At 48.1% G+C, this 226,673-nt stretch overlaps 54 protein-coding genes across 72 annotated transcripts in view; 26 read left to right on the top strand and 28 right to left on the bottom strand.

Annotated features, from left to right (window-relative positions):
• Positions 1 to 5,090: 5,090 nt before the first annotated feature.
• On the top strand, positions 5,091 to 6,758 carry LOC122613178 (vasorin). The gene has a single exon (XM_043787225.1). It carries the CDS (start codon positions 5,225 to 5,227, stop codon positions 6,647 to 6,649), a length of 1,425 nt encoding a protein of 474 aa, XP_043643160.1. The 5' UTR covers positions 5,091 to 5,224; the 3' UTR covers positions 6,650 to 6,758.
• Positions 6,727 to 7,743, bottom strand: LOC122613179 (antigen 5 like allergen Cul n 1). The gene is made up of 2 exons (XM_043787226.1): positions 7,593 to 7,743; positions 6,727 to 7,534 (listed from the first exon to the last, which is right to left on the bottom strand). The coding sequence occupies exons 1-2, from the start codon at positions 7,725 to 7,727 to the stop codon at positions 6,779 to 6,781; spliced, it is 891 nt and encodes a 296-aa protein (XP_043643161.1). The 5' UTR covers positions 7,728 to 7,743; the 3' UTR covers positions 6,727 to 6,778.
• A 6,871-nt stretch (positions 7,744 to 14,614) lies between these two features.
• Positions 14,615 to 16,888, bottom strand: LOC122612890 (cytochrome P450 9c1). The gene is made up of 3 exons (XM_043786759.1): positions 16,205 to 16,888; positions 15,607 to 16,141; positions 14,615 to 15,549 (listed from the first exon to the last, which is right to left on the bottom strand). Exons 1-3 carry the CDS (start codon positions 16,381 to 16,383, stop codon positions 14,689 to 14,691), a joined length of 1,575 nt encoding a protein of 524 aa, XP_043642694.1. The 5' UTR covers positions 16,384 to 16,888; the 3' UTR covers positions 14,615 to 14,688.
• Positions 16,889 to 22,974: 6,086 nt separating this feature from the next.
• On the top strand, positions 22,975 to 33,016 carry LOC122612891 (protein lingerer). The gene is made up of 6 exons (XM_043786760.1): positions 22,975 to 23,104; positions 23,564 to 23,646; positions 23,752 to 24,470; positions 26,572 to 26,872; positions 27,154 to 27,528; positions 32,253 to 33,016. The coding sequence occupies exons 1-5, from the start codon at positions 23,101 to 23,103 to the stop codon at positions 27,520 to 27,522; spliced, it is 1,476 nt and encodes a 491-aa protein (XP_043642695.1). The 5' UTR covers positions 22,975 to 23,100; the 3' UTR covers positions 27,523 to 27,528; positions 32,253 to 33,016.
• A 277-nt stretch (positions 33,017 to 33,293) lies between these two features.
• LOC122613519 lies at positions 33,294 to 37,542 on the top strand. Of its 2 annotated transcripts, none has more exons than XM_043787729.1 (3): positions 33,294 to 33,553; positions 33,612 to 33,669; positions 37,117 to 37,542. In XM_043787729.1, exons 1-3 carry the CDS (start codon positions 33,488 to 33,490, stop codon positions 37,437 to 37,439), a joined length of 447 nt encoding a protein of 148 aa, XP_043643664.1. In that variant the 5' UTR covers positions 33,294 to 33,487; the 3' UTR covers positions 37,440 to 37,542. The 2 variants fall into 2 exon arrangements, with proteins under 2 accessions (XP_043643664.1, XP_043643663.1); XM_043787728.1 differs by lacking the exons at positions 33,294 to 33,553; positions 33,612 to 33,669 and adding exons at positions 34,021 to 34,393; positions 34,461 to 34,518.
• On the bottom strand, positions 34,529 to 36,931 carry LOC122613517 (aarF domain-containing kinase 1). Of its 2 annotated transcripts, none has more exons than XM_043787725.1 (4): positions 36,638 to 36,931; positions 35,158 to 36,278; positions 34,995 to 35,090; positions 34,529 to 34,933 (listed from the first exon to the last, which is right to left on the bottom strand). In XM_043787725.1, exons 2-4 carry the CDS (start codon positions 36,268 to 36,270, stop codon positions 34,580 to 34,582), a joined length of 1,563 nt encoding a protein of 520 aa, XP_043643660.1. In that variant the 5' UTR covers positions 36,271 to 36,278; positions 36,638 to 36,931; the 3' UTR covers positions 34,529 to 34,579. The 2 variants fall into 2 exon arrangements, with proteins under 2 accessions (XP_043643660.1, XP_043643661.1); XM_043787726.1 differs by lacking the exon at positions 36,638 to 36,931 and adding an exon at positions 36,340 to 36,574.
• On the bottom strand, positions 37,530 to 41,146 carry LOC122613518 (NEDD4-binding protein 1). The gene is made up of 6 exons (XM_043787727.1): positions 40,900 to 41,146; positions 39,356 to 39,457; positions 39,101 to 39,304; positions 38,431 to 39,029; positions 38,145 to 38,366; positions 37,530 to 38,085 (listed from the first exon to the last, which is right to left on the bottom strand). The coding sequence occupies exons 1-6, from the start codon at positions 41,050 to 41,052 to the stop codon at positions 37,881 to 37,883; spliced, it is 1,485 nt and encodes a 494-aa protein (XP_043643662.1). The 5' UTR covers positions 41,053 to 41,146; the 3' UTR covers positions 37,530 to 37,880.
• LOC122613520 lies at positions 39,600 to 40,884 on the bottom strand. The gene is made up of 3 exons (XM_043787730.1): positions 40,338 to 40,884; positions 40,156 to 40,274; positions 39,600 to 40,076 (listed from the first exon to the last, which is right to left on the bottom strand). The coding sequence occupies exons 1-3, from the start codon at positions 40,626 to 40,628 to the stop codon at positions 39,863 to 39,865; spliced, it is 624 nt and encodes a 207-aa protein (XP_043643665.1). The 5' UTR covers positions 40,629 to 40,884; the 3' UTR covers positions 39,600 to 39,862.
• A 278-nt stretch (positions 41,147 to 41,424) lies between the features above and the next one.
• Positions 41,425 to 43,801, top strand: LOC122615053 (transcription factor grauzone). Its single transcript, XM_043789887.1, has 4 exons — positions 41,425 to 41,643; positions 41,707 to 42,944; positions 43,005 to 43,395; positions 43,450 to 43,801. The coding sequence occupies exons 1-4, from the start codon at positions 41,527 to 41,529 to the stop codon at positions 43,690 to 43,692; spliced, it is 1,989 nt and encodes a 662-aa protein (XP_043645822.1). The 5' UTR covers positions 41,425 to 41,526; the 3' UTR covers positions 43,693 to 43,801.
• On the bottom strand, positions 43,720 to 44,828 carry LOC122615058 (S-adenosylmethionine sensor upstream of mTORC1). Its single transcript, XM_043789894.1, has one exon. The coding sequence runs from the start codon at positions 44,818 to 44,820 to the stop codon at positions 43,843 to 43,845; it is 978 nt and encodes a 325-aa protein (XP_043645829.1). The 5' UTR covers positions 44,821 to 44,828; the 3' UTR covers positions 43,720 to 43,842.
• Positions 44,829 to 44,944: 116 nt separating this feature from the next.
• On the bottom strand, positions 44,945 to 46,006 carry LOC122615059. The gene is made up of 3 exons (XM_043789895.1): positions 45,515 to 46,006; positions 45,351 to 45,458; positions 44,945 to 45,281 (listed from the first exon to the last, which is right to left on the bottom strand). The coding sequence occupies exons 1-3, from the start codon at positions 45,902 to 45,904 to the stop codon at positions 45,045 to 45,047; spliced, it is 735 nt and encodes a 244-aa protein (XP_043645830.1). The 5' UTR covers positions 45,905 to 46,006; the 3' UTR covers positions 44,945 to 45,044.
• A 73-nt stretch (positions 46,007 to 46,079) lies between these two features.
• LOC122615055 lies at positions 46,080 to 48,481 on the bottom strand. 2 transcript variants are annotated; one of them, XR_006325776.1, is made up of 4 exons: positions 48,035 to 48,481; positions 47,443 to 47,962; positions 46,746 to 47,315; positions 46,080 to 46,686 (listed from the first exon to the last, which is right to left on the bottom strand). XR_006325776.1 is itself a non-coding variant. In XM_043789892.1 (3 exons), exons 1-3 carry the CDS (start codon positions 48,370 to 48,372, stop codon positions 46,812 to 46,814), a joined length of 1,362 nt encoding a protein of 453 aa, XP_043645827.1. In that variant the 5' UTR covers positions 48,373 to 48,481; the 3' UTR covers positions 46,080 to 46,811. The 2 variants fall into 2 exon arrangements, 1 of the variants encoding a protein (XP_043645827.1); XM_043789892.1 differs by having other exon boundaries at positions 46,080 to 47,315.
• Positions 48,482 to 48,599: 118 nt separating this feature from the next.
• Positions 48,600 to 49,309, top strand: LOC122615060 (putative ATP synthase subunit f, mitochondrial). The gene is made up of 3 exons (XM_043789897.1): positions 48,600 to 48,648; positions 48,716 to 48,798; positions 48,900 to 49,309. Exons 2-3 carry the CDS (start codon positions 48,720 to 48,722, stop codon positions 49,142 to 49,144), a joined length of 324 nt encoding a protein of 107 aa, XP_043645832.1. The 5' UTR covers positions 48,600 to 48,648; positions 48,716 to 48,719; the 3' UTR covers positions 49,145 to 49,309.
• A 3-nt stretch (positions 49,310 to 49,312) lies between these two features.
• Positions 49,313 to 50,425, bottom strand: LOC122614542. Its single transcript, XM_043789105.1, has 3 exons — positions 49,964 to 50,425; positions 49,564 to 49,906; positions 49,313 to 49,499 (listed from the first exon to the last, which is right to left on the bottom strand). The coding sequence occupies exons 1-3, from the start codon at positions 50,412 to 50,414 to the stop codon at positions 49,313 to 49,315; spliced, it is 981 nt and encodes a 326-aa protein (XP_043645040.1). The 5' UTR covers positions 50,415 to 50,425.
• An 81-nt stretch (positions 50,426 to 50,506) lies between these two features.
• LOC122615054 lies at positions 50,507 to 68,780 on the bottom strand. 4 transcript variants are annotated; one of them, XM_043789888.1, is made up of 9 exons: positions 68,632 to 68,780; positions 67,918 to 68,152; positions 60,788 to 60,846; positions 60,137 to 60,185; positions 56,305 to 56,527; positions 56,167 to 56,233; positions 52,045 to 52,526; positions 51,670 to 51,988; positions 50,507 to 51,614 (listed from the first exon to the last, which is right to left on the bottom strand). In XM_043789888.1, the coding sequence occupies exons 3-9, from the start codon at positions 60,836 to 60,838 to the stop codon at positions 51,417 to 51,419; spliced, it is 1,389 nt and encodes a 462-aa protein (XP_043645823.1). In that variant the 5' UTR covers positions 60,839 to 60,846; positions 67,918 to 68,152; positions 68,632 to 68,780; the 3' UTR covers positions 50,507 to 51,416. The 4 variants fall into 4 exon arrangements, with proteins under 4 accessions (XP_043645823.1, XP_043645824.1, XP_043645825.1 ...); XM_043789889.1 differs by having other exon boundaries at positions 68,641 to 68,769; XM_043789890.1 differs by having other exon boundaries at positions 68,645 to 68,662.
• LOC122615057 (actin-binding protein IPP-like) lies at positions 57,746 to 59,743 on the top strand. Its single transcript, XM_043789893.1, has 5 exons — positions 57,746 to 57,996; positions 58,056 to 58,114; positions 58,167 to 58,812; positions 58,867 to 59,066; positions 59,128 to 59,743. The coding sequence occupies exons 1-5, from the start codon at positions 57,811 to 57,813 to the stop codon at positions 59,336 to 59,338; spliced, it is 1,302 nt and encodes a 433-aa protein (XP_043645828.1). The 5' UTR covers positions 57,746 to 57,810; the 3' UTR covers positions 59,339 to 59,743.
• Positions 68,781 to 70,102: 1,322 nt separating the features above from the next.
• Positions 70,103 to 71,598, top strand: LOC122615308 (testis-expressed protein 9). Its single transcript, XM_043790344.1, has 2 exons — positions 70,103 to 70,844; positions 70,897 to 71,598. Exons 1-2 carry the CDS (start codon positions 70,273 to 70,275, stop codon positions 71,489 to 71,491), a joined length of 1,167 nt encoding a protein of 388 aa, XP_043646279.1. The 5' UTR covers positions 70,103 to 70,272; the 3' UTR covers positions 71,492 to 71,598.
• Positions 71,599 to 71,739: 141 nt separating this feature from the next.
• On the top strand, positions 71,740 to 72,144 carry LOC122614030 (neuropeptide SIFamide). The gene is made up of 2 exons (XM_043788484.1): positions 71,740 to 71,907; positions 71,971 to 72,144. The coding sequence occupies exons 1-2, from the start codon at positions 71,775 to 71,777 to the stop codon at positions 72,054 to 72,056; spliced, it is 219 nt and encodes a 72-aa protein (XP_043644419.1). The 5' UTR covers positions 71,740 to 71,774; the 3' UTR covers positions 72,057 to 72,144.
• A 36-nt stretch (positions 72,145 to 72,180) lies between these two features.
• Positions 72,181 to 75,345, bottom strand: LOC122615307 (steroidogenic acute regulatory protein-like). 2 transcript variants are annotated; one of them, XM_043790343.1, is made up of 12 exons: positions 74,973 to 75,345; positions 74,787 to 74,917; positions 74,575 to 74,723; positions 74,354 to 74,512; positions 74,232 to 74,285; positions 74,038 to 74,170; positions 73,844 to 73,977; positions 73,509 to 73,661; positions 73,350 to 73,454; positions 72,748 to 73,289; positions 72,558 to 72,681; positions 72,181 to 72,503 (listed from the first exon to the last, which is right to left on the bottom strand). In XM_043790343.1, the coding sequence occupies exons 2-12, from the start codon at positions 74,884 to 74,886 to the stop codon at positions 72,405 to 72,407; spliced, it is 1,752 nt and encodes a 583-aa protein (XP_043646278.1). In that variant the 5' UTR covers positions 74,887 to 74,917; positions 74,973 to 75,345; the 3' UTR covers positions 72,181 to 72,404. The 2 variants fall into 2 exon arrangements, with proteins under 2 accessions (XP_043646278.1, XP_043646277.1); XM_043790342.1 differs by having other exon boundaries at positions 75,177 to 75,345.
• Positions 75,346 to 75,455: 110 nt separating this feature from the next.
• On the bottom strand, positions 75,456 to 78,080 carry LOC122613136 (peptidylprolyl isomerase domain and WD repeat-containing protein 1). Of its 2 annotated transcripts, XM_043787165.1 has the most exons (10): positions 77,844 to 78,078; positions 77,587 to 77,790; positions 77,347 to 77,530; positions 77,061 to 77,293; positions 76,788 to 77,001; positions 76,432 to 76,734; positions 76,245 to 76,363; positions 75,979 to 76,099; positions 75,699 to 75,918; positions 75,456 to 75,633 (listed from the first exon to the last, which is right to left on the bottom strand). In XM_043787165.1, exons 1-10 carry the CDS (start codon positions 78,010 to 78,012, stop codon positions 75,487 to 75,489), a joined length of 1,914 nt encoding a protein of 637 aa, XP_043643100.1. In that variant the 5' UTR covers positions 78,013 to 78,078; the 3' UTR covers positions 75,456 to 75,486. The 2 variants fall into 2 exon arrangements, 1 of the variants encoding a protein (XP_043643100.1); XR_006325669.1 differs by lacking the exon at positions 75,456 to 75,633 and having other exon boundaries at positions 75,778 to 75,918; positions 75,979 to 76,163; positions 77,844 to 78,080.
• A 169-nt stretch (positions 78,081 to 78,249) lies between these two features.
• LOC122613134 (RNA polymerase II subunit A C-terminal domain phosphatase) lies at positions 78,250 to 81,911 on the top strand. Its single transcript, XM_043787163.1, has 7 exons — positions 78,250 to 78,807; positions 78,903 to 78,996; positions 79,056 to 79,492; positions 79,554 to 79,735; positions 79,793 to 80,962; positions 81,028 to 81,237; positions 81,302 to 81,911. The coding sequence occupies exons 1-7, from the start codon at positions 78,404 to 78,406 to the stop codon at positions 81,442 to 81,444; spliced, it is 2,640 nt and encodes an 879-aa protein (XP_043643098.1). The 5' UTR covers positions 78,250 to 78,403; the 3' UTR covers positions 81,445 to 81,911.
• On the bottom strand, positions 81,828 to 84,215 carry LOC122613135 (unconventional prefoldin RPB5 interactor-like protein). Its single transcript, XM_043787164.1, has 4 exons — positions 84,131 to 84,215; positions 83,763 to 84,061; positions 82,320 to 83,706; positions 81,828 to 82,267 (listed from the first exon to the last, which is right to left on the bottom strand). Exons 1-4 carry the CDS (start codon positions 84,203 to 84,205, stop codon positions 81,935 to 81,937), a joined length of 2,094 nt encoding a protein of 697 aa, XP_043643099.1. The 5' UTR covers positions 84,206 to 84,215; the 3' UTR covers positions 81,828 to 81,934.
• Positions 84,216 to 85,098: 883 nt separating this feature from the next.
• Positions 85,099 to 88,554, bottom strand: LOC122612589 (E3 ubiquitin-protein ligase ZNF598). Its single transcript, XM_043786303.1, has 6 exons — positions 88,020 to 88,554; positions 87,820 to 87,965; positions 87,190 to 87,753; positions 85,914 to 87,132; positions 85,654 to 85,851; positions 85,099 to 85,593 (listed from the first exon to the last, which is right to left on the bottom strand). Exons 1-6 carry the CDS (start codon positions 88,296 to 88,298, stop codon positions 85,396 to 85,398), a joined length of 2,604 nt encoding a protein of 867 aa, XP_043642238.1. The 5' UTR covers positions 88,299 to 88,554; the 3' UTR covers positions 85,099 to 85,395.
• Positions 88,555 to 89,090: 536 nt separating this feature from the next.
• On the top strand, positions 89,091 to 92,099 carry LOC122612226 (inorganic pyrophosphatase). Its single transcript, XM_043785687.1, has 6 exons — positions 89,091 to 89,313; positions 89,748 to 89,866; positions 89,938 to 90,333; positions 90,389 to 90,540; positions 90,598 to 90,707; positions 91,020 to 92,099. The coding sequence occupies exons 1-6, from the start codon at positions 89,106 to 89,108 to the stop codon at positions 91,049 to 91,051; spliced, it is 1,017 nt and encodes a 338-aa protein (XP_043641622.1). The 5' UTR covers positions 89,091 to 89,105; the 3' UTR covers positions 91,052 to 92,099.
• LOC122612227 (ion transport peptide) lies at positions 91,205 to 113,329 on the bottom strand. 6 transcript variants are annotated; one of them, XR_006325600.1, is made up of 5 exons: positions 106,589 to 106,955; positions 104,998 to 105,230; positions 94,590 to 94,807; positions 92,451 to 93,892; positions 91,205 to 92,098 (listed from the first exon to the last, which is right to left on the bottom strand). XR_006325600.1 is itself a non-coding variant. In XM_043785690.1 (3 exons), exons 1-3 carry the CDS (start codon positions 98,858 to 98,860, stop codon positions 91,990 to 91,992), a joined length of 402 nt encoding a protein of 133 aa, XP_043641625.1. In that variant the 5' UTR covers positions 98,861 to 99,243; the 3' UTR covers positions 91,205 to 91,989. The 6 variants fall into 6 exon arrangements, 2 of the variants coding, with proteins under 2 accessions (XP_043641625.1, XP_043641624.1); XR_006325601.1 differs by lacking the exons at positions 104,998 to 105,230; positions 106,589 to 106,955 and adding an exon at positions 113,253 to 113,329; XR_006325602.1 differs by lacking the exons at positions 104,998 to 105,230; positions 106,589 to 106,955 and adding an exon at positions 109,652 to 110,364.
• Positions 113,330 to 114,128: 799 nt separating this feature from the next.
• LOC122614541 (chorion protein S38) lies at positions 114,129 to 114,618 on the bottom strand. Its single transcript, XM_043789104.1, has one exon. The coding sequence runs from the start codon at positions 114,555 to 114,557 to the stop codon at positions 114,129 to 114,131; it is 429 nt and encodes a 142-aa protein (XP_043645039.1). The 5' UTR covers positions 114,558 to 114,618.
• A 788-nt stretch (positions 114,619 to 115,406) lies between these two features.
• On the top strand, positions 115,407 to 117,454 carry LOC122612580 (zinc finger CCHC domain-containing protein 8 homolog). The gene is made up of 4 exons (XM_043786292.1): positions 115,407 to 115,675; positions 115,733 to 116,404; positions 116,464 to 116,583; positions 116,638 to 117,454. Exons 1-4 carry the CDS (start codon positions 115,496 to 115,498, stop codon positions 117,322 to 117,324), a joined length of 1,659 nt encoding a protein of 552 aa, XP_043642227.1. The 5' UTR covers positions 115,407 to 115,495; the 3' UTR covers positions 117,325 to 117,454.
• Positions 117,430 to 119,306, bottom strand: LOC122612581 (small integral membrane protein 14). 4 transcript variants are annotated; one of them, XM_043786295.1, is made up of 4 exons: positions 119,256 to 119,306; positions 118,287 to 118,388; positions 118,187 to 118,232; positions 117,430 to 117,920 (listed from the first exon to the last, which is right to left on the bottom strand). In XM_043786295.1, the coding sequence occupies exons 2-4, from the start codon at positions 118,356 to 118,358 to the stop codon at positions 117,706 to 117,708; spliced, it is 333 nt and encodes a 110-aa protein (XP_043642230.1). In that variant the 5' UTR covers positions 118,359 to 118,388; positions 119,256 to 119,306; the 3' UTR covers positions 117,430 to 117,705. The 4 variants fall into 4 exon arrangements, with proteins under 4 accessions (XP_043642230.1, XP_043642228.1, XP_043642231.1 ...); XM_043786293.1 differs by having other exon boundaries at positions 119,157 to 119,278; XM_043786296.1 differs by lacking the exon at positions 119,256 to 119,306 and adding an exon at positions 118,767 to 118,796.
• Positions 119,307 to 119,806: 500 nt separating this feature from the next.
• LOC122614540 lies at positions 119,807 to 121,543 on the top strand. The gene has a single exon (XM_043789103.1). It carries the CDS (start codon positions 119,807 to 119,809, stop codon positions 121,541 to 121,543), a length of 1,737 nt encoding a protein of 578 aa, XP_043645038.1.
• A 57-nt stretch (positions 121,544 to 121,600) lies between these two features.
• LOC122612699 (breast cancer type 2 susceptibility protein homolog) lies at positions 121,601 to 124,840 on the bottom strand. Of its 2 annotated transcripts, XM_043786479.1 has the most exons (4): positions 123,983 to 124,840; positions 123,864 to 123,929; positions 123,533 to 123,805; positions 121,601 to 123,502 (listed from the first exon to the last, which is right to left on the bottom strand). In XM_043786479.1, exons 1-4 carry the CDS (start codon positions 124,731 to 124,733, stop codon positions 121,725 to 121,727), a joined length of 2,868 nt encoding a protein of 955 aa, XP_043642414.1. In that variant the 5' UTR covers positions 124,734 to 124,840; the 3' UTR covers positions 121,601 to 121,724. The 2 variants fall into 2 exon arrangements, with proteins under 2 accessions (XP_043642414.1, XP_043642413.1); XM_043786478.1 differs by having other exon boundaries at positions 121,601 to 123,805.
• Positions 124,841 to 124,957: 117 nt separating this feature from the next.
• LOC122612701 (polyadenylate-binding protein) lies at positions 124,958 to 127,874 on the top strand. Of its 2 annotated transcripts, none has more exons than XM_043786482.1 (3): positions 124,958 to 125,353; positions 125,424 to 126,285; positions 126,525 to 127,874. In XM_043786482.1, exons 2-3 carry the CDS (start codon positions 125,587 to 125,589, stop codon positions 126,747 to 126,749), a joined length of 924 nt encoding a protein of 307 aa, XP_043642417.1. In that variant the 5' UTR covers positions 124,958 to 125,353; positions 125,424 to 125,586; the 3' UTR covers positions 126,750 to 127,874. The 2 variants fall into 2 exon arrangements, with proteins under 2 accessions (XP_043642417.1, XP_043642416.1); XM_043786481.1 differs by having other exon boundaries at positions 125,420 to 126,285.
• On the bottom strand, positions 127,105 to 131,158 carry LOC122612700. The gene has a single exon (XM_043786480.1). It carries the CDS (start codon positions 131,156 to 131,158, stop codon positions 129,437 to 129,439), a length of 1,722 nt encoding a protein of 573 aa, XP_043642415.1. The 3' UTR covers positions 127,105 to 129,436.
• A 277-nt stretch (positions 131,159 to 131,435) lies between these two features.
• Positions 131,436 to 133,163, bottom strand: LOC122614539. The gene has a single exon (XM_043789102.1). The coding sequence runs from the start codon at positions 133,161 to 133,163 to the stop codon at positions 131,436 to 131,438; it is 1,728 nt and encodes a 575-aa protein (XP_043645037.1).
• Positions 133,164 to 133,417: 254 nt separating this feature from the next.
• LOC122614538 lies at positions 133,418 to 135,157 on the bottom strand. Its single transcript, XM_043789101.1, has one exon. It carries the CDS (start codon positions 135,155 to 135,157, stop codon positions 133,418 to 133,420), a length of 1,740 nt encoding a protein of 579 aa, XP_043645036.1.
• Positions 135,158 to 135,604: 447 nt separating this feature from the next.
• On the top strand, positions 135,605 to 141,067 carry LOC122613876 (mitochondrial proton/calcium exchanger protein). The gene is made up of 5 exons (XM_043788292.1): positions 135,605 to 135,635; positions 135,982 to 136,332; positions 137,657 to 139,956; positions 140,017 to 140,313; positions 140,369 to 141,067. Exons 2-5 carry the CDS (start codon positions 136,260 to 136,262, stop codon positions 140,720 to 140,722), a joined length of 3,024 nt encoding a protein of 1,007 aa, XP_043644227.1. The 5' UTR covers positions 135,605 to 135,635; positions 135,982 to 136,259; the 3' UTR covers positions 140,723 to 141,067.
• A 2,096-nt stretch (positions 141,068 to 143,163) lies between these two features.
• On the bottom strand, positions 143,164 to 144,043 carry LOC122614190. Its single transcript, XM_043788711.1, has one exon. It carries the CDS (start codon positions 143,923 to 143,925, stop codon positions 143,305 to 143,307), a length of 621 nt encoding a protein of 206 aa, XP_043644646.1. The 5' UTR covers positions 143,926 to 144,043; the 3' UTR covers positions 143,164 to 143,304.
• Positions 144,044 to 148,786: 4,743 nt separating this feature from the next.
• Positions 148,787 to 150,244, top strand: LOC122612880 (proteasome subunit alpha type-7-1B). The gene is made up of 3 exons (XM_043786747.1): positions 148,787 to 148,974; positions 149,040 to 149,269; positions 149,466 to 150,244. The coding sequence occupies exons 1-3, from the start codon at positions 148,873 to 148,875 to the stop codon at positions 149,890 to 149,892; spliced, it is 759 nt and encodes a 252-aa protein (XP_043642682.1). The 5' UTR covers positions 148,787 to 148,872; the 3' UTR covers positions 149,893 to 150,244.
• A 542-nt stretch (positions 150,245 to 150,786) lies between these two features.
• LOC122612881 (suppressor-of-stellate-like protein) lies at positions 150,787 to 151,958 on the top strand. The gene is made up of 3 exons (XM_043786748.1): positions 150,787 to 150,934; positions 150,997 to 151,533; positions 151,591 to 151,958. Exons 1-3 carry the CDS (start codon positions 150,924 to 150,926, stop codon positions 151,751 to 151,753), a joined length of 711 nt encoding a protein of 236 aa, XP_043642683.1. The 5' UTR covers positions 150,787 to 150,923; the 3' UTR covers positions 151,754 to 151,958.
• Positions 151,959 to 154,209: 2,251 nt separating this feature from the next.
• On the bottom strand, positions 154,210 to 156,751 carry LOC122613426 (trichohyalin). The gene is given in 2 exon segments (XM_043787605.1): positions 154,210 to 155,767; positions 155,831 to 156,751. Coding segments are annotated over 2 exon segments (2,223 nt in total). The 5' UTR covers positions 156,624 to 156,751; the 3' UTR covers positions 154,210 to 154,337.
• Positions 156,752 to 156,968: 217 nt separating this feature from the next.
• Positions 156,969 to 157,614, top strand: LOC122614537. The gene is made up of 3 exons (XM_043789099.1): positions 156,969 to 157,028; positions 157,087 to 157,404; positions 157,468 to 157,614. Exons 1-3 carry the CDS (start codon positions 156,969 to 156,971, stop codon positions 157,612 to 157,614), a joined length of 525 nt encoding a protein of 174 aa, XP_043645034.1.
• Positions 157,615 to 157,836: 222 nt separating this feature from the next.
• On the top strand, positions 157,837 to 158,548 carry LOC122614536. Its single transcript, XM_043789098.1, has 3 exons — positions 157,837 to 157,896; positions 157,954 to 158,271; positions 158,348 to 158,548. The coding sequence occupies exons 1-3, from the start codon at positions 157,837 to 157,839 to the stop codon at positions 158,546 to 158,548; spliced, it is 579 nt and encodes a 192-aa protein (XP_043645033.1).
• A 453-nt stretch (positions 158,549 to 159,001) lies between these two features.
• LOC122614535 lies at positions 159,002 to 159,706 on the top strand. Its single transcript, XM_043789097.1, has 3 exons — positions 159,002 to 159,061; positions 159,119 to 159,436; positions 159,506 to 159,706. The coding sequence occupies exons 1-3, from the start codon at positions 159,002 to 159,004 to the stop codon at positions 159,704 to 159,706; spliced, it is 579 nt and encodes a 192-aa protein (XP_043645032.1).
• Positions 159,707 to 160,880: 1,174 nt separating this feature from the next.
• LOC122614533 lies at positions 160,881 to 161,588 on the top strand. Its single transcript, XM_043789096.1, has 3 exons — positions 160,881 to 160,940; positions 160,997 to 161,314; positions 161,391 to 161,588. The coding sequence occupies exons 1-3, from the start codon at positions 160,881 to 160,883 to the stop codon at positions 161,586 to 161,588; spliced, it is 576 nt and encodes a 191-aa protein (XP_043645031.1).
• Positions 161,589 to 162,347: 759 nt separating this feature from the next.
• Positions 162,348 to 163,054, top strand: LOC122614532. The gene is made up of 3 exons (XM_043789095.1): positions 162,348 to 162,407; positions 162,464 to 162,781; positions 162,854 to 163,054. The coding sequence occupies exons 1-3, from the start codon at positions 162,348 to 162,350 to the stop codon at positions 163,052 to 163,054; spliced, it is 579 nt and encodes a 192-aa protein (XP_043645030.1).
• Positions 163,055 to 163,699: 645 nt separating this feature from the next.
• On the top strand, positions 163,700 to 164,410 carry LOC122614531. Its single transcript, XM_043789094.1, has 3 exons — positions 163,700 to 163,759; positions 163,816 to 164,133; positions 164,210 to 164,410. Exons 1-3 carry the CDS (start codon positions 163,700 to 163,702, stop codon positions 164,408 to 164,410), a joined length of 579 nt encoding a protein of 192 aa, XP_043645029.1.
• A 350-nt stretch (positions 164,411 to 164,760) lies between these two features.
• On the top strand, positions 164,761 to 165,477 carry LOC122614530. Its single transcript, XM_043789093.1, has 3 exons — positions 164,761 to 164,820; positions 164,882 to 165,199; positions 165,277 to 165,477. Exons 1-3 carry the CDS (start codon positions 164,761 to 164,763, stop codon positions 165,475 to 165,477), a joined length of 579 nt encoding a protein of 192 aa, XP_043645028.1.
• A 342-nt stretch (positions 165,478 to 165,819) lies between these two features.
• Positions 165,820 to 166,497, top strand: LOC122614529. Its single transcript, XM_043789092.1, has 3 exons — positions 165,820 to 165,879; positions 165,948 to 166,265; positions 166,348 to 166,497. The coding sequence occupies exons 1-3, from the start codon at positions 165,820 to 165,822 to the stop codon at positions 166,495 to 166,497; spliced, it is 528 nt and encodes a 175-aa protein (XP_043645027.1).
• A 1,580-nt stretch (positions 166,498 to 168,077) lies between these two features.
• On the bottom strand, positions 168,078 to 203,170 carry LOC122614572 (5-hydroxytryptamine receptor 1A). Its single transcript, XM_043789139.1, has 10 exons — positions 203,096 to 203,170; positions 175,626 to 175,854; positions 175,422 to 175,547; positions 174,467 to 174,583; positions 172,135 to 172,207; positions 171,582 to 172,069; positions 170,902 to 171,033; positions 170,623 to 170,748; positions 168,516 to 169,890; positions 168,078 to 168,435 (listed from the first exon to the last, which is right to left on the bottom strand). The coding sequence occupies exons 2-9, from the start codon at positions 175,845 to 175,847 to the stop codon at positions 169,183 to 169,185; spliced, it is 1,992 nt and encodes a 663-aa protein (XP_043645074.1). The 5' UTR covers positions 175,848 to 175,854; positions 203,096 to 203,170; the 3' UTR covers positions 168,078 to 168,435; positions 168,516 to 169,182.
• Positions 182,900 to 183,559, bottom strand: LOC122614575 (dynein light chain roadblock-type 1). The gene is made up of 2 exons (XM_043789142.1): positions 183,400 to 183,559; positions 182,900 to 183,321 (listed from the first exon to the last, which is right to left on the bottom strand). Exons 1-2 carry the CDS (start codon positions 183,480 to 183,482, stop codon positions 183,003 to 183,005), a joined length of 402 nt encoding a protein of 133 aa, XP_043645077.1. The 5' UTR covers positions 183,483 to 183,559; the 3' UTR covers positions 182,900 to 183,002.
• On the bottom strand, positions 183,621 to 184,534 carry LOC122614574 (leucine-rich repeat-containing protein 40). The gene has a single exon (XM_043789141.1). It carries the CDS (start codon positions 184,417 to 184,419, stop codon positions 183,700 to 183,702), a length of 720 nt encoding a protein of 239 aa, XP_043645076.1. The 5' UTR covers positions 184,420 to 184,534; the 3' UTR covers positions 183,621 to 183,699.
• LOC122614573 lies at positions 184,645 to 186,061 on the bottom strand. Its single transcript, XM_043789140.1, has one exon. It carries the CDS (start codon positions 185,935 to 185,937, stop codon positions 184,723 to 184,725), a length of 1,215 nt encoding a protein of 404 aa, XP_043645075.1. The 5' UTR covers positions 185,938 to 186,061; the 3' UTR covers positions 184,645 to 184,722.
• Positions 203,171 to 205,862: 2,692 nt separating the features above from the next.
• LOC122613906 (4-coumarate--CoA ligase 1) lies at positions 205,863 to 207,810 on the top strand. Its single transcript, XM_043788322.1, has 4 exons — positions 205,863 to 206,028; positions 206,096 to 206,490; positions 206,556 to 206,672; positions 206,736 to 207,810. Exons 1-4 carry the CDS (start codon positions 205,879 to 205,881, stop codon positions 207,685 to 207,687), a joined length of 1,614 nt encoding a protein of 537 aa, XP_043644257.1. The 5' UTR covers positions 205,863 to 205,878; the 3' UTR covers positions 207,688 to 207,810.
• Positions 207,811 to 212,156: 4,346 nt separating this feature from the next.
• On the bottom strand, positions 212,157 to 213,523 carry LOC122614026 (probable isocitrate dehydrogenase [NAD] subunit alpha, mitochondrial). Its single transcript, XM_043788480.1, has one exon. The coding sequence runs from the start codon at positions 213,465 to 213,467 to the stop codon at positions 212,274 to 212,276; it is 1,194 nt and encodes a 397-aa protein (XP_043644415.1). The 5' UTR covers positions 213,468 to 213,523; the 3' UTR covers positions 212,157 to 212,273.
• A 13,138-nt stretch (positions 213,524 to 226,661) lies between these two features.
• The window catches only part of LOC122613993 (serine/threonine-protein phosphatase Pgam5, mitochondrial), a 1,433-nt gene continuing 1,421 nt past the window's right edge, over positions 226,662 to 226,673 (top strand). The window contains exon 1 of the mRNA XM_043788442.1: positions 226,662 to 226,673. This exon is cut by the window's right edge and continues 1,421 nt beyond it. The gene's annotated coding sequence lies outside the window, so the exon portion shown is untranslated.

The following is a 226,673-nucleotide window of genomic DNA, read 5'->3' as shown; positions in this document are numbered from 1 at the left end:
GAGCCGGCGAACAAGACTGTTGCCTACTTCCCAGCGCCGTGTCTGTGTACACTGCAGTGCATATGTGTAGGTATGAAAGTGTGTAGGGTATTGGTGTGTGGGGGTATTGGTGTCTGCGATCCCAGGGACTTCTCTCTGTGTGTGTGTGTGCGGGCCTGTCAAGTGTGCTTTGGCGCTGTCAATTACACACATCCTTCGGCTTATGAGTGTGTGCGCAGAGGAGGAAGGAGGAAGGACACCGAGCAGCGGGTTAGGTGTTCTGGGACACCTGGGACAGCTGGGGGGGAAACTCTGATTGCCGGCTTACGGGCTGCATCTTTTGTTATCTCGAGGACTTCAGACTGTAAGTCAGGCTCGTAATTAAATTATACTGCACTTAATGCCAGCTGCCAGATTTCACTCTCCCCACCGAAGGGGTTGAGGATCCAATCCAGTATTCCTTGTCCCCTCTTAAAATATGCCCCATCACGGCCAGACTCCAGTGGCAGCGCCACCGGCAATTGACCCAGTTAACTAGCCCGGGATGTCAGTGGCAATTGTCTCGGGTCTCGGCTCTCGCATCTCGGATCTCGCCCACTTTCACTTCATCTAATTAAGCGACCTCTCAATGCGTGACACAATCCCCTGGCCCATAAATGAAAAATTAATTTATTTGCCCGAACTGCAGCAGTTTGGCATTCAGTCTGGCATTCATTGCGCGACTTTCTTGGCCAACAAAGAAATCCGAGAGATGAGGTGGCCAACTGCAGTTGCCACACTGGAACAAAGTGGATAATGGGTATTCCATGCCAATTTTTAGTAATTAAGATAAAAACCCTCCATTAGTGGATATAAATAATTAGGTGTATGAATAATCTAAGCGTGCCACTTTCATTTATATAATATTTTCTCCTTTGAAAATAATAATTCATCTGGGAAAGAGGTAAAAGTGTAACACCGCCCGCTCATCAGTGCTTAAATAATTAAAATAGTTACACCGTTTTGCGCGGATGCCAGGAGGAGAAAGTAAAAGACACTTTATCTCGCTGACAGTAATTTCATTTGCCTGAGCAGGACAATAAGTGAAGTCCTTGCTGAGCAACTCTTTTCCCACTTCGAGCAGTTCGCGCGCTGAAACTTAAGTTTACGATCCAATCAAGAGCAGGACATAAAATAAATGCTGGCCAAGCGAAAGATGAAGAACTAGCAAGTCGTACGATATGAACTCGAATACATCGAATATATATGTATGTGGTAATGTATTGGAGACACTGACCGTAAAAAGCTGAGCAATAAAATTTGAAAGAAACAAGCCGAGGGAAGACGCCTGTCACGGTCTGCCGTTCTCCTCTGGCTAATGGCTTATGTAAGAGCCCGGAGCCTTGGGGCAGGACCTCCGCAGGACCTCGAAAGGGTGTGAAGGCCTCCCAAACCCAAACCCAAGCCCACACAAACCCAAGCCCAAACAAACCCAAACAGCAACAGACGTAAGCGCCTTATTAGATTTTCGTGTGTACTTTACGCCGGGGAAAGGACTCGAGTGCAGGGCAAGTGCCAGGACAACCACGGCGACGCAGAATTGGCAGGACGGCACTCGCATTAACAACTTCATTAGGGCCCAAGCACATACCCACACACACACACACACACGGACAGGACAGGCTGACTGGGCAAGCACACACGCGCACACAACAACACACAGCTGCTAAACTCAACTGTGAAGTACATTAATTTTGTGGGCTTTTGGCAACTGGCCATAAATCTTCGGCTTTCCCTGCGAACTAAGCGGCTATCTATATCACTGGATGGCCAAATCGCATTGACAGCTGGATTGAATTGGGAAATGCAGCCTCGACTGACATTTATGGGCCCCGAAAGGCGAAAACAATGCAGCCCTATCTCCCAGGACATTGGCTTCTTTGTTTGCGGGTCAAAATTAATTAGTGCAGTCGGGTATCCGACAGAGAAACAATGTAGCCGCAGCAGCAATCGGCCAGAGCAAATCAAATCAAGGAGGAGCCAGCCACTGTTGACGGAGCATCCAGGGCTCCTTTCCAAGGACCAACGAACCAGGAGCAACACTTTCGGAGTGGAAGTCCGTGCCAGCCAGCTGCTGCATGTTGGCAGTGGAGCAACAAAAGGTGCAGGCCTATAGCCGCAAATTGCCTTTTACGTGGAGTTGGCCATAAAAATGTAGAGGGTAGAGGGGCAAGCATATGCCAAGCGAACAGGACCCGCAGGCCAAAGGATAACAATTGGGAAATTACTCAAAACAGAAACTTGCATACCTTTCTTGGCAGTCCTTCGACGTGGGATATCTCAAAGGCATGTGTGAGCAATCAATCATTCAGACTGAAAGGCCTTCATTTACATTTCGTGTGCTAACAAGAAATGTTTTAAGTCCAAATTAATTAATAGCGTAATGCAGCAAATCACTATTCAACCATTTTCAGACATATGCTAAGGGAATATTTCAAACACGTCGTACATGTACATCTAATTACGATTAAAATCGTAGCTGCTCTCTGCGCCTGAGTAATGTGCCGGATTATTGGCTTGTAAGTTGGAGCATTACATCCATTCTTCATCCATTATTCCAGGGAAATGCTCGTACTGCTCGTATTGCTACCCACTGCTGGGGACGCCTCCCCGGCGTATACTTAATATTGGAGCAGGCAGAAGGTTGCCGGCCATTAGTTGTTCATTATTCAGTTGTTATCAGCTGGATCTGAGCCAGCACGAGATCCAATATACTGCCGCCTCGGGCTCCTCTTTTCTGCGGTCTAAGGTCGCATTCTGTGGGCACGTCTGCCCATTAGAGACAATAATTTTCTTTAAACTTGCCGATTAAATTGAGCGCAGCGAATTCGAGTGATATCCCATTCCCATTCCCAATGCCAACCGCAAGTGCGCAGTTGTGTGTGTGCGTGTGAGTGTGTGTGTGTGGGTGCGTGTGTGTGTGCTCGGGTATGCGGGTTAATGGGTGCTCTTAAAGCCAGACTAATGAATTTAGCCCAGTCCGCCGGAATTGCGAGTTTTAAATTGCGTGACAGAAGCGCTTTCAAAGGCAATTAGAAAGCGAGCGAGTGTGCAGGCTTTTTGCTGCACACTGGATTCCGAGTTCCCGGGGCACCGAGTTAACAGGCCATGACAGAAATGTTTAGCATACATCTGGGCGGGAATCCTGGCGAGAGTCCTCTGCCGCGCGCCTCCTACCACGTGACCTGGACGTGGCGCCATCGGCCGCAGCGCCACTGACGACTTCCGGGAAGCGGAAGCTGAAGCTGGCCGGTCCGCATTATGGCGAATTAATGCGCCATTATTAGACAAATGCATGACAAGCGATTCAATTAGGGCGCCATAAACTGTCGCCGGCAAGGCACACATTCTCCTATCTACTATATGTATGCTGTGCTGTGACTGTCGGCTGTCGGCTGGCATCGCCTCATTATAGTCAATTGCAGGATGACGCAGGACAATGCGCTCGCCTGCGGATAATCAAGCGCTCTTAATGATTTCGCATGCTGTCCGACGGGAAATTGCATTTCTGCCATCGATGGGCAGCTCTAGTTTCCACGCTCTCAATTTCACTCGCTCGCTGGCCATCAGAAAGCAATTTAATATTAAAATTTTCATAAATATTCAGCCAGCGAGGCGGCAGGACCTCGCTGCCATGTTTGCCCATGTTTGGCCATGTTTGGCACGTTTGGATGGGATTTTATTTCACGATTTCCCGATTTGCACAGAACGCATGTCGCTGTCCAGTGCCTTCTAAGCTCGACAGCTGCCCCAATTGATGGCGTTTTTGATTCGGGCTATTAATTAACAATTCCATTATTGCAGATGTGCGAAAATTGGGCCTTAATTAAATTGCTCGTAATGCCGTAATTATTTCACACACACACACTGAGCCCACATTCCCCGTAATTAATGGGATTTTAGTTAAAAATACATTTTTGCTTGTAATAACGAGATGGAGGCAAATACAAATACGAATGCGAATTCGTATGTATAGCAGCAGCATGTGCGTGGCATTTTCAATAAATTTAAGCACACACAGCTCATTAAATGCTTTACATGTGTTGGCTGCCCCCAACCCCCAAGCTCCGAGCTCCGAGCTCCAAGCTCCAAGCTCGAACTGTAGAAAAGTCAAGATGGAAAGTCACTGGGAGGGAAAGTGCCTAATTTATGCAAATGCCTATGCCACAGTGGGCGACTGTGGGAGCTCTGGTGTGGCTGTGGGCTGTGGGCTGTGCACTTATGTAAGCCTCATCAATTTTCCATTGACACAAAGAAGAGTTCCGCAGCAATTGCAAATGTAAATAGGGCACCAGAAAGTTCGTTGGGGTAGCTCCTCAAGAGCGAAGCGCGACGAGCAGATACTTTTCTAAACTGATTAACTTCAGTCTCCCAATTTTTAAGTACGTCATCTTTAAAGGATGCTAACAGGCAGCTTCAACTTATTTGGTGCCTTTCTAAGCCCTTCCTCTATTTTCAAGTATAAAATACCTTTGAGTTGGTAGACTTTAAAAGGCATACTCCCTATCCACGGCAGTTCCCTTTGCGACCTCAGCAATTAAGCGGCAAGGGAACCGCACACTTAATCCCTGGAGTTGGAGGACCTCCTCTCGACATATCCAGCAATCAGCATAAAGCCCCAGCGAAAAGCATTTGGCGTAATTTCGAATTGGGCTCCAGTCGCGACTTCTGGATGCAATGAACTAGATAAGTCCCCATCCAGATGGGATTAGACATGACTTTCGAATCTGGACTAAGTCTCGACTTCTCGAAGTGTGAAATTGCGACTTCGTAGATCCATCAATATGGCGAATGCGACTTAACCCGTAGTGCTGTATTGTCGTAGTGTCTTGGTGTGGGAAATGATTAATGAAAGATATCGGGCGATAAGAAAAGCTGCCAGGCGATAAGAGTGTGCGGGAAGCTATTTGCTCTATTTGATGAGAGGGGAAGAGATAAAAGGTAAAGCTCTGCCACGCTATCTTATCAACGATTCAAATGCCCGGGGCTTTCAACTCTGCACCCAAACTCTGCCCGCTGCCCAAATGTATTTCAATGACTAAGCCAACCCAACCACTGCAAGACCAAATCGTTTTGCTGATAAATTTATTGGAAAAATCGACTCAGAATGTGTGGGAGCTTTTCCGCCACTCGATAAGATAGGAGCACTGACAGCACTGGCTGCGAGCCACTCACCCATTCATTCAGTGCACCGAGAACCTTTACGATGGCGAGTTTGAAAAGTTTGCAGACTGTGAGCGGGCTGCTGACCTTTGTCCTGCTGCTGACGCAGCTGCTGGCCCACGCCCACGTCGTCCAGGCGGAGATCATCGACGCGGCGGAGACGGACCGCTTCTGCTATCCGGAATCCTCGAAGAACACACGCCGCTCCTGCGAGTGCAGCAACGTGAGTGCTTCGCCGTGGGGCAACCGAGCCCTGCGCATCGACTGCAGCTACAAGGACTACAGGGCGGCGGATCTCTCCCTGCTGCTGCCCCTGTACATCGACTCGCTGGATCTCTCCTGGAACGCCCTGGACTCGGTCCCGATCTTCTCCAGCGACAGCCTGCACCAGCTGAACCTGCGGCACAACAACGTCTCGCAGCTGGTGGCCGGCAACTTCAAGCTGCTGACCAGTTTGCGGGAGTTGTACCTGGGCTGGAACAGCATTGGCAGACTAGAGGCCGGTTCCTTTGACGGATTACCCCATCTGCAGGTCCTTGACCTAGCCCACAACAATCTCCACCTGCTGCCCGGTCAACTGTTTGCCCCGCTTCTGGTACTGGGCACCTTGGACATCTCCTGGAATCGGCGCTTCAACGAGTCTGGCGAGGATCTGTACACCGGACTCGGGGTGAACTGGAAACTCTCCACCTTGAGGCTGGACGCTTGCAACTTAGGTGATCTTCACCTGCCCGTCAATGCGCCTCTGAAGGAGCTTTCCCTGCGTCGCAACCAGCTTAAGCGGATTCCCGCACAGCTGCCGGAGACCCTACTCCGCCTGGACATCAGCGACAATCTGCTGGAGGAGCTGCTGCCGGAGGACACGGTCAACCTCACCCAGGTGCGCCAGCTGTTCATCGAGGACATGCCGGTGCTCCAGAGGGTGATGGCCAATGCCCTGGCCCATGTGGACGTCCTCGAGACACTGAGCTTCCAGAACAGCCGTCAGCTTAGCCACCTGGACGCGGAAGCCTTTGGCCCCATCAGGACCACCACCACCAAGAAAAGCGCTCTGCGGTCGCTGAGCTTTCGCGGCACTATGCTGCGCACCTTTAATTCCACGCTGGCGCCGCTTTTTACGCAACTTGCCGAACTGGATCTCAACGGTCTCCCGCTGCAGTGCGACTGCGAGCTGGTCTGGCTGAAGCAGCTGCCGGTCCAAACCAACGGGCGCTGCTACAAGCCAGCCCGCATCCGCGGCATGCTGGTCTCCTCGGCTCGAGGAGATGCCTTCAGCTGCGACACCTGGCCGAGATGGGCCTACGGCCTGGTGGTGCTCTCACTGATCGCCCTCAGCGCCGCGGGCATCTACCTGATCGTCATGGGACTCAGGCCCCACCGCGGAGTCACCATGCGCCGCAAGGTGGGCGCCGGCAGCCCCTACGCCCGCGTCACCATCGAGCCCAATCGCCAGGAGAATCCCCACTAGAAGGCGCCCAGCAGCCCACTACCGCCTAAGTTCTTGTAGTCCATCTTGGAAGCCCACATACAGTAATTGTAAAAGTGGAAGTTACATTTGAAATATATTTAAGAAACTACCCATTCAGCGCCAGGTATATTAGGAACCTCCCAACTTGATACTGGGATGGAAGGCTACACCAGGAGGAGCTTCCAAAGCCTTCGCTGGATGGGATTCGCTGTACTTGATCCTGATCACAAGTGGCCGCTTCGTGTGGAAGCGGTCGACGGCGTTAACGTCGTAGTGCTCCTGCAGGGCGCAGAGATTGGGGTAGCGAGGATTCCTGCCCGCCATGCATCCAGTGGCAGCCACGCCCACCTGGTAGACCTGCTCGCGGGGCAAGTTGCTGCGGGCAAAGTTGCAGACGATGAACTGCTGGTGCCACCGCATGTGGCTCCGCTGGCGGAGCACGCCGCATCCCATGTGTGTGGAACTTTCCTGTAGCAACTGCCGGAAACTGGTGACGTCACTAGCCGGATCGGCAGCTTGCAGATCCTTGTTGGCTCGCTTGTACTGGCCGAACCAGTTGAAGATTTTGTGGCGCAGCAGCTCCAAGTCGCCGTGCTTGCCCGCACTGAAGATTACGTGGCCGGTCAGCTGGCCCACGTGCTTGAATCGCCTGGTGTTGCGGCATCCATCGCCGGACGCACTGCACCTCTTGGCCGCCAGCTTTGCCAGCTGTGCCAGCTCGGGATCCCAGCGGACACTGGCCATTCGGTGGGCGGGTCCGAAGGCGGAGTGTCCGCCCGAGGCCACCTGGTTGCGATAGAAGTTCACCTGGTGCACAATGAACGCCCGCTGCTGATTGCTAAGCGGCATTAGTCTGGCCTCCTTTCCGCATTGCGGGCCGAAGCTCTGGATCGTAAAAGGCAGTTGGTATTTGATCTGGAGACGCATAGGAGGTGCCACTTACCCCGTTGTTGTTGCAGGCCACGTGGTCGGTGGAGCGCGGACACCAGTGCTCCTGGCAGTAGTCCCAGGAGTGGGCGGGGAAAGGGTGGAGGGAGAGAATCACCAGGCAGGTGAACCACACTCTAAACGGGAACATTGTTGACTGTAGTAAGGAGCCCATCTGCTCTGAAGTCCATTAGTACGAGGCCAGAAAATTACAATTCCACGGTCTAATGCCTCAAAAAATGCGAAAACAAGTATAGAATACATATGAATATGACTATATATAGATGATACATGGCTGGTTAAAGCAATAACCGCTCATCGTCACAATTGTAAATGGTTTTTAAGTAGGCCTTAAAATATTAATTAATTCGCCCTCCTATTTAAGCGCCATTGAATTAAACCTGTCAATATGCCACTAGCTGAGTGCTGAGTGCTTCGCGTGGGGGAGACCAGAATTTATATCCCCGACCAGCTGGCTGCACTCCATTGTGCGCGGCATTAATAATAATAATACAGTATGTAATAGTCGCGTCATAAATACTCGGACCAACGGCTCCAGTTGCGAGGGTGGCCAGGGTGGCCGGGGTGGCGAGAGATTTACGAGCCTCGCGAAAGGAATTCGCATAAATAAATATTTTTTGTATCGCCTCTCTGCTGTGCCGTCTGGACACCACCCTCCAGTATGGCGCGAATTATTAATTTCGATATCTGACTGCCAATTATGGTGCTCTGGGCATGGCCGTGCGTCCTTTTCCGCTCATGAATTAGTTAGCAGGGGATCCGGAAAGTGTGGAATGCCCATGCCGCCATGGCAAGTGGCTCATGATTAAAGCATAAATATTGTGGGGCCAATTTAAATTATATTCAGAGCTCAAACATAAGAAAATGCCATATACCATTTGGTATATCCACTCCTTTGGGCCTAATAGTTCGCATTCCTGCAGCCAGTTGCGGGCAATTATTGACGAGTAATTTGCATTTCACTACGACAATCTATCAATGACTAGCTCGTCATCGGCGACGCCTGTGCATATTAATTGTGGGCCATTTTCACGCCGTCTGTGGGCCAAAGCGAAAGCCAACGCCAAATCCAATGCCAAAGGATGCGGTCTCTCCAGGCGCCTGCGTCCTGCGTCCTTGTGCCAGTGGCCCAGTGCCACGAGTTGCATGCCACTCCGAAGGCGAGTCCGAACCGAATTCGATTCCGAATCCGAATCCAAATCCGAATCCGAGCCCAACGCGGAGCCAGCAGCATCCGGAGGCGGGCTGTGTGCCAGTTGGAATTGGTGCGTCGAGGCGAGTGGACGCGCTGGCGGATGATTGATGCGGACATTGCGTATACGTCGTGTGTGCGGTTCTAGCGTTCGTCGGTAGTGTGTGTGGACTGGGAGGCTGTGGCTCTGGAAGCAGTGACTCTGGCAGCTGGGGAGCTGAGGAGCCGAGGGGAACTAGCCAACTTGAGGCCCGTTAATTGTGCGCTTGACGTTGTGGCATTGGCCGTGCGAATGGCGAATTACAAACCGCTTTCGGGGCCGCCGGCCGTTGTTGTTGTCCTGGCAGTCGTCAATGAATTATTATGTCCTAATACCAATTGACAGCGAGTGGAGCGTTGGGGGCATGAATAAAATATCAAAAGCATTTTGGGCCCCGAGCTCTGGCTGGCGTTATCATCGCGAATGAGCAAAAGGCAATTCTCCGGTGTGCCGATGCTTAACTTGACGTTGACTTCAATGCTCGTATCCTCGTATCCTGGTATCCGCGTATCCGCGTATCCTCGTATCTGGGCGAGCACACATCCCCTTTGCATTATTAAATATTCAGCGTTTATGCGCAACAAACAAAAAGTCGTTGCTCTTGCTTTCGCCCTTTGCCCCCATTTGTTCCCATCTATCTCGTCTTTTCGGCGAATCTCAAGCTGGCTAGCAAAACAATCCTAATGTACATTGACAGTGTGGTCGAAGAGGGAGCTCCTACTGGGCCACGTCGCCAGCCATCTATATCCACAGGCACATCCACAGTCACATCCACATTCACATCCCAAACTAAATCCACATCCGTATCCGCCCAGCGGGCTTAGCGAGTCATGTTTACTTAATGGATACGCCGGGCAACTATTAAGTGCTCCCCAACCTTCCCCGCCTCCCATTTACCATCTTAGTAGTTCCGAGCGAATGTTAGATTCAATATGGTTCAGCCAGTGAGCCACATTATCCGAATGTGCAATACAGCCGCGGCTGCAGCAAAGTTCGCTGGCGGAGATTAGGAGATTAGGAGCACCCTGCCAGAGCCATTATGCGCACTTATTATGATTATTATCCCGGAATTACCCCACCAGAAATATAGAGCCCAGAGCCAAGGATTTGACCGTCCCCGGGGACGGCAGCCTGCAGTTTGTTATCTCGAAGGCCCCATCTCCACGCCATTACCCTTCCCACAGGACAACAAAGGCATTCCGCGCCAGACTCGCCGCGTCCAGATTCCCGTGCTTTCCTTTTTAATTTTAATGCGAATCTTGCTGCTGCAGGACAGCGGCAAACCCGGCAAAGGCGGCAAAAGCGGCAGGTGAAAGCAGTGAAAGCGGAGCCAGAGGCGAAAAAGACAAGAAAGAATTAAGCCAAGTTGAAGAGCGAGCGAGAAACAACGCCAGCGGGCGGTCCAAAGCCAACTTCATTTACGTCTGAAACGCAGTTGAAATAAACGACTTCACGACACTGGCGGATTTCCTAAAAAGTAAGTTAAGCCTACGCCGCCACCTGTCATCCCTCACCCATCACCCACCACCCACCATCCAACACCCACCAGCCACGCCAATCCTCACCTGCACTCGCCCTCGGCATTCCGAAGCAGCTCATTAAGCTGGGAAAGTTACAAACCGTCTTTGTACACGGCAAATAATAAAGCAATACAATTGCAATATCCAATGGGTTATGGTATATCACCACAGTGCCATTCATATGAGTGAATCATATCTGAGTTCGAACACATTTAATACAATAATATTTCATGCCACATTTCCCTCTTAATTAATAGCCTATTCTATGTTTTCGTTTGCCTGATTTCCAGTTTAGATTTATAATGCCCACCCAATATTTTCCAAGCTGCAAGGCAAACTCTAAATCAATATTAAATTGAAGCAATTAAATAAAGGATACTTGTCCTGGTTAAATGAAACGTAATTTAATGGTTTCGAGCACAACGTGATTCCAAGTTTCAAGTTTCGGCGCGCAAGTGAAAGTATCGAGTTGATTTGGCTTAGACAGAAGTTCTTTGACGCCGAAACCCCGAATTTTCCTCCATGTAGAAGTGGCGGTGGCCCCAAGGCCAAAAGTGGGAGAAAGTCAAAGAGGATTGTGCTTTTGGCCAGTTGCTGGCATTGTTTCAACTCGCAGGCGGATGTGCCACTCGCATTCCGCTCATCCGAGCCAAGTTCCCGCATTCCAAGCCGTTTCCTTCCGCCTCCGCCGCCGTCCCTCATCCCTCCTTCCCATCCAGCAGATATTTACAATTGTCGAGGGCGGCTAATTAAATTTCACAGCGTGGGCTTGGTCGAGTTCAAGCGAAACATTTGGCCTACTGCGGAGCATCCGCCTTTGTTTGCGCTGCACCTACGGGCGGAATCGGGAATCGGTAGTCCGGAATCCGGAATCCAAAGCCCGGATGCAACTGGCAGCACTGCATGTGGTTGTGGGGAGGAGCCCGGAGGTGGCGCGGGCTTAGGAACGGCAACAGCTGGCGGCGGAGAAATATTAAAAGTTTTTACCTCCGGCTTCCTGCCAGCTGCCACATGCCACATCCTCACTCGGCTGCTGGCGGAAAGGGGGTTGGGGGGATCCCCAGCCCAGCACGAGGCATCCAAACCGAGAAATGTCACACAAATGTGGACCAAAGCGATTTATGTGCAGCAGCTCAGTTATGACAATGCCAGCAATGCAAATTCACGCTTGGCCAGCCGAATGTGCATTAGACAATAATGCTGAGTACTGTGGTGTGGCACCCATAGATGATGGTACGAATATGCTGGCAAGGATCTTGCAGCTGGCAGCTGGCAGAAGCAGAAGCAGCAAGGACGAGCCAGGACCAGGCCACAGGAACTCGATTGCCATCGCATAAACAAAAATGTTGCAGAAATTGCCGTAATGCGGCGGAGCATTAAATAAAAACCGAAAATAAAATTATGTTTATTTTCCCCATCCCAACGCAATTGTGTGAGTGTGTGCTTGTGTTACTGTGTGTGTGTGTGTGCGCTTGTGTGTGGCTTCTGGAGGAGGTCTTCAAAAACTTGCCAACGACACAAGAAACTTTCCCTTGAAGCACTCTCCAAATTATGCTTTTCCTTCTTGTTTTCCTTATGGGGGAAACTTGCTTACACCGAATTCAAGAGACGTTAACAACGTTTTTCCCCAGCTGAGGACGCAGAGGGGGGGCTGGAAAAGCGGGGGGCTGGTTCGTATTTATATACAAGCTCCACAAGCTGCGATAAGCAAAAGGAGAGCACATTCAGATGGGGCTCAGATATTTGACTACGAGGAACAAACAATGTCAGGCGATTCAATTACATAGTTTCGAAGTACGGGGACTTTAGCATCATTATTGTCCTGTGACATTGCGACATTATAGGCCATTACGGCATCTTAAAGCTGGGATTTGATTATGCAGTTGCATCGAAAGTTGCATGAAAGTTAAAGTGCATATAGTAATTTATAGAACCTTTCGGTTCGGTGGCAGCAACTAATTTTCCAAGCAGGCGGCAAACAAATAAGACAATTTTTCAATACTTACAATTATCCATTTGTCACCGCTTTTCTGGTCGATGATTGAACGCCAGGACTTGAAATTTTCAGCAAAATGTGCGCATACACGAGGGAAAACACTTGACACACAGCCATGCGAACGCTATCGCTTCGTGCTTATCGCAAAACGCATCGCAGCAAGGGCAAGAAAAGCGTAGGAGAGGCCGGGAAAGCTGGGAAAACTGGGAAAACTGGGAAAAGAGGAAAGCCAGAGGGAAAACTCGTGTGCGACAGTTTGCCATTGTGCCAAATTGTTAATGCTCAGCATTCTCGGCTCGGCTCGCCTTCTCCTTTTGGCCGCTGCCTCGTCTTATTGTTCCTGGCATTATCATTGTATCGTCGTCATCGCTGTTTTTCTCCTATTTCCCTACTTTTCCCGCACCCTTCCATTTTATTTCTTCTCTGTTTTTCTTTTTTATACTCTGCGTCTGCCGGGAAAATGTAATGCTTCTGGTGGCGTCTGGCGGTCGCGGCGCCAAAGTTTCTTTATGACCTCTGCTCTGTATCGAGGATAACACCCCACACATACCACAAAAACGGATATATATATAGATATATATATATAGTATCCAGGCCACATTTGTGTGGGTGAATTGATTGATAAGGTTGCTGCGAACAAAACAGAAAACGGAAAACAGGAGTGGCAACAGAACGCAGTTGTAGAAATAGCTCTGCTGGTGTCGCCACAGTTTATGACGTTCTACAGATTACGCATACGCAGCGTTGGCATCTGAAGATTACGCATACGCAGCGTTGACAAGGCAGGCAGGCAGGCGGGCGGAACTCGAATGCAGCCACCCAAAAACCGAAGGAGAAGCTGGAAACTTGACGCTGCCTTCGGCAAGCTGGGAAACTTAGAAGCTGGCAAACTGGGAAGCTGGCAAACTGGGAAACTGGGATGCTGGGAAACGGACAAACTTGGGCCATAAAACGAAGGGCCAGAACCGCAAAGCGTTTGCTTAGTTATCCCCGCCAGCATCTCGCAAACTTTTCGCTTTAATTCCACTTTCCACTGCCTTTGCCTCATTTTTAAGCAAATATTGTGGTAGACTTACACACAACCACTTCCACGTCCATGCGGGATTGCCGCCGGCCTATTTGCTCCTCCACATGTGACTCAATCCAACCAGACCAAACCAGACCCGTTTTGCATGGACGACATTGTTGCAGCGAGGACGACAACAAGGCTGCCAATAAAAAACATCCAACTAATTTGAAGCGCGTTGAAAGTTTTACGAATCTCGAGGCCCCAACTTATATGCAACTAATTACGTGCGTTACATTGTGCGAATGGCGAATGGTTGTGTGGGTGTGTGGGTGTGTGGGTGTTTGCACGGCCATATCTGGTAATTGCCTTCGCCTTTTTACGGCCCTGGGGTCTCAGCCTAATGACCATAGGCGTGCTCCGGATTTGACCACCGTCACCATGGCCATCAATAGGTGCAGAAAGTTGGGGCCAAGTTCTTCCAGCTAATCAGACTTACGGGCCAAGTGGATGGCCAGTACGTTGTAAACAAGGCTTACAAAGTACCACTAAACGTAATGCGATGAAACTAAGCAGGTTGGCAGTATTACTGCAGTTGTAAAGCCGTAAAGTAGATGAAGCATACTGGAATATGATTTGTAACCAAAAGCAACCCACTGAGTTTCCTAGGGTCTTAGAAAACGTTACACTCGAAGAAGGAAACTAAAATATCCTTGCAACACAGTTTTATGTTAATTATCAGATTTAGCTTTACAGCATATGTTTGCAGTCTATTGCGGGTGGGAAAATCGAAGAAGAGGTGCTTTTCCCTCACCAACCAACGCTTTTCCTGCCCTGCGAAAGTGAGTTTATGACACGAGTGTAATATAATTCATACTGTGCCGAAAAATTTTAATGCCGCCTGAAAAATACCCCCAATAAATAATCCTTAATGTCCCGCGTGTGTGAGAGTGGGTGGCTGTGATGGTGTGCTGGTGTGCGGGTGGGCGTATGTGTGGCTGGTGACACCGCCCACCACCCAACACACACCACCCACACCTCCTTGTTATTTTATGCGGTGTAACCGCAACACATACAACCTGGGTGGTTGGACGAGGACATCATGTCCTGACAGTATTATGACGTGGCTCGTCGCCCGCTCCTAGCCCGCAATCTCTGCCCGTGACATGGACCTTAAAGCCGGAGGAGCCAGGGAAAACAAAGCGAATGGAGAATGAAACATGGCCGCGACAAATTTGTCAGCACAAGGGTGTCCAGATGAAATAAATTGTCAGTTTTTGTTTCGTTACCGCTCGCTTTATTAATATTTATGTGTGTGTCCGGGGGCGTGTTATTTATTAAGCGGCTCCACGGGACTCCAAATTGCACCAGAACAGCTCGCGGGGCATCATTTGAAAGCCGGAGAGGCTGCTCATCATGTCCGCCGGCGTGCGATCCGTGGGCTTCAGGTGGTAGCGCAGGACCAGCTGGAAGATCAGCGACTTGACCTCCATGAGAGCCAGCCGGTTGCCGATGCAGCTACGTTGGCCCACTCCGAAGGGCAGGTACGTGAACTGTCGGATCTCGTGCTTGTGTTCCTCGTCAAAGCGCTCCGGCCGGAACTCCTCCGGTTCCGGGAAGTTGTCCGGGTCGTGATGCAGTGCCGCCACGTTAATGTGCACCAGGTCGTCCTCCCGCAGGCTAGCCACCACCTCGCCCGCCTCGTCCTTCAGCTGGAAATCAGCGCCACACATTCGATCCACGACGAATGCCGGTGGCCACTTTCTCAGCGACTCGGAGACCACGCAGTCCAGATACTTCATGCCGATCAGGGTGTCGTAGTCGAGTGGCTTCTCCCCCAGCTGCTCCTTCACGGCCAAGATCTCCTCGTGTAACTTCTCCTGCACATCGGCGTTCATCATCAGTTCGTAGCTGGTGAAGCTCAGGCAGGTGGCCACCGTCTCGAATCCTGCCGAGAAGAACAATAGGCACTGGGCCAGCAAGTCGTCATCGTTGAATTCTGCCCTATCCTCCTGTGCTCCACTCCGTGGATCCGTAGATCCTTCTTGCTCTGCCTTAAACTGTCGCTGGGCCTCCATCAGCAGGTGAATCATATCGGGCCGCACGATACTCTGCTCCTTGCGATACTTCATGGCACCGAAGACCAGCTTCTTGAAGTAGTCCACGTTGTTCATGTCCATCACGGGGATGCGCAGTGCCTGCAAGGAGGGAAAGGTATTACACCCTCTAATAAGAAGGGATAGTTCATAACTTACCTTCATCAGCCTCGGCAGCAGAATGTACAGCATTACTTTGAGTCCGCCCCAGAAAGTGAACTCCGAGATGCGCTGGCCGATGGAGAAGAACTCATTGTTGGGATCCTTGAAGGAATTCACCTGGATGCCAAAGGCAGCCGACGCGATCACGTCGTTGGTGTAGCGCGTGAAATAGTCCTTCAGCTCCAGTTCAGAATTGCCCGCATCCAGTTGGCGCTGCACGAAGTCCACCGCCTCCACATTGCAGTAATGGATGAGCTCGAACATCTGGCGGATCTTGAGGCTGGTGAACGTGGGCGTCAGGGTGCTGCGCATTTGCTTCCAGCGACGATCCCGCAGACTGAGCAAGCTCTTGGAAATCACGCTGGAGTCGTCGAATCCATCGGTGATCCCCTTGCGATGGTTGGCGAAGGTATCGAAGCTCTTGATGCCCACCTGGCGAATAAGTTCCGGGTCGGCGAGGTAGTACAGAGGATCCCGCAGGTTGTAGACTCCATAGACCTTGTGCTGCTTCAGTCGCAAGTGCAGGTCAATGCTAATGAAAACGGCAACAAGTACTTAGGAGGAACTGGAGTAGGGTCATAGCTGTGCTACTTACCTGTGCTTTATGTACGACTCTTGGCCCATCAGCACCGACCACGGAATATTGCCCAGCAGCGGAATGGGCTTCTCGTGGGCCACGCCCCTTTTCGAGAAGTAACCGAAGGGATAGACAGACCATTTGTACAGCAGCAAACCGACGAAGGCCACGAATATCAACAACTCCACGAAAACCATGACGGAATTTTGGGGATTGGGTGAGGGAGTCGGGGTCTCTAATCCAGCTGCGCAGCACGGGGAGCTGCCGAAAAATTCAGAGAGCGACTTCGCCAGTCAACAGACGGAACGCCACTGAAATAAACAATGTGCGCTCTCTCTGTATATATATAAGCTATCTCGAAGAGAGGTGTATGCACATATACATGTGTATAGGGGGAGAGCAAGAACCGGCGAAATGTGTGAGTGTGTGCATGTGTGCTTGAGTTTACCTGATTAAGCGAAAAAGCCAAACATTAAGAGAGTGGGTTTGCTTATCAATTCAATTAGCATTGGAAGTCACATGAACATTAAAGAGTTATGTATATTCACCCGAACTATCTGCATTGTATAGGAAAGCCCATTAGCCAAACATCTAGCCACTTTCAAGCTCATTGTGAAATGGGGAAAACCAATGACGTAACTAAGACCTATTTATAGATCCTAATCGAAATATTCCATTAGATGGCAGCAAGACGTCAACACACACACACACACACACAAAATGGATTAATCCAAAGAGATAACTCCAATCTGATGACTAAGCACGATATGGGGAAAGCTACTTTGCTGCTGTTCCGAAGCAAACACACTGAAGTCCTGGAGCATGTGCGACTAGATTCAGTTCTCGGCCGAGTTGAACTTGGCATTCGGCATGTCATGCCTAATCTCATTGGCATAAACTAATTTCAGCACTAATCCCCTAAAGCGACTCAACTATTTATTATAAAGGACTTAGCGAAGACAGCCCAAAGTGGAGTGGGAGCTTGGGGCTGCTTAAGGAGCCGAGGGAGCTACGTGCCTGGGATCTTCCCGCAGTGGCGACCTCAAACTGAAACTCAAACTCGAACTCAAACTTTGTCCCTCGCTGCATCTTACACTGGCAAAGTCACGGGCAGGACTGAAATATATCTGATGAATACATATACAATTATAATAAACTGCTAGAATGGCAATTAGGCGGAGTGATCGGTATCTGTTGAGGAAACTATAAATAAAAACGTTCCAATTCTTCAAAAGCACTTATGCAAGTGGCTCGGAATCCTTCTGAAAAGTAGAAACTTGAGTGATTTTGACTAGTAAAAGCATTGCATGCAGTTAGCATTTGGGAAAAGTTTAGTGCGCCGGCATCCAGTTTCTAACTCGCTCTAATCCGAGAGGTCCTGTGCGAAGTCCTTGGGCATCCAACGCACGTCCCGAGCAAATGACAAAATTTGCTTGCATTTAGTGCGAGGCTAACGGGAAATTATTGCACTGCTTGCAGGACGAGGGAGCGATGGCAAGGACCAGAAAGGATGATGAAGACAAAAAGCCAACAAATCGGTTGGCAGGCAAAAATCCCATTTGATTCAGCGGTCAGTCAGGAATATCAAATGAGAGCAGAATCAATCTCTCGCTCGTCCTTTGAGCTCCAGTTCTCACCCGCCTCGTTGTTGGGAACTAAGTCTGCCTTCCACTGTAACTGCTGTTTGGGGCCAGAGGCGCTGGAGGTCCCGAAAAAGGGGTTCTCTCAAGTAATGTCCTTTCAAGTGTCCTTGTTTTCATGGTATACCATCAGGGATACTTAATGTGAGCTTGCCATATGAATGAGACTTCTGTGGCGCCCCTGTTCATAAATCTTTCCTACGCCACTGTGCTGCTCCATCGTTTTTGTTTCTGCTGGATATCAAATGTGTTTACATTGGCAAAAATGGGTCGAGGTGGGCAAGTTCAGTGGGAGGGGGAGTTTAGTGGGGTGGGGTGGCGCAAATGGCCAAGTACTTGAAGACGCTTTTTTTGCACTTCATTGGCAACCGATGGGTTTGGGCCATTTGAATCGTTCGTCCTCGCAATCGACCTCGTCGTTGGCTTTGTTGCTGTTGACTTGGCCGTTTGCAAGTCTGTTTTCGCTTCCCTTTCCGTTCGCCAGTGGGCTTGAAGTGCCGCCAAGTTGTCCTCCTAAGTGGGATCCTCTTTGATGTCCGTCGAAATACCCAAATACCCAAAGTCAATGTTTTGACATTCTGACTCTAATTAGGCCAAAACGTTGTGTTTTCTCTAATCAAACGGATAATAACGCTATCGCGGCGCGCACACAAGCGCAAACATTTGTCCAGTCAGTAAGTGTGTGTGTGATTTTGAGGGCCCATAGCGGTGTACACGAGGTGGTGCAGGACATGAAGGACATAGGGGGTGGTGCTGCGCACTTGACATATATCTTGCATTCCCCATAACTATCCACCCAGGAGCTTATAACATCGAACTCACAAGTACCTTTACAAGAAATATAAAGATGTAGGTCTTATCAAACAAGTAAGGCTCATCTTTACATTTCTTATGACAGCATCATTAAATTATGTAATACGCTTAGGGCCTAGATTGTGTTAACTTTAATAAGATATTTATATAAACACGACTGAAATGCTCTCGGAACGCCTTCAGGCAAACACTTGGCCATTGTTGCAGATTCCGCTTACGAGATGTCTGTCTACGTATGTCCTTGTTATCCTGCCATGTATGCTCCCCCTGCTGTATGAGTTTATAATTTATAATTAAAATAAACAAACAAAAAGCGGCCTGCTCCGATTCGATTGAAGGATGGGCTGCCCCGATAAGTATGCAACCTGAATTAAGTTATGTTCAAGGATTCCTTGGAGACCTCAGCTCGGATCCTCGAATCCTCGGGCCTGGGCAAATCCGCTTTGAATAACTGCTTATTGGAATGCCAAAAATGTTTCTGCCCGATAATCGCGCCATAAAAGGCTTAGCCAACTGCATAGTGGAAAAGGACTCACACTCACGCACACACACACACACACACACACACAAACACACACACTCGCACGCGCCGAAACCACATTCCATATAAAATGTTAATTTATTGCCATTGTGGGCCATTCCACAAACGATGTTATTATGCAATCGCTGGCAAAACATACCCGGAAAAATGCCAGAACATACAAAGCAAATCGTCTGAGTTTCAGTTTAAATGTGTTTCTATGGCGGCGTGGCACTCAAATTTATGACAAACGGAAACCGTTTTGGCTAGATTTTTCGCCCGAAAATCAACCAAATGCAATAAATATTTGTACAAAAATAAAGCAGCCCATGTTCCGACCCTCCGGCCCACCTATTGATTCCGCCCGATGCGCCGCCCTGTCGTCGTGATCTCGCAGAAAGAAAGTGGCCAAAAGACAATGGCCGAGTTGGCTGCCAAGCGGCCAAGCGGCCAACACCTGCTCGCACGTGACTCGGGCCAGGAATTTATGTGTGTCGAAGGAAATCGAAAAACATTTTTTATGCACACATCAAATTTATGGCCAAACAAGGCCGATCTCCCCAAAACATGGACTTGGCCAGATAGCCTCCACTCCTCCCCTTTCCATTTTGGGCTCCGCGACCTCCTGCAGTCCCCGGAATGCGCCGGAACTCAAATATTTGCTCACGGAGCCCGTCCGCCGGCAACGCGACTCCTGTCAATCGCAAATTCCTGATCCCGGGGTGCGGGTCAGCCATGTCCCCGCATAGATGAGTCCTGCTTTGTGCGCATACCCGTGCACTGGGGCATCCGGAGTTATCCGCTCGTCGATGGAGGCCAGATTCCACAACTGCGAAGCTCATTTCAAAGTTGACTCGCACTTTTGCGGAATTTCTTGTCATGGCTTGGAAATGTCATAAAATATAAGATACATGGGAGTTTGGCACATGCACCGCAAGGCTAGAAGTTTACTTTAAATACTAAAGAGTAAAAAATTGGGTTTGAGAGTTGGTAATATACTTTCGGAGAGATCAAACCAGTTGCCTTTATAGCCTTTACCCAGAATCCTGCTCTGCGCATCTCTGGCCGAAAAAGAATGCCTAAAATGTGATAAGGATGCTTACACAATGTGGGCCTTGACCCTCGTTCCACTCCCCGTTCCTCCACTGTGCGCACTCATTCAAATTTATGCTTATGCCTAAACGCTGATTATGACAAATATGCCACGGTCCACCGAACACGCCACCCACTTCCCACCCACTTCCCAACCACCTACCACCCACTTTCCACCTCTTTCTAGGGGGGCCTATTATTCCAGTGGGCCTGCTTGTTTGCAGGCGCTTTGTTGTCCCTCGGTCAGTTGGGGAAAATCCCAAAATAAATAAAAGCTGTATTATTAGCTTGATGGAGCGGAGTCTCCTCCCTCACCTCCGCCGACTGCCAGGATTCCCGGCTCCATTCAGACGGCCACTAATGACACGCACGCAGAGTCACAAATAAATATGGGCATGTATGGTGTATGCTTTATATGCGTTCATATACGAGTATTCACGCATCGGGGAGTGTCAACAATTATACTGTGCAAATTGTTCGACGTGTGTGCAGTGCTGTGTGTCACCTGCCACATTTGCTTTATTGCCACTCATTAGAGACGCTCGACGAGCGTTGGGTGAACCCTTCCACCTGGACTCCGCCTCCTCACCCTTTCCTTCCTACTTGCCACTGCCGATGTTTTACATGTTGCTCTGTTGACTTCCAGCACGTATTAGTTTTTCCTCCCCCCCATCAAATCCCTGCGATTTGACAGCAAATGACAAAAGATTCCGCTCGCCAGCTGCTGCGACACTTTGATGAATGGGGTCACCGAGTTGCGGCTCCGGGATTTACGGCTCTGCCTCATGGGATACAAATGTTAAACGCTCCGACGATCGAAGTTCAGCTACTCACATGCACGCCCCAAAGTTCTCAGCCCAATTGGTCCGCAATTCGGGCCCGAAGTTTCTTAACTGCTTCCAATAAATACAAAGATATACATTTCAAGTCAATGAGAGCATTAAATGTACATTTCCGCCTTAAATCACAGCCTAAGCCTATTTTCATCTAGCTATACTTGCCACAAAGAAGCCATAATGGTGGAAACTAAATGCGTATCAACTGTTCGCACAGGCTTCATTATTTTCAGTGTATGCAGTGTGGGTAATTGATTTCGCAGAATGAATAGCGATTAATCCTTGAATAATAGCCGCATATTAAATTTGTGGCTTTATTGGCAACGAACTCTAATTATTCTTCAGCTGCACAAGTGACATAAATTAAAACTTTCAGTTTAAGTGCCAATCCATTTTAAATCTGGTTTCACATAAATCGGATTAGCTTAATTATTGTTTTGGCTAAAAGCCGATTTGGTCGAAATATTAGCACTGAACTATGGCAAACATACGACTTTTTCCAAATGGCTCATCCTCAAAAATAAGCCAACAGGTCTTACAATCATCTGAAAATTACTTTTTTGCATGGCTGAAAGACTAAACTATAAGTCCCTATCATAATCTGGCGTTTTTTCGGAAATCAATTTTTTATCCATTTTCGCATTTTTTATAAGGGGTAACATCATCAAAATATGCAAAAAATGGAAAAAAATTAAAAGTTTAAAATTGAAATGCCAATCGATTGGGAATACGATTAGGAGCTAAACAAAGTAGAGCAATCCACATTTGGACCATAAAATCGATATTTGTGGCCAGAATACCTATTTTTCGGTCTTAAAATAAGGGGTAACCTTCATAACTTGGCCAAAAAGGATCAGAATCATCTGAAAATAACTTTTTTGCATAGCTATAGGTCCACACTAAATATCTGTATCACAATCCGGCGTAATTTGAAAAATCCATTTTTGGGATATTTTCCCATTTTTTGTAAGGGGTTACATCATTAAAATTTGCAAAAAATTAAAAAAAAAATTTTTTTTTAATTTGAATGCCAATCGATTAGAAATGTAATTAGGAGTTGGCCGAAGAACAGAAACCAATATTTGACCCATATAATCAATTGTTTTGGCCAACAAACTGATTTTTAGTCGGCCAAAAAGAGATGGATGTGCATTCTGCATTGTTTGGTTGTAAGTTGCGTGGGAATCCTACATCCTTTTCAGTTATTGTTCGCTCCCAATTCCAAGGATTTGAGGAGCACGACTTGCAGTGCGGCAATTGTCCTGGCAACGGCGATTATATTGAGTGTGCGATGCGTAATTGTCGGCATTTGTGCCGGACTAAGTCGGGCAATCGCTCTAAGCCAACAATAGAAGGGTCTCTGAAACCCGGATGGCGTAACTAAGCCGGAGCCGTAGCCGGATTCGGAGGATTCGGATGCCGGAGCCAACAAAAAAAGGATTATTTTGATTATTTTGCTTGTTTCCCGGCGAAAGTGAGTGGGTGAATGGGGAGCGGCTGTTTATTTCAATGAACTTGCCTTTCAAACGAAATTTTATCATGCTTGGCCAGGCCGAGCTAACCATTTGGCATTTGCCCGAAAAGCATCACTACAATAAACCGAATGCGTGAACAGAGCACATTTGAATGAAATTTGCTTATGCCTGCGCCTCATATTCTCCTCTCTACTCCTGCTTACTCCTCGCAGACATCCAATCCCTGTGGCTAACGAGCTGGCTCAGCTCTGGGAGGACCAGCGGGAGGACCAAGCGGAGCACCGGCAAAGGACTTGGAATTGGAATCGGAATCGGAGGCGGAGGCCACGAGAAGCGCGCAGTCAACGTTTACACGCTCCAGCAGCCGCATAAGTTTCCGCTTCAGTTGGACGTGCACGGCGGCGGTAATTGTAGCTTTGATTGCCACCAGGAGCTGGACAGGATCCGTCATCCCGGCCTCCCAGCACCCCGCCAGCAGTCAACACCTTCCTCGTCACGGGCCGGGGAAATCTACGAAACCAAATTTATTGAATGCTCAATGGGTAAGCAACCACACGCCCTCCCTCCCCTTCCAGAAACAATCACAATCAGCAGGCAGCAATAAGAATTTAAATTAAATTTTCGCCTTTTTCCGCCCCTTGCCTGCTTTTCCCGACCATTTTCCCGTTTCCCTTTTCGAATGCGGAAAGTTGAAACAGAAACGCCGTCTGCCGTCTGCCGTCTGCAGTCTGCTGTTTGATTTCAGAGTTCAATTTGCATAATTTTGTTAAGCAACAGTTTCGACTCGGCCTTCATACTCGTATTATGCTGGGCTACGGATTTCAATGGGTCATTCAGTCGGGTTTCTTATCACGCCGAATCTGTTCCAATAGCATTAAAGTACTACTATCCTTATAATCATGCATTTGCTTGATTTAAATACTTAAAATGAAATATTTAAAATTGATTCGATTCGCCACACAATCGAAGTAAGTCACAATCCTTCTCCGTTGTCTGCGCAGCCCAAACGATGGACGACATGGTCTTCCAGTGCAGCAATCAAAACTCGATCTATGTGCTGAATGCCAGCTACGGTTCCTATGGGGTGAGTCCTCTGCCAGTCCACTTGCACATCTATCTGAGCTCCTTTCGTCCTTTTTCTTCGGCACCCTCCTTTCTTTTCCCACATTGCTATCCACCATCTTGGCAGGACTATGGCACATATGCGGCAACAAAGCGTGAAATAAATGGCAGCCGGAGCAGAGCGGCAAATCCAATTGGGGCAACTTGCTCGAGTGGCGTCCTGCAGCATAAATTCAAAACTTTCGGCAGTGGCGCAGCAACAACAGCAGCAGCTGCTGCTGCAGCGGCACCAGCCATGGACGCAGCAGCGGGATGCGCAGCAAACTACGTAAATCCTGTCGCTACATCAATGTCAACCGCAATGTGTTCACCGGCAACGGCGGCCCTGCAAAAACTGTTCAATTGCAGCGTCGGCGGCGCCTGCCAAAATGTCACCCACGCCCACAGCAACCACAGCAGCAGCACCAGCATCAGCAGCAGCATCTGCAGCAGCAGCAGGAGCAGCAGCAGCAGCCACATCCACATCAGTGGCAGCAACAACAATGCCGCCGCCAGCAACCATAACAATAGCTGCCTGTCGGCGGCAGGCGGAGTGGGCCTCCAAAACGCCCGCAATCGGAGCCGGAGTGGCGGCGAATGCCTTGATGGCGCAGCGGGAGCGGTTACCTCGCCAGTCGGATGCGCAGGAGGAGGAGGAGGAGCAGGTGGCCTTCCTCTGCTCCCGAAGAAGAAATGCACCACTGTCAAATCAGCGCTTATTGCCAAGAAGACAAAGTTTCTCAAATATCTCGAAGAAGAAAAATGGCGCAGCAACGCGGCAGTTCCGGAAGATGCTGGTGCCATCAGGTATGTAACACCCGTACACTCGCAAAAACCCGAGCACACCTGAGATCAACACAATACCAGACACTTTCAGCAGTATATAATTGTACTCACACGTGGAGGAACTTCCATAACCCTTGTGAGTAGCAGGCAGTTTGAGTTTAGGCACTCGTTACAATTCAGTTTCCATCAGTTTTCTTGCATTTCCATTGATTTTCTTCGAGTGCAGCTGGCGAGTATGTGCGTCTGTGTCAGTGGGGCAATCTCCTCTAGCCGTCGCAAAAACTTATAAATTCCCATAAATGTTATAGGGCGTCGTGCAACGCGCTGCAAACTGTGGCAAGTTTTATGACGGCAATCCGGGGACAAGTGCTGGTTCCGTGCTCCTAGTTGCCATGCCGAAGTGGTTTCTCATTAAGTTGACTGAGGAGGACCGCAAATTCCATCTTCATCTCCTTCCGGCATGCGATTATTTCTTAATTAATTATTGAAGCGCAGCAATCGTCGTTAGTTGCCATTCATATCCCAGTGAATCGCTGCACCCATCGAGGCCATAATTCCTGATATCGATTGGCCATTCCTCTTGGCTGCGATGGTGGCTTCCTGGTGGCCAAATGCGCCTTTCTCTGGACTTTGTCTGCGGACTGGACTGCGGCTTTTAAGCGCTTTCAATTATCTGTCAGCGGACACTTTGTTGCATCGCAGAAACTTTGCGGCGTTGTTCGCGAAGTCATAAGTTCTGATCATCGTCGCTGAGCCAAGTTGCTGACCGCATTTTCCCCTTCCCATTTGCCGCCCTCATTTTCCGCCAGCTTTTCCACCCACCAGTCAGTTGCGAAATTGAAAAATTAACGCGGTCGCCGTAAACATAAAGTGAGGCGAAAGCATCGCAGCTTAAGGAGGGCTTAAGAAGTTGATTAAAACTCAGCCCATACGAGTACAGGCACATATTGAAGTGCAATAATCACATTCTGGAAACTTGGCGCCCAAGTTGCACTTACAAGTTACGAGCTACGAGCCACAACATACCCCTCTCCAGACATCACTCATACGCACCGTTTTCGACCTATCCTCCTTGCAATAATGATGTCAGAAGTTCGCTCACTGCACATTTTCGCTGGCAAAGGCGGCTGGGAAAATTTCATTAATTGCACCGCGCGAAAAGGGCGGCTTCGCTTTGATTTATTAGTGCCCTGTGCGCATTTAATTAGTAAACGTCAGCAGGGAAAAGCAGGGAAAAAACGCAGAGCCCTCTTCCTTCTTAGGCATTTCCACGGCGGAAACTCTCCGCTACTCCGGCGCACATTCATCAACTTTCTGGATGGCGACACCAGCGCACTGACAGCCATGACTCCCAACTTGGGTCGCCAAGTAAATGCGCGAATTTGTTGTGCAAAGTTACTCGCTCTTGCATTTTTCCCCCGCTCCCGCGCTTTTCCGCCAATGCGGCTTAAATGCTCCCCAAAGGTGGCTTAATTCATTGTGGCCACTGGCTGCAAGTGCTGCAAATGCTGCTGGTATGCAGTTGCCAGTCCGATTGTCGCCACAAATTAAATGGGAATCATTGTTTCAATTTCCAGAACTTAAACTTGCGGGCGGCTGCTGGGGACGAAGAGCTGCAAACACGGTGATTTATCGCTTTTATCGATCGAATTGCCTTTGTTATCGCTCGATTTCAATGAATTCTGTGGTTCCACTTTTTATTTCACCAAACTTCGTTTATTCACTATTTTGTTTTCATAAAACATAGCAACGTGTATTATTAATATATGTATATTCACATCACTAATTTGTTTTCATATAACAAACCATCGTGTATTATTGTTATATACTCACATGTTGCTGTTGATTTGAAATTTGCGATATCCTGCAAAAGGGTTTTTGCTTAGAAGTGGAGTACACTTTTATAATTTCCAGTACGATAGGGCCTTATTTTTCCCGTACACATCACTTACCATAACCCTGTTCGCAGCAGCTCGTTTCCCACTTGATATCAATTTGCATGGCGACCCCGCTCGTCCTTGCTAATCGCAGCGAGTCCTTCCACGCCACTTGCAGCCATTTGATACGCGTTTAGTTTAGTCAACCAAACGCTAAATAAACTTTCATTTAACATGCTCGACAGCAATGATGCGGAGCCACCCACTCCGGGCGGCAACAACAACGGCGGGAACTTGAAAAATCAGAGCAACAATCGGGGAGCTGGAAGCGGAGGTGGAGCTGGAAATGGCAGTGGCACTGGAAGTGGGGGCCAGCTGAACAAACCGACCAACTGGAGCATGCATAATGAGGACACCAGCACGCCGCTGGCCAGCCACCAACTACAACAGCAGGTGAAATCGAGTTTCGAGCTCTACCAGGAGGCAGCCGACATTTTGGGCCTGAGTTGCAGCCTCTGTGATAATTGCCGATGCCTGGACTGCCAGGTGAGTAGCCATGGGGATGAGGGGGAGTCGTCATTAGAAGGGGAAGTTGCCTCCCAGTTGGGACTTTGGTTTATGATTCATTAGGTCTCGATACAGTTGGTTTGCGTTGTAGAATACCACTTTCGAGAGAAGGAAAGCATAACCTTTAACAACTTAATAGAGATACAATGAAGTCCAGGTGAAGTGTTTCCCTGTGAGGTTCGCCTATGATGATGACTCCCCTTTCCCGGCCAATCAAGAGCTCAATCTGGAGTGTTAACCAACCAACCATTCGCCCACAGAGCGGTTACTTCGACTGCGACGACGACGATGAGAGCTACTCGGAGCAGTCGCTGATGGACGACGAGTACGACGAGTTCGACTGCGGTGCGGAGGAGCTGCAGGCGGCGATGACAGCAGCCCGGCACCAGGATGTGCCCCGCATGCCCTGCTGCCCGCTGGGTGCGAGTTCCCACCTGCCGCACAAGGAGGACTCCCAGCCGGCCGCACACACGCCCCCGGAATCGGAATCCCTGGGCCATCGGGTGGCCATCGATTTTGATTTAATTAACGCCACTTGCAGCCAGGTGCTGCAGAACTGTGAAACATTCAACGATTTGAGTCTGCTGGACGCCGCCGCCGGATCCGGAGCCGAGCGTCCCTTCACGTAAATCCAGGTAGGTGTCCGGCATGCAACACAACACAACGCAACACAACACACACTACGTGTGTTGTTCGTGGGGCATTTCCTGCATTCCTTAGCGCTGTATGACAAGCATTTCCCATGCCAGAGCCGATTTGATTTCACCTGTCGCCGGCCAAAGCGCTTTGTTCCTCCTCACCAGCCGGGAACGGGGATCTGGGAACGGGTATCCGGGATCTGTCCGAAATCCACTGCGGACTCGCACTCGCAGATTGCTACAGCAATTTCTCATTCGTTTCCTGGCAGCGAGAGTGAAACTAAAATTGGGGTTTATGCAAAAATGAGCAAATTGCATTTTATTTTGGGGAAACGGAACGAACTCGAGTGGCTTTCGACATTGAGATACCCTTCAAGGTTCATGTGCACAAAATTCTCATAACTATCATAAGCTGTCTCAAAAGTATTTAATTCGGTTCTAGTGATTTCCATCTCTCCCATGACACAGAAACCCATAAACCAAGTTCAACAGTCCTCGCTCGTATGGACCGACAAATCATGAGCACCCTTGAACTCCATGAATGCGGGGTACAAAAAACGCTGCTGAGTTGGCAAAGCTTAGTCCAGAGCTTGGCGAGCGAACTGCTGGGGGATTGGGATCGGGATTGGGATGGTTCCGGACCGCAACAGTGGCGAAATGCCTGGCACTGGTCAGTTTATTGCATTTAGTCAAGTTTCGCTGTTTGCATGCACGATTGCTGGCAACAAATGAAATGCGGTGTTTGGAGGTTGGCTGTGTCTGCTGGCGGTTGGGGAGCCAGCAGATTCGGAGGCTGAGGGCCGGCAAATTTGATTTTCCATCCACACACACACACATATAGAGACACTACCGACAGCAGGAAATTTTCCATATTTGTTGAGGGCTCAAAGCAATATGCAAAACATGCACTTCCGTTTGTTTTCCCCCGCTTTTTCCGAATTAAACTTTCCATGCTGCACCCGTTTCATGTTGCAGGACTTTTTGTCTGCCGCTTGCCGCCCATTCAATTGAAATGCAGTCCAACAAAGGACTCAAAAGCCAGGCTGAGGCTGAAACTATGAAAAATTCATTGCCATCAGAATGGCAAGCGGCAAAAATGGCAAGTCGAGAGCGCAACTTAAATCGAATTACATTTACCAAATGAAATTTAAAGAGCCAGTCCCGCCGAGTGAGTAATGACTGCTACAAGCGGTGGCAATAAATAGGATGCTCCTCGCCAGCCAATCCCCCATGTTCCCCCACCATCCCCACCCTCCGCTCACCCATCTCTTTTGGCCAAGCTCCGCTGCTCGCTGGCAGCCAAAGCGTCCAAAGCCTACCGTCTAAGGCCCGGAGGCTTAGTGTCTACAATGATGCACTGGGAGAGATGCTGATCCCGTTGCTAAGCCAACGTTGTGTTTCATACTTGAAAAACAAATTAACAAGGCCACCAATTCTCTTTCTCTGCAAAATTGAAAGAGTATAACCATGATTATCAGAAAATATGATTACTCCTGCTGCTGAAAATGTTGACTCGATGGGTATTCTCTAGAAAGATCAAGTTGAAACCACGCAGTGCGTGCGAAAGCACACGCAACTTTTTGCCGTGTAGCATGTGGCCCAGTGTGTGTGCTCGAATGCGAGGGAGTGGCCGTGCCAACACATCAAGTGCATTTGGTGTTGGCCAACACCTCCCCGAAGGAGCAGCATCGCAGCATCCCAGAGCTGCGCCAGCTGTTGGCCATTTGCCAGGCACCCGGTGGAATTTCGCTTGGCCCAAAGACAATGCACTAAAAAGGACGTTTGCCCAAAAACATGGGTTTCAGCGCCCTGTCCGTGTGAGCTACTTATGCACTTGCTGCCCACGGCCACTGGGCTTTATTGAAAACTCATTTTACCTTCGCTTTTCCGACATGGCCCATTGGGCACCCCCATCCCCAACCCCCAATCCCCATCCCCACTTCCGACTACAAAGCAGTTAGATGGAAGCGCCAGCCATAAAACCGGTCAGCAAATGAAATTTTACGCAATGGCCACACAGCTAGAACATTTTGTGGGCCAGCTTTTATTTTCAATTTAGCATTCGGACGCTAGTGCAATTTCATTACCAACGAATAGAAAACCTGCACTTTGTGGATGCACAGAAGAGCGTGTAAAAGCAAAGGAATGGAGAGCAAAGTATGAAAATAGATACAATCATTTTTCATTCACATAGCCTTGCAACGCTTTAACACAAATGGCAGAACCTTATCGCCTAGAAAGTGGAAAACTATTTCGTGCTCTATGCCAAGTGGTGCCCCACTTAATGAACCGCAGCACCCAAATCAAACTTTTCCTGCGGCCTGCGATTGCCAGTTTAGGTCGTCCAAAGTGCTCCTAACCACGGTGCGCTGCAAATCCGAATGCAATTGCCATTAGAGCCCGACCGCAGCACGCCCACAGCCACGCCCCGCTTAATGATGCTTGATTTAATTAATGCCGCATTACCTACGTGGCAGGACGCAGTCCCCGACTTGGGTGGCACTCTGGGACTCTGATAGGGATGGGGATGGGAATGGGTAATCGCACGGCCGGATGGCAATTGGAAATTGTGCGCGTCTGTTGGGGAAGCGGCGGCGACAGGATGAACCACATTGCCATTTGCTGATGATGATAATTTATTGCCCCGAAGGGCTTACAGGCAACCCCGCTTACCCCGCTTTCCAGGACCCCCGCATCCTTGGTGGCTCCTTGGAGGAAACGATTTCCGCTCCGGCCTGCCTCGGGCGTGGGCAAATATTTGCCATGGCTTTCTATTTCCCCAGCCAGGCCAAACAAATTGTTTACAATATTTATTGTTTGTTCGATGTTCTGCGGCCGTTGACAATGATGAAATGGCAGCCTGGGCGAAGGACTCACCCACCGCCCGGCCGGGAAATCAGCGCATGTGACTTGACCAAAAGGACGAAGGACGAAGGGACCCCGAAAGTGGATGTCTGGGTCATGACAACGGCGTCAATGCTCATTTCCGTCGACATATTTTCATTTCCTTTCGGCTTTCTGCGCCGCCTTCGCTGGCTGTTTGTCCAAGGATTACCAGCAGCTGGCTCGTCCTTGCGCTCGTCCTTCGCCGCCGCCGAGTGAAATGTAATTCATTAAACTTTATTGTCCAGCGCTTTTCACTGACCTCGCCTTGAGTTCGACTCCAGTTTAATTTGTTTTTGCGGCAGGAAAACCTCATTTATTGCCCATGTACACGAAACTTTTCGGCCGAACTCACAAAAAATTCAAAAACAAAAACCCGAGCGAACGCACACAAAATCATAATTAAAATTTTCAATAAAATCTGCGTTAGCAGGGCGAAAAACAAACAGAACCGCTTTGCTGGCTGCTAATTATAAATTATAATTTTCCAGATCCTTTGCTGCCAAAATTAATCTTAATGAAATTATGCAAACAAAACTTTTCTGCAATCGCTGGGGCGGCTTTCTCCCTTCCCTCCCCGCCGCCGGCAATTAATTTCGCCCATCATCCATCCATCCATTGACAAAGTGAAAGCACGTTTCGATAATGAAAGCCGCCAACGGCCACGCCCCCACACGCCCCCTCACGCCCCTACTAATTGTGCCGACAACTTGATTCCAGCTGAGCAACTTTCCACACTCGACAGCGGCCCTCAAAAGTGGCCACACCACATAAAAGTGCCCAAACGGAAGGACGAAAGGACTGAAGCCCCTTCCCTTCCTGGCTGCCCCAAAATGTATGCTATCTAATTGTTGGGGCATCGAGCAACTGCCTCAGATTTGCGAGGACTGCTCTGCCGAGAAGGAAGTCAGACTCGAACGCTCCTCCACTGCAGTTTCATAAATTTGAATTTCAAATTTAGTGCTCACATGCCGGAGGAGGTCGCAGTGCCGCAGATTCGACTCCCAGATACCTTAAATTAAATTTTGGGAGCGCCTTAAATCTTGGGGGAGGCAACTTAGCACAAATCAACATATACGTGCTGACAGGCTGACAGGTGAAATGCTATCTCCAGCCTGTTGCTGACGCCAAATGGGGGGATAATAGTGGTGGGGGGGACTAGAGTTTTTAATTATGCTCAGCAGAGATTAATTTTTTGGCTCTGGCATTAGTTTGTATTAAGTAGTTATCAGAGGCACCTATTTAAAATATATGAAATAACCTCCTCGTTTCCTCTGATAGCACATGTGTATATATGTTTTTGCCTCGTTGGGGAAAGTTAGAAAGTTGTAGCCGCATGCAAATTGATTTGTGTCGTGTGTTCTTGCCACAATTTTCCATTTCCACCCACTTTCACCTCGTGCGTGGGCGTATTCATATGTAGTTATTTGACAAAGGTCCTGCCTGGCTGGCACTTTGTGTTTGCATTGTAAACTCGGAGGCAATACAAAACTATTAACAAGACGTGTGTAGTCGGGGATAAATTAATTAAAATGTCAACCTGGCTTTATCTTTACCATTTCGTGTTTGCGCAACTTGACAAAAGTTGTAGCTTCCCGTGTGTGGGTGGCATTTCTAAGGAGGCTGGCATAATTTGGGCGGAAAGCCACAAAAAGCCAGCAGGATATGGAGGGTCTATGAATTTTTGATGAGCACAGAGCGTGCATAAAAATTAAAATAAATTCTGTGTGATTTTTATGCGAGAGTGAGCGTGCATATGCATACTCCCACTCCCACTCAGCCACAAAGCAAACAATTCGCCCCGCCTTTATTTACCTATCAACTTTCTATTTGCACAGGTGACGAGCTGGAAGGCGGCGGAGAGTGGGATCCCCCCAATCAGGAGTCCGCACACTGCAGCTAATTAAAGTTTAACATCGGTCAGGTTGGAGCCCATTAATTGCAACTGACACCTTCCACAGTGGCTGCCAATTGTATGCGGACACAGCGCCGCTGGTGGCTGGTGGCTGGTGTTTGCGTTCCATTTATTTTCTTATTTTGATTTCAATTAAGTTCGATGCAAATAGAGCTGGTAGATAGCTGGTGAACAGGACACTTCCGCTGCCATATAAACTGCATAAATACGCAATTGCCATTGTGCAAACCTAAATAGTTGGCGAGCGTGACGAGCTGGTCAGCAAATCGCAAATAAATTAATTGCGAATTGCAATTTCGATTCAATTTGAAGGCGGCGGAAATTCAATTGAAAACCAGATGCGTTCCGGCGATGGCGATTATCAGTGAACATAAACCACATATGTATGCAAAACAATGAAAAACCAAAACGAATTGTGCCAATTTCATATTCATATGAATGCAATATGAATGTTATCGCGCTGCAAAGAGTGCAAACCAAAAGCGAATTCATTGGGATTATTCGGCTCGTAATCTGACAACTCAACTACTTGAAAATTCAATGAAATATTTATCCCTAATCTGTGTAAAGGGTCTATGTTGTTAGCGCTTAAGTATGTAAGAATTTTAGTGTGATGCTCTTGTTTTGTTCGTTCACTGATTTCAAATCAAGGAGAAACATTGGAAATATATTTGTGTTGGAAAAGAACCCCACAGACTCTGGTCTGCGAATTGTTTGGCTGGGTGGGGGTTAGGGGTCAAGGGTCGTTCTTTGGCCGGAATTCGAGGATGCAGAAAGCCAACGACCAAGAGACTTACCTCAATTAAGCGTTAACAAGTGACTGACGGACAGAATCCGGCGGAGATAACGGCCGGCACAAACATAAATGCAATCTGGCCGAGATAAGTGGGCCTGCTCACTCCGGAATTTGGCCATTTGGAGAGCGGCCGGCAATTGGCCCAGTTCGCTCATTAGTCTTGAAGGGATCCCCTGCGGCCGGAGACAAAGGTGGTAAAAAGTCCATCAACCGCTTAAAATGTAATCAGAGTTCGGGCCACTCGCCATATCTTACATATCTTATCGCTTGACATGTGCCCGGGGCTTTAGAGTGAATCACGGACTTCGTTTTTGGCCAAAACAACTCATTCGGCGGGTCATCTTGCGGGTCATTTAACAGAAATGGATAGTCTGGGGGTCGTGCTCTTGGTCCTGTGCGCCTTCAGCTTCCTGCTCTTCCTCCTGCGAGTGAGTGTTCCATCTAGAGCCCTATGCTCATACCGCTGTACCCCGTGTCGTCTTCCAGGTGCTCCTGATTGCCTGTCGCCCGTTCGCGATGTCGCTGCGCCCAAAGGAGGAGCAAGGTGAGTTCTCCAAGCATTTGAGGAGGGCAAACATAAATATTTGCCGTGCTTGGGCCACTGAACTCGTTCTCGAGATGAGTGGGAGCGAGAGCGAGAGAGAGAGTTCCCGGCCGCCATAAATCAAGGGCGACATTAATATATATTTATGCGTGTGTTCGAACATATATCTATTTGCGCACATTTATCATATCGCCTCATTAGATAAATTGCGAGTGCGAGCAAAAAACAAAGCCCTGGCTCGACACTGGTTTTGTCGCCTTATCAGCTATCAGCTAATGATTACAAAGCAAATATGTGCGTTCTTCGTTGTCAGCTTCGAGTCTGACCCATGCCCGGATGTCCCGTCAATTCGGTGGCCAGTAGTTCAGGTTAGTCGGGTCTGTCTGTTCGTCAGAGAACAGTCTGTCTTCGAGACATTGTTTAGTTTCGATCAGGACCCAAAATCACAGCAATTAGCGCGGAATTAACGACCGAAATCAACATGGCCCCTGCCATAAACGCGACGGTCAGCACCCCTATTAACGCCACCACGTCGGTGGTGAACGCCACACTCAACACCACCGAAAGTACGAGTACGGTGTGGCAATACGATAACAGCACACCCGTCACCATTTGGGTCGACGGCGGCTACGATGGTCCGTACATGTTCTTCTATCCCAGCTATGTCATTTACATAGTGCTGGTCTTCCTGTTTGTCATCGCCTTTCCGCTGGCCATGATCATGGTAAGCCGATTCGAAATGGGATACCTCCTGCTCCTGCTCCTGCTAATGATTCACTCTCTCCCCGAAGAGCGCCAAACGCAAGCGAGAGGCCAATGCGCGGAATCTCGCCCAGCAGAGACAACGAGGTAATTTCCCTTTCCTGTCTCGTCAAGAGTTTTGTACTTTTAATCGGGGACCACATTTAGCCTAAATAACCTGCTTGAGTGCTTCGAGGAAACCAAAATTAATCAGTCCCAGGTAGAGGTAGTAGCAGTTGAGCTTGAAAAGCTCCCATCGCTCGCGCACCCGCAGCCACAGGATTCGCGACGATCCGGATCCGGAGCCAGACTGTTTGGCTCGCTGTTCAGCATAGGAGGATTGAACACAGCACTTGGACATAACCCAGAAGGCGGTCATTCGGTTCTGCGTGCGCAGCGTGGACTCAATTCCGCGGATCAAGTCATTTGTCTTCAGAATGAGCAGCATCTGACGGTCCACCTGTTCCAGCACGTCGGAGATGTGCGGCAGCACCAGCGACGTGTTGCTTTGCAGCGTGTTCTTCTGCAGAATCAAAGCATAGACTGTGACTAACTGAAGGGAAGAATTTGCTGGACGAACTCACCTCTTCTTTGGAATATTGGACCTTGGTTAGGCCCTGCATCACCGTCTCCCAAGGTCGTCCCGTCACCATGCATGCGAAAAGACCGTACAGATCGCCCTGGAACAAGGAAGTGTGAAAGTTAGAGGGTTTAGATTAAAATCCACCTCACAAGTCTCGTCAATACCTTTATTCCCAGCTGCTCACTGTGTTGTCTCATCGCTTTGCGGTCCACGTTCAGGATGCTTAGCCAGAGATTGGAATAGTCGTACCGGAACTTGTCCGTCAGATTTGCGTAGAGCCCGTGATCCAGCAGAACTATCTCCAGACTGTCCTTCGGCGTGCGTCTTACCAAGATGTTTCCTGGGTGCGGATCGCTGTGCACGAAACCGGTGCGGAAGATCATCTCGGAGTACAGCTGCCCAATGCGATTGGCCACCGCAAAGGAGTCAATTTTGTTTCGCCGTATGTAGTCCAAGTCCGTGACATGTCCGCCCTCCAGGTACTCCATGACTAGGACTCGAGAAGAGCTGTACTTCCAGTATATCTTGGGCACCCGAAGCCAGGAGTACTTCTCGAACTGCTTGGCTACCTTCTCGGCGTTGCGTCCCTCGTTTAGGAAATCGAGTTCGACCGGCAAGTTCTTTTTGGACTCCTCAACCAGCCAGTGGATCTTGAAGTCGGGAAATATCCGCGCCAGCACATTTACGGCCAGTTCCATGGTCTTCATGTCCACGCGGGAGTTACCCTTAACGTAGGGATGTTGCACCTTCACGGCCACCACCTCGCCGGTCTTCAATCGCGCCTTGTGTACCTGGGCAAGGGACGCGGTTCCCAGAGGCTCCCTCTCGAAGCTGTCGAAGATGTCTTCCGGATTGCAGCGCAGATCCTGTCGGATAACCTTGTACAGGTCCTCAATGGGGTTTTGCGGCGCATCGGAGTGAAGAACTTTCATGGTCTGCACAAACTCCTTGGGCAGCAGATACTCCAGGGCACCTATGTGCTGGCCCACCTTGATGTAGACACCCTTGTTTATGCAGATCAGTTCGAGCAGCTTCTCGGCGGCTATCTTGTGCACCCGGCTCTTTTCCGCCTTGTACTCGGGCGTCTCCTTGTCCCATTCCCTGTAGTAAAGTTCCCGCTTGTAGGTGAGTGCCACGTCCACGACGGCGGCGGCGGATCGCGACAGCCGGACGATGCCCAGTGAGTTGGGATCGTAGTCGTTGGTGTGCAGGCTCCAGCCGGCGGAGGCCAGTCCGGCGCCGACTACTCCGTAGCCCAGAACGCGTCGCAGCAGCATTCCTCCGGCTGAAAAGTGAAGAGCATTCAGTCTGGTGTGCAAAATCAACAGGTGTCAATGCCGATTAACCTCTGGGCTTTCACCTCTGCTTAAGCGCGTTAAGCTCGTTTTACGCGCAACGGAGGCCCTGAGGCACTGAGGCTCTTTGAACTTTTCCCTCGGCCAACTGATTTTGGGGAAATGCAGCCCTCTAAACCTGTTGCATCTCCGCAAGCATTTTCATTCACTTTTTCCCCATTTACATTTTCCAACGCTCACATGTAGCTAAACTTTCACCTCAGCAATTTGGGCTGCGCCATTATGTAAACACACCTGACTGAAGGTGAGCCGCGACTCACTCGGAGTGACGGCCAATAGTTTCACTTACTCGATAAGGTGCACTACAGGTAGCGCCGGAGTTCGACGGCGCGTAGGTGTTGAAATTCCAAAGTCTGTGATTAAATTGATGCGCTCCAACGTCTGTGGCCTCAGTTGGCGCAATCAGCTGTTGGCCTGACGTCAGAGCAGCTGACTCAACAGCGGAGCTCAAGGGCGTAGTTGTTTTTGCTCAAGGGGGTTTAGTGCTCTTACAATATTATAACGGCTTTTTTTTATCAAAATTATAAACGTTGTATTAAATGTTGCTCAAAACATAGAACGACTCAGGCAGTATGTTGAAGGCTATTAGTAACCCCCCTTGGGCTGTAGTTACTTCTTTTCGCTTAGCCGAAAGCGGTTAACAGTTAGCGGTTAACAGAGCAGGGCGGTAAATGTTAAGTGTATTTAAAACAATACTTGCCAGCTTCCTTTTTTAAGATCTTCTAAAGCTTACTTGTCCACTCAATATAAATTGTTCTTTTTCCGTAGCCCGTCGCCAAATGGAGATCAACGTGACGAACGATTGCAACGGCGGCTCCGGAGGAGCCGGAAACGTGTGCTCAAACAGCCAGGATGAAGTCAGTGTCCTGCCGAAGACCTTGGATTTGCCGCCCAGCTACGACGAGGCTGCTTTTAGCGAGCGAAAGCAGGACAGCACACTGACCATAGCCACCAACTTGGAAGCAAGCAATTCCAATTTGGCTATTGGAACTAACGAACCACCGCCAGTTTACGAGGCGAATGTGGCCACAACGACCACGTCCACCACCACCACCGTATTCTTGGTCAACGGCCACCCACCGGTGGTGTAACTCAGCATTGGACTTTTGAGGAATCGTACATTTATTATTATTTATACACTTTACAAGACACTGTACAGTTTTGCCTATGTAAATAAAGTTTGCTCCTCGAGAACTGCTGAATTTTGCAGGATTTTACAATATTATGCATATGAAAACACTTTTCAGGTAGAAAACTATGATATGCAAACCTAATGAATAAACTTTGCTCCTCGAAAACATATAAATTTGGCAGGATTTTAACAATATAATGCATATGAAAACACTTTTCTGGCCAAAAACTATGCTATGCAAATCTATTTAGTAAACACTGCGTTATATTTCTTGAGTTTTGACCAACTTAACTTGAAAAATAATATCAGAAAAAGAAAGTTGGATGATCCGCAACTAAAGCTACTAACTAAAAAATAAAGAACTGAACAATCAAAATAAATAAATATGGGGCTACGTGCATTAGCACCTCAAAATTTCGTCGAGCGTAGGTCCCCAGCGGCCGTAGGGATCCTTGGGTAAAATGAATATGTTGTCGCACCAGGAGTAACCAAGGACTCGATTCTCAACGATCTTTTTAAAGGCAGGATTCTCATTAATCAGGTCTCTGTAGTTGTCGTTGGAAACCACGGCAGCATTCTTTTCGTATGCCAGTTGCAAAATGAAACTGAAAACAGGAATTATAAATTTCCATTCTAGATACAAATGTGTTTCTAGGAGGCTCACCGATCATCGTAGCTAGACGACATTTGACCGGGAATGTTTTTGCACGGCGTAAACACAATCTTGCCTTCCTTGTGCAGCTTATCGAGAAGCTCGGGATTCGAAGACTTGAAGTTGTTTTTCCGAAACATTGGAATCACAGCCTTTACTTCGTGACCCATTTTCTCGAAATACTGCAAGCAATACTTTATTCCCTCTGATGAAAAGACGTTTGAGTTGCCATGGCTGTTGAGTATAGTTGAAGTAAAAAGTTAAGTCAGTCTGGAGTTTGCCTATAGCAGAAACTTACGCAAAGGCTACATTGCTGCCATCGATGATAATAAACCTCTTATTCGTCTTCGGCTTATCACTGGTCTCTCCTGCCTCCTCCTTCGGATTAAATGTGTTGGTGTTATAGTCTCCAAGCTTCTTCTTTTCTGCAGTGGTGAACAGGCTGTCATTCATTCGCGAAGTCTTCTGTTTGGGCGCTTCCGCAATCCTAGAACTTCTTCGCTTCTTTCCTCTCCGCAACGGCGGCGAGTACGACGGGATCGGGATGAAATCTTCTCCGGTCGTGTCCTCAATAAATATAACCGAGTCGTTGTTTTCAACAATTGAACTTGGTTCTGCTTCGGAGGTTTCATCCAAGTTGATGATGGACTCTGAAAAGTCTCCTTTTACGATAGTAGAGTACAAAACTGGGTTTTCCGTTTTCGGCGCTATCCGCAAAGCAGCCTCGCCCTTGCAATCTGTAACTATCTCTTTTGGTTGCTGGTCACTTGTGCTGGGCTCATCATCGTCGTCATCTAGAATGCTAATGGATTCGTTCGGAGTTTCCAGCAACACGCAGTCGTCATCGTCGCTGCTCTCCAACTCCTCGATGAGTTCTCCTTCTTCTATACTGTCGTCCTGATGGTCGGTAGAAATTCCAGTGACCATAATTTTATATTGTTAAAACACAAATTCCATAAAAGCATTACCTTGTTCTGGTTGTAGAACCGCGGCTTGGGAAGCACGACGTTCTTTGCTGGCGATTCCCTTCTGCGGAAGTCCAACCTGCGCTTGATATGAGGATTTTTCTGCGCTGCATACTTTTTTTTAATAGAGTTTAATAGCTTTGATAGCATTTCTCGATTGAGTGCATTCTTCTGAATTGCATTGTGCTTCAGTCTTTTCGGTGCGTTCTGTGGAATATCGCATGCCTTAATACAAATATATATATTTCGATTTGTTACCTTTTGCTTATGGTCTCGAATCTTCTTGAAGCCATTGGGCTTAACCGCTGGTTTGGGCATTTCAGTGTTTGAAGTGGAGGCCCCTGTTTCTGGTAGTGCGACCTATTTGGAAAAACGGGATGTTATTAGTTTTAACCGAATTGTGACTTGATCATATTTTTGGAAAAGCATTTCTACTGTTACTTTTCCTACTTACTGCGAAGTTAGGTTCAGTGATTCTTTAAGTGCTTTGAGTAAAACTGCATTTTTTGGTACATCATTTACATCAAATTTATTGTGAGTTGGAGTCTACAGGGCTTACGTATATATCTAGGCGTACACACTAACTAGGAAAATGATTTTGATTACACTTCACTTAGGAGTAAAATTAAGTAGATGTTCGGCAGAGGAGGTTTCTCAACCAATACAATGCCTTGCAGTCAAACGAGGTAAAACGGCCAGTAAGTACACAACTCAATAGCAGTAAACAAAGCAGCCCCGTCGCATCCCGATCCTCCAAACTCCGGTTTACTGCTTCTTAAGCTCGCTGATTTCGTTGCGAATGTTGGTGCGGGCTAGCTCTTCGTACTTATCGTGGTAGTCTCCAGTGGCGTAGATGGATGGAATCATCAGCAAGGTCTCCAGCACCTTCATGCGCATGGCCTTGTAGGTGGCATCGTCCAGATTGGCGTACTCCGAGCGAAGGAGAGTTGTATAGTGCTTGTACTCCTCCGGCGAAGCACTTCAGTTGTATAAATGAGTATGCAACATATGATAACATATGAGTGAGATAGACAGACGATGATAGTACAAATACTCACGCCAGCACCACCAAGTCTACGTCCTGCAGCAAATTGGCCTCGTCGTCATGGCACCAGGTCAACTGGTTCTCCGGGGTCTTGCGCCCTAGCAAATTGCATACCAGACTTTTTGCATGGTCCTGTTCAAGGCAAAAAACACTCACTGTATGGAGGAGATTCAGTTATCCCGCATGCTTACTCACATCCTCGATGACGGCATCGTTGCAAAACTCCTCAAAGACCTCGCAGTTCTTCTCGGCACAGCTGCGGTTGCCATCGAAGTGGTAGTACTGGAAGAAGGCGGCCAGCACAATGTTGGGATTGGCCACGCCCGCCAAGTGCGGCTCCTTGCGCCGCATCATCTCCTCCCAATTGTGGTAGGCGCGAGCGGGATCCTCGGAGCTCAGGTGCTGCTGGATGCGGGCGAACCACTCGTTGGCCACCTGCTCGGGCACATCGTGGTGCTCGCACACCTTCTTCCAGATCTTCTCCATACTTGGTGGGTTATAGGTGATACTTTGGCCTCTTGGATTCGGAGTTGCTGATTTCGGCAGCGATGATTCAGTTGGCTGGAGCTGGTCTTTCTGGAACTTTTCACTATTCACTGGGAATGTGGGGTGCAGGGCGCTGGCGATTGCGCACTGCCGAAAGAAGCCCACACCTCCACATGGTTACCACTCGCGGGAAAACAGAAACTGCGCGTGCCGTCGACGCGAGCTCAAAGTGACGCCAAAACGCATTTCTTCTATAAAGCAGGGAACTTACCGTGTTCTTGAGATAGCCGCCTGTTTTGGGATCCTCGGCCGCTAGCTGAAGTAGAATATTTGAAGCCATTTTGGAGGCCGATCCGCGCTTGTGCCAATGTTGCTTTATCAGTTTGGCCTCTTTGGGTTCCCACTTCTTCTTGGTTTTGCCCATTTGAGGCACGTGCGTCTGAATAATGCAGTTAAATTGTTAAAACTCCGATCTTTAACTACTTTTCAAAACCAAGGAATCAGCTGATATTGCAATGTGCGTTATGTTTTGGTATTTTTCCAAGCACTAGTACGTTTCCACGGCGTCTAGGTACGAGCGAAAAGGCGTTAGGGTGTAACTATAATGTAGAGTAACTATAGTTAATGTTAGTCTCTAAAATTAATATTTAAAAAAACTATTTTATTCACACATAATTAAAGTTGCTTCAAGTACACTTCAATACAAAGATCAGCACATTAAACATGTTTTTTAATTTCCCCAATGGTTAATGAGCGATACTATCGGCTCACCAAACTTTTCGCACGCCCCTGGCAACCCTGCCTTGCTTTGGAAAACAAATTTTTGCAAAATCGTAAACAAAAACTTTGAGTGGAAATGAAGCAGGATTAGGACTGAGCCAGTGCATCCGGTTACGTCATGACTGTCTGCGTGCTCTGCCTGGCCAGTTCCAATGCCGGCTACGGCCTAGAGTCCGCCGAAGGCGTCCGTCTGAACATTAGGGCGACCATCAACAAGCACTTTTCGTTTTCCGAGGTAAGCTCTGCGCCATAATCGCAAGTTTTTGATGCACCGGACCAAACTCTCCGCCATTCGTAGGTTCTTACAGCGGGTCGTGATGCTGAGGTCTGTCGGGAGTGCTGGGACTGCGTTAGCAGCTTCGAGGAGTTCCACCAGCGGGTCTCCTGCCTGCATCAGCAGCAGAGCAGGGATTCCAAAAGCGAACCCATCGAATTTTGCGGTCAGACGGAGGAGGCCATTAATCCGCTGTATTCTGTGGAGCTGGACGCCTTGGCGGAGGGCTTCTTTGCGCCCAGCGAGGTCAAAGTAGAGGCAAACGAGCTGGAACCCCTGCCGAAGGTGGAACTCTGGGAAGACCCAGTTAAAACGGAAATCAGAACAGCTTCGAAACGCTTGGGTGTCCCAAGCGAAGGCTCACCGCATTCGAAGCGGCGCATTAAAAACGAACTGCCAGTGGACAGTGATTCGGATGCACCTCTGGCCGATTTTCTAAACTCGGATACAAAGAGCTGTTCAATTAGTTCCGCAAAGAACAGCGAGACGAACAAGGGTCGCCCGCTACGTCGGAGTACGAGAAGAGGACGCCCGCCCAAAGCAAAGCCTGAATCCCCTACTTCTCCAAAGAAGGAGGTCGACTCCGATGATATGTTTGTGGGAGTCGACGCCGTCTTGGGCACGGAGGACAGCTCCAGTTCCTCCAGTGAGAGCAGTGGGGAGGACTCCGACCACAGCCTGCCGGACATAGAGCCGGAGGAACGCTACGCCGAGATTCCCAAGCGGAAGGTAGTTAAGCCCAAGAAGTACCAAAAACGGGAAAAGCCACTGGTTCCACCCGTTCGCCTGAGTCGCGAGGAGATTGAGCGGAGGAAGCTCCAGCAAAACGAGTACGATGAGATTATCCTGGAGTTCTTCAAAAAGTTTCCGTGCGCCGTCTGCAATCTGCTGGTGCAGAACTTTGGGGACATGCGACGCCATCAACGCGTTTCCCACAACATCGAATCTGGCTTCATCGAATGCTGCGGCAGAAAGTTCCACCTGCGCAAGACTTTGGCGGAGCACGTGCTGGTCCACAAGAATCCAGAACACTTTACGTGCTCCCAGTGCGGGCGCGTGTTTCCGGACTCGCGCTCCCTGGATGTTCACGAACAGACACACACAAACCCGGAGGTCAAGGCGGAGCCGAAGGAGAAGCGGGTCTATCAGTGCGAGAAATGCCCCAAGAGCTTCACCACCAAAGCGGCCATAGAGTACCACCACGTTTCCAAGCATGTCCCTAAGTCCGAGTTTAAATACTCGTGTCCAGAGTGCAACAAGAAGTAATTGTCTATATGAATTGTCTTATGAACAACCCCCAGCTAATCCCTTTATGCTTTCAGGATTCCTACGGAACGAAAACTGAAAGAGCACTTGCGATACATGCACGACCCGGAATCGGCAATCATCTGCGATAAGTGTGGCAAGACGCTGCGTTCACAAACGAATCTCAAAAAGCATCACGAGCTGGAACATTCCGATGAACCGCGTCCCAAGCCCGATCCCGTGCAGTGCGAGATTTGCGGCACCTGGCTGCGCCATCTGTCCGGACTTAAGCAGCACATGAACACGGTGCACGAACCGCCGGGCGGCGAGCATCGCTGTCACATCTGCAACAAGACATCCACCAACTCCCGAGCTCTGAAGCGCCACATCTACCACAACCACCTCTGTGAGCGAAAGTTCAAGTGCGGGATGTGCGAAAAGGCATTTAAGCGTCCACAGGATCTGAGGGTGAGTGTTGGGCTCCTTACAGAGAAATCCAAGATTACGAATTCCAATTTACAGGAGCACACATCAACCCACACCGGCGAGGTGCTGTACACCTGTCCCAACTGCCCCATGACGTTCTTTTCAAACGCCAACATGTACAAGCACCGCCAGCGGCTCCACCGAGCCGAGTGGGAGGCGGATCGCAAGAAGCCGCTGCCACCGAACATCATGAAGATTTCGCAGGGTGCCACCACAGCGATGAAGAAGCGCCAGGCCAGCGGCGCTCTGTTCCCACAGTCGTCGGAACAGAAGCAATAGCATTTGTCCATTTACGACATCCATAGATAGTAGATAAATCATCAACCATTATTATTAACTCGCACTTAACACAGATAAGTTAAGCCATAAATAAGTAGACGTGGACATATATTTACATCGATTTATGGGGGCTGAATCTTATCTAGCCATCTAGCTATCGTCCTGCGGTATCCGAATTTCCTCGCACATCCCCTCCTCCCGGTGAATGCTCGCCCAGTGCTGCGAGAGCTCCCGGCTGATGGCCTTGCGGAACACCATACACGATATGTGCGGCAGCTTCTCGAAGCGCACCCGCAGCAGGCCAATCCTGGCCAGGGAGTAGCGCCAGTTCTTCATGAGGTGGGCGTTCTTGCCAACGTGCTGGGAGTCCGGTGTAATGAGCACGAGGATGCCCTCGGGCAGCAGCAGATCGTAGGCCTGAAGGCAGCACTGCAGTCTCTGCTCGGCGCTGGGCATGTACTCCAGTAGCAAACTGAAAATGACGCACTCGTAGTGGTTTGCTGGTAGCCTTCTTACGCTGCCATTCTCCAGCTCAGGTTCCCCTATTCCGGGTAGCACCTCCACCTTTAGAAAATCCGCCTGCAACACATCTTCGGTAGCGGGACACAAGTCCAGGGCGGTCACCTCCAAGTGCGGCGCATTGGAAAAGGGATTAAAGCAGCTGCCCACATCCAGCACGTGCAGCCTGTCGGGCGGCTCCTCCATCAGCCTGCAGGTGCAATCGCCCAGTTTTCCCTCGGCTCTGTAGGATTCCAGGAGTCGCTGCTCCCGCTGGCGCTTCTGCAAGTATATGCCCTCGGTGAAGAAGTACTTGGTGATGTAGTCGATGGCCCACTTGATGCGACTGCGTGCCTGCAGCTCCACCTTCCCATCGTTGGTCTCCCATATGGCCGCCAGTTGCTTCATTGCTTTGGCGTACTCCGCCAGTTGCTTGGCGTTCCTGGGACTCGTGTGCTCCTGCCAGGCCGCTGTGGCGCCATACTCCTTAGTCAGCTGGCGCAGGCTTTCGTGGCAGCTCTTCACGATGCTGGCCAGGCGCTGGTGCTCCTCCGTGGCCATTTCGCTGCCGTATCTTTGGTTGACTGGATTGGTGGGACGCGTGCAATAGGGATGAGACAGTCCCGACATACCAACTAATCGGTATCGTTATCGAGACAGCCTCAATGAAGCGGTTTACCGGTAATAACGAATATTGAAAAGTAACGGAATAAACCGGTTAATAAAGGTTTAAGCTTTGAAGATTCAAATTCTGTTAAATATGTAAATTACTTTGTTTTATTAATGCACTTTCAATTTCTAGACTCTCACAATTTACGTATCTGGTGAACATGTGTTCCCGGACGTCCAGTTAGCTAGCTGGTCTTCCCTCCGTCTGGTTTCATCATAATCCTAGGATTGGGGGAGTCGTCAAACCAAGACATTACATTGGCGCAAAGCGCAAGGACCTCCATCTGGGGATTCGGGGGAAACACGCGACCAAAGCACTCCAGCAGCATGGGCTGTCGGCGGACCACCTCGTAGTATTCGTCCACACCAATGTTGGTGTCCTTGTCCAGGTCGAACTTGAGGAACAGCATCTCCTTCATGTCCTGAATGGGAATGGAAATGGGAATTATATCAGTGTATCAATGGAACAGATGTAGAGGATGCAGCCTCACCAAACGCAGCTCATTGGATTCGTCCTCATCCTCGCTCTCGAAGAACTTGCTGACAAAAAACCCCACTTGCTCGCCATTCAACTGCTTGGAATCGCTCTTATCGTAGACCTGCAACGGAAGCCACAGGTTTAACCTATTTAGCAGGAAGACTATAAAATCCCCACCGAGAATGCGAACTCCATTTTCAGCTGAAGGTCTTTGGTGAAGTACAGGGTGAGCAGCCTCACAAAGGACTCCAAATGAATGTGCTTGTCGGGAAAGAAGTCAGGAGCCCTGCAGCCCGGAGTATGGGCTATTCTGTACACAATGGTTGCAATGAGATCCCGATCCACGATCTCGAACAGCAGCTCCATCAGCGCAGTGAGTTGCAGAATGGTCATGTACTTGGCCCTCGGTCCATTGACCAGGACAAACTTGTGGTAGAGCATCACGATGCTGACCAGCTCGTTATGCGAGAAGATCGAGTCCTTGGCCAGGCGAGCAACGTCCTTCATATAGACGTAGTTGAAGCGGGCATTCTCCAGGGTATCCAAGGAACCGTCCAGGTCCTTCATTTCGATTTACTGCGCGTTCCAAAGGTTTATACTTGAAATAAATTGATAGAACCCTTGACTTTAATCATTGAACATTGGCAGACTTGCTCACTTTGATTCATGTTTGTGGGGAGCATTCAAAGGCACGTCCATCTGTTTATACACTATGTATTTGTATTTGTATTTCATTATCTAGTTATCTCTCGCCCGATATACGGTTTTAATTAAGCTGAAGCAAGTGACAGGATATTACAGCGCTATACAACACGACGTACAGTAACTTATGATTACACGAATTATAAAAGATTCTCGTAATGTATGAACAACATACATTGATCTACAACTACGGCATGCTGGCACCGCATGCACCCCATGTATAAATAGTAGTTGTGTACAAAAAACTTAAGGCTAACAAAATGAATGTATCAAAATAATACAGTGGCCATAGAGAATACTGACTGATGAGTAGATGCGTTCGGCAAAAGGGAACTTATTCGGAGTCTGTGCATGAGTATTTTCGAGTTTTTTTCGAGGACACAACCGCGATTTGCGTTTTGAATTGATCTCTGCGCCCGGAGTACTTAACAGATACGGATACAATTATATAATACTAATTTCTTGAAAATGCAATGCCTGTGAGTTCGTCTGGTGCGAGTCGCACAATAAACAACAGTCCAGTCCATTCGTCCGAGTGGCAACTTGAGTGTGTCGATGAGTATTCATTCGCGTATGAGTATGCGCGTCCGGTTTTTCCGCTTCCGGCTGTTCTGGCTATTCTGGCTGACCGGAAGAGCTACATTTCGCTAAACATATTTCAAGCTAAATTTTAAAGTACTGTTGATGTTTCCTCTAAATGCCTTACACCCTAATTGCTGGCTCTCCTCGTATTGTATCTGCATACATATATGCGTAGCCAACAGCCACGCCCCTAGTTGCAGGCGGCATTGAGCGCCAGCGCCCCCTCCGCACTGGTCGATGGCCCGACCTCGTGGACATTGTTGTAGTCCGCTTTGGCATTGCACTTTGCTGAACTCTGATCCTGTATGCTTCCGTTCAGGCCGCCGCTCTTCAGCGAGTAGATCCCCAAGCGCGCCTCGTGCTCCCGTCGTTGCTGTCGCAGCCGGATGTCGTGCTCCTCGCGCATGTGCCGCAGCTTGAGGTCCTGCTCCTGCCGGTAGTAGGCCATCTTGACCTCCTGCTCCATCTGCTCGAAACGCAGCTTCTGCTCGTGCTCCCGCCGGGCGTAGTCGATCTCGGCCAGGCGCGCCTGCTTGAGCAGCTTAAACAGGTCCTGCTTGTACTTCTGCTCCATCTCCGTGGCGGCGACCAAATCAAGTGGCTGGCTATTTGTGTCCGCTACTGGCGTGGCGCTCGCAGCTACGTTGGTGGAGGCTTCGTTCTCGTCGGACAGCAGCGACTGGGCCTGTGAGAGCTGGTAAACGAAGAAATACAAGTATTAGTAACTTCCGAACAACACAGGCAAATTAAATTATGATTCCATTTCCTTCTCGGCTTGGAGAGCTTAACCTTAATTACTTGGGGCTCTTGTTCAAACTCACATTCCTTTGTCGCCGCTTTCGAGGCGGGCCTACGCCCTTTTCGTTCTCCTCCCCCGTTTCGGCTGACGCCTCTGTCTTGGCGCCCGAGGACGACTGCTTGGCCTTGGTCCGCTTGCGTCGCTGGGCTGGCAGCTGGGCGGGATTTCCCTCCTGCTGGGAGTCCCCATCTCCGCCAGCGGTGGAGGGCGGCGGCGAGGGAATGGCTATTGTGGAGGTCTGCAACGTGTCCTCGCTGGCATTCGTGGAGTTGGGCAGAGCGGCCAGCGGCATGTCTTCGTCCTCGTCGATGTCCAGCAGCTCCTTCTTCAGGGCGCCGTTTGTGTTGGCGCTGCGTGTCTGGCTGCGCGAGGTGACCGGATCCTTCTGCATCTCCTCCAGGAACTCAATCATCCGCATGCCCTCTAGGGCCTCTGTCTTCGGGTGCTTCTGTTGGTGCTCCCGCTTGGCGGAGTTCTTCATGCTGCGCCACTGCACCTGGATCTGCTCCAGTAGGCGATGGCGGAAGTTAAGGGCGTTGAACCTGGATGGGGGTTGGAAAGGGAACGGAATGGTTATAGAAGGAACCCTATCTCTGCCCGATTGCGCAACTTACTGCTTGGTGATCTGCGACCAGGCCAGACGCTTGGCCTTTATGCTCTTGGCGTCCACGCTGCGGTTCTCCACGAAGGCCACCTTGGACTTGATGACCTCAAGGAGCAGCCCCCTCTCCGCCTCCTCCCAGTTGAGGGAGCGTTTCTTGCGCGTGCCCTTCTTCTTGCCACCCGCGCCTTCCTTCTCGCCAGCATCCTCGGCCGCATCCTCCGCGTTCTCCGCCCCCTCGTCCGCTGTGGCGCTGCTCGACTTCTGCGGCTTCAGCTCCACCTTCTCGTCCTCGTCGTCGTCCTCCGGGGGCGAGGAGGATCCCTTGGTCAGCAACTCCTCCAGTTTCATTGTTTTTGTTTACACACTGGATTCCCTTTGGCTGGATTCTGATTCGAATGCCCAGGCTTGCAAAAATCGTATTTGATTTCTGTATATACTGGAGCTTAGTGATGGGACAAGGCCTGCATCGGGCTTCGATGTATGCGCCGTATCGATATTTTAGCGAATACTCCCTCCGCAGCTAGCGGAGGCGCCCACCCCCGACCTGACCAGTATATTTCGGTATATTAGTGGCTGAAAATCCCAGCCTTCGCCGCTTTGGTCATACTGTCGGTATCGAAGGAAGTAAGTAGCAGGCGAAATTTTATGTTTCATAAGAATCTGATTTAAGAATATATTGTAACCAAACCAGCGAGATGGCATTCGGTGACTATCCAGCTGAGTACAACCCCAAGGTGCACGGGCCCTACGACCCCGCTCGCTTCTACGGCAAAGGTGAGCATATTACGTAATTTTTGCGGCAGGCGCAAAGCACATTTGCAATGCCCAAAAATGTCGAGCGTTTTACATAATTTAAACAACTCTGCGATTCGCAGCCGATGTGCCCTTCGGACAGGTGAAGCTGGGCGAGATCGGCGCCTGGCTGGGACGCCGCAACAAGACCCCCAACGCGGTGGCCGGAGCCGTGAGCCGTGCCTGGTGGCGCTGGCAGCACAAGTACGTGTTCCCCAAGCGCGCCGGGATCGCTCCCTTCTTCCAGCTGACCGTCGCCAGCATGACGTTCTTCTATCTGATTAACTACACCAAGTTGAAGCACCACAGGAACTACAAGTATCACTAAGCGGCGCTGCCCGGTGGTCCTGCATCTACAACAGATTCTACACTTTCCACAAGACGTGCGAGAGGCGGGCAAACACCATTAAACTATATCTATTTGGCTTTTGTGTTTTGAAAACTGCTTAAGTGAATAAAACGGCTGCGAATATCCATGCTGCCATAGACTCAAGTCTCAGTCGTTGCCGCACTCGAAGACTGCAGTTGGGCCGATGTCCAGCTCGGAACCGGAGCGCTCCCAGGCGTAAGTGGAGCGCGCCGTGTGGATTTCGCAGATGAAGGGCAGCTCCCGGTCGCAGTTCAGGGTTTGCCAGGTTCCCTGCGGCGTCAAGGCCACGCAGCTGGCGTTGCTCAGCTCGCCACTGGAAATTCGAATAGATTTAGTTAAGATACCACTAACTGCTTACAACTAAACTGCCAGCCCACCCAACGCGAGGATGACCGCCTTCCCAGGCTCTGTAAAGAAAGCATTGCAAGCTCTCCCGTTGCGAGTTTCTGAAATCCAGTGGACTCAAGGACGAAGAGCTGTTGTAGACCAAACCCACATAGGCCAGATAGACATTGCCTTCTGCATGAGACTCCGATTTTCTGTTGAATTCCAGTAACCACTGGGCCAATAAGTTTGTTCTGTGCTCGGAGGCGATGTGGGACAGACTGCCAGTGAACTCCGAAGAGTTGGAACAAGTCAGCGAGGCATTCAAGTAGACACTGGGCTGAGTATACACCACGAACAGTCCAACCTCCGGTATGCAGCTGTAGTTCCTTACGACTGCCGAGAAGCACAGCATTACTTAACTGAACAGATAGTCTGGAGACTCTTCTCAACCTGTGGGCCTTCCATATAAGCTGTAATAGTCGAAGCGACTGTCGTTGACCATCCCTGAAAATGTGTTATTCTGCGGACACTTCAGGACGTGGCAGTTGAAGAACTCCCCTGGCTGTTCGAAGACACTCAATCGACTTCGAATGCGCTGCTCCTTTTCCCCCGCCTTGCCAATGGACCTCTGGTCAAAGGAATTCAGCCTCCTTTTCGGTCCTCCTGGCGCGTAGTTCAAGGCCAGGCCCCGCAGCTCATGAGCCAAGTGAGCACACTCCTGCAGAGAGGATGTGTTTTCCAGGGCCAGTGCTTCATCGGCTGCGGCTCTTTGGCACTGGCGAACCAGGTGAAACTGCAGGGGGTTCGACTTTCCAGAGGGACAGTTCAAGGAGCCCCTCGTCGGACTCATCAGATAGGTGAACATGAGAAACAGGATGTGTGCCATTGGAAGTAACTCCATTTCTCTACCCTCAAAACTTTACTGACACGGACTGAAACTGTGCAGTTGTGCATTGTAGTCCCCGACAGGTAGTGCCACTCACTCACTTTCGGTTATTTAGGTCAGTTTGAGTTTATTGTTCATTGATTAATATTAACTTAGAGGTACGCTAAATTGAGCTTCAGTATGAATTGAATCGCGTGGCTTGTACGGCTCCAGAGGAGCATTCCCCCTGCCAGTGGACGTGGGAATGCTCGATTGAAGCGGTGCAAATGCTGAGCTTAGTTTGAGAACTGTTCATTTCTGCTTTCATATACGAGTATGTTATATATACCATGTATAGTAGGTGGCTGATCCGGACGGCTGATTACTAACAAGGGCGCCTGCCGCATGGGAATTAAGTACGTAAATCGATGACAAGAAAGTATTCAGGAAATTCTACTAGAAGGGCAGTTGGTCATCCGATGGGTAAATAAATTACGAATAGTACATCCATGGTTGGACATTAAGTAGATACGAGTACAAATATCACCTGAGCGTCGGCTGCTGCATTCGTTGTTAGTTCGACAGATTATAGATTATAGTAGGTTGGGGAAGGGGTCAGGGGTCAGCGGTTGAGGGATGTAGAAACACGCTTAGGGGGGGGCGAGTCCAACACCGACTGTGCGGAACAGAGCTCCTTGGATATCCGTTTCCGAGTGGGGTGGGCACCAAGATCTCTGCGACATTAGCGGGCAATTAGGATGGACCCCATTGCCATTGCCCGGTAATCTCTGCACATCATTTGCAACTAAGACTAGACTTAATCTAAGAAACAGCCGCTGGACGTCTGACTGCTCCGGCATCCTAAAACTAAGTGGCTCCGCTCCTACCAATCGTTGACTACCGCAGCGCACCTGCGCGACCGAATCTTCTCCTGGGAACCCTCTGATTTTTTAAACACTTTGAGTGTTTTGCATTTTGGAAACGTTGAATTTAGAATCTCCTCCTGGGGGACGAATCCTCCTCATCTTCCTGCCGCGCTTAGCTGCTGTGCGAGAAGGCGGTGTTCGTGTAGGGTCCGCTGTAGATGGAGCTGCCCGAGTTGGACACCGTCTTGGTGCTCCTGCGCGCCATGATGCAGAGCACGGCGGCGACCACGGCCAGCATAAGGATCAGTCCGGCGATGGCAATGGCTATGGCGAAGGTGCGTTGCGACACGCACAGGGCGTCGTCCAGAGTCTATAGCAAAGGGGTATTAATCACATGCTACAACGCTATATTCCTGTCCACCTACCTTCTCCTTGTAAACCGCATCCTCGTCGCTGTCGTTGGCATTTTCGTTCTCGTTCACGTACAGGCCAGAGAAGACCTCGATGGTGGCGGGCAGGCCGTCCTCCTCCTTGCTGTCCACGGCAGTCTGGCGCTTGGGCCTCTTGCCGACGCACTGGGGAGCCTCCTGGCAGGTGGGATCCTCCAGGGCGCACAGTCGCACGTTGCACTGGTAGTAGACGGATGTGGTGTAGGGGAACTTGTGCGCCGGGAAGGTCACGTTGGCCGCCAGTCGGTCCAGGGTGTAGTTGAACTGACCCATGATCTCGTTGTCCATGGGGCAGCTAAAGGAACAGACCGTTGTATATACCATATCCAAACGGATTCAAATCCATCTTACCCATCTTCGCCCACCAGTCGCTGCTCCCCCCATCCCAGGCCATCGCGAACTATGCAGTCCGTGACATGGAGTCCGTAAACCTGCTGCTTATCGATGCTGATCACGATGGTCAGAGGATCGCCGATCTTGACATCGTCGGCGATCTTGTGCTCGTCGTTGTAGATCTTCATGTGGCAGCCTGGCATGGGGATCTCGTTGTTGGTCACGTCCTCCTCCTGCGACTGGGCATTCGCATCGTAGACATCCTCCTCGTCCAGGTCGTCGTCCTGCTGCTTGTCCAGCGATCGCCCATACTCCCGCCGATCGTCGCTGCGGAAGGCCTGCGGCTTCTGGGCGTGCTTGCGCAGGTACTTCTTGGGCTTCATGGCCGCGTCGCGACTCTTGTAGGCACAGCGGACGTGGTAGCCACGTCCCAGGTCCGTGATGAGCTTCAGGTGGGGCTGCAGCACAATGGTGTTGAAGAACTCAATGCCGCCGTCATCCTGAAAGATTGGATACATCTTAGGTACAACTACATTTGGCTTTTATGAATTCTTTTACTACAAACGAATGAATGTTGGAATAAATTGGTAGTGACGTTTTATTACCAGCTATTACCATTAAAATGGGAACTTTTCATCAAATCACCACCCATCGACAAAAGACTCAGGCAACAAACCCGTTCGTCCCCTGAGCCGAGCTGTCCAACATCTTCCACCTATACTGAGGTTCGAAAACTGGAAAACTGGATACCGAAGCCGAGAAGCCATATCATCCACCTAAACCCAAGTAGAATGGCGACTTCTCATTATGCATTCAGATTCACGCTTGGCTGCAGCCAGAAATCGCCCCTCAGAGTTGAATGTGCGATCCAAGTCAAACAATGCCATATGCCCGAGCTATGGGGGCTGTGGAGCACTTCCTGAAGTGGGCAAGTCGCCTTCAGAATGGTGCTAGAGCCGATCAGCCAGGTGTGACGTCTAGTCGGGGATCTGCGGGCCTTATCTCCTCGCAAATTAGCCAAGTTTGCATGATGAATCTCACTAGCTTCTTACTTGGCACTTGGGCTCTTGGAAGAGCCAAGAATAGTGCCATCGTCATGATGCAATTTCCCCTGGGGGCAAACTTTAATTGGATATCCACTGCTTATTAACACTTGCAGAGACTCGTAATTAAATTCTATTAGGGAATTACACAAGATTCTGTTGGGGAATTGTTCTCTGTGTTTCTGAGCACTAATAGACTAATTCCAATGAATGTTCATAAGACATGATTATATTAAGTCCAAAGATTATAGTGCTTCGCCTGAACATGTCAACTTTCAAACTTTTTCGCTCTGTGCACTGGTAACGGGTTATTCGCCCATCGGTGATTGTGCTAATTCCAGCGGACAGCAGAAACAAATCGAGTACACACTCGATGGCTTTGGCTTTGGCTTTGCCAACGGAGAGCCAACTCCGCGGAAGAAAGGTGAGGTAATGACGGAGTACTCCATGCCATGCCATGCCATGCCATGCACACCGCCCGCTCGGAAGTTTTGTAATTGGGTCTGCACAGATTTGGGCACGGAAGTTCTTCGCCTAAGTGGGCCCTCCTCAGGCGGTCATTCTTAATGGCCAGCGCCGATGTTTGTTGCTAAAGCGGGCTGAGGCTGACTGAAGCAGTAATCGACGGCTGAAGAAGCCGACTTTCTGTGGATTTAGACGCTGGTCAGTGCGATTTATTGCCCAACACGGTTTCCGCCTAAAACAAGCCGAGAAACTGTTAGGAAACCGAGAAGATGGGGCTTCCTTTTGTTGCCCAAGTCACCGAGAAGCGTTGACAGTTATGTTGGAGGGTCGGTTCTCAGCATCTGGGCATCATCATCTCGAGACAATGGGCCAATAAAAAGCATAATAAAGTGACATTCAAGACTTCAAGCACGGCCAGCGGAGGTTCTAACGGTAGAAAACCCTATTATGTCATTATAACACTTCTGCGCGTAAATATGGAGCTCAGCTTCGAGCTCTGCTCCAGAGCAAGTGTAAATGTATCGGATGGCTGGGAAACAGGTTCGGAACGGATGCGTGGGAGTCAGTCGCCGCAGTGACCTTCGCTCCAAACACGGCGGTAGCTGCCTTTAAATATCAATATCGGCCATAAACCGCTTACAGGTCCGAACACTTTTGGCCTTTTCATGGTCATCCGACGGCATTGGTGGCCAATGAACGCATTGCCAGCGCACAGAACAAATTGATTTCGACGCGAGATGGCTTACTAGCGGAGCTGTGAACAATCGCCTACGATGGCAGTCGATGGCAGGGAGTTCGGAGTTCTGGTGCTTGGAGTTCTGGAGTTTGGATGGCAGCAATTAATTTTTAATTAAAAACCTCTGACGACCCTGCCGGAGCTGCGAGTGCTGCTCGTACTGTTCGTGGCTCATTTAATTATGCCTGACATGCGCACAGCCAAGACCCTCGACTTCCAGCGGAGCCAGTACCAGTCGCTCAATGGCAGCAGATGTGTCGGCCTGTCACGCGACTTTTTACACTGCAATGAGCTCATCTCGACGCGGATGACGATGACGTAAGGCAGGATAGCTTCCATTAGGGGACTGCACGCTGGATGAGACCCGCTCATCGCGTTTAATGACAAACATTTAAGACATCTACCGACGGGCCTTGGCCGATGTTGATTTTCCAGTGTTTGCGGGGGGTAAATAATGTTTACTGATTCTGGCTTATTGAACACTCGACGTGAATTGCTTGGATCAACAAAAAAGGCGGAGCGGCGAAGGACAAAGCCGTAAAAAACGAAAGACTTAGGCAACGAACTAAGTGAAAAGAATACTCATGTGCTATATATGGTTGGTAGACCTCAGTTAAAAGATCATTCCAGTTATAAGTTCGGTTCCATAAATTGGTAACCACTAAAAGCTTCAGTACGATGAGCAATGCTGTGAAGTCTGTGCATTTTGTATTAGTTCAATTAAAAACAAATGACTTAGGCAACGAACTTAGTTATGCAAATGCCCGGGCGTTTAAGTAGTGCTTACAGGCTTTATCGTTCTTAAACACTAGTTTTACATACTAACCAGCTACATACAACACAATAATGACTTTAAAGCACACTTAGATGTTTTCAGATATCTATCTTCTTAGATCATGGAGCAGCTAGCCTCATCACATCTAGTGATTCTGGCACGGACGGTACTTTCTTGCCTCACCGACTATATGGCGACTATATGGCGTAACTGCAATTAACATTGGTAATTCCAGAAATTGTGTCAATCCAATCGAGCGAAAGAAGTGAGCAGCAGCCGCACAGACGGCGATTACAAAACGCTGGCCCCATAAACGCCGAGAAATTACATTAATATGTATCACAATCGGACCGATTCAGTCCGACTGGCTACAAAATGCCAGTCGGTGCGTGAGCTGCAGCCACATTCGCCCGGTTAAGTGCTAATTGAGATTTCAAAATGATTCCGAGCACAACGCAGCCCGTTGTTCGCCCCAATCGATCGAGTGAATGAGCCAATAAATAAGTCGAGCCATATAGGTATTAGACTAACCCAATGTGAGACTGAGATGAAATGTATATGGCACATCTCGGCCGTCTTTCGGATCATTCGATATGGCTTACAGGGACATGGGAGACAGCTCGTCATGGCTGGTCGGGTACTACACTTGATTGGATCAGAGATCTTCAGTAATATTCTGGCAAATGTAATTAGAATTGATTATAGCTTCTTTTATACAGTCACTCAATCATATTTTGCTGATTCCAACTAAGAGACAGACATTTATAATAGCCCAGCCCGTTACTAATGGTGCCCATGTTACCCAGCACATCTAACGAATGCTGTTTCAGATAGAATCGCATCATTAGTTAAGCCGCAAAAGGTGCGTGAGTTGACCATTTGAGATTCAACCTTTCAATGGACTCATCATCTTGGCATATGGACTTTACCTTGTAACCAATGAGTCGGGTCTGCCTGCCTTATAAGTGCTTAAGCTTAATGTTTAATTTTTTATTTCGTGTTTATTTGCATGCCAAAATGGTGGAACGAGTTGGCCGGCACATGGCGTCACCTATGTACGTAGGTGACTTAAGTAAGCCTGAGTGGGAGTTTTTCTGGGGAGGATGGGGTTCTAGACTTACCGTTTCCTTCGGCATCGTGTTGCAAGATCTCAGCGGCAGCTTGTACCGCAGGGAGCCCACATGATCTCTGCGGGGGGGGTTGGGATTTGAATTTGGTGGATTAGAATCCAGATTGGAGTGCCTAAAGTGCGGACTCACCTGTACTCGCTCAAGCAGGTGGAGTTCTTGGACAGGCCTTTCGGGTAGATCATGCCGCTGAACAGCCCCGTCTCGTGGTTCGGAGGAGCGTCTTTGATGGTGATCAGCATCGATCCGGAGAGGCACTTGATCCGCACACTCGGCTCCACCGCCGGCTTGGAGGTGGAGGCCACCTCCGCCTCCGCCGCTGCAATCGCCTCGCTCAGCGAGCTCTGCGCATCCTCTGCAAGGGAAATCGTAATCGGGAAAATAATGAAATGCAAACAGAAACAAAACAGGCCCACTCCCAAAAAAAGCACAGTTAGACGACCCAATGGACGCCGCATCCACCTTGGCATCCTCGAGAGCCGTTAGCATAAGTCATGAGCTAAACCAAGACAAAGGCCCATGGGAGCAGTATTTGGAGACTATAGCTGCAGCTGACTTTAACTGGCATGCGGAAGACTTTAGCAAACAACAATGAACTGCGAAAAACTCAAAGAGCTTTACAAAATGCATTAAATAAATGCTATGAAAGGGGAATATCAAGAAAGAATCACGAAGATTCTTTAGCTCTAATTGATATAGGATGAAAGTTGCACTATAGGTGCAGCAAACACAGTTTTTTTCAGTGCACGTTCATGACATTGAGAAGCCATTGAAGCGGCAACTTCGAAAATCAGCAGAAGCAGCAACTGGGGGCGCAGACACGCCACAGAAGCTCGGGGCCATTAGAAAGACGGCACGCCGCAAGTTCCTTGAACTTTGCAAACGATGATTCGATGCACTGCCGGGGATTTGGAGGTGCTCTTGGGGCTCTTGGTGCTCTTGGCATTTCCTGCTTTTAGCCAGCCATCTCGCACAGGCGAGAACTCCCCGCTGGCTCCTCTGCGAAGGTACACAATTGGATTCCGAGACCAAGAGCAGATCCCAGACCAAAGCAAGACCAAAGCAAGACCAAGAGCAAGACCAAAACCAAGACTAAGACCAAGACCAAGAAGAGGAGAGACCAGAGAAGAGCTGCCCAGGCACGTTCGCCCTGCCAGTTGGCGGTGTGTATTCAGTGGTGTGTATATGGATCGCATGGGATGGCATGGAATGGGATGCGATGCGATGCGATGGGATGGCTTCGGTCGAGGCGGTTCAACGAACCTTGCAGCATTTCGCATCACTTACTGCGGTTCTGGGCAAAGTAATTGCATGCAACACGGCCGTCGCAGAGCCGGTTTTCTTACTCCACTGGAATGGCATCCACTCGGCCGCTTGGCAGGCACATAAAACATTTAATGGCTTTCTATTATGTATAATTTTACGGCCTCCGCAGGCGAGCAGAGCTGCACTCCTCAAATAGAACAAACTCTTCTTCACGCTGTTCCCTTGGCACTTGGCGAACACAGAAAATGCACAGCCCAAATACATGTGTACCGAGTTGGCAGGAAAAACAAATCAACTTCCCAATTTCAGGTTATGGCTCTTAAATTTATGGGATACTTCGTGATCTAATTCGAGCAAATTTAAAGTGCAAAGATGGCCGAGATGGCGCAGGCAAATATGTTGGGACAGGCACGGAAAGGTGGTAAGATGGAACAGGCCGAGATCGATGCCCTGGCCGCGGATCTGGCTGCGGCCATATCCAGCTCATATATGACGGAAAGGAGTGGGGAAATTGTTTCTGGGAAGCCAATTCTAGAGTCCTCGTCCGAAGATAAGCAGGTGAGTGTATATGGTTTATGGTTTCATTTAAATGATATTCCTGACACGATCATCTGTAGCTGCCCTTAAGTAGGAAAGATATTATTCCCAACCTCAGTTTTAAAACAGATATCAAGAGGTGAGTACCTATAGAAAGCACATCTGACACGATAAACTGTATATTTTTACAGTTCCGAAAAATCCGAGACCGTGGAACCGGAACCCCTGAACTCCGCTTTTAGCATGATGCCCACGGCAAGTGCAAGTGGAGAAATCCTTAACTGCCGACAACCCGCCAAAGTGCCAATGGATGCCAAGCTACTCCGCCTTCTAATTGACCCCGCGTGCGGCTCCTTTAGGGTTTATGTGGGCAGTTACAAGTTTCGCTGTCACCTGCAGGTCCTGCAGGCGCACTCCAGGTTCTTCCAGGACCTGCCCGACGCATCCGTCACCCTCACTGCCCACTTGCCCAGCGACATGGTGGCTCCGACTGCCTTCCACGTCATCTACAACTGGATGCTGGACCTCGAGAAGAGCCCGAAGGCGGACTGCTCCCTGGTGGAGCTGTACAGTGCAGCCTTCTACATGAAGATCGATGAGCTGGTGGAGTACGCCTTCGCTTGCTTCAACGAGAGCAGCGTCTGCGGAAGCCTGGCCTTCGAGCTGTTCCGCGAGGCGCAGAGGTTTGCGATCCACACATTCCAACAGTTGATGCTGTCCCGCATCGAGCTCTTCTTCCTGCCCCTGGTGGCCTCCAAGGACTTTGTGGAGCTGGACATCCACTGGGTGCAGGATCTGCTGAGCGTCCAGAGCGTGGGCGTGAACAGTGAAATTGAGGTAAGACGATCGGGGATATCCGACGATCGGAGATAAAGTAGCCATACCGCACAGATCTTCATGAGCGCAGTTCGCTGGCTGAGTCATGACTGGAGCGGACGGAAGGTGCACATGGAGAGGATTATGGGATGTGTCCGCTTCCGCCTGCTGCCTCCGCTCTTCCTGCGGTTCCTGCAGGGGGAGCAACAGACCCTGGTCATGAACAGCATTTGCCAGAGCCCCAAAGTCAGGGAGAGAGTCAGCAAGGCCTTCGTGTAAGTCCAAACCAGGTGGTCAGTTATTACGAGATACGATTCAATCTCCATGTACCCGCAGGTACACCTCCTCCGAACTCTGCGATCTGACAAAAGGCATCTTCGGCCTGATCAAGGATCGCAGCCCCCCGGTGCAGCGGAAGTGGATATTCGACAGTCGCTGCTCCTACCACCGCAAACCAGGCGGAAACCAGGGTCAGTTCTTCACCTATCAGCAATTTCTCAACTACCTGGAGTCGCTCCACCAATCGCTGCCCCAGCATGGCTCCTAGGTCATAGGGGTCTTAGCCAAATTCAATTCCACTCCAAGCCAAGCCGAAAACGCAATGTGAAAGCCAGAAGGAAGTGTGCCGCAATGCCTCGCCAGTCGCCAGTCGCCTCGCAATGAGGCAGCTCCAAAGAGTCCCCACGAGTCGCCTTCACTGGACCGCCGTGTGCCATGCGATTATAATGCCTCGTTTTGGTTTTGGCAAACAGAGTCAGCAGAGTCAACAGAGATTTGGCAACCAGAAAGACAACAGCCAGCTTAGCGGGTTTGCTTAACAATGGCAAAAAGCGCTGGCGGATTAAGTGGAGTGCCTTTGTAACTAATTAGGTAATGGGTGGTCGTTTGGCGGGGAACCAATTCATCAGGCATTCGTATCTATTTTATAAATAAATTTATAAGCTGCTTGTTACGTCATGATGGATTTATAACTCTTGGTACTCTACTCCCTCTCTACTTTTTCATATTTGATCTATATTCCCAATTTGACTATAGGAGCTACCAATGCCATTAGCAGCTTTCAATCTTAACTACTTCACCAATGCCGACAATAAATATATCAATTATATTCTCCATTATGTTTACTTCTGTTTTAGCGCAAACCAGTTGATAAGTTTGGTTTCGAAGCCTCATTTGAATATTGTTTTATGTTTCCAGAGACCAACAAAGCCCCCAACTGAGTTTAATCTCGGCCGCGTCTCCGTCACCAATTTGCTGGTCATTTTTCATTGGGTCCCCACTGGCTTGGTACCCCCAATCCATAGAATTGGGTTTAGCCTGCTAATGAACAGATTTATGTACTCACTCATTGCCGTTGGAATCTGCGCCGCGTGCGTCGTCAGAGCTGCGATTGTCTGCAAAGAAAGTGGAGACAAGTCACTCATTAGCATAGTTGGCATATGGCATATGGCTCCACCATGGACGCCATCCATGGATCCCCCGCCCCTTTGCGCCCACAAAGCGTTGACATAAATCACGACAAGCCGACATTAAGTCCCTGGCCTAATCCATCGCCAGAAAGCCTTCTTAATTAAAGGGGAAATTTCGATTTCGTGTTGCCGGCGGCTAGGAGAATCGCTGCATTCTCACGATTCTGAGGCTCCTTCGGACAGCCTGGCCAACTTTCGCCAGTCTGGGTTAGAGTTGAACCCGAACTCGAACCTGAATCTCGGATGTTTGGGGCCAAGCGGCTTAGAATGGCGCTGGTGTGCCACTTTTGGCCACTTTGGGCCGCTCGGAGTCGCGTTTAGCATACAGGCGCTGGAGAGCCGTGGCCTCCAGGCCCGCATCCAGGTTAATCGCATTGGCATGCAATTGTCATTCAGCGGGCTGCCTCATGTCTGCTGCCTTCTGCCTTCTGCCTGATTGATGTGTTCTGGCAATCCGACTCCGGCAATTTTCCATTTCGATGGGCCGATGAGCCGATGGGGAAGAGAACCCAGTACACAGTACTTACGATTAAGTGCAGCGCCGTGTGGAAAGCGTCCATTCGAGAGCCTGTCTTCATGGTGCGAGCTGCAAGAGTGAGAGAAGAGCGAATGACGGATATTAAAACCTTGGCAAATAGTCAAAACCGAATATATATAAACTGAAAGCCCGCCGCAAACCGGTTCCACACCCACTGCACACATGTAGGAATATGCTAAATCACTTGAGCACAGCGATTCTGTAATGAACATCGTGGCCCAAAGGCAAACTTTCTGCTGCCAAATGGGTCAAGTCAACAGCGGCGAATTTGGCTTTGGCTTTGGGTTTGGGTTTGGGTTCGCGTGCGGGCTCATTGCAAATGGGTTAGTATCGTTGGTATCGAGTGGTTGGTTGGCGGTGGTTCCTCGAGAAACTCCACATCTCCACATCAGGTGCCAGCAGTGGAGCACTGGGCAAACAGCCATCCACCAAGTGCAACTCATGGCATCATGGCAACATGGCATCATGACTCGGGTTTCCGCATTTTCTGGGCAACAGAAGCTGCGGCATTACGAGGTATTAAGCGCATATCAATAGCCCGTGACAAACGGTTTTCCACTTCCTGCCGATCGCTGAGAACTTTGCAGGCGAGTCACGCCACGCCAGGAAGTCATCTTCCAAGTGGTCAGTACACAGAGAGTAATTTGTGGCGATCGGAGTCATAAATATGCTTTTTAATCCTTTTTTGCTTTAAGCTGATACTTCCAGAAGAGTATTAATGAATACTTAAAGACCGTATCTGATCAACATACGTTTAAATTTATACACCTCTCCGTTTGACTACCAAGCCATTAAAAATGTAGTTAGGTTTATTAAAGATAAATCTATACTCATCTATCCCCTGCAGCTCTATCTCATACTCTATTTGGAATTTAGTTCTTTGGCTTAACCAAAAGTATGCAGGAGATCTTTCCTCGAAAGTATCGCCAACTTTAAGAACCCCATTTTGGCCATAGTACCACCCAGTGATACTCGAAATGAGATCATTTCTCGCCGTGCATGTGGATCCGTGTCTTGGGCGTCGTAAGACAACAAATGCGGCTTACAATGATGGCCGAGAGGCGATAATGATTTGTTGTTACCGCTGACGCTGCCAACACATTACATTCACCACACACACTGGCACACATAACACACACACAGCTGCAGAGTGATGATGTCACAAGACCAGCACTACAGCACTCCAGCTACATCCACTCACCCCGAATGGAGATGGAGATACAGACTCAGAGATACGGGGATACGGCCGGTTATTATCCGAGAGGTGTAATCTCGCTGGGAGTCTGGCTGCTATTGGAATTGGTTCGGGGAGAAGCACGGAATTGGGTCAATAGATCCGCTGGAAATTGATAGATTGCTGGCATTATGCGGCGAGCACACGTCAATTTGTCAAAGCTCGAGGCCCACACTTCCTGAACGCCATGAACGATCCGTAAGTAGACAAACAAACGTGGCTCGGAGTCGAATGCAAATTGCCAACTAACTGACGCCAGCTGAGCTTCAGCCAGCAGCACATCCCACCAACGTACTCGTGCTTCCACTGGCATTGCAATAAATTAGCTAAAATTAGCAAATGACGCAAGCGAATCTAAGCGAGATACACAGGTAAAAAGCCCGGATTGAAAACGCACCTCATGCAGGCAAAAAATGAGTTGGAAAAATGCGGCGGAGCACGCCAACGAGCATTATGAATAACGAATAATGACTTTGATTGGCATCTGCTCTCGTTACCCAGTTGGGGCTAAAAAGCTAAAAATCGAGCAAAGGAAACAAACATGATGCCAAATGCCCAGTGGAAATGGCAAGCCGACCTTCAATTGCGATCATCGGCGATAAGGGAAATTGCGCGAAATTGGGGCACAAATTGCAGCTATCTGGTCATATGATGGTCATAGTAAAGGTTCCTATACAACACACCCGGGAATCACTAGGTTTGATAATAAATAGTATTATAATAAACTTTAGGAGCCGCTTCCTGTAACTTTGTGGCATTTCCCCAACTTGCAGCCCGAGAACTCCTGACCAGAATAAGAATCATGCGTTGATGATTCACGATCCAAGCAGTCGTGTGCATTCGAATGTAACGAATGGCTGCAAGTGTCGATTTGAATTCATTTGACACACATTTCCCAGAGCAAATAGCAGCGAAGTAACTAAACAAACATTCGGTAACTAAACAAACTGAAAACGAATAAGAAAAAACAAAAAACCAACAAAATGGGCAGAGCAACTGAATAAATTAAATGGGTTTTGCGTGCCAGGCGGGCCACAAAGTTGTGTGCTTTATGTGCTTTATGTTTTTGTTAAAAGTTTAAACAATTGCAGTTTCATTGGAGTGTGTGCTCTGCTAATGTTAATGTGGCGGCTAAGTGACCTCGCGTGTTTCCATTTTCCCGTAGTTTACTTGCCTTAAACACCCGACGCGGGTGTGCAAAAAACAGTTTTGAAATGCACACTTGGCTTTACGGCTTTCTGCTTGGGCAAAAGCGCTGGGAAAATGGGAAATGTGGAAAATGTGTGGAATAGCGTGAAAAAAGCGCGTAACTGTGCGTGAAATTGAAAATGAAATGCTAACGGCCGTTGGAACTAATCCCCAATGAAGTGGCTAATTAAAGGGAACGCACCTCCCGCAGATCGACCAACGTATCTGGGTGAACCACATTAAACTGGGCGCACAGCTGGGAACCTTCGGCAATCTCAGCCATCTCAGCTATCTCGGCCATCTCGGGAAGCCAGTCAATTAGAATATCTGACGACTCCCATCTCGAAAGTCAGATCTGGTTCCAATCTGAATGGCCGCGGGCATTGGCAAATCGCAAATCACAAATCACAAACAAAAACAAAAACTGTGCTAAGCACACAAACCCATAGAAACCCATAACGTGGCTGACCCATTTGGAACTATAGTCTATAGTATGATGCCGGAGATGGTGGTGGAGCTGGAGGGGATGTGTTCGAGGGGGGTTCTAGCGACTTTCGGTTGCGGTTTGCCATTGCCATTAAAATGGGAAATCTGCGGCGTACATCGCGGCGGTAGTGTGATCAATCACACTCGGAGAAAAGTGGCATGTCAGGTGTGGATCTATTTGCAGATTTCACATGCTGATTAAATAGGAATTAAGATAAGTAGGGGAAGTGTAAACCGCAAACACCAAATACTTTGTATTTGACACCTTTCCACATTCTACTAGGCACATGGCATTCGAGTATCAACTTTTTTGTTCTGTGTAGCATAGCGATGCGTAGAGCTAATTTCGCTGCAATTCCGCTGGCGTAGAAAGTAAGTTGGGAAGGGTTAGGGCCTTCAAGACCGACCTCTGACTACTGAAGACTGAAGACAGAAGATTGAAGACTGAAGACTGAAGAGCCGCTCTGAAGATGCATTGTGCGATTGTCCCGCATTGTTCTTAATGACGGCAATTAACGAGTCGAACAAAAAGGGCAGCTTAGGCCATTCGCCGATTGAGGTCAGACCGGCTTTATAGCCAGACTGCGAGCGCAGCTTTTACTTTTACTCAGGTCCGAAATTCTAGTTGGCCAGCGGGCTGGGGCTAATCAAGCGTCGGAGATCAATGGCAATTGAGGCATCGACTTTCACCTGCTTGTGTATGCAGGCTCTGCGTTGCTTCTGGAAATTAGAATTTCAAATTCCCACTTCAGATGCAGCAATTAGCTGGCTCTTTATGGGGGATTGATAGCTGGCCAGGTAGTCAAACGCCGAAAGCCAAATGCCAGCGGTTTGGAACGAACCTATCGCCTCCCATTGTGGCGATTGCCTCAAGGTCAGTGCAATTGTCTCGCCGTCGCCTTTGTTCGCCTCAAATGAGCTAACAATGCTTAATTTGCTGTGGCTGTTGGCCAATTGCAATAAACGCCAACGCCGATTCCGTTTATAGATTTAATAGATTGGGCCAACGGCAGCAATTGGCCATTAAGCCAATGTGAGAATTTGAAAATCGCGCATCATTAGGGGGTCTTAGAGTGGAAAAATGCAACTCCACCCGCTTGGCCAAATGCGTTGACCTGGTTGTTGCCACACGCAGCAAACTGGAGCGTGGAGACATCGGCTCTTGCCACACATTGTGCGAACCAAGTTTGGCTCTAAGACCAAAACTGCCCAATGCGTTGCGTGTCTCAGCTTTTGCTGCTGCCATGGAGTTATGTAAGTTCTCTGCAAATGACGCGCTTCTCTGCCATTTGCCAAGCTGTCCCATGTCCAGTGTCCAATTGGGCTCAAACCGACTGGCCAATATGCAAACCGCTGATTGGACACCCACAATCGCTCGGCCCGCGGCGATGCCTAAATATATTTTTCTCTCCCAGTTTGACGCCTAATTTTGGTGGCTGCAGGCTTATTGCCACGAAAAGTATGTAGGAAAAGGCAAAAAACAAACGGCAAAGAAATTCGCATTGAACGTGACTTGAGCTGAGCTGTAGACATGAATGTGTTTGATTTTTATCGGCCGGGTCTACAATATTTCAGTTTTAGCCATTTACTTTGCGCTGTTTGCTGTTGCTGTGCTTTTTGCTTTTGGTATTTTTGCCTTTTGACTGGCGCCCATTGTTACCCGCTGTTTTTATGGCTTTTTTGCTTTCAGCCCAAAGGCAGAGCTGAAACTAGTTTTGTAGTTCCGTTTTGGCTTGGCTGGGGTTTCGCGTCTAGAAGTACTTAACTACATTGGCAGCTACTGCTGGCCAGCATCAGCCAAATCCGTCATTAAAACTTATTTATTGAGCCCTCTTCTTTAGAAGCTAATTCCCTCTTGTGATGAGGCACCCGACAAATGAGTTCTAGAAGTGGGCATTACTTATTAATGACTGGCCACGCTGACCTTACGTTTCCCACCATGAATTTATCCAAGTTTTCCTATGCTCAGTGCTCAGTATTTGAGTAACTAGCTTTTGAGGCGGAGGATTTCCTCTGAACCATTAAAAACATCATACTTGAAGTTAATGAGCGTAGAACTTCACGGAGCTAAATTAGTTGTAGTCATAAATGCTAGACTTCGTCGTATAAATATAAACGATCGTTTCAAAATTATTTATTTATCTGATACCCTGGCATCTGAGAACCTAAGACATATGGTATGTGCAACAGTTCTATGTTCACTTCCTCTGAACAGAGTTTGAGCCAGTTCAAAAGTCTTGGCCTGCCACTCCCCATTTAAGGCTTGGATTTGAAAGTGTTTCGGAGTGAATTGAACAAGATCGTGGTCTACTGCAGTCGCGGGGTTTTGCGTGGGGTTGGTCTAAGGTAAAAGCCTGCATTTAAGTCCGCTTGAGCTTGCCAATGTTGATTTAATTCGCCAGTGGTGGCGAAGGAGGCAGGGGAGTGGTGGAGTGGTGGCGAGGGATCAACTAGCCAGACGACTTTTCATTTTGGCCGAAAACAAACAAGCAACCCAATGCAGAGTGTCCGGCTTGCGGGGGGCATTGCGACTTATGACTCACGGCTGGGTTTGGGGCACGCCTTTCGCTAGCATTTGGGTTTTTGCATAATTAGTGGTGAGCGCCAACGTGTCGTATGAGTAATGCAGCCGCGAAGTTCGTTGCCTAAGTCTTTCGTTTCAACGGTAATTCAATACCAACAAGCATGCGGAAAATCTAATGCCGAAAAGGTCTTGGCTTGGTTGAATGAACTCACCATATTTGGCGCTTTCTTTGTTAGTTCTTCGGCGGGAGATTATTAATCAATCACACACCTTTTGGCAAGCCCACACGCACATCGCGGCTTAGTTCATAAACCCCCGAAAGTCCGCCATTTGTCTTTACTTCTCTCACTTAGCTGAGCGCACACACATCGCCAGGCAGCAAAATAATACGAAATTATACGTACAATCATATTTTCCGTCTTTGCCTTATTTTGTACCCGCTTCAAGGTCACTTCGCGTTGTTGTCTGGCTGTTATATAAACAAGTTAACTACACGATGGCTCCGAAACTGGTATTCGGGCAGCTCGAGCGCGGATTCGCCTTTTAATTATACAAATTTTACGCTTGCGTTGGCGTTCCTCAACGCAAAGCTTTCCGAGAATGCCGGAGAACTGGGGAATATCCAACAGAAGTTGGAGATAAACGACTTCGACGGATGGGCCATAATTCACCAGCCAAGGCGTTGCATTCAACGCAGATGAAGACCATTGCATTGGCCAACTACAATATTTTGATGGCTAACAAACCACAAATTAACCAATTAATAGGCCATGCATCAGCGAAAAGGGAAAGGTTCCCAATCCCATAGTCCATAGATGATGCAAGTGTCGGATCGGGATGGGCTGAGGCTGAGGCCCGGTCTCTCCATCAATCAACTTTTCTAATTGCTTCTTTAGACGCCAACCCAAGCACAATGGAACGAACATAATTATGGCTGTGTGATCCGTGGAAGTGCTAAAAGTTCCACAAGGAGAAGAGCCCGCTCCCAGCTCATGTGGGTAATGTTGGGTCAGCCAATTAGCAACGGATTCTGGCTTATAATGGCCGCACACGGAGTGGGTAAAATGTGAATGGACCTTTGATTCCCAGAGCCCGATGACACATTACATATGCGGTGCGCATCCAGAAATGGGCATTGAAAACCGGGAGAAAAGGGAAGGAAAAGCGGATGGAAGACGGATGTCCGTGATGTGGCTACTCAAATAGCCAATAGCCATCAGCCAACAGGCGAACCCATCCCGGCCATATTTGTGTCCCCAGGTGATGCAACTGGCTGCGAACTTGGCAGCCAACTTCGGCCACAGGCAACCTTGGCAAACAGGTTCAGATCCCCGGACAGATGGCTTCTCGGGCCGCTTTTCAGATAAGGCCCATTTCATTTGCACAGAAAACAGATTGCAACGCTTCTTCAAATGTATTCCCGCAAGTACAAGTCCCAAGCCAATGTATTCCGTGAATTCCGAATTTCGAGCGAGGCGAACTGAGGGCAACCGGTTTGGCTGATGGATTTTTGGCACATCCACAGCGTCGGGCGATTTATGAAGTCATCTTTTAAGGCTGTTTTGGTTGTGTTTTTGCAAACGGCACAGCTTTGATTTTCTGTCTGATTTTAACTGTTTCTTTTTGCGGTTTTCGGCATTTTGGTTTTTGGTTATGGGTTTTCGAACAGCAACTCCGCAATACTCACCTCTATCCAACTTCGCCCTTTTTGCGTAATCCAATTCGTTATGTGTCCGTTGTTTGCGATTTCGCCGTGCTTTAAACTGGTTGTCCGGAACGAATGATGATTTTAAGTATTTTAACGAAATTTGGTTTCACATTAGTTTGATTTTTATTTGGTGTACTTCCTTAGTGTTTCTTTTTTGCGGGCTTCCTCTATAATTATTTCGTTTTGTGGCCAACACTCGTTTTACATGTTAACGCTGCGGGAATTGCACATTTAAGAGTTGGCCAAGAGCGGTAAAGAGACGCTAAGAGCGGCTCTTTGGCGAATTGTGGCAAGTATTGCGAGCTGCTGTTGCTGCTGCTGCTGCTGCTGCTGCGATTACGCCGTCCCAACACAAAAGACTGAGGCAACAAACTTCCCGACACTTTTGCACTTCCCCAGAAAACGACGCGAAAAATTCAAAAGATTCACAAATCATTCAGCACGTATTTGCTGGCCCGGTTCAACCACCCGTCGAGCTTAATAGCTTCCCAAGGGCAACAACAATCAGAGAAAAGCACGACAGAAATATCACAGGCACAACAGCAACAACCGCAACTATTTCAAATCTCAAATCTCGGAAACCCGTGAGCGTCTCTTTGAGCCACGGGAAGCCGTTCCAAATCCGCACGCACGATCCAATTAGAACCGGGTAAACGGAGCCATAACCGCACAGCTAGGGCACTCGAAACTCACAAAACTCACGCACGATTCGGGATCGAAACGAATCGGGATTGGAATCGGGAAAGCAAACGGAGTGGGTTCGCTGGAATCGAGGTTCGTTGAGCGCTGTGGATGTGTCTCGCACACCGACCTGGCCAAGACTGACTTGGCCCGAAAGCGAGGCGCTCGCACTCCGACGAAACGCCAAGACGATGGCCGACAACCGGTCTTGCCAAGATTCGGAGTGGCGGCGCTCTGGGTTTTTCGGAGCAATTGGCACGTCTACTATGTGTGTGCTCTTCAGACGATCTCTTCACTAAGCTAAAGTATAGTATAGTATCGCCTCCGTTTGCGGTGGCCGCGGTGTCGCTGCCAGTTTTTCAGTTTGTCAGCAGCTGAGCTGCACTTGATGACCGGCGGGAGTGGTGGCCACGCTCCGCTGGCTCCCTTTAATACACCTACGGCTGCGGGTCCAGATTGTCTTTCTAATGAGTGCGGCATAATTAGAGGTTCGGGCGGCGGTCATCCCATGTCGCAAGTGTGCACATGGAAAAACATTGGACTGGAAACCCCAAAGCAGAGCAATTTGAAATACATTTTTTAGAGACAAAAAAGACCAAATGTCCAGCTGGTATCCAAGTGTCTATGGAGCCCCTCCAGGCCAGCGTCATGCTTTTGGCCACAGCTGTGCGCTCGCAACTGGAAGTCAGGTTCTGCTCAAACTTGGCAGCAGATCGCTGCAATTATGGCCAGTGTGTGGGCTGTCACCAGAACACCTTGATGACGGCATATATAGCCACTGGTGGGGCTGATTGCTCGGATTGACGAGGCTGCTCTGTGGGACACATGTTTGTCTTCTTTTGTTTTACTCGGCAGGCACATAAATCTTGAACTTGCCTCTACATTCTGTGAACCCAGCGCCCTTGCAGCCTCGGGATTCCAGGTGCGAGTACAGGTAGCTGTGACACCTAAGAAACCCCGACTTGTTGTTATTTTCGGTCGTATTTCCCTTGAAGTTCTGTGCTGTTCTGTTTATACTTTAGTTATCCCAATATTTATGATTATTATGCGTGTTCCTCTTTTTCGATCCTAGGGGTGTGGGGAAAACTTGGATGAAGTGCACGAGTTATTCTTTTAGGACGTGAGAGAATTTTCTGAGGACTGGGGTGGGTAAAGATCCCTCAATTACCACTGTTTGGCATTAAAGGTGTTTTCCATAAATTGAATAATGGATTTTGAGGAGCATATTCAGCCCACGTCATGGACTATCTAGTGTGTGAATTACTAACACCCACTCTGGCCGGGGAATTTAAAGTTCCCGAGGGGAAGTCCAACTAACAGTCGTCGGGGGGACAATCGAACAAACCGAAAACCACCCCATAAACAGCCATAAAAAAGCAACAGGACATGGACTTCCGAAGAACGCGATTCCGATTCCCAGAAGGCGACCGGCAATCAGGACTACGTAGCCCGGGGTAACTGTCACTGTTTGGCGTCCGGAGAATGTATTTACTTCAGGCGAATTTATAGTGTCAGCCTTGATATAGCCGTGTGGAGCTACCAGCAAATTTCATCTGAGAAAAATTCAATGTGTGTAGATTGTTCAGGTCTTTTATCAAATCAGAATCGTTGTTGCAAGAAACCTAGCCACTGTCCCCGCACCGACCCACCGTAATGGCCGAGCTTCTGTCCCGCGAGAAGGAACTCTTCAAGATAAACCAGGAGCTGAATCTCCTGACCCTCAGTCCAGCCGTCGAAGCCATGTATACGGCAAAGGGGTCACCCGGATCCACTGCGGTGACGGTGCCGCGTTACGCCACCTTCCAGAAGCAAAAGGGACCGAGCAGCCTGCTCCGGAAGAAGGGTGTCCCCACAGCGCCCACAAAGATAGCACCAAAAACTTCACCCGGCAGAGATGTGGTGCCCACAGCCCGGTCGCCGCTGCCCGATACGGGTCCGCTGGCCAAGTCCAAGCCCGCTGCCGGACCCACCTCTCCCACCACCCGCACAATGTCCAAGTTCAGCACCTTCACGCGGGATGTGAGCAGCAAGACGGCCACGTTTGTCAAGTACCGGAACCCAAACTTCAGCGAGAGTCCTTCCCTGGACGAACTGCTGCGTGTCGACGCCGAGGAGGCGGCCCGGAAACAGGATGTTGTCGAAGTGGAGGTCACACAGAAGCGGGAGAGCACCACTGTCGTCAATGGCCAGCTGAAGAAGCAGGTCACCAAGGACAACTTTATCAAGTAAGTGGGGAACCCAAAGTAAAATATTACAAGTCTAATTTGCGCCGTTTAGATTCCTCAAGGCCAAGGTGGCCATTCTGGAGGAGGATCATGCTCACCACGCCGGAGAGCTGACCCGACAGAAGGAGCAGCTGGAGCTCGCCTTGGAAGCGCAACGCAAGTCCGAGAACCAGCGCGACCAGACGGTCAGTTCCAACAAGCATCTCTCCGAGCAACTGATGCGGGCCGAGCGGCAGTGCGAGGATGCCAACCGGCGCCAGAAGGAGCGCCAGCTCGAGTTCATCACCCAGCAGCGGGAGCTGGAGCAGCTGAAGCGGGATGCTAAGGTTTCCAGGCAGACGACCATTAACCTGGAGAACCGTCTGTCGCGCGTCCAGGAGGACGCAGACGTGGCCCGCCAGGAGCTGAAGCTGCTGCGCGAGGAGCAGCGCGACCAGTTGGAGGCGCATCGGAAGGAACTGAAGCTGCGGGACGGCCGGATCCGGGCCCTAAAGCGCCAGCGGGGCGACCTGCTCAACGCGTACAAGAAGCAGCTCTACATGATCGACAACCTGAAGCGCCAGACCAGCTGCTTGGAGCAGTCGGCGGCCATCGGATTCGGCGAGAAGGAGTTCAACAAGGTGCTCGACTGGAATGCCAAGACGTGAACCCTTTCGCATTTCGCAGCAAAAGCAGCCTAGGTTAAGCATAACTCAGCAATGTACATAAGTGGAATGTAATTACATTTTATGGTCTCACTCGAAGATTTCCCCAAGCAATCTAGTTTCAATTACTCCGCGTTAACTCGATTAGGCGGGCGGCATCCTTTTACTCGGTTGGCGAGTATAAAAGTCGGGGATTCGACTTGTTTTGCCACAGAATCATCCGGCATCTTCCAGTGCTCAGACCTTCCTTCGCTCACTGCCCACAACGCTCACCGAAAACTGCAAGATGGCTCTGCGATTCACGCTCACTCTGCTCCTGGTCACGATTCTGGTCACAGCCATACTTTTGGGCTCCAGTGAGGCAGCCTACAGGAAGCCTCCGTTCAACGGCAGCATCTTCGGCAAACGCAACAGCCTGGGTAAGCCGAAAATCCGTATCCCGGTAGAGATTTCGTTTTCGAAACATCCATATTCCTCTCCAGACTACGACAGCGCCAAGATGAGCGCCGTTTGCGAGGTGGCCATGGAGGCGTGTCCCATGTGGTTTCCCCAGAACGACAGCAAATAGGACCACGCCCTACGACTCCGCCTCCAAGAACTGATCTCGAGCCTACGACTAACACACCAGCGGCAGGTGGGCAGATGCTGTGCCTGCTCGTGCGACTGAATGTGGAATGTGGAAATGCCGGACGTTAAAAAAGTCATGTATAAAATTTATAATGTAAGCCGTGCATATAGGTACATAGAACTTATGCCATACATATACATACAATACTCAATAAACTTACAGCACTGAACTCGCTCTCCTGCTTCAAAATTATTGAAATTTTTCAACTTTTCTATTAGATACCTGGCTGCGGACAGCCCTCGCTTGAGATACAATGGGATTTAAATTAGAATACGCTTTACTGATTTCCTAGTGGGTCCTGGGGGCTCGGCCACGCCCCCTCTGCCTCAGTTCGTTGACGTGCTTGCGCAGATGGCTAATGTAATCGGTCATGGAGGAGGTGAGAGCCTGAAAATGGTTATCAAATAAGCAAGGAACAAGTAGGATTTGAAGAGCACTTACTGCATCCAGGACATAGCGCGGAATGTAGCCTTTTAGGTCTAGGCAAAGCACCCACTCCAAAATGCAGCTATCGGACTTGCCAATGATTTCTCGAAACGCAAACCCACTGACAATGTTCTGCCCCCTGAAAATTGAAGAGTCAGCTGTAATAATTGTGTACTGTCATCCAATTTCATAGTACCAAACCAACCTTGTGTATTTCGAGGTAGGCGGAACGGCTGCATATTGCACACTAATCGCCGAAGTGACCCAAACCTTGTCCTTGGTTTTGCCCACGCTGGGTATATTTGGTTTTGTCATGTTATTCGCTTCGCCGTCGACCTTGTCCGTAGCATCCTCGAACTCGTCCTGATCCAGTGGCGGTGGCTCCTCGTCGAAGTTCACGATGGGACCCAAGCTCTTGGCGCCCAAGCTGTTGCCCAGAGTGTCGAAAGGCAAAGCGGCTCCCTTGGATGAACTGGGAAACGTTGCCTTGCAACTGGACACGCTACTCGGCAGCAGTGGGGTGTTTGAGTCACCATCGGAAAGGGTACTAACACTACCCTCGCAAGAGCGATTAAGACTGCTGTTTCCATCATCGCTGCTGAGCTGGGCGGTCTCGTCGTCATCGCAGATTTGACCATTATAAAAGAGCCTGCAAGACCGCAAGTTCACGAAGTCACGGCTCTTCACCATGCCACCTCCTCCGCCCACAGATACCTGATAGGTAATATCGGTGTAGGAGTTGATTTTCTGCGATAAATGCTCAATGTTATCATAGGTTTATAATCAGAACGCAGGGTGCCCACTCACGCGCACTATTTTGGACTCCAGAAGAGCAGGATTCCACTTGGGACAGTCTTCAATGCGATAGAACAGGTCTTCCATCAGAGCCTTTGCAGGATACTTGATGCGGGCCTGTGAAGTGACCATATTAGATTAAATAATCCCTGATCACTGCTCATTTCTTACCGTCAACTTGTAAATCTTTCCAATCTTGTCGCGCTGGGTGCTATGGATGGTGTCGCCTTTTTGGGTAACTTTTTCCACCTTCCAGTCACTAGACTCGATGATCTCGTAGGCCTTTCGCAGGCAGTCCAATCCCATTTGTGTGTACTCATCATCCTGAAATGCAAACGCATAAGAAATATAAGTAAAGTGGAAAAATCTCCCAGAACTACCGATGTCATTGGAGCAGACTCTTTGGAGATGTGGTGACAAATCGATCGTTCTTCATTTTATATTGTCACTAGATTCACTTTTTTATTCTGAACACACTTAAAAATGCGCATTCATGAATAGCATACCAACTCATCCTCCTCGTCTGAATGATGCGCCGTGTCCATGGGTGAATAAAAATTAGTTACACTTTGCGGAGGCCGTTCTTGCTCAATCAAAATGGCAGGCTGATCCATGGGCGTGCGATCATTTGAAGTCATAGCTGAATAGAGAATCACAATAAATTTGCAATTTGAGATCCGAAGCTGTCTGCGTAACTTACTTCGAAAATAGTGTTGGGCATGTCGCTCTTGAGGAATAACCCTACAGTCCAGGAACCAGGCTTCTCCCCAAGCCAGTATGAACGAGGTTATTATGAGGATTACCTCAAACACCTGCTGCTTTGAGTCCAGCCACTGAAAGATGAGTACGAAATTAACGAAGAGTACATTAAGGTGGCTGGTTTCTCTATCTTACATCGAACACAAACACCTTGGAGATGAGGAACAAGCAAGACCCACTTGTAGAGAGCTGAGGAAATAGGTAGATATTCGAGATAATTCTTATGAATTTCTTGGAGATAAGAAAGCAATCCATACCGCTATGATGGACCAGTGATTGATGTACAATACGGCGTAGAAGAATATGAGCACCACAAATCGGCAGATAGCGACGGCCACAACATCAAAGAGCGATTTGTAGATGGTGTACTCAACGATTTGCTTGTGGAAGGCAGTGAATATATTGTCTCCATTGATCTGGGGAAGGAAATGCATGATGAATCCCATCGTAATCTCATTGGAATACCTCCATCCCCTACCACAATGCAAATGAGCCACAGCAACGAAACGAAGACCAAGTCGAATGTGACGAAGAGGCAGAAAAACCTTCGAACCACGGACATCCTGCCATCCTGCATGTAACCGGCCAAGAAGTCCTCCGTAATCAGGTTAATGGAATGTGCCCGTGCTGCAGGCGGTGGGAGATCGTTATGGCTTTCACGGGGTATATGATCTAGCCATTGCTACTCACACATATCATACTGCATGTTGTAGGCGCTGTTTCCCGGCCGAGCGTTGGACAGGATGAGCTGGGCGGTACTGCGGACATCACTTGGATCCATATTAGACATGGCGAGCGCTTCTATTTCACTTAGCTCATGTCTGAAATAAGGAGAATCACATTAGACTGTACATATTGAAGACAATATATATGTACCATTGCTTGCAAATGTAAATAAACCTAGTTTTCAAATCTGGAGCAGATTCAGCGCGAGTTATAGGTAGATAATGGCCAGTTATAGATTGCCGATACGCACAAATGACTCGTCAACCCCGAGTTCTTTGTTTTTTTGCTCAGCCATAAACAAATCGTATCGTATCGTATTAGATTGCAAGAACCCGCATAAAGTGCAAGGAGTACCTTCTAATTTCCGGTAATCACAGTTTAGTACAGCTAATTGCTCTCTAATACTATTAAGTGCACAACTAATTCCGGCAATATTCGTGCAATATTGGCATTTGAGTTCCAGCTGTCCTAATTTATATTAATTGCACCATCGAAACAAAAGGAACACCGACTGCAAGAAACAAACCAGCTGTTTAGTGTGCCGCGCTGGGAAAACACCAAAAAACCGAGTTCCGAAAAAATACCAAAATTCTTGGCGGCGCATTGGCGCTCCTCCAAGAATTTGAAAACCAGTTTCGTTCAAAGTTTTATTTAGGCCCTGTGCTCAATTACTTAAGTGTATTGAAATAATTTTAATGTCGTCGTAGGGCTTGTCCGTCTTGGGGTTCGCCTTGGAATTGCAAATGTTGAGCACCACCTCCATGCCGCGGTAAACTCTTCCGAAAACTGTGTGCTTGTTGTCGAGCCAAGGCTGCAAATGGAGATTGGTTAGTCAGTCAGGTCAATCACTGATCATCACTGAATGTATATCCTCACCGTGGGCAGGACTGTAATGAAGAACTGGCTGCCGTTCGTGTTCGGACCCGCGTTGGCCATGCTGACCGTATAGGGTCGATCGTGCTTCAGGCTCGGCACGAACTCGTCCTTGAAATCACTGCCCCAAATGGATTTTCCGCCCGTGCCCGTTCCTGTGGGATCGCCGGTCTGTACCATGAAGCCCTTGATCACGCGATGGAATATGTGGCCATTGTAGTACCTAATAACAATATGTGATTACAATGGGACAGTTTAAACTATCCTGAAGTTTGTATAATACCCATTCTTCGCGTGAACACAAAAGTTCTCAACCGTTTTGGGAACCTCCTTGAAGAACAGCTTCATGTGGATATCACCTTTCGTGGTGTGGAGCACCACGTTCTCGTAGATACGTTGCACGACTAGAATAGATTGAACATTTTGTAATTAATTGTTCTTGAAATACCAGATAGGAATAACCTTCGTCTTAAAATATTGTTGGCGTGCAATAGAAATATGTTAGTGGTTAGTTAGGAAAGTTCAATGGGATAATCCAAACTAAAATACCTGAGGCTTCCGGCACGGCAATAATGTCCTCCTTCGAAGGCTTCTCGTTGAAAATATCCCGATCGACATCCTGCAGATCCGAGGGCAGTCTTCGGCTATACAAGTAGAAGCGACTTTTCCTAATAAAAGTGATAGAATGGACTTGATGATACACCGTAGACATAATTTACAAGCGGCATGAACTAACTTGTAGGCAGTGCAAAAGGCTGTGGGATCGTTTAAGATATTTTGGAGTGCGGGGTTTTCACTGGCCTCCTGCTCCATTGTTATAGCTGCTTTTTGTCTCTTAATTCTTCCCTGGAATATGGCCACCTGGAGGGGTCGAATGTTGTCGGTTTTCCCTAGAATAGAGACGCAGCGATTGGTGACCACATTGATCACCTTGATGCCCAGCATCGTAGGGTAGAGTAAAAAGTTGCCGGTGCTGTCAAATAAAATATTAAGCGTCGCATTTTGGGCAGTCTTCTCCAGATCCCGTTCAGCCGCCATTCTGGAATTTACACGTATACGTTAGGTCTTGATAACTATTTTATTCTATTTTACCTTCTGCCAAACTCCATGTTGGGCAGGGCGTGCTGCGTCTGCTGCATTTGGGTGTATGTAGATAGAGCTTCATCGAATACCCGGATCAACTTGCCCGTGTTAAACTGAAAGACGCGGACCTTGCGATCCGTGGAAATGGCGGCAAACCGCTTTCCATCCGGCGTGGCGGCCAAGCCCGTGACTTGGGTCTTCTGCTTGGCAAACTCAAAGAGGCCTGAAAGGTTAATATTTCAGCTGAGTTTAGGTTTACTATTCTTAATCAACGGATTTTACTTGTGTCTAGTTTGGAGTCAAAGTTCACCAGGCGCTGAGGAAACTTGTAGTCGTGCTTGGAGTTTTGCCAGTACTCCAGAATGCCATTGCGATCGACAGATATGACGGTCTCCATGGCCACATTCAAGCACATCGCCACCACAGGCGCCGAGTGAAGTGTCTCCAGGGTGTGCATGGCTTCTCCGCCTCCTTGTCCATCATAGATGTGTATGCGGCTGCTCTCCGAATCCGAGCTGGAAGAAGAGCAATCAGAAGCCTAATCTCTAGAAACTGAATAGGTACTTACATGGCCAGTGCTTGAACGGCATCTCCCGGCCCATTTATCCACTCACTGCACTGCGGCGTGTAGCCCAAGCGGATGATGTTGATCATGTCGAAGTTGACCACATCGAAAACCTTGGCCGTCTGATCCGTGGCCGCCGAGCAGAGCAGCGTTCCGCTGTCATTGGTGGTCAGTGATTTGATGGGAACTACAATAAACGCGTTGTTAATCGAGGAAATACATATTGTTTAAGTTATGACCCACCTAGGTGGCTGCGGAAGTGCTTGACAAACTCGATGCCCAGCTCGCCCTTTTTCCAGAACTTGATGTGCCCATCCAGACTGGCGGTCACCACGAAATCCGTCTTCGTGCACACCAAGTGAGTGATCACATCGCGGTGCATGTAGCTTCTTTCGTAGCTCTCGGCATTGGGCAGATTTTCCAGGTAGATGTGCTCATAGGGCAGGACTATTTATTGATTAATTACAGTGAGCACATTGAATGCAAGGCTTCATGTTTACCCTTCTTTTTCTTGGCCGGCGCGGGAGCACTCTGCTCCGACGGCATGGGCCCGATCCAGGCGTCTTCCTCGGCTTCCGCCTCTTTCTCGGCTGACACTCCTGTTTCCTGAGGCTCATCCTCCTCCTCCGGAGCACTGCGCTTTAGATCTTCCTTGGTTTTATCACTCATTTCGAGGATTAATAAACAAAATACGGCTGAAATTGTTTGCCGCCGTTTGAACAGTGTTGGTCAGTGTTCCAAAGCAGCTGACTTGGCCAGGGTTGGAGTGCTTCTGCGAATTTTGAACGAATAACTTGCAATTTCACTCAAAACTGAAAGAAACCAGTGAAGTAAGCCGAACCATTAATCAATCAACTGTTAATCAACTAGATTAATTAACCAAATCGAAGAAAACTCTACCAAGATTTGCCGCCTTTTGCACTTCATCAGCTGTTTGCAACCAGGGCCAAAGTTGTCCGCGCTTTTATGCGAATACCGCGCAATATTCACACAAATTGCAAACATAACAAGGCACTGGGATTTAAACAAATCATTTGTATATAAAAACGCAAGCCTAGCGATGCAGAACATAGCGGACGAGGAGGGCGCGACGCCCAGCCGCGCGCCAGGGGGCGTGGCCGCATCAGGAGCTGCCGAGGGCGACGACGGCGGCGGAGGAAACGGAGGAAGCGGAGGCAAGAGCAGCGCCAGCGGCAACAGCAACAACAACGCCAGCGGTGGCGGCATCATTGTTTTGAGAGCTGCGCTGGGAGAGAACGAGGCGAGAGCGGTAATCAATAAATGGCGGGTTCGCGAGGGACAGTTCGTGTCGGCGGCCCAAATCCTGTTTCTTTACCAGCCCGTGGGCGAGGACGCGAAACCGGGAAAGCCGGGCGGGGATGGAGCCATCCAGAAGTACAAGTCCCAGCGCGCCGGAGTGGTGAAGAAGCGGCTCCGCAAGGAAGGGGAGCTGCTAACGAAGGGGTGAGTTTTGGGGTGGCAGTTGGGCGGGAGTGGGCGTGGGGGAATGCAATTATGCAGTCACAGCCGTATACACACTAACCGAGCCTGTTCTTTAGGGATGCCATTCTGGAGCTGTCCGAGTGCATACACACCACGGTCATCAAGGACATGTGCGCGGACTGCGGAGCCGACTTGCGTCAAAACGAGAATGTTAGTGCAGTGAATTTCCACCCGCCTCAAAGTCGAATAATTAAACATTCAACCCGCAGGGACAGACCTCCGAAGCCTCGGTCCCCATGGTGCACACCATGCCCGATCTTAAGGTCACCCAGAAGCTGGCCCAGAAGCTCGGACACGACGACACCCGACGCCTGCTGGCCGACAGGAAGCTGGTCCTGCTCGTCGATCTCGATCAGACAGTGATCCACACCACCAACGACACCGTGCCGGACAACATCAAGGGCATCTACCACTTCCAGCTGTACGGCCCGCACTCCCCGTGGTACCACACGCGCCTGCGCCCCGGCACCGCGGAGTTTCTGGAGCGCATGTCCCAGCTGTACGAGCTGCACATCTGCACTTTTGGTGCGCGCAACTACGCGCACATGATTGCTCAGCTGCTGGACCCGGAGGGCAAGTTCTTCTCGCACAGGATTCTGTCTAGAGATGAGTGCTTTAACGCCACCAGCAAGACAGACAATTTGAAGTGCGTTCCTAACTCTGAAAGCAGCAACTTTGCAGAATAACCTACAAATTGTAAATTACAGGGCTCTGTTTCCGAATGGCGATTCCATGGTGTGCATCATAGACGATCGCGAGGATGTATGGAACATGGCTTCCAATTTGATACAGGTTAAGCCTTACCACTTCTTTCAACACACTGGGGACATTAATGCGCCGCCGGGCTTGTCCAAGCATGAACTGGATGGCGAAGGCGTTGACTTCAAAGGTGGGTGCTCCAGCAAGCTGTCTTTAATGTTTCTAACGAAATCTCCATTTGTTGCAGAGATTACCGAGAAGCATGAGGACAAAGATAAGACGGAATCCAGCAGCGAAGTCAAACCAGAAGATACCGATAAGGGTGACAATACCGTCACAAGCACAAGCAAAGATGACGATGTAAACGAGGAGTCGGTGGACGTGTTCGAGCTAGAGGGCGATGCCAAGGATGCAGAGATTTCCAACGCCTCAAGCGCTACAGAAGCACCCAAAGAGCAGAGTGACAAATTAAATGGCAAGACCAATGCAGAGGATATTGTGGTCATAGACGATAGTTCATCTGGCTCACCAGATGCTGAAAAAGCAGCTAGCGATGGCGAAGACGTTGTTGTTATTGATGATAATTCCAAGGAGAGCACAAAAGCCGAGGTGCACCACACACCGGCAGAAAAGAACGAAGTTGTGGCCTCATCCACTACTTCACCGGAGGAAAAGGAACCATCTGCTGATGCGGATATGGCCACCACGTCAAAGGCGCCCAGCTTACGAGTACCGCTCGAGGGGCAAAAGCAGATAGAGATTGAGGACCCCGACGACTACCTGCTGTATCTGGAGGTTATACTTCGTAACATTCACAAGCGATTCTACTCGATTTACGACGAGACCACGGAAATACCCGATCTAAAGGTCATCGTTCCGAAGATTCGGTGCGAAGTTCTGCGAGGCAAGAACCTGGTGTTCTCCGGCCTGGTGCCCACGCAGATGAAGCTCGAGCAGTCGCGGGCGTATTTCATAGCCAAGAGCCTGGGCGCTGAGGTGAAGCCCAATATTGGCAAGGAGATAACGCATCTAGTGGCGGTCAACGCAGGCACCTACAAGGTTAATGCCGCCAAAAAAGAGCCTGCCATCAAAGTGGTGAATGCGAATTGGTTGTGGACCTGCGCCGAGCGCTGGGAGCATGTGGAGGAGAAGCTCTTCCCCCTGGACCGCAAAGTGCGCAACAAGGGTCGCCAGCCACCCGCTCATTGCCATAGTCCCGAGCACGTGGTCAACTACAGCGAGCGTTCGGAGATCTCACCATCGAGCAGCAAGCAGCAGGAGGAACAGAGCGGAAACTTTCGCGAAACGCTAAATCCGCTGCTGGTCTTCACAAACGCAGATATTGAGTCCATGAATAAGGACTACGAAACATTCTTTGAGTCAGACTCGTCCAGTGACGAGGGTCCTGTAAATTTTGGTAAGTATTTTTCTTGATAAAACCATGTGTCCTGCCTTAATCGAAATCATCTTTATTAATTACAGAAAATCCACCCATGGACAAGAAGCTGTTGAAGAGAAAGCGCGAAGATGATAATTCCAATAGAGCGCATGACTTTTTCACGCGAAGCGAGGACATAATGATCGGAGCGCCGAACCTGGTGGAAGTGGACATTAGCTCGAATGAGGAGGCCGATGACAATAACGAGAAGGAGGATGATGACGATGAGATGCCCAGCGCCAAGTTTAGACGAGGTAACCAGTCCGGTCATTAAGTGTTGAATTGTTTTCACACATAATTATTTAATCAATGTTTCAGGGGAAGACCTGCCTTCCGACCTGGAGCTTGGCTCCGACTCTAACAGCGAGAAAGACCCAGAGGACGAGGACGACGGCGAGTGGAACATGATGGGCGCCGCTCTGGAAAGGGAGTTTCTCGGCCTGGAAGACTTTGACATGTAGAAATTCTGTACCATCTGTGAACACCAGACAGGGCCATGAGACACCGCATTGGAGGTCCTGCTGCCCAGACACTCAAGACATAATAGTTTCTCTGTAGACCACGAATGAACTCGATGGGCTGTGTCCTTGGGTAGAGCATCCAACTACACTTATGCTTAGGGTTCGTACTGTATGTATTAGCTGTTAATATGTACTTTAAAATAGCCTGTAAGATATCGCACATGTGCGGGCGGCCAGGTCCTTCAATCGCAGTACATTTTTGAATCAAAAACTCTCAATCTGATCGATCTAATGTAAATTGAAGCCTAATGTAAATGTAAATGTTTTAAAAATAAATTCCGTTTCAGCGGACTAGTACCTAGTGTTTAATTTTAAATCGAATGTAAACCACACCAGTAGTTGTTTATTGTTTGCGTTGTGTTTGTAATACAAATCCACATTAAACTTAAACAAATATACTAGTAATATCTAGCTGAAGTTTTACTCTTCGCTACGTTTTGTTAAGAGCTCGCTGCTCCTTGAAGCGGCTAACCCTCTTCTTGGGCGCATGCGAGTCGATGAACTTGCCCGGGGGCAGAGGTTCCGGAGCAGTCGGCTCCTTCTCCACGAGATCGTGCATGACCTTTTGGTAGGCGCTCATGTCGCGCAGGTCGTCGTCCAGAGTGCGCTCCTTTTTCTTCTGCTTTCGGCCCTTCCTGCCCTTCTTAGGCTGCTGGTTAACATTATGCGGCTCCAGGTCCACAGCGGACTTATTTCGTAGGATTGACTTGGTGGTTGATTCAGGGTCAGTAGTGTCGCCCTCAGAAGAATTCGGCTTGGAGAACTGCAAGGCTAGGACATTAGCTTAAGTTCTGGACGAAATTATATGACCTTACCTGACTTCTGGGATCCTCATAGGCCGATCCACGAGAAGCTTCGCTCATTATGGGCACTTTAACTTGCTCCTCGCCCTCAAACCCGTTCACATAAATAGGAAAAGAATCGTTCAGCCGCGACCGCTCCCTCTCATATTTATCATAGAAATCAGATGGGCTTCCAGGAATGTCATCGCTTTGATCACTTCTGGGCGAAGGTATGGCACCGGAATGTGTAAAACCTATGTGTAAAGTGTTGATGAGTCCCGTAGACTCCTCCATAATTCTATTGAGCAAATCGAAGTCCTGGACACTCTGGTTTTCCTTGACAAACTCAATGTTTCTTTCTACTTTTTGCATAATATCCAAGTTTGTTTGACGTTCTGTTTTAATGGATACTGGTTGTGGATTTCCTGCAGGTTTAACAGGTGCATTTAGCTTGACGATATCCCTCGACTTCTTTTTCGCATTGGGCAACATTTCGGCAACGGTCTCCTCCCTTCTGAATTCTAGTTTTTCATCGCTAAGGGCAAACGAAATGCGACGTTTATTTGTGCTGGCTTCAGGTACAGTAACAAGTTCTTCATTTGGCTCCTCTGGAAGACGATTGTCTTCAACGACCTCCTCTTCCTCGCTGGCCTCCAGTTCCTGCTCAAATATCATGTCCTGTAGGTCGTCCTCTAGCATGACCACCACATTCATCAAGTGAATCAGCTCATCGCTAATAAAGTTCACCTTTTGTATCTTCCTCATTTTCGCTTTAAGTACTTGCAGTTGAGCTCTGAGGAAGGGCTCACGCTCTTCGTTGGGCAGCAGGCACATCTGCTCTCGTATGGTTTGCACCTCTTCCTCCTGGTCACCGTCATCATCATCATCTTCTGATATGGTTTCCTGAACTTCCACGGTTCTACTGATGCCTGCAACACGTTTTTTGGAAGACGGAGTTTCTGTTTCGCCGGACATAAGCTGGCGCACTAGTTTGTCCGTTGTTTGCAGGCTTTCTTCTGCTTCTGAGCTAAGCTCTGCGGCTTCCTGCTGCTCCTCGGCTTCCAGCTTTTTCCAGAGTTCCTCCTCCTCTGTCTGGGTAAGGGACTTAGGACTACTTTCGTTAATAGATTTCTGAGGCTCGTGACTCAGCATTTGGTGCAGCTGCCCTTCATCGATATTGTCGGGATCCAGACCTAGTTCCTCCATCATTTCTCGCTCTTCTAGCTTTCTCAGCACTTCATTATCTTTCTCTGGAGGTTCCGCCTCTCGTGCTAGGCGTTCCTTCTGCTTTTGCTGACGCACTCGCTTTCTGTGCTCTGCCAACCACTTGTTGTGGGACTCCTCGTTAAAATCCTCCACTATTTCTACTTGATCGCCACTGGGAACCGCTCCCTCCGCAAACGGAGTATTGAGTTTTTTTCTGTTGGACGAGCGTGGACATTAAATTTCCCTGCTTCTGTATACTGATTTACTTACTGCCACAGATCGTTCTCGACGGCCAGCTTTTCCAGCTGCTCCTCGGCCAGCTTCAGGCGGTGCTGGCAGATCTCCTTGGCCTTGTGGGCGGAGCAGGCGGAGAAGTAGCCCTCGTAGTGGCCCACCAGAAGCTCGTTGGTGTGGATCAGCTCGCCGGGCATCAGCGCCTTTCGTCCAATGGGCACCATAACCTCCACGCTGAGATTCTGGGCGAACTTGTCCAAGTTCCGGATGGTGCTCTCATTGTCGCGCTGGAAGGCTTCCCAGCGCTCTGTCTCGCTGGCGTTCGTTTGGAGGGCCTGTCGCGCACGGATTTATAAAGTATATCCCCAGTATATCCACTCATATTTGGTAATTAATATTATTACCTGTAGCAGAGCATCCTCTCGCCGGTCCATTGTTATTGTTGCTTGCGAGCTTAGTGTGACCGTAGGTCGCGCCATGCAAATAAACTTTTCGAATGTATTTTTATATTAATAATTTAAGTAATATTATAACCATTCATAAATGTGATATTAGACACTTTTGTGTTACGTAATAATGACTTAAATCGAGGCTATATAGTAGTTTAATTTTTCTAATCCCGGCCATGTTACTTAAAATGTACTAACGCGACTGTGCGCGCCTTTGGCTTTTAATACCCATTACTCGTGGAGTATATTAAGTATGTTGAAAAGTATGTAACAGGTAGAAGAAAGCGTTTCTGACCATATAAAGTATATATATTATTGATCAGGATCAATAGCCGAGTCGATCTGGCCATGTCCGGCTGTCCTACTGTATGATTGTCGAAACCTCAGCAACTATAAAAGCTAAAAAGTTGATATTAGCCATGCAGATTCCAGAGACATATGTAGAGACAGCGCAAGTTTGTTAACTTATGTTTTCAAGCCACACTATTGAACATTATTATTTATTTTATAATTTGCCCATTTTTGTCAATATGCCAAAAAGAATGTTGAACTTTCATGTTCGCACTCCCACTATCTGAGTAATAGCATTCTAGCTTGCTTCAAAAACTTAGGTGAATTATTTTATAAAAATGATTATAACTTTCCGTGAGAAATCCAATTTCTCGAATTTCATATATGACAAAAGCTGTTTTACCGTTACTCGGCAATATTTTATTTCTTAAATAAGAAAATCAGCTACCAAACACCGCTCCACAGCTTGCCAAGCAACGAAGATAAGAGCAGAAGAGCTCCATATGTCCGATAATAAATCTGCTCCATACGACCCAAGTACAACCAATTTCCATTTGGTGATAACCGATATGCGGCCACCATATGTGGTCACTAGATAAGGGAACAAGGTAGGCAAACAAATTACGAAACAATTGTGATTGATTTGAACTTTATTAGGTTGCGGGCATTTGCTAGACACAAGCTAACTCGTAGATATTAAAAACGCATCCCCGACCAACAGGTGACTCACTACGCTTCTGTTTGGACTAAGTCACATTGAACAGAGGGCATCGTGGGTCGCGCTTTGTGGGGTGATATAGTTCAGCTAGTTCTTCTTCGGATTTCCACTCACAACATGACCTGGGGACATGGCTTCTAGATGGTTGAAACGGTATATACATAGAAAATATACAGGGATAAAGCTTTTGTTGTCCTACGATCCCACCGCCTCAGTTGCGGTGCGTGTTGGAAGCTGAGCTTCCGAGTACGGGAAAGTTTTTGGTTAGCTCATGCGCCTGCTGGTGGCCCTTTAAGTCGGCGCTGGTGAGGATCTGTTTGCATACCTTGCAAACTTCAAGTGTGGGCACGGATTTGCGCTGAGCGGGCGACAAGTTGTTCAGGTGTTGTTTGTGCACTAGGTACAGTTCCTGGAAATTGACCATATAATGGAGTTAATCTATTTAAGTAGTTTTTCGAACAGGACTTACCTGTTGCTTGCTTATGTCTGGCAGCATTGCCAGCAGCTCCGGGAACAGGTTGTAAAATGAGCTCAGCATGGCGCACTGGCAGTGCTCGTAATAGGCTTGACCAGTACAGGATCCGTCCCGGAACTTGGACGAAAGTAACCGAAATTCGTTCAGTGCCTCTGGGGTCTTGAGTAAGGACATAACCTCATCAACCAATTTCTAGACGGAAAGCAAACCCTTTCTAAGTACATGTCTTGTTATTGTAAACGACGTTTGCTTACCTGATTTCTGATCCCGGTTTCTGGTGGATCAGTGTACGTGTAGGGACTAGGTACAATGTTATACGACTCGCCCAAAGAACTAGTGAACGTGAGATTGTTGGGCAGCTTGGCCACCGAGTTGACAGTCACGTTGGACACGAATCCTGGTGGTGGTTTAAGCGATCCGCCAGATTCTAAACCGGGCGGAGAACGTATTGGCGTAGTTGCAGCCCCATTGGCTTTTTGTTCGTTGTTATTGTTTCTTTCCTTCTGTTTGCCCGTTTTGGGTTGATTCTCCTGATTGCTCTTTTTATCCTTTTGCTTCTTATCCTTTTTATTCGTCTGCTGCTCTTGGACATTGTTATTGCTGGCCTTGGGAGCCGGTCTAGATGTTGGACTCGGCAAAACCGGGGCCGGTGCCACTTTAGCCTTGCGATTCTCCAGCTCACGCTGCTTTTTCTCGGAAGTTGGCTTTGACCAGTTCAATGAGGGAGATCCACTGGCTGGCTTCGGAGCAGTCGCCCTGCTCGCGCTGGCGCTGGCGCTCGGTCCAAGACTAGGGAATTCGGCCGCAGTGAGTTTGGGCGCACTCTTCTTCAAAGCCGCCTGACGCGCTTTGGCCTCGTCCTCCTCCTTTTGTACCATTTGAAGCTTTTGGAAGGTGCTCGGGTTAGCCACTGACACGTAGTCATCGGCCAGAGACCGATGCTTAGCTGAGATGTTCGCCATGGGCACTGCAGATCCGCTAGGCAGCATATCCTCCTCTAGGTCCCGCAGGTTCTTCTTGTTCCCCTTACCCGGCAATGCAGGAAAGTCTAGCTGCGGTCCGGCTGCCTTCTTTGGCGCAGCTGCTGGTCGATTTGACACATGCAGGAGCATTCCGTTACTGGCAGGCCCACTTCGACTGCCAGAACTTGCCGCGCTTGTTGGTTTCTTAAAGACAGCTGCCACGGGATGCTGGGATTGAGCAGCCCGGGCGGCGAGGCTGCTGCTGGTCGGTCCAGCAACACCACCGCTATTTCCCCCTCCCAGAGCCGGGAAGTTTTCTTTGGTCCGAGCAAGGCCCGAAGATCCACTAAGATTGCGCATCGAGGGCGGCGGCGGTCTCACCAAGGATACGCTGGGAGCTGTGGAAGCGCCTCTCAATGTGGGAAACTGCTCTTCGTTGCCAGCATCAATGCTCACATGGCGCTGGCTACTCGAAGGCAAATCGGTCTGGTAGTCGTTGTGCTCATCATTCCTATAAAATATCAAATTCTAAGCTTGCCTTCTACATATCGGATTCTTTTCCACTTACCTGGCTCTCATGTTGGCTATGCCCTGCTCCGTCTGTCCGCTACGTCCACGAGGCCCCAAAGTAATCTCCAGCTGCAAGGTGCGCGTCTGCTTGGCCTGCTGCTTGTTGAGCGACTTGCCGTGCACGTTGGCCACGTGGGCCTTGTACTCGATTTCGTTGCGGAAAGCGCCGACAAACTGCTCGGTGGCGCACTTACCCTCCTCGCAGAGAAAGTGCTCTGCCCGGAAATGATCCGCCAGATCCGCATAATCATTGTAGAACTCATTGCAGCCGTCGGCGTCGCAGAAGTGGCAGAAGTAGTGCTCGCGGCGCAAATGCCGAAACAGCTCATCACGGTCCAAATAGCGTTTCTTGCAGTATTCACACAACGGATGACCGCGATGCGACCGATTGTCCGGATCGCCCTTGGTGTTGTGTAGCTGCAGCTCCGCCTGAGTATAGCACCTCCGTTCGAAGGTGAAGATCTTGAGGGTCTCGACGCACAAGTCACAGTACAGCAGACTGTGCTCGCTGCGCACATGGTTGCGAAGGCCCTGGAACGTGCGGTATGGAGGAGCATCGCATCTGTAATTTAACGTGAAAGGGTGAGCCCCAATTGTGCAACTCAAGTGGCGGACCAGGTATATTTACTTTGGGCAGGGATGGTCTAGCAATTTGAAGAATTGCTGCTGAATCTCGGCGGTGCAAAAGCCGATGCGGTACTTCTTGCTGTAGAAATCAGAGCGGTTATTGGCCTCCAGTTCGCGATACGGCAGCTTATCCAGTGTAAACAAAACCTGCAAGTTGCAATCAAATGAGCAAGACGTCCTTTACACAAGCACAAGAATTACCTTGGACAGGACGTGGCGGCAGATGGGGCACTCGTTCTGCTGGCAAAGGACCCTCATCCGAGTGGAGCACTCGTAGCACACGGGGTGATCACAGTCGCCGATGGAGTAGATTTCCACGTTCTTGAAGCACACCACGCAGGCGTTGTCGTCGTTGCCCGTGTGGTTGTCCGTGGCCTCCGGCTTGACAGAAGAGTTATCAGTGGGAGTGCTGGCCACTCCGGATCTGGGACGGCGGTGGTACGACGGCCTGGCCGCCGATCTCGGCTTTCCGTTCTGCATTTCACTAGAGATTTTGCCGTGAATGGAGGGGGGAAATTACTTGTTGCCAAGGGCACTTGGAAATGGACGTGTAACGATTGCTTTCGGATAAATCTCCTGGGGTTTCTCGGATGCCTCGGTTGGTTTGCTCTGTTGGATTACCTCGTTAGCAAAATCAATCAAATAAGGGGAATTTTCGCAACGCCAACTCGAAGGCAAGAGGCAACACGCACACACGACGGACGAAAAGAAAACTCTGAAATTAGAAAACTCGATTGCCGTCGATGACACCTGCTCGCATCCCTGGTAGAAGTGATAGTTCTCTGTTGGAAGCTTTGTGTATGTTAAGTTAACATTATGGAGAAATGGGATAATTTCGCAACGATCAGTAACCACGATACGTAAAGCTTTTGGATTTCGAATTTTTGAAAAATGCCATTGTTTACTTTTAAACTTTTAAATATTCGTTTCTGCTGCTCTTGCAGGTATGACCACACTCATATAATAAGATACTTATACTTATAACTTTAATTGAGTTTTAACGGTTTGTCAATGACCCAATAATCTAAATGATGATAGTGCTCATCTTTTTATTTGAAGATAGAAATATATTTTTATACAAAATATATTATTAGTTAAAATATAAAATAAAATCTTTAAACTCCAAATTAGAAATATTTAATTCTAATAATAGTTCTAATTGGTTAGAGATAATACAATTTTCTTTTGGAAGTTTTGTAGTGGAGCTATTAATTTTCTGACAGCACTGTCAACTGCAACACCGGGTGCTATCGGCCTATCGATAGACTTAACTCAGGGCTGAAGAAAATGTTGGCAAAAATTACAAGGAGTTCATTTTACGCTTCACGTGCGGTAGCTCGCTTGTCCGGTTCGATTCCAACGTCATCAGCGGCCGTTGCCAGCAATTGCAGATATATTCAGATAGAGCGAAAGCGCACGAAACCACACGAGATGGCTCTTTACGAAACCGTTGAGAAGGGCGCCAAGAATTCGCCGAGCTACAGCCTGTATTTCAGTGAGTAGAGCAGCGCATTGGGGGCCGAATGTGACCCGGCTTAACCCTTTGCTTCCGCATTAGCAAGTTACCCAAACTGGGTGCAGTTACTGCACCTAGCATTAGTTGATCGCTACCGGGCTGATTATGCAACAAGTCAAACCGGACTCTGCTTATTTAACTCGTCGCATTATCAGCACTATCAGCCGATCCGATTTGTCTAGCGTCGGAAATGGCGGAAACACCAAGAGTTTCGGCCCCTTTGGCCTTATCTCTTAGCTTTATTAGTTCATATTAAATAGAAGATATCGGACCTGGTGTCCAAACTTCGGTTTATTGACACGCGAATTAGTGACCTTTGTCTAGCCGACAGGTCTCCAGTCACTATCAATCAAATCGCGTGTCCAGGTGTCGCCCATATATCAGACTTAATAATTTCTGGCCATTCTCCACAGAAAACAAGTGCGGCAATGTCATCTCGCCGATGCACGACATTCCACTGTACGCCAACGAGCAGAATACCATCTACAACATGGTGGTGGAGGTGCCACGTTGGACCAACGCCAAAATGGAGGTCGGTCTGCCTTTCACTACGATCCATTGAGACACCCTGAGTAATCCAATAATTGCATGTCTGACCCTTAGATTAGCTTGAAGACCCCTATGAATCCCATCAAGCAGGACATCAAGAAGGGTAAGCTGCGGTTCGTGGCCAACTGCTTTCCGCACAAGGGCTACATCTGGAACTACGGAGCTCTGCCCCAGACCTGGGAGAACCCCGACCACATCGAGCCCTCCACCGGCTGCAAGGGCGACAACGATCCCATCGATGTCATCGAGATTGGCTACCGTGTGGCCAAGCGCGGCGACGTGCTGAAGGTCAAGGTGCTGGGCACCATTGCCTTGATTGACGAGGGCGAAACCGACTGGAAGATCATTGCCATTGATGTGAACGATCCGCTGGCTTCCAAGGTCAATGACATCTCCGATGTGGACCAGTACTTCCCGGGTCTGCTTCGTGCCACCGTTGAGTGGTTCAAGGTGGGTGGAATTCGCTTTTCAGACGATGCCCTCTCTTACCCTTTGCATTTCACAGATCTACAAGATCCCCGATGGCAAGCCTGAGAATCAGTTTGCTTTCAACGGCGATGCCAAGAATGCGGACTTTGCCAACACCATCATTGCCGAGACCCACAAGTTCTGGCAGAACTTGGTGCACCAGAGCCCAGCAACCGGGTCCATCTCCACGTAGGTTAAATGCGATTCTATACCTTTATAAAAAGCCTAACTACATCCGTTTTGCAGCACCAACATTACCAACCGCAACTCGGAGCACGTCATTGCCAAGGAGGAGGCCGAGAAGATACTGTCCGAGGCCCCCGAAGGCGGTCAGGTCGAGGAGGTGTCCGACACAGGTAAGGTTTACTATGTTAGATCGAGCTTATAGCTGCTTCACCCGATCCCAAGCAAAAACACGCTACTCCAACACCCGCTTTAACCAGTAACTTGCAAACAAATTGGCACAGAAACCCAACCTGCACGCTTACTAATAGCTACTTTAATTGTCCAGTTACCAAGCTAAATTAAGATTACCCCATGCTGTAAATACTGCTGAAACCCAATTCATTTAATTGGCTGGCATGCGTTCGTTAATCGTTGTACATATACTTTATACTGAATTTGATATTGAAATAAACCTTTATATATCACGTCCTTTGTAATTGCAGTCGACACTTGGCATTTCATTCATCTCAAGTGAGATGTTCTCCTGGGCTGATTCCATCACAAGATCCACGATCTTTTTGTAGTCTAATCGAATCGAATCGAAAATGCTTGCACTTGTGAATTATTAATATTGAAATATATAGTACGTTGAATAAAGTTTTGCACCGCAATCAAATTCGCTGCCGACTCCTCTTGAAATATACAATCTTTATTTATATTTTACGACTAGATCCAAACAAGTTTAAATTAATTAATATTTATGTAATTGTAGGGCATTTGCAATAGTACATAGAATCGAATCGAATTATGCCGTGTGGGGTTGCTCAGATGTGTTTTCCGTTCTATTGCAGGAGTGCGTGTGTGGGAACGTAGAATTTATTGCCGTAACAAATTAACTTAAGCTTACGAAATAAAAGAAATGTACAAATTAGTTAGGCGTTATAAATATGTATAGAAATCTTTAAAAGAAGACAAAAGTAGTTATATACATCAGACATTTTGATTCTTGTTCGTTCGTTCGTTTGTTTGTTTGTTTGTTTGTTCTCATTTTAGTTTCTCGGCATAATTTTTCGCTTTTCTTCTGCGCGAAGAACTAAAAGAAATAAGCATAATTCACGTAATTCACTACAACTAAAAGCTCCACGAGACTGTTTAGTGACAGATGATGGAAATAATATATAGACCAATTTTAACTTTCCGATATATGTGCGGATAAGTAGCGTGTAATAGTTTAGTAATTGTTTTCATAATTTTTTTTCAACATTTTTGATCTGCTTTCTCTTGTAGCTAGATGTTAGCTTAGTTGTTTCTTTAAGTGGTACACATTCCTCGGGTCGATCGTTTCCTGGTTGCCATAGTTTCGTGCCGTGTTCTGCCACAGTTATCAATAATAATAGTTTTAGTTAATAGTTTATAGAATTAAGTAGCTGCTCGTGCCAGTGACGGTGCCAGAAAATCCCAGAGAATCGCTCTTTACTTGCGACCCAGGGTATCGCGCCATTCGTTATACTTGTCCATCTCCTCGTGCAGCTGAAGAGCCTCTATGCAGGCGTTGAAGAAGGGCGATCCGAAGCATTCTTGCCTGTTTCAAACACAAGAGAACGCAAGGATTAGAAAACCTGATATTTTTCAGTTTGATATATAGCTTGCTCAAGAAAAAGGAGCCAAAATCTCAAAATCCATATCTTTTCAAGCCCTACTGCAAAAAGGGCTTAAGTATGGTTAAATATTACACAAAAATTATTGTTCAACCGATTTGCTCAAAAATACGAGCACACCAGTTACAAAATAACTAAGTAATTTTAAAAAAAAGTTTCCAAAAATAAACCATAAATGGTCAAAATCTTGGGTATCACCTGTACTAGGTAAGAGGCCAATAATGCACAAGGTCAAAAATCAAAATCAGTTAAAAACAAAACGAAATTATAACGTACCAAAACAAAAACGGTAAGCAGGCGTTTTTAGTCGCGCCAGAAACGCGCGCAAATCGCCAGCTGCAGTCTGTCTGTCTCTGTCGCCTCCTCTATGGCGGGCTCTTTCTCTGGCGATGTCTCTGGCATTCTCCGCCGCATATTTAGCGATATAGCGATCACTTTCTCGTGTCTCTGGGTCTCTGGTCGCTCTGCGTCGTGCATTCGCATTCTAAATTCTCATTTATCACAATTTTGATGCTCTCAAATAGCCAGCGAATGATTATCCTTTATTAATTTACAGGGGGTTTATTGGTATTATTTATTGCCGCATTTGTAATGCAGTCGTAGTTCGCGTGTTTTTACCAGGTTTTTGTTTGTGTCTTGCACAAATTGCGATCTTGCTTTTCTCTCTAATAGTTAGCATGTGTGTAGGGTACTCGTATTCGGATACATACGTAGGGCTTTAGCTTTAGATAGGTATGCATATACTTTATAGGCAAATATCTCCTTTTTGCGCCAACAGATTTACACTAATTCAGGGTTTCATCTTTACAAAATAGCACAAAATTGTAAGTGTAATACATTTGCAAAATACTTTCGGTCTCGATTGCGTATGTGTATGTGTGTGTGGGGGTGGGGGTGTGTTTACGTGTGTGTGTTCGTAATGGGTTTATCATTGTAGTTTTGCCCTTGCGGAAAATCGTGTAAAATGTAAACTCTAAATGCTGATTTTACAGTAGAATACAGATACAAAAATAAAAGTTATCATTTTACATTACATAGATTAAAAACAATGGATTTCGTTTTGTTTATTTTATATACAAACCGCATAACGCAATAATAATAAAACAAGCTAAGAATACTTAAAAATAAATACTTCGGCTTCTATGTATATTTGGGGAGTGCGAGATCTGCGATCCTCCTCCTCATCATCATCATTATTATCATCATCATCGCCCATCTCTCACTCCCCGATTATGTTACTTACAACAAACGCATAACGTTCTCAATAAATTAATAAAAATAATTCGTTTTTAAAAAAACACATATAGTAAAAACTGTAAGGCATACAGTAATAAATAAGTACGAATTAAATTTGGGCGTTTTAATATTTTAGATTTCTGTGTTCTGGCTCTGCATTTGTGGTCGTAGTGGGACTGGATCTGGATCTGCATCTGGATCTGGACTCGGATGCCCGTTCCAACCCACGATACTCGCAGCGATTCTCAACTGTGTGTGGTGTGTGCTGTATGGTGTGTGGTGTGTGGTGTGTGCTGTGTGGTGGGTGGTGGGGGTGTGGGTGTGTGGGCGGGACTTAGAGTTATGTTTGCGGCCCCATGTTGAAGGATATGGGCGAGCCGTTCACTACTCTCAGAAAGTGCTGTAGGTTGGATATTTCCTCTTCGGGTATTAACAGCACTTTCAGGCACTCGCCAAACCATTTTGAATCAAAGCAGTCTTTCCTAAAATTGAAAACGAAAATCAAAATGAAACACAACGGTAAAGGTAACGTAACTGAAAGTAGTAAGAAATCAGGAAAACGAAGGCGTTGCGGAAACGAAAGGGGAAACGGAAGTGGAAGTAGTAACGAAAGTGGTCGAAGTAAGGAGTCTAGTGGTAGACGGGCTTGTGAAACGGATAGGGCGATCCGTTGATCACTTTCAGATAGTGCTGCAGCTGCGATATCTCTTCATCGTCGATCAGCAGCACCTTCAGGCAATCCCCGAAGGTCTCGTGGACGAAACAATTGGCCCTGCATCGAATAGACAAGAAACACAGATGTAGGACTCGCACAGAGGGAAGTCAAACCAAAAAGTGATAATCTTAATACTATTTAAATGAACATATAGTAGTGCTATAATAGATCAAAGTGAGATATAGACCAAATGGAAGAATTCGAATAGGCAGTGTTTTCTGTGCGAGAAAGTCGAGGAGAAAGCAGCGGGGAAAGTTCAGAAACAACCGAAGGTCCCGCGAGCATTTTCCGGTACCCGGCATTTGTGTCAGGGTCTGCCGGCACTTAAGATCATAATTAGTGTTTCTTGGATGACCTTGCTCTGCCTTGGACGCTGTAAGGAACACCGATGCTGCTTTGGGGTTGTGTTAGATGTATATGTGGCTGCTGCTGTGGCTGTGGGACCCTAACTGTGGGAAACTTACTTGCATAATCGGTGTATACTCGTCTCGCGGAACAACTGGTAGCAGTCCTCGCAGATGCGGTCCAGTCGGAAGAACATGGTCTTGTTGAAGATGCCCTTGCACTCCAGGTCGAAGAAGTTGCTGCGCTTCGACAGGTTGTGGTTGTGTGGCAAGGCGGCGAAGATTGGTATCAGGACGAGAAACAGCACCACCGAGATCTTAATGTTGCGGGAACACATCTGCAAAAGTGTGGGAAACCGGAAACGTGCGTAAGAATAGATGCCTATTTATAGGTGCGATCAGATCAATTAACTGCCTGCCAAGACCTGGGCCACCAGGGGCACCAGGGCCACCTAAGCCATTCCGGCCAAGCAGATGTGGGCCAAGCCAACGCGATGTCGGCCCGGCTCCTCGGTCTGCGTTGGGAACTCGCCGCCGCCAAAGGACAGGGGCAAGGGCAGCTCACCCAGGTGGCATCGAGCTGCTGCCCCAATCGTGGAGACGGGGACGGGGACGGAATGGCTATAAATAGAACTCGTCCGACAGCCGTCTGCCGACTGGCTAAAAATAGGGCCCCCATCCCCACGCCATTCTCCACCCAAAGGTGCAATTGCAATAGTGGCAACAGTTGCAGTCGGTGCCGCAGACGATCTTATCGCAGGAGCGCTCTATAAATAGCAGCGGCGATTTCAATGTTTATTGCATTATTTGCCATCTGTCGGCGGCGGACTTAATTTATGATGTAAGTCCGCCGCTTTGGCGGCTCAAAGGAGAGCCAATTTGCGGACGGACGGGCCCCCAAAAGCCGCAAGTCCGCCGCAAACCAGCCGCAAATCAGCCGCGCATTTGTTTACTTTGCATATTTTATCAATTTGCGCGCCCGCCGGGAATTACAGCGATGACATATATATGCAGTCGCATTTGTGGCATTCGTGGCATTCCGAACTATTGAATAATTTGATTAACAGCGCTTTTCGCAAACTTTTCCATTGCGCGCCGTGCCAATGGCTTGTTTGCACACGCCATGTGTGAAATTCCTTCGACCCCGGCTGAAAAATTGAAATGCTGAATGAAAACCAGGCAGACACGACGACGTCGGCTATTTCGAGAGCAAAGTATCAGCAACATGAAAGCGAATTTGTGCCGATAATGGTTTGAACATATATACTATAAATACTTATATTGTTTTAGCGAGCGCTTTTCGGCTGTCGAATCTGAGGATCTGCGCGCTCCAAGATCTTTGGCAAATTGATTTTTTATTGCCTTGCTGATGTCTTCAATTAAGTTGAGCACATTTTTGCGCAGATTTATGGCCCCGAAATGGGAAAACACCGAAATCGAAATCGGAATGGGAATGGGGCATTGGGGACTGCCAATGGGAATTGAAATTCTTAGAAAGTTCATCAAACGGCCACCGATGGCCTAGCCAAGATTTATATGCCTATTTGTATAAATACTATATATTTTCGCAATAAGTGAGACTTCTCGCTTAAAAGTATGCTCCACCAGGGTCTTAATATGATATAATTTGAATTTTTGGGGAAGTATAATATGATGTCAAGCTTTGTTTTATCAAATGGATTTTTATTGTGTCATACTGATGCCGTATTCCAAGTCTTGCCTTGTGTCGTCATACTTAATTACTTTTCTCTACTGCTCTGATGACTGAGCTCATATGCGACAAACAAATATTTCTAGATAGGCACATATTCTTGATGTGAATATAAATAATTCATTCTAATCCAGCTGTCGTCATAGCTTAAAATAGTACTTAGTGTACTAAAGCTCATAATGGACCATAACTTTTGTCTAATGTCGTAAGCATATATAAATCAAGAGTAGTAATTCTATCTGTCGTCATAGCTAATTCCTGACAAATTCCCGCAAACTATATAACTTAATGAATAATGTTATGACTGGAACTTGAACTTCGAAATAAGAATCAGCTCCAGACCTGTGAACCCTACTATCCAGCGGATCGATTTTCTTCGCAAAGGGTGCATTCAAAGTGATCAAATGCAGTCCTAAATGGCATATAGCACACAAAATATAGCATATCAGAGATCCCGACGACGTCCCAGTGCAAAGTGCAACAGCTTGCGTACGGGCGACTTAGCTCGGCTCGATTTCCCCGATGGATTTGGATTCGGATTTGGCAGTTGGCTGTTGGTTGTGAGCTGTGGGCTGAGGGCTGAGCATCTGGTGATAATTGGCTTCGAGTTGCACGATTTATGGCATCATCGTCGCTGCAGGCGGCTATTTTTAACGCTCTTTGCCGGCGTGAGTGCCATAATTGATATGCGAACCGCGTCGAAGATAATGTAACATGGTCCGCGGAAAGGGGCTGCGGTATCGAGCAAGGCGAGGGAAAGTTGGAGGAGCGGTTGAATGATGATCCGGCGGATGAGCCGATCGAATGCCGTCATCATCGCAAGAAGGAGCCAATGAACGGCGTCATCTTTATCGATCTCCAATCTTCGGTCTCCGATCTGCAGTGCTGCCCATGATCATGTACCCATGCCATCCTATATAGCATCTTCGATCCATGTCGGAGGCATGTGCTGGCAATTTGTTTGCATTTCACTTTGATTAGCTGCCAATTGATTTTATTTGTCGGCCGGCGCTTTGCATCAATTTCAATTTCAATTCGAGTCGCAAGCGCGTCGCACATACACATACAAGGCATCCCATTATTCGACTTCCAGCCACTATCTATGTGTCCGTGTGCTCCATATGCCGCGGCTATATGTTATATATATGCTGAATGCTATATATACCACTGATTCATTGGAGCGAGGCGCACGCACGCCCCTCGATTCCCAATTGGCATCTCGCTAATGCCGTTGTTGATAGCCGCCTGATTGTACCCCATTCAACTGAGATTTGATTGCTGTTTTCGCCGATGTTTTACTTGTCGCTGCTGCCAGGCGACATTGAATGAAGTCATGAGCCAAAAATAATTATGCCAATTATGACGGATAGACAGATAGACGGATAGACGCACAGACGGCCAGACGGACGGTGCCTTCTTTTTGCGCAATAGTTTATAATTATTATTGTGGCCGCTGCGGAATTTCGATGGGGCGGCATATGGTCGATATTTTATCGCGACTTCTTGGCTTCTTGTGGTAAGTACGGTAAGTACAACTAAGACGTACTGAGCCGCATTTCAAGGTCGACCCCTTTGGGCGGATCTTCTTTACGGTCTCGCAACGAGCTATTAATAGGCCAGGCGCTCTTATCAGTTCCCCGTAAAATCGTCTCGGTATGTGGGAATGTTATCGTTGATATCTCCGTGCATTATGTGGATTATAAAACGGCTGCATAGCTGTGCATTCTCTGCCAGATATAACCGACTCCGATCTGTGGCAGCACCATGACTGCCACTGGTGCTACTAGTGCCACTGGTGCCACAAGTGCCTCCACTGTGTGTCTTAACGCTTGGCTACGCAAGCATGGCGAAGCGGAGAGCCAAAACATGAAACACAGGCCCCTCGCTGTTTTTTACGGCGCAACTAAAAAGTGCTTGGACACGCAAAAACAACACCACTGGCGGCAGAACAACACCGAGCAGCATGTTTCAACGTATAAACACTGATGGCGAGACTGCTTGGTACCAGCCTATACTATACTATATACTATACTATGCTATATCGCAGCACACATGTACGCATCTCGAACTGGCACATCGCCACATCGCCACACCGAGTGGCTGCCACTTGGGTGCTGCGCCTGCGCGGATCTCTAAGCGCTGCTGCTAATTTGATGGACATGCAGGAGGAGTCCCGAGCTCAATTTGCATGATGTGTGTCTTCGATTAATATTCATGTATTCATGAAATCTCCGGGGAACAGACAGATAGTAAGCGAAACAGGAAAGGCCCAGTTGAAAGCCCAGTCTTGGTGGCCGGTTGAAGCCAGTGTGCACTGGAGAAAACGCCTCCTAAATCTTCCGCAGACACAACTCGCATGTCATCCAAATAAACCTTCACTTGCATCACATGACGGGGATTTCGTTTTGCTTAGATATAAAAACACTCAACTCTTGCCTCTGCGTGAGTATGCACTTTTCGGAAATGTGATTATTAGTTTAGTGATGTTGTTAAACTATCTAATGTTAAGGAAATAAGCTAATAAGCATATTATCAGAAGGTAAACCCTGTGTTGCATCAAGACGCAACCCCTCTCCTGCAAACTATTTACTAACTAGGCACTCACAGCGAATGCTGCCACAGCAGCGATTCTATGGCTTCCGTCCGAGGGGCGACCGCCGAGGGAGGAGGTGGAGGGCATGGCTCAGAGATCGGAGCCAAGTGATCTGAATATGTGTGCGGATATCCAATTGATATTATTGAGATTAATGGCGAATAGCGAATGGCGATGGCGAATGGGGAATGGGGAATGGCCGCTCCGTTTCGCAACAGATCGGAGATCAGATCTCGGCGTCTGCCAAAAGGCAATTGGCCGCGCACTTGGCCCGCTTGCCGCGCGTTTTGCTTAAGACTGGGGCAAACAATCGCGGTGTTTGGACAGCGATGACACAAGCGAGTCGAGTCGGCAAACAGCACGAGGTGCTGTTGGTGCCCCAACCGAGGAGCCAAATAAAGGGTGAAAAACGAAACGGGAGCGACGCGCGAGCAATCAACTTTTGTTGGCAGCTCGAAAACAAAACTGAAGACGGCGATCGGCGGTTGAGGCTGTTGGGGCTGTGGGGCTGACTACAGCTACCGCTTGGCTTATCAGGCGGCCCACACAGATACTCACGCACACAGCCAGGCGCAGCCGACGACAGCGAGTCTGGCGAAAAGGTATCTGGCTAGCGCTCGAGTATCTGAGAGATCGCTGCCACCGCTGAGAGAGCGAGTGGAACACCCAGGCGTATACGTGATGTGCATGCTTATCACTCGGCCCGGCCAAGCAGCAAAAGCCGTTAAGAAAAAATCGATGGAGAGCGGCACTTGTCCTGGCACGCTGATGGAATATCTAATCGCCATTACTAAACTAGTTTGGCCCCGCCTTTGCCAGCTTGCCCCTTCCCCTTTCCCCGTCCCCCTGAATTAATAAATAAATCAGCCATAAAAACGAGTGGCTGCAACTAAATTTTCCACCTTGCAGTGGAATTTTCTCAGCCGATTCTAGCTGGCTAAAAAGAGTTCAGCCACAAGTGACTAAGCGGCCGAGTTAATTGTCATAAGTGAAGTAATTTCCGCAAGTTCTTTGAATAAATTGCCCACAAGTCGTTTTTGTTTTTATGTCGCCTAATAATCTCGGCAATAAAGGCGTTTTAGCCGTCTTGGGGAATTCGTTGCATACATTTGGGAGTTTCCAGGGAGCTGTAATTGTTATTGCCTAATTAGCCAGTTTACCCAACTAGTATTGGCACATAAATTATAACTACTGGTACATTATGAATTGCAATTTCTGTAAAATCACAAACTTACACCTGTTTATATTACGAATGACAGCCGCAGCTGCACTTTTGTTCACAAGGGAGATGTGTATCAACCAGCTATTAGGCTATATTAAGTGAATTTTTTTAAGCAGTGTTTTAAATAAAGAATAATCATTCTGTATAAAAATAAATGGAATAACTCACAGCAATTTATAAATACCAAATGTACCTAGAGGAGACCTATGACTAAGGAGGCGTTAGTTATTTCTATTTAAAATGATGAATCTATATTAATTTTCACTCATAGATTTATTAATAATTGTTTCTATATTAATCATATATATGACTATTTCTTGATCATAATTTATTTGAATCGAATGATTTTCTATGAAAGAGACTTGAATTCCTAGTACTTGAACTGTACTCATGCACTACTTAATAAGTGTTTATAATCTGATGCCAGATTATGGGAATTCTACAAATGCTCATACTTTCTGAAATACCCTTAGCTAACAAATGGAATTTCAAATTCCGCATCACTCATACGCGGCGTTGCACTGCTCCACCAATTAATCTGCCAGCTCTGTAGCTCTGAAGCTCTGAAACCATTTCCATTCTGCCGATCCAACGTAATAGCAACAGCAAAAGCAATAGCAACAGCAATACCCACCACATGCGATCGATAAGTGCATCGTGTGCATTGTATCTCATTGTGAGTGTATCGCATATTGTGTGTTGTATGTGGTGCTGACGTTGTCGCGCGGTTTTGCCAGCCAGTTGGGCGACCATTTGGCACAAACAGACTCACAAACTCACAAACTACCACAGATACAGATACTCAGACACTCAGAAACTCAGATACGCGCGGCGCAGCACTCACACACAACAATTGGCTTTTTATTAGTTTAATTGAAAGCAAAACAATTTAGCATGGCGAACTGGTTTCAGCTCGTTTTCCAAATGCATGCCAAATTACCATGCTCGACTCAGTGCGGCTTTCGTACTCGTATGTGTATATGTGCTGCTGTTGTTTTGCAGCCAGCCAAAGATTTGAGCCAAAGTTTGAGTCGGAATTCGAGTCTGGTATCTTGTTGCTTGTATATTGTATCTTGTATATTGTATCTTGTATGTGGAATCCGAATGTGAGGCAGATGTTGGGGCAGCGGCGCACAGAAGCGTGTCACACGTTTCGCTCTCGCAAGTGTTTACTTACATATACGCTTTGAATTCGTGTATAAATAAACAAGTCCATTGAGGAAATTATTTGCAAAATATTCGGAGAGTGAGAGCAAAAAGAAACCGATCGCCTTTTCGCTGATTGTGCCAATTTTTGGTGGTTTTTTGGTTTTTTTTGCTGCTGTTGCGCTGCCAAGCGCTTTGTTTTAAATAAAATCGAAATGAGAAAATCGAGAGGCTTATAAATCACATAATTAAGTTTTGCCCCTCCAAATCGGACTCGATCTGAGTGTTATGGCTGCGTGAATCGGATTAATGAGGCGTAACCCAGCGGGTGTTGAGCTCTCGATAGGGCCATTACGCCCCGCAGCTGGACGCAGCTCCTCATCCAAGTCCCAGGGATCCTGAGCCCTGAGAGGAGGGAGTCGCCCGGGGGGATCGCATCTCCGATGATGGCGAGGTGTGGTTTATTTCGGTCGCGAATTTCGCGGAATCCTCGCTCATGAATGACACTTAAGCTGATTAAAAGTAAACGCCTCATGAAGTCACGATCGAGGGGCTTCAGTGCGAGATAGAATATAGAAGTGAAAGTGTTTGCAAGTCTGGATGATGATAGATAAATTCAAAATCTGCTTAGAATCTTAAAAAACAATCAGTAGTAGTTTACCGCCTTGCGAAATGTTACATTACATTACATTTATTTAATATTTTTTAATTACAATCTTATTGTTTGAAACCTCATATAGTAGCCATATATGGGTTTATATTTTTAGAGCCCTCCCTCCTAATTTTACAATCCCCCGTGAAGTGCACATTTCGAGGATATCAACATTTGGATATTTCCGAAACGTGGCAGCAATTATTGGAACACGTAACACACCCAAAGTATTCGAAATATTCCAAAGTGACGACCTATATTTGAGATTTTGTTTAAAGAATTTGGCAAATACGAGTGTGCACATTGCCATGCCGCGAATGTCAAACTGCGGCAGCAGAAACGGAAATGAGTCATTGGCAAAGTGCGAGGCTATCGCGATCAAAGAACCAATTACAATGAACGGCCATTGAACGATGGATCGGGTGTGAATAAAGCTTGGAGTGTGGAGAAGCAGCAGATAGCAGCGGCAGCGCAAGCTGGCCATAACCAATAAGTGCACAGATACATTTACAGATGCAGATACAGATACATTTACAGATATAGCCAATACAATCGCTCGTGCATTCCAAGAATGCGAGAAATGCCCCAAACGGAGTGGTGCACAGCAAGAAAAGAAGTGCATCAGCGTTCATATAGTGACTAAAAGGGTAACAACACTAAACATTATTATAGATATCGCAATATTAACCCTATAAAGCCCACCGATTTAAGATAACCGTGTTGATATAGCATCTGCTTGAACAACAGACTATTTTATTTCTGCCTGTGTGCAAATCGCGTGATTTGTGTTTTGGAAGGTTTTTCACATTCCACTTGGGTGCTGGTGCCGTGCGGCTTGGTTTTTCCATTGGCCAATTCTCGTGGTCTAATAAGGTCACCTACAACTCCGAGCAACTGCAGCCACTGCAGCAACAGCAGCAACTGCAGCAACTATTGCAACGATTGCAACTGCAATTGTCGTACGGCCAAGGACGGAAGAAATGTGCGCGAGGAGATCGGATCGAGCCAGTTGACGTCAATTAAATTGGCTAAATGGCTGAAACAAGTTTGCGGCCCAGGTCCCCCCGGGTAGTCGATTACATGACACAAAATCAATCATTAACATTTGTACGAGACTCGTACCCGAGGCATTCGCATTTGGTAACCCGTCGTGGGTCTCCAGCTCCAACTCCAACTTTTCAGCTTCGACGGGCCCCCGTTTTCATTGTTTTTATTATTTCGCAGCCTTTGAAGCTTTTGTAGCTTTTGTTGTTATTGTAATTGTCAATTGTTGATCGCCAAGTTTAAATGGCGTTTTGTCAATTTGTTGTTAGTTTCATGGCTTATTACAGCACTTCTTTCGCTGCCTGCCATATGCCTGCTGGCATAGGAATCCATTAATAATTTAACGATCGCATATTAATAACAATCTAATTGATTCGCTCGGCGTAAACTGATAATTATTGAATGTTTATATGTAGAGTCATGTGCATTTTACGACCATTTGGGAGTTAGCGGGGCACGGCCATAAAAGGCAAAGTTAGTTTTATTTGCAGACAGCCATAAAACCTTGCGGTTGCATCAGCCAATTTCAATGTGAATTGCTGGCCATGATTAAGAGTGATTCCCGGCCACCGTTTATAGGGGCTTTCGTACTCCGAATTCTTTGGAATCCGTCGAGTCATGAAGTTCACAAAACAAATAAATACTCACGATACTGGAAATACTTGAGATAAGACAATGCGAGATAGATGCGTAGGTGCTGTGGATATCTGATATCTCTTCGCCTCGCAAGTGCTGACTAAATGTGTTTATTCCTTTTCCCTGATTCCCTGGATATTCTGTACTGAATTAGTTAAGGACATGACACGATGTGGCCATACTCCCCCACCAAAGCCCAGATAAATAAGCAATCAAACTAACAGCAGCAGCAGCAGCAGCAGCAGCAGGGTTTTGGGGCATTGAACTGCGGAAAATAAGCCAAACGACAAGTCGGGAAACAGTTGGCAGATGTTACGGCGCACAAACGTACAATTATACGAGTACACACACACACTCGCATTCACATGCATGCTGGAGGCATATGCATATTGTGTTCTGTATGATATATGGCCAATGACTGGCACTGGGGCGCAGGCGAGCGGTCTCTTGAGTTGCCAACATCAAAGTCGCGTATCTGCGAAATACATTTGTATCTGGATCTGGATCTGGATCTGGACCCTGCTCGTGGCGGCCGCATCTTCTGCCACACATTAACCCCGAGGAGACCCACACTCGGCTAGTTGAGTGCGCCACAATTGCTTTTCAATTAGCCAGAGTTGCGGAGGAGGATCCCCGATTGGAATATGGCGAATGGTGAGTGGTGTACGTATTCACCATATACGGGATGCGACTGAGGTGGCGCGTGGCAGTGATTTATTGCAGAATTCAATTAGACCCACTTCAGTCTCTGGCAATCCGCAAAGGCGAAGGTCAATCCATTGACCGATGACCAATGGCCAATGAGTAGTGGAGGAGATAAATGCCTCTTCAAATGGAGCTACATTTCAAAGAGTGAGGGATTAAAGTAAGTGAACTTTATCATCAGTGTAAAATCTGTCTAGTTTCCTATACTAATCATCAAGGTGTTTAAGTCATGAGACGGAAGCAGATCCGAATGAAATATCATTTTGAAATGTGCCAATTTCCGGACCTCGGATTATGATTAGATTTGTAGCAGGAAACAAAGCTGGCTGAAAATCCAGGTAGTCTTTTATGATCCCCTAAGATCGGACTGCGGATTCTCTGACTTGTCAATTGACCTGAACGTCTCCATTCAGTTTCCCCTTTAACTGGCAACTGCAGAGCTGCTGCTCCTTCTTTTGGCGTTCGATTGCGCACTCCATTTCAACACCGATCGTCATCGCCTGGATGTGGGGAAAGCAACTCCGTCATGCTGCTCATCCTCCGCCGCTGGCTGGCTGATGATCTTGGTCTTTTCAAGTTCATTAACATGACACGGTCCCACCAGCACCAGCACTTCCCCCCGGAATTCTGTTCCTTTCCGTTGCTGAACTTGAAAAGTGCACTTCCCCCACCCCCAGCCCACAGCCACGCCCCCTGGGTAGAAGGCCCTTTGTTGGGACAACGTGTTGTTTGCATCAAGTACTATATACAATATGCATGTACGAGTATACGAGTGGTGATGTCAATTCTTGTGGCGCGACCGACCAGATTGATACTCACATTTAGTGACAGCTTCTTCATAGCTGGAGCCTTTCTGCTGGGTGTTGCTCTGCTTTGGCCGCGGAGAAAGAAGTCGGTTGTTTGGGTTTCTAATTATTGTGTTTCTAATAATTTCGAATGTTTGCTTAAGTACTTTGGTTTGCTCTTAAGTACTTGGGTTAACACAGCTTGGGTTCCTAGTTTGTAAGTTGCTTGGCCGCAGAGGTTGCGATTGATTGGGTATCTGATTGGATCTAGAATATCGAAAGGAATACGTTTATACGTTTATATCTGCTTTTCCACGAACTCTCGTCGCTGGTGTCGTCGCTCGGACTGACGGCGTCTGATGCGATTTGAATCACCACTTCTTATGCAATTTGGATAACCGATCGGCTTAAGCAACAGATTGACAGCAATCAACGATCAAAGTCGAAGTCGAAGTCGCAGTCGCAGTCTCGCGGACTGACATCTAAATTTGTTGTTCGCGTTCCTTACGAGTCCATATGCATATGCAAACTGGCATGATCGCTGATTGTCATTTATTGTTATTAATGCTGCTGCTGTCGCTGATTAAAATCGTTTATATGCATTGGAGATGAACGGGTTGCCGCTGCAGCAGCAACAGCAGCAACAGCAGCAGCAGCAGCAAAAGCAGCAGGGCAGTTGCAGTTGCTACTGCTACTGCTGATCTGCTGATGTTGATTTATTTAGCCGGTTCGCTGGCTGGGCTGCATTTAAAATGTCGGAAGTGTTTGCACGCAAAAAATAAATACAGCAGATACAAAAACACATCGCACGCTGGAAATGCAGTGGAAAATGTGTGAGTTGCTCGGTCCTCAGCATAAAATGTGCTGTATTTCCTGTTGCACACGCACTATTCACTATTCAAGTGAAGGGGCAGCGATAGACGCCGGCGATTAAACGCGAGATTTCGGAGAAATATGCTCAGGGTTTTGGTATTTTGGCTTTGGCTTCGAATGCCGAATGCCGAATGCCAGTCCCTAGGGACTTATGACATCATCGACGGATCAATATCGGCTGGGAATCAACGAAAGTTGTTCTGGTGGCTTGACAACATGGGAAGCATGAATACAAAAAACACAGAACGAGGGGAGCGACAAGGAGAAGCGCTGACCAAAAGAGACTCCGATTGAGATTGAGATCGGAATCGAGATTGAGATCGAGCTGGAGGTGGAGGTGGTTATGGCGATGGAGATGGAGATGGCTGCTGCAAGGTGGCAACATCGTGCGAAAAGGGCCACGAGATGTTGGCCACAACCAGCAGGTAGTTAGTTGATGCAGAACGCCTTAGCCTGCTGGCAATTCGGTCAACTGGCCAAGCGGACGGACAGAGATTACAGATAAGCAATTGGTATTTGGCAAGGGCTAGTAGCACATTGGGCAAAAGCAAAAGCAGAGCCATCTCATAATTGTTACTTAATGTCCACCAGTACTTTTCCATATGGGATCGGATACTGATTCGGATTCGGATTTGTGCCATTTGTGATTTTTATTTTGTTTTCGCTTTAATGTTAATTGCTGCCAATCTTGAAAGCTGCTCCACGTTCGAGCCGTATTTTTTGTTTATAATTAAACGTTTAACGTTTATTACATTTTCGTAATTCTGTTTGTTGTTTTTCGGCGGGGAACTTTGCGCTGCGTTCGATTTTCAGTGCTGGGCACCGACCGGCACGGATTGGTTGTGTTGCAGAGGTCACAGTTTACAGGTTACAGGTTACAGGTCACAGGTTGCAGGTCGCGTTTGTGCGGCCTTTTCCACGCGGAAAACCTTGCTCTTTCACTGGGTAAGGCTGTATGAGCACTTGTCGGCTTCGGTTTTCGAGCACACACTTTTCGCCTTTCGGATTCGATGTAAATCAACAGAAAACTGAACGCGAAACCGGAGTATCTGAATCTCAACTTGCTGCAGTGCGATGCGATGCGATGCTTGCTATGCGATGCTTACTTGTTGCTTCGCGTTTAAGGACTAATATTCAACTCGGCGGTAACATTGTATTTTAAGTGATTGCTGGCAGCGCTCTCTCGCCGCATTTGTATCTGTATCTGTGTCTGTGTGCTGCGTCTGCATCTGTGAATGTATCTGTGAAATTAGCGATCCGAGCGAATCGGGTTAAAATTCTCTGAGCGAAACGGTTGTACCCGCTCTCCCCACAGATCTATCAAAACTGTGGTTAGTTTTTAAAAGTATGGTTTTCATAAAACGAATTATAACAGCAGCTCGTAAAACGACACCATGTGCAATAATTCGTGATATTAAATTAAGAGGGACAATCGAAAAGTTATTTCTTATTTGTATTACTTCCCCACCTTACCCGGTTTCCTGCCTCTCTTTCGCAACCACCTGTTGCCAGCGGAATAGAATAACAGTTCTTGGTCTGTGGGGCATTCCCTTCGCATATGTATACATATACATACATATGTATGTATATGTCATACCTAATTGCTAATCAATGTAATTACATATCTGTAGCGGTAATTGCAGAGCAATTTCCATTGTTTTCCACGAGAATGTGAAATCGTCGTCCAAAATCCCAGCAGAACGATGACGAGGCGTATTTAACGTTTAACCGGAACTGTTACTATGCGAAAATCGCTTGAAATAGGTCCTGTGACTTTTAATTACTTGTTTCCAAGGGCACTGGGTTAGTGGAAACCACTTGCGTGATTTCACGAGATGGATCAGGGGTTTGGATTGTATAATTGCATGATATCCAGCAAAAAATGTAATTTCTTTAAGATTTGTTAAATATGTTCGGATAAAAGTGACCTTGAAATCAATATCATATATAAGAATATATATAAATAGGACAGTACTTAATCATATAAATATACAAAAAATATTTATTTAAATTATCAGACAGATAAATAATATTTGCCCTGAATTAAAGGAGGTGTCAAATCTATAGATGCACCGATTCAATCCGAATAACTTAACAAATATTTAGTTATTAAAAAGTGGGCGTCGAGTGTTATTAAAAGCAAATAGAGCGTACCAATAATGTAGATATATGTGTGTACCTGATCCCCACTCAAAATATCTCACTTTCGGACCCGGGAGAACAGAATCTCCCATGAGGGGTGTTAATCAAATTGATGATAATAAGACACCTTGCGGAATTGCGTAGATGGGCGCAGTGTCAACTGTCTGCCAACTGCGACTGCACTTGCTGTTGATAAACCTAATTAGGCGTAATTCATCATGCGAGCGTTCCCCTTCCCGCCGGACTTTCCCAGTCCCACATTTGTTGTTATTTAACAGAAGCGAATACAATTAATGTCCAATTTTGGTCATTGCCGTACCTGGTGGGGTATCGTCGCCCAATTAGCATAATTCCAATCGATACGATTTACGAGGTATATGAGGTGCTGGGGTCAGAGGATCCCGGGGTACTTTACACGTATTTGTTATGGGTGACTCAGTTCCAGTGCCAGCAAACTGGAAGTGAAGCAGGTGGAAAAAACCGATCGATGGACGTAATAATGTTCAATGGGTTATGGTTCCGAGGCAGTTTATGGTCTTATATAACAGAAGTGGATGTTCTCGTTTATATTATGATGGTGATCCCGATAAGGCAAGGCCGTAATATAGCCGTCTAACGGGTTTTGGACTAGTGCCTTAGTGGAGCCAAGCAAGAGCACTGGACCTATAGATTACTTATCCAGAGGGGGTCTTCTAGTGCTCCGAATAGTATGCAATAGAATTGAATCAAACTCTGTTGAAAGAATGTAGAACAGTCATACTGCGCATCACTAGCCCAATCACAAAAGCACTCTAAGTATACAATTTTCAACATCCAAGACAAGTTTGATGATCAGACTATAGGGTTTCCCACACGCAAGAGCTGATCAACTGAGATGTGAATTATGCACTGTGGCCGTGGCACAGCAACCAGCAACACTTGCCACGCACACACACAAGCGAACATAATGGAGCACCCATTACAGAGTTAAATACCGGAACCGGAAGCTGCCCAAGAGAATCTTGACTGATATACGTATGTACATGCCCACTCGAATTCAACTACTTGAATTCAACTAAACACAGCCGAAATTAAGATAAGTTACTATGTGCACGTACATAAATATATCTCCCCCAATTCGCCACTCACTCGAACTACTGACCTTGTAACCATTTCTTCTTACACGAATTAATACCCCCGCTTAGTCGGAGAAATAATGATGCAGGGCCAGGGACAGGGCCGTCGACTATTTGCGGCCTTTCGGATTGGCGGCCACTCGGATCCACTGTACTTGACCGCCCCAGTGTTATTAACCTCCAAGTGGGCCAGACCCGATCCCGATCCCGATTCCGATCCGCACAAAAGCTGAACTTGTAAAAAGGGTGTGACACCGCTAAATGCGAATGCAAACAAGCAACAAACGGATATACTCGCAAATGTCGATCACAATATACTCGAGAAAAATCCCCGTGAAATCTGACAGATACTTGTATTTCGATTCCATTGCGAATCTGCGACTGAGTCTATTTGAAGCTTTCGGTCCTTCATCTATCTTGTTTCCTATGCACAAGAAAACATGTCACTTGTGTGGCATATTTTAGATATTTCCCACTTTCGTTGAACCGTACCCCCTTTTCTCCCAGTGCTGGAATGCGAGGTGGTATTTCGCAGCGAAGAATTGTACTTGAGCTTACCTTAGGCGCTTGTTTCGGGGTTGGTGCGGGGTTTTCTGTGGACTGGGCCACCCAAATCTTCGGATGCTTATCGCTGCTTGTGGTGGGTTCTGTGGTGCGGGATCTCCGGGGGTTTAGGGGGGCATGGGTGGTGTTGTTGTGGGGCAGAAACGAGTTTGTTTACCTCCTTTTTATTTGGGGAACGAACTTTTTGGGCCCGCGGCGTGTCTTATTCTCTGGCACTCGAGTTTATCGCCATTTTGTGTGGATTTTGGTCAGGTCTTTGTGTTTGTTGTGTTTGTTGGGTGTCCGCTGATAACGCGTCACAGGGGGCGTCATAAGGGGGCGTGACCAGAGCGAACTTTTCGACTTTTGCTGCTTCCACTTCATTCGCTTCGGCCTCCGCAGCCCCCGCACATTTTCCTACGGTTCACACGCGACACTCTCCGCGCTCTTTCCGCTCTCCGGTCTCCACTCTCCACTCTCACTTCCTTTCACCCACTGGTTCGTGTTCGTGCGTGGTGAAAGAGCAAAGCACAACTGGCGATAATCGCAGCAATGAATGGGAATGAATGTGAATTGTCGCTTGCTTGTTTGTTTGTTTGTTATTTCTGCTGCCGATGCTGCTGTTGTTGCTGTTGTTGTCGTTGTTGTTGTTGTTGGCGGTAACTGATCTACACGCACTGGAAAGAGAGCAGCCCCACTTCCACTTCCACTCCCACACTCGCGCTCTCTCCCTCGCTCTCTTTTAGTGACATTCAGTGCCAGGAGAATCACTCACACACACGCACACGCACAGGGGGCATCTTTGTAAATATATTTCCACATAATTGACACTCCACATGGACGATACAACTACAACTGCACTGCGAACTTGCAACGCCAGCGCGATTCCCACGTTCGCACCGATTATTCACACACTTTGGCGACACTAAGTGCTCTTGCGTATTTATCCAGTTCACAAAGGTATATGTTTTAGCTCAAAATATTTGCACATCGGTGGCGTAGCTATAGTCTCAGCTATATACACACGTACATATATACATAAAGATATATGAAGCTATCAAGCAAGGCAACGGACGCGATCGCGATCGCGACACAAGGATTTTCCGGCGAGACCAAAGGAAAGGAGGAAAAACCCAAACCGCATGAGAAGCGAAAGCAGACTAACTGCAGGCATTAAATGTCAAAGTGCTGGGGACCGTTCTGCCTTGCACACCATCTCTCGCACACACACGCAAACAAAAATCACGCGAGGGTTGAGCGAAGAGTTTCGCCTAAAGCTACACATTGCCCATTAATTAGAAGCTCTTATGAATATATGGCAGGGTATATAGTGCAGAGCATATAGTGGAGCATACCTTTTTGCCAACTGTATGACGAACTCAAGTAGCGCCCCTCGCTGGATATGTGGAACGATTGTTGCTCGAAAGAGCACGCATGTGCCAGTGGTTTGATTCGCTTTCGAGTGTTTGTGTGTCTGTGAGACAATGCGGCCCCAAATCTTGCCCACCCACCCCACTGTGCCACCCGCTCGATCGCGCACCTCCTCCCACGCCCCACGAGCGAGGAGACAAGCGCCTCTAAGGGGTCTTTAGACGAACAAAGGAAGTGGCTCGAGGGTGATAAGTCCACATGCACATCCATATGCATGTCCACACTCTCAGCGAGTCATGGTCGCTGTTTATCGGGCTATCGGGTAATTGGCCCCCGTTCGACTGCGTTTATCCGGCGATCGACGCCCCTGCCCACCGACTTTAGCTCACCGTGTCACACGCGCACACATGCGCACGTTCGCTAATTGAAAATGAAGCATGTAACTGTAAGTCGGGCTCTCGCGAAGAAAACAAAAACGGGAGCATAGGCTGCTCCCGCTCTGTCTTCCAGTGGGAGAGCGGGAGTGGCTCCTCCCACCCGCACGCACACCAGTGTTGCTTGGAAGTGCTGAAGAATCCGCGGGAAGTTGAAGCTGGAGTTTAGTGCGACTGGCGTGGAACTTGGGGAACGACGGGTGTGTAAAGTTTGTGTCGCACTTTATTACCCATTTCCGTTCTGTCCCACTGTTCCTCCGTCCAACTTTCTGTCACTATCTCTCTCTCGTCCGTCCGTCCGTGTGTTCCAGCAGCCAAAATAAGCTATTAAGTAGTAAGTATAACTATCAAATTGAAAACTACAACCTCTTTAACCCTTATTACTGCAAAACAGATACATTATCTATAATATAGTACCATTTCCCTACTATAACTGAAGTCATTTATACAAGATTGCTTTCTCTGAAGGTGGCCTGCACGCCTAGTTGCGAATGAAAAGCACTGTGGACAATGTAGACTTGTTCACGTTAGATTTACGAGCATTCTGCGCTCACGACTGCCCCCCGGCTCATATATCATGCACTTCTGCTATGAATTGCATTTTCAGGTTGTGTTTGCAATAAAAATATTACGTATACGTCAGCAAGGTGTCAACAAACTTGTAATGTGGCACAGTGTGATTCAATAGCCGGCCCCCAGGTGCGAACGGAATAGGGTACGTGTGCCCGCCGCCACTGGAGTTGCAAATGTGTGGTAGTTATAGGTGGTTTATAGGTGGACAAGCTACGCTTATGATGGTTATATAATGCTGGCGCACTACAGTAAGATATAGAAACAAGAACCGCTGCACTCGGTTCCGAGTCGACTCGACTTGACTTGACTTTGACCGGTCGGTCAATTTAGCTGCAGTTTAGCAGGCGAGCGAGCTAATTGCCGCTTTCAGATCTAAATGAGCGGCGCACACGCAAATGATAAAAATGGAAACACGGGTCGGCAGTTGAGCACACATTGTAAGGAAATGCCAGGCACAAGCTGGGATCGAGACTCGGATCTCAGATGTCGCATCTCGGATCTCGGATTTGGGGCCTCGGGCTCCAAGATGCTCCCAGATGCCCCAAGATGCTCCGCGACTCAGGCACTTTCTCAGAGCCTCGCAAAGGTCAGAGCGAAGCGAAAACGATCTGCAGATGTATCTCAGTTCGTGACTCTGACTCGTGATGGGCACTTAGGAAATCCAGATATAACCGATGCCATTTAGAGAGACGCGCCGCAACATAAATAGCAATTCCAAACAATTTTCAATTGCCAAACGCCCGAGTCGGCGGCTTTTCCCCCCCGCACCCGTTGTCGCCAAACGAGTTTCCACTGTAATTGAAACTAGATCTATTTTTAGACCCAGTCCGGACAGACGCCAGTTCAGAAAGTATTGCAAAGCCCCGACACTCACACTTAGCCCCAATCGACCGCAAGCGATCAATCGATCGATCCGTGGATGGGTTTATGTGGCCATAAAGTCCCACGCGAAATAATAGTGCCATATTGGTTGGGACATGGTTCTGAACGGTGCTAGTCTGATCTCAAAGATTTATCTCTTCTGCGGCGGAACTGCAGTTATATTCCAGTACAGCAAGTATTATTTAAAGAGGAAAATAGTAAGAACTTTGATTGCCTTTGAAAAACCGCAGAGAACATTTAAAAACCACATCCATAGCTATCACTTTCACATGAACTTTTGAGTCACTGTACTCAAGTCTTTCCCTTGAATTGAGATACCACTTCCTGACAGCGAAAACCATGTTCCTTGCACTCACCATTCTGAAGTCCTGTCTCTGGCTTGACGGATTGAACTTGAGCGGAGTGAACTTGGCGAGACTAGCACAAAACTCAGGCGATGCCAAAATGTTTGCGAAACTTCTGGCCAAGTCGCTTTTATACGCCGCTCGCATCCAGCGGATGCAAGGGCTTGGGGTGGTGGTGCCGATGGTTTTGCATAATGCGCGGTTAGTATTGGCTGATTACAAAGAGCCCCGAGACACAAACGCAAGACAACCCAAACTCGAACACAACTCAAACTGAACTCAAGCCAAGAAAACCGTATAAATTATACGATTGTGCCGCCTCGGAATGTCTGTTCTGGTCATATGATTATGATTACGTTGATTAAAACGCGCTCTTATCGCCACTTGGTCCGCTGCTGAGTGCTAATGTGCCGTCCCACGCCGAGCATCCCACCATCCCAGCCGCCCAGCATCGCGCATCCGCCCCGTGCGCCCCTCCAATTGCAATTGCTCATACGCCGCGTTGGCGACAGGACAACTGGAGAAGCAGTCCCGCCTTTCAATTTGCTCACAAAGGGACATCGTTAGGCGAGCGAGTGATGGATTCATTATGCACATCGATATGCGCTCATTGCGGGTCACATTTACTGGGGGCGGGGAACCCCTTTCACTTTCTTCTTCCTTTGTTCAAAGGGGGAGTGGAGGGGCTGAAAACTTGTGGCTCATTCGATGGCCATATGGAAGAGCAAGTTCTAACTGATAAAGACACTTTCTACTCTCACTCTTTTGTTAGGTATATCACTAGATTTTATTTAACTTTTTACATGAAGTGGTTTTTAGGTTTTCACAGATGTACTCTTACTTAAATGATTCACCATACTGTCTAACTGCTCCATAAAGATATTATAGCTAGTTCTTGCCATGGTGTCCATGATGTCCCTGATGTCCGTGGCCGTGACCCCCTCCACCACCACCACCACCAACCGCCACGGGCTTGATCACCACCACCGGCTTCACAATCACCGGCTTTATAAACACGGGCTTAGGTTTCACAAACTTGGAGAGCAGCTGGCTGGGATCCTTGAGGAAGGCGGGCTTGGGCGGCAGTTTGGCGAGCAGCTGGCTGGGATCCGGGAGAGGTGGCTTGGATTGCGCGATCTTGGCCAGTAATTTAGAGGGATCCTTGAGGAAGTCCGGCTTTGGCGGTAGCTTGGCCAGCAGCTGGCTGGGATCCGGGAGAGCTGGCTTGACTTTCTGGATGGTAATCGTGGCCTGGACGCAGGCGCACAGGTAAGCTCCGATGGCCAGGAGCAGCAGGTGCCTCTTGAGCAGATCCATGGTGAGTGTACTGGCCCAGCGAAGATGCCAACTATTTATGTTGGATGGCGATCCAGTGTCCAGTATCAGCGACTGCGGCTCATTGGCATGCCACTGGTGGCCCAATCTCGGCGAGCTTTTATTCAAATTGGACGAAACTCTTCTACGGCAGGCGGCGGCATTCCACGCGTTCTGTCGGAAGAATTCCCCGACTGTAAGTTGAATTCACAATTACCTCCGAAGCAGGGTTTTCCTCCCCGTAAGTGCGGGCCACATAAACTGGGGATCGATGCGATTGGCATTCAGCAGGTGACTCGCGAGATTCAAATCAGACACGACATGACGTCTTCTGCTCCCGAGAATCAAGGTTCCACTCGCATGTCTGATGTGCTGAGAAAAGTTGGCATAATTTCGGAATCCGAAGGCGGAAGTGAGATTGAACATCGCCAAATCTGAAGTTATCTCCAGAATATTAGGTTCCATAATGCGTGTTCCCAATATTAATTGGCTTAATTAGTTATGTAAAGGGGAGGAAATATTTTACCCACATACACCATTAAAACGACTACTTAATATATTTCTGTTTGATGGTGCAAGCAGGAAAATTCCATCACTTATGGACTATAAGTAACTATATAAAAAATTAATATAAAAAAAACTCAAATAAATTTGTTTATATAATTGCACTACATGATATTGTTTACATTATTTTGAAAACATAGCAGAAATAAAAAATAAGTATTTAAAATTAACGAGAAAGGAAACACCAAAAAGTATGCAACGAATTTTAAATGTATGCGCCGACTATCGATTGCAGCTATCGCATATAGAAATCGATAGCGACATTGTATGTTACTGAGTGCTTTGCGCTGGCATGACAACCCTGCAATAAGGGAGCAAAATAACAAATATTTGCAAACAAATCTGGATTATCAGAGAAAACAAAGCTCTAAACAGAAATGGACGATAGCGTTATACTGCTTGACGACTCACAGAACAGCGTGGAGGTGGTGGACGTCGACGTGGAAGACGGGGAGCTGGACGACGATGTGGTGTTCGTCCATCCCGCAGAAGTGACCAGCAAAGAGGTCGAACCTGCCGCCAATGTTGAGGAAAAACAGCCAAATTCATCCATTCAGGTGGGTAATTCAGGATATATCCAATACTGTGGCAATGTGAGCAACTCCTTTGTTTAGGACACCACCGAAGGAGATGCGGATAGCCTGGTTTTCGAGGTGAGATTCAGCAAGGAGGAACACTTCGCCAGTCTGCAGCAGCAAGTGCTAGTCGCCTTGGAAGGCGCCTTTACAGACAAGCAATTGGTTTTCCGAGACAACCCACAGGAACTGGTGATATCAGCCTTCGAGAAGAGCAAATCCGTTTCAGAGGAGGAGCTCGAAGACCTCTTTCTGATCGACACGCAGCCAGCGGCCAAGCTGAATGCCGCACACGTTCCCTCGTACAAGCGCTGCAATGCCGACATCCTGGACGAGCAGACAGCGGAACGGAAGAAACTGAAGGCCGAGGCGGTCAACAAGTGCTTCCGACCCAAGGCGCAGTCCTCGTGCTTCAACTGCGGCGACACAGATCACTCCCTGCGCGACTGTCCCAAGCCCAGAAACAACGCCAGGATAAATCGCGCTCGCAAAAAGATAAGCAGCCGCACCGAGCGCTATCACGTGGACACAGAGCAGCGGTTTGGCCACATACGCCCCGGAAGGATCAGCACTAAGACGCGCCATGCCATGGGCTACAGTCGCGGCCAGCTGCCATTCATTTTCTACCGCATGAGAATGCTGGGCTATCCGCCTGCGTGGCTGGAGGAGGCCAAGGTGCAGAGCTCGGGCATAGCTCTGTTCAATGCAGATGTAAGTTAGCTACTTGTGTGATCAGCTCGTGTGATCTGTTAATGCCTCCTTCCTTGCAGGGCACAGAAGTTACCAAATCCGACGACGAAGATGGAGAGTCCGACACCTTCAAATATGACATCAACAAAATAGTGGAGTATCCCGGCTTCAACGTCGAGCCCAATGCCAAATTTTTCGACGTAAGTGCTGACATTATGAATACCGCACCCATCTCTTATTTCATAATCCCACAGGACTTTAAGCACCACAATGTACCGCCATTCCAAGAGAGCCAGTCCAAAGCGAACTTCATCAAATCTCTGGGCGAAAACGTTATCAATGGATACAAACGCAAAAAGCTGGTGGATTTGCCTGCTCCACACGACCCTGCTTCCGTGCCCAGCGAGGAGCTCACCAGCTTTGATGACTACGACATGGAACTGGAAGACGAAACAGAGGGTCCTCCACTGCCACCATCAGTGCCCCCGCCGCCACCACCTCCGCCGGAAGAGAGCGAGGATGGTGAACTGACAGCGCGCTCGCCATCTCCAAGTCTGGAGGATTTGAGGGCCCAGCAGGAGAAGCTCCTCCAAGAGCTGGAGGGCAATGCGTCGCATAACACGACGGCGAATGAATCAAAATCACAAACTGACCTGGATGAAACCTCTGGGATGGAGGTTGCGCCATCTGATGCCGAGTCCGGAAATATTGACCAGTCCCAATCAGCACCATCGACTCCCTTTAAAGCGACGTATGAGGGCACGCCGCTGCTGAAATTCTCCGTGTACGATCGCCTGCCTGTGGGCAGTAACTTTAAGGTGGGCGTCAGCGATGTGATCAACTTTGAGAACCTGCCTGACTCCACGGGAAAGTACGAACAAATGAAGGATCTGCTGAAGAACGTGCGCGAAAAGATGGTAAAACTGCAGAACGAAAACTGACGAGCCCAACGAGAAGAATACAAACCACATCAATGCCCGCCCACCAAACGTACATTTTAAATATTTTAAAGCCTCTTGTACAAAGGAAATACACACGGAAAGCGGTTCGTTTTCCAAAGTCTTTTAAAAAGTGTCCAAATATGTTAGTTGATAAGCCGGTGTGTTTCAGAGTGCGCGGGTAAGTGTTTTGTACAATGTAAGGGATGTATAATTTGCCTAATCTGTGTAAACGTGCGAATGGATGGCACCAAGTCGATTGATCTGGTTCTATCCGTGGTTTCTTTCCCAATAGCGGGAGAAATAACAAAACAAGGAAATGCTGTTTGCAAATTGTGTTGTGGATGCTCAGGTTTTCGTAGAAGCAGGGGTCCTCGGAGTCACCTAGTTGATGGCCGGCGGAGGAGGCTGCGGCGGAGAGCCGTCCTGATTATTGTCGCGTCGGCCGCCAGCTCGCTTGTTGCTGGTGAAGTTGCCCCAGGTACTCGGGTTCACTATGTACATGAACATGGCCACGATCAGGAAGATCATGGCGACGGAGAAGCCGCTGTCATCGCCGCGTCCGGCGACCTGCGCCTGCTGCGAGGTGCGTCCGACGACTGGGAACGGATGGATTAGTTAGCAAAGTGGATAAAAGTGGGTAAAGTGAAAGCTTGCAACTCTCAATTGCTGCATACTTCTTGGTAACTTATTACTAGCTTGCATGAACTTAATTTATACTGACTGAATTGTTATAACAATGTAAATACCATTAGGTATAAGCGAAATAGGAATGTTATCATCGTTACTTCAGTAAAAGTCAGACTGTTTCATGATGTTTATATTTAGAATAAAGACCTGGTGAGTTACTGATACTAATACTAACCATCCAAGCACTCGGTGTCCGTGCAGGCATCCTGGTTCTGTCGAATCTGTAAAAAAGGACATTGGGTCAGGAGCTTGGAGCTGTGCGCAAAGGAACTTACGAAGTTGATGATGCGCTGCATTGCGTACTCCTGCGACCAGACGCACTCGCAGCCATCGAAGTCGTCGGACATGGTTTCGGATTAGCCTTGGTCTGAGTTGCGCTGCGGAGATCGGAGTGGGTTATATGCTAGGGAATACGGCGGTTGGGGTAGCGAATACTATATTCTGAATTCCGAATATTCTGCCTGCTGCCACTGACGTGTCTCTGGGGAGAACGAGAACGAGAGCACTGTTTCCAAACGAAACGAACCGAGCTGAGACTAATTTGTTTGCAGCCGCAATCGAGTTTTATACAACATGCACACATATATGAATATATGGCGGCAAATTTCCGATAAAGGGGGCTTAAAATCGCGAGAGTGCGGAAAGAGAGCTTCCAAGTACTGGTATATATCTGGACTCCAGGGTCTAGTGTCCTGCTACTTGGTTCTCACAGAACACGGATTCAATTTTGGGGCAGCTGGGAGGAAATAACTTACACACTTGACAGCTAACGCCAGTTGAATGGGGGAATCAACTGTGGAAACTGTCGAAAAGGTCCACCCTAATAGCTCCCCACTTAGTATTTAGTATATACACACACGTAAGCCCCACTGTTTAGTGTGTGTGGGTATTTGACACAAAAACACGATTATCAGAAGGAACAAGACGTGTAGTTCTAATTGCCATCGAGAGCACAAGGCGCTTATCACACTTAATTACAAGGTCTTTCCGCTGGAAGCCCCCAGTTTGAGCCAAAACCACCCCAAAGACGTAAACGTTATTTAGTATTCGAAAACGTAAACACAACTTTCCCCTTTTGTTTTTGTTGTCCCAATGGGGGCGTAAACAAACCCGCCTGCGGACGTAAGGCAATTAAGAGGCGTTACCTTGCGAGACCTAACACTCAAATGTGCAGCGATTTGGGATGGGAATCGAAATTTGGTACAATTTCACTGCTGCAACGTAACAATTACACTTTTTCTTACCAACTGGAATGGGGATAAAAAATTGCACATATGGCAGTGCTGGACAACGACCAGAACTGGAGGCGCATATCGATGGAGCTGCCAGTGCTTGAAAGCGCTTTTCGCGTTCGAGGGGCGGGAAATTCAAAACTAAAACCTAAAGCATGCAACTGTTTCAATTTATTTACATTGTTATTTCATAACATTTTGATAGTACAAAAAATGATATATTTGATAGTCAAAAAATTTAAATTGAAGCAATCGAACTTTTAAAGTATAATGTAATGTGCCCGAAATAGGGTGATACCCTGGGTCCGATTTCGGGTGGGTTGTACTACCCACACCTTCCGCCGGGCCTGGTTCGTTGTGACCCCCACTTCATCCTACAACTTAAATGGTTAATGGGACGCTACCGCTACCTAGCGAAATATTATGACCTTTGTTTTTTTGAGCTTAGTTTTGTTGGGGTGGATGGCAATTAATCCATTATAACTTTAAATGCAGCTCGACAAACTTTTTGCCCTGTCATGTGGGCATTGTAGGCAGCCTATAAAGGCTCTTCCCACTGTCTCATGGCTATCAAAATGTTCTCTTTTCTACTGGGGTCAGTTCTTCTGAGTTTGGTTGGTGCTCCTGACTTGGAATCCATCCAAGTCCAAGTTCTCCATGACCTCAATAAGGCACTCCAAACGGAGCTCAATGTGTTCATCGATTTTGAGGGTTTCGTCGACTCAGAGGTACTCCACAGACTGGACACTCCGAGAGTTCTACTCTCTTCCAACTCGAGCGTAGCTAGCGATCTTAGAATTCGAGGAAACTTCACGGAGAGAGCTCTAATCATTGTAAGTCTAATGGAATCTGGACGCCATAAGAATCAACTGGTTGCCAGTCTTCTGCCACGAATGTTGGACGAGCTCCATGAGCTGCACATAGTGTTCCTGAGCAATGAAGAACCAGGACTTCCGCAAGAGGACCTCTACGCTTCCTGCTTTAAAGAGGGATTCGTGAATGTGATTCTGCTGAGGGGGAAGGGCCTGTACAGCTACCTTCCCTATCCCCGCATTCAACCGATGAGCCTACCGAACGTATCCGAGTATTTCAATCGCGCACGGATCATTCGAGATTTTCAAGGCTATCCATTGCGCATACTGCGAAGCGCACTTACTCCGCGGGACTTTGAGTACTTCAACGACCAGGGTGACATGGTGCGCGCTGGATACTTGTTCGCGGCGGTCAAGGAGCTGGCTAACCGCTATAACGCCACTATCATAAGTGTACCCAAGCCCGTCTTGCCGGATTACGAAGTCTACTTGGCAATTTCTGATATGCTACGCACAAAACGGCTCGACATTGTATGCTACTTCAAAGAGTTAAATGTAAAAGTGGCCTACACAGCACCCCTTTCGATTATCCGCGAGTACTTCATTGCTCCCCACGCCCGTCCGATTTCCAGTTATCTGTACTACTCGAAACCCTTCTCCTGGACCCTTTGGGTGGTCGTGATCTCGACTGTGCTGTACGGAACCCTGATGCTGCACCTGGCTGCGCGACGGGCGCGAGTCGAGATTGGAAAGTGCCTGCTGTACAGCCTCAGCCACATCCTGTACAACTGCCACCAGACTATCAGCGTGGCGGGCTGGCGGGACATGGCTATCCATGGCATCCTAACGATCGGAGGCTTCATACTGACCAACGTCTACTTGGCCACGCTCTCCAGCATCCTCACATCCGGGCTGTACGACGGGGAGTACAATACGCTGGAAGATCTGGTCGGCGCTCCCTATCCCAGTCTGCACGACGAGTACTACAAGAGTCAGTTGCTGGCGAAGACCTTCCTGCCCGAGCGTCTGCGCAGGAACAGCATGACCTTGAACGTCACCCTGCTGACTGCGTACCGGGATGGCCTCAACCAGAGCTACATCTACATGTTGTACGAGGATCGCCTGGAGCTGATCCTGATGCAGCAGTACCTGCTGAAGACGCCGCGCTTCAACATGATTCGGCAGGGCGTGGGCTACGCCCTCGAGTCCTACTGCGTGTCCATGAGCCTGCCGTACTTGGAGCTGACCAGTGAGTTCATGAGGCGCCTGCAGGAGCACGGCATCAGCATCAAAATGAAGGCGGACACTTTCCGGGAGCTCATCCAGCAGGGAATCTACACCCTGATGCGCGATGATGAACCGCCGGCTAAGGCATTCGACCTGGACTATTACTTGTTCGCCTTTGTTTTGTGGGCTGCGGGTTTGGGTTTGTCTCTCCTGGTTTTTTGCATGGAGTTCGTAGGTAGATGGTTAGCAGGAGGCTCCTAGCGAGGTAATTAACTCATTTATTGCCCTATAAGGTGTATGCTACAAAAAAAGCTTATTGTAATAACTTATATAAAGGCATTGTGACTAAGTGGCTCATTCAATATGTTCAATATAATTAATTCAACAAAGTATCTACCCATTTAAATCGACCAGCGGCTTAAATCTTTTGGGTATTAAGCAACTAAGAGCGACGTCCACTCAAACCAAGTCTTCTACTCCTTCTCGGTTGCATGCAAATAGGTGACATGTCCTCCACACTCTGCCTATCCTTTGCACAGTCCTTGGAGAGATTTGAATTCCTGGCAGCCAGCGGAGTACTTGTCGCAGCCGGCATGGGTGCGAATCGATCCACAGCCGGAGAGGCGCAGGTACCAGAAGTTGCCGTTGACGAAGTGATCTTTCGTTTTCTTTTCAGTGTCAGGATATTCCGGCGCTCTATCACGGACTTCTTGGTGGCCTGATCCAGTGGGGATATGCCGGCAAGTTGCGATAGGGAGGAGTGGATCTCCTGCGACCTCTTGGGCGTCCTCGGATGCTCTTTCTTTGCAGAACGATCCACGGAGGAGTCGCGAGTGAAGTGCTCAATACCTGAGGCATTTCCTTGACTTTGTACATCGCAAAAAGGTGCTTTGTTGGGACTGTCTTCTGCCGCCACTTCATCCACGAACTTGGCAGCAGTCCTTTTCGATTCCCCAGGGATCACAATTGGTTGGTTTGAGTCAGTACTTGGGCCAAAAGCTTGAAATTCACTCATAAACTGCGCAGCTTTGGCCTTCGTACTTTCAGAAATCACAATGCCTTTATTTGAGGCCGTGCGAAAGCCAAAAAACTCGCTCTCAATTGCAGTTTTTGTATCCACAGTATTGCTTTTTTCAACATTTATTGAATTGCTATTAATTTTTGGAGCTACCGTTGAGTTATTAGAGGTGGATGCAACATCAGCTAGATCGCTTAGCTGCCATTCACTAAAAACGAGCTCCTCAATAAGTTCTGCGTCTTGTTGGTCTGCAGCCTTTGACTGAGCAAGAAACATGGCTCCTCGCTTCTCCATCGCCTCAGTAACTTCAATGGCTTTGTTTGACGCTGTTCTAAAGCCCATAAACGTTGATTCATTGGAGTCACGGCAATCCTCGGCATTTGTGGGTTCATGTGGTTTTTCCATTTTATTATCAACGACCAACTTGGAAGCTTTCGAAGGTATTTCCTCTGAAATCTCAATTGTTTTTTTGTCATTTGGCTGATTGACTTTATAAGCATTTTGCTGATTGGATTCTGCGGACTGAAACTCAGCCATAAACTCTGCAGTTCTCATTTTCATCTTTTCAGAAATCACAATGGCTTTATTTGAGGCTGTACGGAAGCCAGAAAACTCGAGCTCTGCTATGCTCTCATTTTTTAGAGGACTGCATTTGGCATTTATTTCCCTAACCTCAAGCTTTGCTTTCTTGTTAGTAACATCCAATGTTTCGATGGGTTTACTTAAGGCCGTTTTGAATCTCTCACACTCTATTGATGCCATCACTTGACTATGATAAGCGGAGCATTCCTCACTGACTGAGTTGCACTTTTGACTAGACTGATATAAGTCGGATACAACTTGGGCTACAAACTTTTCGCCTCTTATTTTCATTTCTTCCGAAACCTGAATAAATTTGTAGGGCGTTTTTCGAAAGCCAACAATTTGATGACCTCCTATGGACTGACTTTTATTGGGTGTCTTTTTCTCAGGTTGCTCGACGTCAGGCTTAATTAAATTGATCTTTTTCTTAGGCACTTTAATTGCGTTAGATGTTGATGGGCCATCAGAACAATTTATTGGGTGCCATTCATTAAAGAGAAACTCCTGAAGAAGATCGCCATCGTGTAGTAGGTTATCATGCTGTTTAGACTTGTCTACGACCATAGCACCTCCCTTTTCCTTGGCAATATCACTTTCTTTGTTAGAGAGTGCTCTAAACTTTGATTCTTTTGAATTTTTGCTACGTTCATGTTCTTTCTGAGAACTCGGCTCCAACTTTACCTCTTCTTCGGGTATATGTTTGATTACCTCTTTGGACTTCGTGGGCAGTTCCATTGGAGTTTGCCACTCGCTCATTGGGATGCCTTCCAATATTAGGTTCGTTTTCTCATCTACAGGATGTTCTGCTTTCATTTGTTTCATCAACATGTTTTTATGTTCAGCAGTTTCGTCATCTGATGACATCTTTTCAGACTTTTGCAGTGTTGAGTCTGCATCAGACCAATCTTTACATTCTCCTCTTTCTAAAAATATAGGTTAATATTACTGGAATCTACAGCAATAAGAATTGCGCTATATTACCCAATTGAGGGTGCGTAATGGAGATCGCCTGCCTGCTATCGCCAAAGAGAGTGTCTGCCAGAGTTCCTGGAAGAAAAGGGTTACAAATGTGTTTCTTGCAATGTCAGCCTACTCCCTACCTTCCTGCTCATTGTCACAAATAGAGGTCTCGAAAGTAAATCCGTTCTCCAACAGGTCGTCTCTCAAGTTCATCACTTCAGTGTTCAAACACTCATCTTCCAAATTTGAATTTGGCAGATCTATTTTCGATGGAGCGGAAGGAGTGGGACTGGAATCGGTCCCGCTCCCCGAAAAATATTGACTTAGGTTTAACAGGACCTCGTGTATCCTCTGCGATGCCGCAGCATCGAAGTCACAAGCCACAGAGGTCGACGAAGTATTGGGATCCCTCTGCACAGAGAGGTCCGAGGAACTACTGGGCTCCTCGTTCTGCACAGAGAGGTCCGTGGAACTACTGGGCTCCTCGTTCTGCATGACCATATGGCCTTTTGAATCCCTCTTCCGACCGTAAGTTTTGATCCTTTTCCTGCGAAATCGAAACCACGGCTCCGACTCATAGTTAGGCTCATCCTCATCCTCTGTGTAAGTTGGAGACGAGCAAAAATCCAGCATGATCATCCTAACCCGCTCCTCAGGCGTTGGCTCAGCGCTGGCCAGAATGAGGTCCTCCACGGCGACGAAGACACTGTTGTCAACCGAAGGCCGCTTGATACCCTGAGTCCTTTCAACGAAGGAGCTAGTCTGGCGATCGGCTTCGCATATTTTGGCCATGTCCTCGATAATGTTACTTCGCCGACTTTTCTCCGCGGCCTGCTGCGCTAAGGTGACTAGCCGGTTCGAACGACTTCCCGATGCGCCTTTCTGGTCCATCACGTCATTTAATTGTGGATGTGTACATTATTTGAGGTAAACAAGTGGCCAATTTAATTGTGGTTGCATTTCCAAAACAAGGATCAGTGTTGGCAAACGTTGCTTTGGTGGCGATTGGTGGGGCTGATTATCCGCTAGCTGAGGAGGGTGCACTTGCTAAGCAATCGCTACCGAGGAAGTTATCGATAGTACGGCCCAGAACATCAAGGCCCCACGTATCGATGGCAGATGCATCGATGTTTTTTAACATCACTAATCACTAGTAGCGACAGTTTTTGCATAAAATACAATTAAATAATAAAGGGCCATCGCCGAAGCTGCAAAAACCAGGTTTTATATTGCTGCAATTGCTGAAGAATCTAGTTTAGGTGCCACTCGAAAACAATCCCGGAAAGTGTTACGCGAAAGCACAGGAGAGCCCCAAAAAACCAGCCCAAAAGTGAAAGCCCCCAGAAAAAGTAAAGTACAAAAGAGCGAAAGGAAGAGCCAGAGAGAAAACGAAAAAATAGAGAGAGAGAGAAAGAGCGAGAGAGCGAAGAGCGTGGAAAAGAGTCTGGGCGAGAGAAAAACGATTTTTTCAACTCCGCGAATCCTTGGTCATATTCCGTGTGCAAATCCTGGTAAGTGGGCATTCCACCCATTCCACCTGACCAGATTGGCCATAACGCAGATTCCGGTCAACGCAGGTAGAGCGGGAAGTTAAAAGGATTAAGACCAGGACCAGAACGCCGTCAAGATTCTCGGGCCCATCTACAGCGGTATCCAGATCCAGAGCCACGGCCACCAGGACGCAGAATCCACCTACAGCACTCCACTAGCCGCCACCACGCTCCACAAACAGCCAGCAGCCATCATGTTCGTCAATTCCATGACGTTCCGCGGCAATCCGGCGAACTACCACCAGCAGCAGCCGGCCCTAAACCACCACACGCTGGCAGCGGCGCACCACCAGCAGCAGCTGCACCACCACGCCGCTGCCGCTGGCCACCTGAGCCACGTCGGCGGCGGCCACGCAGCCAGTAACCACCTGGCGGCCGCTGCTGTGCTCGGGCGGCATGGCCACAACTCCCTGGGCAGCGGGCACACGTCTAGTTCCTCGCACTCGGCTAATGTGGGCGTGGGAGTAGGCGGCGGAGCTCTGGCCAGCGGCTCCACCGGGGGCAGTGGAGGAAACAGCTCTCCGGACAGTGGCAAGATCTATATCAAGAACCTGGAGCGGTCCATCGACAACAAGGCGGTGTACGACACGTTCTCGGTGTTCGGAAACATCCTGAACTGCAATGTGGCCAAGGACGAGGATGGCAATTCGCGCGGCTATGGGTTTGTGCATTTCGATTCGGAGGAGGCCGCCCGGGCGGCCATCGAGAAGGTGAATGGGATGCTGTGCAATAATCAGAAGGTGCATGTGGTCAAGTTCATACCACGGCGGGACCGGGAGCAGGAGAAGGCCACGCACTTCAAGAATCTGTATGTAAAGAACCTCAGCGAGGAGTTCACCGAGCAGCATTTGCGCGAGATGTTCGAGCCCTACGGCCGCATCACCAGTCACAAGGTACGTTGTTTGGTCACCTCATCTTCCCTGCGGGGGTGTTAGTGGGGCCGGGTGGTTGAACGACAACCATGTGGCACAGTTTCGCACTCTCTTACATCCTCTCTTGCGACCTTGCTGCGCATGCCCATGTAGCCACGAGGAGTTGTGGCGGCGGGGAAGATGAGGACTCCACCTGGCCCACCTGGCCCATCTGTGCTGATTTGTTTATATCATCGATTTGCTTTCTCCGATCCTTGCAGCTCATGCTGGACGAGGAGGGGCGCTCCCGGCGCTTCGGTTTCGTGGCCTACGAGAACCCACAGTCGGCGCTGGCCGCCGTAATTGGCCTGCACGGCAAGCAGCTGGGCGACAACAAGTTTTTGTACGTGGCAAGAGCCCTCAGCAAGGCCGAGCGGCAGCAGGAGATCAATCGCAAGCTGGAGGAGCGCAAGCGCCAGAAGGCTGGCCAGATATTCTACTACTAAGGCGGCGGTGGCGGTAGTGGTGGCGGCGTCGGCAGCTGATCCAAGGACATCGCTAGGAGTTGACTCGGAACCACACACATACAATACACACCCATATATAAACCTATATAGATATTTACGAGAAATTGTATCGAGCAGCTAGGCGGACATTCAGGCAGCAGACGGACGGGATGCAGCTCCTGCGCATATACACTTAGATGTAGGCAAAAGTCTTGCAACACAGTTGAAATTTATAGAGAAACACAGGTCAGAAACAAAGCGAGAGGTGGTAGAAGAGGAGCTCTCGAATCGAAAGGATTTTCTAGGCATTAGGACAACAATTTCTTAGCACTCACTAGCGTTTTTTTGGAATTAGATGTTTGTCTTTACTGTTGAATTTAGTGAGCAGAGGCTTTGCTGTCAGCTTCTCGCCTAAAGAACACATTGCGTACACGTATTTCGAAATGTATTTACCCACACCAGGCCAACATTCACACTGGCCCCTTGGCATTAAGTCTAGATCGTGCGATCGCAACTAGAGCTACGCCCAGCAAGTCCTGGGCAACATATGAATATTTACACTTACCTAATATATATTAAAACAAAACTAAAGCAAGAGACAAAACGAAAAAAAAAGAACAAAAAACAAAATCGAAAAACGGAAAAAAATACAATTGATGTAACCCCTATTAACAAGTGAAGCACCCACTCCACGTATATACATAAACATATACATATATCTAAAGTAAACCCACACGCTGTAGTTAAAAAGCGTTTATAATACTCACACACCCTACGCTATAACTAATACTTTTGACGAGGAAATCAAGTGCAACCATTGCGAAAGCGAACCTACACGTAATTTATATAGTAGACGCAGATTAGCTGGACGAGGATTAGGTCAGAGCTGGACAGCTGGTCAGCTGAAAAGCTAGAAGCTAGAGAGCTGGGAAGATCAGATATGGAAGTAGCAGGGGCCCAGCGCCACTCCTGCGGGCAGTACATGAGTATTAAAATTTTAGCAATTACAAGACATTTTTGTAATTATTGTACATTGTTTCAAGTAGCAGAAACTAAAGTGAAACCACAAACAGGACCGCAGACAGTAACGACAGTAAGGTAACGAGAACAAAAACAAAATGAAAACAAAACAAAACGAAAACTAATTGAATGTAACCAATCCAAGAAGTGTACACAGTGCAATGTTTGAAATCTTTTAGAATATGGATATTATTATGGATACAAGGCACGATCGCCAGAAAGTAAATCGCATGATCGATCGAATAATTCAAAGCACTCTGTAGGCAGGCGTGTAAACCCAAATGAAAGCAGATACATAAATAATTTAAGATTATTGAGCTTAATTTTTAAAGTGTTTCCGCGAACCGAACAGAAAACGAAAGCAAATAGAGAGAAGAAAATTATTAACGCTAAACTCAGTCGAAATTTGTAAGATTCAAGTTTTGCGTCTAGACATATACACAATGTATAGTTAAAACAGTACCACACACAGAAACAGAAACAAAAACAAAGAAAGAGAAAGATGAGAAATTAAATGACATAAAATAGTTATAACGATGGCAATATTTAGGATGGCATAACTAACGTACTAACGTACCCTCATTTGACCATATTTATTTCCATTACACTTCACTTCATTTCGAGGTTACGACTCTAGTTTCCAGGACAAAAGTAGGATTAGGCCTCCACTGTAGCAAGGTAACACTGTAACACTGAAACACTGTAACTCACACAGAACATATGCAATATGAATTTACAAGACAACCAGGAGAAATTACGCAATTACGCAATTGAATAATATTTACACAAATGTAATGTACAAAACCAAACAAAAAAGAGAAAGAAATGAAATGAAATTTATTTTCCTTTGCCAAGCAAATGCGACATACTTCTTATTATTATTACAAATTATAAATTACAAATTACAAATTATAATTGTAATCGAAACGTCATCTTTGGTAATTGCTTTTGCAGAATTTACCTAAAAACAAAACAAAATAAACGAGAAACAAAACAAAACAAAATAAAACCCAAAGGACAACCCTTTTATAGTGCTAAATTTTTAGAGTACAACAAATGTTAATTCAGTCCTACAAAATTAATTGATAACACACCATCGAACCCCACACACTCCACACCAAGTTTACTCAATTGTGCACCTTCGCTAACGAGACACACGACACCTGCATTCGAACTGCATTCGAGCTGCATTCTCCTCACGAGAACCTAGTTTATTTGACCTTTTGCTTGGAACTTTTGCTGGGAAAGTCCCATTTTAATGACTAGCGAACCACGAGGAGCACAGATAATTGCGACACAGATGGCGTTTAATATATGCATTATATATGTAATTCCATTGAAGCGAATCCTAATTATAACATATTACGAATACCTACTTATTAACAAACCTAAAAACAATCGAAAATGAAAATGAAAACAAGTAAAATGATCAAGAAAAATGAAAATGAACAAGAAACGGAAAACATTTAACGATGAAAATCAAGATGCAGTGAGCAGAGACATGTGAAACTTGAATAAAAATGCTTTTGCAAAAAGTGTTTGAAATTGCGACCTGGCGAGTTTTTAATTACACGATCTACTTAGTGCTTGGACTTAGCACTTGGAGCAAGATAGCTCCATAGCTAGCACCAGTATGCTAGTCGGGTTGGGAGATACAATTAGTCCGTTCAGAGTGCGACGTTCCTCGAATGCCACTTGTGGTGAGCCACCTCCAGGAGGAGCACCAGGGTACTAAAGCCACTTCCGCCCAGGAAGCCCAGCCACACGAGCTGAAAGTCGGTCCACTTGAGATCGCAGTACGGGTTACCCGCATCCTCCTTGTACGAGATCTTCCGGAGGGCCACCAAATCGTCGAAGCTGCGCCGGAACCAGAAGGGATAGAGTCCGGTTTCGCGGGTGAGAGCAGCATATCGAACAAGGGACTTGCGGAAGATGGAGTTCCGTGGCAGCGGCATAGTCATAATTTGCAACGGCTGGAACACCATGTCGTAGGATCGGCGGAACAGGGGTCGCCAGAGCCTCACCTGGGAGAGCTCCAGGAACGGCCACAAGGTGTTGCTCACAGGGTAGGCGTAGGAGGGATCCAGGGAGATGCGCCTCCTCTGGAAGTCCGTCGAGTTCGACAACTGAAATATGTCGCCGTAGGCCTTCATAAAGTCGGCGCCCAATAGCAATGACATGTACCTAAACTCATCGCGGATGACCAGGACTTTCAGCTGCAGAAAGCGGAACTGATCCCAATCTAGGATGCGATCAATCGCCGGCGGATGCACGAGTCCCATCGTCAGGTTGGCCATGTAGTAGTTGCTCAAAAAGAACCCACTCAGCAGGAGCAGCGAATAAATGAACATCAGTTTGGGGGAGAGGCTTCTCGGCAGGACAATTGGCTGTGCCAAGGCTCCTCGCAGCATCTTATCCGCCAGGAAGTAGCACCGCCAGGTGGGCCTCAGGCCCGCCTCGATCCGATGGGCATTGCCGAGCACCACTCCCACAACTATCATGATGGCTAGCAGTCGCTCCAGGCCCAGTTTGACGAAAAGTTGAGCTCGCGGAACGGGGGACTCCATGGGCAGCATCAGGAACCAGCTGGAAATCTCCATGGGCACTTCCTGGCTGTCTGTCCTGTTGTAGAGGGACATGATGCCCAGCGGAAAGTCCACGTGATGTATCTTTGAGAGCCTGGACACGGTGAAGTGCCTCATACCGTGCTCGGGCACGAGGTCCCAGGAGATCTTCAGAGTTGCATTAATGGTGTCCACGTAGTTGCGTATGAAGGTATGCAGGTATCCGGCCAACTGGCGCTCTCCCTCGGCATTCCGGTAGCACATTGTGCGTGGAATCACGTTGCCAGGCATTGCAGTTACTGTATGCCCCCCAAGGTCCTCCAGTTGTGGGACGAAGTACCGATGAACTTCCTCCACCTTTCGTTTTACAACGCGGATTGCCGGGAATGCCTGGTAGCTGTAGATGAATTCTGTGTTGGAACCCACAAGTGCCAGCACATTCAGCATGTTTTCCCACAAACACCCCAGGAATAGATCATGTATCTGCTCCTCCGAGGATGAGAGGAGTACGGTGGGAGTATCTCGGATGCCCTCAAGGCTGCTGTACAGCGACTTCACTGCATCTTCGCTGTTGTTCTGCAAGCACGCCAGTGCTAGCATCTCAGAGTTGAAAGTATCTTTCAGATACGCGTTGCGCATTCCCCTCCAGCTGATGATGGGAACATCGTTTTCATAGGGCTCCAGGTTCCAGCACGAAGTGGAATCCCCTACGATGAGCATGGTTGTGAAGTGTAGCTCCTTCCTGAGGGCCACCAGTATGTCGCTCAGGAAAGCACTCCGTGTGCCAATCGAGCTGAGAAGTACAAGGTACATGGCAAGCCGCATTGTAAGGCGACTGCTCAGACTGCTTGGGTAGGATAAACTGCAAGTGGACGGAACTTTCACACGGAGTTGTGGTATGATAAGATCTAAGGTCCGAGTCCAAATTAGTCAAGCAATTAGAGACCATAAAACACGTGAGTTCAAAAGTCACGGTTTCTAATTGGACTGCAAGGGCCGAAAACATTGAGGCACACATGAGAACCATAGAAGGTTATATCACAAAAAAAAACAAGTGCCATTTATTGGTAAGTCATGGTTGAAATATGGTTACAGAATGACTTCATTGGTGAGTGCGCCTGCAGAGCCACCTGCGGTACCCAATCTCGGCCAGGAAGACCAGGCAATTCACGGTAGTTCCTGCAAGGAAGCCAAGCCAGGCAAAGTGGAAATCCTGCCACTGCAGATCAGAGTAGGAGTCATGGACCCAGTCCTCCTTGTAGGAGATTTTGTGGATGGCCACCAGCTCGGAAAAGCTGTTCTGGAACCAGAGCAGATACAGGCCGCCCTCACTGGTCCGTAGCCTATAGCGTTTGAGCGAGCTGAGGAATATGGAGTTCTTCGGCATGGTCATGCCCATGATTATGAAGGGCAGGAAGACCAACTCCTTGGATCGCCGGAAGATGGGCCGGTGGAGTTTGACTTGGGCCTGCTTCAAAAGTGGCCACAAGGTGCCCGTCACGGGAAAGGCAAAGTGCAGCTCCATGGACATTCGCTTGGTCTGAAAATCCGCAGGATCGGCTGCCAGAAAGAGTTCGCTGTGCGACTCCACATACTCCTTGCCCCTTATGGACTTCAAGTAATCCACCTCCGGCGGCAGCATCAGGATCTTCAGCTGTGCGCTGCGCATTTGATCGAAGTTGGTTACCGGTTCACTTGTCGGGGGTTGGACGAGCCAGGCTGTGAGGTAGACCATCACGTAGTTGCTGACAAAGAAGCCACTGACCAGGAGCAGCCAGTAGACGAACATTAGCTTGGCCGAGAGCCTATGCGGCAGGATGAATGGCTGCGCCAGGACGCCCCGGATCACAGTGCTCCCCACCGAACAGCAGCGCCAGCTGGGAGATAAGCCAGCTTCAAAGCGATGTGCGTTACTCAGCACCATGGCCAGGAGTATGATGATGGGTATCAGGTACAGCGACAAGCCGAATTTGGTGAAGAACCGGGCTCGAGGAAGGGTGGGCTCCTTGGGCAGCATGAGGAACCAGCTGGATATCTCCATGGGGATGTCCTGCTGCAATGTCTCGAAAGTTATACCGCCCAGGCCCAAGGGAAAGTCGACGTGATTTCTCCCGCTGAAACTGTCCATATCGAAGTTGCCGTCCTCCGGGTACAGGTCCCAGCGGATCTGCAGACTGGCGTTAATGGTGCTCACATAGTTCCGGATGAAGTGGCTCAGGTATCCGCCCATCTGCATCACTCCATCCGCGCCGCGGTGCACCAAAGTTCTCGGCATGATGCCGTCGGGCACACTCTGCAGCACACAGCCCCCCAGATCCTCAAGCTGAGGCTCAAAGTAGCGACGCACTTCCTCCACCCTGCGCTTCACAACGCGAAGTGCTGGGAATGCATGGAAGCTGTAGATGAACTCCATTCTGGAGTCATTGAACGCGAGGACATTCAGCATACTCTCACTGAAGCACTCCTCGAAGATATCGCCTATGTCCCAGTCCGAAGATGCGAATAGAATGGTGGGAGTGTCTCGCAGGTTCTCCAGATAGCTGTACAGTGACCTCATAGTATCTTCTTCGCCTTTATCCAGGCAGACCAGCACCAGTATCTTTGCGTTGAAAGTATCTTTAAGGTAAACGTTTTCGTTCGCTGTAAAGCTTAGCAGCGGAACTCCGTCGTGGAAGTTGGTTCGGTCCCAGCACTCGAGTTGGGAACTACTTTCCAAGAGCAACAAGGTCCTGTAGCCCAGCTCATCCTCAAGGCACTTCAGCATGTTCCTCAAGGAACCATCATGAGCTCCCGCCAAGCAGGCGAAGGTGAAATACAGTGCGAGCCGCATTGCTATGGCGACTGTCCGAAACGAGTTGCTAACACATACTGCCACTTTGCCGCACTTCCCAAAGGGGAATGGCCCTTGCGATAGGATCTGATATCTCTCAGTTGCACAGCCGGGAGCGAAATGCAATAACAATCAGTTGTCACTTAGTGTAATGGCAGGCCAGTGCCTGCATTTATGGGTGGCTTTATCCAATTAGGACTCGCAAAGTACTATAAATGCTTAAATAAAACGAAGCAGTACCATAGTATTCAAGTTCAATGCTGGTTTCGTCTTGATTGCCACCTGTGGTATCCAATCTCGCCCAGCAGCACCAGCATACTTGCGATGCTTCCTGCCACGAGGCCCAGCCACACAAAGCTGAAGTCCTGCCACTCGAGGTCCCGATAAGTCTGCCGGCCATCATCCACCTTGTAGTGGATCTTCCGGAGGGCCACTAGCTCGCCGAAGCTCCGCTTGAACCAGTACTCGTACAAGCCGCTCTGCTGGGTGAGGGCCCTGTACCGATTCAGGGACTTGTGGAACATGGAGTTCTTCGGCAGGGGCATGGCCATGATGAGCAGGGGTATGAGCACCATCTCGCGGGATCGCCGGAACTCTGGCTTCGGCAGGCGGATCTGTGCGTGCTCCAGCAATGGCCACAAGGTGAACGTCACGGGATAGGCATAGGATTGGTCCATGGCCAAGCGCTTGTCCTGGAAACGCGCCGAGTCGGATAGCTCGAAGAGATCGCTGTTGCTCTCGATGAACTCCTTGCCCAGGGCTTTCGTCATGGTATTCAACTCGGAGGGAACAATCAGGACCTTCAGGTTCAAGGAGCGCATTTGCTCCCAGCTGTAGATTAGCTGCCCCGATGGAGGATGCACGAACCACGTCTCCAGAAGGGAGGTGGCATAGTTGCTGTAGGTGAATCCATTCAGCAGGATAAGCGCGTACACAAGCATTAGATTGAAGGACAGCCTGCGGGGTAGGAAGAATGCCTGTGCCAGTGCTCCTCGCAGGATTCTGTCCGCCATGACGTAGCAGCGCCAGCTGGGCCGCAAGCCCATCTCAATGCGATGGGCACTGCTCAGCAGGATGGTCAGCAGCAGCAGCACTGGCGTTAGTTTCTCAAAGCCCAGCATGATGAAGAACTGAGCCCGAGGAAGACTGGGTTCCATGGGCAGCATCAGGAACCAGCTGGAGATCTCCAAGGGAACGTTCTGACTCGTCGAGCCGTGCTCCAAGCCATGGATGCCCAGTGGGAAGTCCACTTTATGCATCTCCGAGAGCCTGACCACTTCCCCCAACTGAATTGTGCCGCCTTCGGGCACCAGACGCCAGCAGATCCTGAGAGTTGCGTTGATGGTGCTCACGTAGTTCCGCATGAAGGGGTAGAGGTATCCAGCCAGCTGGCGACTCCCATCCGGGCTCCTGGAGACCACAGTGCGCGGGATAATGTTGTCGGGCAGAGCACTGAGGCTGTAGCCACCCAGATCTTCTAGTTGGGGCTCGAAGTACCGAGGGATGTCCTTTACATTGCGTTTTATGATTCGAAACTCGGGGAATGCCCGAAAGCTGTAGACGAACTGCCTGTTTGAGCCTTTGAAAGCCAACACATTGAGCATTTTTCTTCTCAGACACTCCAGCAAGACATCCTGGACTTCGGAGTCCGACAGGACGAACAGTATGGTGGGCGTATCGCGCATATCCTGGAGATTCTCATAGAGAGCCTGCATGGTACGCACTTCGTTTCCGTTCAGGCAAGCTAGTGCCAGTATGTTTGTGTTAAACGCATCTTTAAGATACAAACTTTGATTGGCGTTGAAGCTTAGAATGGGCACCGCTCCTTGAAAGTACTCGTGCCTCCAACAGGGTTCACTTTCACTCGAACTTTCTAATAGAAGAATCGCTTCGTAGTGCAGCTCTTGCTCGAGCGCATTAAGAATGTATCTGAAGGATACGCAGTGCGCGTCTGCCAGGCCGATGGCTACAAGCAGATACAAACTCAGACTCATTCTCGAGCTGTCTGCTCTGGAGTGCGGAGTCAAGTGAACTGCAACCTAACCAGATCGAGTTCATAGAGTTTGGGTAATTAGGAAAAAGTCGAATAAACGCATTGTTTATAGAACAATGGTTACTCAAGTGTCATAGGATTTAATTGGCCTGGGTGCTAGCCTAAAGTGCATTACAGCTCTATTTTGGTTCTATCTATAAATAATAAATTTGATGTCGCAGTAAGTGTAAGCACTAAAGATGCTTTGATTCGCTTCTTCTCTTCAATTATTTCAATTTCAATTTACTTCGTGTATCTTACACATCTGTTTTGACATTGTAAGTTACATTATATGTAGATGTAAGCACCTGAGTCCCCCTAACATACGGCAATTAGCAATCGGTGTTTTTTGGCACTCGCGGAACGGTCACACTGATGTCAAACGTGAAAAAAGTAAGAAAACAGACGGTTTAGTTTAGATTTTATTATTTACTGGCACGGTAGGAATGACAAAGGGCTTCTATATAAACTGCACTGCGGATACGCTATAATCAGCGGCTACATTTCAGGCGTGATTTAACCGGTTGTCAGTCGCACGAAATGCGAACACACTTCGAAATTTGTTGCTGTAGTTGTGTAATTTGGTGTGAAAGAGCGTGCGAGGCAAAAACAAAAACAAATCAAGATCGCGCGATATTGCGTCGATGACGTAGCTCAGTGCGTGCGTGTGCGTGAGTGTGTGTGTGTCCAAAAAGGAATTTGGGATTTAATCAATGTATTGACTTTTAACCAAATCAGCAGTAGGCTAAACCCAGAATTCCCACCTTCTATTTACTTTTCCAATAGACGAGAATCGTGGGAAGGAACCCGTTACTTGCGCCAGCGAAAGTGGAACAGAGAAGGACAGTGAGGACAGAATCAAGCAACAGCATACGGCAGACGAAAACAAAAACAAAGGCGAAATAGGGCGAAAGCAATCAGAAGGCGAGCGACAGAGAACCCAAAGATACACAATCCACAGACAGTTTGTCGGAAATTCAAAATTACATTTGAAAACACTTTGGATTCGGATTGGAGGCAGCGCCAAGCCACGCCCCTCTTCGCCAACGCCCGCCGCCGCCGCCATGAACGCCCTGCTGCGCCACAAGGGACGCAATTTGCGGACGAGTCACTTGGCCCAGAATGTCTACAAGCGCTGTAAGTTGGCCAAAACGGGGAAGCAAAAGCGAAATCGCGTGAAAACTTTCCACTCGTGTGTGCGTTATCGGGCATTTTGTTTTGACTGCACTTTCGCTGAAAACAGCTGACTGGCTGGAAACTGCGACGTGCGCTGGAAGTTCTACAGTGGGTGAACAGCAGCAGGGGCGTCGCCTCAAAATATTCTAGGGGGATCCGAATTTATTTGCTTTCGAGCAAACAACAAACACAGTTCTTTCCGGTTTGGGAGCTCTACTGACGTATCAGTGTTTTGGAAACTTAGCTGCTAATTTAATTACTGGCGTTGTTTTCAGCAATTTGTTGACTTTGGATCGCGACAACTGACAATCTAATCTTTTACCCTATTCATATGGCTTATTTTTGATAATAATAATTTCTTTATCTTTAACATCTTTCACTAAAAGCCGACTGGCTCTTTAAGGTTATATGCGGGATTATTCCTATACCCTTGTCTTTACTAGTGACTCACAGATTTCGTAGGAAGTCACCTGCCAGGGAATAGATTCACCGACAGGTAGCAGAAAACCCAGACATTGAGGCACCTGCAGAAAAGTACAGTCCTAGTTCAGAGTTGAAAGCGGGTCTAAACCATCGTAGATACTCGAAATAGGTCGGAATCACCCTCACCTTCTCCACAGCAGTTCCTCCTCCTCCTGTTCCCTCCTTTTCACTCAATTGCAAAATCATTTACCTTGAGCGCTTGCCAAGAATCGGAAAATCAAATAAAAGAAAGCAAAAGGAAAAGGAAAAGTGCGCTGTAAACAATTGCAGTCGACGGCGACTTCTGAATGTTTGCTAAGCATGTATTTATAGAAGAACGTAGAGAATTTTCACCGGCTGTGTGAGTTTTCGGTTTTTTCGCTTTGCCATTTATGTAAGCTTCACTCCAGGTGCTAATTTATCTGGTCAGTCGCCGGCAATCTTTGCCTTCCCATTATCAACTATCGCCCCACTGAAAACCCCAACAAAATCCATGATCAAGGGGCTTATCAACTACAAACTCTCTCCATTTCTTGTAGCTTTGATTAATAACTCATCAAGTACTGTTTCCTTCATTCTTTGTTCTTCATTTTCCGCTGGCTCTTCATCTGATCTCATTTTCATTGAAACAAGGAAAGGTGTTTCGGGAAATCATATGGAATCAGGTTATTGACCTGAAAGATTCTTTTGTGGGATAATTATATTGTCTTATTTCCTTGTTGTTGTGTATTAAAATAGAGTAATGATCACTGCCTGTTACAGACATACTTATCTTACTTCTACTACTTATCTTACTAACTGCCTCTTTCAATGCCTTTTGCAGTTCTTAAAACGAACTGTTGCGCATGCAGCTCGGTGAACTTCACAGATGAACCCGCCAAAGAAGAGGAACGGCCGCGAAGATCGGCGTCGACTTCGGTGCTGGAGCTAAGCAGAAGGTTTCAGCCGACTGCCAGCTACGGATACCACTACTCCGGCTATGGATTCAGGCATCTGCACACCAGCCGGACGATGCTGGAGACGTCCAGCTCAAAGATCGACGCGACCGTCAAGAAGCTGAAGAACCAGCAGAAGGAGAAGGTCGAGGAGATCATGAAGGAGGTGGCCAATGGCCAGGCAGCAGCTGTTCGTGCCAGCAGTGCCGCTACCGCCACGGCCTCCTCGGACAAGGGTGAAAACGCTAGTGCGACCGCGGGCTCCACTTCGGCGACTGCAACAACGACAACTTTGGCCAAATCCGCTGACAAGTCGGTGGCCAAGCCAAAGAAGCCGCTCCGCACACGCATTTGGGATGAGCTGGTGCACTATTACCACGGCTTTCGCCTGCTCTTCATCGACGTGGCCATTTGCTCGAAGCTCCTTTGGCGGGTGCTTAACGGCAAGACGCTCACGCGACGTGAGAATAAGCAGCTGCAACGGACCACCTCTGACCTGTTTCGTCTGATCCCCTTTTCGGTTTTCATCATCGTGCCCTTCATGGAGCTGCTGCTGCCGGTGTTCATCAAATTCTTCCCCGGCATGCTGCCCTCCACGTTCCAGACTTCGACCGATCGGCAGGAGAAGCTGCGGCAGTCACTGAGCGTCCGCCTCGAGGTGGCCAAGTTCTTGCAGCAAACCCTAGATCAGATGCCCGTCCAGCACAAGGAGCACAGCAGCGAAGAGGCCAAGCAGTTCGAGGCCTTTTTCACTAAGATCCGGAATCCAACGGAGTCAGTGAGCAACGATGAAATCATCAAGTTCGCCAAGCGATTTGACGATGAGATCACCCTAGATTCACTGTCCCGGGAGCAATTGGCGGCACTTTGTCGCGTCCTTGAACTGAACACAATTGGCACCACCACGCTGCTGCGGTTCCAGCTGCGTCTGAAGCTCAGATCTTTGGCCACCGATGACCGGGTGATTGCTCGCGAAGGAGTCGACTCCCTGGACCTTCTGGAGCTGCAACAGGCGTGCAAAGCACGTGGGATGCGGGCATATGGCCTAACGGAGGAGCGTCTTCGTTTTCAGCTAAAGGAGTGGATAGATCTCTCGCTGAACGAACAGGTGCCTCCTACACTGCTGCTCCTGTCCCGCACCATGCTTATTTCCGACGACAGCATCACCACCGATAAGCTCAAGGAGACGATGCGCGTGCTACCGGATGCAGTGGGCGCCCACACACGTCACGCCATCGGGGAGAGCGAGGGCAAGGTGGACAACAAGACGAAGATCGAAATCATCAAGGAAGAGGAGCGCAAGATTCGCGAAGAGCGCGAGGAAGAGCGGGAAGAGACCATCGCCAAACGGTCGGCCATCAAGGAGGAGATTCCCGCTCCTTATGTGTTTGCTGAGAACCTGGCGCGTTCCAAGGATCTTTTGGATCACAAGGAACAGCCAGCGGTTTCCGAGACAGACAAGGGCATTTCCTCTACTGATGTACAGCTGCTGTCTGAGGCTCTGAAGACATTGTCCTCTGATAAGCAGCTCGTGGTGGAGAAAGAAACAATCAAGGAACTCAAGGAGGAATTGGCCGACTATAAGGAGGATGTGGAGGAGCTACGCGAGGTGCGACAGGTGGTCAAGGAGCCTGTGCGCGAGAGCCGGGCGGCCAAGTTACTCTACAATCGGGTCAACAAGATGATCTCCCAACTCGATAATGTGCTTAACGACCTGGAGGCCAGACAGCATCAAATCAAGCAGGCGGAATCCAGTGATATTGCAGCCTCCAGTCCCGCGGCCGAACCACAGCAAATGGTGCACATCGACGAGCTGGTTGCCACCATCCGGCGAATGAAGGAGGCATCCGATGAAGAGCGATTCAAGGTTGTCGGGGATCTGCTGGTCAAACTCGACGCGGACAAGGATGGTGTGATTTCTGTGAACGAGATCACCAAGGCGGTGCAGAGCATCGACCGCGAGGCCACGAATATCGACAAGAAGCAGCTGGAGGAGTTCACCGAACTGCTTTCAAAGCTGGCGTCCCGGCGACGTCACGAGGAGATTGTTCACATCGACGATCTCATGAATAACATCAAGGTGCTGAAGGAAACCAGCGATGAGGCACGACTCAAGCACATCGAAGCTGTACTGGAGAAGTTCGATGCCGACAAGGATGGCGTGGTGACTGTCAACGATATTCGCAAGGTAATCATGACATGTGTATTGGGCTGAACATACACTTAACTGATTTGGTGTTTCTTACAGGTGCTGGAGTCGATTGGTCGCGATAACATCAAGCTTAGCGACAAGGCCATTGAGGAACTGATCAGTCTGCTTGACAAGGAGCAAGTGCTGCAGGCAGAGCAGAAGATTGAGAAGGCCATTGCCAAGAGCATGAAAGAGGCTGAGAAACTGAAGTCTGAGGTAGACAAAGCGGATAAGGATTTGTCCAAGCTTGTCAATGATATTCACGATTCTGCAAAGGAGATTCAGGATATTGCCAACGAGATGCGCGATAAGGAGGAAACTTTGCCCGATAAAGCCAAGGAGCTGAAAGCAGAGGTAAGTTTTATTACAGACATGGGGGTCAGTGGTCTAACAACTTTAGTTCCTTCAGCCCGCATTCAAGGATACGGCCAAAACATTGAAGGATAACGCGAAGAACCTGGACGATTTGGCAACGAACCCAAAACCAGACCCCAAATCACCCACCAAGGCTTCAACAGGATCCGGCCCAACCGGAATATCAGGTGGCGGGCCCAACAGTGGTGGCAGTGGCATTGCCAACGGATCAACTACGGAATCAGCGCTGCGAGAGGCGGCCGAGCGTCAAATGGAAAAGATCCTGCCCTCCACAGACATTGGTCTGCCCCCCACGATACAAACACCATCGCAACCACCGACGTCGAAAAAAGCAACGGCCACGGCATCGACCCTCTCCACGACGATTACGGCCAAGAAGCTGCTCTGACCGGCCAATGAGTCCAAGAAGGGAGCGGCGGAGACAACTCCTAAGCGTGTACCTAAGCCGAAGTGATGTGTTGGAGTAGGGAGTAGGGCGGAGTAGGTGGAGGAGAGGTGCTGCTCGTGTGTCCCATATTGTTCCGACTATGCAAAGAATTAACTGTTACCACTTAACATAAACGTAGCGAGAAAATCGAAACGAAAAGCGACTCTGTTTCTAACTACGTCCGAGATCCTGGAGCAGGATGAGGAGGAGAGTTTGCTATACTTAACGCGTGGCTGTAGTACGGTATCTTCTCTAAGTAAGGCACAAATCAGAAACTACTAGAAATACATAAGAATGTACACTTTACCTATATATCTTGATTTCCAACGACCTAGTTTTACATAAAACCCATTCGAAGCAAGTGGTTTGTAACTCCTTTTCATTTGGCCCAAATTTGCGAAGCGATTGTGATCATTAGGCGAAATGTTAATTTACGATTTATATCATCCCTCTATTAATATGTATATGCATCAAGCAAGTTCATTTGGCCGACCGGTTTTCAGGTATTACCGAAAGGTTGCGAGGCATTCGAGAATAATTGAAACCACGTGATAGATCTAAACAATAATGTGTGTGCTTGACCTAGCAAAACAGAATTTGTAAAAGTGTTTCGCAATAAAAGTTAGTATAAAAAACAATAACCAACTGTAATTACGGGAAAACGAGTCGTCAATTGCCTTATTATCTGTGAAATCGTTCTCACGAAATTTGCAGAAACTACTGCTGAATAGCCATTCGGGACTTTAAATAACTGACTCCAAACGAACAATTGCTTTTGCGAACCGCATTGATTGCTCAGAATTATGTTTTTGCATTGCGTATTGCCTCGGGGGCGGGATGATGGGGTTCCCCAACCGCCCACAAAGACCCGGACTTGCCAACTGGCCGGCTGTGATTCGCAATCGAGAACCGCAGAACACAAACTTTTACGGCCAAGTTAGTTTTGCCGACGGGGGGGAGCAGTGCATGTTCAGCATCATATCCTGGGCTATTGAAGTAATAAAAATTACCACAAAATGTTCAAAAATTTCATCTTTTCCTGCCCGCTGACCCATAAATTCCCATCATATTCAGCGCGAGCCAAGAAAGTGTGGTACTCGTAAAACATTTGGACCGACTCGCAACTATGCTGGCCTCTTTTTGGGGCAAATAAATTAGATATGGGCCTGTGCAGGATTAGTAACTTGTGTATGCCCCGGCATTAATCAATCCCAGCTTGTGCGTAAACACGGGAAACTTCCGACCAGCAGCGAAATCGAAAACAAATAGACGCAGAGCGCTGGAAAAGAATACAACGGAAATTTATTTAAAGGTAAATAAAAGCGCCAAAACGCGAAACAAGCCAAATAATAATAAACTTCAGTTCCGCTGGGAGGGAACTGTTGTTTGCAATCAGGCAAACCAAACCAGGCAACCAGGCAACCAGCGAACCAGCCATCCAACCAACCAACTCAACAACCCAACAAACGGGAACCGCAGACAGACCAGAGGATCCGAGGAGCCGGTGATCCAGAGGGTCGCTGGGTTGGTGGCACGATACGCTGGATGCTGGATGGCCAGGACGGGAAAGTTGGCAGAGTGTCTTGGTCGGCGAAAGTTTGCGCAGCTCAAAGTGCTTCGGATGCAACAATGAAACTCGAAATCTGCCATGAATTGTCTGAAGTGCAGACAATCAGCGACAGACGACAGAGGACAGACGACAGACGACAGGGAACAGAGGAATTTAAAGCATTTCGCCATGGAACGAAGTTAATAAGTTTTAGAGCCAACGCCCGGAGAATGCTCATTGCACTGGCGGGTCGCCGGAAAAATGGCAACATTATTTGAAGATGCTGAAATGAAAATGTTACAAAACAATTAAAAAGTTGCCGACTTTCATGAGTCAATCAAAAGAGAGGCAGCCGCAACGAGTTCCCTCCGAGAAGTTGCCCAACTTTGGCCCACTTTAAATGCCAGACAACAAGCATACGCCCCGTTGTACGTCATACGAGCAGCAGACTAATGCAATTGTCCTTGCCGGATTCCCTTCCGCTTTCCGCTTGAAACTTGAAAAACTGCTGAACTGCTGAGCTGCGGAACTGCTGCTCCTCCGAGCGCCAAAACAACAGAGGTCGGCCTGTCGGAAAGTGGCGCTGTCAGTGGAGCTCTTGGCATCTGCTCCACATATCGTGCTATATGAGCTCGGGATGAGCTCGTCGAGGCGCTGATGCACACCAGATGCAGATGCCCCAGATGCCCGGGTGGATGGCTGCTAGCGTATTTGATAAAGTTATATCGCCTTGCCAGGTTTGGACATTTTTTCGTTTAATAACTTTTAATATCGCCCTTGGCCAAAGTCAAGCCCAACTGAATTATTTTGACCTAAACTGGGCTTTCGCTTTTATTAGTTTTTGCACGCCAAATATCTAAACAATATCTGTACATTTTTTATTTATATATATTTTTAATTTAATAGCAGGAGGTAAGCATTCTACGCCAAATATTTTGGAGGCCCTCCTGAAGCGAAGAATTTCATTGAAATGGGACGGACACGACATGCTGTTCTAATCTCGCCGGGGCACTCGCTTCTGCAGGAGATCGGACTCGCGGTGAAACCAGCCGTATCGCCAGCTGGTGGCCTCCGGATAGTTGTACTTGTCGTCCGGGCTGCGCTCGTACCGCCTCTCCAGGTAGCTGGTCCGCTGGCCACTGTGCAGCAGCTGCAGCTCCGCTGCCGGCACAGACTTCATGGGATCCACCGCACTTTTGGCGAATCCGGTCTGCTCCAACTGGGACAGATGGTACAGGAAGACCCCGTGGTCGTAGGAGCGGCGGGCGCGGCTGGTCACAGTATAACAGCTCCGTACGGGAATGCAGAAATGGTGGCTCCTACTGGAGGCAGTGCTCCTGGTGGCTGCGGAGCCTGGCAAGGAACCTGGCCTGGGAGTAAGACCCACATTGGCTTTTCTCACCATTTGAGGCCTGGCACTCGTTAGTCCTGTGCTTCGATTTGGCGGGCCCTTAGGTTTCGATTCCGACTTCTCCGCCGTCTTCTCGGAAACTTTATGATCTGGTAGATTAGCAGCAGCGGGAGTAGTCTTGGCCACATTGTGGGGCTTTTCCGCGTGCAGTACGGAAATGGATGTCCTTATGTTCCTTGACTTCACCGAAGCTATTCGCTGCATCACTTTACTTGGAAATTTGGATGTTAATTGTTTATTGCGACTTGTTTATTGAGTTGTGTTGTATACCAAAGACAATACAAACGACCAACACATTTTTGACTTTGATGGAATATGAATAGATCGCTTGACAGGGAAACGACTTTCGGTGACTGAACTTTTGTTATCAAAAACCCTTTAAATGTTTTCATTGGAGCGCGGAAAAGAGCCCCGTATCAAATGTAACTAGTAATTCCGAGTGGCCAGCGCGAGTTTTTGCTGAAGCACGTTTTATACGTTTATATGCCGGCTTTAATTCCCAATAAATGGTAATCTGCAACTGGATTTTCGGCTCCCTCGTAACCCGAGTCCCGAGTTCCGAGTTCAGAATTTGTGTTTATTTTCAATTTGGGTGGTGGTGTGAACATATAAAGTGGATTATACGGAGATAAGAGCGCTCTACAGACACATTTCTCTCGCGTTTCCGTGTATTTTTTTAGCCCGGCCAAAAGGAAGCGTGTTCCACACGATGGCCATAAAAATATCTCAGATATGTCGCCAGACTGTGAAATGTTTATATGCATGGGGTCGCGTGTCGAGCTGCAGTTGCAGCCGGAAACTGCATGAGCCCGAAGAAATCGACAGGTCCTTCCTAGTCCTCCTGCGACCCCCAGGATATACTCGTATACTCGTATGTAGTGGAGCATGGATTTGCAGCCATTCCAATTGGCTTCTTTACTTCCGAGTTCCTCCGGCTTCGTTAAAGGTGTTTTGGTACTTTTTCGGGTTTCGGGTTTTGGCTTTGTTTGTGCCCCTTCTTGCCACCTGAACTTGCCTCCAGGAAACTGCATAAATTACTGGCACGTCTGGCTTTGTTTCCACTGCCAGCTCTGCTATCAGTGGGCGTCGTAATATATCACCGAAATTCGATACTTTCGCTGCGATTGCGAGTTCTATGTGACGTTTGATGCAGTATCGCAGATTGATGCCGCCCACTGCGATATGATAGATGGGCGTGGTGTCAGCGCAATCCCCTCGGAACTGAAAAATTGAACGACTTGCAACTTTAATAAGATGAAAGTGCGCGACAGCTGAAGCACTCGCTCTTTCCTCCAGCTCGCTGACCATTAGTGGAAACCCACTCGACTCTACTCGACTCGAATCGACTCGCTTCCATCTCCATTTTCTTTCGCGTGCCGCATTTTTCTCGATTTCCCATCAATACCTTACCCCCCCGCCCTCCTTAATTTGCGCGGCATTTGTCGCCATTTGGCTTTCAGTAAGTCGGCAGATGCGGAAGAGTGGGTAGTCGGGAAATCGGAAAATGGGGAAATCGGGGCCGCTCTGCTGAGTGATGGAGTTGCAGTTGCACTTTGCTGCAATTGGTTGCACTTTATTCGCGGTTGCGTGGGAGGAACTCGCAACTCGAAACTTGGAAATGGAATTGCAATTGGCGGCGGGCGGGCTTAAACTTCTAAATTGCATTATTGCCAGTCCTAAACCAACCCACGTCCATTGCAGCACGCCAACATCTTGTTTCTAATTAAACGGAGCGCTGTGGATAACGATTGCTCCTCAAGTAGTGCGGAGCTCTTCCCCCATCTGGGGGATAAGCGGAAACTATAAGGTAAAACTTAGCGAAGACCTCATCTGCACCAAACTAATGGGTTAATACGGCTCAATTAAGATTTCGCTGACTAATTCCTGCCGAAGCTTTGAAGTTTTATCAGAATCGTCTTTGGCCGCCGAGAAGATGAGATGATTATCGCAGGCTGGAGCAAACGACCCGATTGCCGTGACCTGAGAGGCGAATGCCGTGTGCCAGGACAAAGTTCGTTGACGCAAAGTGGCACTTTGGGGCCGGGCACTCGCAACATCTACATCTCCATAAGCAGCAGGAGCAGCAAGAGCGGCGGGAGCAGCAGGAGCTGCAGGAGGATGGGCGGCAGCAGGTCGCGCAGGATTCCCGGGAAGGACTATGTCAACAATGGTGTGTGCATTGCTAGGTTTATTAAAAAGGGCTCAGGTGAATGTCTGAGCGCCCCGCTCAAAACACCAGGTGCGTCCCCCATCTCAGCCCGCGCTGTGTTTACTTAGCTGAGACACACGCAAAGCTACGTATACGTAATATGGAGATAGAGACGGAGCCGTGGCAACCAGGAGCCTCTAGTTTCCCCACTCGAAAGTCGGAAGCAGTCTGCCGGCAATGGTCAAAGGTCATTTGCATTTTGCCATCGTCAGCTTGTCCTGGCCATCCAAACAAATACACACGTTCGACGTCTGCTGCTGATTAAATGGCCGAGATTGGAGGGGCGGCAGAGATACTGTACTCGTATATATATGTTACTATACAAAGAGCTCAGCAGCTCTTATGAATTGTTTAAAGCTACCATATTGAAGTTCCTTCTAAATGAAATTGTTGTCTCAAATAGAAGGATATGTAAGAGGTCATATGCTTCCATTCCAACAAGGCGATTTTATCTTTTCCTAATTTTATATCAATATTTCACCATTAAATGACTGTCTTTGTGCGGAATGGATAAGATAAGAACGTAATAAAGACAGCCATAAACTCTGGAAGGTATTCGTCTTGTTGCGACCCCAGGAACAGCCATTAAATTCATAAAATTCATATATTTCGTATATTTGTACAATGATTAATTGTCAACTTGCAGAAATATGTTTTTTCGCATGCCACATGCCACAGGCGTTCGAGGACTGCCAACGTTTTCACCATGTAAACACATTACCATCGTCGGCGCTCCATCCCATCTCGATCGCATTCCCATTCCCAGATCCACTCCCAATCCCAAACCCAATCCCAATGCCAATCCCGTCGTGTTCAAATCGCTCGTCATTAATTTCCACACATCGGAGTGGGGAGTGGGATTGGGAGCTGGAGAACAATGGAAGCACTTGAAACTGTGCTCCAAGCCTTGTTTATCCGCAACAGCGTCCTTAACTTTTATTGGGTCTTTAGTTTCGACGAAAACAGGACGGCGACTTCGACGGCGACGGGGAAGGGGTGCTTAAGTGGGTTTTTGGGGCTTGGGTGCTGGCTGCTGGGTGCTGTTGGGTTAGAGGCAAGAAAAACAACAATCAACACCATTTGACGCTACAAATTAAGCTGGGAGCAAACAAATCGTGGCAAGTCTCTACCCCCTTGGCTCTTGCCCGCCAAAGTTCTTGCTGTTTTTAGCACATGTTGTGTTGCCTGCTTTTATGTGGCTGCCTCGTCTGCTTTCCCGCTTTTCCGCTTTTCCGCCTTTCCGCTTATGCCTCGAAAAGGAAACCCACTCCACTCCACTGCTCGGTTGTCTCAGGGCCAATTCACCCTTCGATTGGCGATGCTCACTATTTATGGGGCAAAAGTGCTTAATCAAATGCCAGGCGGCAGGGGCGCGCACCGAAAACACGGCGTATACTTAATTTACGCACATTGCCCGGGGCCAAAACATTCCTGAGTGCTAATGAAGCCATGGTCTTAGCATCGAAATTCTTATTTAATTAACAAGTTGAACAAGGGCTTAACTGCTAATGGGCGACTTGGCACATTAGAAGTATGTATTTAGTTATTGAAAAAATGTTGCTTTTATTACGCTTATGCAGCGCGTTATCCTAAAAGCTAAAAGTGCTTTTCCAGAGTTTCCTGTTTTTATTGTTAGGAGGGAGATATGAAAATATGTGAAAGGTAATGAATCATAAACAATAACCTCAATTCATAGTGACGAGTTTGTGTTTGGCATTCAAATGCGTCCTGAAGTTTGCCGCGGTTGAATGCTTACCTCGTAAACTTTAGAAAACACGGCTAATGCATTTTGATTGTCAATTCCGATAAATGGCTTTATTAATTCATTTAGCGCTGGCCCGCGGCGCGAGTAATGCAATTTGAAACAAAACGCGTGGCCATCAATGCATAGAACATATTTCCAAACTGCCAAACTGCGAACCTTTGCATGGGCGACAACGTGTGTAAATTGGCAAAATAATTGCATTTTTGTGATTCTATTTGCAGGTCGTTTTGTTTGCAGTCCGCCTAATTTATTTATTCGCCAGCCGCACTTTTGGAAACGTTTGTTTTGGGAATTGGCCATATTCGGCTGGCACGTGCCTAATCCTGGTGAGTATGCGCCACACCTAAAGGACCTCTTTCCTCCCCTCATCCTCCTCCTCCTCCTCCTGCGGAGCTCGGCTGTCATAAAATGTTAAATATAAATTTATGCCAAGCTGCGCGCTGCCGGCATACTAAGCACCGCATCAGGAAGCAGGACGCAGGACTCTGCGCTCCGGAGAGTCGCAAAAGGACGACTCTCCGGCGGAGTCCTTCGTCCTTCGTCCTGCTCCGGCTGGCCAAGCACATTAGCAAAATGAAGCTGTTTCGATTACGATTACATTTACCAGAGATTTGCGCTTTTGTTGCACTTTGTGATTTTGTTGTCAGCATTTCAGGCGCTGGACATTTCAGGAGCAGGTGCCAAGGACACAGGACACAGGACCTCTTCCAGGAGGGTCCTGTTTGAAGAGTGTACTAGCCAACAGATTGAAATATTCGCAGAATGTGGCTGAAACAGTTTTAATGTAATTGCCCCATTTCGCTGTGACATCGATAATCTGATTAACACGATAATTGTTAATTCGCTTATGGATTCGATTATGTAGATTTGCCTTTGTAGCAGATTACCTCATTATTGAAAGCTGATTTAATTGCATGGCTGTATTGTGAGCGAACTAATAGAAAGTGTATTGAAAGCTAGTTAAAATTACGTTTTATGATAAATCAATTGTAGCGAAAATGCGATTAAAACAAAATGTTTTTAAGAGGCATCATTATGTTTTCATAAACCAATTTGATTATTAAGCACCTAGCAGGCGCTTAGATATAACACACATCTCAATATCCCGATCTTATACACAAAGTACACTTACATACACTTGCTTCATTAGGGTTTCCAATAAACTAGCACGAGTTCCATGGCTGAGCGTTACGATCGCGCGGTGACCATTTACTCACCCGACGGCCACCTGCTGCAGGTGGAGTACGCGCAGGAGGCCGTCCGCAGGGGCTCCACTGTGGTGAGTGCCACCTGGACTTACCTCTTAGCTAATCCCAAATGCCACATCCCACATTCCACCCACAGGTGGGTCTGCGCACCAACAACGCCATCGTAATCGGCGTGGAGAAGCGCTCCGTGGGCGATTTGCAGGAGGAGCGCATAGTGCGCAAGATTTGCATGCTCGACGACCACGTGGTGATGACTTTTTCAGGGCTCACCGCGGACGCACGGATCCTGGTGAGCCGCGCCCAAATGGAGGCCCAGAGCCACCGCCTCAACTTCGAGAAGCCCACGACCGTGGAGTACATAACGCGGTGAGGAAAAGCACTAACTATGTACACTGGGAAAAGGGAAAAAGTATGCAGTGAATCACTTGAGTGGAGAACCGCAAAACACTTGCATACTTTTTGCTGTGCTTCCAAAGAAGTGCAGAACTATTTCCTCAGTGCAGCCGCTGGGCTGATTTGGATTTAGCTTTCATGCCCTTTGCTTCCATCGCCTCCATTGCAGATACATAGCCCAGCTGAAGCAGAACTACACGCAGAGCAACGGCAGGCGTCCATTTGGATTGTCCTGCCTGGTTGGCGGCTTCGACGAGGACGGCACTCCGCACCTCTTCCAAACGGAGCCCTCGGGCATCTTCTACGAGTGGAGGGCCAACACCACCGGCCGCTCCAGCCAGCCGGTCCGCGATTACATGGAGAAGCACGCGGACGAGCTACTGGCCACCGTCGACGAGACGGGGGCCATCAAGCACATAGTCCGCACCCTGGTGAGCGTGTCCTCGCTGAAGCACAGCCAGATGGACGTGGCGGTGCTCAAGTACCGCCAGCCACTTCGTATGATTGATCACAAGGTCCTGGCCGATCTGGAGCGCACCGTTCGCGCGGAACTGGAGGCGGAGGCGGAGGCCGGTCGGCGGACCCGAGTTCCCTAGTCCTGGTCATTCTGGCTATCATGGTCATCTTGGTTGCCATGGCCCCGGGCCATTTTCATGACCAATCAAAAGTTGATAACCGGTCGAGCTCTCTTCTGCTGGGCAATTCAATTTCGGCCGCGGAGTTGGGGAAAAGTAATCAGCAGGAAAAATGTGTAAAGCGGGCAAATCACTTAATTTGTCTCGAGGGCGTGTTTGTTTGCCTTATATCCGCTTATCTCTACGGCGGAGATGCGTACGCTCCTTTCAGGCCAACCAAGTTAAAAAGTTTTAAGTGAAAATGCGAATTGAATTTGTAGAGGAAAAACAAGAAAGTGCGCGCACACATGCAGAAAATGTTTGCCAATCAAAATGGCATCTCCAGACTCGCCTTTGATTTTGGGCAGAACGTCAATTGGGTTAATAAATGGCCAAGATGCCAAGGGATGCCCACTACTCCTGATGGGAAGAGCATCCTTTTCCGAAGGCAAGCCTCTCTAATGCAGGCTCCTTTCATAATGCAGAGGTACAGTAGATTTTTTCGCTGTGAGTTCCATTTGGGATCTCCTGCTCCACCTACTCTGTGTTCCCCAGGCTGTCATATTGGCCCTTCAAAGTTTGGTCCTGCTCATCTCCTGAAATCGAGTGCCTCACCCGAAAGTGGGCTTCAGGGGTTAAGGTGTGTGCCTTTATTAGGGTATCCTCTGCGCTTAACCCTTCAGGGCTGCATTACTTCATCGGTGAACTGAAGGTTGCCGGCAACAGTGGAGCATTACCTCCACAGCCTTCGTTTCCCTTTGAGCAGCTGTCAGGACTACGTTCTGGTCATCACAGACGCAGTTTGTAGCCAAGGTTTTGGGTATGACCAAGACAGCCTCGGGTGATAAAGGGTTTGGAATACAGTCGGAGCACTGCTGCCCTGTCGGATCTCCTGCACATTCGATTCTGGCCCAACTGACAAATAGATGTCATTATGGCCTAGTAGGTCTTGTCAATAGACGTCATTTCGTACTGGACTTCCTCAGTATATTTTATACGAGTGACTTGGCAACATGTCGTTCCCGTAAGTAACTCGCTTTCCCCCAGAGAAATCACAGAAATTCAGAACATACGTACATCTTGTAGCCACAGCAACGAGTCGATGGGAGATGGCAGCTGGATCAGCTGGTTCCTTGGGGTCAAAGGCAACGAGTTCCTCTGCCGCGTGCCCACCGACTTCATAGAGGACAAGTTCAACCTGACGGGCCTGGAGTTCTTCAGCCGGACACTGGACCTGGTCCTGGATCCGGAGTTCGACAACCAGGGCTGGGACGACGGGCTGGACTCCGCCGATGCGGAGCAGCTGTACGGCATGATCCACGCCCGCTACATCGTATCGCCGCGTGGCGTCGAGGATATGCGCCTGAAGTACGAGAGGGGTGACTTCGGCTCGTGCCCGAGGGTCTACTGCAAGGGGCAGAGAACCCTGCCCGTGGGCCTCTCCGACCTGTGGAACCAGTCCCACGTGAAGGTCTACTGCCCTCGCTGCAACGACGTCTTCCTGCCGCGATCCCGCAGCGCATTGCTGGACGGAGCCATGTTCGGGACCAGTTTCCCGCACATGTTCTTCATGCAGCTGCCGAGCATGCGGCCCCATCCGCCCCTGGAGAAGTACGTGCCCCGGTGAGTGCTCCTCCGCCTTAAGTCCCGATTCTTCCCTCAACACGATGGCATTTGCAGTCTCTATGGCTTCCGGTTGCACCAGAAAGCCCTGATGCCGCCCGAAACGCCCGAGTCCACGCCAAAGAGTATCGCATCCTCGGCCAGCAAGTCCCCCTACCTGACTGCGACCATTCCCAAGTCACTGGCTTCACGATTCTCCAGGAATGACCTGAATGCGTAACCCCACACGGAGGAGTGCACACATGTTGGTCCGATGTCTTGTTGTTGCCATTAAACGGATTGCCCCAGTGCGTTGATATGGCCAGATACCACATACTACCCATGGGTACAATGGGTACCTAGGGTAGGAAGTACTCTACCCTAAACACTTAGTTCACACTGTTTGGTCAAAGCTGGCCATATCAAGCACTCAGTCGAGTAGCAAAGTGTACTTGTCATTAATAGTGGTAATCACCTGGGAATCAGGCTCGGAAGTGAAGCAGCTTTAGGCGGCCTATTCATCCGCTTAGTGCCACACACTGCGAGAAAATGGGAGTCATGTGGCAAGGGAGTATATAGGTATGCCAAATATAATTAGGACCCACTGCCTCCCCAACTAGTTTACAAGATGCATTCCTGGGAATTGGCATCGAGTGCACCAGGACCAGGGATTTACACTCCAAACGTTAAGTTGTATTATATTTCATCTCCGCGTTCCTTAAGTTCGCCGGACTGCGCAATAAAAATCCACTTGCCGGCACAACCTGCTAAGCCGATAATGGGAATTACGTTAAGCTGAGGAGCGGAGGAGCGGAGGAGTCGCCTCCTGCTTCTGTTCCAGTTCGAGTTCCAGTTGCTGATCCTTCGCCAGTGGCATCTCCAATAAGTCAAGCCTTTATTATTATTTACTGCCGCCCTGGCGCTTTCCTTTTCAGTTTTCCGCGCCACTCGACGCCTTTTCTCCTTTTCTCCGTCGAGTGGAGGACTGCGCCTTTTCCGCTTTTCTCCATTTCTCCATGGCGCCTCGCACACTTTTCACACTTAATTTCATTAAGTAATCTTTCATACTGCAGCTTTTATTGAGTTTTAAACTGGCGGACCGTATAATGAGCATGGCTGGTGGTGGTGCAGGAAAAGCCGGGAAAGTGCAAAGTGGAAAAGCGCAGGATGCGAGCGTTTTGTTTTACATTACAATTGAGCTGGCTGGCCATGTGGCTGGATTCGGACTCGGATTCCTTTGCTCTGGCGGCTCCTTTGTGGCTCCTTGGCTACCTGTTGATCGCACCCGTCATTATTTATTCATAGTTATTTCTAGGACCCTATCGAAATACAGCCCCCGCATTTATCCAATTTCAGACGAAACACGTCGGTCCGCGTGGGCAAACAAATCGGATTGCTGTTCTTGTAAACAAAGTGTCTGCTCCCGATTGGAAACCCTGCTCCTGGTGCAGCTGTGCTTCCATTCTTCCATTCCGCCAGTGTGTTTTCAAGAATGGTCGGGTATTTGATTGTATCGCCGCTGGCTGCGCCACTTCTATCCACCAGGGAGCCCATCCAGTTCTCATCCAGCTCCCATCCAGCACCCATCTAGCTCCCCATTTCCGGAAAGTTGTTTTTCGAGTGCCGCAAAAGCCCCCACTGAAATATTATTGTGTGCAGGCTTTTCAAAATATTTTGACTCCCTTCGCTGGCCACACAATAAATAAAATTCGAACGAGGTCTTTAGAATTTCAATTTCAAGAATGCACCACTGAATCCGACTTTAATCCGATGCAGTTAGAAAAAAAACTACATATCCGCTTTACTCTGTTGTAGTAAAAACACACAGATATATAGTTGAGGAACAACTTTCTAGACTTCATCCTTTGTTGCATGCAACCAAATTGGGACTCTAAATGTTTCATTATCTTGTTGACCACAGTTGGTCGACACTTCACACAGTTGACGTAATTTTTGGACTTTTCGCGATTAACCCCGTTTTAAGCGGCTAAGCGGTTCAGCAATTTATGGTTAATGGCACCAAATTGGAATTGGTTAACTTTGGCAGGCGGCAACTTTTCCAAACTTGCCAAAGGAGAGGAAGGCGGCCGGTTCCGTCAATTTGGAGCCGAGCGGTTGACCAGGCCCCAAAAGACAGCTCCAAAGTCCTAAGAGCCGGCTGATTAACCCATTGGGACGGATGGCCTGCTCCAGAAAGGACACGGCCGTAATTATCCCGGCGAGATTGGCCGGCCGGAACACCCACTCCACTCCGCTTCTCACCACTTCACTCCGCCGAAGGATGCCGGGTTCATCAGCCTGGTTAGCAGCTCAAATTAAGTTACGGGCGGAACGCCGGACATGTCTGCCCGGTAATAAGCTAAATGAAAACAAAAATGGATGTCACTCAGTGCCGCAAGTTGATGAAGATGGAGCAGGAGGTCTTGGGGATCTTGGAGGTCCTGGAGGTTCTGGATGTCCTGGAGGTAGAGGACGTAACCCAATAACTTTGGCCACGCATTAATTGGAATTTATGAAGCCGGCCACTCTGCGTTGAGATTCTGCGCTAAACAAAGCGCGTAAGTGTCGCTGGAAAGGGTTACTGACCAATCCACCGTCGCCGCCAAGAAAATGGCTAAGGAAATGGAAAACTGACAAAGGGGTGAGAGAAGTCCTTTTGCGCCAAGTTTAAGTGCTTTTAAGAAACCATTAACGTCATTTCCTTGGCTGTCTGGCTCCATTCCCTTTTTCTATATTTTTCTATATTTATCTTTGCAAACGGACAACATCAATACAATAAGACCTAGAAACGTAAATTTTGTTAAAGTGCAGGCGAGGATTCCTGCTTACTTGGATTTCTTCTTGGGATCGGGCTGCAGGGGTCCGGAGCCCCAGGTTCCAGCGGGATTGGGCACGGGTGCTGGTCTATCGTTGCCAGTTGGAGGAGATGCCGCCAGGGAACCAGCTCTCTTGGAGCTGCTCCTCATCCTGCGTCTCACTGGAGGCTGCGATTTGGGCAGGGGCACATCCTTTGGTTCCGGTGCAGTGGGCTTTGATGTGCTGACGGGTGGACTAGCGGACGAAGCAGAGCCTTTTACGTTGGAAGCTGACTCCCTGGCATTCTGAACCAAGTCGGGTTTGTGAAGGGAATTCAAAACCTTGCCGACAGCACTGCGCAAAGTGGGCTGAGTGCTCTTGGTCAAGTCTGGCATGGGTGGCAGCTTCATGGAAGGCTGGCTAATTTTCCTCTGGTTGTCCAGCGGGTCGTTGTGGATCACCTGCATGGGACCCGGACAGGCGACTACCGTTGGAGGATCCGTGTAGCAAACATGACGGGCGTAGTCAAAGGACTCCTTGCTGTCCGTGGCGGGCATTCCCCGGCCGTGGAAGCAATTGATGGGACAGGAGGCGACACAGGGAGTGTATGGTTTCTCCACCTCGGCCAGCTTCTTGATCTTCACCGAGTTGCAGTAGATCTGGTGGCGATCGGCCACCTGCTCCTCGCGGCACTGCTCCCGCTGCTCGTACTTGCGGTAGGCCAGCTCCGCCTTGGAAAAGAATCCTGGCCAGCAGTAGTCCCTTAGACGGCTCCTCTTCACCATCCTGCCCTCCGGTCGCATGTCCAGCTAGTTCTGCCGCTCGTAGAGATCCACGGCGGTGGCAATGGGGTACAGGGGTCGCCCCACCTTCCTGGACTCCTCCATGATGTCGACCGCCTGCTCAAAGAACTTCTTGTCGTCCTCCAAGTATGGATCCTCATTGCAGGCGGCCAGGTTCATCAGCTCGGCGCGCCGCTTCTCGAGGAACTCCTCCCGCTGGCCAAAGAGCACGTTGCGCAGGTCCTCCTTCACCTTGTCCCTCTTCCGCTTCTGGGAGGCATCGAAGAAGCGATTCGCCTCAGCGTTCTTCAAGCGGCGCGCCACATGGAAGCGCTGCAGCTCCTGCTGGCGGCGGAGCTTCTCGGCGTCCTGCTCCCGCTCCAATTTCTGATACGCGCGGCGCTCCTTGGCCAGGATCTCTCTTTCGCACTGGCGCCGGTTCTGGTCCACCTCCGTCTCAAAAGCGTGGCGATCCTCCGCGTGTAACTGCCGATCTTCCAGCTTCTTTTGAAGCACCTGCTGCGCCTGGGCGACGCGGAGGGCCTGTAGCTCCCTCTCCTCCTGGCACTTTTGCCGCAGCTGCTTCACGTGGTTTCCATAGCGACTGTCCAGATTGCGACTGGCCACGATGTAGACGCAGTTGCGCCGGTCGTCAATGGCGTCGCAAATGCGCTCATCTGGGGGAAGGAATAATGTATAGTGTCTTCTGTTATATGGTGTTATCTATCCACAGTACTTACGCTCGGCAATCTCTGCCTTCTCCTGGAGGGCATCCTTGTAAGCCTTGCGATTGAAGGCGATTTTGCGGGCCTTCTTCTCCTTGAGCGCCTTCTCCTCCTTGTCCTGCAGACACTTGTACTGCGCCCGATCCACCTGCTCCTCGAAGATCCGCTGCTCCCGCTCGGCCTCCCTGATCTTCTCCCGCTGCGCGATGTCCGCCCGCATGAGCTGCGCATGTTCCATGTTCCTGGCGGTCTGCCTGGCCACCTCCTCCTCCTCGGTGGCGTGGCCAAAGGGCACCAAGGCAGCCGGACACAGCTCCTCGTCGGCCCTTTCCTGGGCACGGGCGGCCTCCGCAATCTCCTCGTTGAGCGCCTCATTGTACTGCCTCTGGTGAATCATTTCGCTGTAGAGAAGCGCCTGGTGCAAAGCGCGGGGTCCGGGCTTCAGTTGATCCAGCAGTCGGTTGGCCCGCAGGATCCTCTGCTTGCGTAGCCGCTCGTCTGCCAGCTTTGTGTCCACATCCTTCACCACCGCCATGGCTTCCTTGCTCTGAGCCCTGGCTGATTTCTTGACCTTCGGAGCATTGGGATCTGTGAACAGACTGCACAGGAGCTCGTTGCCGTCCTTCAGGTACTGCCGGTACCTGCGCTCCTCCTCGACGGCCTCCAGCTGGGCATTTTTCTCATCCTGGCGAGAACGGCCCTTGATGGCTGCAAACCGCTTTGCCGAGATCACCACCGGATGACGCGTAAAGCGCTTCCGGACAAAAAGTCCATCGGGACCCACTTCCTTGGGCTTGCACACATTCATTTTGGCTATGGCAACATGAAAATGGATCAGTTAGCGATGTTGTTGGTTCGATGGGGGTGTTTAATGTATGAGCTCCTCTCAAAACAGGAGAGATTCGCTTATAAACGAAATAGATGTCAACAACCGGACTACTGAGCTTCAGATCTGAACAGATCAAAGATTATATATCGATTTACTTGGGTACTCTGATGTGCATTTGTTATGTTCAGCTTGGCTGAGTTACGCGCTAAGACGATTAATTATCTTCCATTCAAATTAATGCCTAATAGCGACGTTTAAATTCGAATAGATGAAGCCATTGTACCTAAACATCGTCAGTCCTCTACGGGTGCTCGATAGGAAATCATGGAACAAAGGATTGTAATTCTGGGGGTTTTGCTAATAGTGGCCTTCCTAGTCTGCAGTGTAAGAGGAGTTACTACTCACATGAATTTGATCGTAATAAAACCTATAACTCCCTTAGGAGGCTCCGTTTGTTAAAATGACGAATGCGGTGTGCAAGTCCTACAACCAATCGTGGGTGGTTGTTCATTACTGCCGTCTGAAGGCCTATTCCCGAACCAAGACCAGCTTGAATATAAATGCCACGTTCGTAGAGCCAGCCAAAGAGATATCGGTTCATTTCAAGATGATGAAGAAGGCCAATGGGTATAAGCCCTTCTTGTTTGATTACACATTCGACGCCTGCCTTTTTATGCGAAGGCGCAACCATCCAGTCGCCAAAATGGTTTGGAACTTAATCAGGAACGTATCCACGGTCAACCACACCTGTCCCTATGTGGTAAGATTGAAAGTTTTAGGTCTTTTAGTCCAGTTTGTTCAAAACTTGTTGTATATATTCCAGGGCTTGCAGATGGTAAGCGACTTCCATCGCATCGAAGTTCCTGTTCCACTTCCGTCTGGGGAGTACTTACTCTTGCTGGACTGGTTATTCGATTTGAGGCCGCAGTTTTCCACGAATGTATATTTCACCTTTGTAGAGGAACATTGACTATCGCAGATGTCAAGAGGTTACGATCGGTAATAGTCTTTAAACGCGTATTGGCTGGTTGAATATGGTGTTATTAAAATATTCATTAACTGTTTTAAATCGATATTTAATGATACATAATAAACGCATTCGTTACCAATTCAATTTGCTCAAAACCAGAACTTATTTTCCAAATAAAGAGTCGCATTACGTCAGTTATCCACGGGGAGTCGACCAAGAGCCATGCATCACAAGGTGTTCATTTTTGCAGTTTTGTTTTTAGTTGCCTATCTGGGCTGCGGAGTAAGAAATCTTATTATAGACCTAATTTAATTTCAATTAATCCAAAAATGCAACCAGGAGGCGCCATTTCTCAAAATGACAAATGCAGTGTGCAAGTCCCATAACCAATCGTGGGTTGCTGTTCATTACTGCCGCCTGAAGGCCTATTCCCGAACCAAGACCAGCTTGAATATAAATGTCACGTTCATAGAGCCAGCAAAACATATTTCATTGCATATGAAGCTGATGAAGAAGGCCAATGGGTATAAGCCCTTTTTGTATGACTTCACGGTCGACGCCTGCGAATTCGTGCGAAAGCGGAATCACCCAGTGGTTAAGATCATCTGGAACATGATCAGGAATGTGTCCACCCTCAACCACACGTGTCCCTATGAAGTAAGAAGAATATTGCAAGAATATTGCATTTACAGTGGGGAATCAATTATCATTTAAATCATGTTCGGTCTATCAGGGCTTGCAGATGGTGAGCGATTTCCACCACATCGAAGTTCCTATTCCACTGCCATCTGGAGACTATTTGCTTTTGATGGACTGGTTGTTCGATTGCAAACCGCAGTTGTCTACGAATGTATACTTCACATTTATTGAGGACTTGTTGCCGTCCAGCTCGAAGCACAAAAGGAGCTCCCTGAATTTCAGAACTGTGGTTTAGAAGCTATCCACAAAAATACGGAACTTGTATCGACACTAGAATTGGAATACATAGTACATAATCATTACTTTCGTCGGGGAATTTTTTATATATTTCAGGGCGTGCAGAATCTGCATCGAAGTTCCTGTTCCACTTCCGTCTGGGGAGTACTTACTCTTGCTGGACTGGTTATTCGATTTGAGGCCGCAGTTTTCCACGAATGTATATTTCACCTTTGTAGAGGAACATTGACTATCGGAGATGTCAAGAGGTTACGATCGGTAATAGTCTTTAAACGCGTATTGGCTGGTTGAATATGGTGTTATTAAAATATTCATTAACTGTTTTAAATCGATATTTAATGATACATAATAAACGCATTCGTTACCAATTCAATTTGCTCAAAACCAGAACTCATTTTCCAAATAAAGAGCCGCATTACGTCAGTTAGCCACGGGTAGTCGACCAAGAGCCATGCATCACAAGGTGTTCATTTTTGCAGTTTTGTTTTTAGTTGCCTATCTGGGCTGCGGAGTAAGAAATCTTATTATAGACCTAATTTAATTTCAATTAATCAAAAAATGCAACCAGGAGGCGTCCTTTCTCAAAATGACAAATGCAGTGTGCAAGTCCTACAACCAATCCTGGGTGGTGGTTCATTACTGCCGCCTGAAGGCCTATTCCCGAACAAAGACCAGCTTGAATATAAATGCCACGTTATCAGAGCCAGCAAAAAATATATCAATGCATGCGAAGACGATGAAGAAGGCCAATGGGTATAAGCCCTTTTTGTATGACTTCACGATCGACGCCTGCGAATTCATGAAAAGGCGGAACCACCCGGTGGCAAAGATAGTCTGGAACATGATAAGGAATGTGTCCACCGTCAACCACACGTGTCCTTATGAGGTGAGCCCAAGAAAGTTTCATTTAAGTTGGTGAATCCATTCATCACCTTAATCATTTTCGGTCTTTCAGGGCTTGCAGATGCTCAGCGATTTCCACCATGTGGAAATTCCTATTCCACTGCCGTCTGGAGACTATTTGATTTTGATTGACTGGTTGTTCGATGGCAAACCGCAGTTCTCTACGAATGTATATTTCACATTTATTGAGGACTTGTTGCCGTCCAGCTCGAAGCACAAAAGGAGCTCCCTGAATTTCAGAACTGTGGGTTAGAAGCTATCCACAAAAATACGGAACTGGAATCGACACTAGAATTGGAATACATAGTACATAATCATTACTTTCGTCGAGGAATTTTTTATATATTTCAGGGCGTGCAACTGCTAGCTCAGAGAGTTTCTTTGTTCGTCCCACCAAATTTATGATTTATGTGACAGAGATTCAGATCAGAATAGCTTTATTCAATTCCACTTCGACAATAGAGTTCTACGGTCCTCGCCGTCGGATGCGTCGCGTCGCTCCTTCGCGTCCTTCTTTTGGGTTATTGTGATCGCTTGTCCTTCACTTGCAGAGATCCTCCTTGGGTGCCCTCTTTGACAAGCACTGGCTACTTTCCTCCTGCGAGTTCTCGCTCACTGTTCACTTGTCCGTTCTCACGTGCGGATCTCTTGTTGACTCCCGGGTATAGCTCTCCGCGTATTCTCACTGACTGCCCACGTATCGACGGGTGCGCGTTGATCACTTTCGGATTGCTGTATGACTGACCACACCTTCTGAATCTGCTCCGACTGTCCGGCCGCACGCCCGCGTCCTGACTGCGCGACTCGCAACCGCACTCTGCGCTTGCACGTATGGCCTTCTCGCGCTTGCGCCCTCTCTTTATAGGATCCCGTAATTTCCCCTTTTGCGCACGGCCCGCTCGGGTACAAAGTCCAACCCATGTCCCGTTAGTTCGCGGTGCGTCCTCTTTGTGCTCGTCCAAAGTCCACACTGTTACCGTTCGACCTCTGTGCCCTTGGCTGGTTTGAGTCCAAGGTACATCGCGGTACCGTTAGTTCACGGTCTCTGTGCTTTGCGGGAACTTACTCTCCGTTTGACGCCAGTTGTATTCTTTGCTTCTTAGTTTTAAGACTCCTCACAAGTTCCTCTTCGATTTGAGGCCGCAGTTTGTCACGAATGTATATTTCACAATTGTAAAGGAACATTGACTGTAGGGTATGTCAAGAGGGCTCGAGGTTTCGATCGGTAATAGTCGTTAAAAGCGTATTGTCTGGTTTAATTTGGTGTTATTACAATATTTAATAACGATTTTAAATCGATATTTAATGATAATATAATAAACGCATTTGTTACTTAACCACCAATTCATTTCGTTCGAAACCGGAACACATTTTCGAAATGAAGAGCTGAAATACGTCAGTTATCCACGTTTAGTCGAACAAGAGCCATGCATCACGGCGTTTCCATTTTTGCAATTTTGTTTTTAGTTGCCTATTTGGGCTGCGGAGTAAGAAATCTTATTATAAACCCAATTTAATTTCAATTAATCAAAAATGCTACCAGGAGGCGCCCTTTCTCAAAATGACAAATGCAGTGTGCAAGTCCTACAACCAATCGTGGGTGGTGGTTCATTACTGCCGCCTGAAGGCCTATTCCCGAACCAAGACCAGCTTGAACATAAATATCACGTTATCAGAGCCAGCAAAAAATATATCAGTGCATATGAAGGTGATGAAGAAGGCCAATGGGTATAAGCCCTTTTTGTATGACTTCACGGTCGACGCCTGCGAATTCGTGCGAAAGCGGAATCACCCAGTGGTTAAGATCATCTGGAACATGATCAGGAATGTGTCCACCCTCAACCACACGTGTCCCTATGAAGTAAGAAGAATATTGCAAGAATATTCCATTTACAGTGGTGAATCAATTATCATTTAAATCATGTTCGGTCTTTCAGGGCTTGCAGATGGTGAGCGATTTCCACCACATCGAAGTTCCTATTCCACTGCCATCTGGAGACTATTTACTTTTGATTGACTGGTTGTTCGATGCCAAACCGCAGTTCTCTACGAATGTATACTTCACATTTATTGAGGACTTGTTGCCATCCAGCACGAAGCACAGGAGCTCCCTGACTTTTAGAACTGATGTTTAGAAGCTTGTATCGACACTAGAATTGGAATACCGAAGAAAAATCACAACTAAGTTCCTGAGAACATTGGTTTTGAACGGGTATTAAATGTAGGAGGTCCTTTGAAAAGGAGTGTTTTCCTTGCCTATCTAGGTCTACCAAGTACACATGCGGTCAACAGAATTATGCAACTGGCAAAATTCATCCTCGCCGTCGGATGCGCGTTCGTTTCCTTCTTCCGTTGTCTCGCGTCGTTCTTGACATGAATGAGGGCTTAGGATGTTACGGTGGTAGGATGTATCGTCCGTGAGTCAAGCTAACGCTCTTCCCCGAACCACCTTTGCCGACCAATGACTCCCCTGTCCCTTCTGACCACGCCATGTCCTTGTGATCGCTTGTCCTTTACTTGCAGATATCCTCCTTGGGTGTCCGATTCGACACTTACTGGCTGCTTTCCTCCTGCGAGTTCTCGCTCACTGTTCACTTTTCGTTCACTTGTCCGTTCCCACGTGCGGATCTCTTGTTGACTCCCGGGTATAGCTCTCCGCGTATTCTCACTGACTGCCCACGTATCGACGGGTGCGCGTTGATCATTGTTTTTGTTGTCTGGTTTAATTTGGTGTTATTAAAATATTTAATAACGGTTTTAAATCGATATTTAATGATAATATAATAAACACATTTGTTACTTAACCACCAATTCAATTCGTTCGAAACAGGAACACATTTTCGAAATGAAGAGCTGAATTACTTCAGTTATCCACGTTTAGTCGAACAAGAGCCATGCATCACGGCGTTTCCATTTTTGCAATTTTGTTTTTAGTTGCCTATTTGGGCTGCGGAGTAAGAAAGCGTATTATAGAACTAATTTAATTTCAATTAATCAAAAATGCAACCAGGAGGCGTCCTTTCTCAAAATGACAAATGCAGTGTGCAAGTCCCATAACCAATCGTGGGTGGTGGTTCATTACTGCCGCCTGAAGGCCTATTCCCGAACAAAGACCAGCTTGAATATAAATGCCACCTTCATAGAGCCAGCCAAAAATATATCAGTGCATGGGAAGACGATGAAGAGGGCCAATGGGTACAAGCCCTTTTTGTTTGACTTCACGATCGACGCCTGCGAATTCATGCGAAGGCGGAACCATCCGGTGGCCAAGATAGTCTGGAACATGATAAGGAATGTGTCCACCATCAACCACACGTGTCCCTATGAAGTAAGCCCGCCAAGAATATTGCATTAACGGTGGTGAATCAATTCATCAACTAAATCATTTTTGGACTTTCAGGGCTTGCAGATGCTCAGCGATTTCCACCACGTCGAACTTCCTATTCCATGGCCATCTGGAGACTATTTGCTTGTGGTGGACTGGTTGTTCGATGCCAAACCGCAGTTCTCTACGAATGTATACTTCACATTTATTGAGGACTTGTTGCCGCCCAGCTTGAAGCACAGAAGGAGCTCCCTGACTTCCAGAACTGATGTTTAGAAGCTATCCACAAGATACCGAAGAAAAAATCACAGCTTAGTTATCGAGAACATTGGTTTTGAACGGGTATTAAATGTAGAAGGTCCTTTATAAAGGAGTGTTTTCCTTGCCTATCTAGGTCTGCCAACTCCACACGCGGTCAACAGAATTATGCAACTGGCATCATGTTGTTTGATGAACATATAGTACATAATCAGTACTTTCGTTTGGGAATTTTTTGGATATTTTAGGACGTGCAGATGTTAGGCGACTTCAATCGCATTAAAGTTTGTATCGAGCTGCTTTTCTAGTTTCTCCTCGCTACGAATTCCAACGCTTGCAGAGACTCCTCACCAGTTCCTCTTCGATTTGAGGCCGCAGTTTGCCACGAATGTATATTTCACAATTGTAGAGGAACATTGACTGTAGGGTATGTATGTCAAGAGGGCTCGAGGTTTCGATCGGTAATAGTCTTTAAACGCGTATTGGCTGGTTGAATTTGGTGTTATTAAAATATTTATTAACGGTTTTAAAACGATATTTAATGATAATATAATAAACGCATTTGTTACTTAACCACCAATTCATTTCGTTCGAAACCGGAACACATTTTCGAAATGAAGAGCTGAATTACGTCAGTTATCCACGTTTAGTCGAACAAGAGCCATGCATCACGGCGTTTCCATTTTTGCAATTTTGTTTTTAGTTGCCTATTTGGGCTGCGGAGTAAGAAATCTTATTATAAACCTAATTTAATTTCAATTAATCAAAAATGCAACCAGGAGGCGCCCTTTCTCAAAATGACAAATGCAGTGTGCAAGTCCTACAACCAATCGTGGGTGGTGGTTCATTACTGCCGCCTGAAGGCCTATTCCCGAACCAAGACCAGCTTGAATATAAATGCCACGTTCATAGAGCCAGCAAAAAATATTTCATTGCATATGAAGGTGATGAAGAAGGCCAATGGGTATAAGCCCTTTTTGTATGACTTCACGGTCGACGCCTGCGAATTCGTGCGAAAGCGGAATCACCCAGTGGTTAAGATGATCTGGAACATGATCAGGAATGTGTCCACCCTCAACCACACGTGTCCCTATGAAGTAAGAAGAATATTGCAAGAATATTCCATTTACAGTGGTGAATCAATTATCATTTAAATCATGTTCGGTCTTTCAGGGCTTGCAGATGCTCAGCGATTTCCACCACATCGAAGTTCCTATTCCACTGCCATCTGGAGACTATTTGCTTTTGATTGACTGGTTGTTCGATGCCAAACCGCAGTTCTCTACGAATGTATACTTCACATTGATTGAGGACTTGTTGCCGTCCAGCTCGAAGCACAGAAAGAGCTCCCTGAATTTCAGAACTGTGGGTTAGAAGCTATCCACAAAAATACGGAACTGGAATCGACACTAGAATTGGAATACGGACACAAAATCACAACTTCGCGGGTATTAACTGTAGTATGTCCTTTGAAAAGGCGAGTTTTGCTTTCTTTTCTAGGTCTGTTAAGTCCACACGCGGTCAACGCGGTCAATTTACTACTGGCATAATGTTGCTTGATGTACATATAGTACATAATCATTACCTTATTTTCCAGTTGGGTGGCTTTCATGCCAGATCTTGTTTACAACATTGGTTAATAGGTCTTTAAATAAAATATTTAAAATATTTAATGAAGAATATCTAGCTGCACATTGTCAGTCTCTACGGATAAGTAAACAGCCATGGATCATAGGCTGGTAATTTTTGCTGTTTCGGTAATATTTGGCTTTCTGGTCTGCGGTGTAAGAGAGCAAAAATAGTCTTCACATAGGTTAGGTTAAACTACTTGAACAATTTCCATAGGAGGCTCCTTTTGTTAAAATGACGAATGCAGTGTGCAAGTCCCATAACCAATCGTGGGTTGCTGTTCATTACTGCCGCCTGAAGGCCTATTCCCGAACCAAGACCAGCTTGAATATAAATGTCACGTTCATAGAGCCAGCAAAACATATTTCATTGCATATGAAGGTGATGAAGAAGGCCAATGGGTATAAGCCCTTTTTGTATGACTTCACGGTCGACGCCTGCGAATTCGTGCGAAAGCGGAATCACCCAGTGGTTAAGATGATCTGGAACATGATCAGGAATGTGTCCACCCTCAACCACACGTGTCCCTATGAAGTAAGAAGAATATTGCAAGAATATTGCATTTACGGTGGTGAATCCATTCATCACCCTAATCATTTTCGGTCTTTCAGGGCTTGCAGATGGTGAGCGATTTCCACCATGTGGAAATTCCTATTCCACTGCCATCTGGAGACTATTTGCTTTCACTGGACTGGTTGTTCGATTGCAAACCGCAGTTGACTACGAATGTATACTTCTCATTTACTGAGGACTGGTTGCCGTCCAGCTCGAAGCACAAAAGGAGCTCCCTGAATTTCAGAACTGATGTTTAGAAGCTATCCACAAAAATTCGGAACTGGAATCGACACTAGAATTGGAATACGGACACAAAATCACAACTTCGCGGGTATTAACTGTAGTATGTCCTTTGAAAAGGAGAGTTTTGCTTGCTTTTCTAGGTCTGTTAAGTCCACTCGCGGTCAACAGAATTATACAACTGGCATAATGTTGCTTGATGTACATATAGTACATAATCATTACCTTATTTTCCAGTTGGGTGGCTTTCATGCCAGATCTTGTTTACAGCATTGGTTAATAGGTCTTTAAATAAAAGTGGTATTTAAGGAAGAAAACATAGCTGCACATTGTCAGTCTCAACGGATAGGTAAACAGCCATGGATCATAGGCTGGTAATTTTTGCCTTTTCGGTAATATTTGGCTTTCTGGTCTGCGGTGTAAGAGAGCAATAATAGTCTTCACATAATATAAGTTAAGAGTTAAAATACTTGAACAATTTCTCCAGGAGGCTGCTTTTGTTAAAATGACGAATGCAGTGTGCAAGTCCTATAACCAATCGTGGGTTGTTATTCATTACTGCCGCCTGAAGGCCTACTCCAGAACCAAGACCAGCTTAAATGTAAATCTCACGTTATCGGAGCCAGCCAAGAACATACACCTCCACATGACGATGATGAAGAGGGCCAATGGGTATAAGCCCTTCTTGTTTGATTACACACTCGACGCCTGCGAATTCATGCGAAGGCGGAATCAGCCGTTCGCCAAAATCGTTTGGAACCTAATAAGGAACGTATCCACGGTCAACCACACTTGTCCTTATGAGGTGAGATCGTATGACCTATGACGTCTCTTAACCCAATTTCCCAATAACCCAATTTCGACGGGGAATTTTTTGGATATTTCAGGGCGTGCAGATACTAAGCGACTTCCATCGCATTGAGCTTCCTCTGCCATTTCCGTCTGGGGAGTACTTATTCTTACTGGACTGGATGTTCGATTTGAAGCCGCAGTTTGCCTCGAATGTATATTTCACCCTTATCGAGGATAATTTTTAGGTGGCCTAGATGGAATGAGACTTTGTACCTCGTAAAATATCATCCAAATCTTAATAAAGATGTAAACTGTAATAGTATGGCTTAATTGACTTTATAATAATCGTGATTTTTGTTCCAGTTCCACTTCTTGCAGAATGCTATTACTTTATTAGTTCAATGGAGAAAATACATTTTGATATGCGGGAAAGAAGTAAATAGTAAGTAATAGTTTTCCCACAGCTAGAGAGATGTATTCTCGGAAAAGCTAAACGAATTGCATTCAGGGGTTTTGTTCGGGTTCCGATTCATTGCCCTGTATAATTCAAATCGCAAATCTTTATGCAAGCATTAACACGCAAATAATAATAATTTTGACGGTTTTTCTAGTTGCAAAAATATTGTTGATTGGTCAATTTAGTTCGCGGATTTTAATATCTCACTGAATACCTTGCTGAAAATTTGCAGCATTTACGGTATAGCTTTTTCATATAACTGCCCGCATTTAATTGGCGCCATAAATCGTATTTGAAGACGGGAAACTGTTCCACTGCAGCACATGATATCCTGGCCATCCGCAATTAGATGGACCCCAATTAGTGTTAATCAAATTAGGCAAAAACCGTGGTTGAGCAAATGGCGCTCCATCCAATTCCGGCAGGCGTCGAATTATACGGAAAACTCAGATGGCACACAAATGGGAATCAAGAGGGAGAAAGGAAAGTTGACTTTCATGCGAAAAGTTTTCCGGAGCTGGGGCGTGAATTCCTGCACCCAGAATGTTCATGGTTTTCGGGGATTGGATTTCGCGTTGGGGATTGGGGGCGTTGGACTGGGGGCGCTGTAGGCGTGGTCAGACGCCAAACACCGGCGATTATTGTTCCAAAATGCAGCGGAGCGTGTAATTTTTTTGGGCACGGAAGAAACGCAAGGAATCCGCATCCGCATCCACATTCACATCCACATTCAGATTCAGATTTAGTTTGAGATTCAAATTGCCCAAGGAAACCATTGCCCTTTGTAGGGCAAGACGGTCGAGGGGAGGAGAACGAGGCCTCTGAAAATTGTTTTGCGAAAATTAGTTTTCAAACTTTCTCGTCCGTTTATCTTGCATTTCTGACGGGCTTGTCCTTTTTTTTGCGCCTTCGTCCTGCGAGGCCAAATGGAAATCTAAGCGCAGTGTGCGATATTAATTTGCATTTGGGCCTTGTTGTCATCTGGTGGCTGGGGGATTGGAGTTTGGAGTTGGGGGTTTGGGGGCTCTGTGGCACAATAAAAATGAAATTTAAATAATTTTTAATTTATTTAGCAACGCTTCGGTCGAAATTTGTCGGTGTTTTTGTGTAATTGGGATTCAGTTACGTTTTGGGATCCATTTGTTGGCTTCCTGTTTTTTTTGAGCTTTCGGCGTAATTGCCTCGAAATTACCTTTTGAGTGAGCCAGAGCCAAGGGAAACAAGACTTTATGCAAATCGCTTTAGTGATATTTATTTATTTCGATTTGAATGCCTTGCCTATGAAATATATTCGTTACACACCTCGCGTTTTCGCGTTTATTTAGTTAACTAAAGTTAGACTTACTTAGACTGTAAATTTATTTGGCTTTAACTAGTCAATTACTTAGCTACAAATTAAAAATGATTCAACAGCAATGTCCACACCGACCTAGACCGACCTAAATTCTTGACAATCACAAAGTTAGGATTTGATTTTGATTCGTCGAACTGTGAGTAATTTGGTATACGATACGACTCGAGCTATGGAACTACAACTATGATTAACCACAACGCTTGAAGGTCCGCCAATATCAGAGACTACGTAGATCCTTGATCCTTGATCCTTAGGAGGTGGAGAATTTAGAGAAGGGGTTCCAAATGTCGAGGGGGTTCTGTAGAGGAAAGTCTGATATCTCTGTTTTCCATCTAGCCTACGTTTAATTTAGCCGACGCACACACACAACAACTAGGATTATATTATAAGTATGTTACTCGTATGTTGGGCTGGGAAACTTAGGGTATCACAAACATTGAATGAACACTTACTATGGTTAACTTCTGCTTATCTCGGCTAATTCCGATCCCCCGGACCAGGTATTCTAAAGAAAGGAGCAGTCTGACTAATAGAAGTTCTCAGATGGATATAGAAAGTGGATTATCTGAGGATGGGTGCTATCTTTTTGTAATCCTTTGTCAGGGGTGCAATCCACAAACCATGGGCTACTTTACGAATCTCAGAGACTTGAAATTGAAAACCCGACCGCAGGACCTCCTAGATCTTAAGCCTAATAGAAAACACACATATTATGGTTTGATCATGCGGTATTATATAGACACTCACACGCACATACACCTATGGAATCTTATAGATACTCGCTCGCTCTCACTCCCTATTCTTCCTATGCTCCCTATACTTTGCATGGTTATACCATATACTGGGGAAACTGGGGAATCCTTGCGTGGAAACCCGTTCCGTGGCATCCACGGCCCAACGACCCCAATGCGCTCTGTGATCCTACTTGCGGTACTCGGCCATGGGAAAGCCGGACTTCTCCGGCGGCGGACTGTGGCAGGCGGCGCGAATCCGGCTGAAGCGCAGGCTGCCCGTGTGGGAGTGGAGCCGCGTCTTGGCCTGCTGGTGCAGCGGATGGTGCGAGCACTTGGCCTGCCTGGCCAGCAGCTGGTTCTTGGCCAGGATCACGTCCTCGGCGTACTAGATGTCCGGAATGCTGCGACCGCAGGCCAGCTTGCCGGAGGACTCCCCTTGTTCCCCGTTGGCGGCCTTGCTCTTGGCGCAGTTCACGTCGTGGAAGAGGTGCTCGCACAGCTTCGGCTCCGAGTTGGAGAACTTGCCCAGCTCGGCGGCCGTGGCCGCCTGGCTGAGGTTCAGGTTCAGCTGCAGATCGCTGGCCTTGCTGAAGGAGGTGGTCTGCTGCTGGTGGTGCTGCTGCGGCTGGTGGAGCTGGTTGACCAGGTGGTGGGTGTAGGGCAGGTGGGGCGGCAGGTGCTTCTGCATGGCGTTCAGGTTGCCCGAGCTGACGGTTCTCTCCAGGATCTCGCCCCAGTACTTCTCGGAGAGGCCCTCGATGTCAGGCCGCGTGGTGGAGAAGGCCTCCGTCGCCTGGTGGTTGTGGACTCCTCCGCCGCCCATGGTGCCTCGGATGTACTGGGAGGCACTGCGGCTGAGGCTGTTTGTCCGCGAGCGGGCGCAGATCCCCAGGACGGAGCCGCTTATCGAACTGGCCACTCCGCCGCCAGAGCTGGCTCCTCCGCTGGATGGACCTCCTGCTCCTCCTGCTCCGCCCGGAGGACGTGATGAAGGGGGTTCCGGGGGAATCGGAAGCGTTGTGATTTCGAAATCGTTAGCATTGATGTGACAACAGCCTGATTTGTGCTCGGGCGTATCCTCGTGGGGGAAGCACTGGAATGGGGGAAACAGAGCAGGGGGAGGCATCATAAATTCCGACTCGCACAAAAATTAATAAGGATTTTAAATGCGCATTTATTCCGGCAGAGCACAAGGTTGGGCCATAAATATTCCACAGACTGACCCCGGGCTCTCCGGAAGTAAATCATGCAACTTGACTGCGTTTACCAAAATGGAATCAGGAGCTATGCGATGCGGATGCGGATGGGAATGGGGTTTGTGGGGCTTGTGGGGCTTGTGTGGCTACATGGGGATGTAAATGCCGTTTTAGATTTGCTCTTTCATAATTCAAAATCACTTTGCAGGACCTGCTATTGTAGCTGCTGTGTCTGTTGATTGTTTACTTTGCCGGAGCCAGTCTGCCAGCTTTCTGGAGCTTACACCTTCGGCTACGGATTTATGGGGGTTTTTCGGGAGGTACCTCCTGCAACTCCGGCACCTCCTGTTTTTGCAAAGTTTGCGCTGTGCAGCCGGAAAATTTTCGAGCTGCAGGAGCATAAACTTGGGCAAAATACCCATATTTGGGCTTGGGAATTCGGGGATTCGGGAATTGGGGGAGGTCAATGAAAGTGTGCACGTGGTGTTTGCAATAGGGATAAGCGAATCAATCAATCAGGGCTTATGACAGATTTGCTGCTGCAACAGACAGTGAACATCGCTCCAGATCAGAGATGCACTAAATTAGCCCCAAAGGCGGAGATTCATCTTTCCAAAGACCGTACTCACTTTGTTCGGCATCAGCTGGCGACTCAGGCGCCGGAAATCGGAGTTCAGCAGCCAGTACATGAACGGGTTCCACAGACTATTGCTCAGCGCCGTCCAGGTGACCAGGAAGTCGAGGAACGGCGGCAGCTGTGGGCGGACATGGAGCAGAGTGGCACAAAGTGTCACAAAATCAAAATCAAAATCAGAACTGATGAGCCACACGTGGCCTCATTACGTATGCGCCACGTTGTACGCAGCGCACAAGCGGCCACACAATAATCCTTTGTACAGGACACTTGCCTTGGATCCCGTGCAGGCGGTGACTATCTCCTGAATCGTCCACGGAGTCACCATCACAATGAAGCCCAGCGAGATGGCGGCCATCGAGCGCGAGGTGCAGCCGCTGGAGTTCTTCTCCTGGATGGGAACAATCTGTGGGAGTATTTCGGGGCAATTCAATTAGGGGCTATAGTATTACAATTTGTTGATTCAATTTCGTGTGGATACTTCGCAAATGAAATGCTGATATCTGCTTATTAGGAAGTCAGTTGGGTGTTCCCCACAGTTTTGGATGCTACTTCTGCTGCTTTCTATTTGACTAAAATGAAATGTTGCCTTCTGGAAACATTTTTATGTAAAGTAAAGTAACTTTTACAGCTAGAGCTCTCTTATAAATGAGTTTTAGTTCAGTTCACCTAACTTGTGGAGTTTAATTGAATTAGCTGGCACCAATATTGAATACCTCGTTCACAAATACCCAAAGCTGCTAACAGTTATTTAAGTTCTGAGAATGCACACTGATAGTCTTAACAATTTGTTTGGCGATGCCGAGGAAATTCTATTTACTGCTAACTTAATCCCCAACTCGCTCGCCTGAGCAAACTGTTGTGGAGCCCGCCTCCTTCGGCCACCTGACCAGCTGACCACCTGGATCCTGCCCACCTGACTGCCCCAGTGCTCACCCGGTTCAGCTGGCTCACCTTTTTGGTAATCTTGTTTGTCATGTTCGGCATGCCGGCCAGTCCCATGCTCATGGCCATGCTGAGATGGCCCATCACCGGTGGTCCGTGGTGGTGTGGGTGGCCGTGGTGGTTCGGATGGCTTGGGTGGTTGGGGTGGTTGGGGTGGTGCGAGTGGCCGTGGTAGAGGTGCGAGTGCATCCCCGCCTGCTGGTGGTGCGGGTGCTGTTGGTGCTGTTGGTGCTGCTGGTGTTGCTGGTGTTGCTGGTGCATCTGCAGCTGCTGGGCGGCGGTGGGGTGTGGGTGCGGATGGGGGTGGTGGGCGGCGGCCGTGAGGGGCATGGTCGGGTCGTTTAGCCGGAAGCGGCTCATGTGGAAGCTGGAGCCGTAGCAGTACATCAGCACCATCGTGGTGGGGAAGTAGAGGGCGCACGTGGACAGTATCCTGTAGGATGGCTTGCTGTAGAAGGGCTCGCAGGCCATTAGACCCGTATTGTTGAAGTAGTAACCTGCGCATATAGTTTATGGTTTGACGTGTTCGAGAGCACATTGAGCACATTGATGGCTAGCTCACCTTTGGGCAGCACCAGAAAGCCAAACACCGTGAGGCTGATAATCCAGGTTAAGCTCAGTATGGCCACGCAGCCCTGCAAAATGAATACACAATTAGTGGAGCACATTTCCGCCAGGTGCGGTCTGATTTACGACTGGCGAAGATCCTTCGGGCACGTATCCTCTGCATTTCAATCGAAATCAATTATGGGCAATAGCAAACGGAATTGGCATTTAGGTGCTGGAGTTTGGGTAATCCATATTAAGTGTTTATTTGGCCAGAAGTGACTTATATCATACCAAGGCAAGCAGATAAATCAGAAAACTACGTCTGCAACTTTCTAATTTGCTAAAATTCCACTTGCTTCACTGCACATTTCATCTGATATTCAGAAGGGCAGTCCAAGAGCCAAAAATGGAATTACAAACTTTTGATTATGCCAAAATCAGTTGGTGAAGGGTGCAGACCACAGAGGGAAAGCGATTCTTCCGCTTTTGGGAAATGGAAAAGTGCTGCCACAATGGCACTGACTGCCTGAGTTACTAAATGCAGCATTCTGACATCCTGACATTCTGAATGGGAAAATGTTGTCCACCTGTCCACTTGTCCACCTGAAAAAATGAAAATGGCCCCATCCCAAGTGCCAAAAGTCCTGGAAAAAGGGAGAGCACAACTTTTGTTCGTGTCCCTTTGAAACGGACCATGGCTGTGATTAATTTAATTTACGCTATCACATTTAAAACTTTTGCCGAACGAAACAAACAACGGCGAGGCATCTCAAACAGTTACGTACAATTTTTGAAATATAAATATTTTTTTTGCACAATAGCAGCATGGCAGGAGTTTTTCGTAAAGCACATCCTAGCGATGATGAAGTTGTAAGGATTGTCGGCAAATATCCCAGATAACTAACTAATTGAATTTCCATGTGCATTTAATGCAAATTGTGACTGGCGTAAAAGAAGTGTTTCGAGTCATGCTGTTAAATTCACTAAAAATAGAGATTGAGAGAATTTTTCAAGACTTGCTCTGAATTTATGGCACTTTTGAAAGTGAGCAAAACGAAAGTCAAAAGTTCCCGATGCCATTACCAAGTTCCGCCGAGCATTGGTTTTTCTGCATCCAAAGTATTTCGCATTCAGCATCCATTTATTAATTTTCGACACTGCGCCCATCTTTTTTGCAAATGGGGCGTGGCAGTGCGCCAATTTCGCCCACTGGCCCCATTTTGAAGGCCAGATGGCGTGGAAAAACCGAAATGGCGCCGATTCTCGTAGCATCAAAATTGCGGCGCACTGTTGTGCACATTTATTTGCCACCATTGGTACTTTCCCGTTTTTCATTGTTTTTTTTGGCCCTATTGTGTTTTCTTTTAGTTAAATTACAACTGTTTTCAAAATCACAGCAAACTGCGAGGAATTGAGAATTTTCAGGGGTGTTCTGGCCTTATCCTTTAACTTTTAAAGGATCAAGAAATCAAAACCGCTATGATTTGCTTTTACTTGTTATTTTGCAGAAAGGCTAACTCTTGTATTTGACAACATAACGCAATAGCAGCCCATTTCTAGCAAATCGCGCTCAATTGGGCAAGGACATTCGGGCTTCGGTGTCCTTGCACGACTCCTGGCCTCCTAGTTTTCGCTTGTTTACAGTCCGGGAGCCATAAATTACGAAGTCGGGGAATGGGAAACGAGCTTGGTTTGAGAACTCGTTTGCTGCTCTTTGGTCCTGCTGGCTGTGGTTTCCGTGGGAGGTGCCGCTTCATTTGCCTGCCTTCGTCCTGGAAAAAGGACTTTGCTGTGGTCGTCGCCCGCCGCCGTCGAAGTCATTGCGCGTAAAAAATCTCTAGGCCAACTTTGCTCCCTTTTTTATCCCCGTTTTATACACTTTTCGAATGTCTATTCGACTTGGCTCTCGGTTTTTTTAGTTTTTTTCGTTTTTTTTTGGTTTTGCTGGTTTTTGCCAACTTTGCTTTTCCATTCTCCACGATGCTTTGTTTTGCACTTGCTCTTTGGCGCGGCTGCCCACCCATTTTTTGCCTGTTTAATGACTGTCAAGCTGCTTAAAGCCCATTATCCTTATTTATGCTTGCGTAATTGGCTCGCCGACCATATTGTGTAGTTGTAGTTGTGCTGTGCTGTGTGGCGTGGGGTGCTCTTCCCATTGTTATGTTCGATTTTATTGGCGCGTGATTTCTCGTCATTACGCCGGAGCTTTGTTTATTGTTTTACTGTCCTTCTGGCGAGCGCCAGAACAACAGGATAACGATCGCCGAGGAGCCCAGAAGCCGAGGAGCGTGCCTTATCCGAGCAACCCAAAATAGGATAGAAGTTCCCCACCGATGGAATCTTACCTTCTTGCTGGAGTGCTGGTAGTAGCGCCGCGGATGCAGGGCACACATGTATCTATCGACTGCCATGCAGACCAGGATGACGGCGCTCTGCTGGGAAAGCGCTCCACGGAGCAGGGCCTGGAAGAGGCGGAAAATAAGAGTCCGGAAAATGCGTTACTGCTCGTCTGAAAGTTTATTATTTGGGTTATGTATTATGGCTATTCGGGTAACTTTTACGCTTGTCGAGGGGAATCGAAAAAGTTGTAATGAAATTATTAATAGTCGGTATGTGTGGAATATCAGTGAGTTATGCGGGGAATGCGTGCATGTTATACCAATAACCTTATAGAAAATCCCAAAGTTCGTGTTGGAAAAGAGCTCGTATGAGAAATATCATGAATGCATGGGTTGCATCTGAATTTTAGTTCCCTATTTCTAAATCTAACCCTTTTAAGCAAGTGTAAGAGCATACAACAGTTTCTGAGATGGATTCATGGCTAGTGCTGTTATGTGGCATGCTCTTGGCACTTTTATAAGTGATAAACTAATAGTGATTTCCATTGCACACCCTCGTCTCTGCCTTGTCTCCCCATAATTAATGCCACTTGCCACAAAACAATGGCTTTTCCATGTGTGCAACAGCTTTTGCGACCATATTGCTGTGATAGCTTTCCACTTGCCACACCTTCTGCGTCGGAGCCATGATCCTTGCCACAGAGTCCTACACACTAACGTGGTCGACTTAATACTAGCATTACACATGGTTCCGCCCGTTAATCGGGATTGTCCGTTTCCATCGCCGCCGTTTATGTCCAGTAATTACCGTGCATTGTGAAGGGAGTTAATTGACCGCAGTGGCAACAGCCGCAAACGGGAGACGGGTGTTTCACAACAAATTATCGCACTTCCGCCCCACTTGTTGACCAGGTGGTGACCCACTCTCGACCCACTCTCGACCCACTCTGGACCCACTCACCTGTATCTGACAGAAGATCTCTCCGTACGGCCAGCAGTGGAACAATGCCGGCATTAGACCGAATGGCGTAATTAGCAGACCGATTGTCAGGTCATTCAGGGCCAGCGAGGTGAGCAGATAGCGGGGCTACACGGACAAACACAAGATACAAGATACACGATACAAGGTGTGTTGGGCAGGTGCAAGGCCAGTGACTCAGCTCACCTGTTGGTGTATGTAGGCCGCATAGCGGCGGTTGTTGATGACGAAGATGACCAGGCAGTTGGCGCCGATGACGCCCAGTGTGAGGACCAGGATGAGCACCGCCTCGATGGTCTCCGCGATCCCGATGTGGGCGATGAAGTTGTGGCCGGAGTAGCGCGGATGCGAGCAGCTCGAGTTCTTCACGGCGGGCGCTACCAGGAGAGAGCCAGTCTTGAGATCCATGGCAGAGCTGCAAGGAAGGATATGAAAATAATATATACTGGAGTCTCTTTAGAAGGCCTTAAAATGCGCCCCAAGAAGGAAATTTACTAGTACCCCCCTGACAATGTTGTGCAATCAAGACATGTGAGCAACCGAGCTGGCATTGTCTATGTGGCCCGTGACCAATTCGTCGTGCGGCCACAAAGGCCCAGTTCGCCGTTTCTTTCGGGGATGGCTTCCACTTCCCCTTCCACATCCACATCCACTTCCACTTCCGTTTCCGCAGCGAGGAATGCAAAATGCCGACGATTTGTTACGCCATAATGAAGTCAAAGCATGTGGAAGGCAAGCCGCGCTGACGATTTATCAGACGGAGTCCTGCGAGGGAAGGGCTAGGGATGGGTATGAGTCCTGCCACCGCAACCGCAGTGTGTCACTACTAAACAGAGTGCTCCGCATAGACAATGGCGCAACAATGGCCAATGGCCCAATATGGCGGCACATCCGGTCCCGAAATAGCAGCGTGACATAATGAAAGTTAGCAGTATAATTGGACGGGAATCCCCGTCCGTCCTGCCTTTGTTGGCGATAAATCAAAACACTTGTTCGCCCCGCGAGTCACGTTGATGTCTCTCTTTGGCGATCCGTCTGCGCAGCCATGGCGCGGTGAAAAATGTCCTGTGCGGCGGCAATGCTTTAAAAGATTTTTCCGCTTTCCACAATCCCATTTCCCATTACCCATTTCCCCCACCTCTGAATGTCGCCCGCCGTCCGTCTATCTGTCTGTCTGTCTATCTGTATATCATTTGTTTGTTGTCGCATCTCTTATTAAGTTTCGCCACGCATACTATATCCAGTATCTACTATATGCCGGGCTCCCGGATCTGCGCCTTGATTTATCGTGCCCGTCCAAAGTCGCCAGAGAGTCGGGTTGTCGCCGGGCCGTTCGGTTTTATGCTAAGTCCACAAATCACCGCATGATATATAACCGAACGGCAAAACATTAAGCTCTGGACTAAGTACGCCAATGTGTCCAGGTCGCAGGTCCTAGATCCCAATCCCAATCCCCAACCTAGAGTCCAGTGGCCAGTGCCCCGTGGGCAGATGGACTACACGTTTTTCATTAACAAATCGCCGTGCGGGCGGCAATAAATCCCCAACTTTGGCTGAATCAATTAGGATGTGGTTGCTGAGTGGTAGTGCGCGACTCCATGTGTGCGTCCCAGTTAAAAAACCAATTTCCATTGCCAAGTAATGAAAGGGGAAATTCGCTTAATTCATCCCATTGTTAAGTCTAGCGTAATCGAAGAGTGGCAAGTGCAGCAGCACGAAAGGTACTGACGAAAAAGGATACCAAAGCCAGACGCAAATGCAAAACCGCGTAATTGTTTTAAAATGCACAACGAAAATGGCAATAAACGGCACATCCATCCGCCTGGTAAATGCTAACTGGTTACTGGTTACTGGTAGCTGGTTGCTGGTTGCTGGTAACTGGTTCATGGTTTCTGGAAACTGGAAACAACCCGCTGCATGGGCGAATGCCATTAAAATAAACGAAATTTCCATGCCAAATTTGGGGAATAAAGTCCTGTGGCGGGCGAAGTTGCAACAGAGTCATCAGGATGGTGCGAACGCGAATTCGTGAACTCAATTCGATGACATCGCCGGAGACAAATGCTGAATAAATAATTTGGCTGCCGGATTAGAGAGCCGCAATCCGCTTTTGAATTTACACTCAAGTAACTGCCATTAGCGGCGCTCTATTGCATATCATTAGGCGCCACCGCAAATGCAACTCGAATGCAGCTCCGCTGTCCCCCCTCCCCCCGCAGTCCCCCCAGTCCCCAATCAACCGCCATTGTGCATCCGCCCTAAGCCGCCGCCGGAGTAACTGCAGCTATAGCTGTACACTCGCCACTGGATTTGGCCAGGATGAATCCAACAACTCGCCACGCTCTCTCCTCTGAGCGCCTCTTTTTGGGCCAGCGACCAAATGGCGAAGAAATATGCAATTCCACATTCACAGTGCGTTTTGTCCTTCCAAAGGATGCGTGTGCCTGTGTGTGAGTGTGTCTGTGTGTGTGTGTGAGTGAGTGCGAGTTTGGCTCCTTGTTTTGGCCCTCTGTGCGTGCGTGTTAATGCACGAAAGCGCAACGCCTGACGGAGAGAGGAAAAAACGAAATAGTTGAAGCCATCCTGACGATGCATTTCATGCACATTTACACTGCGCAACTGGGAAACTTGCTCCGGCTGAGGTCCTGATCGTGAGCCAATGCTGACAAGCCAGAAAGTGAGTGTGTATATGTGTGTGTGTGTGCGTGTGCATGGCAGCATTTCACATGCAAATTTGCTGGCCAAGTATCCACTTTTTTGAGGTCCTTGCCTGCTCGCTGGCTTATTTGTAAGACTTTCTTTCTTTGAGGCCACTCACTCTGCACATGGCTCCGAGCTGATTCGTTTGACAAGTTGCCCCAGCAGTCGCCCGCTGACTGATTGCCACGCCCACAGCCCCGCAACGCCCACTAGCTTGGAGCATGGGGCATGGCAAGTGCTCAAGCGAGATTGCGGCCAAATGTGGACTCTGGCTGGGAATTTGCGGGCTCAAATTGGCTGGTTGGAAGCACAGAACTGCCGACTGGCTGTGCATTGTCAAATCGTTTCGCTCAACTAATTCGAGCACCTGGAGATGCGTTAATTAATATCCAGATAAACAGATATCCAGGTATTCAGATATACTGATGTCCTGCAGATGCGGCTGCCAACTTGAGCTCCATCTGCCAGCCAGCTGCCAACGTGTCGTATGCGTAATCAACGCAAGAAAAGGCAAATTAATTATGAAGTGCGCTTCATGAAGGCAAACATGGTGCGTGTGTCACTCGGCTGTGTCAAGATGTGTTTACTTTTAAATAACAAGTGATTACCGACAGTCAAGTCAAGATGTTGCCGGGATGTTGTTGATGATGCTGAGATTGTGAGGCATGAATAATTTGCAGCACATAAGGCTGTTTAATGGGCACATGCTGGAATGATAATAGCCCATAATATTTGTAATTAAATGTAAAATACTGTACGCAATTATTCCCCTCAATGCGAATGTTGTCAGGACCGCTCTCAATGCGTTCAATCTGCTGAATATGCCAATCGAAACTTGTTTCAAGCACTTCTTTGTGGCGCGTCTCCATGCAACCGAATTTTATTATATTTTAGTACCTCTTCATAATCGGGTTCGTTCCAAGAACTGGCAAAAATCAGCAGCAATTGAGTCGCTGAGTCAAAAATAAACAGCGCAGTGAGTGGAAGTGGTGTGGCTTTGATTGGCATGCAAAGTGCTTGCTGCCACAAGGGAAGCCATTGGCTCAAAGAGCACAATTGCAAAACTCGGGGCAGATTCACGTATCCACGTATTTGGGGCGGATACAAAAGTTGTGCAGCAAAACGGTGCAAACGGAATTTAATAAGTACGTGCGAGGCATTTGTGATTTTATTCGCACTCGCAGCTAAAAAACTTGCCGGAATAATCACCCGCTTGGCTGCAATTAAAGAGCCCCCGCAGCCATAAAGTAAATCCCCCCGTTTCACACACACACACATTCTGTGTGTGTACTTGGGTGTGTACGGGTGTACGGGTTTTCGGGTTTTCTCGGGCTAAACTTTGCGTTTGCCATGCGTGGTCACGTACACGTGAAAATGGCGTAAATGTTTTAAAAGTTGCATCAAACTTGTTATGAAGTATTTGGCCCCAAAAGTGAAAGGAGCCTGCCACTCCCCAAAGTCCCCAAAGTCCCAAAAGTCCCCAAACATTTGCCAAGGAATCGCACTGCATGTGCGACTGTCCAAAGAAATTAGCAGCTACATTTGCTGGCTTTCCACTTTCCGCTTGCCACATTCCACTTGTTGTGGCAATGGCCAGGTGGCAAAGAGTTAAGTCTGCAGATATTGAGGCATTCATGCCACACAATATCATTCAGAAAGCTTTCTGGTTAACATGTACTTACTCACAGGTCTGCAACTCATGTTCGCAGCAGTTAGCCCCAAGTTGAACAGGCATTTTGGCCAACAATCCGGCGGCTTAAATTATTTTCCTGATGTAATTATTCAACATTTTCCAGTGCTCTGTGAGGTTGGCTTGGAAAATCGTCCACCGCAACGAAAACACATTGTGCAAAGTTATCTTTGGCTCCGGGGATCGGTCCCATGTTAGTTTTCAGGTACGAAATAAGCAGACTTTTCCGAGCCCACGGCGGCAGGTGGAAAATGGCGCTGGTAAATGGGAAGTAGGTAATGGGAAATGGGACGAGGAGTTTTCTCTTTAAGCTAGGGCACGCAATTAAAGCATTCCCCTGGGCGCTTTTCCGATGCTGAACTGTCTTTGCCAGACTTTGTGTGCGCAGATCGTCGAGGTTTGAGCCGAAACTTAAAGTTAATTAATGCCTGAATCGGAAGTTGGAAGTTGGAAGTCGTTTTCCCCCTCACCGCTCACCGATTCCCTGAGTGCAGAACCTACGATTTTAATTCCCGACATGTGTTTTCATTAATTAAGTCGACTGATTGCAGGCTGCACTTCAGATCTCTTTCGCAGAGATCCTAATGACGAAGCCGCTGCTTTTGATTGCAGGTATCCTCTCCAGCTGCAGCTCTCACGTGGCTGCCAAGGTCTCGAGAAGCACATTAATTGCGGCTTAATTGGAAAGTAATTAAAATGGAAAATTCCTTTAAGCCACCGCTCCTTTGTTCGGCGGAACAATGGCAGTCGGGCACTCTGGCACTCGGGCACCCGCACTCTCGCCGCAAACAATGCAAATAGTTTTATTCCGGCGGACAGAGTTTCCGCGCTGTCAATATAAATAATTTGTTAATTGCCGACTGCCTGGCTGCGTTCGGAATTATAACTCTTTAATTTGCGCCATACAAGCGGAGCTCCTGCAGATTGATTTGATTCCGACTGGCGACTGGCAGCTGGCCAGTGACTGGGGGGCAATCAGTGTCATATGCGAATTTAATTCATTAAATGCCCAAATACGGGGCATGATGCCACTCATGACCACTCATTTGCAGCATTCGGCGTCGTTTTTAATCCGCCCCTAAAGGACTCAAATGACCCTAATTAAGGGCGGCACATGTTGGATTGCAGGATTGCCGGGTTGTTGGATTGGCTGCCAAGATGGATGTCCGCCGAAGGGAGGACCATCAGTCATGTGCTGCAAGTGGTCAGCAGGAGCACGGAACTGGATGGAGTTCACTTGGCAGATCATTTGCGGACCCAGCTGCAGTATTCATATTTCTATGGCATTACGCTACTGTTAGGCTGGATTTATGATTGTTTAATAATTGCTTTTACTATTTGCATTGTGCGCCGTGTGCACTTAAATAAATACAGCGGGTAATCGGCTTTGGTGGTCCGCAGATAAACGGCGACTCATGTGGCTCACAACCCCCTTTTGGGGAGTGAAAATCGGTTTTCCGTTCGCCGATGGCCTATTTGGTATTTGGTAGTCTGGAAGTCTGGTAGTCTGGTAGTCTGGCCAAATGGCCCTTAACCTTTTTGCATGCAATTTCACGATCCGGCGCGTTCCAGACGTCGGAGCACTTGGCTTCTGATTCGGTTTGGTTTGGTTTGGGATCCGGTTTCGGATCCTCGGGGCAGCTCGGTTGGCTGCACTGGAGAAGGGACATGGCCGTGGCTTCAATCGAAGTGCCTTTAAATAAGGCTGGCAATTAAAATGGCAGTCGCAGTCACATTTGCAGTCACATTTGCAGTCGCAGTCGCTCACACTTCACTGGAGTGGCTGGCATGTAAATTCTGGCTTTTACATTATTAATAACTCTCGAATATTCATTGAAAGTCAACGCATTCCGCATTCGACTCCGATCGAATCGCATCGCATCGCAGGGAATCGCATCGAATAAATTAAATGTCAACATGTGTCGAATGGTCCGCTGTTTGGTCACTTAATCACGTCGACCGATTTCCCAATCGACTCTTCAACTCCTTTGATGGAACTGATGGCCGCTGATTGCGGCCTTTCAGCATGGCCAGTAATGCGATATCCCGGGATTATCCCGTTTCAAAAACACATTCATAAAGGGCACATTCATGTACATAGATGTGCGCCGACCGAAGAACACTTTGCGTTTAGCCGGACAGACAAGCCATAAATATTTGCAGCACATTGAATAATGAAACAGCCCGGAACCAACAAGGCAGCACATGTATCCTGGCGGCTTAAACACGGCCAAAATACACACGTGAGCCCCCGGCAAATGCCACATCCCTGCGCTGATTCAACACAACAGGTAGGATAAACACGCGCAATTGGAAACTAAAACAATGCCGAATTATTTGCCGAACAATGGGCACAAAGCCACCAGATTTCACTGTGCGAGTTTAGTTAGCTTCTCACTCCCCCTGGGAAATTGTGAGTTTTATTCTATAAAGTGGGCGGCAAACTAAACAACAGGGCGTACAAATAATGTTATATTGAATATATTCATCGCACCTAATGAATCAATATGTTTGATGCTCTAAACTGATACACAGAAATTTGAGGGATTTTTCCAAATGGATTCATAGAGGTGATGAATCTTGGCATCTGCTGTGAACTGAAATGCTTTTATTGTGTAAAAATTTTTCGCGGAAGTCACGTTGTGAGCCCGCCGAAGTGTAATTGCCATTATCCTTTAATTTTTCCGGTAATCGGTAATCTGTTGCCATCGAGCGATGGCAGCGCAGTGGCATTTTTGGCGGACTGACAGCCGCGTGATTGGGTTTTAATGAAGCTGCATCGTGGCTTTCGGAAAGCCAAAGGCCAGAGACCGGAGGCCGGAAACCGGAGACCGGAGAAGATTAATGAATGTGGCGGACCCAATTGAGAGGTCGCTGAATTCCAAAACGCCGATACAACTGGCACATCGAAGGCTGCACTAATTGCCGCTTTGATGCGGTTGCCGGATTGCAAGCGCTGCATAAACGGATTAGTTTGCTCTGCTTTCGCAGGGCTTTTCCTGAATTTCCTAAATTTCCTAAATTTCTGAATTTCCGAATTTCCCGCTGAAACCAGTGCGACCTCTGCTCGTTGCCGCAATTGCATGCAATTTAATATAGGTCGAAATATGGGAAATACAGCACAATTAACTTTCGCACACCGCAGACGCACACGCACAGCGACCGGGAATGTTTTATGTCATGGAGCTGCTCCTGAGCCTCCTCAGCTTCTGCACGACGATCAGGATGAAGTCCGCGCCCAGGGTCATGTGGATCTCGCCCATGTTGGAGCGGATGCGCATGAAGGTGATGTCGTTGGAGGGGTCCAGATCCCTGACCACGTTGCGGGCCATGAAGAGCAGCGGCTTCAGGTTGGAGACGTACACAAAGGTGCGTCTCTGGCTGCAAGTGGATCGCAGTGGCACTCCATGGCTGTCCAGGATGATGATGTCCCGTGCTCCGCGACGGACAAACATGTTGACGAACGCATCCCCATCGTAGGATCGACTGCGACTATGGGGGATGTGGAATGGAGGATTGGTGAATGCGGAGATGGTCAGGAGCTGTGGAGGATCTCGGGTTGCAACTTACGTGGGCGCCTTTTTCACCACTGGCACAGTCGTTGTGGTTTTGCGCACATTATCACCAGTGGAAATCCTCGAGCTTTTCGACATTTTCGAGTTTGGTAACGAGTGGGAATAGTAGGGTGCTACTCCCAGCCAACTAGGTTTTTACTTAGTTTTGGTAATGACGCAGGAATCAGAGCTTACTATCCTAACACCCATCAGAATCCCACGAAGGAGAACTTATAATTGCGATTACAATGCATAACTATCTGTTTATTAAACAATACTTTGCAATTTCTTGAAATGCAATAACACAATCTCCGATTTATATGGGAATGCGGGTGCGCAAGTAGCTGAGCACCGCCTCAGTGCCCATCGATAGAATCTGGTGGCGGGGCTGGCGGAAGGGATTCCCGCACAGCTCCAGGCTCCTGAGGTTCCGCATCTGGCCCATGATCGGCGGCACTATCTGGATGTCGTTGTTGCCCAAGTCCAGACTATGCAGTTCCCGCATGCCGCCAAAGCCGGAGTCACTGGCATCGATGGCACGGATCTGGTTGTCGTGGGCCGACAGGGACTCGAGGCTCTCCAGCTCGTAGATGCAGCGTGGCAGCTGGCGGAAGCGATTGTGGGAGATGTCCAGGTTTCGGAGCAGCCGCAGTCCGCCCAACTCCATGGGCAAGTCGCAGAGGAGATTGCCGGAGAGGTTCAGGTCCGTCAGCTTGGAGTACTGCGAGATGTTGGTGGGCACAAAGGAGATCTGGTTCTTGGTCAGGATCAACTGGGTGAGCTGCTCGGCCAGCAAGTGCAGATCCTTGGGCATCTCGCGCAGCGTGTTGCCATCCAAGCTCACGATGTTGACCAGCTCCTGTTGGGCCGCCTCGAGCACCTCCATGGGCACCTCGCTGATCTGGGCCTTCGACACTCGGAGCACCCGCGTGTTCCTCATGTGGTACTTGTCCGGGAACGGCGACTGACTCACCTCCCCCTCCTCCCTGCCGCCCTGCAGCCGCGGGCTGTTCAATCCGTCACGAACCTCAATCATGTCGAGAATGACTCGATCTCGCAAAGAAGTTGAAGAGCGCAAACTTTCAGAATTTTAGAAGTACTATAAGAAGTCTTGTTGCTTCGACTGATCCGAACTGAAAACTGAGATATGTATGAATCCTGCTTTAAAGAGGAAGTTCTATGTTGAGCGACAGTATTTCCCAAGGGATTGTGATCTGAGGTCTTGTACTTGGTACTTGGCTAAAACCAAATGCTAAGGTGATTATACAAATTAAGCATTTATTTGTTTTTGACAAATGAGTAGATTCCAACTATCTACTACTTAGAAATTTGACACTCCTCAAAGCACTCCACAGTCCGTCAGCGAGATCATGTGGTGGCTCATGGGCAGGTGTCCGACGGCACCCTGAATCCTCTCCAGGAGCTGCATGCCCTTGCGGACCTTCCCGAAGGCGATCCTCCTGCCATTGAGACTGGACAGGGGCTTGAAGCTGATGGTGAAGTTGACGGCAGTCCGGGCGCTTCCCCTCACATAGCGACTGGGGAAGGAGAGGATGCCGGCATCCACTCCGTGGTTCAGCACCTCGAAGTCGTGCTCGATGTTGGTCAGCTCGGTGCCTCTCTGCGGCTCCATGGCTAGGCGCCCCTCCATCCAAATGGGCGCCAGGGCACGGGTGAACACGATGGCGTCGCTCTTGTTCTGGGTGCAGATCCTCATGAACTCCAGCACCACCTGCGGACAGGCCTCGGTGAAGAGCTGGATGACCAGCCTGCCCTGGACGCGGGCTTCCCGCACCTCCAAGTCCAGGTAGATCTGCGGACGCAGCAGCTTGCACAGAACGCCCACGTCGCACTGGTCCATCAGGTTCTCGTAGCGATGGAGCACGTGCATGGGAATCTCGCAGCTGAAGGACTCCGAGGACTTGGGCTTGTACCGCTTCGACTTGCCCGCGTCCGGGTCGAAGAGCCCGCCTCCCTTGTGGAACTCCTTGTTCTTCTCCAGCTGCCGGCGCTCCTTCTCCCGCGCCAAGTTGGCATTCCGCCACCGGCCAGTCGCCAGGCGCTCCGGCGACTTGGTGAAGGTCCGCAGCGTGTTGTTGCTCTTCTTGTAGAGGGCGGTGAGCATCTCCATGTAGGACAGCTCCATGCCATTGCCCTCGATCTGCACCTTCGGGGGCGGAAGGTAGGTGTTGACCTTGCCCTTGATGTTGGACATGCGATCGCGGTGCTGGCGGTACAGCTCCCGCTGCTCGTTCATCACCATGTGGGATCGGGTCCTGGGCATCGTCCTCCGCGCAGTGGGCACGGGGATGAGGCGCTGGTGGTGGCGGTAGTTGTGCTCCAGCTCCTGCTTCTTCACATTGAAGGTGTGCTTGGGTCGCGAGTCCTCCACCTGGCCGTCCAGGCCCACCAGGTTGGGATTGTGGGTGTTGTACACCGGATGGGTCATCGTGTAGGGTCCGCGCTTCACCGCCGCCACGTAGGGCGTCATGGAGCTGGGGATCTGGGGAACCTTGCCCCGGCAAGTGCGCGGCGCATCTCCGCGGATGAACATGGTGGCTAGCTCTGCCAAAATCTGTATCTCTGTGGTCTATATACTTGAATTTGAAACGACTAAGCGGGATTCGGGTCGGGTTGTTGGTGTGGGAGTTAGAAAGGTTCTACTGAGGGGATTTGGGGGATAGGTCGAGTCAACTGGCAGGGGTCACCTGGATTGAAAAGTGTAGCTAGCATGGGGGAAGCCATGTGGATTAGAGCGTGAGCCCACATAATTATCTGCCCTGCCTAATGCTCATTTCATAAACTATAACTAACTAACCAACCAACTAACTGAAACATAAAGTGCGTGCCGCGTATTCTTTGATGTGGAAAACAACGTGAAATTGCACATTTCGACATTCATTATTAATTCGATGTATAATGATGCGCACATATGCATACATACATGTGTATGTTTATGTTTATGTTTAGAACTGAGCTGCGAAGTTCAATTTAATTATTTCCAACTATTCCGAACGGAATTAACACTGCGGTGGCCTCATAAACGCAAACTTGCATTCGCGTAATTAGTGATTAAATTAAAATCAGCAAATATGCATATACACGTCATTAAAACCGAGTTGTTGACCGCACTTCTAATTCCCATTGTTTTTGGCTCCTTCAACTGAATGAATGCTGAATGCCGTGTCCTAACATTTAAGGGCTTTATTATTTGTTGCTCATTTGCTGGATCCGGGTACGGATTTGGCTTTATTTTCCACATTCCCACTTTTCCACGCTTTTGACTGGTTGTAAACGCGCGTTAAATGGGCCATGAAATGGTTTTGACACTTTTTGTCAATGCAATTGGTGTTTTAAGTCCGCTCAACCAACCGTATGGAGAACAGGATGGACAATTAGTGGCCGTGGCACTTGGATAATTGTGTGTGACAAAATGTGTGTAAATGGGGCAGCCATGCAAAGTAATAACAATAGAAACCACTGATTTGCACGGCCTTTTCATTTACAATATTTTTTTTTACTTTTTATCCATCATTCGAAGCTGTATTAAACCAATGCCAGTCCCTTTTAAATCGGATTAAGCAATATCAATAACATATGGTGCCATATTCCCATACTCCATATTCCACACAGATAAAAGTAATACGCAGAAAAACCTATTCGCATCGCATTAATTGATTGTTAATATGGTAGGGCTTTTGCGGTCACAATTAAATGATTAATGCGATTGTCTGCGGCACAGCGCGATTTCAGCATGCGGGGATATAGTAGATATATATGCATATAGTCGGGCTGGTTCGATGCATTAATGGCCTCCACTCAGCCACGTCAGCTGAAGGATGTCGGCTGAAGGACATTCCCGAGCGGCCCAGAGTGGCGGGGCAAGTGTCATTAGGCCAACTCTCTTATCGCTCAACAATCAACGTCAAAGTGGGTGGTTGGGCGGCTAACTGCGAGGTTGATGGGTGATGGATGGTGGGTGGTGGGTGGCGCCACAGACATTGAACCACTTAAGCGTTTTTGTTCTCAAGTGTCACGCCCCCTTCGGTGCAGCAAGAGCGTATTATCATCGCAGTTTCCCCAACTTTTACCTCCTTCGACGTGCGACGTGTTTTGCACTTTCTCTAGTGCCGAGCCATGGCATTCGCACTTGATATCCATATCCATATGGCAGGCTACGTCTCGAAATGTGTCAACAATAAACCCACACACCCTTGCACTCTATTTTATTTTTATTTCTACTTTATTCCATTTACCTAACCCACAATGCCCGGTGACAGCATCTCGAATATTTGCACCGGAATGTCGGTCTGTGTCTGGTTACTCTAGATATTCGAAATACTCCGACCAGTCAGGGGTAAATAGTCAGGGTAAATTCTTTAAAATCGAGTGCCTGTTCTCATGAGCTCTTTGGAGGCAACTAAAATGATGGTCAGATCATAGCCACCAGGCGATGAAATACTCGTGAATACATCACGCTGCCAAGTGCCGACCTTGTGGCCAATGCTCCCTTCCATTTTTTATGGGCGAAAACAAAGCAGAGCCCCAAGTCGAGGGCATAATGGATCATAAATGCTGTGGCTCCGAAAATGTGATTTTATTCTGTCTGCTCCGACGCGTCTTTTGCCTCCATTATCCCAGACTACGCCCGACTTTGGCTTATGGAGCCCAGGACCCGTCTTATTGCTGCCCGGCTCCTGGATTACACATTCGAGTATAGTGACATTAGTGCTCCTTTGTGCATATATGGCCGCACAAGTGTGTATTTTTATGACATTCTGTTTGCGCTCCGCACTTTGGGATTGTCTCATATTCTTACCGCCGAATAAGTGATGGGGATGGATTTTGGTAAGAGAGACAAAAACTTGTAAGTGGAATGTGCAGGTATTTAAGCTGCAGGGAAGGCATTGAATACTTCGCAGAGACTTTAAGACGGGCAGCAGCTTCCTGTTTCCAGTTTCCAGTTTCTAGTTACCATCCAGGCCATTTAATCAGCTCCAATTAGCCATGGCCTGAGCTCAAACGCCATCAGCTGCAGGGCTGCGATGATGAATCCTCGATGAATCCCCATCCGACAGTCGTTGAGTGTCTGAATGGGCTGAGTCGTGGAGCCATCAGTTAATTAATGCCATTAATGGCATTAATGTCCTAGCAGTCGCTCTCGAAACCAGTAATTAACCGAGTTGACAAATCAAGTTTGGCCCACAGGCTCCCAGACGAGGCTCCAAGGATTATATCAGTTAGCAAACGGGCCTAATTAACAATAAGCCAAGGTGTTAATAGCCCGACGACGGCGACCCAAAAGTTCGCTTCCCGCCCGAAAAACATTTAATCCCATTCGCAGACGAGGTGGAGGCAGTGAACCATGGCCACCCTCCCACAGCCACACATTAAAAAAGCATTTGAAAGGATTAGGTTCTCACAGTTGCTTACCTTTTGCGAGAGCCGAAATGTTAAATCCGAAAAGTTGTTGTGCCGAAGATGAAAACGCCGAGATACAATGTTAAGTATCTGTGTAATCCCTAAACAATTTATTAGCCGGGATGGCAGCCAGCCGAGTGGGAAGCCAATTAGGTTAATGTGTCGAAAGAAATCGCAAAAATAAATTCCTAATTCCAAATATAGAAGACAGCCGTAGTTAAATGCCCTTAAAGTTAGACAGCAGCCGAAATGTGAGGACTTTGTGTGCTTGTACTCTGTGTTGTAAGCCCTGTGCCATATTTATTTCTGAAGGGATTTGTGCGTAATGCCTTAATGAAATTCATAAAACGAACTGTAACTGCAAAAGCATTCAAATGTGGACATCTGTGCAACGAAAACGTGAGAGTGGAGCTGGGTGCACGACTCCTGCCCTCGGATCCTGCCGTTTTCTGGAACACTCCTGCAGGCAGAGGGAGGGGGGAACACCAGGAGTGTTCCTGAGACACTCACAAAGGGCTCACAGAGCCGGGCTTACATGCGTTCTGGGTCCCTTAGAATGCAGGATAGTTGCGCCGAGGTGGCCACAGAGTTGGCTCTGAAAAGCCATTTATCAGGACATTGCATAACAATGGCGCCCTGCCATAAAGGATATTCAAAGGAGCTAAGCTTTATGATTCGAACACGTGTTAACAACACATAAAAGCAAGCAGCGATTTTGCCAAAGGCGTGGAGCTCACCAGATTCCAACTAAATAACACCGAGTCCACGATGGATTTAGTGGAGCAGAAAAACCTAAATCGCTGCCCTCCAGATTGAAAGTGCAAAGTGAGTGCTCTTGCGGCGCTTCTAAGGCGAAAACCACTCTGCGGGCTTCATAATTTATAACAGAACGCAGCCATCAAGCACAATAACTCTTGAATAAGCGGTGCCGTGGGCAGGATCTTGAGTGAAGTTCGCAAATTGCACGGATCATAAATTAGAATCACGAGCAAACAGTCTTTTCCCAGAATGGGAAAAGTTTGCTAAGCAATCTCACTTGGGAAGGAATCACTCAATAGAACACTTGCTTCACTTTCGGGATGGTGCAGATTACTAACAGCTCTCAAAGCTTATTGTTAAATGTATAAAGACAACAAATCTTACTTGAATCCATTTCTGCAGCTTAGAAAATCTTCTCTAGCTAATTATCTCCCTATCTTGGCCAAAATAAAACCAAAAGTCCGAAAGAAGATGCTAACATACTCGAAAAGCCACAATTATACTGGAGATATCTGGAGCATCCGCGTAACGCTCGACGGAGTGGTTCCCCTAGCCTGTTGCCAACTTCCGGCGGAAGTAATACTCCCATAGAGCCAACGAGTACCGGGCATGAAGATCCCAGCAACACATGCACATGCATGGCGAAAAGTCAAGTGCATGCAGGGGCGGCTGGGATGGAAAGCCTGGGAAAGTGGAAGCTGGCTGCCACAAAGCAGCTGTAAAATAGTTTTAATATCCGCTGGCAAGTTTCATTGTGTTGTTGCTGCTTGCCCCCCTCCCCGCCGCTCATTTCTTAAGCTTTCCCAGTGGGGGACCTCGCTCGGTTTCCTTGGTTTCCCCTGGTTTCCCCTGGTTTTCCTCTGTTTTCCTCTGTTTTCCCAGCCTCCCCCAGTTTGTCACCTGCCCTGGTAGCTGCCAGCTGTGTGATTGCACATTCATAACATTTCCCATCAGCCCCCAGCTTTGTATGGTATATTGCACAGGCCCTTTGAATTGGAGCTCATTTCTAGCATTTGGCTTGCGGAAATTTGAACCTCGTTGAATCAAAGTGCACGCCCACACCCCACATCCAACCCGTTTGGTCCCATCTCAAAGTGTCTGTCACTAAATAAACTTTGATTTATTTACACACACTTTGCACTCGAAACGCCCCCTTTCAAAGGAATGTCCTTTTAGACAGGACAACTATTGCGAGCCCCGTCCTTGCCGTCTCCTTTGCGATTCTCACTTTCTGCTCTGAGTTTAAGGCAGGTGGGCTTTGGGCATCTGGCCAAGCTCAACAAATCTGAATTTCCTGCCTGTTATGCCGTCCAGACAATTAGGAAGTGCATTTCCAGACGTGCCACACACGCAAAACTAATGAGGTGGCCATTTGAGTGCACTCAAATGGTCCGCAAGGTGTGCAGAGTGCAAAGTGAGTTAAATTGTAACAAACGTGGCCTCAAGTCTGCTCCCTGCTCGGTTGGCACACGAGACCAGCACTGGCCATAAAGTTATAATTCTGTTTAATCTTGGAAAGTTGTTTAATAGCCCTCCGCTTATTTTCTAAATAATCGTGATAGTCTGAAAGTCTGCTGTATAAAAGATGAGCAAGGTGTCTAAAAGCACGCAACACAAGAGTTGAACTCCGTTTCGACACTATCATTCGCCTGTAGAGCCATTGATTTCAGATCTCCATGGAGCTGTGAGGCCCACTCGATTTAAATATGTAAACGGAGCCCTTATGCTGCGTAACTCGGAAGGTTTTTCATCCTTTGCTCCACTATGTAGACAGCTCAGCAGGGCTGAAAGAGTTTGAAAGACTTGTTGCCGGATGAGAATCTGCATAAATTCTCGTTAACGATGTCGCAACTCGTGACAATATGAGCAAGGCAGGGATTCAACGTCTACTGCCATCCGTGCAAGTGCCTGTGCAGTAGTAAACTTGAAAAGGGGAAACTGTTGCCACTGCAGGAGTCGTCAAGTGAATTGCACAGCCCATGCCCCCACCTTCCACCTCGTCAGGATTCCCCCGCTCCAGGTGTCCTGGTGCTCGGCTCACAATGCATACGCGTTTGCTCAACACCGATGGCTGCATATAGATTGGAAATCGCTGCGAAGGCAGAGCCATTCGCATTCACCTGTTGACACGGTGACTTTTCTCCGAACGCGGCTAAATGAATTATCGCTTAACTCTAACTCATCCACCGAATCACGCAGGATTTTCCGTGTGGCTGCCAGCGGCTTCACTACCTCCAATGAACCACAAAATGATTTGGGCACAAGGATCGAGAGCAATCCTTGAATTCGGTTGAAAAAAGCACTGGCAAGCTGAAATGTTTGGTTACTCCTGGGTGTGTTTTTCATCTTCGGTGCACGTACTCTGGGCCCCACTTGTTACCCATTCTGCTGGCATAGAAGCAATAAAATCACGTAGAAATACTTACGAGCTAAACTTCTACACTCGACTTTCGTGGCCTTGGCCTTGGACAAAAGAGCTGGAATTTTGGCAGGCAAAACATGAAATATTCCCTGTGATTATAGCCCAGAATGAAAGCCAAGATGGCCTATTATTGGGCTACCGAACAAACCCATTACCGAGCGAGCATTCCTCTATTGCCTATGCAAATGGATGTCACTTCTGGCAGTAATCCCCCGGATTATTGCTTTTCCAACTGCACTCGAAGTGCGCTCTGCTCGACCAGAGCACTTGGCTTAAATCAAATTTCAGGGGAAAAACACAATTTCAGCAAATAGTTGGGAGACTGGCTACAAATCTAATGAAGAGGGCATTCCCCGGCAATCGGAGATGCTTACCGCATCCATCTGGCTCTGATTGACTCCAGTGGCTCCGCCAGGATTGAGGACTGGCGTACCAAGTACAATGGAGTTTCTGCAGGAGCGAACTAAAATAACTGGCAACGGATTGCCGTAGAGGGAAACTTTCGTTTCGAGCACTCGAATGGCAAGCACGACCACAAAACGCCGAGTGAGCAGCACGTAAAAGCGACTTGATTGTTTGCTCCATTCCCCCGGAACTACGACTTTGTCGCTATTTAATGCAAGTTTTCTCTCAGTGCATTGCCATCGCTGCAGCTCGAATATCTGCACTGCAATGGGCGTCACCAGTGCATATCTAATATGCATGCATAAACCTTTTAACCAACGCGCTACTTTGAAATACAAGAAAGTGATAAAATAATAAAGGTAGCATTTCATGGTCCTTACTCCGACTGTTTTACACAGCTCGGATTTTTGGAGGAGGCAAGTGCCATTCAAGGCTCAACATCTTCTCCCAGTGTAGCCATTGTTTTTCCAAACATTTTGCCCGCACTCTGGCAAATAGAATCCAGTTCCTAAGCGGAAATACTCCTATTTTTCGGCAGTTGTTTGCCCTTCGCAGCTTAAAAATGTTTTTATGCGCTGCAGATAAATAAAATGCTGTAATATTCAGGCGCAGGCCGTATGAACCTAACAAAAACACCCAGCTGGCACCTATGTATGCAATATTTATTCATACATATATGGGCGGCCGCTTAAATGCAAGCCATTTAAGGCGTGTTTTGGCCCAAACGGAAGTTGGTGGATGTTGTTTCAGCCACTGCCGTTGCTGTTGTTGCTCGTTCCGTTGTTGTCTCCGCCACCTGTCGCCGGAGGAGGACTTGAAGCTGATATTTCAGCCCGGCTTTATCCAGCCTCCGCATCTCGGGCGCACACGGCGTATGAGTAATCCGCATGACGAACGGCGCGAAAGTGCGCGTTCGTCCCACATTTTGCACTTTTTTCGCATTCTGCAAGCGCAGCTGCCGCCGCAAGTTTGTGCTGAGTAAATTAAATTTCAACTGTGAGTTTAGCTTAAATGGAAAGTTTCCGATCCCCCGGGGCCACTGAAGTTGAAGGATGGAAGGATGGAAGGGTTGGCTCTGAGAGCACTGAGCCCTTCGACTAAGAAGCCCCCGCCTTTCTTAGTTTGGAGGGTCTTAATTAAAACGCGAAACTTGCTCTTCATGTGTTTTTGTGCGCCTCTTGATGCTTAATTAAAATACTTATACGACATGTTCTACATGCTCGTGTACATATCTGTATCTGCAACTGTATCTGCATCTGTATCTGTATCCCATTCCGCTTCTGTTTCTGTATCTGCAGAGTGTGTCAACAGCTGCTCAGCCCACACCTGGCGTCCATGTGCTGCCCACCTGAATGGAGTGCTCTCCGCCATCTCGCGCTTCCCTCCTTAAAGCTCCTTGGCAGAATTCTTGGCAAAAAGTGCGCAATCCGCGCTAATTTGCCATTCCCTGTTAAGTGACACCATTAGCTGGCTTCGCCGCTTTGGCTTTTAACCGATGATGAGCTGCTCAGCACTCAGCACTCAGCAAATGTGGTTAGCAAAAAGTGTAATCCCTTCCTTTTTCGGACTTATACACTTATCACAAGAAATGAGTTGCAGCTTTAAGGGCCATTTCCATATTTGGTGAATTCCCAAGTCCACAATCTTGCGGGTCCCCTGAGATATTTTAATTAAAGGCCGTTAGTCTTTCGGCCGGAATTCGGCGGCGCACGGCGTTCAAGTTGGCTCATAAAATGAATTATGTTAACAGCCATCCGTTGGCGGTAAATTTCGGGGTCCCAACTGCCATAACCGCATTTTTCGTTCATATCACCGTTTTTGGTTTTGGCTTTCGGGTGTCGTGACTGCGGCTGGCGTTTTATGGCATTTCTTTGTACAGATTTTGCGGCTGGCGGTTGCCGCATTGACGCTGACAGCCCGACAAACCGACAGACCGACAGCCCCACTGCCAAGTGACTGATCCCTCCGCCATAAAGGACATTCCCGTACATATCCAGGATGCGGCAGCATGGGGCAGGATGCGTCTTGGCGGCTCTCCGACTAATGAGCGGATGCGCCCGTCGCCCGGCGGTTTAAGCCAGGAATTTGTTGGCGACGTCGGGCTTAAATGAGTTTAAGCGATTTGACTTGCTGGCGCACACATTAAGAAATACACCGAAATTATAAGAAATATACTTCAACATATAGTTGCTTGAATATGTTCGATCCTGACTACAATGGGCTTAAATACTGTAACAAGAAAATAAGTTTCTAAGGATTAGCAGGATCTGTTTGGTTTTGCTGCAGCACTTTGCCCTAACTGGTTGTGATTGGTTCTTAATGGCCTAAATGGTCTGAAGTTCCGAGCCCTAAGCCCTGAGTAACAACTTTCTGTGATTAAATGCATGCATTTATGCATTTATAAGTGGCCTAATCGCCATCTGCAGCTCAAACCGCAAGACAAGAGGTTACGGGGGTGAAATGTCACTGGCTTCGATCACGCTCATAAGCAGATTCCCGGGATTTGGAACCCCTCCTCCACACTCTCCTCACCCTCCCCCCCTGCGGTTACCCCTGGCTCTGAGTGACAATGTCTTGTTAGTCAAATTGGATTTCGCTTGGCTAACTTAAAGCATATATGCGTACTTGTGCGAACGGGTTTATGCATCCTTGCCTCAGTTTTTGCCAAAGCTTATGCGAAAGTTGAAAAAGGGTTATTAGCACGCAATCAGACCGCATCCCGATCCCAAACGCAGGACTCCGACCTCCGGCCTCCAGCATCCAGACTCCAAAAGGAGGAGTGCTCCAGTATGCCAGCAGAGGATTGCCGCCCCCAGCTTCGACTTCTGCTCCTGACGTTTATTATATTGCATTATGCGAACATTTCTATTGGTATTTATGCGCGTGCTTCTTGTGGCAACGCTACTTCTCCTCTCCTTCTTTTTTAGGGGCATCCCATGAAAGTGGGCGTGTGTCCTAATTTGAAATGTGGTGCTTGACTTTTTACACTCGCAGGAGGAGTGGGGTGTGTGTGTGTGTTTGCGACACTTGAGGCGCGGCGTTTTGGAATTTTATTTAATGTGCTTTCATTTTTCATCCCTCAGCGCGCCGTGTTATTGGCAGACACAGACACATGCGGCTGTCTATTTATGAATTATTTATTGATGGCGGATGGGGAGGACAACAGCAGGACTGAAAATGCTGAAAACACATAGTACACAGTAGATAGTAGACAGTAGACAGTTAAGTAAAGTTTCGCCCTGGCTTGACAGCCGCAGAGAACTTGTGTCGAATTATCCATTCAAATTGGCAGCGAAAACTTTAGCAGAAACTTTCCAGTCCAAAGCCACTTAGCCACCGGAAAGTCGGAGCCAACTGATAAGTATGCAATGCAGTGACATCTGAATGTATTAGGCCCAATTCGATGGGCTCCAAGCGAAGGGTTGAACGGCTTTTCCACAAGCCAGGCGACTTAACTCGATTCCTATATTTAAATGACAAAAAAGTGGCACCGCCACGTGTTCCCGAACGGAACAGGAAATAGATGACGACATTTCCAAATGACGGCTAGATATGCCGCCAAATTCTGCGGCTGCGGCTGAACATTAAGCCGCCGAAGTCGGGAAGAAATCTGATCGGGATCGGGATTGGGACAACAGGGCGGATGGTGACAAAGATAAACGTAGACAAACGATGGAATCCCCGCGGCTGGCGGCCCCACACAGCACTCATACAGAAACCTACATTTACATTATTCATATATTAAAAAAAAAGGGGCGCAGGGTGGCACGAAAAGGGAAAAGGGCATGCGAACGCCAAGTAAATAACACTACAATGTGAAAAAATGAAGATGAATGCGAGAATATTGCGTATCCGCCGGGATGGCATCGCATCGAATCGCGCCGCGGGTGGCGGCCCTGATGTTTGGTCCTGGCAGTTGTGGTGACAAGCCCGCCTCGGTTTATGGCCTTTAAATCCGATTTCGACATTAAATCCTGCGGCACGTAAGTGCCAAGTTAAGTTGTGCGGATGCTCAGCAACGCAAAAACGCAAATACGGAAAACTTGTGCGCTGCTATTTGCGAATCAATCAGACTTATTTATTTTGTGCAGAAGATTAGGATCGGAAATGAATTAGAGTGGGCGAAAAATCGAAGGGGAATTTTCGCATGCCTATGGTGCGGCAACATTTAAAACCATTCATAATTCCAAAGTGCCTGTAGGAATTTATTGGAGCAAGGCAAAAAAGCAAACTTTATCAAGTATACGCAGTCTAATGGATTTTGCGGGTAACAAAAAGAAATCCCCAAGCAAAGGAGGCTGTGAAATAAAATTTTATATAAATCACTGCACAACTTCACTGGGCGGAGCAATAAAAAGCCATTAAAACATATAAATGTGATTTAATTCAATAAATCGATATGAACAAACACAGCTCCATACAAAATTCGAACCAGAAGAAGTAAAGCCGCACAAAGAGTTCGGAAAGATTATATCGCCCAAAGTTGAAGTAAGGGCTCTAAAGCTGTGGAACAGCAGATAAACAAAGAAAATACCCAATGCCAAAGGAAAAATCGAGAACGAAAAATGAGGAAAAAACGGGAGCTGTAATCCAAAATAGCCATCACCGAGTTTGTGGCGGAGGTTGCAAGCCAAATTTGCGACTTAAAGTTCATTTTTGGGGTTTGTTTGGCAAATTCTGCAAAACGGTTTTGGGGCTTGGGAACGGATTTAATGTCACTTTAAGTGGATTTCAAGCATGATTTATTTAATTTCGGGTAGAGGCAGAAATACAAATTTAACGTCACTCAGCTCGAGTTTTTTGCACGCAGGAGTATTGACAAATTAAATATGTGTCGAGCTAAAAAGTTCATTGAATATTGATTGAGCTCTAAAATGGATTTACTTTTATTGCTGCCATTGAGTATGCATAAGTCGCCTAGGCTTTCAGCTCTAAACTTTTAATCCGTCGAATAATATTGACTACATCGAAAATTGAAAAATTGAGCAAATACAAGTGTATATGAGTTGCATGTGTGTTTATGTTCTGCTTCATTAGCCAAATTGAAAGCGTTTCCTTTTTTCCGCAATAATTTAATAATTCAAACAGAGACACTCTGCCATTTGCTTTTATAAGCAAACTCGATGTTGCAGTTGCATGCACATAAAAGTTTACATAAAAGTTTACATAAAAGTGGTTTGTGGATTCCGCAGTGACCGCTATTGCCCTCGCTGCTGCCAATCAATAAATCATTTCCGCTGCCTCTAATTAAATCCGATTCCCCCTCCCGCCATCCGCTCACAGTAGCTTGAATTATCAAAGAAAAAGCTCAAAAATAAATCCCATTAAACTGGTAAATCGCCGAGGGCGTCGAAACGCGAAAAAACGACACGAAACACCAGCAGGAACTGCTTGAAATATGGCAGCATAAAAGTTAAAGTGCCTTCAAGAAAGTCGAGAAGCGAGTGTCCCAAGTGCCGCCAAGTGTATTACATTTCTCATTCTTCGCCGGGCCCTTTGTTTTTCCCGGCTTCTATTCCGGCAGTGGAAAATCCATTTCCCCCCCACCGGATTCTCTGGGGGATTCCCGTCAACGCCGAGGCGACTTATGCCCATCGGCTGGGAGGAGCACTCGGAATTACATGGGCTGCCTGCCACGACTTTGTGCCCCAGATTCCGACTCTGATTCAGGCTCTAATTCAGACCGAGACTCAGACTACACAAATTATGATAAGCACTTAAGTATAATAGGCCATGGACCAGCAATCAATGCGGAGCCCAGGTCCCCATCCCTGCTGACTATTGGCCAAATGAAAGTCCGGGCGAGCAGCTCCTCCGGATGATTCGGATGATCCGCGTGATTCGGTGCCAAGTGCATGGTCAGCAGCGGTCTCTTTCTAGGCCATCGCGCCGTCTCTCTCTCTGATGGGCCGACAAACAAAATCACTTAGACGGCTGTCGACATTTGTGCTTGCCAAGAAAATTTACAAAAATAATATAAAACTCCAACGGAAAAGCGTGCCAAATAGTTGTTATCCCCGCCAACTTCCTTGTTTCTCCATTTGTGTATTTGCTTATGAATATACATACATACATATATATTTACACAGGCGAGTAGTGAAAACTGCAAAATGCAAACTGAAAACTGAAAGCTGAAAACTAAAAACTGGAAGAAAACAAAGCGCAATCCCAGCCGGAAAATGCCTTGAAATGTGTCAGAGGCATACATTGTGAGTGGAAAAACTGCAAACTCCGGCCAAGTCGAAATAAATTATGGCAACACAAGAAAAATTTGCTTCAAGCAGCCCACACGCCTGTCCAAAGCAAAAATCCAACTGGGTTAGTCATGGAATTTGACTAAATATTATACGAAGCGCCAAATCCCAATGGATCTATTTGCCAAACTTAACCGCACCAGACCAATTTCATACACACACTGAGCGAGAACTAGAACTGCGCTGGGCAAACAAATCCTTGGCCCTGGACCTCCGATGGCATTAGCACATGGCAGTTGAAAGGCTCCCAGAGGCCCCGAAAGGAGTAAACTTGCTGGATTTTAACTGCAGCCATTGACTGATCAACTGCAAACGGGAAAATGACGAGGGAAAGCCAGGAAAAGTGGGCAAGAGTGTGGAAAAGTGGTGAAAAGAGGGGGAAACTGGCGAGCGAAAGCATTTGTCTGCCCAATTTAACTATCGCCCGATGGCAAACAAACCTGCCCGGCTCCGTTTTGCGGCGTCCCATCTGTCCCCATGGTAATGGAGCCCTAAATCTGTGGGGCGGAATACATACATATCCAGGCGCGGAGGCTGGTCCGGGGAGGAGTGCCCTCCGGGCGGAGGAGGGCCCAACAAGATGCAGAAGGCGCTTATTATTGTTTGCCATTCAAGCATCACCCGGACCTCGCAGTGCGGAACCCCAAACATCGGAACCCGAACATCGACCATTGGAACAGTGGACCACTGGACCACTCGACAAGCAGCGCGGCGGAAACCAGAACCAAAACAATGGAGGCGCAGCGAATCTGCGAGAAATGACCGATGAAGTGAAGGGCAGGGATCCGGAAACTGGGCGGCGAAAGTTACGCCATAAAGGGCCATTAACTATTTGTGGCCAGCTACACAGCAAGTCCATACATGGCTGGCACCCAATGCCCAAATAAGCAATTAGTTAGAGCGTTTTCTGGGTGAAATTTAATTGTATCTAAGGCAACTTTCTATTACACACTTTTAGTCACCTTCAACGAGATTAGTTAGCGACAACACGGCGGATGTTAAACTGTGATGCTGCCGCACGAAAACCTTTAAATTGCGCATACGCCGCGTGGGCCGCGTTGGCAAACGAAGCAATTAAAGGGAGAGAGAATGCAAATATCCGGCTGACCAAAAGGAGCAAAGCGTAGTGAATTAATGTGGCGTCAAATTGAATGACGAGCCGCTGCCTGCCGCCGAAAAGAGAAAAGGTGAAAAAGAACGCGCAATGGAATTAAAGATGCTGATGGGACGGAGCTGAAGAGGGCGCTGATGAGAAGAGGGGCCCTGAGAAATGGAACGACAATTTCATTTCAAAAATGCAAGATGCCGTGATGAAGCTGATAAAAATGAAGTGGATTCCTCCCGGAATTATAAACAGCTGTAAGGAGGAAAGGGAAGATGCCAGCCAGCCAGCCAGCCAGCCGTCTGTCCACTTGGGATCCGTAACAAGGACCTGGACAGCAGACAGGTGGGCGGCAGGAGGAGGTGTCGTCTTCCAGGAGGACGACTCGCTGTCACGTTTCAGTTAGTCAAATGAAAAGGGGCATTGCCGCGGGCCAGGACAGCCGGAGTGATGAACGGAATTATAGGGAGTGCCTGCAAACTGCGTGTTCCATAATGAAGACGCGCCCGACTGGCAATCCGTTTAAGACTCGTCAAAGGCTGCTCGATGTCCGCCCGGAGACAGAATCGAAGTGGAAGCTGCGAGGATGCTGCATTTTAATTGAAGTTGCCTGGGAAAACAGAGCAAATGCATAGGTTGCTAGGTGTGTGATAGCAAATACTCGCAGATAATTGGCAGCATGCATTGTCTTGAGTCCAATTACACTTGAAAGTTTCGAGAGCCATTTGATTTGGAGCAGTCATGAATTTTTCATGAATCTACACATAAATGGTTTTATTGCTCAATGCGCAGGCAAACGAAATCCGTATCCATAACCATATCCATAAAACAAAATAAATGCTTCGTTAGAGCCGTTTGTGTGCCCGGGGATAATTTAATATTTTCTTTGACACTCGAAATCCAAACAATTCCCGGGGCCACAAATGAATGCTTTGTCATGATTTCTTTCATTACAGACACACCAGCACACCGACTTCAAATGACAAACCGCACGAGAAACACTGCCAAAGTCAACGAACGAATGTTGCAGACGCAATCTGAGGCAGGTTTAATGAGAGTTCGCTTTCTGAAAGACCCCACCCCCCCCAATAGTAACTAACCCATGCCCATCTCCACTCCTTTCCCTATCCTTGCCCACACATGTGTGCGAATTATTATCCCGACCACACACACATAGCTGTGCCTGAGTGTTGATTTACATTTTTGATTTATTTTATTTATTTAAGCCATGCCTTGTATCTCTATGTCTCTCTGTCTCCATGTCTGTGTGTCTCTCTGTCTCTGTGGGTGTGTCGTCGTCTAGGCCACAGAAATGCCAAATGGCAGAGCAACAAAGCTGGCAAAAATATTGCTGCCCATAATTTTCGTGCTCTCATTCGTATATTTTGTGCATTTTTTTGTTATTCGGTTTTTCGGTTATTCGGTTTCTGTGGATTTATCGCAGATTTTGTTCTTTATATAAGTGCTTTGTTTGCCTCCTTGTCCTGCACAATTCCCCCTGTTTAGGAATTCCAAACGAGAGAGCGAGCTGAGCCACTTGAACGGAGTTATCCTGGGCGGGTCTGCAAATGATTCGATGGCTTACGCAGTCCTACAAATAGTCCTGCTGACCCCGGGTTCAAGTATTCCCAGCAGCCAGGACTCGAGGAGATGGGCTTGTTCCCATATCCAACTAGTTACTGTCGTTTTAGTCGGAGCAAGTGTTGGGTGAACCAGTTTGACTTTCGACTGCATGCAAAAACTGCTGTTTGGTTTCGGAATTTAAGGAGATACTCGATCCTCTCCAGATTCTATTTAGCTGCCCATTTGGCCGCAGGCGAGTTTTCGAGTGCACAGGTCAATCATCAGTTAATTTACTCCGGTGATGCAGTGCTCCAGTGCCTAATGGGCCATGAGTCGTAAATTATATTCTTCGGAGAGGCTTCCAAATTTATTACCAGTAAAATTTGTGTTAACGTCCAGTCAGTAATTAAGTTATTTGCCCTGCGGAATCGGATGTTTCCGTGTTTTAAGCACAGATCTCCCACAGATGTGCAGCTTAGACAAGCAAACAATCTGCAGAGCAACCTGGGTGTCGAGCGTAGCGAGCCCCCACTGTACTTCGTTCGGTCGAGTGCCTGGTGTGTGTTTTTCATAATTATGTGTGCACATTACTCATGAGCAGCCAAACGCAAACAGGGACAGTGCCACGCACAGGGCGTCAAGTCCGTGCAAGGGGGTGCACACTGTACAGTAGCTAGGCAAACATTTGCCGTATATTATGGCTAATTTAATTGACTTCCTCAGCTTCCTTCTGCAAGTGTTGTGTTGTGTTGTGTTGCGTTGTTTTGTGCTGTGTTGTGTTGTGATGGGCGCCTGTAGTTGCTGTGTAGGGAGTTGAGAGGGGATTCCCCGTCTCTTGTGCTCGTGGTGCCCTTTGATGTTGGGCAGAGTCGTTGAAGAATGTCCTTATTGACAATGGAAGGGTCCCCAAATGCCAGACGGCACAATATCAAGCGCAATCAGTTGAGTTAAAGAGGTGAGCTGAGGTAACATTGTGCGCTTTATGAGTTCAATCGAACAGTTGAGACAGAGCCTCGCAAATTACCAAGAACCGAGTAACATGACGACTGGCCGATATGAGTCCTTTGAACATTCCCTTCCCATGCTCCATAATGAATTATCACTCAAACACATATGCAATTCTCAGGCATTCTGGCACATCCAAGTCCATTCTCCGGTGGCCAAGACGGCATATTCGATTCCATTTCTGGTGGTTCTCACTGTTTTGAGAATGCGTAGGCACAGGAAATTCCTGCTGGATGCCCATGCTGCCCAGCATGCTCTATATTCACTTAATTATAGATGCGACACGCACAATTTCTGGTCCCTCTCGGTGGGTATTGTAATGCGAGTGGGATCCTTTCCCCTAACAAAACGAGGCATATTTATGCGCCTGGGGCTGACCCTCTGGGATTCGGGGGCTCCTTGTGTCCATTTCATAATGGGACACGAAGCTACGATAAAGTAGCAATTACCGAAGTACGAACACATTGAAATGCCCAACAAAAGACCTCTAAGGAGGCTTTTAGAATGGGAAACTTCTTGCCTGCCAACGGAGAACAGGTTTCTACGGAAGTACGTCCATAGAGCTGTTATAAGAGACATATTCCCGAGAAAAATCTAAAAACAATTTAAGATACAATTTTTACGACTTAAATGGTTATGAAGACTTTAAGCTTCAATTGATCTTTGGATTTCCGCAGCACAGCATGTTATGTCGTGATATACCAAAAGTAAACTTAAAGTCGAGTAAAGTTCATCGACGGAATCGAGTGTACAGATCCCAAAAAACATTCGCTGCACTCACCATTCACATTCACATCACACGCCCAATCTGTTCACTTGGCTGGCGGTTCACGTAGTTAACCAAACAGGATCGAAGGACTGCAAGGCGCACTTTTTCCACGAATCCACAAATGCACAAAAGCACAAACTCCGTTCTGCAGTTGGGCCGGAAGGGAAACGAGACCGCGGCGGCTTCGCTTAACTAAATTTCGTTGTCAAAACTTCAATTGTTGGGGGCCAGGGCGAAGAGTTCGGGCCAAAACATTTTGACAGGCCCGGAAGGAGCGGGGGGTGAAGTTGGAGCTGGCGTTGGGGCCAAAGCCAAAACACTTTCGACGTGTGTGAGTGTGGAGCCTTGCGAACTGCGAACTGCGAATGGGCCGAGTTTCAGTTTGGAGCGCACTTAACTACCACGACTAACTTCGCAGCACTTAACAACACTTGGAGCAAACTTTCTGCTAACCGCACAGACTAGTTTGGCAATATGTTAGGCCCTTATCTGTGGCTAATTCGTGGCCAGAGTCTGAGCCCGAGTCTTACCCCTTGGATGCCCCAACTCAAACGGATCCCGTAAGTGATTTTCCGACAACTCGAGAGCCGACCTGCAACCGCCTCGTCGAAGGAATCACCGCGAACTGCCTGAGCGTGTCCAAGTCCCCAGACAGCAGGCTGCTGGCCCGTTCCTTCCCAGCATCGAGTGTGCAGCATCCTTTCCGATCCGATCCGAGTCGCCAGCCGAGTCCTCGGCTGAGGACGAAACATCGCCGCACTTTATGAATGGGGCGATGTTTCGGGAACGCCACGGAAACGGAACGCGATCCGCGCATGCCCACGGGGCGTATGCAAGATTTATGACAGTTGCGCTCCGCCGGAATCCGGCGAGCACGTGGCGGACCTCCAACAAGTGTGATAAGCGTGATAAGGCCCCGAACGCAAATCCAACTGTTTCCCAGAGCCACCGAGGTCTTGGTGTCTAAGGTCAGGGACACTGACCACACAGCGCTGATACCAGCGAGTTGGAAAGTTTATGAAACTGTGTTTATCTCTTCATTTTTATCTTATAATTCAGAGCTAGTATTATAATTTAGATAACCAATAAATCAAATGCAAAATAGTTTCATGGTGCGCAGTGTTTGAGCTGATAAGCCTTTTGCTTACAAACAAGATGATATCAGTGGGCCCAATTAGTTTCTCCGCTGACTTATCGAGAACCTGATACACCATTAAGGAAGCGTATATTCATTCAGAAAGTGAGGGGGATTTCAAGTGGAATAGTATTTTTATCAGGCATCGACAGCCCGCCGAATTATAAAACAAATTTGCACTTGAGACAAACTTACTGACCAAACTGACCAAGCGGACCATCCTGGCAACAAAGGTGCGATAAGCCGTGGCATAATAGTATTTCCTTATCAGCCATCGACTGCTGATTCAATTATGTAACACTTCGCACTCGAGTGATGTTAATTAATTAAACCGACACTTGAGTGCAAACCGACTGGCTGGCTGGCCGCCGGATTAGTCATCCATATGTACGCCAGTAGCCAGTAGCATCCCATCACCAAGACATACTTGCGGTGGCAATCTCGCGGGGGGAGTTGACAGGTTGGTGGTGGAAGGTGGGGGGCATCCCATTATAATGCGCATTATTAACTGACGCCTCCTGTCACGCCCGAGTAGGCAAAGAGACCACGTTGGGGTAACCCGCCAGGACAGGCGCCCAAAACCGCCAATCAAATCGGCATCGCAACTGCACTCGAACTCGCTGGCACGGAACGGCGTCTCGTCCTGCCCGAAAATCCGCAGGACTTAAAGCTTTAAGATGACGTTTGTGCGGTGGCATCCACCCCCTTCCCCTTCCGCCCCCTTTCATTTGCATGCCAATCGTCGGGAGCATCTTGTCCGGGTCCTGCTCATTTTGCCAAACAAATTCAGAAACTCAGAAACACTTTAAAGTATTTCGCTCGCTTTTGGCCGCTCGCTCTGTCTGTAATTTCATGTTAATGTATGCATGCAGGCGGGCTCCCGGAGTTTTGGGAGGCACCTCTCCCCATTTTGGGGGCAGCGACACACAATGCAAATAGTGCAACAGGGCGTGGCCCCCCGAAATTATTACAGCCATAATAAAATGCCGGCGTTGAGTTCATTTAAAAGGAACTATTTCGGAGAGTCCTTTGAAGGCGGCGCAGGGCAACATTCAAGTGCAGGTTAAGCAGCGAGATAGTTTCACAAAACTTCAAATAAACCTACTCTACTTTACTTTAAAGGATAGTCAGTATCACCAGCTAATAACTATTTAGAACTATTCTTGAGCTTCTGTTGAGTGCATACATACAAACCGAATGAGCTTTCCTTAATCAATCATAGAATATATGTTTGCACTCATGTCCAAATGGCGCCATCATTAGAACGCCTTTAGTTGCAGAGATATCGTTAAGCAGAACATGTTTCATATTTTCCCAGGAATATACCTTTTTATCTGATAATTTTCGGGAATCACTACCATGAACCCCCGCGACGGTTACTCACCTGCCACGGAAAGGTGTTCCCATGGGACAACCAATACGGAAGTCACTGCCTCCGGGAGCGGAAATTAAAAAGGTGACTCCGGCTAGATTAGACGAGCCCACCGCGGGAATCAGCTGATGTTGCCGTAGATCTTCAACTTATTTTGGCCAAACTTTGGACCTGGCGAGTGTGGCGATTAATTGCTTAATTGATATGATAAGCGCGCCTGCAGGGCGATATAAAAAGACAATGTAACGGTTCCGGGCACTCAGTAGCGATTTCAAACTGGACAGCAAAATGCCGACAAAGGCGGTTTTCCCCACCTTCTACAACAAGGAGACCCAGGTCTGGAGTGGCCCGCCACGGCCCACGGTCTACGACCACAACACCTCCATCGGCCAGGTGGTGTTCAACTCCCTGCGGTGCTGGCCCACCAATGTGATTCAGGTAAACGATTGCGTGACTGGGAGCCGGCGGAGTCGGGAGTCTGATGAGCTCGATTATATAAAAGTAGATCACCGACGACGACGGCACCGTGCTGACCAACGCCGACATGCTGGCCTACGCCACCCGGATCGCCCTGTTCTTCAAGAGCGAGGGCCTCACCCAGGAGGACCGCGTGGGGATCATCGCCAACTCCAGCACCTTCGTGATCCCCGTGGCCACCGCCTGCTTCTTCCAGGCCACGCCCTTCCACGCCGTCAACTACTCCAGGGAGCCGGCCATCGTGCAGGGTCTCTACTCGGTGACCAAGCCCAAGATCATGTTCATCGACGGCCCGGACTACGACCGCATCAAGGAGATCACCAAGGAGTGGTCGCCCAAGCTGATCACGCTCACCGGCAAAGTTGAGGGCGTGACTAGCATCGAGGACCTGATAAAACCCCATCCCGCCGAGAAGATCTATGTGTGAGTAGCTAAGCAGCTCCACCTAGTTCAAGATCATCAAATTCACCACCTTGACTTCCTTTCAGACCTGCTTCCCTGGCCACTGGTGGCGACCAGATCGCCGTGGTGCTGTGCTCCTCCGGCACTGCTGGCCTGCCCAAGGCAGTGGCCCTCTCCCACCGCCACATTGCATCCACCAACTCGTAAGTTCCGGATTTCAAAACTCCCAGCTGGCCCAGTCTAATGCAACTTACCCACCCACACAGGTTGTGCATCAGTACTGATGTGCTGTACACCAGTGCCACCATCGACTGGATGACCGGATTCTCGATTACCGTAATGAATCTCACCTGTGGCTTCACTCGCATCATATCCAGGAAGGCATTTAGCGCCGAGACGGCTCTCAGCCTGGTCAGCAAGTACAAGGTCAGCTGCCTGGCGATGGCGCCATGGCAGGCCTACGAGCTCTTCACCAGTCCACTGACCACCTCCGAGCAACTGGAGTCCCTGAAGATAGCCTTCGTGATCGGCGGCTGGATATCCCTGGCCCTGCTGCGGCGGGCCCAGGAGCTGCTGCCCAAGACGTACGTGATGTTCTCGTACGGAACCACGGAAACGGGAGTGGTGACCATCAACGTGGACCATGGTCTGGAGTGCTCGGTGGGCCGCCTGGCGCCCGGCATGAGGATCAAGATCCAGGACGAGAATGGCCAGCAGCTGGGCGTGAACCAGACGGGCGAGGTGCTCATCGACATCGGCCTGAAGTGGGAGGGCTACCTCTCGAACCCGGAGGACACGGCCACCACGCTCCAGGATGGCTGGATCAACCTGGGCGACCTGGGCTACTTCGACGAGGACAACAACCTGTACCTGGTGGACCGCAAGAAGGACCTGCTGAAGTACAAGTCCAAGCACTACTGGCCCAACGAGATCGAGCAGATCATCGCCGAGCTGCCAGAGGTGGAGCACGTGTGCGTGGTGGGTGTGCGGGATGCGCGGTACGGCGACGCCGCCGGAGCCCTGGTCATCAAGAAGGAGGGCGCCGAGATCGCCGACCAGAAGATCGTCGACCACGTGGCCCAGCGGGTGGTGGTGGACTACAAGCAGCTGAATGCCGGCGTCATCTTCGTGGACAAGTTCCCCAAGAACGCCAACGGCAAGGTCATGCGCAGCTTGGCGCGCGAGGTGTTCGAGAAGACCAAGCCCATTACCTTCTAGTGCCTACAATCAATATACAATGTACTTTTAAAATTGAGCTACCTGGTTTAATGTGAGGACAAAGTTAAGTTCTTGTTGCTTGTTGTTAATTCGTGATAATTAAAACTTACATTTCATAGATTACGTCTGCAGCTGCTGGCTTCCAGTTGTCTGTTCTTGCTAATTAAGTGGGTAACCATTGGAATTTATGGGAAGCGTCATATCCGCATTGCTTTAATATCTATCTTTTTAATTAAGTTGAAGCGCCAAGTGCTCAGCGGGAGATTAGATATAGCTTCGATGAAGGAATTGCTGGTCATGCACTTGACCACTTATCTACCTTAGATAATAATGACCAATTATTAATTATGCATAACGAGGATACAGTAAAGCGCAGTACAAAACAGCCACCAAGCACCGCAAAGTGCATTTAATGCAGTTCCCTGTTTTGAATAGCCTTTAAACACGTTCGAATGCGCCTCTCAACGCGGCTTTCCGGACTCCAAAGGCCGCATAATGGCGAATCGCGAGTGAAAGAGGCAAATCCGTGGTTTGATCCTTGTTGGTATATGAACACCTTTTGTGACGGCCAAATGCGCCAATTTACGGTTATGGAAATGGAAACGAAAATGAAAATGAAAATGTCTGGCCGTCCGATTGCAATAATTTACCTTCCGGTCGATGGCGGCATTTGTGTTTCCGGCTGCGTCCAAAGCTATCGCAACCGCTGCTTCCGCCGCATGTGGCACAATCTGCTCGATTCCGCTGCTCTTTCCAAGCTTATGGTTATGCAAAACGCAGACGACCACGTCTGCCCCACCCAGCAAGTTCAATGTAGCATATCCTGTTTGCATTTCTGCTGCTTTTCTGCTGGAGTGTCCTCGTGGCTCCCAAAGACGACGCATCCCACTGCACCCGCATTGCATTCTTGACCCGCCGTCGTCGCCATCGTAAATTATTCAAATCCAAGTCGTAAATAAGCGCGCATAAACATAAGCACAACCGCTGTTCGTCGGCCTGCTCCTGCCACAGGACATCTTTGCAGCTCCGAGATTCCGGGACTCGTCTCCTCACCGCGTTCGTCTCCGAATGCCACAAGCCCTCGAGAATCCAGTGGCAAATTGCTGAAATCACCAGCTTCACATTTGAGTTTATGGAAATCCTCGGCAATAATTTGCGGCTCCAAAGGGAAATGTTTTCCCCTTTTTCCATTAGGAAAACCATTCTGTAGAAGAGATAGTGTTTAACTAGGTGATCAAGAGATTTTAAGATTAATTTTAAGCATTTCTAATTTGTATTATAATATCCGAGTAGCTTGGTTGTTCACATTAGTTAACATGGCTCTGAAAGCCTTGCGAGCATTGGCACCTGGAAATGTGATTGACGTTTGACTAACGCACGAGGTGATTTCGGATTTGGTTCGCTGGATCGCTGACAGGCATGCCGTCCATACCGAACCACCCACCTAACCAACCATTGTGGGCGAAGGACTTATCGGATCCTGGCATTGATGCCGGCTGAAAGGACTCAAGGGTCTCGACTCCGCGGCCAGCGGCAAGTGTTTGATTGATGGAGGCGGCTGAAGGGCTGCGATTGCTCGCTCGCTTGGCTGAGTGACGTGGCGGTGGCAGGCAGTGTCTTTATCTGCGGAGGACACCCGATCTTGGCCTGCTTTAATCACCACCCACTCCCTGATTACGCCAGCGCCACGGGGCACCACCAGCTACACCACAATGCAGACTGCTCCTCCAAAACATCCAAACATCCAAACATCCATGCTTACATGTTTACATGCAATTACCGTCTCAGTGTTCCGCTGTCAACTCGAATGCTATTTGCCATTGTTTATTACACGGAGCTCTCAACTCCATTCCGTGGATTTGGATTTGGATGGCATGGGTGGGGTCCAGCGGGCGAATCAGGTGATTCAGGGGATTCGGGGTCGTGTCGGTGGCATTCTTAATTGCATTGCCAGCAATGCATCATCGCAGAGCACCTGCAGCTGCAGGAGCTGGTAAAAATGTCCATCGCTAATGTCGCAAATGTTTGCCGTTGGCTTGTGACTCTGCAGTTGGCCAAAACACGGAACAGAGCCAAATTGCCAAGGAAGCGGAGGTGGTCGTAAAGAGAACGTTAATGCAATTGCTGCTTTTGTGCTGCTGAGTTTACACTCCTTACGTGAAACTGAAAAGTTCTCATGTTTTGAAATAAGTTTGGTATAAGGACAGATAGATATGATATACAATGTACCTCATCCTTTTCTTTATCAAATGCAATGAATTACATTATACATAAAGCAATGAATCGACTTCGAAAGTTGAGGCAACTTCAGTTAGTGCTTTTAATTTATTAGGGATAACAGATTGGATAAGTCAATTAAAATGCGGGGATTTAAATTCACCAGGAAACTTGAAAGACTTCTCGGACACTTTGCCATGAAGACCTACAGCCAAGGCATTTTAAGTTGTTAGGCGCCAATGAATTATTCATGGCCAGTCGTTGTCCTGGCCTACGCGTCGATGATTAAATCAAATCACTTCAACCCGTTGCCAATGCCCCAAAAAGCAGAAAAAACCCCGCCCAAGGTCGCCACCACCCACCATAATCACCCACCATGGTCAGCCTTATCAGTAGCATTGGGCAAACGATGCCCACGGGCCGAATTACAAAAGCATTCCGCAGCCTGGCAACTGTCGGCGATTTCAAGGGGTTAATTGTGGCGCATCCCGCTTAATGCCACGGAAATATCTGCTTGGTGGGCGGGGAGTGGCACGCCCACTTCCTATGCGCAGCTCGTTGGCTTGGGAGCAAGCAAACAAACTTCCAGGTGACTGGAGCCGAAGTTCGCAGTTCGAAGAGTCGAAAAGGTCCGGGAAGGTCAAAGGTTGCGCCATCGGAAAACAAAGGAATAAATAGCAGTCACTGCAGACAGTTATTGGGGTCCAAAGAGTTGAAGCGCTCTGATTAAATCACAAATCACAATTTTTAGGGAACGCTGTGCTATACTATGCTGTGGAGCAGTTCCTGAATTCATCACATTCGTAACGGGTGCATGGGCCAGAAATTGAATGGACATTTTCATTCAGCAGCATTCTGGCCATTTCGCTTTGATTTGGATTTCCATTTTGGTGCATTGGCCATTTGCTTTTAATAAAAATTCATCAAAAGCCAACAAAACGCCAGATTCACAGGCACACACAGAGGCACTGGCTGTGGCTGTGGCAATAGCAGTGTTGCAATGGCAGTGTGGCAAGGCAGTGGCAGAGGCAGAGGCAGAATCATGTGCGCCAGAAGTCATAAAAAGGGGTGAAACAATGGCGAGCGTGCAACCGGAAACGGAAGTCGACGCAGACAAACACCAGATACGAAAGGGCGCCATGGCTGTGGGGGGAAAGGGGAGAAAGGCGGAGAATGGGAGGAAAGAAAAGGATAAGGACGGGCCAAGGCTCAAATGGAACTCGAGTCAGGAGCAGGGACAGTGACAGCAGAAATAAGCTGCCCTTTTCTTCTCGCTTTTCCCAGATGATTTTTAAATAAGCAAGCATGCGGAGTAGGTACCTCCGCATTTTTATGGCATTCCAATTTGAGCGAAACACAGAGAGCTCAACGGAGAGCAACAACAAAAAGGGTGCGTCCTCCTCCTTCGGCCAAGGACTAGTAGGCACAGCCTTGACAGCACGTCCTGGCTGCGGAGCGAAATGGCAGCAGCCATAAACGAAAATGTGTAAAAAGCTTAAGCGGCACTAAAAGAAAACCCCCCTCGCAACCAGCGAGCTCCCAAAATGGCGAATAGGTGCATAATGGCCGCCTGACACTGTGGGCAGATGTCAACATGTGCTTTTATTATCGCAGAGTGCACCGCCACCATCCTGCCCGCCCTCCGCACCCACCCACCATGGGCAGTGGCCACGTGGCAGGACTCGAAATGCAACTTAATTAAGAGCCGAAAAAGCGGCAAAGGAAACTGCAGCTGGCATCTGCGGCGGTTAATGCCGGACGGCCATAAATCTGCCGAAATGCACTGCAAGCACCAGAGATCTGCGCCCTGGAAACTGGCAGTCGGGAGCCGGGAACTGGGAGCCAGGAGCTGGGAGCTTGGAACCCTGAGCTCGGAGCTCGGAGCTCGGAACTGCAAACTGCGAGCAGAGAGCACGGGGCTATATAAATATACGACCACGACTGGCGAGCGATAGCCAGGCGAATTGCGACTTTTATGACCCCCAGCGAAGCGAGTGAATTAAATGCAAGGTAATTACATATTATAAATGTGTTTAGTTTGGCGATAGTTTAGTTTGGCCAAGGAAACTCACTTATCGCACTGAGCACTGAGCTCACCAGGCACATAAAGTCGTACAGTCGCATCTGACAACAATGTCCTTTCAATTTCACACAGCTTATTTGGCGAAATTGGTCTCTGAAATGTTAAGACTATATAATAGGATTTATAGCTGCATTACCCAATGACCCAAAATAACATCTTAATATGTGGATAAGTTTTAAAGTTCCTTATCTTTTGGAAAGCTTTTAAGGTAAGGTTAAGGTTTGTCGGTATGATAATGGCTTTTATGTGATAGCCAATTTTGTGTTCCCAACCACCGAGCGCCACTTCAGTTATCCGCCTCGAGGCAATCGCACACGGCCTTGACGAACTCCGAGCACTTGGCCTTGCCGCCCACATCCTTGGTGCGGATATCGGTGTTCTTGTAGACCCGGCGAATGGCGCACTCCACTTGGTCCGCCTGCTTGTCCAGCTGCACGTGGTGCAGCATCAGGGCGGCGCAGAGCAGGGGGCCCGTGGGATTGGCTGCGTCCTTGCCCGCGAGGGCGTGGCACGCCTTCATGCGGCAGTCGAAGACGGTGCCCAGGGAGCTGACGGAGTAGCCGGGACAGATGCCCGGCACGCCCATCATGCCGCCGGCTATCACCCGCAGCACGTCGCCGTACATGCTGGACGAGACCATCACGTCGCACGTGTGGGGCTCCAGCATGATCTTCATGATGCTGGTGTCCAGGTAGCGCTCCTCGAAGATGACGTCGTCCACGTGCTTCTCGGCCTCCGCCCGCATGGCCTCCAGGAAGTTGCCGTCCGTCATCCGCATGATGTTGGCCTTGTGGGCCACCGTGATCCTCTTGCGCTTGTGCTTCACGGCGTAGTTGAAGACGAACTCGGCGATCCTGGACGCGCCGGCCGTGGTGCTCACCTTGATGGTCTGCATGACGCCCGGCACCACGCGGTGCTCGATGCCGGAGTAGTCGCCCTCCATCTGGTCCCGGATGATCACCACGTCGAAGGCGCCGTAGGGCGAGTCCAGGCCCTCGATGTGGGAGCACAAGGACACGTAGGCGTACTGGGCGAACTGCTTGCGGATCTGGCGCTGCCAGTGGCGACTGTCCACGGGTCCCTTGATGCCCACCTTATTGGTGCGCAGCGACTGCAGGACCTCCGGGGACACATCCTCGCTGTCCTTGGCCTGGAACTCCTCGACGACGTCCCACTCGATGGGCGCCTTCACGGCACAGATCACCTCCTGCACCGCGCTCATCAGCTCGGGTCCCACGCCCTCGCCGTTGATCAGGGTCACCTTGGTGGCCTTCTTGCCGGGATCAGCCGACCCTGCGCCACTTGCCTTGCCACTTGCTTTGCCACTGTCCTTGCCCTTCTCCTTGCCCGCTGGCTTCTCCGGCTGTCTGGTCGTCTGCCCCGCGGAATCCTTCTTCTGATCCTTGCCAGCAAACAGACGATAAGCACCGCCCGCCGATCGCAGGGACGGCAGGCAGTTCAGTTTCCGCAGGGTGTTCATTTTTGAGAATTTGGCCCGAAATGTGAGTTGTGAGTGAGTGGAGCGGACTTGTTTGCCTGGCCTACGTGTTCGAAAGGACTTGCCCGAAAGGACTTGGCCGCAAATTGATTTGGCAGGACTTCAACTGGCTGCTCATAAATTCGGCGAAATATGTCTTGGCAGCGAACCCAACTGGGTCATCGCTTCCCAGCTGGAAGACTCGCTTTAATGTGAGTTCCGGGGAACTCACCTGAAGTCCAGGTGAAATCCAAGAAGGTGGGTGTCGCCTGCGGCTGTGTAAATGTGACAAATGGCTTGTCAACGGCTGTGGGCCCGAAACCAAATGGCGACTGCTGGCGACAGACAAATGTCCACCACGCCACGCCCCGCCCCGCCCGTTGCGTCCAAAGGGGCGTGGCAATTATGAGGCCACGCGGCGGTGATTTTTCAATGGGGCGTTGGAAAGCATGCCATTAAAATCGACGACCATTAAGAGCAGACCACGGGGAACCGAGATATAAATATTCAGTAATTATTTCGCCCCCGCTTGATTACAATTTAAGAATTATAAACGACCTGTTTGCCGCCGTGCGATTTTAGCCGCCTGGCAATCAGCGAAGAGAACGCGCCACGGATTTACGACACCTTCAATTCTCATTTACGAGGCAGAATCGTAATCCTTGAGCGGATATCGCATATCGAACACAAATGGATGTGTTTGTCATCGCACGCTTTACTATCATATTTTATCGCGTATGGGCTCTCCATTGACAACTTCCCGGCCATAAAAACCAACTGAGTGCACTTCGCCAACAAAGTCGGTGCGATGAATGGCCAGAACTTGGAAAGTTTGTGTAAACATTGGCCAAAAGCAAACTTACAATGTGTGAGCCAAACTATTATTAACCCTAGTCTATTGTTCCGTGCTCGGAGTTGGGTGTTCCCTGTTCCCAGTTCTCAGTTCCCAGTTCCCTGTGCAGCAAATTGAAAGTTGAAGCGAGGTGATGTCAGGGGCGTCCTCGAGAAGGGCCTTGAAAGGAGACTCTCTGATTGGCACATTCGATGCAGGATGCCAGTGCCTCTGCCTCCTTAGGATCGTACCCTATGCTACAGCCTAATCATCACGAGAATAGCCCTTGTTCTTTATTAATTCGTTGCAAGCTAAATTGGAGAATAAACTGTTGTAAGCAAATGGCTTTCCAATACGGACCTTCAATGGCTCCCGAGAGCTCATCAAGTGCCTGCACTTGAAAGCGTTTAAGGACGTAACGAGTAGTGCAGGAATAATGCGAGTCAGTTGGCTGGAAGGAAAACAATATAAACACACGACTTGCTTGCAGGATGTGTGCTCTCCTCCCGGTTGCATGCATAATTCGAGCCACTTTGTACCGCACACACACACACATGTGCAGCTGCAAGGACGATTTGCTGAAAGGCTCGGCGGAAAACCGTGTAAGTGAATTACTTTTCCGCGATTGCGAGCTCATTGAAGTCCCACTCACTCTCCCACACATGCAAGCTGATCTGGGTTTTAGCCATGGAAGCAAGGATTACTCTCGCTTTCGCGGAAAAGGAAAGCTACTTTGTGCCATTCAGTGTGCTTATGGAGTGCAGTCTGGTGATAAGGCCATCTACTTATGAGGGTTATCGGGTTAGGAGCTGGAATGAGCAGTTATGATCCGCTGGTTTTCATTAGCCCAGCACGGCTAATTCCAGCTCATGAATTATGCAGGCCGAGTTTATCATTTCTATGGGCTACATGTTGATTTAAGGGCTCGCCCCTGGCCAAGAACCCTTGCCAAAAAATGTCGAGCAGAAAAAAGAAAACGGGGGGAGGGGGTTTTCACACCCAAAAGCACCGGACGGACGGACAGATTTGGTTGTTTACGTAGCCGAGGGACGTGCAACCCTTCATTGTCAATGAAAGTTGGAAATTTAAGACGGCAAAAAGGAGGAAAAATCGGACAAATACTGTTGCATATTTGATTGTCTCGTTCAATATTTACATATTCGACTCAGACTCGGGACTCGTCAGTTTCGCCTGCTCCTTGTCTTCTGAGGGCTTACGCTTCGTTTGTTCTGGCCTCATCCTCCTCCAATCCCGCCCAGAGTCAAGCCATCGCCGACTGCCGTGACCCTCGAGATGCTCCTGACCCCCATCCCTATTCCCATCCCCATCGGCATCCGGCTGAAATCAGAATTTGCATTTCTATTGTTGCCCTTTGTTTCTTCTGCATCTCATAGAAGTGTGGTTGCCGGTTGCCCAGGAAAAGTGAATGGGAAAAAAGGTAAGAGCGTGCGAATCCCAGCACCTGTTTCGGCCAGCAATTGGACTCCGCTGCACGGAAAGTGGGCAAAGCCGGAATTTCGACACGCACCTGATGCCCGTAACCCGGCGTATCCATAACCCGGCTATAAATGGGCTATAACCCGGCTATAGCCCGGCTATAAGTGGGCTCAACCCGCCAACAGTCGATTATTTATGGCTGGCAAAGAGTAATCAAAAACTAAAGTGCAAATACTTTTTGCCGCTCTCCTGCGATACTGCGATACTCGTACAATAATTGAGCATTTGGGCGCCGAACATGTCCAATATGCATTTATTTATGGCGCTGGCTCGGCATTAATTACCAGCCTCTATTTGCACAGGAAAACACGCAAAAAATACAAATCAAAAAATACAAATTAAAAGTACGCTTTTCATACCAATTTATGAGTGCGCTGCGCAAATATTTAACAGCATTTAAGGCGCAGCTCTTAGCCAAAGTGCACCTACGTACTTCAATTAGCCGAGTCCTTATTAGCTGGCTTAATCGGCAATGTTGCATTTCAATTAAAGGGCGATTAAAAGTATTTATCAAAAGCCTCGTTTGCGGCGGGCCGCATCATTTACATGCCAATCACCTCGCAATATTGAGTCACTTTGTGGCTGACCACAGACTCGCTTGATTTGCCCAGGGATTCGTCGGCGTCTTAATTAAATTTACAAATAAACATTTTTAATCAAGCCTGCGTTTTCGGGCGTGCAAATATCTGGGAGTGGCTTCGCATGATGAGCATCTGCGCAAATAGCATACATAACATACATAACATACATAAAATGTAAGCCAGAGATATTCGACAGCTCTGTGAGATGGCTGTGAATAATTTGGCAAAACAATCCTAAACTGCAGCTGTTCGTCCTGCCGGCAATGTCCTTCTCCCAGGCCGGCCAATAATTGCAATTTAAATGCACAAAAGCCGCAGACCAGAGTATGTATGGCATGCATATACGTATGGGTAATTCTTCGGCAGTATTCCAGTCACAGTATTGAGAATATTTTTGCACGCAATGCGGTTTGTTTATGCGGTTGCCGAAGCGTAAAAAGTCGCACAATGTGACAGTTAAATATCGAGGCATATATGTTTGTACGGCTCCCATGCACGTTCCACTTCCGTGCGGCAATAACTGGGAGACAAAAAGTTAATTAAGTTCTTAAAGGACTCCACTCTCTCTCTGTCTCTCTGTCTCTGCCGCCATTTTGTCGTCGTTCTGTGTCCTGTGTGCCTTGCATATCTCAGCGAAAACGGGGCCACCGCGCGGCGTGAACGAGCACCGGGTCGAGGATATCGCTCGCCGGAGGTCCTGCAGCCCGGCTCACATAAATTGATTCCATACAAAACCGTATAATTCATTCTCGTTTCGTTTGCACCTCGATACCCAGTGCATACCCATTGTCCTCCTCCTCTGGCGGAGGAGCAGGTGGACGCGGTGGACGTGGTGGACGCGGTGGAGTCCACGCTCGCCTGCTGGGTCTTAACCCGCCGGATTACCATCGCATCTGCATCAGCATCCGCACTCGGACAATATAATAAATCATGTGGTCCATGGGACCATTCCGGACGGTGGCCAAAGTGTCCCGACAAATCAACTTTATTTCGGCAATTGTGATGCGAACGCTTCAAAAGTGACTTTAAAGCTCTTGTTTCTTTAAAACTGTTGCACTTACAGGAAACTGCTTATTTATGCCACCCTCTTTATGCCTTGCACTTTGCACTTATCAACTATTTATGTGTATTTCTCAAACATTATTAAAGTTATCAGTTTCGCAGACACTCCTCTCTTTCCCACCTTTCCTGCACTTTTGTAGCAGTTGTTGATTCAGGGCTCTGTCCTCCAGTTAATTAGTTTACAAACCATTAACACCTCACCGGTGTCACTGGAACTCAGTGAGTGCCCCACCCACCTTTGGCACCTCTTTCCAGCCGGAACTTGAGATTTCGCTCACGTCGCGACTTTGGGCCAAGTCGGTTTAAGCCAAGTGCGCGAAACGGGAAACAGGCGGTGCTCGGAACTTCGAGAGGTGACAGCTGAGTGAAGTCCATGGGCCCCTCATAAATCGGGACTCTGGGCCACAGGCAACTACCAAATTTAATTACAGCTACATATTAGCTGGAAGTTGCATAAACAGGGCGTGGTCGCCGGTTGTTGGTCGCTTGTCCAAAGAAGTGTTTTGCAATTTCAGCAGGCGGCCAAATTGCAGGCCACCCCGCCCACTGGCTGTCACTTCGGTTTCCTGGCCAGCTGACTAGCTGACTAGCTGGACAAACTTGAGCCACTTTCGAGCTGCTGCAGTCGCAGCCCAAGAGGAGGAAAAACTGACGTCTATTACTTGCCTTCTCAGCTCGGTGGCTCAGTTGCTGTGTGTGTACGAGTATTTGGCCAAGACCGGGGCTACTCGCTGTCTGGGCCAGGGCCATAAATTATTAAATTTTAACAAGTTTTTATGCAGCGGCAACATCCTGTCTCCCTGTCTGTCCAACGTCTATCCCTTCGACGCCACGGCCCTCTTCTCTGGCCAAGTCGAGCAACTTGGTTTACTTTGTCAGTGGTGAGGACGTGACTGAGAAAAGAAGAGGAGTCGGTTGGTCCTGCTGCCACGCCCCTAATTGCGAGGCATGCGGCTACTTTGATTGCAATAATGATATTATTAATTGTAACAAGTTTTCAGCTGAATGCTTCAAAGTGTGCTTAAGATTGGGCGCCGGTCTGCCGAAACGGTTTCATTAAAGCCTGATTGCCAACTATCTGAACACTTGCAACGTTTCCATTCGCAGAAAGCCGCAATCCAGACCCGGCTAACAATAGCAGGAGACATTAACATTTTCCAGGATTATTTACTTATATTAAGGATGAGGCTAATAGCATGAAAATAAGCCGCATTAAAAACTTTCTTTTCCGGATTTAATTTAATGCCAACTAAGAGAGATTCGCTACAAAGGAGCCAGGTAAAAGGGCAGTTCGGATGCGAGTACCACGAGTATATAGTCTCCGGCAGCGGCAGAAACAACAGCAAAAACGAAGACACAGAAAACAAATTAATTATTATAATTAGAAAGGAGTGGAGGGTGGATGGGGGAGATGCAGACCGCGGTTAGCGCACATCTCATTGTTGCATTGTAAAATGAACTCGGGCTTTAATTACGGCCATAGTCGGCAAAGCCGGCAAACGAAAGCAACACGTGACTCCTGCGGCCGCAGAATCCAGAAAATGGAAAACGGGATCCATGACATTCAGGACATTCAGAACATCCAGGACAAGCAGGAACCAGCGGCTGTGAGCCGAAATGGTTGCCATAATTACGGAATATTATGCTGCTTAACGAGCATCTCCTGGCTCTTCTGTGCCCGCCGCAGCAATACATTATTTATGCCATTATGTGGGAGGCGAGAATGGAAGTGGAACTGACCCTGGATCCTTTTCCGGAAGGAAATCTGTGCGTGAAATTATTCAAAGTGACCGAAATGGCAAAGCAATATCCTCACGACGCGTTTCGCATGCAAAACTATCCAAATGGCGGTCCCTTTTAGGCCAACAAGAAGCATAGCATACTTTCTGGGGCCCACCTGGTCGCATCACTAGTTAGTCCTAGTTAATGCTAGCAACATCGGTGGGAGTTCAACTTTAGCTGGCCAGGATTATCAAGAGCACGCCACTTATTATTTATGGAAATTGTTTGGCCTGCTACTGGCCAACTTCCTTGGGCGGCGGAACAAGAAAGAAAGCGCAGAGAAAGGAATTTAAATAAAAATGGAATTTCTTTAGTTTTTACTATGCAAATTGCTAATTGCACTCATCAACCTCCTCCTCTAATGAGAAATGCAAAATAGTCTCAATTTATAAAATGTTCAATGGCCAAGCGCGGAGGCAAAAAAAGAGAATCGCAAAGCTGAAAAAGATGAGCGGCGAGTTCGTTAAGTCGAAAATTAAGCATTGGCCCGGGAAAAGAAGGGCAGGTTGGAACCCAGGGACCTCGCAATGGGAATGGATGAGGGCATGAGGGTAAGGGACTCAGATTGGGAGATGGAGATGGGATGCTGCTATGTAGAAACTTAAGTGCCCAGAAATGCGCACGCACTGAGGCGTACAAATTGTTAGGGGACCTGAAAGGGCCACGAAGAGCGGGCTTTCTCCTCGTAGACTTAAACAAAGGTTCCCCAGCGCCCTTTTCTTCTCGCATTCTCGGATGCTCGGATGCCCGCTTTCTTTCCTACTTTTTGCCTTTTATCACTGCGGGACGCATTATGCACAGGACGAAGTGGGCGGCAGGACGAAGTGGCGGAAGTGGGCGGCGAGTGTCACGGATGCCACAGCAAGGCGCTGTAAGTGTGAAGTATGGTATTTGCATGAGAATAAACAGCGAGCTGAGCAGCGGAAGTGGCGGGCAGCAGGAGACAATGGGGCAGTGGAGCTGTTGGTCCGCTCCCACTTGTTAATTGAAAGATTAAATATTAAGAGTATTTTGTTTTATTTGCATCAACTGCACGCCAGGTGCCACTTGCCACCTGCCACCTGCCACTTCCCACATGCCACCTGGCACATGGCACACACACTGTTCCAATGCCGCCCGTTCCGGAGTCCTGCAGCAGTATAACAGTTTGCGAAGGAGCAAACGGCCCGCCTGCCGGCAGAAGTACAAGTAACTTAACATAAATTTGCAAAATTCGAGACCGGATTAATTTGCATATTTTAGACATCCTGATGAAGCCGGCACTGCCATGTGGAAGTGGCATAATTACGGCTATCAACTGCTGCCTGCATACGTTGGGAATGCAAATGAAACAATGCGAGGATGTGCTCCCATATAGTAGAGTATCCATCGAGCAACTGAGACGGAGCTGAGATGGTCCTACTACGTACTGAGCTACTGAGCTGCTGAGATGGGCGGAGTACTGGAATAAATAATCTTAAAGGCACAACGCCAGCCTCGCCAAAGGAGGGAAATTGAACATCCGTTGCGGGCACTAAAGAGCCGGAGTAAGTCGCTGGAAAAGCGGCAAAAACACGGACACAGCCACCGGAAACCATCCGTAAAGCCCAGCTCAACTATGACACGGCTTGCATGTTCTGCACAAACTAACTCAACTCGACTCAACTCAACTGAACTGAACTCGGATGCACCGAAAACTAAATAGTGGCCCTGCTGGCAGGGTGGCTCAGAATGCCACGTCAGTGATATCACTCATACGCCACGTAATCCGCGCTTAAATTTAGGTAAGCTCAAGTAAGAGGCTACTTTTCATGACTTTGAATGGTACGAAGCTAAGTACATTCACAGGCCTTAAGGTCACGGAAATACCGGCCACTAGATCAGGGGTCACCCTATGCCAGCCACATATATATCTAGTTCGCCAGCTGATAATGCTGATGACTCCTAAGCGAAAACGCTCTTGGGCCGCCGCTGATGACGCTGGTGGGCGGTGGATGGTGGTTGGTTGGCGGTGGGGAGCGTGCGAAAATGTGAATCTGGAGCGACAGGGGAAATGGATAACCATGAATGAATGAAAAGCGGATGCTCGCCACCAAGCCGCCGTCAGCAGAGCAGATTACACCAACAATTAGGGCCCGAAAGCGGAGCCAAGCCCGGAATCAGATGGAGCAGAAGAGCAGAGCAGAGTCGAGGCATCGAGATGCAGCAGTTAGCAGTTAGCAGTTAGAATCCTCCATCCAACATACAGCATCCAGCATCCAGCGGGCCAAGTGCCAAGGGTGGCCGTTGCCGGGGGACCGTGGGGATAAGCCAAATAATGTGACAAGGCTAAATGGCGGAGCTGACATTGCACAACTCCGGCTGGCGGGCTGACTGGTTGACTGGGTGGCTGGCTGGCTGAAAGGACATGGCCCAGAGCCAGGAGGAGGACCTGCAGGTCGTCGGCATGGCGACGCGACTTAGATTTCTGCATTTTTAACTGACTAAGCCAAACTTTTGTGACTTCTAATTGCCGTAAAATGTAATTACCATTCCTTTCCTTTTCGTTCGCTCGGCGAGCAAACTTTCTTAAATGGCTGCCGTACGAGGTTCAGTTCGCCAAGGGAACTGGAGTAAATCATAAATTAAGTAATACACCCACAGAGCAACTGCTAAATCGATGCAGTGCAGCGAGGCGGAATATCCAAAATCGACATGTTTCAATCAATAAAACACTCAGCTCACACTCACACGAGTCCTTGTTACAAGGATTACGATGCTTAACTGTCCGTACTTCTGAACTTGCTCGAACACACGAACATACTTATTCAAATGCATTGTAACTTTACTGTGTCCGCAGTGGCGAGTGTGTGTGTTCAGCTTAAAAGTTGCCATGACTTTCGGGCACAGCCATTGAGCGGTATGGAAACTATTGCAGTGGATTGGTTCTGCCACGACTGAAACTTCTTGGCCTGGAAAATTTAAAATAAATAATACAGAGCTGAGGATATTCGCCTGAAACTTGCAACGAACCTAGAACGGATTGGGATAGTGATAGCTTTTATTACTTGACCGAGGCTACTATTTGCACTCCTCAATTATCCCCGAAACTACGAGATAATCTGGAATGTTGTCCAGACTCGAGAGCCAATGCATCGCAGCCCAATATGCACTCCATTCCCATTCATCCGTGAGTCCCCAGTGGCTGGCATTGTTCTGTGCTCATATAAATGCATATGTAGTATGTAGTACGTAGAATGTGGTATAGAGCATTGCAAAGAATTGTTCAATTGCCGGAACATAAACGTGTGCGTGTGTTTTTTGGCCTTTGTTAGTTTGATTTAGGCGGCAGTATATATGAATTATGATGGTTAAATATGGATATTTATTGCGATTTCGGGCGATAGTTGTAATGCGAGAGAGTTTCGACCCCGAAACGCAGCTGAGGCGGAAAGCTTTTGATCTGCCGGACAATCGAGGGGGCGGGAGGGTGTACTCCCATGAATATGTACATTCATACATATATGTGGCATATATTCATGCATTTGGAATTTTATGGACTGCCAGTGGGTGCACTTCGAAGTTGCCTCATTTCGGTAATATTTATTTCTTTGAGTGCTTTTCGAAAAGGGAGACGAGAGCCCGCAAATTTAATTGCACAAAAGTTTCGTCGAAAGCCAGAAATTATGAAATGAACAAGTTTCTCGTTTGTGGGGCCGTTTGACTAATAAAAAAGGGGAGGGAAGTGCGTTTTAATTGCAACTCTGCCGAAAATCAAAGACAACTCGAGTCGAGTGATGGCAGTGAAAGCAATTAGTTTTAAAGAGCAATATTTTTGGAGTATTATTAAGCCTGGCAAACAATCCAATTGTAACTCAACTGAATCCAACCAACTGAATCCAGGCCAACTGAAATAGAAAGAAAACAAAGTGCAGCAGGCAACACGAATCTAAAATTTATGCGAAGCATTGAGAGTGCGCAAATATAGAGTTTTGGCCAGGGTCTTAAGTCGCAGCCCCCGGGCCGAGCCATAAATTTTAACGGCTTTGGTTCCACCTTATGCAGATTTGTTTAACTTCAAAAGGAGCAACAAATTGCCAGGCACTGGCTCCTTCTGACTTCTATTTGGCTTGCTTTCGGGGAATGCTTTCCGCTTTTATTCCTCCCCAAAACATTAATCCACTAAACCGTAAACAAACGATGGCAGTCAACAAAGGGCCAACGTGGCGTATGAGCTATTAAGTGTGGCACATGTGAGCCGCTGTGTTCGTGGGTCTAGCCGTATTTTAAGCTCCCCTGCACAATTGTACCATTGCGCCGTTTCCACTTCTACTCCCTGTTTTTTACCAACTGCAACTGCCGGCCGTTTTCACTTCGAATTGCATCGCTGCCAGGATTTATTGCACTGCAAAAAGCCTTTAAAGGTGATATTTTCCAAAAGGCTTTAGCAATGATAGCCAAATCAGATGGCACTGCTACACTTGTATAATTGTTGTTAGTTTGGGTTTGCTTTATTCAATGCCGCAGTTACATTAAATCCACAACACCACATACCTTGTAATGAAGTTCCTCCTCCATCGAGTTTAGTCCAATCAAACGAATCGCCCAGGTTGCCCACTAGATTAAATATTTAAAATTAATTCCACTTGCAGACTTGAAAATTGTGCAAATGAAATATTTATTTGCGCGCTGAAAAGTTTGCTTTACTTTCTGCCAAGTGCTTATCCTTTCACCAAAGTCACAAGGTCGAACCGCAATGGGGAACTGGCTTTCATTGGCAATTTGTATTTGTTTGCCGCTGCTTGTTGCCCTGTTGCCCTGTTGCCTTATAAGTATTTTTATTTGAGCACAAACACTAAGCCAACGAGCGGCAATGAAAGTTAAACAATGTTTGCGGCTTTGCTATCCGTTTCCGCAATAATTTCTCGGATCCGCCCGCTGGCGTTTTGTGTCCTTGACACAATTTCCACAGGAAAACTTTTGATTTTCCACAAGATAATTTGCTAGCTGCGATGTGGGCGTGGCTGTGGGTCGCGACCACTTAAAGCAATGCAAAAAAAGGCGAGCAAGGCGAAGGCTTCCAAATAAGGAAATCAAAATGGCAGGGCAACATAAAAGCCGAGCGAAAATTGAACATCCTGCAGCAGGATGCGCTGCGTCTTGGCGGTGGCAAAGGCGCTGGAAAAGGCGGTGGAAAAGGCGGGGGAAGAGCACCGGCACCAGGAACAAGCGGCTCCTCCCGCCAAGACGAACACCATAATTATGGGTGACCGCGATAAGGAGCAGGAGGAGCCCTGAATGCCCGGGAACTGCGTGAGTCCACTCCACGTTGCACGGGACAACTGCCGCCAAGGACTCGGTCCAAGGATTCCGGCCAGGGTGGGTGGCACTCTCCACAAGGCGGGAGGATGGGCAAGGGCCTCCTCGATCCGGACGACTGGTCACCCTGTATGGTGAGGGAGATGGTGATGCTGATGGTGATGGAGATGAAGATGGTGCCCCACTTTGTGCAATGAGAAATTTCCGCTCGCTCGTTCCTTTTGCCTTTTTGCTTGAAGGATGACATTTTTGCAAATTGCCATCATAATAATAATCAAATTCGTGTAAATTTGTTTGCAAATTCAAGAAGGAAATGGTGTCAGCTGGCCCAGTTCGTCCTCTTGTCCTTCTTTTTTTTAACTCCCCTCACCGAAAAGCAGATACAGATGCTTTGGGATTATCAAGTTAATAGCTTTTCTCGTTCCAGTTCTCGTTCTTGGTTCGGCTTAATGCTGATGAAATTGAAAACATAAACTACACAGAAGTGCGGAACCTGGCACAGGACAGGACAGCACAGGACAGGATCTGCAGTGATTATGGAGATGGCTTCTGCACATCTGAGGAATGTAAAGTCAAATTGTTTCTGCGAACGGATGGCAATTAATTAAGGAGAGTTTGTCAGTTGAAATAAATGTGGAGCTGGAATAAAAGGATTGACTCACTTTAATATGGGCGATAGTGTTTCAATTTATTTAAAAAGGCTTAAAACAATGTAAAATCCAGTAAGCCCAGTAAATCCAGTAACAAAGCGTATTCATAGGTAGTGAATAAAGGCCAGGCCAAATTGAACATTTTTCACTCAGACTCAAAGGCTCAAAGTTTGCAGGACACGAATTTAAGCCCGAAATTGACTTGTCTGCCATTCACACTCACTATTGCACTGCAACGCCTTTCACACTTTCACACACCTACTTATTCATTCGCCTTGGGAGCGTAATCCCCTCGCTTCTAGGCCGGATATGTTTTATGGTTATTTCGAGTGGCTTATTCCGAGCTCCCCACAAAGTAGTGAGTGCATGGGTGTTCGAGTATGGGTACAAGGCCAACTCACGTGAATGTCGCTGCACTGGAAAAATATTCATAAGCATGCAATTTGTCAAGGAGAAGATAATCAAGTGCCCAAAGATCAATATATTTATATTCCCTTGTTAGTCTAAGTTCATTTGCCTGGCTAAGTTGTATATGAAAAGTCCTTAACTTACCCACTACGCGGTATAAGTAAAAAGTTTCTTTTAGTCCGAATTTAATTTAAAGTGTTAGGCTGCAAGCCCCGAGAATCCCCTCCCACCACAGCTGCTGCTTTCGAGAACAGATAATCCGGCATTGGGCAGATCTGTCCGGGAAGCCCGCTTAATTTCAATCCGTGCGGTCGCCAATCGATGGGGTTGAACCTCCGAGCCGACGTCTCAACTTCTCAACTTCAGAGCGTCCCCCGATGGCGGTGGCACGTCAAAAGTTTCAGTCAACTTCATTAGGCCAAATCCGACGGCCAACAGACTGAGCCCGTCATGGTCAGCCACTTGTGGATATGCCGCTGGTGGCCACATTCCTGCTGGCCATGACGCAGCCCAACTGGGCGCTGGAATTAAATGAGGCACAAACTTGCACAAAGTGGCTTGGCCAATGATAGGCAGTTTTCCTTTTCCGGCTGAGTGGCAGAAATTAAATGCCCAGCGCCCGCCTTAAAGTGGAGCTCATTTGCAGCAGATTCCCCATTCGAATGGGTTTTCCAGGGCATCACCTTGCCAACTCACTTACTCAGGGCTTCTTGCCGCCCGATTGTGGAGGGCGCAAAGTTTGCCGCTCGAAAGTTGGTCTCGAGTAGCCTGCCGAGGGTAAAACAACTTTGACACAAAAGTTGACCAAAACCTTTCAGGAGTCCACTTTCTTAACTCTTTCAAGCCCCTCCGCCGTGCCTCGAATGCTAATCAAGAAAGGGGAACTCGACTCGAATCTGAATAAACTTTTAAAAGTGCGACAAAACCCACTGAGGAGTCAAGTTGATTGCCTTGCAATGGAATTAAGCCAATAAGTTACGCTCTTTAAAGCGTTTTAATTGAGTCCAGCCAAAGTTCGGTATCTATTAAGATACAATGCACCTTAATATATAAATAAATATTTTATATAATGTATAGTTCTTTTTATAAGTTTACCGTAGTAGCCCGATTCTGGAACGAT

This window comes from Drosophila teissieri, chromosome 2R, assembly GCF_016746235.2.
Source record: "Drosophila teissieri strain GT53w chromosome 2R, Prin_Dtei_1.1, whole genome shotgun sequence".
NCBI lineage: Eukaryota > Metazoa > Arthropoda > Insecta > Diptera > Drosophilidae > Drosophila > Drosophila teissieri.
This window is presented reverse-complemented; position numbering and strand designations above follow the sequence as displayed.

Bases quoted from the DNA above. Each gene is read 5' to 3' on its own strand.
- LOC122615053 (XM_043789887.1), top strand. From the start codon at position 41,527: ATGACTGTCTGCGTGCTCTGCCTGGCCAGTTCCAATGCCGGCTACGGC. The intron at 41,644-41,706 runs GTAAGCTCTGCG...CGCCATTCGTAG, and splicing joins AGCACTTTTCGTTTTCCGAG to GTTCTTACAGCGGGTCGTGA. The intron at 43,396-43,449 runs GTGAGTGTTGGG...TCCAATTTACAG, and splicing joins AGCGTCCACAGGATCTGAGG to GAGCACACATCAACCCACAC.
- LOC122615057 (XM_043789893.1), top strand. From the start codon at position 57,811: ATGGCCGAGATGGCGCAGGCAAATATGTTGGGACAGGCACGGAAAGGT. The intron at 57,997-58,055 runs GTGAGTGTATAT...GATCATCTGTAG, and splicing joins CCTCGTCCGAAGATAAGCAG to CTGCCCTTAAGTAGGAAAGA. The intron at 59,067-59,127 runs GTAAGTCCAAAC...ATGTACCCGCAG, and splicing joins AGAGTCAGCAAGGCCTTCGT to GTACACCTCCTCCGAACTCT.
- LOC122612700 (XM_043786480.1), bottom strand. From the start codon at position 131,158: ATGCGGCTTGCCATGTACCTTGTACTTCTCAGCTCGATTGGCACACGG.
- LOC122613134 (XM_043787163.1), top strand. From the start codon at position 78,404: ATGCAGAACATAGCGGACGAGGAGGGCGCGACGCCCAGCCGCGCGCCA. The intron at 79,493-79,553 runs GTGCGTTCCTAA...TGTAAATTACAG, and splicing joins AGCAAGACAGACAATTTGAA to GGCTCTGTTTCCGAATGGCG. The intron at 81,238-81,301 runs GTAACCAGTCCG...TCAATGTTTCAG, and splicing joins CAGCGCCAAGTTTAGACGAG to GGGAAGACCTGCCTTCCGAC.
- LOC122613518 (XM_043787727.1), bottom strand. From the start codon at position 41,052: ATGGGCAAAACCAAGAAGAAGTGGGAACCCAAAGAGGCCAAACTGATA. The intron at 38,367-38,430 runs GTAAGTTTCTGC...TATACTCAACAG, and splicing joins GGCAGCAATGTAGCCTTTGC to CCATGGCAACTCAAACGTCT. The intron at 38,086-38,144 runs GTGAGCCTCCTA...TCCTGTTTTCAG, and splicing joins TCGTCTAGCTACGATGATCG to TTTCATTTTGCAACTGGCAT.
- LOC122613519 (XM_043787728.1), top strand. From the start codon at position 34,151: ATGGCCCCTGCCATAAACGCGACGGTCAGCACCCCTATTAACGCCACC. The intron at 34,394-34,460 runs GTAAGCCGATTC...CTCTCCCCGAAG, and splicing joins TTCCGCTGGCCATGATCATG to AGCGCCAAACGCAAGCGAGA. The intron at 34,519-37,116 runs GTAATTTCCCTT...CTTTTTCCGTAG, and splicing joins CGCCCAGCAGAGACAACGAG to CCCGTCGCCAAATGGAGATC.
- LOC122614537 (XM_043789099.1), top strand. From the start codon at position 156,969: ATGGAACAAAGGATTGTAATTCTGGGGGTTTTGCTAATAGTGGCCTTC. The intron at 157,029-157,086 runs GTAAGAGGAGTT...TAACTCCCTTAG, and splicing joins TGGCCTTCCTAGTCTGCAGT to GAGGCTCCGTTTGTTAAAAT. The intron at 157,405-157,467 runs GTAAGATTGAAA...TATATATTCCAG, and splicing joins ACCACACCTGTCCCTATGTG to GGCTTGCAGATGGTAAGCGA.
- LOC122614532 (XM_043789095.1), top strand. From the start codon at position 162,348: ATGCATCACGGCGTTTCCATTTTTGCAATTTTGTTTTTAGTTGCCTAT. The intron at 162,408-162,463 runs GTAAGAAAGCGT...AAATGCAACCAG, and splicing joins TTGCCTATTTGGGCTGCGGA to GAGGCGTCCTTTCTCAAAAT. The intron at 162,782-162,853 runs GTAAGCCCGCCA...TTGGACTTTCAG, and splicing joins ACCACACGTGTCCCTATGAA to GGCTTGCAGATGCTCAGCGA.
- LOC122615054 (XM_043789888.1), bottom strand. From the start codon at position 60,838: ATGAAGACAGGCTCTCGAATGGACGCTTTCCACACGGCGCTGCACTTA. The intron at 51,989-52,044 runs GTAAGATGGATT...CTGTTCCTTTAG, and splicing joins CGACTGGTGGGCGAAGATGG to CTGCCCCATGGACAACGAGA. The intron at 51,615-51,669 runs GTAGGTGGACAG...CCTTTGCTATAG, and splicing joins ATGCGGTTTACAAGGAGAAG to ACTCTGGACGACGCCCTGTG.
- LOC122614539 (XM_043789102.1), bottom strand. From the start codon at position 133,163: ATGCGGCTCGCACTGTATTTCACCTTCGCCTGCTTGGCGGGAGCTCAT.
- LOC122612227 (XM_043785689.1), bottom strand. From the start codon at position 98,860: ATGCCCTCCACCTCCTCCCTCGGCGGTCGCCCCTCGGACGGAAGCCAT. The intron at 94,808-98,785 runs GTGAGTGCCTAG...ACACTTTTGCAG, and splicing joins CTGCTGTGGCAGCATTCGCT to ATGTGTTCCCGCAACATTAA. The intron at 94,183-94,589 runs GTAAGTTTCCCA...TATTCGATGCAG, and splicing joins AGTATACACCGATTATGCAA to GGCCAATTGTTTCGTCCACG.
- LOC122614026 (XM_043788480.1), bottom strand. From the start codon at position 213,467: ATGAACACCCTGCGGAAACTGAACTGCCTGCCGTCCCTGCGATCGGCG.
- LOC122613178 (XM_043787225.1), top strand. From the start codon at position 5,225: ATGGCGAGTTTGAAAAGTTTGCAGACTGTGAGCGGGCTGCTGACCTTT.
- LOC122613876 (XM_043788292.1), top strand. From the start codon at position 136,260: ATGAACGCCCTGCTGCGCCACAAGGGACGCAATTTGCGGACGAGTCAC. The intron at 139,957-140,016 runs GTAATCATGACA...TGTTTCTTACAG, and splicing joins CTGTCAACGATATTCGCAAG to GTGCTGGAGTCGATTGGTCG. The intron at 140,314-140,368 runs GTAAGTTTTATT...TAGTTCCTTCAG, and splicing joins CCAAGGAGCTGAAAGCAGAG to CCCGCATTCAAGGATACGGC.
- LOC122614030 (XM_043788484.1), top strand. From the start codon at position 71,775: ATGGCTCTGCGATTCACGCTCACTCTGCTCCTGGTCACGATTCTGGTC. The intron at 71,908-71,970 runs GTAAGCCGAAAA...ATTCCTCTCCAG, and splicing joins CGGCAAACGCAACAGCCTGG to ACTACGACAGCGCCAAGATG.
- LOC122613517 (XM_043787725.1), bottom strand. From the start codon at position 36,270: ATGCTGCTGCGACGCGTTCTGGGCTACGGAGTAGTCGGCGCCGGACTG. The intron at 35,091-35,157 runs GTATTGACGAGA...TCCTTGTTCCAG, and splicing joins GTGAGCAGCTGGGAATAAAG to GGCGATCTGTACGGTCTTTT. The intron at 34,934-34,994 runs GTGAGTTCGTCC...TTGATTCTGCAG, and splicing joins TCCAATATTCCAAAGAAGAG to AAGAACACGCTGCAAAGCAA.
- LOC122615055 (XM_043789892.1), bottom strand. From the start codon at position 48,372: ATGAAACTGGAGGAGTTGCTGACCAAGGGATCCTCCTCGCCCCCGGAG. The intron at 47,963-48,034 runs GTAAGTTGCGCA...ACCCCCATCCAG, and splicing joins TGGTCGCAGATCACCAAGCA to GTTCAACGCCCTTAACTTCC. The intron at 47,316-47,442 runs GTGAGTTTGAAC...TTCGTTTACCAG, and splicing joins GAAAGCGGCGACAAAGGAAT to CTCTCACAGGCCCAGTCGCT.
- LOC122612580 (XM_043786292.1), top strand. From the start codon at position 115,496: ATGGACGATAGCGTTATACTGCTTGACGACTCACAGAACAGCGTGGAG. The intron at 116,405-116,463 runs GTAAGTTAGCTA...CCTTCCTTGCAG, and splicing joins TAGCTCTGTTCAATGCAGAT to GGCACAGAAGTTACCAAATC. The intron at 116,584-116,637 runs GTAAGTGCTGAC...ATAATCCCACAG, and splicing joins CCAATGCCAAATTTTTCGAC to GACTTTAAGCACCACAATGT.
- LOC122612581 (XM_043786295.1), bottom strand. From the start codon at position 118,358: ATGTCCGACGACTTCGATGGCTGCGAGTGCGTCTGGTCGCAGGAGTAC. The intron at 118,233-118,286 runs GTAAGTTCCTTT...CCTTTTTTACAG, and splicing joins TGCAGCGCATCATCAACTTC to ATTCGACAGAACCAGGATGC. The intron at 117,921-118,186 runs GTTAGTATTAGT...ATCCGTTCCCAG, and splicing joins GGACACCGAGTGCTTGGATG to TCGTCGGACGCACCTCGCAG.
- LOC122614536 (XM_043789098.1), top strand. From the start codon at position 157,837: ATGCATCACAAGGTGTTCATTTTTGCAGTTTTGTTTTTAGTTGCCTAT. The intron at 157,897-157,953 runs GTAAGAAATCTT...AAATGCAACCAG, and splicing joins TTGCCTATCTGGGCTGCGGA to GAGGCGCCATTTCTCAAAAT. The intron at 158,272-158,347 runs GTAAGAAGAATA...TCGGTCTATCAG, and splicing joins ACCACACGTGTCCCTATGAA to GGCTTGCAGATGGTGAGCGA.
- LOC122615060 (XM_043789897.1), top strand. From the start codon at position 48,720: ATGGCATTCGGTGACTATCCAGCTGAGTACAACCCCAAGGTGCACGGG. The intron at 48,799-48,899 runs GTGAGCATATTA...TGCGATTCGCAG, and splicing joins CGCTCGCTTCTACGGCAAAG to CCGATGTGCCCTTCGGACAG.
- LOC122612890 (XM_043786759.1), bottom strand. From the start codon at position 16,383: ATGGTTTTCGTGGAGTTGTTGATATTCGTGGCCTTCGTCGGTTTGCTG. The intron at 16,142-16,204 runs GTAAGTAGCACA...CGTTTTCATTAG, and splicing joins GAGTCGTACATAAAGCACAG to CATTGACCTGCACTTGCGAC. The intron at 15,550-15,606 runs GTAAGTTATGAA...CCCTCCTTGCAG, and splicing joins TGCTGCCGAGGCTGATGAAG to GCACTGCGCATCCCCGTGAT.
- LOC122612880 (XM_043786747.1), top strand. From the start codon at position 148,873: ATGGCTGAGCGTTACGATCGCGCGGTGACCATTTACTCACCCGACGGC. The intron at 148,975-149,039 runs GTGAGTGCCACC...TTCCACCCACAG, and splicing joins TCCGCAGGGGCTCCACTGTG to GTGGGTCTGCGCACCAACAA. The intron at 149,270-149,465 runs GTGAGGAAAAGC...CCTCCATTGCAG, and splicing joins ACCGTGGAGTACATAACGCG to ATACATAGCCCAGCTGAAGC.
- LOC122612881 (XM_043786748.1), top strand. The intron at 151,534-151,590 runs GTGAGTGCTCCT...TGGCATTTGCAG, and splicing joins CTGGAGAAGTACGTGCCCCG to TCTCTATGGCTTCCGGTTGC.
- LOC122615308 (XM_043790344.1), top strand. From the start codon at position 70,273: ATGGCCGAGCTTCTGTCCCGCGAGAAGGAACTCTTCAAGATAAACCAG. The intron at 70,845-70,896 runs GTAAGTGGGGAA...TGCGCCGTTTAG, and splicing joins ACCAAGGACAACTTTATCAA to ATTCCTCAAGGCCAAGGTGG.
- LOC122614540 (XM_043789103.1), top strand. From the start codon at position 119,807: ATGGCTATCAAAATGTTCTCTTTTCTACTGGGGTCAGTTCTTCTGAGT.
- LOC122614574 (XM_043789141.1), bottom strand. From the start codon at position 184,419: ATGATTGAGGTTCGTGACGGATTGAACAGCCCGCGGCTGCAGGGCGGC.
- LOC122615058 (XM_043789894.1), bottom strand. From the start codon at position 44,820: ATGTCGGGACTGTCTCATCCCTATTGCACGCGTCCCACCAATCCAGTC.
- LOC122613906 (XM_043788322.1), top strand. From the start codon at position 205,879: ATGCCGACAAAGGCGGTTTTCCCCACCTTCTACAACAAGGAGACCCAG. The intron at 206,029-206,095 runs GTAAACGATTGC...ATATAAAAGTAG, and splicing joins GGCCCACCAATGTGATTCAG to ATCACCGACGACGACGGCAC. The intron at 206,491-206,555 runs GTGAGTAGCTAA...ACTTCCTTTCAG, and splicing joins CCCGCCGAGAAGATCTATGT to ACCTGCTTCCCTGGCCACTG.
- LOC122614190 (XM_043788711.1), bottom strand. From the start codon at position 143,925: ATGCAGCGAATAGCTTCGGTGAAGTCAAGGAACATAAGGACATCCATT.
- LOC122614535 (XM_043789097.1), top strand. From the start codon at position 159,002: ATGCATCACAAGGTGTTCATTTTTGCAGTTTTGTTTTTAGTTGCCTAT. The intron at 159,062-159,118 runs GTAAGAAATCTT...AAATGCAACCAG, and splicing joins TTGCCTATCTGGGCTGCGGA to GAGGCGTCCTTTCTCAAAAT. The intron at 159,437-159,505 runs GTGAGCCCAAGA...TCGGTCTTTCAG, and splicing joins ACCACACGTGTCCTTATGAG to GGCTTGCAGATGCTCAGCGA.
- LOC122612226 (XM_043785687.1), top strand. From the start codon at position 89,106: ATGTTGGCAAAAATTACAAGGAGTTCATTTTACGCTTCACGTGCGGTA. The intron at 89,867-89,937 runs GTCGGTCTGCCT...TCTGACCCTTAG, and splicing joins GGACCAACGCCAAAATGGAG to ATTAGCTTGAAGACCCCTAT. The intron at 90,708-91,019 runs GTAAGGTTTACT...TTGTAATTGCAG, and splicing joins CGAGGAGGTGTCCGACACAG to TCGACACTTGGCATTTCATT.
- LOC122613136 (XM_043787165.1), bottom strand. From the start codon at position 78,012: ATGAGTGATAAAACCAAGGAAGATCTAAAGCGCAGTGCTCCGGAGGAG. The intron at 75,919-75,978 runs GTATTATACAAA...TATTGTTATTAG, and splicing joins TGTGTTCACGCGAAGAATGG to GTACTACAATGGCCACATAT. The intron at 75,634-75,698 runs GTGAGGATATAC...CTCCATTTGCAG, and splicing joins TCATTACAGTCCTGCCCACG to CCTTGGCTCGACAACAAGCA.
- LOC122612699 (XM_043786478.1), bottom strand. From the start codon at position 124,733: ATGGACCAGAAAGGCGCATCGGGAAGTCGTTCGAACCGGCTAGTCACC. The intron at 123,930-123,982 runs GTAGGGAGTAGG...CTTTTCTTCCAG, and splicing joins TTGTGACAATGAGCAGGAAG to GAACTCTGGCAGACACTCTC. The intron at 123,806-123,863 runs GTAATATAGCGC...CTATATTTTTAG, and splicing joins CATTACGCACCCTCAATTGG to AAAGAGGAGAATGTAAAGAT.
- LOC122612891 (XM_043786760.1), top strand. The intron at 23,647-23,751 runs GTGAGTCCTCTG...CCATCTTGGCAG, and splicing joins CCAGCTACGGTTCCTATGGG to GACTATGGCACATATGCGGC. The intron at 26,873-27,153 runs GTGAGTAGCCAT...ATTCGCCCACAG, and splicing joins GCCGATGCCTGGACTGCCAG to AGCGGTTACTTCGACTGCGA.
- LOC122614572 (XM_043789139.1), bottom strand. From the start codon at position 175,847: ATGGATCTCAAGACTGGCTCTCTCCTGGTAGCGCCCGCCGTGAAGAAC. The intron at 174,584-175,421 runs GTGAGTGGGTCC...CGCCTCTTCCAG, and splicing joins AGATCTTCTGTCAGATACAG to GCCCTGCTCCGTGGAGCGCT. The intron at 172,070-172,134 runs GTGAGCTAGCCA...CTATATGCGCAG, and splicing joins CTTTCTGGTGCTGCCCAAAG to GTTACTACTTCAACAATACG.
- LOC122614575 (XM_043789142.1), bottom strand. From the start codon at position 183,482: ATGTCGAAAAGCTCGAGGATTTCCACTGGTGATAATGTGCGCAAAACC. The intron at 183,322-183,399 runs GTAAGTTGCAAC...CATCCCCCATAG, and splicing joins GTGGTGAAAAAGGCGCCCAC to TCGCAGTCGATCCTACGATG.
- LOC122614538 (XM_043789101.1), bottom strand. From the start codon at position 135,157: ATGAGTCTGAGTTTGTATCTGCTTGTAGCCATCGGCCTGGCAGACGCG.
- LOC122615059 (XM_043789895.1), bottom strand. From the start codon at position 45,904: ATGAAGGACCTGGACGGTTCCTTGGATACCCTGGAGAATGCCCGCTTC. The intron at 45,459-45,514 runs GTGGGGATTTTA...CTTCCGTTGCAG, and splicing joins AAATGGAGTTCGCATTCTCG to GTCTACGATAAGAGCGATTC. The intron at 45,282-45,350 runs GTGAGGCTGCAT...ATTCCCATTCAG, and splicing joins AATCCAATGAGCTGCGTTTG to GACATGAAGGAGATGCTGTT.
- LOC122613179 (XM_043787226.1), bottom strand. From the start codon at position 7,727: ATGTTCCCGTTTAGAGTGTGGTTCACCTGCCTGGTGATTCTCTCCCTC. The intron at 7,535-7,592 runs GTAAGTGGCACC...TTTACGATCCAG, and splicing joins TGGCCTGCAACAACAACGGG to AGCTTCGGCCCGCAATGCGG.
- LOC122614542 (XM_043789105.1), bottom strand. From the start codon at position 50,414: ATGGAGTTACTTCCAATGGCACACATCCTGTTTCTCATGTTCACCTAT. The intron at 49,907-49,963 runs GTTGAGAAGAGT...GCTTCTCGGCAG, and splicing joins CTTATATGGAAGGCCCACAG to TCGTAAGGAACTACAGCTGC. The intron at 49,500-49,563 runs GTGGGCTGGCAG...TCGAATTTCCAG, and splicing joins GGCGGTCATCCTCGCGTTGG to TGGCGAGCTGAGCAACGCCA.
- LOC122614529 (XM_043789092.1), top strand. From the start codon at position 165,820: ATGGATCATAGGCTGGTAATTTTTGCCTTTTCGGTAATATTTGGCTTT. The intron at 165,880-165,947 runs GTAAGAGAGCAA...CAATTTCTCCAG, and splicing joins TTGGCTTTCTGGTCTGCGGT to GAGGCTGCTTTTGTTAAAAT. The intron at 166,266-166,347 runs GTGAGATCGTAT...TGGATATTTCAG, and splicing joins ACCACACTTGTCCTTATGAG to GGCGTGCAGATACTAAGCGA.
- LOC122614530 (XM_043789093.1), top strand. From the start codon at position 164,761: ATGGATCATAGGCTGGTAATTTTTGCTGTTTCGGTAATATTTGGCTTT. The intron at 164,821-164,881 runs GTAAGAGAGCAA...CAATTTCCATAG, and splicing joins TTGGCTTTCTGGTCTGCGGT to GAGGCTCCTTTTGTTAAAAT. The intron at 165,200-165,276 runs GTAAGAAGAATA...TCGGTCTTTCAG, and splicing joins ACCACACGTGTCCCTATGAA to GGCTTGCAGATGGTGAGCGA.
- LOC122615307 (XM_043790343.1), bottom strand. From the start codon at position 74,886: ATGTCTAATATGGATCCAAGTGATGTCCGCAGTACCGCCCAGCTCATC. The intron at 72,682-72,747 runs GTTGGTTTGGTA...TTCAATTTTCAG, and splicing joins CCTACCTCGAAATACACAAG to GGGGCAGAACATTGTCAGTG. The intron at 72,504-72,557 runs GTAAGTGCTCTT...AACCATTTTCAG, and splicing joins CGCGCTATGTCCTGGATGCA to GCTCTCACCTCCTCCATGAC.
- LOC122614531 (XM_043789094.1), top strand. From the start codon at position 163,700: ATGCATCACGGCGTTTCCATTTTTGCAATTTTGTTTTTAGTTGCCTAT. The intron at 163,760-163,815 runs GTAAGAAATCTT...AAATGCAACCAG, and splicing joins TTGCCTATTTGGGCTGCGGA to GAGGCGCCCTTTCTCAAAAT. The intron at 164,134-164,209 runs GTAAGAAGAATA...TCGGTCTTTCAG, and splicing joins ACCACACGTGTCCCTATGAA to GGCTTGCAGATGCTCAGCGA.
- LOC122612701 (XM_043786482.1), top strand. From the start codon at position 125,587: ATGTTCGTCAATTCCATGACGTTCCGCGGCAATCCGGCGAACTACCAC. The intron at 126,286-126,524 runs GTACGTTGTTTG...CGATCCTTGCAG, and splicing joins GCCGCATCACCAGTCACAAG to CTCATGCTGGACGAGGAGGG.
- LOC122613520 (XM_043787730.1), bottom strand. From the start codon at position 40,628: ATGGAGAAGATCTGGAAGAAGGTGTGCGAGCACCACGATGTGCCCGAG. The intron at 40,275-40,337 runs GTGAGTAAGCAT...TGCCTTGAACAG, and splicing joins ACGATGCCGTCATCGAGGAT to GACCATGCAAAAAGTCTGGT. The intron at 40,077-40,155 runs GTGAGTATTTGT...ATACAACTGAAG, and splicing joins GTAGACTTGGTGGTGCTGGC to TGCTTCGCCGGAGGAGTACA.
- LOC122612589 (XM_043786303.1), bottom strand. From the start codon at position 88,298: ATGCAGAACGGAAAGCCGAGATCGGCGGCCAGGCCGTCGTACCACCGC. The intron at 87,754-87,819 runs GTAAATATACCT...GTTAAATTACAG, and splicing joins CTAGACCATCCCTGCCCAAA to ATGCGATGCTCCTCCATACC. The intron at 87,133-87,189 runs GTAAGTGGAAAA...GATATTTTATAG, and splicing joins ATAGCCAACATGAGAGCCAG to GAATGATGAGCACAACGACT.
- LOC122613135 (XM_043787164.1), bottom strand. From the start codon at position 84,205: ATGGCGCGACCTACGGTCACACTAAGCTCGCAAGCAACAATAACAATG. The intron at 84,062-84,130 runs GTAATAATATTA...CGTGCGCGACAG, and splicing joins GAGAGGATGCTCTGCTACAG to GCCCTCCAAACGAACGCCAG. The intron at 82,268-82,319 runs GTAAGGTCATAT...CTAGCCTTGCAG, and splicing joins ATGAGGATCCCAGAAGTCAG to TTCTCCAAGCCGAATTCTTC.
- LOC122614533 (XM_043789096.1), top strand. From the start codon at position 160,881: ATGCATCACGGCGTTTCCATTTTTGCAATTTTGTTTTTAGTTGCCTAT. The intron at 160,941-160,996 runs GTAAGAAATCTT...AAATGCTACCAG, and splicing joins TTGCCTATTTGGGCTGCGGA to GAGGCGCCCTTTCTCAAAAT. The intron at 161,315-161,390 runs GTAAGAAGAATA...TCGGTCTTTCAG, and splicing joins ACCACACGTGTCCCTATGAA to GGCTTGCAGATGGTGAGCGA.
- LOC122614573 (XM_043789140.1), bottom strand. From the start codon at position 185,937: ATGTTCATCCGCGGAGATGCGCCGCGCACTTGCCGGGGCAAGGTTCCC.
- LOC122614541 (XM_043789104.1), bottom strand. From the start codon at position 114,557: ATGGATCTGCTCAAGAGGCACCTGCTGCTCCTGGCCATCGGAGCTTAC.